Source organism: Myripristis murdjan, chromosome 6 (assembly GCF_902150065.1).
Source record: "Myripristis murdjan chromosome 6, fMyrMur1.1, whole genome shotgun sequence".
In the NCBI taxonomy this organism is placed as follows: domain Eukaryota; kingdom Metazoa; phylum Chordata; class Actinopteri; order Holocentriformes; family Holocentridae; genus Myripristis; species Myripristis murdjan.
In genome coordinates this window covers 27,048,936-27,337,293 of record NC_043985.1, presented here as the reverse complement: position 1 = coordinate 27,337,293, position 288,358 = coordinate 27,048,936, and the positions used below count along the sequence as shown (strand labels likewise).

Below are 288,358 nucleotides of genomic sequence, written 5' to 3'. Positions count from 1 at the left end.
TCTGAGAGATGAAATGAAATTTAGAAAAAAAAAAAAAAAAGTTCTCGAGATTCTCTCTCTCTCAGACTGTGCCTTTGACAAACTTGAATGTTCATGTAAATGGTTTTAAATGAGATTTCGAGAACAGCCGGGCAGGAGTTGTACTAATCCTGCTGCCCTATATTTATTTAATCTGGGCATTAATATGTGTGTGAAATGAACTGAAAAGTGTTTCTTCTGTGATAGCCTCCCTAAGGGACATACACACTTCAGGTGAAGGCCTTCGTATTGATTACTGACACCGAGTCAACATTCAGGATTAACATTCAAGGTCTTGGCTAATGGGCTTGATTTTGAAGGCTACCGTCATTATTTGCTGTAGATTCCTCACTCAATAAACAGAAATTTAAAATTTTAATAATGTATCATATGCTTGTCTAGATTTGAGCTTGTTAACGAGTGAACCTCAGTGTGAAGAATTTTGGCAAGAATCATTTGGAGCGATATTAATTTAGGTCCATTCTAACTAGTTCAGTCTTCACAATGCCCCGCGCACACAAGCGTATTCCTTTCTTTCAAAAGGTTAAATGCATGTCATGTTGCTCTCCATTCAGATGATGACAAATTCACACCAGTTTAGGCAAGTCAGGTCAAGTTGCAGGTGAGGGAGATGTGAATTGTCTGTTGGGTATTCTGTGCTCCTTTTCCAAGATGTCATTTTTTTGGAGTCTGACAGCAAAGAAGGTGAGACCACAGCTGTTTAGCAAAGTCCTGTCCCCACTGACCTATGCTTTTCGGTTGCTTCCACCTGCATTTCTACCTATTTATTGCTGTCGTGCCTCTCACCTGTAGCCATTCTGGGTGTCGATGCAAGTTCCCCCATGGAGGCAGGGGTTACTGGGATAGGAAGAGCAGGGCTGGTGTGTCATCTCCCTCGCAGCGCAGCCACAAACGGCCGAGGACGTCACCTTCACTGAGACCAAGGATAAATTCCCTGAGTCTACCAAGGTGGGCAAATCACTGATGCTTAGGTGTGTGGAGCATCCGCCAGCTGCCTTGCAGTCTGCGTAGACACACTCATCCACCTGCACCTGTTTCACAGTCACACGCAGCTTTGACTGCAGCTGCAGAAAATGAGAGATGGGAAGAGGGGAGGAAGAGTACAATAAATATAAAAGTATCTGTCTTCGTGACACTGGCGCAGAAACATACTGAGTCACAAGTTTAGGGTGTGCACAGTGATATACATGGTGGAAAGGCAACAGAATATCACACACAGTGCAAATAAAAAGTGCAAGGCATGTTATACGCATTGCCCTATATGGATGGTTTCAATACTTAAGCAGCATAACATAGAGTTAGGTATGATAGAGTAAGGAAAAATGATACAGAAAATGAGTTATGAAAAGCCAAATGCTAAAAGCCTCACTAAGTAAAAGAATGGTAACATGTAAAGGCAAGGAGACAGAGCAGGCATAGCGAGGAGAGACAGAGACAAGCCTGGTATTAAACAGTCTGAGACTTGGTGGGGAAATAAAAGGGCAGATAAAAGCGCTGTTATCTCTACACCTCAAGCTCCTCAGTGTATCTCTTGATGTATGAGCACTGATCTCTATCAGTCAGACAAGATGGTATATACAACCTTCTTTTTATGTGCAGCGAGGACGCCATGCAGTTTCTCCGGGTGCATGTAGCCGGTATCGGTTAGCACAGAGAAGTAGATGTCCAGGGTCTTCTCCCCTCTATCTGCAATGCTGAAAATGTTAATGCTCTCCGGTCTGACAGACAGGGATTCAGACAGGAAGTCCCAGAACGTCTCCAGCCGACTCTTCCCCTCAACGTTGGAGTCGATAAACTCTCTGGCTGTGATGCCTTCAAGAGACAAAGAGAGTGAGGGGTTCAGGCAATAAAACCTACTGAATTGTCAATGACAGCTAAAGAGTTGATCAAAGCCTACTGAGTTCCTGATTCCATTAGCAGCTGAGATAGCCCAACATCTCCTTTTTTATTGATCCATTCACTGACTGTGGCACACTGACTCATCCATAAGGTGGAAGAGTTGCGATGAGTTCAAATAAAATCTCTCTTTTACTCCGCCGCCGGTACGTATTTCTTGTGTCACACATGAAATATTTTCATGACCTCACGATCAATCAGATTTGTGGTGTCATCCTCCAATAATATCGGGTGAACGGAGGAAGTCATCTTTAATCTCCCAAAAATGATAATGACTCAGAGACAGAGGCATCCATAATAGCCTTCAACTCTGTTCGCAGAATGGCTTTTTAAATGTCAAGGACTTTACCTGACACTTCCAAATTGACCTTTACAACTCCGATTTGCTGTGAGAAAATGATAGAAAAATGAGAATCCCAGCATAAACTTCAGATTCTTGAAGGAGGAGAAGAATAGGGAAACCATTACCAACTAGCCGTATGAATAGTTGCTTTACAATGCTTAGAAATGTTAAATAATGCAAGTACAAAAATTGGTTGTGACAGCCTATTATTTCAATGTTAACTCGGTTGACAACCTGATAATCATCCAATGAAAAGTATCAATTTATTCATGCCTATGGTAGATGCCGTCTTATTCAATATGAGCCTCATGAAGACATAGTCACCATAACAACAACAGCTAGCGGAGGCAAACAGCAAGCATGTTTATTATGGACGGGAAGATGAGCGAGACGGCAAATCAAATGAAAAAGTAATTATATGTGGTATTTTTTCAGACTCGTCGTGACAGAGGTCATAGACAGAGATTTAAGCGGTCAAACTCGGACCTCGGGAGTCGAAGCCGGACGGGAAAGAAAGCATCACTATGCATCACAACAACAGCAACCCAGAGATTGCCACGAGACAAAATTATTAACATGTTTATGCCATCCGTTATTTTACCAGTCAAACGCAGGGAGGCTGACGACAGGATGGCCTTTTCCTCCAGCTCTCGGACATGAACTCTGACCCCTGACATCACATCAGGCCAGACCCCATCTGACACCCCCACCCTCAACCAGTAGCTGCCTGCTGGGGTGTTTTGTCGGATGGACAGCACTCCTGAGCTCTGGTTCAGACTGAAGTACCTGTGAGGAAGACAGACTCTGTTAATGGCTTCGGTGGAGGATGAGTGACAGATGGCAGGCAGGCAAGGAGAGAGTTGGTCAGAGGCACCTGGGTTTCCTCCAGCAAGAAGTGAATATGAATTTAATTTCCAAAAATAAGGAGTAGAAAAAGCGAAACGGATAAGAAAAAGAATAAAAAAAAAAAAAAAAAAAGTCAAACTATTTGGCTCCAAAAGCTGCTAAAAGAGCTTGATGGTTGCCATACTGACTGTCAGAATTTGTTGTATGAATAAAACAAATATGCAATAGGCATTTCTAATCTGATCTTGAGGGTGTGAATACTGAATAGATGCACAAGGTCCCTGGCGGAGCAAAGCTGTGCTGGAATGGCTGTTTCAACGAGGAACATTATACAGGCATGCTGAGATTACTTAGTTTGTTTGAATCTGATTGCATTTTCCAGGGCGACAATCACTGTTGACTGCTGTGATTAAAGTCCCCTTGGAAAGTGTTCCTTATATTAGAGGCCAGGGAATTGGATCTAAGATTACAAGAGGTACCTGTTAGGCATGTCTCCGAAGCAGCGATATCATTGAAACGGCTGGTTCAGGGCCTTGTTGAGAAATGAGGCCTGAGCTCTTTAAAACACTCTGAGTTCGCGTGCTCTTTATTCAGCGAACTCAGCGTTGTCGGCAGGTTGCTCTGTTAATGCGCTGCTGGAAAATCACTGCTGGAGCACTGACGCTTGAAACTGGTAGAAGTACTGGTTGATATGTACTCTATTGCACATTTGGAGGCACATTTCAGCATGTACCGAGGGGGGACTACTGTAAGAACTGCTAACAGAGGGCTCATACTTGGCTGCACTCGTCTCCAAGGTGTAGGTCTTGTTGTCCCAGTCATCGGGATCTGGGGCATACACCTTCCCCAGTGCCGCAGTGGCCATCCTTCCTGTTCAAGGTAAACACAGGCGCGCACACACACACACACACACACGCACACACACACGGAACACACATTGATTCTGTCTGGACAGATTCTGCTGATGCCAACACTTATCTTTTCGTCCCTCTCTTCTCCTTATCTTGCATTCTTGTGTTCTGTTCTACTTACTATGCTCATAACTGTGAAGCCCCAATGCTGGAATGAATAGGCTCTCAGTGCTCCACTTCAGAGAGCGTAGGGCTTAAGGAAGTGGGGCTATCTCAGTATGGATTATGTTATTATCGACCTGCAGTGCCAGAGCACTGCAGCTGGGTAAACAATGGCAGCCTGTATGAGTCACGCTGCCCCTGTTTTCCACAATTACCAAAACTGCCATGGAGCTGAGTGTATGATCAAAACACTATCAGGCCTACATACCTAACCAACTTACCCGGAGGGCAGAAAAAAAAAAATCATGCTGCTGATTGTAATGTGATGTTCAGATGAGCTTTAGGCATAGGCAGAGCTGGCAGGGGGAGAATGTGCTAAGGGCTTGAGAGAAGATTTGACAACGAGATTACCATAACAAAACACTGTTAGAATGAAGCAGGAAGAGCACAATTAAGTATTCCAGACTATACTGAACAGGTATGGGAATGAAAACGTCTCCCTACAGCTCCAGCCTCAACCCACCCTTTCTCTCTCCCCCCACCCCCTTCTCTCAAGTTCTTCCTGCAATACAAACCCCTGTTGTGAAACTAAGCAGCGAATAAAATGACTTCGAGTGAGCGACTCACCCTTGCGGCTGTGCACATAAACATCCTTCTCCCCTGCCTGATGGGCATTATCATTCTGGTCCCCAATGGTGATGGTGAGCGTGTTTGTGGCTGTCATTGGTGGATGGCCACTGTCAGTCATTATTACTGGCAGGTAGAACTCCCTTTGCCTTTCCCTATCAAATCTCCGCAGGGCTGTGAGCGTGCCGGAGCCATTCCCGTGATCGTGCAGGTGGAAGTCGATGGTGTAAGGCGGGGGGAGGGAGAGAGAGAATGGAGGCCCGTGCTCTGGGGAGTCTCTGTCCACAACCTGCAGCAGAGTTGAGGTATGGTTGAGCCAGACCACTTGAGGGGCCGGGCTGTTTTCCCACAGCACAGGGGTGTAGGCTGCTTCTAGCTCTGGCCCGTTGTCATTCATGTCAAGCAGCGGCAACTGGACCGTGACACTGCTGGTCAGCGGCGGGTTACCCCGGTCAGTCGCCATGACGACCAGCTCATATCCCGCCACTGTCTCCCTGTCCAGCGGGCTGGCCACAGTGACCACACCAGCTTGGCTGATTGTAAAATGTCCATAGGGGTCAGAGTCAGGAAAGATGTGGTACAAAATGTCCCCATTCGGTCCTGAGTCAGAGTCACTGGCGACCACCTGGACGACGCTGGTTCCGACAGACACATCCTCAGGCAAAGGAGAGAGCAGGTGGGAGCTGGGGGTGAAGACAGGGGCATTATCATTCTCGTCCTCTACCAGAATCAGGCAGTGGATGAGGCTGGAGAACTCGGAGTCCTCTACTCTGACAGTGAGGTTAAATCGCTGCTCGCCTGGCTTCTCGTAGTCCAGCCGTTTCTTCAGCCTCAGAGTGCCGCTCTGCTCCGACCTGTGGCTGACCATGTAGAACCTCTGCTCTGGGTCTCCCGCCACCACGGTGAAGGCCAGCTGTCCGTAACTGCCGGCGTCAGGGTCCACGGCACTCAGCTCCAGAATGGGAGTGTCCAGATTGATGTTCTCAGGGACACGGGCGCCACACCAATCCTCTCTAAACTTTGGCACGTGGTCATTGATGTCGCTGACCACTACAGTGGCGGTCGCTGTGCCTGTCATGCCCCCGCCGTCCCGGGCCTCCACTACCAGCCGGTGGCTCTCAGCAAACTCCCGGTCCAGTCCCTCTGCTGCCACTGATATTGTCCCAGTGCTGGAATCGATGGTGAAAAGGTTAACATTGTTTGCGTTGCGGGCGTCCTCAATAATCCGGTAGGTGAGGATGGCGTTCTGACCCACTGCCGCGTCATCGAGGTCTACCGCTGTCATTTCCACAACAAACGTCCCAGGCGGGGAGTTCTCCGCCACGCTACTGTGACAATTATCAGGCGCACAGGAGAAGGTGGGCGCATTGTCGTTGATGTCCCACACATTGATTATAACATCGGTGAAGCCAGTAAGTCCCTCGCCCTCCTCGTCTGTCGCCATTACAACAAAACGCCAGACAGCACGCTCTTCACGGTCCATGGTGCGCTGCGCATACATTTCTCCTGTGATGTCGTTGATCACGAAGTGGGACTCGGCCCCCTGGCCATGAATGGAATAGCGTATTGCCCCCTGGTCTGCATCTTTATCTGGGTCAGTGGCTGTCACCTGGAGAGACAGAGGCACCTTATTAGTAAAACAGACCACATTCATACCTTACCTCAATGCATTAACTATACAGCACGTCAACCTCTATGTCAATATTTCATGTTGATATTTTGTATGATTCATAGTGTACTCTAGTAAATTCTTTATATCATATATTTCATACACACACAGACACATGCCATCCAGCACCAGGCATCATGAACTGCCACATGGAAAATTATCTTAGAATTTATATATTATCAGTATATATTTGTCCTATATACATCTATCTAAACATTTATCTGTCTATTTCATTCATTTTTGGTGGTCACCTGGGTTTGCTTGTTTATGACAGTTTAATATTTGTTTTTAAACGCCTAAATGAAATGCAATGGGCTTGCAACCTTCCCTTACATATGCCCTCTAAAATGATTCCAGCGGCTCTATATTTCCTATATACCTCGGATGTTGTTGAGAAGTCATGAACACACACACGGTCTATCACTATGGCAATACTACCTCCTACCTATCTCAGTGAATACCTCAGCATGCCTTAAAAGAAAGCGCACCTCTGTAATTATTCAGTTTGATCTAATGTTAGTGCAGTAACAAAGACACTATTTTTTTTTTTTTTTTTTTTACGTTGAAAGTGACTAAATTGGATCACTATACAGCCTGTGAAGAAAGACTAAGCACCTCTTAGTTGCTGCATTCAGCTAATTGTATAATTAAAGCGGAGAAAAGGCAGCTTCAAAAAGAATTCTTTACTTATAGATCTCTCAATAGACAAGTGGATGAATTAATTAAAAACTGTCAAGGAAAACTTCTTAGCATTAATTATCTCAGCCACTCACCTGCAGCACAAACACTGGCGACCCGTCCAGCTCCTCTGTGACTGAGCCGTAGTACTCATTCATGGAGAACACCGGCGCCTCGTCGTTCTTATTAACCACGTTGACCACCACTGCAGCGTAATCTTCCCACTTCCCGTCTGAGGCCAGGACCAGCAGTTTGTACCTCTTCTGCTGCTCATAGTCCAGCGGCTGAGCAATAAAGATTGTGCCCACCTCCGGCTCTATGTCAAACACACCGCCTGTGTTGCCAGATGTGATCTGGTAGCGCAGCTTGGCATTTGCCCCTGAACAGGAATCAAGACATGCATGATCAGAGAGGTGAGGTCTGCCAGTTTTAATGCTGAAAACCAATTTATCTTTTAGTGATAATAAACCTACTGATATATAAAGTGAAACTTGACTGAGCTAATGTTTAGCGAGGGTAGTGGAGTTTAAACTTTGTAGTTAGCACCAGCATTTTATCAGTCCCAAAATGTTGAATGCTTCAGTAACATCCTTTAACGAAGTGCCTTTCTGGCCAATGACCTCCTGCATCCTTAAGCAGAATGCATACCAAGTAATCTCCCTAGATTATACCTGCAGCAACACGTTACCACAAGGGTATTAAACCTGAAGTCCCTAAGCACTAGTAGGTTTCATGTTTCCCTTACTTGTTTTGATTACTTAATTAAAAGGGAATGCTGTACCTTATCTTACAAGCCCTAATCAGACTCTAATTAAAGAAAGAGTGAAGAAAAAACGCAAGAGAGAGAGTGAAAAGCAGCATAATGCACACTGATAGTGCCCTTTGGGGAATGATTTTGAGGCCCAAGAGAGGGTGGGGGAATGTAGTGCGAGCAAGGAAGAAGTCAATATCTGAACTTATCTTCTGTGTCTCCATGGAGACCATCCAATGTAGGGGTTTGACATTGGAATAGATAAAATAATCTCCTGGAATGTACATTCTCCTCTTTCAATCAGTATGTTGCTCGGTTAAAGTAGCTACAATCCCATGTAAATGCACTAATCTGTACTATTAACACAACCCTGGCTGACAAAGTGCTCCCTACCTCCCTCGGGGATCTGACAGGCTTACAGCAGTCAAGCCCAGGGTGGTGTTTTCAAACAAGAAAAGATTGAGTTTAGCCTCTCAGGCACAAGTGGAACAGCATTGTAACTTTAATGTTGGGGGTTGCTGTTATTCCATAGCTATTCATCATTAGTGCTGCAGCATGGCCTAAGCCGCACCCCCGCTAACCATAAATACTTGATTAACGGCCCCAAACACGCTTGATAAAGGGATCTTAGGCTACTGCTGTACAGAGGATGAGCAACTGCTTTATCACTCAAATCCCGCCCACCCACTGTGTGGGAGCATGTCACTTTTTTTGGAACATATGTGCTATGTGCATCACCAGGCAATCAAATGACTACGGCTAAATCTAGCACACTGTGCTCAGCTCAGCGTGATTTCAGCAGAGCTTAGTCCAGATTGAGAAGGAATATTCATGGGGTCATTTTTCTCCATATTGCAACTATTGCATTTAATCTTGCAAAAAGCACACAAAGGAGTAGAGGGGGAATTTAAATGATTGATTGACAAATGTCTTTCCAGGTGCTATTTCAAGAGGGAGAATCTGGCAGATCAGTGAATATGAAATCGGGAAATGTCCCAAAAGTTTCAAAGTGGCTCATCAAAACTTTTTTTATTGGTTCTGGCTGGCTAGCTTCCTTTAACCTTTACTCCCAGGAATTGGCATCGGAAAGATCTCTTTGGGATTTCACATTTTCCTCCCCCGTCTGCTGCCTCATCAAGCATACCTTCATCCTCGTCATTAGCACTAACAGTGACAACAGCAAGTCCCACATCTGCATTCTCATCGACTCCAACTTCATACAGCCGCTGAGCAAAGACCGGTTTGTTGTCATTGACGTCGCTGATGAAAACCCGCACATACGCTGTGTCTGCAAGAATGACAGCAATGGCAGGAGATTAAACGGCACAGCTTAGAAAAACGCACACACGCACACATGCACACAAGCTCATATTCTCTTTCCATCTGTTTATCAATCCTTCATTTCATTGTCACTGTTTAGTGTGAAGAGGCACTTAACCCAAAGCAATGTGGCTCATTGACATGGAAATCAGACAAAACATTATTCACAAAGATGTGCTGTAAATTACATAAATTATTCATTTTGGCAAGAGTTTATTGTTTTAGCAGGGGTAACTGTTTTCAGCGCAAAGAACAGCACTAATGGGGCTAAACCTCTTCAACAAGCTGCTTTTTCACACACAGTAGATAAAGAACCTCTCTACAGGGAAGGTTAAATATTTATAAGATGACAAGTGTTTATGTCTTATCTGTGCCCTCCTCATTACGCTGTTTATTTCTTTAGTTAGAAAGAGTAAATTATGTGCTCACAAAACACACGGGTGACATGTTAATTTGAAGCTGCTGCAGTTTGAGATGATGGAGGAATGTAGCTCAATTTTCTCTGCTTATTTTAACATTTTCCTCCACTCTTGGTGTATCCCAGGGGTGAGGCAGAGAGACAGGTAATGTTTGCAGAGGAGATGAGCCCTTCTGGATGCGGGAGATACGTCGCAAAAGACGCAGCTAAGGCTCATTGCAAATGCTAAGCAGCCCAGACACCCCTGGAGAGAAAGCTTTGCTGCTCCAAAACATCACCCTTTACCCCTAATACCTCATTCACAAACATTTGCTAAGACCCACGTCTGAATACAAACATCTTATTACGTCACCCCGAGATACAGGCAGCAGTTTTAAGACTGCCAAAATGTCACAAAGAGAACATCGGGAACCAAACATCGGGCAATATCGGTTGAATATTGAACAATGAGCATAAAAAACCAAGGCATGTAAAAGAAAAAAGAGCTCCAAGAAATCTCCCAGCTATTTTCACATTGAAGAGAGCTAGGCTGTCTGGTCATGGTAGTGGAATAAATCAAATTAAGATTCACTTTTCAGAGTCTGTCCCATGGCGTAAATGAATGTAATGTAATGCCAGTGCAGGCCTGTTTTAAACGCAGCGCACAGAGGAAGAATTCCTTATAGTCTGGGTCTCAGTATTGCCCCGTGGGCTTGTGAAAAGAACAATGCTGCTTTTTATGAATGAGGCATTGTAACCAGGGCAGAGGTCACTTCAAAGTTAAGTCGGGAAGAACACTTTGAATTAGAATTTAACAGGAAAAGATTTCCATGCAAATAAAAAAAAAAAAAATGAATAAGCATAAACCAAAACTTAAAAAACTTTGATTGACTCATTAAAACACCTACAACATTACAGCTGAATCACAAGCAGCCCTACCCTGGGGCCAGACACTGCGCTGAGCTCTTCATGGCCACTTAAAAGAAAAAAATCTTAATGAAATGAAGCAAATTATAAATTTATGATGAGTTTCACTGTTACTTGGAAAGCCCTAATCTGATGTAATTATTGTCAAGATCACTTGTCACCTGAGTTTGGCTGTTTGTTCTTGCCAGGTCGCGCTGACTCCTGGCCGTCCTCCGACTGAACCTCCAGCAGGTAAGAGCTGCGGGCTTCACGATCAAACACGGCCTCGGTGTAGATGGTGCCGAGCTCTGGGTCTACACGGAACAGGTGGTGGTCTCCACTGCTGTCACTCAAGAGAGAGTAAGTGATCTGTGCGACACAGGGAAAATGGAAATTAAGTCACAATTGCTTTTTTTTGTCAAACAATAACCTGCAGGAGTCCTGGAAAATTAAATGCTGAAAATGTCAACAGGTCTCCAGCATATTTCCTAAGCCTGTCTTTTGTCAGTGCAGCCGCGGAAGCGAGATCAATACCTTGTCAGAGTCAGTCACACATCTGTGATGGCACAGTTTTCAAAATTACCACATCAGCACTTTGACAGCAATGAAAGGAAAGCTTCCCCACTGGAGGGAGCTTGGTGTGATGTGATGCTCCTGCTAAGATTCATGGCTTAGCAGAGGAATAACAATTTGGAATTGTATCCGCAGTGATTTTAGATTTTTTTTTTTTAATCACTGTACAATAAGATATCCCATATAAGTTAATGTGAATACAAAAAAATGACCACCAACCTCTCCATTGAGACCCAGGTCTTTGTCATGAGCAGACACCTGGAGAACTGAGGTTCCTATCTGGGCTCCCTCGGTCACTGAGGCCTCGTAGATGGAGGAGGTGAAAAACGGCACGTTGTCATTGACATCTTAGGGGAGAGATGAAAGATATACTTTACCCAAGACAGAAGTAGCAACTGATAATGTAATAACTGCCAGGAAATGTAATAACTCCTCAAGAAGTAATGAAATGTCCATCTAATTGACCCTAAAAAGCCAATACTGCATGTGAATTCAGCTGGAAGTGAACTGGAAGTCAGTCCCACCGGCACACAATGTAAGTGCAGCATTATACTTATGGCTAAAAAAAAAAATATTAATGTGTAATGGGAAGAAATCTCATAACTGATCACCACCATATTCTAATCAGCTCGTCTGTTGGCCAAGGGCTAATTGTCCACCAAAAATCAGCCAAATTTGTTTTGTTCCTTCTTGCCAAGCATCGCTGAATTAACTAGCAATTTCATTATAATTTCAGGCAATTTTGCACTTGAACACATTTTAATATATTTTCAACCCATTCAGAGGGATATTTTCTTACTCTTTTCCAGGTCATTACATCGATTGACAGAATTTAGGAATTACGAGTGGCTTACATAAACATGCGAGAGAAATGCAAATTTCCAAAAGACACCATTACACGAATGAACAGTCACAGCATGCTACTAAAAACTGCTAATGTAAGGGGGTCAATTTTATTTGTCCATCAAAGAACATGTGCTCACATCATTTTAATACAAATCACACCTGTTACATTGACATAAACAGTGGTGAACGCCGCGAGAGGCACCGCAGCCACGTTCTGCGCCCGAACCCGCAGAGAGAAAAAGGGCGTGGTCTCGTAGTCCAGCGGCTCCGACACCAGAATGGATGCAGAGCCGTCTTCCCGGTTGGGGGAGAGGTAGAATCGCACTGGCATGTTGGTTTCCGGGACCATCCCGTCCTCCAGGTTATAGGTGACCCTCGGGTCGCCCAGCTGAGAGGTTGCTTTAATCGTCTGAATGGAAATAGACAGATGAGGTTAGACTTTCCTTGTAGGATAAAAGACTAGATTTTAGCTTTTGTGGGAATTAAGATTAGATTTAGGCAAAAACAAGTATAAGAACACAGCAAGGCAACCATGATCTGATTCATTTTTGTGTTCAAAAATTCTCAAAATGAAAATCTACACGTGTGCCATCTGCTTCCCTGCAGTTAAAGCTCATGAGGGCTTTAACTGGCTGCTAGCAAGCTGACTCAAGCCTTATGTTGGCACATGATCGACATTCACTTCAGTCAACTCTTATCCTTTTAAGGTGGATTCCCTTTGATGTAGGTCAGGTAACATTTGTACACGTGTGACAGCCTCAACCCAGACAACATTAGAGCTAGGTTGGGATGAGCCGCTGCTTCAATATTCTCAAAGGAGTGCAGGTTATGTCAGCGTTTGATGAAATTTATTTTTATGATTGATTATCTGAAATGGACGTGCAGCAGGATCACAGTCAGTCCTGTTGTCTGGGTCCTGGAATAACTTTTTATCACTAAACGAGTCCCCTTTTGAAGACCTTAGAAAAAGGATTTTCCTGCTCTCCAGATTGACAGCCATATATTTTTTACATCAAAGGAAACATTTTGAATGGATTTAATTAGCCTGGGGTCATGAAACTTGCTCAGCACATGCAGTACAATGTCAGCATTCACTTAGAGAACCAGAAAAGGTTTAAAGCTTTTTGGCACACTGACAAGCTTTCAAAGGTGCATTTGGAGCAGAAAAAGAACACACAGTGAGTGAAGAACACTTAAGACTGCTCACCAACTCATTAGATTGGGCAAAAATAAAAAACTGAAATTGATTAAATTAGAGCAACTCAAATGGCAATGCTTAATAATTAAACCAGCATTATAGCAATATACACCCTAATCCATCACCATCAAATCAGGTAGTGATACGTGCCTAAGGAAATCTGCAATTAAAGCTGCACGGCCACACCACACACACACACACACACTCTCTCTCTCTAACTCTCACACACACACAGCTGTACCACTATGGGTGTGTCCCTGGCCGTGTTCTCAGGTATGACCACGCTGTAGCTGTCCTTTTCCCACTGCGGCGGCTGGTTCTTCACGTTGGTGATGGTGACTGCCAGCTCCACTGAGGTGCTCCGGTTTCCCCCATCCGTCGCTATTATATCCCGTGTGATATACGTCCTCTGTTGTAAACAATAACAGTTACGTATGCCGTTTAATTAGGATAAGAACAATAAAATCCGAAGTGCACGCATCAAGACAGTTTATTGAGCTATAATTATTACAGGAAGACTGCTCATAGGCTTATCTAATCGTTTTAATGTGCTGTAACAATCAAACCGCTATAAAATAACGTGTATGTGTGTGTGTGTTGGGGGGGGGGTAAATTTGATTGAGGGAACATTGCAGGGAAAGTAGACAATTTCCTTGAGAAGTGATTATAACATTTGATTCCGCTTATCTATAAGATTAGAAGCGTAACATTGACAATACACTCAGGAACGGTAAATGGACTGCATTTCTATAGCACCTCTCTATTTTCACCCGTTCACACACACACACACACACACACACACACACACACACACACTGATGGCAGATGACAAGCTGCCCTTCAGGAGCAGTTCAGTGTCTTGCTCAAGGACACTTGGACACACTCTGTGGAGGAGCCAGGGATCAAACCAGGAACACTCTGATTACAAGACAACTGCTCTACTTCCTGAACCCTCTCTGCAAGGCACTTTTTGCCACCATGAGGTATATATTTTATTTTAACCTCTCATAAAAGAAGAAATTTTTAATTCATCAACTGCATTATTCAACCGGTGCCAATTATTCAACCGGCTTACAGTGGCAACTCTATTATTGCTATAGACTAGCCATCACTTAATTCAAAAATTCTCTTTTCCTATTCTTAGGACCACCCAACTGGTATTTGTGAGCAAGAGCAACTCTTTTCCAAAGCTTGAAACAGGAGAACAAAAACTCTAATCTGTGATGTCCAATGTGCAGCCTGGAGCTGCTCCATTTACAGTAAATGAATAACTGACTTTGTGGACTCATCTATCTGAGATTTAAAATTAAATTATAGTAACGCTGCCAGATCTGAACCAAAAAATATCCATGAAATATTTCGGATACGGTCAGAGCCGCCTTTTCCATCTCCTCCAATTAATTCCCTAAAGAACTTGGCTGCATATTAGCATCACATCTGGATGGTTCTGACTGTAGGACCTAAGGGCACAGAATCAACATTTTTGAGTGCTGTCGATTGATGATTTACTGCCTGTATAATCCACTGAAATGGTGCAGATCAAAGTGGATCTGTGCTGCACACACACACACACACACACACACACACACACACACAAGAACTGTGGAAATGTTAATCACTGTGATGTATGGAGTCAACAGTTTGGCTCTAATGCTTTCTGACTGGAATCAGCAGCTACAATCAGAGAATCAAAATGCAACAATGCAGAAGACATTTAACATTTAATGTGATGGAGCTTTTTTTTTTTTTTTTCCGACTTAGTTGAAACCCGAAGATGGTGTTAAGATTCAAATGGCTCCTGAAACTATTCTGAAAAATGCAACAGCTTTGTTCAGCAAGGTTTTTGACTTAACAGTTTGAATTTTGCATGAAGTCACCAGCTAAATTGCAAGAGATTTCTGGAGACACTGGAAGAAAAGGTGCGCTGAATTATACACGGTACCGCAGTGCACAGACGTTCTCCGGCTAAGGAAAAGGTCGTACATTTGAATAAGTGCATCTGTCTCACGGAAAATAGGAACAAGGGCACCGATAGGCTGCAGAAAACCGAAATGTCCAAAACTCACTCCGATCCAATCACGTCCATCAAACGCCTCTGTTACACTGAGAGACTGATAGGTGCAAGACATTTTTTGTAAGATTTTCATTTTGCTCATATGAATTCCTCATTAAATTCTCTCAGTGGCACAGCAGAAATCTGTGTAGCTAGTAGTCATGTCTCACACGTAAACATTCAAATGATTAACTATGATTAAAATGATGAAGTCTTTGCAGAAACCTGTTTATTCTGTCATGAAGGAATTTATCTTCCTAGTAGTTTAAGTCTATCCCCAAGCACATGACTCAGTGTTTTGGCTGTGTGAGAAGCTGCTAACATTGAGTTAATGGTGCTACTGCGAGTCAAATCACATGCACTCCCCTCAACACAGTTTCCCAGTTGTTCCACTTAATAGCCTCAAAATATATGACTCATCTTAAGCTGTCACATGCTGTCAGTCTTCATATCAAAATACCCAACAATAAATTACATAGTGGAAAAAACAAAAAAAACAAAAAACATTCTCCATCCAGTAAATCAAAGCCGATGGATTTTGGATCGACAAAGGAGACTTTCCAATAAATGAGACAGGCCTCTTCAAAAACTGTGTTCTTCATTAAATCTTCCAGATTTTTGTGGCAAAGCTTCTCAAGCTCCTCTGGGTTGGATGATATTATGCATATTTAAAGGATAGTCATTAGAGACAGTGCGAAAAAATGAAATGTTGTCACTGGATATGACCACAGGAATCCCAAGCTGTGTTGAGCTATTTTTAATAATTTCTTGAGCGCAAATTAGAGTCTCCCTCATCCCCCCTCTCTCTTGTCTGTCCACATGCAGCACCGCTGGGAGTTTGCATACCCCAGTGTGGGAACAGCGGACTCAGGCACTTTGACGAGGCTCACTGACCAATTTTGTTGACAGACACCCACAGGCTGACGTGATATTGGCTAATTGGTTAACAGACTCCAGCTTTCAACGCTGTGTGTGAGCCGGCCGAAACACAGCCTGCCAATAACTGCTGACCGACCTGGGATATGGGCTGGTTGACATAGACCCATCCGGTGACGGGGTTGACCTTCAGGTACTCCGGCTGCTCCAAAGCCATGGAGTAAGTGATGGCCGCATTGGTGCCAAAGTCGTCGTCATGAGCCGCTACACGCAGGAAACTGGTACCAATCATCGTGTCCTCTCGCAGAAAGTCTGGAAAAAATGAGAGCATGCACTCAATTTGCTGTTAGAAGATTATTAAACTAATGGCAATCTTCAAAAAAGTTTTAATAAATTTTCTAAGGATAGTAAAGAAAATAATGGATGTGCAAAACTAGTTTAGGCTAAAACTAGTCTTATTTATTTATTTTTTTCAAAGATATCAGTATTTTAAAGTTTTTTTTTCAACACTCACACTCATAGCGCAAATTCTCAAACTTGGGGCTGTTATCGTTCTGGTCAAGTATCTGGACGTTGAGCTGACAGATGCCGATTAGCGGCTCTTCTGCCCAATCAGTGGCCGTCACCGTAATGGAGTACTCCCTCTGACGCTCCCTGTCAAACCGCCTGGCCGTCACAATCACTCCTGCAAACACAGGATGATAATCAAACAATTACCCAAGTCGCCAAACCAAATATAACACACGCACACACACACACATATAAACATATATACATATCTATATATATATTCATGCACTCACACATTCAGTTATTCCCCAGTTCACCCATATGTCCATCCATCCATCCATCCATCCATCCATCCATTCAAGCAAACAAACAATTATAGATTTTTTTCTGTGAATGCATTCAAGTGCAGCACTTTTTCTATTAAATGTTACAATGTGTGTTTTATTGTGCACGAACCTGCATCTGAGTATCAGTGTCAGAATAACAATGACTCAATGTGTTACGACTTCATTATGGCGCAAAACTGTTGTCCCGTTAATCTTTCAGTCATGATAAACAATTATTCTGTGTACTGTACCACCACACTGCCCTTGGGCAGATTGAATGAAATGATGATTAATAGACAGGAATGTAAAGGTTAACTGGGCTGATACTTCATTTAAGCAGGGCTATAATGATAATTGAAAATGTCGTTTTTTTTTTGTTTTTTTTTTTTTAATGGCTTGTTGGAATTGGAGTCATACTATTGTGAGCAGCATTTTTAGTTCTGTGAAAATTTCAACCCAGACTGGCTTACATGCTGCTACTCCTCTCAGGATCATTTTAACAGTCTCACCGCAATGACCCTTACCATTGCATAGGTGTTAGTTACCTCTGTGGTGTAGCGCTGCCTTTTTACAGTAAACCCTTTCATCTGAGTCTAAGACTGACCTACTGAGACCTATATTTTTCTGTAACAGTCCATGATCATTCTACCTGTGTCTGGATGAATTCTGAAGGCGGGCATGGCGCTGTCTCTGTGCATTAAGCCATATTTGACTTTTCCATTTGCTCCCTCATCTGCATCCACAGCGTGCACTTGCAACACAAAAGTCCCCGTTGGCTGGTTCTCCAGCACTGAGGCTTGCTCACGGTACTGCTGACACTGGGGGAGGTAGGGGAGGGTGGGTGGAAGGGGAGGGGTGGGGTGGGCGCAGGGATTGAAGAGGGTATAGTCGAGACACAGTGAAGGAGGAGAAAGAGGAGGTGGTGGAGAGGAGAGACGCAGGGGAGGGTGTGGGGTATGCGTGTGTGTGAGAGAGAGAAATAAAGATCAAGAGCAACAGAAATCCAAGAAATAGAGCGTACATGAGAATAAGAGAGGAGAAGAGAATAAGATGTCAGAATATGTTACATTAATGAGAGCACAGAGATCACAGAGAACTTGTAAGAGCAAAATAATCAATTAGGAGGCCGCTACACAAACTGCACAGTGGGGACATGGCAGACCACGTACAAGCTATATGTGCAGTAGCCCGCATCTATCTCACAATCAAAACACTTCAGCTGTTTCTTATGAAGTCTCGCCAGTACCCGGCTTTGTCTCAGCCGGGTATTCAATCCATTTCCCCTGATGAGCACGCGCCCCAGATAGAGAGCTTGTCTCTGGAGCCCCACTGTTTCGTAATCACATATAAATGGTAGCTACTCTCTCTGTAGAATGACCATGAAAGAGAACAACAACAAGAGAGGAGGAGCATAAACAGATGAGAAAGAGACAGAAGGAGAGAGAGAGCGAGAAGGAGGGAGAGAGAGAGATGGATGAAAGGATAAAAGAGGAATAGGAGGAATAAAGCGGTGTTTTATGGGAGTGTGATGACAGAAACAATATAGCCTGTAGGTCATTGTTAATAAAATCACATAATATCAAACATAAGGTCACACCGGCCCAGATGGTTCTGAGGCGAAACTTGATATTTAAACACATCAAGTTACCAACACGTCTCGGCCACCCGCAAGACCTCAGGAGCTACAGCCCTGCGTGAATACATCTTCTGCGGACGTTGAAGTCACTCCTAATTAAGGGGGAAATTAATTAAACAGGTATAGCATATTGTGATGATATTGCACTTTTTTAATAAATTAACTGCAATCCCTATGGACTGCCTAAAGATAGAATCGGTGCGCAAGCTAATCAGAACTCATGGGAAAACAGGGGGGAAAAAGAGGAGAGGGAGGCCAGGGAAATATGATCGCCAAAAGTGTGAGAGGAAGAGTTGGAGAGGGGCACGAGGAGTGAGAGAGGGTGTAGTGACGGACAGGTCCAGCAAGAGAGGCCGTCAGGTGTTCAATAGTCAATTCGTTATTGGCTTTATGTTCACCGGAAGGCTCTCCTTACCTTCTCAAAAATGGGTTTGTTGTTGTTGACATCATCGACCCCGACGATGACCCGGGCTGTGGAGGAGAGAGCGTGGGGCCCGCCGGACGCGTTGTCGTCTGTGGCCGTCACATTCAGGACGTATTCCAGGCCTTGAAGCTTGGGCAAGGGTGTGGAGCGCAGACGAATCAACCCTGCGAAAAATCACAGTCCAAGTAAATTAGATATTGGTGCGAGATCCCTTCTAAACTCAGTGGATATCAGTAATCAGTGCCACTGGGGATAGGGCTATGATTTCTTCTGTGGTTACCCTCAGTAAGATATGTGCTATCATACGGTACTTTCAATAAAAAAAAAAAAAAAATGTCATACTATATACTATGTTGTTACTTTGCAGAAGTTTAGACCGAGATAGAGAGCAGTGGATATTTACCTCAAAAGTCCTCAAAACGGTAAAAATATGAAATGCAGACTAAATCCGAAAACCAATTTCACAGTGGTGATTTTCCTGAGTGATTTTGTCACATTTCTAATCTAATAATTGCATGCTCTCCTCTACAGATGCCGATGCAGCTCAACCATCTGAGCGAAGACATGAGTAGTGGCTGACTTGGGTTAGAAGTTAACCAGACTCAGCAGATGTCTATTAGTTGTTGCTCTCTCCCCCTTTGTCTGTTTTCATGTAGCAGTCTAGATAAAAGGTGAGATAAAAGGAGGCAGCATCTGAGTCAACAGCTTTCCTGTCGACAGACATACAGAAACATCTGAGGTTGCAGGACGAGTACGCAGCCTGTGATGTGGGGAAAACCCATTGAAGTGAGAGCATGGGGAGGTTTTTTTTATTCTCTTGTTGTGTTTCTATTCATCTCTTTCAATGCTCTTGATTAAAGACAACACAGTATGCTGATACACCCAGATGCGAGTGCCTGACTCTCCTCTATTCCCATTTCCTTGTGATCTCGGCTGTCCACTGACAAGAAGGGGGCCTGTGCTCCTAATGACAATGCATGATAGTGACAGCAGTGTGGCGCTACAGTGAAATGAGTGAATGGTGGGACGTACAGAGTCATTCTTCCGGTTTAAATGTCAGCTTTGTTTACAAATGAGACATGAATTATAGCAGCTATTCAATCAGCTAGCGCTCTTCATAGAAAGTGGGAGGCCATATAGTAATTTTCCTGTACCCGAAGGATATTACCCACCCACCCCCAACTCCCTGCTCACATGTGAACAAGGGCCCTTACTATGGGTTAGGAAATGACCAGCTCTCTCTCTAAAGAGCGAGCACCCCTCAGCCAGAACCTCAGTTTCAGAGCCCAGCGTCCCTGTGCGCCAGGATCCCAATTTCCCTCAGCAGATGCTGTCCCCTGTTTCCATGGTGCCCCCCTTAAACCTCGCTGTCCACACTGGAGGCTGCATAACCAATGAACCAGAGTTTCTACTAGTGGGTGATTCAATTATAAGGCTAGTGGGAAATTCTCAGAGGACTCACTTAGTGCTTTCCTGGTGCTACATTTTTGGATATTGTTGAATACATACCTGCTCTCACTGACCTCCGCCTGACCACTCACACTATATTCGTCCATGCTGCTATAGAGGACATCGGGACTAAACAGTCAGTGGCTTCTGAATTTCTGCCTTTGCACTGGTCATGGTGTTATTGATGCTCTCTGGCCATGGAAGACACAGCAAAGGACAGGGAGACAATCCCCACTACCAATGATAAGGGAGCAAATCTGGTTACTGCTAATTTAACCTCCCCTGTAAACGATTTAAAATCTGACTGGCTGGATTTCGACCAAGCTCCACATTTAGCCCCCAGCCTCTGGATCCAAGTTTGTGTTTGATATACACCAGGTGTCCCGGCTCCTCTTCTCTTCCTGCTGTTAGCCCAAACAATCTGACCTCCATGCTAGCTGGGATAAGTGACAAGCAGTGTGTAATGTCCAGTAACTGCAGGGTAGCGAATGCTGAGAGCCTTATCGAGAGTAAATAAAGTCTATTAATCACGACTACTTTTTCCACTCTTTTTAAAGCTGGCACTGCTAAACATCAGATATTTAGATCTACAAAACATTTATGAAACACAATATAATTTGTGAATATGACTGTCGCCTAACAGCAAGGACACCCTAGATTTGAAATCTTGACCTGAATCTTCTCCCTGTGTTTATGTGGGTTTCCTGCCATAGTGCAATGACAGGTCAGGTGAACTGAAGAAACTGAAGAACCCTAACTGCCCCTAGCTGTGAATGTGTTTTTCTGTGAATGTGTTAGCCCTGTTATGGCCTGGAAACCTGTCCAGCTTTTTTTTTTTTTTTTTTTTTTTTTTTTCCTTTGCACCTTATAACTAATGCATGTTGGGATAGGTTCCAGTCCCCCTGCAACCCTGAACAGGAATAAGTAGGTATGGGAAATCAATGGAAGGATGAAAAGTAGATTGGATTCTGCTCACAGAAACCTAGTTAGATCAAACCATCAACAAAAAGCTGGGAGAAACCTCACCCCCTCATTTTGACTTTCTGCATGTTACCAGGCATAACAAGAAAAGGGCGGGGGTTCGGCTCTGTTTGCTGATAAACTCCTCAGTAGGAGTATCTCCTTTGGAGATTTCACAAATTTTGAGTACCTCACCATTTCTCTGAAATTTTTATCTCTCATTTTACTTTGTCACTGTCTATTATCCCCAAAGCCTCTTCTTACATGAAATTGCCTATCTTCCCCTTAGATTCTGACTGTATTGCAATATCTGGTGTTTTTTTATTTATTTTTTTTATTTTTATCTGTGCTGACAACAACACAATTTCTGATGTAATACAGTCTATTAGCCTGTTAGAGAGGTTTGGTTTTTCAATGCATGTCACTGGGACTACTCACAAACAGGGTCATACTCTGGACTTTTTTTTTTTATTATTAATAAAGGATTTGGTAGCACAATGACTGCTATTCTTGATGTTGCCATGTCAGGTCATTTTTTGCATGCCTTTTGATGCATTCTTACCTCCAGATCACACCAGCGCTCTTTAAATGGTTATTAGATGCGATCTCCCAGCCACTGCAGCTCTTATTTTCAATTCTAACTATCCAGAGTTGACACTGCCCTCAATGTCATACTGTGATAATGATGTGGCGACGATTAAGTTCTGTTTACAAATGACTATAAATGACACTGCTCCAATGTAAACAAAACGCTGTCGGGAAAATATAAACCTCTATGGAGAAATGGAGAACTAGCTAGAAGTGAGAAAACCGATTGGTCGAGAGATGAAAATGAACAGCGAAACATAAAGTTTCAGATTCACCTTGACATCTATGAGGATAAGGATAAGGACAGACACAATGAAATCAAACTTGCCAGACAATCATATTTCTCAGGGATTACTGATGATAACAAGAACAATACGCAAAATCTTTTCTTCAGGATAGATAATTATTAAACCCACTCTCTCAATTTCAACTGAACTTACTACAGAATTTACTGCCTTTCTCCATATATTTTTTTTCTTTTTCCAGATAACTTTGTTAAAACCCATCCTGTTGAAAAACCTGAGCCTCGTCCAATATCTCCTCAGTGGTACACCTCCGTCTTCTTTTCCAATTTCTCAACTGTCAGTGCCAATGGACTTGAAAGGGTTGTGCAGCAGTTCAAATCGTCCACTTGTTCCCTTGATCCACTTCCCACAACCTTTTTTAAGAGGGTTTGTACCTGTCTAACAGCATGCTGACTATCCTGAGCACCTCCATGCTGTCTGGTAAGCCCCCTGGATTACCAGACAGGTTTCCAAACCTCTGTTAAAGAAATTAAGTCTAGCTGTTTCCATAATCATCAATTATAGGCAGTAAGTGATTTGTTGTTTTTTAGCAGTGGGGATTAATTATTTTAATAATGCTTATTTTTCAAAACACACCGGGATTTTCGACGGTATATACTTGACCTCAAATTAGGTAAGTGTAGCAGCTGAGTGCAGTTTAATTTCCTCAGTCACATTATCTACTCGGCTCCCAGGTTACACCAAACATCTGTAGTAAAAACTCTATCTGTAGTCACGTTTCCCTGAAAATATTTTGTTGAAGAGGTGGCTTCGTCTGGGATGCATTTTCAGCAGCACGGATGCTCCTAAATGATCACAGAAATATTAAAGATATTAGATAAAGATAAAAGATTTTTAAAAAATCAAAGAAATATAATAGGAATACTACAGAGAGCAGTTTGTCTCTAGGATCCTCTTGCTCTTCCACGACTACATGTTGCTACTTGTCACTTTGCTCATGAAGGCGACACTACTTTATAGATTATACACTACAATATAGTATAGAATTGAGTATTTATAGTACACAGTTTGATTATACATCTAAGATGAAACTGATAGAAGGGCGGGACTGAGAGAAAAAGGCACAGTTACAAATCCATCTGCCACTTCAGCACCACGGACAGCGCCATGGATTTATCTATACGCTGCACAGTTAGGCTAGTGACATTTCAGAGTTGTGGTTGGAGCCATAGATTCTAACTTGCACAAACCTCAGTCAGATAAAGGATCAATGAGTCAGGCAGACAAGACTAACATATTCAACTAAACAATCCCTCTGCCCCTGCACTCTCTCTGCTACCACGGAATGGAGAGAGGGGATGGCGGGGTATCGAGGAGAATTTATTTCGCTCATTTTGCCAACAAGGCAGATGGCTTCCCCTCTGATCCCCCCATCATATCGCCGACTGATTATGTCCAATCTCCTTTTCCGCAGTTTTGAAAAAGTCTACAAGTAACGGCATGATAACATCAATAATTTTCATGATGTCTTAAATTCAGGTTGACGTCCAAGCCATAGTATAGCCGTAACAGCCGCCCTCAAGGTCGTTAACAATCAATAATTTTAGTACAGTCTCTGCTTTAGTATCATTGAATCTGAGTGCAAGTTTTGATATGTCAGTGTCTGAGTTACAAGACTTGAGAAGACAGTTGAACTCAGGATGGATTGCTTCTTACCTGAAAAGGGTCAAATCTTTCAGAATTTTTTATCTGAAAAAGCGGACATGACAGGGATTTTCCCCTGTTAACTCAGTCTTCACATGCTCCCACTTGGTCAAATCAGCCAAAGACATAATGATTATACTGAAAATACACAACTCTGCATTACTCTACTCTATCTCTTCTACCTGAATCAGATGAATGATTAATTGTACAAAAGATGTTCAAAAAAATGCATTTTACTGATGAAAACAAGGAGGTTCACATACATGGTGCACAAGCTCAGAGAGAGGAAATGTAGTAGAAGTCCTCATTTTTAGTATACTGGATTACCGAAAGCCCTATTTACTGGCCTACCCAAAAAGACTGTGGGACGGCTGCAAAATCCAAATCCATTACTTCTTAGGTCTCTGCACTGGCTAGCTGTGTGCTCCAGAACTGACTTTTAGATTCTACTGCTTTTTATTTTTTTAAGCACTAAATCACCTGGCTCTGCAAATACATCTCAGACCTGCTTATCAGTTATGACCCAATCGGACCGTCTGAGGTCGTCTGGCACTGGCCTTTTTCTCATTCCTGGGGTAAATTCAAAATCTGGTGAAGCTAGTTTCAGTGACTGCCGCTGGAATAGCCTGCCAGACTGCCTCAGATGTCCCTCAACTCTATCCTCTTGAAAAAGCTCAAAGCTGACTGTGTTCCTTTCTTCTCCTGCCTTTGACCAGGTTTTCTTTGTTATTCGTTTTATCCATCATGTTTTATCTATGATTTTTAATGTTCATTGTACTTCAATTCGTTTTCTGATATGTAAGCACTATTTTTATCTCACGTGACACAAATGAAACCCCTGTGTATGAAATGTGCTACACAAATAAAGTTTTGACTCAACTTGACTTAGCATTTTCATGCTCTAAGGAGACACAGAAAGGAGGGAAAGGAACATAAGAGGACTACACAAAAGAAAGAGGAGCTGGCAGAGTGCAGGCTGGAGATTGTGAGCTATGATAGAGCGGTTGTTGTGAAATTGAATTGAAAGGGTTGGTTGACAAATGTCACAGTGTCTGACAAATGTGCCACTGGTTTCGGATCAAAGGGTAAATAAAAAAGATAAACTGCGCAGTCACCAGAGCTAGAGAGCTCCGAAACGGGGAACATTCCTTCATACCTGCCAAAAGACAAGCTCACTATGGAAAAATTCTTGAATAACATCAGCATTTGTATTTATGACCTCAATAATAGAAACAGTGGCACTCATATTGAAATTATTGCTTTTAATATCAGCTTTCAATATCTTTCCAGATTGACTTTGAAAGTAGAGGGCACTGCATACTGCAAAGTAGGATTATATTAAAGAAAATTGAAATTGTGATTTCAGGGAAAGCCTGTTAATTAGAGTGGGAGCTGCAAATGTAAAGCCTGACTGGAAAATTAAGAAGTATCACCTTTCTGGCTGTCAATGACAAAGTTGCCCTCCTCGTTGCCTGCGGTTATTGAGTAGATTATTCCATCACCGTCTGAGTCTTTGGCCAGTACTGTGGCGACCAGAGTGTTTGGGCCTGCATCCTCGGAAACAAAGGTTCGATACCTGGGAAGAGGTAGGACAGTTATTTCTCAGCAATCATGCACGCAAAACAAGCTACACACTCGCACATAAAATCAGTGATAAAGAGACATGCACACATGCATGGACACACACACTCAAGAGACGTATCACTCACACGGTTCAAAGCATCAGCGGGCTGATTAGACTTATGGTTGTGGCTTTTTGTTGTCACTATGATTTAACCTGTCCTCTTAGCTGGCCTGGCCAGAGACAAACGATAATGTCTACTGGGATGTTGAAGTCATTGAACAAATGGTCTTTCCACATACCCAGCCCACTTTGGGCCATTTGATCCAGTGCCTTTTAAAATGTCAACAGTGATTTGCTTGCTCTGTGGTGTTGGGCACTGAAATACCCAGCGAGACACAAAAGAGACTGATATACCACTGTGGTACATGGAACAAAGGGGTGGAGATGAACTGTATGAGTTAGAGGGCTGTGAGATGAAGAGAAATGGCCAAGGAGCGAAGAGGAGATGGAGAGAGGAATAGGTGACAACAAGTGAAAGCCTGGCAACGAAAAGACAGGGGAAGTGATATGTGGGAGGGTGAGGGAGAGGAAGAGAGAGGAGCAGGGAGAGCGAGACAGAAATAGATAGACAGAGAGGAACAGGATATAAGAGGAGGACGGCATTTTGAGAGAGTTTGAGCTGATTCGTCAGCAGAACTCATCCCCTACAAGATTTCGTGCCTCTGGAGCCTCTTCCAGCGTATGTGTGTGTGTGTGTGTGTGTGTGTTTGTGTGTGTGTGTGCATGTGTGTAAGTATGCGTGTCAGTGGAAGGGGGTGTCAGTGTCTGTGGCGAGGAGTCAGAGGTGATTGATGGTTTACAGGGGAACGCTGATGGGTGATTCATCTCCGCTAGTCGTGGCATCATGAGTGACCTGTAATCTGTCACCCGGCTCAGAGGCCACCTCGCCGCGGCTCTGCAGGATGAGACATGCACACGCTCCCTCCTCTTCCCCTCCTGAAGCATCTCCCTACGTCTCACTGAGCTGTGAAGGTGTACTCAGATGCAGAACGCCTGTCTTTCTGTTGGCCTGCATGTCTGACTACTTGCCTGTCTATAGGTTTCTCGGTGCAGCTGCCTGTGCTGCCCACTCCTCTCCTCCCCTCGTACCCCCTCTCCACATCCCACTCAGCCGTGAACTGTCAAGACATGCCAGCAGAGTCCACGTCTGTCCGCTCGCAGCTGTCTATCAGTCTCCCTCAAAGAATAATATAATACTTTTGCAAACGTCACTGTATCTTTTGGTCTACCTCTATGTCTTTCTACATAACTGGCGGCGTGCTTTTTTTAGCCTTTCTGTCCTCCTCTGCCCTTAAAGCACTTCACTGCATCTCAGTGAGCTATGAAGAGGAGCCCAAACAGACCTTACCTGGCAGAGAGCCTGCATACCTAACTATCTGTCTGCAGGTCTGGCAACAGTATTTGTCTGCACACCGACAGGTTTCCCTGTTTATCTGCATATCTGACTGCCTGTGTTCTGTCCCACTTGACGTGTGTGTTTTTGTTGTTCTTGCTCTTTTCGCCTGCGCCACACTGGTATTTCAGTCTGTTCTCTGTCTTTAGTTGTATATTTGTCTGTCCGTCTGCGCGTCTGCCGTTCCATCTGTCAGTCTTTCTGTTTGTCCCCACGTCTGTCCACCCACTGAGACAATCACGCAACAATAGAACAAAAGCGAGCAAAAGAGGTCTGCAGCAGTTTGTGTGAAGGTCGCTGACACATGACTGACAGGACAAGAGGCCGACTCATTTAGGGGAATAAATGCAGTAGAGCGGCTGTGACAGTTCCTGCCCACCCACTCACTCAGCTTTGCCAAAAAGACTCTCTAGGACATGCTGGATTGCATTCCTACGTCAATTTACGGCATACTTTGGGAAAAGATGGAAAACATCCCCAAGGAGCTGTGCGAGAATGCAAGGTTTTACCATAATATAGAGGCAATTAGCTAACCTTGAGGAGACATAATGATACCACAGGGCCAAAGTGCCATCCAGTGTTTGTGGTTAATTTACGGGAAGTGAGTAATAGATTGTATTGATGCCAGATGGCTGATTAACACCTCAACCCAAATGTATTGAGCTGCTCCGTCACAGTGGTACTACTATAGCCGTGCACACACACACACACTGTGGACAGTTTTTGTGCTTGGGACAACACTCCTAGCATTAGATGTTACGAGATGAATAGCCCGAAGGAAGGTGCTGCGTGATGTAACCACCTGTATGTCTGTGATGCAACTACCTATGTCTGCTCTAAAAGCAAAGCTTCTCTGAGAATAAAACCTGTGAACTGGCGGATCAGAGATAGGCCACTGCCGGCAGCCGCTGTATTATTTAGGTCTGTATAAGGGTTTAACCAGGAATTCTTTCAACCAGAAGCATACCCACACACAAACACACACACACACACGCATACATTTTGACATTTTCTAAATGCTATGCGATATTCTTTTACTTTACTTCTCGATATCAACATCACAATCAGCTTTGTCTTGCAGAAAGCATTTTGGTGCCTTATACAGTGCTATTATTTACAATGTGCAATACATATTTTGGAAACCCATCACTCCTTGATGTGTGATGGAGGGTGCAAGGACTCTAAATAGAGTATAAATGAGAATAGCTGAGATAAACAGGAGAAATGATGGAGGAAATGGAGGAGTGAGAGAAAGGATGATTGATGAGGTGATTTGTGGTTTGGGGGTCGACGAGTTATTAGAGAGAAATCTGCTCACACAGGCTGGGAGAACTCGGGGACTTCATCGTTGACGTTAGCCATCCTCACGCGGACCGTGGCCGTGCCAGAGTGAGGCTCCTCGCCATTGTCCACCGCCATCACCACAAACTCATACAGATGGTTGGGTCTTTCGTAGTCCAGCCGGCCCGCCGGGAAGATCGTCCCGTGGGGGGAAATGCTGAAGTCTGGGCTCAGGGTGTAATAAGTGAGCTCTGCGTTTAACCCCGAGTCACAGTCTGTGGCTAATACTGGCGGGAGGAAACAAAGAGTTAAAACAAATATCACACAAGAACTATCTATTAACAATTAGTCAAAATGAGCTGACGAGATGGCTTTAGCTGATGAATATGTTGACATCTGTGCAGATCATTATCTCTTTATGGCCTTCCTAAACATGTAATAGATCATAGGCGCTGGCAGTTGCAATTAGCAGTGCACATACTGTGTACTGCCCTCCAGAACTATTGTCATCCTTTGCAGAGACAAGCTCGGAAGATGGCAAAAAAGAACCGATACAAGTAATGAGGTGAATTTGGCGCTGGGAAATATTTTGAAAATTATTATTTTATTCAGAGGCAATTAATAATAATATATATATATATATATGTTTCTAATGTGGGATAAGCTCTTTTTTTTTTTAAAGACTGCCGCTGCAAATATTGACATCCTTGGTTGGAAAGCTAATTTAAGTCTGGCAAAGTTTGCTGTTTGGTAAATTTCACTTAAATTCACTGCTTCAAGTATAGCCCCTCTAGCTCATAAGACTCAGTACTGCATATTCCTTTGATGTGTATATTTCCTCTCTGTCAAGCATCAACAGTAGCCTGTGCATCTCAATACTCCATTCTCCTCCAGTCTGTTGTTTTCTAATGTGGATCAGAATTGGCAAGTATTTATCCTTGCATAGTTTGCATTACATGAGTGACTGGTTAAATGTCAAGTTACTGAGGCGGTAAAATTTGCCTGAAACACCACCTGCACAACTCCTCTCACCGTACACCGAGACAGCGCCGCTTTATTTTAACATGGCTTCTTTCCCACCAGCTGCTAACGAGGGAAGTGCAAGTGAATGCCTCGTGGTTTAATATCTATCTGCATCTTTACGCCCAGTTGAAGCAGGGTGATAGTTCATGGGGGTGGGGCTCCCCTGGGGCCTCAACACTTAGACATTTCTTTAATTAGCCATGTAGTCGATGTTATCCAAGAGTGAAATATGATAGAATCTTTTTGAGATCCATTCAGATCCACTCCAAGGCTGTGAGAAAAGCTTGCAAGAGTATATTAAAGGATTACACGATGAATCCTAGGTTATATTTAAAGCAATTACACTGAAGTGTCATTTTTCAAGCAATAAACAAACAATGGCAATGATAGTTCAGGTTTATCAGTGCTACAAGCAAATCTATTATGTAATAAAGGCCTGTTCAACAGAAAAAAATGATCTTAATTAATAATTATAAGGTAATCTCATGCAGTGATATGGATTAATCTGTGTATCATTTTCCATCGTGTATATAATAAATCAAAACAAAAACTATGGCTTCTTCAGAGCAGCTAGTTTGGTGTAGAATAATTGAGACTGTGATTACAGAAGGAGATACTGCAAAGTTGGTGTGTTTCAGATGTCACAGGTCAGCAAGCCAGGAAAAATTATTTTAAAGTTTGTACTGCAGCCCATGCCTTATGCTGGGATCTTTAAATAAAAGGCCGTTGTGTCTTTGCAGAGAGAAAAAAGTTTTTTCTCTTTGTTTCAGAAAGGAACAGATGGATGTAAAGTATGGGGTTAGAGGAGTCGCACCCTGCAGCAGGGATGTTGCTGTGGTTACAGTCTCAGGGACTCCATCCACGCTGTAGATGGACTGGAGGAATTCTGGGACACAATCATTCTCATCCGTTATCAACACCTGAACCTGATTAGTGACATGATGAGGAGAGAGAGAGAGGGGAGGAGAGGAGAGGAGAAGGGAGGAGGGGAAAAAAAAACACAAAATCGGTGAAGAGGAATACAAAATTAGCATCTCTTTAATAACCCTTAAATCCAGGAGACAGCCGCAGGAAACGCTCAGGACGTACAGGAGGCTGACCTCGAAACTTAATCTAAATTGCATTTTATAGTTTCTCAAGTTGCCAGTTCAACACATCCTTTATCTTCCACTTCATGATTTCCCTGAGTCAAAAATAGAAATGTTCTGAGCATGTGTGTGCCTCATTGTGTGTGTTTTCGACAAAGGCCCTTAGCCGCCCTCCGCCCTACAAGCTCCCTGTCACCACTGTGTGTAAAGTGTGAAGTGACAGCTGAGTAATAGTCCTGAAATAGCTGGGATAGGTTTTCCCAGGCCCACACTCTCCAGCCCCTGGTTCACAACATTCAGCTGAGCAGAAAGAGATTTTGCCTGCTAAATCTGTGGTGTGAAATAAGTGCCTGACATGATAACTGGGTAACAAAATCTTTGAATTAATAATTCAAGACACTGAATACTTGAACAATTTAATGAGAAATAGTCTTAAGTGAATAAAGTTTCAGGATTATGAGCTCTCATGCCAAGAGCCTCAGAGGATGTTGTATATTTTACACAACGTATCCGCAGATCACATTCCACAAACAGCAAGTGCAGAGACACAGAAACAAAATGATGAAACAAAGCAAAAAAACAAAACGAAATGAAAAAAAAAAAGATGATTGGGGCCCACAGACCACCGATGATGTCATTTCTTTGGAAACACTGCTGCCTCTAAATCGCGGTTCATTCGATACATTGTGGTGCCAATAGGTTAGTGCTGAGATCAGATCATTCTAGTTAATGCTGTCTTGTCTGGCAATATCTGAGCCACATAGCTTGTAGGTGTAATTGGCCTGTCAGGGGCTTTGTGAACATCCAGTAGCATCAAACAGCGAGGCCCGTCAACAAAGCGAATTTTCACTCTGGTTTAATTCAGCATTATAGCTAAATTTCTGCGTGACTGATGTAATAATAAACCAGCGGTGAACCTCGGCCATGGCTCGGCTGACATGAGTGAGTCAGCTCTTATTGCAGCTCGCGGACACTCTCTCCATCACTTTCTAATTAAACCAACCTCTATGGCCGTGCTTAGGCTGCCGGGCTCCTCGCTGGCTCGCACCATCAGCAGGTAGCGGCGTTGGTCGCTCTCAAAGTCCAGAGTCCGAGTCAGGCTGATCTCCCCGGTGTCCTGCCGGATAGTGAACAGGCTACTGGGATTGATCAACAGGCTATAAGTGATTGGCTGCTTCTGGAAGGAAATGGCAGACACCACCAGGAAGCTGCAGGACAAAGTGGGAGAGAGGCAGCATTCTGGGGTTAATAGTCGAAAGAGAAGTAGCCTCCGGCGATCTATTCTCTGCACAGTTTGAGTCAAAACGCACTCATGCTGACTCAAAAGCAACCTCCATTTTTCTTAAATCAATGCTGTTACGATCCAGCGGTCTTCAAACTTTTCCATGTTGTGGATGTCCAAGTTGACTTTCATTAAGGCATGAACTCTGATTTGGAGTGAATTTGCCCTAGAGGCCCTCATGTAAAAATATATTTGGCGTTGAGTGTTAAATTGGTTAGATGTCATATGGAAGCATTTAACATTGACACACGGATTCACTCAACACATTGGCAAAATAATTGCTCAAAATTATTGCTTGACACCCCTAAAGGACCCCTTTGGTTCTCCAGATAACCGCTTTTGTGATGGAGTCATCTATGATCAACCGGTTAGGTGCTGTGCACATGTTCAATCGATATAATTTCTGGGACTTAATGTCAGTTTAATACGCAGTTACATTTCTTTGCCTTTTTGTGAGTAGGAGTTTGCTTTGCTTATTGTAATGATGTATCTGAAAACTGCAATTTGTGGATTTATGCTTGACTGAAACGGTGAGGGAAAATGAGTTTTCCTTAACACATCAGCAAGTTTCATTTGGAGGCTTTGTGAATTAACACCTGAGTGTGCATTCGCATGTGTGCATTAGCCGCAATTCAACTGTTTCATAATTTCTGTGGGTGTGGCAAACCTCGGCTGTATGCATTTTTACTCGACAGACAAGTGACAACAATAAACATGCATAAATCGTGTGAGAAAGTAATGTGTTTGACCGTGTGCATGCATACATACATCCTGCTTATGGCTGTGCCTATGGGCCTGAGCATATCTGGTACTCACGGCTGTCCTTCAGGTGTGTTCTCAGGTATGGAGATGGCGTACGTGGTGTTGGCGAACTGCGGCGCTCTTGCTCCTGCCACCACAGAAAGCATGGCAGGGGCACTGCGACTGCCCAGGCCGTCAAGGGCCACCACACTTAACAAGTACTCTCTGTCCCTCTGAAGGACCAGGCCTGTGGTCACCACCTGGCCTGTCTTCTTGTCCACCGCAAAGCAGCCGTCACCTCCTGCAGGGCGATACAGACATTTTCTAACACAGGGTCCAAACCCATGAGAATACCGTGAACAGCGGTGAAAAAGCTCCCACATCCTTCATTTAAATAACAGCAGCAGTTGCACCATAATTGAAAAATATACCAAGAAAAGTAAAACACCCTGCTTTCAAAATTTTACTTAAGTAAGAGAGTAGAAATATTAGCATGTACAACCTTAGTCTCCAAAATAATCAGTATCTACAATTGGAAGATAAATGTAGCACAGTAAAAAAGGCTATTTTTCACTCTGAAATTTAGTCTTGCAAAATGTAAATACTAAAGTTAACTGCCAGTATCAGAAATCTGCTCTTGGCTTCTTTCCATCTCTGATCCTGCAGTCTCGGCTTGTGAAATAAGTCAGAAACATTACATTACATTACATTGAATAGAAGTGGGTGATTCTGGCATATTGGGGCTATCCATGCCACACAACAGAGTTCAAAGTGCTACTGTCCGTCATTGTGATTCAAGCGTAAGTTGCCACGTGAGGTCATTTGGTACAATGCATTTATTTTTCATGCATTTCTCAAGACGCTTGTCATAAGTGTTGTATAAACACCCTGAAACAAAGGTTTTCTTTACACTGGACCAGAAAGCAGCAGGAACATTGGTGCTTTTAAAGGGTCGTACTGTACTTCATCACATCACATCAGCTGTTTAAATGTGTACAGAATACGCTTTGGGCTCTTAGAGGTATCTTAAAGGTCAAGGCTAACATAATTTGTTCCCGTTCACACTCAGAAGATGAGAAAAACTGCTCTCTGAAACATGAAAGATGCTACACACAGGTAATTCCAACTTGTGAATATTGGGCTGTTTGCTAAAAATGACTGTAAATCCATCGAAATTTTCCCATTTGAAAGGGACAGTTTTTCCAGGCATATTAAAATTTTTGCCTCAGTGGCTCTGTTTAGTTTTCTTGTTTGTGGTTGTGATTGACAGCTCAGGGGGCAATATTCGGCTAAAAGTCGCATCACAGATCAAGGAAACATGTTCCGTGCATGTAAACCAGAATCAGAAAATATGTTTAAACTAAGCAGCTAGCTCCAGCTCGGCCACTTATGTCTCACTGGAGCTCTCTCAAGTTAGCGACGAGAGGACCCGAGAACCTCTCAGCACTTTAAATATGGAATACATTTGGTATTAATGTGTGTATTTTAAGTGATTATAATGGGGAAAGGGAGTCGTTTTTGCAAATGTGCGCGCCAGACGAGTATTCAGAAGATGGAATTACTTGTGAGCAGCAACCTTCAGATTCCAAGGAGCAAAAAAATTTTTAACATAAGTGAATTGTTAAGATGAAGTTAGCCTTGACCTCTAAAGCTATCAAGCAAACACAGTTACACAACCGAACTTTGTGATGGAAAGACACAGACATCCTTTAAGCCGCTTTTAGAAAGAGTCTGACAGATGAACATACAGAAGTGTTTAACAGGGTTTGTCATTCTCTTACAGCTCTACGAAACCCGACTGTACCATAAATGCCCAATGCATTAAATACTCCACAGCCACGGTGTTAAAAGATCTCTTTAAGAACAACAAAGCATTCTGCATGTTGTATAATGTATGAAGACAGAAAAGTGCACATTCAGTCTGTATGTGACGCATGACTTCAAGCTGAATTGCAGCCCGAGTTATCAACAGCTAACTCGCTTCAAAGGCAGATACATAATGAGTGCTATTCTCTGTCAAACTGTGAAAATCATTTTCATCTGTTGGTGTAAAAAACGATCAGAATCAAAAACCAGTGACGAAACATTTGCATGTGCATTCGCTACAGAAACACCAGGCCATCTTTTATTTACAATTTAGAGATGGAAAGAAGACTCGGCTGATGTTTAATTAACATTAAAGCATAAGCTCTTGTGTCCATGATCTTTAAAACATTTTATTCCCCGCTCCGGCCAAAAGAGAAACACTGAGCTCTCCAGTGGTCATCGGGAAAAGGTTATTCATCAAACAGCAAATATTACAACTCTATTATCAGTTTTACTACTGAGGAACAAGGCCATGCTTTATAAACCAGTCTAACTAAGAGACAGGTCAGCTAGAGTCGATTAAATATAAAGTCTTGAGTATTTGCTGGTTTGTATTAAATGTGCCGGATGAAACCTTCCTGCTTAAAAGAGATGCGTACACGAGACCTTTGCATGATCCAGCAGAGGGTTAGGAGGGAGAGCAACCACTAAAACTGTGGTGATTGTAGTTTAAATCACATCGAGGGCAGGCAGGGGGGAGTAATGCAGGTCAGCGGAAAGTCACCGGTGAATTGTAAACCCCCACAAGCAATATTAGCACAGCGCCCCATCGCTGACATGCCAACAAACCTCTATCCCTTCAACCACCAGGGGGTCCACTATTATGGCAGATTTCCAACAGCCCACTTTGCCTGTTTGTGTGTTTGTGTGTGTGTGTGTGTGTGTGTGTGTGTGTGCGAAACAGAGAGAGGCTAAGAGAGAAGCAGACAGAGAGACAAGAGTGCATGATGAGTGCATACACAAATGTGTGAAGGCCCCTGGCTGTCTGTGCGATTGTGCATAAGTGTGTGCGTGTGTGTCTTTGAGAGTATGTGTGTGTGTGAGAGAGAGAGAGAGAAAGAGAGAGAGACAGAAGCAGAAGCAGAGAAAGACAGGCAGACAGAGAGACAGATAAACTAATAGAGACGCATAAAGAGTGCATGAGTGTGTGAATGAATGTGTGGATGCCTGTGGCGATCTGTCTAAGTGACTGTGCTGCTGTCTGTCTGGCTGTGTTTATATCCAGCAATCCATCGTCTGTCAGTCTATTTTAAGAGTGAGGAAGTGTTCCACCTTCACAGGATCCCTTCATCTCCATCTCATACAAGTGTGTGAGTGTGTGTGTGTGTGTGTGTGTGTGTGTGCACAGGAATACCAGAAACCGTACCATCAGACAGAAAGTACTCCACCTCCCCGCTGACGCCCTCGTCCCTGTCGCGGGCCTGCAGCTGGTACACCAACGTTCCTGGAGGGGCTTCGGAGGAGACCACAGCCAGGTAGGGGTACGGCTCCATGTTCCACTCTGGGAGGTTGTCATTGACATCAGTGATCTTCAGCTTCACCTTGTTCAGGTACCAGTCTGGGCCTGAGGGATAGTGCAGAGATAGTGATGGCGCTGTGGTTTCTGAAAGTGACAGCTGTCATGTAACTGTGTGGGTAGAAGGGAGACAAGCAGCCAGGGGAACCCAAAGTGGAGACAGGCAGCGTGTCAGCGGAGGGTACATAAGGGAACCCTTGTGAGATACAAACCTGGCTTAAGTCGATGAAAAAACATAATGCTGCAGGATTAAAATACATCTGAATGTGCATTGTACCTACAACGTAGGCCGCATGCCGACACACTGGCACATTCTCTTCTTTTCAGGCCAGAGTGGTCAAAGTCAATTGCCACGCTATCTTAAAGTAGCAATTTACCAGCTATCTCTCTACTTCCATTACACGTTTCTTTCCCTTTGTTACATAGCTGCCGGGCTGGGGAGATTGTTGGAAGTGGATGTCAGCAAGGCTGTCTGGGCACATGGTGGAGGTTGGTGGAGGTGACATGATCTTCCATCCTCCATCAGGGCTCCCATCCAGGCATCCAGACACCCAGGTTCCCGTGGGAGAGTGTCTCAGCCAGGGTCTCATCTACCAAGCCTGTGTAAAGCTACCTTGATCTTCCCACAGGGGCCTAGAGATGATGCCTTGTGACTGCAGGCATTTTGTCGCCTGCACACATCCTCACTGGAGTGAATAAGAAGATTCCTGGAATCCAATTACCAACTCTCTCCCCCTGAGCTGTGGAAGACAGCAACAGCCCAAAGAGGGCTGGTGTACTACTGCATTACAGTCTCAGTGTCAGGAGTCTGGTGTGCCTTTAAGTGGAACTGAGAGTGCGGATTCTTATCCACACTATTCAGCAAAGTGCGGAGGAAATATTCTGTATTAACACAATCTAGCAACTCATGACAACCGAACAAGGAAGGGGTAGATAAGACAAGAGTGCACAAAAGCTGCTCACTCTGTTACGTCCTTAATCTAGGACACATTTTGTGTTTGAATCTATTTCTGCAAAGTGGGACAAGTAACAGGATTGTGAGCTAAGTCACAACTTCCACAGATATTGGCTGTGATCCCGTGTCAATACAGGATGAAGGAACGTCAGAAGAGCTGCCAACCAGTTCAGTGGTCTGAGATCCATGGAGGATATCTGCCTCGCCGAAGAGAAGAACCCCCCACCAGGAAACACACAAACACACACAGAGACACACACACACACAGAGACACATACACATCAATACGAGCACACGGATTTCACATACAGTCACAGTCACACTCACGCACATGCTCACACATTCACACACTTGACTTTCACATTCACATCTCTCTCTCTGTGTCTGTCTCTTGTCTCTCTCTCTCTCTCTCTCTCTCACAAATACACACACACATACCCACATGCGTGCACTCACACAAACACACACACAAATACAAACACAACATGCAAAGGTTAGTTACCTAAGGTCTAAAAGTAACTATGGATTTCAAATCCCATTATGTAACAGGTCTCCTCTGTTAGACCAGGAGCTAAATATGTACTTTATAATCCCAGACAAAAGCAGCAGGACTTTCCAGTGCAACCTTTCACTACCTGAGGGTCGACTCAACAGAAATGCTCTGTCACCGTATGAGTTCTACTCTACTGCTTTCCCTGATTTTCTGTCACATCATGCCTCTCCCAAGTCGGCTACAGTCAATAATGAAAACTTTATATTGGTATTGATCGGTACATGCATTCATCTTGTTTACCATCACTATCTACTGACTTCTTGCTTCGATGTATCAAAGAACTGCACGTAAAATAAAGTCTTCAGAACGTGTAAATTGTCGTAGCAAATCAACGGCGCCTACAGTTTGGTCAGCTGGGTCTGAGAGCAGGAAACAGCTGCTGAGATCACATTTCCCATTTCTTTTTAACTGGTTTATAGTTCGGATAGCCTGCATTTGATGAGAAACACAATGTGTTGCACTCAAGACTAGCTCTGGAGCGGTCATGACTGAAACACAATAGCCATAAAGTGTGTGACAGCTCCTAAAAGGATTGTTAGAGGGATAATAACAGAGGGAGGAAGAAGCTAGAGGAGAGAATTAATCTAGCTTTCTGCTCAGGCTTTAAAGTTGCTCTGCGGAGGGAAAACTTCTGACTTGGATCTGACGATAGCTCGTTTGGATAAATAGCCACTGTATCGTGGGGGCAGGGAAACTAATCAATGTTCAGATGCTATCTCCTAAAACGTCGACAGCGGCAGTTTATGCAGATTTAGTCAGATGATCCTGCACTGTAAGAGGGAACAATCCTTTCATGATGAATAATGAGAAAGGATAAAGATTCTATTCCAAACTAGAGGATTTTAAAAGGCACTTAATCAAAGAGAAATCACGGCTCCACCACTTAACATTTAGTTGACTATCAAATCTTTGCGGGGAGCAGAGCACGGCACATGCCTTGCCTCCTGCTTGTTGGTGCCTTTCCCAGCCATGTCTCTGTGGTAATGGCAGTGATGATTTTACAAGGCTCTGTCTAATTAGCTCGTTACAGAGAGACTAATCAGAGCCAAGGCAGATAATTAGAGCCCATCAGCTCTAGAATGGTAATGAAGAATGTAGTAGTGTGTGAGCGTGCGTGAGAGTGAGTAGGTGAGCGACGGGTGGGGCGCCTGTCTGAGCGAGCGAGTGTGTGCGCCGCATGTTTCCGTGCCTGTGAACGGGAACGCGATTTCCCTCTGATCTGGTGAATTAAATAAAGAACGTCTGCGAACAATGTCTCCACGAGCGCTGGAAGATGACACTTCCTGCCTCACCTGACTGAGACAAGACAGGTGATCAAATAACCTTGCGAGACAGAGGCTCCCAGGCTCCACTGGATGTTTCAAAGTCAGAGATGTTTTCTGCAGCTCGGTCTGATGAAAAGCTGGTATATACACTACAATCCCTTAAGGATAAGAGCATCTGCCGGATGACTAATATAATAATGTATCATAAAGAGGTGGATGAGAGGAGTACACTGTGTGTGGTTAGCCAAGGCTCAGCGAGTACAATGAGTTTGGTGTGTGTCTGTATGTGTGTGAGTGTGTGTGTGTTCTGTATCACTGCAAGCCATTCTGTTGATGTTTCCTGCTGTTAATCCTCTCCTTGGGTAGTTGCTATATAAAGCTGTTAAGTGGCTTGCTGGTATAAAAAAAAAAAAAAAAAAAAAAAAAAGTTGTCTCAAGTGCTGCTGTGCACATATACACTGCCCACAGTACAAGGACACTCAATGTGTGTGGGAGGGGGATGAGAGGGAAACGGAATGAGAGAGAGGGAGAGGCAGAGATACTAAAACAAATATATATGTCGAATGGGAGAGACGGAGGGAGGAGAGAGGGAGTGCTGCGTGATGCTTAGCCGACAATATAAAATAGCATTATAAAGACAAGAGCAAACAGGGAAGCAAACAACCAACAGCATCGCAACAACAACGGATCCAAAGATTATCTGTGTTTACAAAGCAAACGTCGAGTACCAGAACACAGGAGGGAAAAAAAAATGAGATTGAAGATATAATTAATATCAGAGGATTTCTCTTATGGATCCCTTGCTGCACTCCAGAGTCCGATGAGGGAGGAAATTAAGACACAAATATTTCGGTGTGGAATTAAATGAATACAAATTGCACCTGCAAGCACAAATATCAATGACCCAAGTGAGACGTGGAATATCAGGGGTGATTTTTTTTCTTTTTTTTTTTTAGCGGTGAGTGAATGGAAAGTGAAATTCAGCTCAATGGGGGAGCAATAAGGTACATTAACCAAATGTTTGCAGTGTTAAGGAGGCTCTACTCTGAGCCGCCCACCCTCTGCTCTCTGTGCTTAAAGCGGAGTGTGAAGCCGTCAGCAGGAGATCAACACGCTCAAAGCACCACGGACAGAAATCTATTAACTCAGGGATCCCTGGACTGCACACCCTGGACTCAGTGGCTCAGAAAGCCTGACATACTCACCAAATACACACACACACACACACAAATGCCAGTGCTCACACATATGATCACAAATGGTAGGCATTTTCACGCTCTGCACCATTTGTTGTCTCCATATTTGCAGCTCACAATCACATCTCACCAATCATCTTTTTTTTATTTGTTTATTTACTTTATATTATATAATTGTGTTGTCTTCCTCTGGTCCTAGGGTTGGGGTGAGGACTGGAATTGGGTTTCCTATAGGGAATGGGCTCAGGGTTGGTACAGAGGGCTGTGGGAATTTGTTTAATATTTTATGCAATCTAGTTCAATTCAACACTACTTTATTCATCCCTCATGGGGCAATTAAAAGTAAGCAGTTGCAAACAACAAAGGGGGGAACAACTTGAATATATACACATTAATATAGAAAAAAAAAGGCTTAAAAGAGCATAAAAAGGCTAGGCCTATGTAATGTAATAATGCAAGGCAAAGGGAAAGATAAGAGTCGGGGGAAAAGGCTGGACCTGCATCATATCAAAATAATAGCAGGTGCACTGAGACAGAAAGTGCAAGTGCATTACTCTAAATGCTGTAAAAAATAACTACAAACATCCCATGCAGCACATCGATCTGTGTTCAACGATGCAACTGCTTGATTTAAAGATACAAATGAAGCTAAAAAAAAAAAAAAAAAAAAAAAACTAGCACAAGTGTTTAATTAACCTCATCAACCGAGAAATTGCAACAACATCAACAGGTTTCCAGCACAGCTCACAGTGTCCTCTAATTTACGCCGATAACACAATAAAGTCACATTTCCACAACAGAGGTGAAGCTTGCTAATCAGTTCAGCGCTCCACCAGAAATGTCTAATGAAGAGGTGATGCATCTTGATGAAAAACTCTTTAATATTTATACGGGTGGGTGATTTGTCATCCTTATTTAATCACCAGTCACTCGTAGGACCAAACTAAGAAAGTAAGACTAGAGCAATAGAGATAGAATAGAGATTTTTAAAGACAGAAATCTCAGCAAATGATTGTTACATCTTTGGTACTGATCAGAAAATGTTCCAAACCCCTCAGACATATTTTGTATGTTATGTTTTTTTCTACGAGAAAGCTAAAAAATCTTTCCTGTTGCACCTTTAGTATCTCTTCTAAATCTGTCCCATGTTTAAGATGTATCCTCACGCACCTTATTTTGAAAAACAACTAAGGAAATTTATTTCCCAGTCAACAGCTGTCAGCGGAGCCAGATTAAATTTGCCTCCTACCACAATGTTTGCCTGCTCTTAAAAGGAATGTGAGTCATGCTGCCATGTTTTTTTTTTTTTGTTTTTTTTTAGTCATGTTGCTCATATTCATGATACAGCAAAGTCCCAGAGACAAAGAAACCACTGTCTTATGAGGGTATCTGGTTGTGTTTGCTCTTAAGGTTTGTTATTTGTTGACAGAAATCAAATGGTGTTGTCATTCTCAATGTCAAAATGTGGAGAATAACTGGCGGAAGATTTTGAGCCTGGCATTATACACCACGAGCCAAGACACAGTCTCATCTTATTCCATCAAGATTAAAAAAATCCTCTCTCTCCCTCTGCATGTCCTTCATAGACCAAGGATACTTTATTGATCGCTTGACTCTGACTCTGGATAATCAATATCACATTGAAACAAAAAGGATGAAATGTGTCTTAAAATCCGCAGTGTGTATTAATTCAAGGCCCTGTCTAATGTACTGGCAATAAGATTATCTGTTAAATTCACACAGCTAAAAGCGATGTGAACTCATGCTAATTCACAAAATGCAGCTCTAAATATGACATGACTGTTTTGAAAGAGGCAAATTTTGAATGATATTAAAACAGTTGCAAAATGCTGCAAAATCGAAACAAAACTGGGATATTAACAAACCATCAGCCGTAGGAAAAGGAGTGCTCGCACGGCTGGCTCCATTAAGATTCATGTAGAACTAATAAACTACGGTGCAGCAGTAATATTGTTACTATTAGCGACACAAATAGAATTTGAACTATCAATACAGCTTCACATAAAAAAGGCAACACCATGGGCCTGGAAGTCTGCACTCCCTTTTAGCAAATGAAACAAAACACTGCATCAAAACCAATAGGAGCCAGTGCTTTCAACAAATCAACATTATTTCTGCAGCATAAAGAGAGCAGTCACAATGCAGCAGGTGGATAAAAGATGCAATGCAACGTTCATCTGTGCCTCTAAAAGAGATACAGTATCGATGATCATATTTCCTCAGGCAACTTGCTTCAAAGTTTAGAGGCCCTGATGAAAAATGTTTGATTTTGTGGTTCAAACAGACTTTGAAACAGTATAAATAACTTTGTTTCTATAGATTTCTGTAGATTGGGAGTTACAAGCTCTATAACAGAGATGTCAGAGATACGAGCTGCGGGCCAAATCCAGCCCGTGAGCACGTCTCATCCGGCCCCCGAGATGTCTGAGAGGGAGAGGGGAAAAAACAAACATATTTACAGATCAAAATGTTATTTTTTAAAAAATTATTATCAACTGTGTGTAATAAACAAAATAAGATAAATGTGAAAAATTCATAAATGAATGAGTAATTATCAGTTATGATAAATTAATTAGACCTAACACATCAGCTGTAGGTAGCCTCGGGTGGAAGTCGAGGAAACACCACCAGGCTAGTTGCTGCACTGACCTTCACTGCATTATATTAGTGTAGCAAAACATACAATCAAAAAAGTGAAAGGCTGATATGGAATGCAGAATTTTTCAGATGGAGAGGTGGAAAGAGGCATATTTTCCTCTGGGAGGTAAATGACAAACCTTTATATTATATATTTGTTGCATTTCTCTCTTCTGCTTAATGTGATTCTACACTTTGTGTTATTTCCATGAGCCAGCATGCAGTTTCTCATTTACTGTTGGGCAACAAATTGATTGATTAAAAATAATAAGTCAGAAAATAGCCCAAAATGTCCATGTGTCAACTGAAGTCATATTGATGTTAGCAAAAAATAATCAAGCCCCCGTGAGGTCTCATTTGAGCGAATGTGCCCCACAACCACCCTGCTCCACAAACTAAGGTGAAGACAAACCGTCTGCAGTGTAAAAATAAAGATGTAAGATTTGAAAATCAGCTGGAAGCCAGTGCACGGTGAACAGGCATCGAGCTGAAGCAACTCTTGCTGCTGCGTTCTCAATGAGCTGCAGGCCAGAAGAGCTCTTGATGGGTAGGTGAGGACAAAAACACAACTTGAGCCGTCTGGATGATAGTTTTTGAATTAAATTAGTGCACAATGATTTCACTAGCCGGTGCCACAGCTTTTGTACAGTATTAGCGCTGAATCTCCAGTGGCGGTGACTGCACAAGATAGGAGATTATACATCATTACATCTGGTGGTGAAGTACACTTTTTATCCTCAAATGTCTGACCGAAGATGTTGCTACCGTCTAAAGGATTCTTAGAGTAGGAATAGCCTCTTATACACCAAAGCATACGTGGCACACCTGCTCACCCATCCATCTGCCCACATGACACAGATGTGCAACAGCACATGTGCAAATGCTGTCACACAGCCCGCAGCAGAGCCTAGTTATTTAGAAAGGTCGCAAGGAGAGTTAATCTAAATGGATTTATGCATTGCAAGCTGGAATATACTAGGACAATCAGTCACTAAGAGGATCTAAGGTATACAGATATAAATTGTTGTTTGGCCTCTCCCAGCTTTGCTCTGCGCATCACTCTGAGCTCCCATTTCCCTGCCTGTGAGAGATCTAGAGGAAGGACTGTGTGTGTGTGTGTGTGTGTGTGTGTGTGTGTGTGTGTGTGTGTGTGTGTGGGCGCGCACGCGTGCACTTGTGTGTACTGATGCATGTGTGCACAAGCATGTGTTTGGTAATGTCAAGAGAAGAGTATTGAAATTTTATCAAACTGTGTGTTGTTTGTGCATTCATGTGTGTGTGTGTGTGTGTGTGTGTTGGGGGGAGGGGTATTTGTGTGTTTATTTTTAAGGATATCTGTCCCTGTATGTTTATGTATTTTAGAGATGGAACAATATGGATGGGAACCATTTTGTGAGCTCAAAATGACATCTACTGTCTTCCCATCCATGATGGCTGACACCAATATTGTACTTTTGTAAGAATCATAGTGCAGGAGCAAAAAAAAAAAAAAAAAAAAAACTCAGCTCTTCAGACACAAGGCCTGTCTTAAGATAATTTTGTAAACAAGCAAACAAACCAAAAAAAAAAAAAGCCATGTCGGCTTTGTTCTGTCTTAGTTCTGCTAATATGACAGTTGTAGTAAATACATCTCCTTAAACAAAGGAAACAAAATGTCAACATTTACAATCTGCCAAATGTCAGCAGTAAAAATAGATTTCAGAGCAACACTGAAAGTCTGCCGGTTTATCAGTCGATCCCTAATGCATGTATGTTTGTGACATCGGTGTGGTGAAGTGACAGAGAGGTGTTGTGTTTGTGTAACCATGCAGCTGCGGGTGTGAGACCGGTGTGACGCTCGCTTGCACTCCACTCTCACGCTCATTCTAGTCTGAGATTGACTGGGGAGTCCAAGGAGTTGCAAGGAAAGTATGAGGAACAAAAACAGCATTTGTCAGGTAATGAGTGTGTTCGAGAAGAGAGGAGAGGAGAGGAGAGGAGAGGAGAGGGGACAGAGGTTACGGCCATGTTGCTCTCCACCGCTCTAAAGAGGAAGGGCGGCCGTTCACACCAGAGGGTTTCACTTAGTCCTTTGTCTCCCTCATCGCTCATAAGTTAGTGTTACTGCGTGTCAGAGAGCTATCTTTCTCTGTCTGTCGGGTCTGATGATGGAGAGGTAATTTCAGCTTTATGATGGTGTGCCTCTAACGATGAGGATGTGAGAGCAAAGTGTGTGCGAGTTTGGGAAATAGAGTGAGAAATACTGAGTGTGATTCTGTCTGGGTGAGCATGCATACGCACACATCTGTGTTTTTCTGTCTGTGCGCGTGCATATGTGTGTGTGTGTATGTGAATGTGCACGGATACATGCGGGATAGTGTCCAACTCATACTGCTGTCCCCAACACTGAATGGGCTGTTAATGGAGAGTAATGAGGGAGTACTTTCATGGCAGATGTGCCCTCTCTGCAACTCTGTCTTGCCCTGAGACTGTGAAACTGACCCAGGCGAGACATCAGCAGTCCACGCTCTGATGAAGCTCTGTGTTATGTATCGGGAATTTAAATGTTTTGTACACTAAGTTTACCACACGCCGCTGTGGCCCTGGAAGTAACAGTAAGTATCATTTCGACATAGCACCTAGAGTCACATTAAATGACAAAGGCCCTGGCAGTGTCAGCCTAGCCCAAAATCTGTTAGAGGCCCATCTTCTTCACTGGAGTGTGAAATTATTTTAGCTCTCTGCTCATTATAGGATTTTAAAATGCATTATAGTTAGGGCTTTTATGGTGTGCCGCGGCATTAATTCAATTTGCCCCATTCACGCTTTCTTATTATCACGCTGAGTTCGAGCTACAGGGAGAGGAAGCTGCTGAGCAGTGCTCCCCAGCCTTATCTCTAAAGGATATAAACTACACTACCCAGCTCAATCAGAGGCAGCCCAGACTAGTCCATCCATCCATCTACTCTTCTCCTCTCTCTCTATTCCCTAGATGCTGCTTTCTGTGGTGACCTCCATCCTTCTCTTCATCCCCCATCCCTCTCTCCATTTCCTTGTGAGTTTGTGATTGATGGGGGTTGTCCTGAGAGCCCTTTCGATATCTTTCCATAGAAATACACACATGCACTACCCGTGCACATTCACAGAGATACATTCACACTTAGATACCAAGAAGGACCAAGGCCAGGCCGAAGAAACAGACAGAGCCGCACAGGTTTAATGGGAAAACAAGGCACAGTGTATGGGTGAGACAGTGTTAATCTATCACTGGAACCAGAAGCCTGGTTTGTTTACCACACCGGAGAAGGAGGCATTCTGGGAAGGCCCTATCACTGTTTGGCCCCGTTGCTGCGCAAAGGGACAATAACGTGTTCAACATTGTAAATGTGTTGCTGTTGCAGGTGAACGCATTAGCATGGAACAGTAGGTAGAGTGTGTGAGCACGGGCTCCAGTTCTGATTACACTTCCTCAAACATGGATGCTGCATGCATGCATAATTGCACTCAGACAAAAAAACACATAGATGAGAGTGTCTGTAATTCTGTCTGCCACTTGAATGCACAAAGTCACGCATGCACGCTGACACACAAAACACGCTGTACACTGCACTAATCACATGTGGCGTACTGTAAGTTAGCATGTGACTGCAGTCTGGCACACTGGTAATGGGGAAAGAGGAAAGGAGGATAAGGATAAAGTCTTCATTTAGAATAACTAATCCAGTGAGCAGTGTGTGCTGTGTAGACCATCATCTCCCAACTCCCATCCAGATCAGCATTAGCAGCAAGCCAGCAAGATTAAACAAAATCAATGTTTATCACCCACAGTGTGCACGAGAGATAGGGGGCAACATCATCAGAACTGAGTGATGAGCACCCCTGCCTCATCACCATTTATCACAATATCTGGTATCAAAGCAACATTAACAACAGCAATCCATGATTATCTCTTATATACTTAGTAAATAGAAATAATAATCAACTTTATGCCCCAAATCTATGATGATGCGATACTCATATTAGTTGGATGTAATCTCATATTTATATCTTACAAACGTAATGCATCAAAAGTTGGATTTAGCGGTGTAACTACACAATGATCTCGCAATCAATCAAAATATGATGACAAGCCGAGTGACTCGTTTATGACTCTCAACACATGATTATTCATGGGGTAACAGAACGTTTAGGGACAGATCCTCAATTTAGGGTTTGACAGATGCAGTCAATTTTCAGTCAGAGATATCCATCAAAAGCAACTTAACGAACAGTCATGCAATTAATTATTAAAATTACTCGATTAAACTGCAGCTGCACTGTCGGGGCAGAGAGGGCAGAAGTAATTACAAGTCGATAACTTGTGAGAGGCAACATGCAAAACAGGCTGGCAGTTTTTCAGCACCGTCTAAATGCGGATATGTGCACGGGCATGGACGCAGAGGAATATGCAGGAGTTTGACTTCTTCTGCTCTTTTCCTGTTTCATTCAGAGGAACGGGGGTTAAGAGGACCGCAGTGAACCCTGTGCTCTCAGATCCCGTTCTCGATCCATAGTGTGCGCGCGCCTCTGAGTTTCCAGCGTGGGACCGGCACTTCTAATAACATAGTATCTCTCTCCCATCCTTCTCAGCACATCATAAGACTGTAGAGAACATATGGTCTGATTAGTGCGCAGAATTAAGCCTTGCACTGTTGATGGAGAGACAAAGACAGAGATCCATGGACGTTGAGAGCAGACACAAATTGGCAGTCGGATCACTGTTTAGAGCAAAAAGCAATCGCACACATGCTCTCCCTTTCTCTCTCTCTCTCTCTCACACACACAAACACACACAGACACACACACACTCACACACACTAGTTTGGAGCGGACAAAACAGAAATGTCCGACTACAGATGGGAAGAAAATAGCACTCCAACTGAGATGACAACACAACAAAAGAATGCAAAGCAGGAATAGAATCGGTCTTTTGTTGGTCTGAACAGTGTTTAGCCCTCTGTTTACATGCCTATCAATCTTTCTTTTTATCCGGCTCTCTTTCCTGGCACACACACACACACGCACCCTCACACAAACTCACATGTGTAAATACCCAAATAGCCTGATGAAGACCCTAGTGGTCAAAAACGTTGCACAATACACTCAGTGGGAGCTTTGATATGCATTGTGCAGACATTGTTCCCCTTTCAGTAATATCCAAAAAGCCCATAGAGCCCATGCTTTCACCTAGATGGGGTCCAGCAGCCTGGAGCAGCACTACATTTCCCGTGCATCAAAGACACCTGCTACTGTAATCAGTCATCCTCTGGCTAAGATGAGGTCGTAGTCTCTCTATCTCCCAGAATTTATTAAATAACTGAACCGTGAGATGGACATCATCTTCAAAAGCATTTTATTATCTGAGCTGTGATTCCCTTGGCTTCAACATCATCTTCTTTGATCGCCAGTCAGACTTCGAATGAGCGAATGTCTTTTCCCTTCATGCAAGCGTCTCTTTTGCATAGCAGTCATTTTCATCTTTTCAACAAAAGCCACATTGTTGCTGTGCAAATTGGTGTCGCACAATTACTGCAATTTCTGCTCTTTTCTCCAAAGCAAAGTTCATGGCATGTCAAAACATCTCACTAGGCAACTTGGCCAGCCATGTGATCTTTCCTCCTGCGCTAAAAAATCCTCCTTGTTCACAGTTCACCCGGCAAAACTTTCAAACTTGTCTGTGCCTAGTGTGTTTATCAGTGCCTCCTTGGGCCACCGAGAACTGAGCTGCAACCATTGTTATGCTCAGTTAATTGGACCTTTGGGTACAAAAGGTTGAGAAATTCAAGACAAAATAGATAAATAAACACAAGGCATTGAATTCCCACAGCATATCCTTGTGCCAGCTCCAATTTTCCTTGCTCAGTCTAGCCTATAGGCAGGCCTGTCTGAAGGGCTGATTCATTAGAGTGCTTTAGGACAGTTCTATCAGCACTTCAACTCAATCACACACCTTCCTCTCTGTGAGTTTGTAAACTATCAGCAACAGTCTGTCGCAGTCTATTCCTTGACATATAAATTGTTGTTTAAACCGATGTTTTGTGACTGGGGGCAAAACAGCTCCTGGTTAATCAATAGCACAAAATCAATTCAGTCCTCCGGGGAAATGCCACAGAGAGGCTATGGAGCATGGAGCATGCAAAGGTGAAGCCCAGACAAAAGTTCCAGGTGGATGGGGAACAAAATGACAGGTGTGCAGGAGAACGGGCGTTCCCGTCGCGGAACAATAAACTCTCTGTTGCTGTGTTCATTACAAATCATTCTACAGTTAGACAGAGGCAGCATAAACAATTGCAGCAAATTAAATCAATGTCAACAAAGCCCTCAAACTCAAACCTTTGCCTCCCGCTAAGCTGGTGTCAGTGCATCGTAGATGAGATTTAATAACAGTGAAACCCTCTCAGTTGGTGATGAATTCCCTGTAAAATGTACAAGTTGTATTCATTCATCACACAGGTAGACAGACAGCAGGTTCGCACGGAAGTATTCTGGGATTCTGTGCCTTTGGAGGTCAGCGAGACATTTACCTGACAGCAGCTGCCTCTCTCCAATGTCTGGACTTGACAATGTCTGTGGTAATGGACATCAATAATGCAGACTCTCTGCCTGATAGAACCTCCCTGTCCCCATGACTATGCTCACAGAACTACGCCATATGTGACCTTTTCCACAGCTTTTACCCATCTTTAAGGTGTCACATATACACACAAAGGCATACACATGCACGCACGCACACACACACACAAACTGGCTTAATTGTTTATACAGGTCTTTTGTTCAAGCTGCTCCAACAAGAACGTAGAAGCCCTCGTTCAGAGACACACACAGACACACACACACATACATGCTGCACGCTTATCCCATGCCTCTGGCTGTACCATTTTTGTGTCTGGGAATGGAGGGCTGCCTTGTCCTGCTGTAACCCCGGCATCTAAGCACACACATACTCACTCTTTCACTTACTTTCTCTGCCTCTCTGCCTCTTTCACTCTGCATCTTTCTTTCTTTGTGTGTGTCTCTCTCTCTCTCTGTCTCTGTTATCTTTCTCAAATGTCATTTTTATTTGCCATTTGGATTAAAATGTATAGGAACTAATGGCTGTAGGCCTCACGTCCTTCAGACAAAAACACCAGAGCAGGGGCGTAATTATGGTCTGAAAGGTGGGGGAAGACAGCTTTTATCCATTATGAACTAATAGAAACTAATTTCTAGCATTGGTACACCACCTCACATGGCTCAGGGTAGATGAACCGATGGGGGAAGATGATTCAACTTCTTTGTTTTTTTACTTTTTATAGACATGTTACCTCCATGCTAGCAAGCCATTATTTCCTTTGATCCAGTGGCACTAGCTGGCTACTGTAGTTACCTTCATGTGCAAATTATCAGCCAAATTTCAAAATGTGGTTTATAATCCACATTTAATGAGAAGTAACTGTGGTTAAATGTGGTTTTGGAAGACATCACTAATGCACACTTTCAAACAGCACTGCTAAATAGACATGCTCTTCATAGAAACTTTACAGGCAGCATACATTGTCTGTTCTGTGCAGGTATAAAACTTTGCCGTTTTCAAAAGTGATAAGAGATGTATCCCCGCAGTCCCTGTTGAAAATTGCACCCATGCTTGAGAGCCAGGGTGGAAGGACATGGAACCCTAAGAAGCAAGATGAAACACATCGCAAGTCAAAATGAGCCCACCAAATGTAAACAATCACACATATAACTGGCTCATACTGTACACATAACAACGCAAACTACAAAATGACGGAAATGACAGCACAACTCTTGACATGTGTTCCGTGCTTTCTTGAAAACCACTTTTTAAAAAATATTTACACAATATTCTTTTCCACTAGACATCTTTTGCTTTCTCAGAAGGCCTTGCCAAAAGGCCAGATTATACATTTCCTCTCATCTTCCCTCCATTTGCCCTCAGACAATTTTCAGAAAAATACTAGAACACTGCTTTTTTCTGTTATACAATGGTATATATTTCTCCGTCCGCCTCAGCCCTGTAACCATCCACTCAGCACTGCAGGGTAGAGCACATGCACACCTCATTCCCCCCTCCTTGCACTCTTGCCACCCCAATAGTTTCTCTCTTCTGCCCTCTAACCATCTGACAGTTACATCTCACCGAGCTGACCTCTTATCGGCAGTATACAACTCCCTGCCTCTGATCTGCCTGCCCTTTACTTATCTTCAGTATGCACACACACATACACTCACACACACACACACACACACACACCCAGACATGCATTTACACATACCTTTCATCATACTCATTATTTCCTTTCTCCTTCCCTCTCTCTCTCTCTCTCTCTCTCTCTCTCTCTCTCTTATCCCTGCTAAGCTTTCTCTCCTTTCGCCTCACCATACCTGCTTCATGTTACAGAAATGCACTGTGACCATGCCCTCAGCAGTACAGCTACCCACAACCTTTCTGTGCCCCTAATACAGTAATAGTGTGCTGTATCCCTCTTTAAATATCTGCAAGTCCAGGAGCGCTACCCTCTTTTTTCGCCTTGCTCCTGCTGCCTACTTAATCCCATCTTAAAGAAACTGTAGCGCTCAATCCCCGCTTCCCTCCTACTGGGCATCAGAAACATGCTAGGACAGTGGAAAGAGCAGAAGACTGCAGAGGTGTATGCTCTTCAGACACATTCAGTTCATATCCTGAGAACCGCAGAGCAGAAATCAGCCGCTGCATGCAAGAGATTAAAAGCATGGCATCAGATAAAATAAATCGGAGAATCTGTACTGTAGGGAATCTGGATACAGAAGGGACCATCATAACCATTTACCACATGCGCAGACAGATACACAAATAAATTTACACTTGAGTGTGTGAAACCTTCACTAGCATGTTTGTGCATGCAGCTGCATGAACAGTCACAAGCAAGCACAAAATAAAACACAGTCACCACAGGCGTTCGTTCCTAAATTGAATAAATGCAGACAGCCTTTTGTGGAATTGTTTTCTACTTAAACAAACAGCCCCACAGTCACAAATTACAAATAAAAATGAGATCAGGTCTCTTCTCAATTCATTTCACATCACAAGGGGGAATATGCAAATATAGTGGGGGAAACCAGTAGGAAAAAGGACACTGTATTAAAGACAGCATGAGGCAAGACATTATGAGAGAAAGAGAGTGGGGGAGAGAGAGAGAGAGAGAGAGAGAGAGAGAGAGAGAGAGAGAGAGAGAGAGAGAGAGAGGTTTTCTGACACATCAGGCTGAGTCGAGGTGATTACCACAAGCTGAATGCCATCCTGCCCACAGATACAGAAAGGAGGGAGAAACCACTCCAATATTCCCCACTCCAACTCACAAAGGATTGCACCACTTACTCAATACTTCTCCTAACCCATCCGATACCATTAACAGATTTTTGCTCAGGTGCAGAGAAAGGGAGTCTTCCGGGGGGACAACCAAAAGCAAAATTCCACTCCAATACAAATCTGAGCCGATGTTCTCTGCTGGGGCAACAAAATCCTTTTCCAGAAAGAACTGTGCAGGTCCCTCAGTCCCTCTCCTCCAAAACAACACCACCTAGCCAGTTTCTGTGAATCCTGAGTCATGGCCTAGTTCCATTGCTTTTACCATTGTTCTTGTGCTTTGATAAACACAGACTATGGCAAAAAGTACCACTACATTATCTCTAGCATTTTTCACTGCACCAAGGAAGACAAACATCTCTCCAACAACACCAGCATGGGTATACTAGTGTGTATGCATGTGTGTGTGTGTGTGTGTGTGTGTGTGTGTGTGTGTGTGTGTGATTGTGTTGGAGGCGGTGGGTAACAGGGGGCCCAAAATTGACTAAATTTGATGCATATAGGAGTGGGGAGCCCAGACAACAATCATATAGTGCATAGTCATTTATTTTTGTTTATGTGTTACAGTTGCTGGTGGGTGGCATGATAATATGATGTTTAAAATTTCATTTTAGAAAATAATACTGCAATTACCAGCTAATATATCATTTGTTACTTGTGTTATCATCCACTTTAAATAGCAGAGTGAAGTAGAATTATCCAAATATGATATCCTATACTCATATCCTAATTGGTTTTCATCACAATTAGTGGTTTTCTTCCCACAATGACATAGCTGAGATAATAAACGGAGCAAAACCGGACTTTGAGGTGTATCAAATCACAGGTCCAAGAAGGTAATTTATATTTTTTTACTTTCAAAAATGAGTATTTTTTTTGTTTGTTGGTTTCATTTTTTTTTTTTTTTTTTTTTAAGGAATGAATCAAGTACTCGTACAAATGTGCAAACTGCATAATCTTAGAGTAAATATGTTCATTAAACAGTGAATGTCAGCAGAAAATGCCAGTCACAGTGATGAATAATTAAACTAGATCTGGGTATCAACAGTGAAGTAATTAAAGGGCTATTGGCTTCATGGGGTTATGGTCAATCTGTTATAGGTGATTTTAAATCACATGCTTGTTTGTGAGACGTAAGCATGTTTTGGTGTATGTCCATACTCTCTATGCATGGATGATAAACTGCATTTCCAATGTTTCCCATACATAGAGAACTGCCCCCTCCCTGCTTAAATGCATGTTTTCTTCCAAGAGTTTAAATGGCAAATGTCAATGGGGTATGAGTCTGGAACTTCCACAGACCTACAAAACTAATTTTAGTGGCACATACCTAACAGAAGGAGCCCCCCCACACACACACACATACACACACCTTTCCATTTAGTAGCACCCAAGGGAATAGCGACTGTCACACATTGAGAGAACAAATGAGAGCACCAATGTTATTAAATGCCTCGCAACTACAGAGTGTTGGACAAAGGAAATGTCATTCGGCACCACGTTGGTTTCAATCATTTCAATATGTCCTTAACTACAAGCCTCCCAAACACGCAGCTCACCTGCTATCATGAAAACACAATTATGGTTAAAAAAAACAAAAAAAAAAAACAGATGCAAGTTGTATTTTTTGACTGTCTTTATAAAACACACTGCTGACAAAAAAAAGTCAACAGAGCAGATGCATACAGGGACAGAGAGACAGAAAGAGGCAGTGCGAGACAAGCTGGTGTTCACAGTGAGACATCAGAGGTATAGGTGTGTGTGTGTGTGTGTGTGTGGGAATTAAAAAGGTGAAATAACACTACTAGAAAAAGGGTTATGTATTCTTTCAAATATTTTCAATGGACAAATATATAACACCATCCCTATGTGCTGTTACACTGTCATTCTGTGGGAAACACTGATACCCTTTCCCTGCAGGTAAGCTAAACACTGAGCATAGTGACAGCATGCTCTCAGTGCTGTTGGACCCCGATTCATTGTAAATACAGGTAAATATACATATTTCAGTTTGCTCAACTACAGCCTAACATTGAATTTATTCAACATTTATACTTCTTCAGCATTGATGAATATAAATGAATGAAAGAAGGCCTAGTGTCTGTCATGTCTTAGAAACACTGGAACAGAAAATGGGCTTCTGGTAAATGCAGCATACAGGTAGGTACGTGCTCCCAGAGTGAGGGTGGAGTGTACTTTGAGGGCGATGTGGTGTTGCTACTGCATTATCTGTAGTGTGCCAGAATAATTTATCAAAGATATCTAAGTGTCAAACTTGACTTTTTTTTTAATCTCCATTTCAATAGCACAAATGACATCTCTTGTGATGGCTCTAATCAGAACGCTGTGCCCACAGACAAAACTTATTAACATGAGAAAGCCTTGCACCACTGTGATTAGCATTTCACGCCCACATTAACCAGTTAATGAACGTGCTCTGTGAGCATTTGGTAAATCTGCTGTGCACAGTCAATATGCACATTTACCTTTTCTCCCCAGTCACTTGAAGTAGATGGAAAATACTTTCTAGGAGGCTGTGCAATAAACAGTTATCTATGAGGCCTTGTAACAATCTCCCAATAAGAAAATCATATATAAGCTTTGCTGAATGGAATGATTATCATTATGATCATTTGTTGTGGTATACTACTGGTATAAATGTTATTTAGAAGAGGAAAAAGAAGAGGAGCAGAGGGTAGACATTTATCAGCACTGGTCCTTTAGTGTTTTGTGATTTTGAGTCAATGTATATGAGGAATGTACTAAATATCCGTAGTCAGATTAATATGCAGTCGATGTTGCTGATTTTGCATGCTACTGTAAGTCTGAACAACTGTAGGTAGACTTTTACCTGACGATGCTTTCTGTCTGGCACTCAGCAGGTGACGGTCAGCACCATGGACAGCTCTACGCTAGCGGGAGTTCACAGGAGTAAAATGGGTAGAGACAATGCAACACCAAGGGGTCTTATTAAAATTGTTGTTATGGCAAACATACCTGGGAAAGTCAATTTCAGTGTGCCTCAGTAGTGCCACGTAATCTCATACACAAACACCTACGCACCGACACACACACACACACACACACACACACATAAAGACTCTCTCTCATCCTTTTTTCTGTCTGCTTCTGTCTCTCTGAGACCACATATTCATTGCAAAACCCACATGCAATGGTAGTAGGCCAATTCCAGTGGGAGAAGATTAGGGTAAATCCCACAAAACCAGCTAAAATGGACTCCATCATTCAAAGAGCCATGTATGGGAGGATTGGGACAGAGACAAGGAGAAGAAAGGCCCGCCCTCGTAGACTCGAGTCAGGATTCTGTCTGGAAAGCTATATTCACCGGATAAAGGACATGCCATGCCTTTGATCAGGAGAGGAGAGTTTGGCAGGTGAGAGGGAAAATGGAGGAAGGTATCTGAATATCTGTCAGGCTAGAGCGGCTTATTTCTATTATGCATCTATGAACAATGATAGAATGCAAGACTATTTTTGCTCATTCTGAAAAACCTCCACATACTTCTTCACCAAAATGTGCCCAAATCAGGCATGCAATTACAATTTAGAACGTGCTGTGCAATGTAACAGCAGCAGGCTATTCAAACAGAGGCATAGCATAGTTTCCTGCATGCTGTGCTGCACAATTACAGAGCAAATCATTTAGATTCTGAGCCACAAATGTTTCCTTGCAGGATACTGTGAATTTAACTTCTGAGGGAACAAAACAAAACTAAAATAACAGATACACAAAGTTTCACTCTTCCTCCAAGAAACCGAGACGCTGCCTGACTGTGGCAGCAGCACTTCAAATCCCTGGGACTAGGGAGTGAATGAGAGGAGGATTAGAGGGCTAATGCCAGTAGATGAGAGAGAGAGGGTCGTGGTGGTTTGGCACTCTGCAAGGATTAGCACTGAAAACAACTTCACAGTCACAAACCATGTCAATCAGTGCCATAATTCATCCAGTTCACAAAGACCCTAAATATATATTGAGGAGATCATCATGTGCCTCCCTTGAATAATGTTCATCCATAATTGAAACATCTTGCCAAAGTGCTAAAATCATAATAAATCTCAGCACTATTGGGATAGCTGAAAAATGACTCCAAGCAATGATGTAATATTGATGTGCAAGGTTTAAGGATAATATTTCAGGTATGTGGATGACAGATGATAATGATGCACACCTGTTGAATGAGTCTGTGCTGCAGGGACATTGACAGCTCAGTGGTGATATAATGTCAGGCCTTTTGGGGGTGGGGGTGGGTGGGGGGGGTGAGCTCTGCTGGTGAAGGGTGAGCTGTCCAGATGGCGGCACAGTTTTGCCATATCATGCATGTAATAGCAGCATTTCATTAAAATAGGGCACAATGCAAATAATTCCCAGGGAGGAGGGTGGGAGGAGGAAAAGGAGTAGGGTAGGAGGGGAGGGGGTACATGACTTCACTTAAGTGTGTATTAATAGTGGAATGGGCTACACACCTCGTTTATCCTGAATCTTAACTGTGAGCTCCACGAATGGCTCTGTCTCCCTATCCAAACGCCTGGCTATCGTGATATCTCCATTGTCGCGCCCCACAGTGACCGGGGAGCTCTCTGACTCCGGGTAAATCAGCTCGAAGGTGGCTGACTGAAACCTGGTGGGACTCAGGCTCGTTACCACCGAGCCAATGCTGGCGTCTTCAGACACGTTGAGGGAGACCACGGTGCCAGGGTCCAGCAATGCCCTCGGCGACCGTCCTGCCCTTCCTGACTCCCCTAATTCAGCAGGACGCATTGCCCACCTTTGTGGAGTGATGGTAACAACTAAACCTTTACTGGTCAGAGGGGGCCACCCGTGGTCTCTTACAAAAACATAGAATTGGACTTTAGAGGGGAGCCCCAGGATAGAGTCAACCAGCAAAACGTCACCTGTTTTCGGGACAACATAAAAACTGCCATTTTTGGGGATGGAAATGTATGTCAACTCTGCGTTCTTTCCGCTGTCTGCGTCGTCAGCCTCCAGCCTATAAATCACACTACGGAGAGGAGTGGTGTCGTCCAAAGTTATGTGAACGGTGTCTGCACTGCGAAAAGTGGGTTCGTGATCGTTGGTGTCCAAAACGTCCACTTTTACCGACGCAACCTCGAAGACGACAGGCTCTGTTTCGCAGGTCTGGCAACATAAACCTAGACTCAGTAGGTATTCTGAGTGAGCCTCTCGGTCCAAAACCCGGGAAGTTTTCAGTAATATATTTCCCCGCTTGTGGTGGGCGAAGACGCGGAAATCTTCGCTGCCGTTTCCATACAGTTTCAAGTGCATCCCGGACTCTGGGCACCATTTTTGCGCGTTGATGCGCCTCACCGGAATGCTGAGTCCGTTTACTTTAGACGCCGTCGGAGAGTTCTCAAAAACATGCCCGTGAAAGAAAGGCAATCGCTCCTCCGTTTTATATCCAAAAGCCAGTGTGAGAAGGCAGCATAGCAAAACACCCCAAATCATGTTGGTGACAAGTTGTGTAGCCTTCCTCCGAATGGCTCAGGAGTTTTGACAGCAAATCATTGGGGAGGAAAACAAAGCAAAAACTTAAAAAGACATTTCCCACATACTGTATCCACGACGTTATCCCTTCAGGTGACAACTCTGAACTTTAACCTCTTTCATCCTGTGAGATCCGTCGTTTGGCTCCATTCAGCGCCGCTGCGTGCAGGCAGTCCACGGCGCTGCAGGCAGTTGGCTGTTTTCGTACCCAGCGTTCAGCACCAGAGCACCGGACAGCGCCAAGCGCGGGGGCGTGGCGCGCGGGGACGGAGATCCTCGGAGAACCAACCCCACCCCGTGTGGTGGTCAGAGGGGTCCCTGCCTCACACCAAACCCCTCCGCTCTGCCTGAGCCGAGTGTGAACGCAGCAACAGCTTCTCCAGCTGCGGGAGACTTTCTGCTTCAAATCCGCTCTCAGCATAAAGAAACGGTGATAGAGCCAAAATCACTCGTCCATTTTTTTTTTCCTTTTTTTTTTTTTTTATTTTTTTAATTTTTTATCCAGGGAGAGTCAAGTGAGCACAGATGCTCTTCTAGCTCTTCTTCATAGTTGCATGTATTCACATAAGAAATGCCCAATGCGACCCCTCCTACTCCACGGAAAAAAACTGGGAGTGAAGTGCCTTGCTCAAAGGCACTCCTACCGCAGTGGCTGAGGGAGGTACTCTTCCCACCCACATTTTCCCTGCCTGTCTGGGGAATTAAACTGCTTTGCTAACCTTTAGGCTAATACAGTCATATGCAATTTGTTCCATAATCACACTGGATATGTTTTATTCACAGGATGTAGAAAATACGAACAATGCAGAGAACACAACAACATGAAAAAAGGAAGAAAAACAGTCAAACAGTTGCCTGAAACCTCAAACTGAAAGCCCCATGATTTGGTCTGTTAAGCTGTGTAAACATCATGCTATCGGAGCGTGAGACAGCCTACGCTGAGCAGCCCTGTGTATCTGTGCTGCAGGTGTTGTATGTTCAGCAGAGTGTTCAAAATGAACATTGCCACCCTGACTGCTCTTCCTCTCCCCTCCCACTCTGCTAGCGTGCCAAGCACCATGTGCACTCTTAACAACCTTATCTGTGGTGGCCTACTGATCCTCACAGTCTGCCCACTTCCGATTCCCCTCACCTCTCAGTCTGTGACAAGTCAAAATGTTAAATATTACATGGGCTGAAATACTTTTAGTTGTCAGGAAGATAAGGGAGTAATGGATTCTGCAGGGTAGAGAACACTGATATACTGTCGACTGAGTTTATCACTCATGTCACATTATTTTTCCTTTACTTTAGGCACACGTGGATCAGTGCTCACTGCACTGGAGTGTGTTGTTACGCCACATTACTTTCTTCTGCTCATACATCTACATTCACTTTGAAACTTCATCAAAACTCCCGCTGTCAGACATCCTTATCAATTTGAAGCCGCAATCCACCACTGCAAATTTAGCTGAATTCACTGTCTGCAGAAAACTCTTCTTCTCAGGCAATAACTTTGGTAAGTGGCAGTGAACTCCAGACAATTTTGAATCAAGGCATGCAGCAGGAGCACATTATTCATATTGGAATAGATAGCTGTATTCTTTTATTTGGCATATACTGCAGGCTGTGTCAACTGGACACAGCTGAGCAAGCCTGCACTTGCTAGTGTTTTTACAATCTCAGACCTAAGAAGCAAATGGCATAATATGTCAAGTAAAAGAACCTTGCCTCACAATATAGAAGAAAGCCATTTAAAGTGAAATGCCTTATAATGTAAAACAAAGGTACAATGTAGGAAATGAACCAAAAAATGGAAACTGAACACCGGTATTTTCTTTTTAGCTGAAACCAAGATATCTTTAAGTGTCTGAATGAATCTGTGTGCCAACTTTAGTCTCATATTCAGCTGCATTTTTAAAGGACACTCTGCCCTACTCTGCTCTACTGTACCATGTAACTTCACTTTGAACTTCATAAGTGCTTACTGAATGCAAATCAAATCCTGACTTTTATCATGTTGTTTCACATGGTGAAATTAACCGTGACTGCCAGCATGAGAGATAGCGGCAAGTGTTAATTCAATCATTGGTCCAGGCCATACACGAGTGAGAGGAATAGTTTACTTGAGGGGTGCAGCAGTTCTGTCTGTCGAGATGAAAAGCCAACATACACCACATAAAAACAACAAAGCTGTAATGAATAAAAATGTGAAACCTTTTCATCATCCCTCTTTTCCAACAGATAACTAAGAGCTGCAGGGCATTAAGGAAAAAAAATCAGCAGCCAACGAACATTAGAAAGCTTCATGCTTACTTAATGAATAATTGACCAAATCCATTCCCTTCACTCAAACAGGAGCAAGCGAAGCTTCTCAAAGGCAAAGGTAGTAGCCTTGGCTGCACTTAAAACTTTCTTACCTTTGTTTCTACATTCCTCAGAGACAAGGGGTGGTGGGATGTGAGGGGAGGGGGGTGGGCCTCTTGGTGTAAGTTGTCAGTTCTCTATGTTGTAAGTTCTCCAACCTTTTTCCTGTAAAAAAAAAAAAAAAAAATGAAGTAAAGAAGAAAATGATGGACAGTAATGTTAAGGGGATTCTTTGGGGCCGACATGAATTAATAGTTAAAGCCTCAGTGTAAGCTGGGTCTTTAAAATGTCTCAAAACAGCCTCTTCAGCAGAAGTCAATGAAATAATTGTCTGAAACAGGCAGGTGTATTAAAGAATGACAGGGAAATTAAAATGGATGACTAAGCATCCGGCTCTTTGGTTGCTATTCATCTGTGAACATTTATAGTGAACATTTATGGATGCCCTGCCCTGCACGCTCCCCTGGAAGAGCCATTTCTGGAAACACCATGAAACCAATGGCAGCGGCTCTGTAGTGCAGTTCACTGTAGCATTCCTGTGTATATGCCCCCCCCAGGACATTTTCCCTGAACAAAGCCTGAAGGCAAAAAGCAGTTAGAGGAGCTGGATAAATATAAAGACATTTCCCTCATGTATTAGGTACAGCTAATTAGATTTGATCTGTGAGCCCCTTAAGGCTTCCACCACCTACTGTACTATTTAAGTGAAGCTGTAGCAACCATCACTGTGTATTAATATGGATATTAATTATGGAGCAATGTGTGCAACCAGGTTTAGTCTTTACCTCCGTCAATAATTGTGCAGTGGAGTTACCATGAGGTTGTTCAAAACGTCAATTATGCACAATAGTACCAGAAAAGGCAGGCCATCTAATTACTGTGTCACTTCAGTCTTTGCTGCTTGCAATGCAACAGCCCGCAGTAGCTGACATTTGTTCATTGAAAGACTCCCTAAGTATAATAAAACGAGAACAATATTAGCCACCATGAAAGAATAGGCCAAAAATAATTTCTATGATTTATGCGTGGCCTGCTGTTCTGATGGAAATAAAACCTGCATCTTCAGGGCCACATCTTCTCCGAGGAAAGCTTTTATAATATCTACATTCTGATTAGAGGAGCCTCTGGCTGCCTCAGTGATTAGCACACTCAGAGATGATCATTGATTTGAAGAGTATCTTGTTCGAGCCCTGAAGAATCATGACTATCTATTAGCACATTAAAAGATTTCTCACATCAACAAAAGACACAGGAGACAGTCACTGAGAAATAACAGAGAATGAAAATGAGCACCGTGTCTTGCGCAGACAAAATAAAAGGTCAGATTTGTTAAGGAGGCAGTTGTGATCTCCTTTTTGAACTGGAGCGTTTCAGAGAGAGGGTGAATATTACCTGATACACAAAAACAACTCCTTAATTCATTTGTCACTACAGGGAGAGTTAATTATTCCACCAAGCCCCAACCATTAGGCAGGTCTCCATTACCAGTTCATTCAAGGCTGTGGACTAATAAGGTAAATTCATTGGTGTGCTGTTTATGAGACTGAGCGAATCATGATAAAGCCTTCTGGGGGAAAATGGAAAATGTATAGTGGGCTTGCTGAATGGAGCAGATTCATTTTCTCACACTTGGTGGTCCTGCAGCATATCCCACATATCTGATACGCTCAAAGGGCCAGCGGTCTGATCAGCATTATTCTTATAGACTTATTCACACTCATTAGCTCCTATTTTGTCATTTCCTTCCCGTGGAAATCAGCCTGCCTTGTTGGTGATAGCTCAGTGTCAGTGAGATTAAAATAGGTCATATTAATTTTATTTTTTTTACTCTCTCTCTCTCTCTCTCTCTCTCTCTCTCTCTCTCTCTCTCTCTTTCCTATAGGCCTACAGCTCTAATTTCTGTAAACTCTACTGCTTGTTTGCCTGGGCTTCAGTTAAGTGGTCCCCTATAGCTGTCTCCTGATATAAAGTGCAGCCTAAAGTGGACGCTTTGCTCGTAGATCTAAAAGCGCAGGCAAAGGGCCTCAGTCCATCTCTCCTGTCCAGCAGCTTTATTTAGCAGCTCCATTTAAGCGTTTGTTTTCTTGCAGCATCAGTCATATACAGCCTAATGGGGCAAATGTTTTTGCATTCACTGTTGCCGTCATTGCAGAAAAATAAATTTAGGAAATAAGTCAGAAAATGTTTGGCAATATGACTCAAAATGGCCTGTATCTGCCTCTGTCTGCAAATATATCAAATGCACGGCAAGCTGTGTTTTCTAGAAAAATGTCACCCACATTCACACATATATATATTTTGGTATCCTAGGAGGCTATCTGTTAAATCATAACTCCAGTCTGAGAGACATGCATAATGTTTATGTTTCTATTTGGGTGGAGATGACTCACTGGATTATTAACAATATAGCCAAAACCCTTAGAGCAATGCAGGGATTTTTTTTTTTTTTTTTTTTTTTTTTTAGAAAATCACTCATCTTCCATCTTACCAACCTGCCAGATGTCAAGGAAGCAGTCGCATTTCTCCAAACCCTCCATCACTGTTGCTGGTGGCGCCACCGTGCGCTGCCCGGCCAGTGTGGAAGGTCTCTGACGCCCTCATCTGTCTGCTCAGGGGATTACAGCGGTGTAAATAACAGCAGTCTAATTCTCCAGGGTTATAGTGAGCTAGATCCTAAATTGGTGGAAGGAAGTAGCCCTGACTTTAAAACTGCCACAAAACATTAAAATAAATAAGTAAACGAGCCCACACACTTAATCTAACACAAATTGTGTCTGAAACGATAGGCATGGAAATGACACCAACAGCGTCTAATTCTGTGGGGAAACTACTTGGAATTCAATTGAAATGTTCCTCCTAAAACTTTTTTTAGTCAATAACTATTAATAACCGTAATGCGAAGTGAATGTCAGCAATGATCTACGAAAGTTACAATATACTTCACAGTGCTGTCATGCTATTACAAGGCAAATACATTGTTGGCAAATTGTGTAATACATTTTAACAGTGACAGTCCAGTCATTTTACAGTAAAAAGCCTGTTTAATTGCAGAATATATTGACAGTACAGTACGGCAATAAAAACACTGCCATATTGCTCCTATTTTACACGACTTAAACAGTTGGTGTTCAGCTTATGAAACAAAACAGTAATACGGTACATGTACAGCAATGATGAAACACAACACGCAGACTGGCTCACAGAGCACTTCAGCCCATCACTTCCCACTGACAGGTGGCTGTGTTAATTAAGAAATGCACAATAAGAATCATAAGAGGAAGAATAAAGACACAGAGCACTCAATCCCTACAGTAGTGATTTTCTGGTCACTGGGTCTAAAGGGACAACCTCGGCTGAGGGAACAGAGAAGCACAGCCACAAAGCCCACAGACAAATAAAAGAATAATACAACCAAAAATATGGGTACTTCGTACGTACACAATACATACATACATGACATGACATGACATGACATTGTCCATGGTCATTCATTTTCATCCTCTGTACATTTCCTCTATCAACTGGCCTTCATTCACCGCATATGAAGTCCACTCAGTCACTGAGTCTCTGTTCATGTATTACATGAGTGCTGTTGCATTTCATTATGTAGCTTCAGTTTGTTAATAAGGACACCACAGTTGCTGCACCACAGTCGTCTTCTCACGCCAGCTACCGCAGGATCCTGGGCGCCGACCTGTCGTCAGTCACTGCCTTGCGGAGCCTCACCCCACGGCGTATAGACACCAGCACATCCACGTCTCCCAGGGCTGCAGAGGGCGGCTCCAGGGGCACAGAGCGGCCGGACTGAACTTGATCACCGGGCAGTGAACTGGGGAAGGGGAACTGACCCTCACCCAGAGCATGGGCACTGGCTGCCAGCTCCCCTATCTTCTCCACCAGGCTATGGCGGTTGGCAGCGAGCAGAGGGTCTTCCTCAGGAGCGTGGGCAGCCATGCCAGGGGGCTGCTCAGCATAAACGGTCCTGTCGGAGCCCCAAGCCGTGTCAGGCAGGCTCAGCCGCTTGGGAGAAGCCCTCATGTAGTCACCAGTTGTCATGTCGTCGCCGTACAGAAACTCCTCACTGCCTGAGCACTGCTGGGCCGGGCTGTACCCCGGAGAATCTGGGACTGTGGGGGTCTTAACTGGAACAATGGGGGGGCGGATGGGGATGGGGCCAGATGTAGATGGGGTGCGTCTCACCCCCGTTTTGGAGGATGGTGTCCGGCGAATGGTCGCAGTCCCAGAGGCAATGGCTCCTGAGCCTCCTCCCCCTGCGCCATTTGTAGTTCCCTGAGGAGTCTTACCAGCAGGCAGGCCTGCGGTGCTAGCAGGCCTCTTGGTTTGGATCATGCGGCGGTAGTTCTGGGCGATGTTGCTGTGGCGTGGGATCGTGGAGGACTTGTCGAAGTCTGCCTGCCCTTCGCTGTCAGCGTCTCCGTTGAGAGAGTAGCACTCATAATCAGAACCTGAAAATAATGAGATGTGATAAGTATCCAGTATCTTCTGCTATTCCATAAAAAGCAATCATGACAATAATGCTTTGAACATTTGAAGGACTTTTTTACAAGTTTACTTTATAGTATATAATATGAAGTCACTGCAGTGAAACCAAATGGCATTTCAGGGCAGAGAGGAACAAGACTGTATACACCCCAAAGGGCCCAGGCTGCTGCAAGAAGGACTTAGTCTTAATGTTGTGCACTACAATTATTGAGCCACTGGAACAGCCACCAAATATTACAATTTAATTTCAAGTTCAAATTAATCTCCATATATATAACCCTTCATCACAAACATGTCTAAAAGGACTCAAGGGACAAAAAATCCTACGTAGATATAACTGGCCAACAATAAGTCAGAACAAAGTCATAAAACAAAGCCAGGAAGAAAAAAAAAAAAAAAAAACAAGCACGACACATAATAGCAAAGACACAGCAGGCCTACCTACATCCATATCCACACACTTTGATATGTATATGGCCAAGTAGCACTATTTAATGAGTCCTGCAGTTTCCAAATCATGACTACAGACTTTCATTTGAAGGACATTAGAAAAAAAAATGTGTCCATATAAATTACAATTCATATTTTAACATTCAGCTAAAAGAAATCATTAATATTCTCACACACGGTATATGCTTTAGCCACAGGGACTGTATGGCAGTCCCACAGGCAGGGGTACCTTGTGAGGGGATGGTGTCCTCGGAGCAGGATGGGGTGTTGGTCTGGGTGCTGTAGCCACTGGAGTACTGCAGTGAATCTCTGCTGCTCTTCTGCTGCTCCATACTCAGACCGCGGGTCAAAACCATGGCCAGTGTGCTGGCTGCAGGAGAGAGGGGCTCACCATGCTGGAACACACACATAAACACACATATGCACAGAGGTACAAAAATACACATGCCACACACATAGACGCAGCCAAGCATGAGACACAAGAAATGCAGATTAGCAAATTTACATGCACCATCCACTACAGCACAATTCCCAAGGCATTATACTGTTGTTCTCTGAGTCCTCCTTACTTTGGCTGCAATGGCTCCCGGGGCAATCCTGGACCGATGTGGATCATCCGGATGCATCCCAGAATACCCCTGTGGGCTGGGTGGAGCCTCCTGTTCTCTCATCCTGTCAAGAGATTCCCGTCTACGCTGCAGAGTGGTGGCCAATGACGGCTCATAGGAACTCGATTTGGCCCAGTCCTGTGGCATCAGACGTAACAATGAGACCGTCTCCCTGCAGAGCATCTCCAAGCAGAGGACTTGTCTACCATCCGGCAGTCATTCAGTCTTCCATTTGTTGCAAAATGGAAACTGTTCATTTGGCTCATGAACTGGTTAGATGCTGCATTGTATGAGCAGACTACAGTATTACAAATGGGTTAAGCCATCTCAGTTTAGCACATCTTTGCAAGGAAAGATTTGCAAACTGAGCTTCATGGGCAACAGCAAATGGTAATCGTGAGGTTAATAGTCTATACATTGCTCGATATGCATGAGAAGCATTAAAAACCAAGAGGCAAGGAAGCAAAAAAAGAGAAGACTTTAAAAGAGAAAACCCAAACGTAAAATTGCAAATGAAAACAAACCTTCCAGCTAGGAACCTTTGATGTGGGTGAGGGGGTGTTGGATCCAGGGGAGTGGTTAAATGTGGGGGACGCAGGAAGTATGACAGAGAGAGGCCTGATGGTGCCAGTGTGAGAGAAAGCAGGGCGGAAGGTACCGAAGGATGAGCATGAGCCAAACTGCGGAACGGACAGACAAGTTTGAGTCAGAGTGCTCAACATCCATGAACAGCCCTCGTCAAACCGTACTGCGGTTGTCAAGAGGGGCCCATGGGCCTCCTTAAGCTATAGATAAAAATGGGTGAGTTTCACTAGTTTGTGTGAGCATGTGTGTGTGTGTATGTGTGTGTGTATGTATGCATGTGTATATGCGTATATTTCTGTGTCCAGCAAAGCAGCACGTAGCTCTGTGAGATGAGTGTGCATGCAGTACTAACCGCTGTGGGAGAGCTGCACTCGCTGACAGACTGGCAGGTTTCTGATGCCTCAGAGGAGGCTGAGCTTGTTGATTTCTGCAGGAAAGTGGAAGATGGAAAATCAGAGCGGAAGGGAATGAGAAATGGATAGAGAGTGAGAGAGGAAGAAGGCGTGAGAAATGAGAAATGCATAGAAAAGGGAGTGAGAGCTGGAGAGGAGGGTAATGTGGTTTTGGAAGTAGGAGGTTTTTTTTTTTTTTTTTTTTTTTTTTTTTTTTTTGTCTGTGGGGATCTACAGACTATAGACTGGATAGAAAATAAAGTAGCCTGTAAGATCATTTATTCAGGATAGAACATTGCATCAGTTGGTGTATGCACATACTGCAAACCTTTCAGACAGTCAGAGTAGAATAACTTCATCATTCCTGTGTGATGAAAATCCAACATTCAGAGCTGATAAGGCTCTATTGCAGCAGTTAATTCAAAAACTAAGAGCTCTGTTTGAGTCTGGGTAGCTAGCTCCCCGAAGAGCCTATGAGTCTCTGTCTGAAATGAAAAAGGAAAAAAAATATATGATATAGTCACTCAGGTTGGCCAGATGGGGAGGGTTTTTAGTTAAAAAAGAATTTGATCTCTGACAAGAAAGCAGTGTGCTGTTGTTGTTGTGCTCCTCTGCCTCGCACTGTTATTGGCTGAGGGATCTAGGGATTGAATGAGTCAGCTTTTAGGTTTTTGCCACGATAAAGGCGTTCTCTGTGTCCTGATTAAAGATGGAACTCAAATTTTCATGCTGAGACTGCTACCTGGCTGGTGATGTCAGATGGCATGGGTGAGGGGGGCTTGGAGTGTGTGTTGGCATCCTGGGAGATGAAGCCTGAGTCATGCGAGGAGACGCTGCTGAGACGATGGGCGCCGGCAGAGGGCATCTGGAGAAGACTGTTGGGAGAATATCACATCACCAAAATATTGCAGGTGAAACATCAAACAGGGATGCCAAATTTTTATTCATGCCTCCTCTGTTTCATCTCATTTCAGGATCAGTTAATGTGTCGCGCTACAGCGATAACACAAGACCCTGAAGCGTAAAAATGCAGTGTTGGGACCAATTACTCACAAAACTAATAAGTTTCAATTACTAATTACTTCTGTAAAAAAGTAATTTTGATTACTACTCAATTATGCTTTCAATGCTGGCGCCGTGCGAGGTGGCAGCCTGTTGCAGCAGCTCCTGTGTGGGTCTTAGTTTTTTGTATTTTTCTATTGTAATTTCTGTACTGCCACCTACCATCTGTATATTGTCATATTCATTACCATCTGTATATTTCACATCTCATATCTCTTTTCCTTAGGTTAGCCCTTATTGTACATTTTAGTTTTTAGTCTTTATAGTCTTTATTGTATATATTTAGCCTTTATTCTTTTTTATTTAACTTTATTGTATGTTCTACTGTTGCTGCTGGAACACCAGAATTTCCCTGGTTGGGATCAATAAAGTATATCTATCTATCTATCTACTGCTGCAGAAGAGTAATTCAGTTACTGGGGAAAGTAATTTTTACGATTACTTTTTTTCTTTTCTTAAATCCTCTTATTAATGCACATATGTTTGCGTTGCTGTTGCAGTGTGGACATTGCTGTCAAATTTCATCTATCATTGTCAGTGTTGGGCACGTTACTTTGAAAAAGGAATTCGTTATAGTTTAAAGCAGTGATGCCAGCTTGTCCGGGTGGGGAATTGAACCCCCGGTCTTCTGTATGGCAGGCGGAGATACTATCCGCTCTGCTGTTGGGGAACACATGTACTTCTTGTAATTTGTGCTCAGTCATTCTCCATGCATGTTGATAAGTTACGAAAAATTGCAAAGTCCGACCGGTTTCAAAATTGACACACCGCTTTTTCTCCACAAGATGCACATTTTTCGAATAGGATAATAAAATAATAATAATAAGTATTAGTAGTAAGTAACGGCTAGTAACGACGCATTTTATTGTCAGTAACGGTAACGGTGGAAACAGTAATTTCTTTGATTACTCGTTACTGATAAAAGTAATGCCGTTAGTAATGCCATTTATTTATAACGCTGTTACTCCCATCACTGTAAAAATGTGTGTGAGGGGGTATACCTGCACATGCTGCTCTTCCTGGATCCAGTACTGCTGGGGGAGGAGGGCGGCGTCTGGTAGGACCAGCTGTAGTCGGAGCCCTTCAGGTCCCGGATCACCTGGGGTGACACGTGAACACATGGCGATGATACGTGAGCAACTGCTTTCAATTGCAAGAGCATCGCTTTTGTGAGGGATGGGGATTGACAAGTGGGAAGAAAACAAGGTCCATAATTGAGTGGATTACCATAAACATCTCTCATTACACCCGCTGTTTCAAAAGAGGAGTGTTAGAGCAGATTAAGTGGCAGATCTGGACGGCTAAAACCTGGACTTTGCTCGTTTTAGCACTGGATCTTATAGTCAAGATAAAAAAAATGGACAAAAACAGTAATAATGTGCAAAAAGGAGGAAAGAACAAGCAGGACAGGTTAAGGCACACAGCTAAAGAAGATGAAGCTGTGAGCCTGATGTGCATGTAGCTCTATGCCAAACTGTGGACGTGCACCAAAGTCATCTCATAACATTTTCCCCTTGCAATTAGATCTCAAAAGCAGCATTGAAATGGCAGGTGTGACTGTGGCTAATGTTGGTGAAATCTCCGTATTGCTGCTGGTGAGAGAGCACTGAGGTCTGCAGGAGCACACAGGAAATACTGAGGTACGACACGCCGACAAACACAGACAAAACGAGGCCTGACCTCATTCATCAGCTGCTCAATAAATTTCGAGCAAAATACTGACACACTTAGCACTAGATGCTGCACTTATTAGGTGATGCAATTTATGTTTTTCATGCTTTGATGTTAAATCAGTTTGATGTTTTTTAATGATTTTAACATAAATATATCTGGTGCTCATATTTAATGTTTTAATGTGGCTAATGTTCTTATGGTTTTTTTTTTATGTGGCTCACTGTGCAAAGCCAATTCCCCTTGGGGCCAAGAACATTTTTATTCATTCACTCATTCATTTAATTAAATGATGAAAGAAACTAGAGCAGTGGTAGAACACGGCCTGGTGCATAAATACACACCAGCCGCTGAATTTGACTGTGTGAGAGGGTGTTACATCTTTGTTACCTGCTCGCTGGCTGGAGGCAGCTTGTGCGGGTCTTCAGTCAGCACAGTGAGGTCATCAACGATGGCCTGCAAGTGTGTTACCTCTCCCAGCATGGCAATCTCCCCATTCTGGAGAGGAAAAAAAAGATTAACAACTACCAAATCAACAACATGAAAATTGTTGAAAATCAATAGTTTTCATACAGCTTCTTTAGATCTATAACTGTGGCTGGATATGAAAACAAAAGAGATATGAAATCCTCAGGCGATGTCTCTCACCACCACAGGCGACAGTAGGTTGATGAATGTGCAGTAGCGCCCCCTCTCTTCCAGGAGGGCTCTGCGCACCGCCTGCCTCTCGGTCTCCTCCATCAGCAGGTACAAGTCACTCACGTCCTGCATGGCACTGTCCAGCTGGGGGCGCAGGTTACCCCGACCTAGAGGATGCAAGAGTCATGGTGGAAGACGGGGTGAGCAAGAAAGGAGTCGGGGTAGGGGTGGGAGTGGGGACACAGAAGGGGTTGTAAATCGGAGGGTTTGAGTGTTTAACGAGGGGAGCATGAGGAACAGGAAAGACGCGAGGGAGGAAAAGTGTTGCAGTGCGGGAAGACAGAAAGAAAAACAAAAGAGACAGATGATTAGGACACTCACTGTGATAAACTGCTGGTCAAACAACGGACAAACATGACAGTCCGACACGTTCATGGTTCAACAACAAGCACATGGGAATGAGAAGAGGCCGGAAACATGTCATTGCTAACTATTCGACTGAGATGGTGAGATGATGCACGGCAGCTGTTGGTGACTTGGTAGTCCTGAAATGGATGTGATTAGGTACAAGCTATTACGACTACTACAGAACACCAGGAGACTTTCAAGAGGGCTGAAATGAAACTCGATGATGAATGAGGAAAGACGAAAAAAAAAAATAGAGAAGGAGCTCTAAAGACACACAACTCTTCACTGCTCTAAAACACTGTGGCAGTGATGAACAAGATGCCTTTGTGAAATATCTCATGCAGGTCACGTCTCATTTACCCTCCGCAGCACACATACCTAGGAGCTCTACAGCCATGGAAATAGCCAGAAAGACACAAAAGAAGAGGGGTAGCGGGGATAGGCAGGGGGGAGGAGTATGAGAGAAACAGAAAGAGAGGCAATGTTAGCGGTATCAAATAAGGGCACACTGCATGTTTGATTAACCCGCAGCACTGGTGTCAGTCTTGTACGGAAACAAGAGCTTGGTAGACAAACCAATGTGATAGGGGGCTGACGCAAGCGTAGCCAAGGAAAGAGATAATTTAGTTTGACGTGTACAGTAGAAGGTGATAAATCATGCAAAGTTGATAAAACTGTCCGTGTGACGCTGGGCCAGTCGGCTTGAGTCAACCGAGTCGTCATATTTATGCTTCTGGACACTAGATGGCGCCATCTAATATCAAACCACCAGTACAGAGAAGGGAAGCAGTAGTTTATGCACATCAGCCCCTAAGTCTCTATAGAACTATGAGGTAAATAAAGTCACGGTTCTTTCATCATGGTTCTTTGTGACCGATGATTTTTTTTTTTCCCCTCACCTTTTCTGGCTTTTTTCTGCAGTTTCATGGTGTCCGACGACTTCCGTTTGATTTCCTGACGAGACCGCTTGTATTCTGTGGAGGGGCAAAAACCATGCGGGTTTCAATTTCAGTTCTGTCCAAGTGGTGAAAAAGTAACATTTCATTTACAGCTGGAATCCGCGAGAGCGAGTATTTCATCCGGAGCTCATAGATTTCTGTGAGCTTGTGTTTCCCGGTTGTTCACCTTTGGCATGGTCTTTGTCGAGCTGATTAGCTGTCTTCTTCCATTCCTCTATCCTGTCCTGCAGCGGCGTAACGAGTCCTTCCATAAGAGCGCTGTACCGGAGAGGAGAGGAAACATGAGAGCGGTGAGTCAGAGCATGAGAGGCATAAGTAATTGCTTTATACCTATAGCACAAAAACACACCATTGAAAACAGGCAGAGAGAGAGAGAGGAAGGTCACCAGAGACTGATACTAGACCTGCAACAAAATAATCCCATGAAGGCACGGGAAGAGAGAAAACTGCAGCACAGGAAAATAGCAGCAACCACTTACTTGGTGAAATGGCGTAATTTTGTCTCAATGCTGCGGTGTCGCATGCACATCCTCGTCAGAGCTGAGCCAATGTCCCTGGTGGCACCTTGAAAGACAATACAGAAAAAGAAACAAAGAAACTGTCAGATGTGACATAAACGCTTGGCATTAAAAATGACAGATAATCCTCTTGGCCCGACGAAACACGGCTCTCCAAGACGAGGCAAAACAAATCAGGAGACCATGTTTTGAAAGGCCTAATTCACTCCTGTCAGACGGATTCATCAGAGCGTCTTTCCACACCGGGGAGGGAGTTCCAGCAGCAGCCACTAGATGGACAAGTGGTGACGGCGAAGCCAAAAAACTCACAAATGTCACATTTGTTTGTCATGTAAACCTGACAAATCGCCCGCGAGCGACATCCTCATACTCCCCCTGACAAAACATGCTCTTCACCCACAAAAGTTTGACCCTTACAGATTGCATGCACGATTCTTGCCCCAGTGTAGTAAATAACAGCTTGTGTGACTTTGTTACTGTACTTTTCCTCTCTGCTGAAGTGTAATTAAATGGGGTCTTAAGCCCTAAAGCCCAGCCTGGCCACGGCCCACTGTCTCGCTGATGGTTCGCAGGCCAGTGTAATATGTGGCAGCACTGATCCTGTTGTAATCTGGGCCACATAGGGCTAATCTGAGGGTCCCTCAACACACATGTACATACACACACACACACACACAGAGAGAGAGAGAGAGAGAGAGAGAGAGAGAGAGAGAGAGAAACCCACAAACACACAGAGAGAGGGAGCAAGAGAGCACATCAGACCTCACAGAGAGGAGAGGCATGCACAGTTGTGTTTGGGACTGTTTGTTTGTGTGTGCATGTGTGTGTGTGTGTAGGCCTCGTGCATGTGCATGTAAGTGTGTGTGGACAGGTGGTGCGATTTACCCACCCCCACCCTTTCCGAAGTTCTCACCCCCTCTATCCTGGAGGAAAAAGGAGGGAACCCTGTAAGGGGATATCCCTCTATTCTTCCCTGCCTGCTCTGCCTTTCCTGTTCTCTCTGTTTCCTAAACACCATTCATACAAGCGGGGACTGAAAGACAGAGAGAGAGAGGGAGAGAGAAAGAGAGAGAGACTGGCTCTGACCTTCCATGCTAAAACAGGCAGAGGGATTGAAAGAGAGAGAGAGAGACAGAGTGAGGGAGAAAGAGACAGACACAGTAGCGATAGAAAAACACTGCTAATGTGGCAGGAATGAAATCAGACACTGTCTGAGGAATGCTGCGGATGGTTGTCCGGTGAGATCTGCGCTCTACTCCATTTATCGCACAAAGAAACTAGGTTAGCGACTTGCAGTCAATATCACATCACGTTGCGAGACAAAGACCATTTCACTCCGTAGTGTATTCCCTTAGCTGTCAACTTCAGTGCCGGCTGGACCAGTTCAAAGGCAATCAGCACAGAGTCTGCTCTCCTTCTCACTGAGACACCAGTGTTGGCTGGGCAGATGTAGAATAACGTGTGTGTGTGTGTGTGTGTGTTGTTGCTGCTTTCCCAAGTGACAGAGGGGGGTACAGGGGAAAGGTCATCCAGCTGTATCACATGCAGGCGTTGAAACCAGCAGGAAGTGATTGCCATTTCAGCTGACATGTGGAACCCATCCACCGAGCTCCTGTTATTATTAATAGCAACACAAGTGTCCATCTTCAAAGGAGCTTGTGTGTCAGGAGTATCTGTCATATTTCTGTATTAACGCACATGCAGAAAACCAATGACATACGCAGACAAGCACACGGAGAAACTGACGTGGAAAAACACACACACGCGCAGGACACGTGTGCACAGGTTATGCATCTCTCCGTTTCGCCTTTCTCCTCTTAAAAGCATTACAAGAGGCAACCACAGCTGCAAATCAGCTCTTGGAGGGTAAGTGGGCAGGATGGAGGGAGAGAGGGAGTAGTGTGGGCTCTTTTATCTCTATAACAGACCTTCCCAATGTCACCGACAGCCAGCCCCCAACCCCCACTCTGCTCTCCCATCCACACCTGCCAATTTCCCTTCCTCTCCCTCCTCGAGCCTCCCCTCCCGTCTCCTGCTCCTCTCCTTCCCCTCCCAGAGGGGATCAGCTGACAGCTACATCCTGGGGAGGTCCAGGGGCTTCCTGCCCGTGTCCAGGAGCCTCGCTGGCCTCTGGCCCTGACCGGACGGACAGGGACATGGTGATTCGCTCCCACAGCACCCCTGTGCTCACACACGGAGGCGTGCGTCACACACACACAGGCGTGCGTCAAAAAATACACGAGCAAAGCTGGGAAGATGACAGGAATCACAGATAATTAACCAAAAGTAACACAAAGTAAACATAAAGCCAGCCTGACTGCTTAAGATTCAGTGGATCCATCCATCTTCAACTTTAATGGTTATCATCTGTATCTGTTTTATGTTGTGCTTTTCTGTGATGTTGTGTTATCTCTTCTGTTACATCTCTTCTGTTTTTTTACTGTTTCCATGAGCTGTACTATGATGTTCGTGAATATCTATTCCCTAGTGTTTTAATTCCTTCTTTTTTTCATTTTAAAGCACTTTCAAACAAATGTGGTTTGTCTTCAAAGCACTATACACTATAAACTTGATCTTGGAACTTAAAGTATCTATCTATCTATCTATCTATCTATCTATCTATCTATCTATGTTTCTCCTCTCTCCCTGTTATGTCTGTGTGGGAGGGAAAGACTCGGAGCACCTGACTCACTTGCAGCTTGGACCCTGGCTGGAAGTGAGTAGGAGCTGGGAAAGTTATTATTTAGCAGACCTGGACCCCTGGGGGTGCAGGGGGAGCGGGGCCGGCTTTACAGCAGACACCCACACACATTCACATGAATGGAGCCAGAACGCAGACCAGAGTGAGAGAGCGATGTTATGCAACTCCGCAGTACATCTTAAGGCACGGATTAAACAAATGGGAGCCCAGTGTGTGGAAGATTACAGCACGACTGCTGCATATGTTTCGGAGGCAGATGGTGCCTATTTCGATGTACGTGAAGCACATAAATCTGACTGGCCACCAGATCTTGCTCTTTAGCGTCAGCAGTGGGAAGTTCAAGCTTCACTAGTGGGTACTGGTGGGAACTCTGAGCCCCAACTATCCAGAACCAGTGTAGTGCGGTCAAAGCATTTAGCGAGTGGTTCCATCCACAGCTCTGGTTCTGATTAACTGCCCTGATTCCTCAGGGGATGGGGGAGCATTTTAATAGGCCTGCTTTATAGGGGGCTCTCCTGCCAGGAGCCGGGAGCCAGGAGCTGCAGTCTAACTGCCAGGGGCCTCCTTCCCTGATGTCTTCAACATGGGAGCTTGGCTTAACCGTCTCTCTCTTTCAGCATCTAAACCCCGCTGCTCGGCTCTGATTTCCTTAGCGCTCAGACTACTAAGCCGGAATGAGAACCAGCTTCAATCGGGGCGGCGCGGGAATTAGACCGATTTAGAGGTTAAATCTAGTCCTGGTGTTAAGGTTCCCCTGAGGTCCGGTGGGTGCTCCCTCTCCCTCTCTTTCTCTCGCTCTCTCTCTCTGCTTCCTGTGTCAATAAAGCATGTTTATGTGGGCTGTTGCGCAGTAAGGTACAGAACATCCTCGCCGTTGCAGTTCCAGGAATATGAAGTCCCCCGATGTGCTGAGCTCTTATACGGCCGCCGCTTAGCGAAGGAAATTCCATCATCCGTAAGACAACAGCCATTCCTCACACTGGCACCTTGGCTGCGAAACTGACCGCGGCTGGCACGAACTGTTAAGCCTCCCGCCTTTACCCTCTCTCACCCCTTTTAAGTGCTTGAGAATGTGAACTGGCAGGGACACAGCAGAGGCCAATGATGGATGAAAGAGGCTGGGGATGGGAAGGGAGGAGAGGATTGGAGGGGATGAAAGGGGGCACACACTGCGGAGGAGCTGGCTGCCGCGGATGTTCTCGGCCAGTGAAGGGACAGAGGAAGCGCCGGCCGACTGATGCAGGTGCAACTCGGGCTGCCAGGCGCGATCCCTGGGAATGTGTGAACCGGGGGTCAGACCGATTTATCATTTTAGCCGACTTAGATCAGATATTAGTGCGTCCACGTCTTTGCTCTCCGTGATGCAAGAGGTTGTTTGATAACCCTTGTTTTTTAATGATAGCTTTAACTTGGTTTGACAGTATCCCTTGTATCTTTTTTATTTTGTATTTAACATGTCATTTTGTTCATTTGGTTTATTTCGGATTTTTGGCATAACAATTTTCTAATTTAAAAATTTCAATATTGGCACGTAATATCAGCTTTTGGCAGATTCGGTTTAAAAAAAAAAAAAAAAAAAAATCAGACCAATAAATCAGACCTTAAAGAACCCACATTAGTCGAACCCGAGTGTGTACAAATTTGCCACAGTAAATTTTGAAGGTTGTGTTTGGCAGTTCCTAGGAAACAAAACATCCTGTGAACTGTTTTTTTTGTTTTGTTTTGTTTTGTTTTTTTGTTTGTTCTTCTCAATATTAAGACTGTATGAGGCAAAACCGCTTTCATTTCATTTGCTTCATTGATTTTGTTCAGGTACCAGAGGAGCAAATACACTGAGCTCAAAACTTGATGAAATATCACATGTTCACATCATCAAACATTTACTTCAAAGCACAGCCTGAGCTCTGGAGGTGTGCCGCAGCGGGAGCAGCCAGCCTACAAAACATTCAAAACAAAAAAAAAATGCTTCTCATGTCTGCAGGTTAGGGAGCACCGGCTTCTCTGTTGATAACAGCGATGACGGGGAGAGATGTGAGTGTGTGTGTGGACGTTGCTCCTGGACACGAGAGCAGTACGCCTGAAACAACAGTTTGTTAACAAAGCTACGGATCTACCTGAAGGTCTGCAAATCTTTAACAACAGCCCGAGTTCAAACAGCGAGCATATCGTCAGTACAGTTTAAAGAATGTGTTTGATTTGCAAATGGAAAAATAAGCTTTTCAGAGCATTCGTTATGCAATATAACACAAAGTACCAGTTTACTTCACTCCATTTTTGCAAATGTAATCAACCATTTGGAGCTCTAAACATAAACATCCTTAGAGGTAGGTAGTAAATTAAAATATGCAATTTTTTATTCATTTAATTTTGTCATCGCTGGGTGTAGAAAACATCATGAAGCAGCCTTAACTGAGTCTTAGGTCCTCTATAGGCAGAGGCTGATCCGTTTTGCTGGTGACTCCAAGCTACTTTCACATGTGAGAATGAGGGCGATCCAATCAGAGCGTGACCTTCATTTTAATTCCTCCCACCCCCAATTTGATTGACTCTTCAACCACAGCTGTTCTCTTCCAACAGCCTCAACAAACACGAGTGAGTAACAGTTACTTTCATTGGGCCAGCACGCCGCAGATTTTGTGCCGTTCCTGGATATAAATCCACTATTTTACCCCGGATTATTTTACCAATCTAGCGTTCTGGCAAAGCACTTCACTCTAAATTGGAGCTTTAGCTAGCGATGGCATCACTTGTGGACTTTCTCACATCATCTCTACCCGTACAATCCTCCAAAGTGTAGGTTTTTAGGAAGTGAGCTACAGTGTTGGCTAGGAAAACATCTGCAGACATTTTGTTGCAGCGCTAGTAAGTTCCAGCAAACGGGATATTTTCATTTTGCTGGACAGTTAGTGGGTCTTATCGGGGTCCAGACAACACCAGCACCCTAAAAATCCCACCCAGCCCTGTTGAAATGCAATCACGTAGAAAATGCAGCCCATTAAACTCAATTTTGTTACTTTGAGGAAGTCTCAAAATGAAGATAGTCCTCGGGAATGTGAGGAAACCGGGTTTACCATCTCTTTAAAGCAAATGAATCGCCACAAAAACAAAGAATTGTGTTTTAGTTGAAGAATAACCCACGGTGTTAACAGTAGGCTTTTCTCTTTTTCTTGCAGGTATGCTGCTAGTTCTGGCTCCATAACTACATTATCCGTGAAACTGTCATTTTTAACCTGAACGTGTTCTGTAACGTAGGAGTTGGATGAAAGTGTGACTCCTGTGACCCTTTGGGCTTAAGGAGACTTGTGTGTGTGTGTGTGTGTGTGTGTGTGTGTAGTTGTCTAGAAGTTGTCCACAGTAGGAATCAAAACAGCATTCAAACCCTGTGTGTGTCACTTCCTCACATGTGGAATGTCTCTTATCCTCTCACCAGAAACAATACTAATGAAAGACAGAGGAAACTTCCCGGAGATCAATTGTCTTCGTGTCTCTCTCTCTCTCACACACACACACACACACACACACACACATTTGTCCCATTGTTGTCTGCCCAGACAATACAGACAGCGAGTTTTACCTCACCACCAGAAACACCCACAGACAGAGCTTGGTGTGTGTTCACGTCGTATAAACAGGCTCTGGAGTGCATTAAGAGGAGACGGGATACAATTTAAAGGAGGAGGGCAAGGAGGAAGCGATATTTACAGTTGAAGGAGCTTCCTGTTCAGGGACAGCAGTGCTGCTAAAAATAAACACCTCCCCTTCTCCAGATGTGTGTTTTATTAGAGGTAGAGGAGGGGGAGAGAGAGAGAGAAAAAAAAACAACAACCTTACAAGACGGGGTTGTACAAGCATCAAAACTGGGTGAAACTGAAAGAGAGAACAAAAGCGAGAGAGAAAAAGCGAGTTCGGGCGAAGAATCACAGAGCGCAGAAACACGGGAACAAAAACGGGGCAGACAGAGAGAAGGAGGAGTGATGTTGTCTTTGGAGAGTCGGCCAACTGATCATGGCAACTGCTCCTCTGAGCGCCTTTTCCACAAGAGGAAACAAGAACAAGTCCAAATGGGAGCAAACGGGAACGAGATCCAGTTATGTTAATCACTGCTGTTTCAACCCGTTTCAGAGGAAAAGTAATGACTGTAACTGTGACAGAAAAAGGCAACAGACATAGCAGATTTAATGAAGCAAGTAACTTCATTATAATCTATCCTTTTTGCAGGGTTTACATGTGTATTTATTTTGTGTGCATGCACAGTCGTAGTCCAGCTCCCTTTCCATCTCTTTTCTTTTGAATCTCGTGATCCTGTGATCGTACGCCGATGGGAGCTTGGACGCTGTCATGTTTTTCTCCATACGGTTTCTCCAAATGCTTCAAAGCTCGTAACAAATTGCTTCTACCTCAACATGAATCGCTGTCACCGGCTCTCAATATCAGTCGCTGCAATGGCGCAAAAGTGTGTAAGCAATGAGCCCTAAACAGTGTAGTAGCGCTGCCCCCCCCAAGGTCTTATTAGTTCCTGTGAGTCCAACAAGCCGAGCGGGGGCCATAAATTCAGCTGCAACTGGAACTGGATCTTTTGGCGAGTGGAAAATCCCAAAGTTCATGTTTGTCAGTGCCAAAGAAGTGCCAAAAAGTTGGTACCACTGGAGTGGAAAAGGGCCCTAACTCCTCTGTGACTGGGAGTTCAGCCACGAGTCTGACAGGCGCACTTAAAGCTGTGAAATGAACACACTGGGCCCCCTTCGACCGTCGCTCCACGTCATACCAGCTGTGACCAATGTCCAAACACGGAGACGGACAGCGGGAGACGGGGAGAGAGGCGGTGGACTGTGAAAAAAAAAAAAAAAAAAAATCATTGTTTTACTTCTCCGACGAAACAATGAGATTCAATTGGACGAGGCTTTCTGGGCTCTTCTCTTTCAGGTATTGAACGGGACTGCTGATCTGTGACCGGTCCACCTCGGTCCTGCGGCTCAATCTAATTCCATCCATTTTGACCTGGATCCAATTTTCCCATTTTTTTCCCTTCACACCTGACAGACACATCTTCAGTTGCTTCACTATCGGGCTACAGAGCTGTGTGAGCATCAATACGCATAAAAAGACCCACTTTAAGTATTTTGGGGAGTCCACCGGCCCAAAAGGAGGGTATTAAGAGAGCCGCTTAGCCTTGCAGATTAAACACATGTAGCTCTACAGTGAAGCATTTGGTGAGAATTCATTGGTATGATAGCAAATGAGGGAAATATAAGATCCATGTCAAAAGAGGCCAGAGTTATACTTACAAGACTCGTGGCGTCTTACATCCTTGATTTTAAGTGTTTCCTGTTATAAAAGGATGTTGGCATAGGGGAATAAAATGGGGAGGGGTTATTCACCAGTGTACACTAATGGAATACCAGTTAGGGAGAGAAACCCAGTCTTCCAGGAAGTAAAATGAATGGGAGTTCATGTCGAGGGGGCTTTGAGCGACTGTTTAAAGCGATCAAATCGAAGCGATTAAAGCCGGTCATGTGAGCTTCTCTTCCCGGCAAAATTTGTCAACTCGTTTTCAATCAGCCTCCTTAAGCTGAACGAAGCCATGTATGTTTTTCCTTTTGTTCCCTCCTTCTGTGACCTCCTCCTTGCATTCCTCGATCAGAGTCTCCCTCTCCTGTTTTTCCCCTCCCCTCTCCAGCTCCCTTCCACTCTGCTCAGGATATAGCTGAACACAGTGTTCTCCTCAAGTCTCATGTTTGTCTTCTTAGTTTGGTATTCGCCCACAGAGTCAACGCTATGCAGAGCCAACAGATTTGTTTTTCTCTCCTTATTATCCCTTCTCATTATGATCCCCCTTTTCTTCTGTCCCTCTCATCTTTCTTCCACCCCCCCCTCATCACCCTTCACTTCTTGCATGTAGTAATAATAATTACTGGAAAACATCCATTTGCAGGGCAACCACACCGAGCTTTGAGGCCGAGACACGAAATCCAGAGAGGCAGCGGAGGAACTGCGGTCGCACAGCTCTGTTCAGCTCCGACTGACAGACAAGCTGTGCAGCTCAAGGACACATAAGAGGCTCTGCTTGCACTTAAGGTGACCTTAAAGCTGGAGCTCCTTCAAAACCTGCGGAGTACACCAGACAATCAGCGGTAATGGCACAGCAGAGGGGGCAAAAACACCGTAGTGCGTCGGCCGGCGCATTTATCAAAGGCGCCCCGCGTGACCGTGTATGCATGTAACATACATGTGCGCATAATCCAGTGTCAAACATGCTCTAAATCCACAAGCGTCTTATGAAATCAAACCCATAGAAATTACAGAGCTAACCTCCCCACCCCTGTACAGCGCACAATACAGCCTCATATCAGCCTCAGATATGAGAGGCTGGAGATTGTGGATGTCACTGCGAGTCACATGGGTGCTCTCTCATTATTTGACATGTCTGCATAAATAGCTGCACTGCTAGGATAGCGACGACAACAGTAATCCCCTGATCTCGCTCTGCACTGGGCCACGGCTGCATCTCGCCCATGCCAGGCCGTCCAGATGGCGGGTAGAAATATCCACCCCATCTGCCAACCCAGAGAAGCACAGCGCCCAAGCAGATTACGGCTTCGCTGACACACTGATCTAGTAGCGCACCTCTATGGCTCTACTGTAGGTACTGTAGGAGTATGAAAAGACCAAAGGTGGACGGCGAAAGAGCAAGAAAGAAAGAAAGACTAGTTGATTTTATTCATTTATGCCGCGACTTAAGTCTGCCACTTCAAAATAAAGACATCAAAAGTTAGGTTTCATATGATCCCCCTTTTCCTCTGATGCATGAATGCTGAGTTGAACAGACAGAGAGACAGACAGAGAGGGAGACAGACAGCAAGGGTGAGTAAGCATCGGTATGCAATGATCCACTGGAACATTACGTGTGTGTGTGTAATGGTGTGTACACTCTACTACCTCTGGCACCCAGATGTGAAGAGAGACAGTGGAGTCTGAGTCTGAATGTGTGTCGGACACAAACTTGCACCGAGATCCCAGAGCATGAACGCAGTGTTGAAGCTGGGAGTGGCTGATAGGAGAGGAAGGGATGGGAAGGGATGGGAAGGGAAGGCAGTCTGTGTCTGTGTGTTGCAGAGTGGGCCTAAGAGGATTAGCTAAACGCCTCTGCCTAGCCGGACTACACAGAGCCGTGGAAATCCCACTGCAATCACAACCCCCACCACAGCCGGGCCTGACCCACCCCCACTGCACTCACCTCACTCACCGAAATATGGAGCCTGCATCTCATACCCTGATGGGCCATTAGCCATGGACTACCGGCCCTCTGACCTCTCTACACATCGAGAATATAGGCGAGCCCAATCCACCCGTGTCCATAAACGGGAGAAAGGAATTCAGTCTTTAAAAAAAAAAAAACATATTGCCTCATTTCATCCAGCCTAGCAACAACAAAACACCTTAACAAAACATCACTCTCCACATCAGGAAAAACTATATGAGTGCCTTTCACACAACACACCACAAGCTAATGTGGATGAAAGAAACTGGCCTCGACCAGCGGTCCTCAACTGGTGGGGCGCGGCCCAGACGTGGACCTCAGGTTTATGGGTCAGCTTTGCCAAAGAAAAAGAATGAAAACAATACAAAAAACATCTGTGTGTATATCCTTTTCGGCAAATTGACTGAATCTTTTAATGCTAATCTGTTGTTGTTTTTAGGCCTATTAATGTATTACCGCCGTCGAGTTTTAGAGGCCTGAATTATCCTTCGGCTGCTGTTGCAAGGGCTTTTACTTTACTAGGTTTGAAGCCCTCATGCACTTTCTCAGTTATTCTGCCTTAAAACTGTGCATACAACCACTGTGGATTATTGTATTTATCATTTTGCAAAATAAATCTTCTGTTAGCCTACGTATGGACTGTTACTTAATGATCACTGCCCTCAGCAACACACCAAAAAGCAATATAATATAACAACAACATACTCCAGAGAGCTGCAGGGCCCCCAAATAGTCCCAGGAAAGATGGGTGATGAAACATGAAACATTTATCTTTTTAAGACTAAACTCTCTAAATACATTCGTCCAATATACACTTTGTGGTAAGCGGACCTTTATTGAACCCAGATGCTGGCCGCCAGTTCACAGAGACAGACATGCCTTTAGACATAGATCCATCAACGCGATGCAGAACAGCTTGGAGAAACACCGCTGTCTGACACATGCCAAAGCGCCCTGGCATCCGACCCCTCCAGCTGCTTCATAAAACACAGACGCTGACGCCATGCCTATAAACGCTAAAAACGGACAACACCGGCGACTGGGAACCCAAACTTGAACCTGGACCAAGACCCACTGATAGACTGTGATGCAGAGAAAGAGAGAGAAACACCGGGAAAAAAAAAAAAAAGAGAGAAAGAAGGTGGGTGTGGACTGTATGTGGTGGAGAAAGAGGTGGGTACACAGACTGTAATGCAGTTATTATGCTGGAGTGTATATAAATAGTTAGCTCTCCCTTCTCCGGCCCACCAAAACAAAACCCAACAACAACAAAACCAAAATCCATAGCCAGGAAATTATGAAATCCTTTCTTTCCGACAGGGTCCTCCCCCCCCGACTAACTGAATCTATCAAGAAGCACTCAATAGGGCAGAAAGGTTTCTTGCTTTCCTTGGCAAGGAAGCGTGCACAGCCATAAGAATGTGTGAGACAGTTTGGAGAGCTGAGAGATGATGGCGGGAGTGTGTGTGTGTCAGAGGTAGATTAGAGGAAGATGAGACCTCCAGCTGTGCCAGCAGCTGCAGCTCGTCCCTGACCGAGAGGCGAATCAGGGTGACAGTGGTGATGGTCAACTGCGCTTTGCCAAGGGCCTGCCCCATGTGGTGCAATAACCCCTATATGGCTGCACAGACACTGAGACAAACACGCTCTCTGCAGGCAGACAAGCCCACGCAGACAAGAAAGGAGAGAGGGGGGGGGGGGCAAGAGAGAGAGAGAGAGAGAGAAACTGAGATAGAGACACTTAAGACCGAGAGAGCGATCCTGTCCTTTATTCCTCCACCGCTGTTTTCCTGAAAAGTGCCTCCACACTAACGCAGGATTTCACTTCCATGCGGAGGAGTTGCTAAGTGTAAAACCAAGTGGTGGGAAGGGTGGAACGTCTGGATGCCAATATGTATTAGAACCATAGCTCGATTTTTTTTTTCTGCCACGTCTAACACTTTCTCCGTCTCTCTCTCTTCCCTTCTTCTCCTTTTACGTCTTCAGTCTTGCAGTTGTCGTACTGACCGACTCCTGAGCACGCAACGGCTTCAGCTGCTGCAGGGGCAAAATGACCCGAACTATTTCCATGGAACATGCAGCTCGAAGTTCAAAGGTGATCCCAGTCCACCATAAGCCAGTTACAAGAAATGCTGACATTCCTCCTGCCAAATTAATCGCTGGGGTTTGGAGAAGCCTACACGGGGATCCAAAGAGCTCTCGGAGGACAAATGGGATAGAGGTGGTATGCTGATTAAAACTCCATAAAACGTATGATTTCTTGCAGATTCCTTGAACTTAATAGGATCAAGAGTACAAATTGGTCAGGGTTTGAAAAAAATACTTAACGGCAGTTTTTCTCGTACCCCATCCGCTAAATTTTTATCAGACATCTTCATAAGGGCGGGATCAATTTCTACTATAGCAGTAATGACTTAGATCAGCACTTTATCTCTGCACAGAATCTGAGCTACACTGAAGACGGAGCGATATCCAGTTGTCTAAACCATGTTTCATTACATTCCCATTTAATCTTCTGAAAATCTGCCGTCCCATATTGTTTTCTGCGTCACTCATACGGTCGGTGGCCTGAGAACGATGACTCTAATCCTACAGTTAATGTTTCCGGGAGCGGAGTGGAGGAGTGAGTGGGTGTATGAGTGACACACTTACAGGGATTTTATGCATCTCTAACTGTAAAACTAATTTGCTCTTCTCCTTCTCTCTCTTTATCTCTCTCCGTCATCCTCCAATCACTCTGTCACGTTTTCCCTTCTCTTGGTTGAAGACTCTCTTTCCTTTGAAGCGGTGCCCTGGCATACGCCATACCTCTGCTTTATTGAAGCAGGCTGCCCGCTGCTCACAGCCAGTGCACTGATCCAGCTGCATCTTGCTCAGCCTAGCAGTGCTCATGTGCACTCGCATCAGGAATCATTTAAGGTAACGTGATGTATCTCTAAAGCAATAAAATTTTAACACAACTGCAGAGGCTTTGGAAGTGAAAACACTACTATATTTGGTTTTAAAGCGGAGAATGTGTGGACACTGTGTTGAAGAGATAGTTGTTTTCTCCAGCAGTAAATGGTCAGTGAGGGCCTTGACTACTGCAAACTGTTTTAGAGCATGTTGGCATGTGGCCTAAGGTCAGGTGGCCAGCTACCAGCTGTCGCTCTCTGAGTATGTACGCATGTGTGTGCATATGTGTGAGAAAGTGCGTGTGTGAGTGCGCGTGCATGCTGGCGGTGAATGCCTCCGTGCATGCGTGAGTGAGTTTGCGTCTGTGTCATCAGCTTTTGCGTGCTCGTTGTCTGTGGGGCTTTGCAGGTTATTCTGACCTACATACTGCTCTCCACGATCAACTCGCCACTGAAATCTGTGTTAATCAGCTGCCTCTCTCGCTGATTGTCTGCTGCCGCTCGCGCGGTGACAAAGCAGATCAGTGGACCTCATTAGGACCCAAGAAACAATAAGCTCAGATTTTCACTTCTCCGAGCTGTCTCCCTCCAGAGACGCCCCACTTCGACCATCTTAAAGTGGGAGGACTGTGCCTGAGGGGGGGTGGGAGGGGTGGAGGGATGGGGGTGGGGTCACATCATGTAGATCACCCACACTGCCTTTCACCTACTTTCTTTCTTAGATCATGTCAGTGCAGCAAGTTCAGTTGCCACAGGTGAAATAGAACAGGTGGTATCGTGTTCACACTATCCTCTCTGTGCACTAGTCGTCCTGCAGGCCGTGTGACGTGGACAGTCACACGTTCGCCCAATTACTACTAAAATCAGTTGAAGAAATCTTAACAAAAAAACAGTACTGCAAATATACATTTTTTCTTATTATCTGTAGAGTTGCACTAGTCAGACTTCAAAGTGAGCGATTTTTGTTTGCTTGAGCAAGGCAAAAAAAAAAAATACTCAGTGTGCAACAGACCATGAGGACAACAAACCAAACTTGGCAAATGTTTTGGCAAAGTTTTCTGCTTCTTCAACCACTTCTCATCAAGTGCAACCCCGCTGTGTGTGGGCTTGAATTAATTTAACAGCCTCCCCTTACCTCTGGAGTTGGTAGCCATGTCTGCCACCTTCTGAAAGGCATCTAGAAAGGCCACTGCTGCCAGAATTGTGGTCCTATAAAAATATTGGTTCATAATTATTGCAACATTACAGTACAAAAAGTCTGTAAATATGGCATAGGCAAGAATTTATTACTTCATGTTTACAGTTCAACATTTATTGTTCTTGAAAGAAGGTGCCGTGCTTCTCACCTGAGTTGAGAGTGCAGTTTTGTGGCCTTGGCACTGAAGTCTTCCCATACAGGGTAGGAGCTCTGGAAAAAGAAACGGAAAGAAGATAGTCAAATAAATTTAAAATATCTCTCCAAGGACATTCAAATGCATGGCAGATACAAAGGCACTCATTTTCACAAGAACTAACCTCTCACACACATACTGTGTGCCAACACAGTTGTGAAGACATGATGTTCTGCGCAACAAAATAGACTCTTGTACAGCTTGATAAACCCTCAATGTCAAGTTTATTCACAGTGCATGCTTTTTCTCTCTACATTATACTGATAAGATACAGAGTCCACAGAGTGAAATCCAAATAAAGCTGGGGAAAACTCAAGAACAACTTGGCTTCTAGCCTCGGGGTTGTTAACATTTCGGCGTATGTGCTTTAATATTCTGTCACTTCTCTAAAAGAGGGGCAGAGTGGTTTTTCAGGGTAGATTTGTGGTATTATTGTGTCCACAGCATTCAATTTAAACTCCCTCTTCTGCCATCAATTGCTGCAGGCTGGTGAGTGTGTCAGCGTGGACGCATCAGTGTTGTGCCTGCATAATCTGTGAAAGAGGACGCATGTGTGTTTATGTGGACGCAGCAGGTACCATGGCTGGTCTTGGAGGAATCAGGATCAGATTTACCAAAGGATCATCACACGCTGCCTGGGGCTATCAGAGCAGCAGCCAAAACATAAAACACATTCAGGCCTGATCCCATTAGAACAAAAGCTGGAGCCCAGGAGAAGGCAAAAGAAGGGCATAACCCAAATGTGCCTCCTCTGATGGAAAGGAGTCAGAAGAGGCCACACATTCTAACTAAATATAGTAATGTGAAATCTGCAAACACTCTTGTTCCTAATCGTTCCTGTAATAAATCCAAGTTAACAGCACGGCAATGACAGCGAATCACTCCCTGCTTCGGGGTCGTCTCTCGGATAAAGTCTCCCCCTCAGATAGGGATTCAGGGCTATCATCACTAACAAAATGTTTGCCATGAAGCTCCCAGGCTCGCTGTCTTCACTTGGACACCCAACAGGTGGCTAATTAGCTTGTGTGGCCTGTGCCTCCCGAGGGCAGGAGAGATGCGCTGCCAAGACAGCTGAGGGAGGAAAGTAAAGAACCGGCTGAAAGGAGGCACACACCACTCCCTTCATCCACACTCACTTCTTCATCGGCTCTCTCAGAGACATCCAACACACACACATACGTACACACAGGGAGGCAAGAGTGCAAGGTCAGCTATGAAACCGTCACCCTTGGAGCTGTAACTGTGTAGCGGCGTTGCTCATGGACACTTCAGCAGAGTGGCTGCCTGCCAGCACAGAGGTTGAAGTCCCGTCCTCCAGTTTAACGCCAGTCTTCCTCCTCTCTGCGTTACCCAACTGCCCAAGTCCATTGCTGATTTCTGATTAAACCCAGACAGATCTTTGGCTAGATCTTTTTCCTCCTTCTCACCATCTGCCTCCGCTACCACCTCCTACTCCTTTTTTTTCTCTTCCTGCCTGTCATCAATTCATCATGCAGTTATATGACTCCAACAGGTGCTACTTTTACAAGATATTTTCTTTGCACTTTATTTGAATAGTCTATTAACCCCTTGAACTCTGATTTTCCTTCACAGTCCCTTTAAATAGTAGGAATAAAAATATTGCTTTCCATATTGCTGCCACAATGGCACATATGTACTCCATATCTGCTGGTTGTAATGCTTCATTGAATGTATATCGAATTCATATGGAGTGAAATCTTCAAAACCAAGATGGAATTGTTTTATCGATGCATTATTACATAAAAACAGAAAATATGTGCATTATTTTATACACATCGCACTGTAATTCAACAGGACATATTTGGTATCTTTGGAAACCTTAGGATCTCCACTAGGATTCTAAATAAAGTTCTGTGGATTTGTAGAAAAGCCGCACAGCATGCGTTTGTAATCTCAGACCCACTGCTGGGTCTGGCAGAGTGGAAGAGGTCAAAGCAGTCTACGCTCTTTATGTGCACTACATGTGTACACGTAGGTGTATAAGTGTCTGCATTACAATTAGTCCACTCTTATGCACATGAACAGCAACATCAGCCACAGAACACAGAGAAAGAGGAGCTGTTGGTCGCTCCTGAGCATTAAAGCAGGCCTGACAGGCTTGCGTGGTCCAGCCAGGCAGAGGGAATGAGGTCAGATGTCTGTCTCAGACAGTGGACATCAACACTGTGCTGACTAAGGGCTTCTGCCTCCATTCATCTGCACTGCTTATCAATACATGGACAGGCTCTTTCTAAGAGCCCCTGCCCCTGTCTGTCTCCCTCCCCCCTGGCACGACCACAACACAAAAGGAAATATATGAAACCACCACTGCCAATAGCAGAGAGCTGATTTCATTGAGCCTCTCACAGAGCCTGACCAGGCCCATAAATAGGCTGTCCAATAGCGTCATGCTGCTGTGAGCAAGTGATCAATAAGAAATTTGTTAGGGTTGAAAGATGTGCCTGATGCTTGGCTTATGATCTTATTAACACTTTGTAGGATGAGCATCCTCTGACAAGACAGGACTGTGGGCTTGGAGCAGGGCTGATAGATTCATTCACACTTTCCATCTGTTGTCGTGAAGAACAACAGACCACCCTGGTTCAGCTTACTTGACTTGACCCCCTCCCCCTACACACACCCACACACCCACACGCACACACACACACACACACACACACATTTAAACAGAATGGGTGACATCAAGCTCTTGTTCAAGAAAGGATGTCAAACTATGCCATGAGGCAGAATAAAGGCTTCTGGGGTCAAAACATGTTTTGCACAAATAGAACATAATGCAAAAACAAAATGTCTCCAATAAACCCTAACCCTACATTACTATAAGATCACTATGTTCTAACTACAGACTTAGAAGATATTTTATCTGTGGATCAAATCCATTTAAACTACATTTGGTCAAAGCAGTGACTCCCTGCCACAAGGCCACACACTAGAAAGCAGCATAATAATCAATTTTCTCCCAGCCGTGGTTCAGTGGAGAGGTTGAGGTGGTGAAGGCCAGGAGGTGTTTGTCCTGTTAGTCCTATTAGTTTTACGAGCATCTTTCCATCCTTGACCTTATGTCTAGAAAACCCCGCGAGTCTCGGATAAGAAAGGACAAGTTGTTTGGGGTCAAGTGGAACCTGCAGCACATTTCAACTGCGATAGAGCTTGACAAATGCACAAAATCAAAATCATCAGTGCCAGTTTTGATAGTTATTTTGTCATTCATTTGCCCCACATATCCAAGTAAACCAGCAAAATTAACATTAATTATGTGAGGTTGCAACCTCCGTGCCAAATCAAGAGTTTTTAACATAATAAATATTATGTTCAGCTGCTTCGTAGCATGCAAGCTGTTATTTTATTTTATACACACTGACACACTGACCAAATTATAGCAAAAATGTAACCTCCTGACAGACCTGCTGCACATTATGCAAATAACACAAAGGGAAACATGTTTCATCTCTCTATTTGTCCTGCAGCGTTGTCTCTAGTGGGGGAGGACCGGCTGAATGAAACAAAGGCAGTATAAATATGCGTCTGATCAGTCAGCATGCTATAACGGTCAGGAAAAAAAGCCTGTCTACTTCAATTTAGATGTGCTACCTTCATGTCGTTCACGATGGCCTGGAATAATCCACCCAGCGCTCCACACTCCTTCTCCACCGACTCCATGTTATCAGAGAGAGAAAGGCGTCTGGAAAAACGATGCCAAAACCCAGATGTCCGACAGTTCAAATGTTTTCAAACATCAGAAATGGAGATCTTGTGGTTTTTTTCTTTCTCATTCGCCCTTGGTTGCCCTCTCCTATTGTGGCGAGCAGAGGAGAGGATGCAAAGCCGCACAGCCCACAGCCTGCGGAGGGCACAGACAAAAAGAAATGTGCTGCTCAATGGCACCGGGGCCGCTCGGTCGCTGGTTCTCGCCTCGGACGCGGAGGAGGGATGGAGAGAGAGAGAGAGAGAGACACAGAGAGAGAGAGAGAGAGAGGGACGCGCTCCGGCCGCACGCAACTACAGCCGCGCAGAGTGGAGGAACCGGGCAGCCGGGGTCTTCATGATCTTCCGATAATTCAACCCAAATAACGTGGAGATCACACAAATCTGGGGGAAGTGGGGGAGCCGGGAGGAGAAGGGGGGGCCCACTGGAGACGGGATCGGTCGCAGGTCTGAGACGCGGGGACGCGCTCCGTTGTTAGCGGTGGAGCAGATGTCTCAGAGCTGGAGTCTCCGTAATACGATCCATGGGAATGGAAAGGGGGCTGGTCAGGCTTTTTTTTTTTTTTTTTTTTTTTGTCACACATAGTGGATGAGGAGGAGGGGACACAGAGGGAAGCCCCAACCCTCCGCCTCCTCCTCCTCCTCCAGCCCTCCCTCCTCCTTCCCCCCATGCAAACAAAAGACACAAGTGAAGCCCCGAATTCTCATTCAAGAATTTCCCCGGTTTCTTACATGTGTATTCACGCACACTCCTGTGTATTCACGCACAATCCCGTTAATCGCCATTTGCGTTTGAGAAGGTCTCAATTGTTTCAGGCAATAGATTCGTAAAGGCCATGATCACCCCCAATTTACAAGGCATTCATTCATCTCTTTAACTTAATATAGCCAAATAAAGAGGAAGGCAACTGAATGCACGATCTGTTTTGTGCATTGAAATGCGTAGATGAACAATGAAAATAGTTGTAAATATGATTTATTGATTTATGCTGAATCTTAAGTATGTTACTGTTACTGATAATTGGCCATTAGTTAGATTCAGTGTAATAAAGCACCACACAAGTCATTATAACTGAGAAATAAAGAGAAAAAAAAACAATCAGCTTTAATAACATACACAAAAAAACATTTACTTTTCATATCTCAGCTTATGATACTGTCACATTTTCTTTGAATTGATATGTTTTACTGTATTTACTATTGCACGACATTCTCTGATAAATACTTCCCCCATATTTACATGAACATCTCATGACATCTCATAAATGATTATTACTATAACAGGTATTATAATTTTACTTGTTTTGTTTTAAGTCACTGAACTTTTTAATAATTATTAATGATTTTCTTATTGTTTACTGTGACAGCTTTAGAAATATACACTAAATTGAACTTCATGCAATCTCTCTCTCAATGCATGAACTGAGAGAGAGAGAGAGAGAGAGAGAGAGAGAGAGGGAGGGAGGGTTTGTTAAGGGGCCACCAGAGTGTAATGTATTTTAACCACATCATCACACATGTCTGTAATGGAGTGGCTTCGGGGAACTGGGGTCACCCCGCAGCATTCCTGATAAACATCCTGTCAATTTATAACCGCACATCTGCCGCACACACCTTCCTCTCTCCTCTGCTGTCTGTTCCCACCCCGCCTTCATCTGCCTGCCATCCTCTCTGCCAGACAGACAGACCTGGATCATTCTGACTAAAAACTGCACCTCACATCAGCAGGCGGGACAGGGCTAACCAGAGTGGAGAAAAGGAAGATGATAGGTATCTGCCATCATTTTATTCCCTTAAGGTCAGGTCAGTAAAGTTTGCTTACAAAGGAACTGCACGATCATTTCAGCTTGTTGTAATAAAACCCTAATCAGCCCATACAAGAAAAAAAAAAGTGACTTCTACTGTATGTATTTATAGAGCAATGAGATATCCAGCATCCTGTCATCAGAGCAGAATTCATAAACCGCAAGCAGACTCACAAACAAGGATATAAACACACCCTCATCCAAGTTAAGCGTGTGGCTGTACCAAACAAAACGGAGAGAGACACACAGGAAACATGACGAAACTGTGTGTTTATTGACTTGAAGAGTCTATATCTTTGAGGAGTTATGTCTGGTTTGGCACGGTGCTCTGCAGCCCACGTGGACACACATGAGGTATGTAGCCGAGGCCCTCGCTCTGCTCTCACCACAGCGCTCACTGGCATCTCTGAGAAAACAACTATAAAACAGAAAATATTCCCTAACACCAATGCTGCCATTCCTAACCACCAACAACAACACCCCCCGCTCCTCCTCCTCCTCCTCCTCCTCCTCACCCACCCACCCACCCACAGCTCCTGGCCTGTTCTGTTCTCTGCCATACCACCGATGCATGTGTGTCTGCACGAGTTTCCTTAATTCAGCCAGGGATGGTTTTTGGAAGGGGAAAAAATGCAAAGGTTTCTGTTTCTCCTCTCCTCGTTCTGTAAAGCTGTATGACTGAAAACAATCATCCACCCTAAACATATCAAGCCGAGGAGACTTAAAAGACTGTGAAGGCTTATGTAACTGACTCTAAGGGCTCCTGCGTCTTGGTTCATTTTCATCTGCCGCTGTGCGATAATGCCTGTTTATTTTATTCACCCTTCCACAGGGCTCTAAGTTTCACCTTATTCTTGCTTTGTCACTTTGTCTTTTCACGAGCGGGGGAAAACACAATAGAAACCATGTGACCTTTTCTGAAGAGGCAGATAAGTAATTACAGTCAGGATAACATTAAGCGTCGAGTATGGTGTTATATTTTGGCGTTCACTCGAGGAAGGCTAGGTAGGAACGTTAAAGCACTCACGCTCCTGTTTATTTTTCTAATCTCGCTGAATATCACACAATGAAAATCTTGTTTTCTGCCCCGCTGTTCAGTTCCTGCTCGTTCTGGACGGCATTCAGAGCATTCGCAGCTCCCTAAACCTTGACCCAGCCGCACAAGCGACTCCCCTTGATACAAAAAGAGAAACACAGCTCTCGTGATATACTGTGACCTTTCACCCATGAGCCAACCACTGCCCATGATTCAGCTGGACCCCATGTCCCGACTGGTTTATCAACCATGGTGAAGGATAACACACGGGAAGCTGAGGTCCCAGCTGAGGTCACCAGACCTTGGACCCACTTGACCATAAAATCAGTCAGAATTTATCATCTTGGCACCTAGAGTTGATTCTTTAAGACTATTACGTAAGTGATTCTTACTGCAACAGTTACTTAAACATTAAGATGATCTCATAAGGATAAATGAATGTCAGCTGAACTGCTGGTGCTCATAAAGTGCACATTCCCAAACATTAAAGGGATTCAGTTTTATTGACGCAAGGTGGCGGGCCTATGACTTACTCTCTACTATTGATGTGAATGCATCAACATTCATTTCTACAGGCAATCTCTGTATTTGGAGTTGTAACTAATGGAGCAAGCAGGAGGATAAATGAATAGCTGTCCACACAGTCAGTTGATGGCAAATGTTTCAAAACACACAAAAAAAAAGGCAGACGCCAGGGAAGAAAGAGTGAGAGAACGACATGCAGCAAAGCGCCTGGGCCGGAAACAAACTCAAGCCACTGCGGCTGAGACTTGGCCTCAACAGGATGTGGCACGCGTCCTACAGGGTGAGCCAGCGGGGGCGCCACCAAAATATCTCCACCTTTTCAAGTCATTTATTCTTACATTCAGTTTCAGTTTCACCATCTTGTTTTTCTCTCAAAACAAGTGAAAATGTCCACTTGTGGGAAGAGATAATCCCACTTGTGTCCAGTGCAGTCACTTGTTTCAGAATTTTTTTTTCTGGAAACAATTATACATATGTTGAAACAAGGCAGTATACGACAGATCAGTCCTCTATGATCAAGAAAATGACAATTGACTCAAGAAAATTCTGGAAACAAGTGAGATTACTTCATCCCACTGGCAGATTATATCACTTGATTTAAGGAAAAAAAGAGTTTAAGACTTAATATGAGTGTAAATTAGTTGTTATTAGTTGTTTTTCCCTGTGTAGTCCAGCAGGTTTAACTGCTCAAGTTAAGTGCAGCGCTGTCTATCATCTCCGCAAATGGGATAGGATCAGGAAGTGGGACAGGCATCAATTCTGAGCTTAATATAGCTTTATATTAGCAATGAGAGAGAAAAAAAAATAGTTCAGGGATTCTGTCAATCTTCATTTCAGAGCAGCCAACTGCTGCTTTTTTGCCTGTTAAGTCAAGTGTTATCATCTTACTGTGAGCCGTGTTTGACACTGTGACACTTGGAGCCCATCCATTTTCTATACTTACTTGTTAATTATCAGGGTTTAGGAGGGGCGTGGAGCTGAACACCCTGCACCAGCCATCACTCATCAAATGCAAACTCCACACAGAAAGGACAAGTGGTGAGATTCAAATCCAGCATCTTCTTGCTGTGAGGCGACCGCTGAGCCCCTGCGCCGTCCCTACACATTAGGTCCTCAGCTAAAATACAAACTGCACTAATCATTTGCCTATCATCAGATGCCCCCGACTCCTCCTCCTCCAACCTATAACAGACCACAACCCCAAAACATCAACACATCACAGGTGCTCAGAAAGCCGTCCCGACACAAGGCCAAGCCGCCGCAACTGGGAATAACAATCAGACACGGTGTCATGTACTCCTGAGTGTGTTTGACAGAGGTCTTCAAACAAGGGGGAGGAAGGCTAATGAATGAGCGAAGGTAAACAAAACTCCCCTATTGTAGCTATGAAAGGCCGTCCCTCAATCTGGCTCGGGGCCTCCACTTCTTTCACTCTCTCCCTTCCCTTCTTTTCATCCTCTCACCTCACCTTCTCTTTTTATCTCACCTCCACTCCTAATCTCTCATCTACATGCGCTCCTGTTTGTACACATCTCTTCCTTTGATACTCCCTCATCTTTATTATGACTTTTTGTGCTCCACACCATCATATCCCCCACAGTTTTCTTTCCTGTAGCTACACCACCCACCCAAGTCCCCACCACCCCCCTGCCCAAAGGTCAGAGACCTGGAGGATCCCTTGAGCTTCAACAGTGGGCTCCCCAGCACCATGTGAGCCCGAGGAATTTCCTCTATGCTGCATGGCAGGTCCAGCTTTCCTGCGAAGACATCCCACAGACACGTGTGCTTCTGTATACATGTCATATACGGATGAGGGAAGACATGGAGCTCAGGCACGTGCAAAGACAGAAAGGCCCGGGTGGGTATGAATTTAAAGAGGGAGGGGGGGGGGAGAGAGCAAAACAGAGAAAGGGGAGAAAAAGAGCGCTTTGCAATGCCAGGCCACATGACTCACGTTGCTGGGAGATCTGCCTCACCTCGACACACGTTCACACACATGCGTGCACCCACACGCCCATACAAACACACGAATACTTAGGTCCAGACACATACAGTAAACAAAATAATACTGAAACTGGTAAGCCAAACACACTCTCAATACAAGGCATTCATTCGCTGAAACAAATAAATAAAAAAAACCCATAAACATGCCAAGCCTGGGAAATGATTAAGCATTCTTTCCTCTTTTAGAGCTGGAAAATATGTTTGAGACTGGACTTGTTAAACGGCAGTGACATGTGGGGCTTGTGGAAGTACACTACGTCGACTTGAGCACAGAACTCAGTATAAATCCTCAGCTTGTGTACATTGAAACAGCTTTTTTTTTTTTTTTTCTCGCTCACGCAGGCCCGTGCAAAAATAATCTCTGTTTTCATTCACAACATCAGTCAGTCGCCCTTTAGCGATGTCTGTGACACATGTAGACTTGCATGAGGAAATGCAGACCACTGTAAACCAGCCACAGAGCAGCCTGAGCGCCACAGATCCGAGTCCAACGGCTAGAACCAACATCTGGAACCAGGCAGACGGCCACATGGCGAACATCATGTACACAAATACACCGCTATGTAAAAATAGAAATCGATGTAAAATCCTCAAACAGAGATGGACAAGCAGTCAAGGACATTCGGCGAGTTTATGCATTTTCACCTCTCCTTTTGATAAACTCCTAAACAGCTTATCGCGGCTGAGCCCTTGGATTCAAAGTGTTTATTTGATCTGCGGCAAGGACACGATGATACAAATTGTTTGGAGAATAAATACTGTCACCGGCTTCAAATGCAACGATGATGTTCTGTCCTTGGGGCCTGACTCAATTAAAACTGAAAAGCTAGCATGGAAATAAAGAGCTCATTTTGTTGGCACGGGGAGAATGCAGCCTCCCATTTATCTAATCATCAGCTATCAGTGTTCCTACTGTGAGACAAATGAGACAAACTGAAACGACTCCAAGCCCAACTTTATCTCAATCACGCTCCACCTCTGTCTTAGTCATTATGGCAGTAAACCTCGCACACCCAGCAGCCAAATGAGCTCCTGTTGAGTCTCTGTAGACCAATGAGTGTGTTGTGCACCGAGGAGTAAGTGCAGCACAGTATCCCAGGTGCTTTTTGAGACCTAAGAGACAGCGGATTCTCTCACCATGGTGCGATTCCCAGAGTTGCGCCTCCCCATGACACATAAAATAAACACAATTATAACAGACATTCCCCTTTTAAGCAAGGAGAGTTGACCCGGGTCAGCTCAGTGTTTGGGCATCGCTGCCATTCCACACATACTCCCTCCACAGTCGGTGTCAGTCTGTTTGTGTGCGTGGTGCATCTCGCAGTGCATGCCGCGCATATCTGGGTATATGGGTGCATGCATGTGAACTGTTTGTGTGTGTAAGGAAATATGCCTCTTAAAACCAGCACACTCTGAAAATAAACCACAGGGCTAACAAACAAGAGGGGGAGAGAGAGGCGAGGCGAGGGGAGGGGGGTCCGTGCATGTGCTGCTGTGTGTTAGAGTGGAGGGGCAGTGGGCTGAAAAATGTGCTTTCCCCTCTGTTTTCCTGTCTGCAGCAGGAACAGAACTCCGTGACTCCTCAGTGAACTATCCAGCGGCACCCCGAGAAGGGGGGGGAGAGGGAGGACACAACACGCACCCAGAGTTTGGAGACGCTCCGGCCCGGGAGAGGAAGCTTGCCCTCCGGGGAGACGGCCCCGGAGGTCAAGGTCCTGGAGGTCGCTCAAGACAAGCTTGTTAAATTCTACACCCCGATGTGGAGGACGTATGAAAGGACAAACAGTTCCCCGAGAATGTTTAAACATGTTGCTTAATGTCAACTATCATATTAGATTAAGAAATAAGGCCGCCAGTGATAAATCGGTGAAACGACTACTGCTCCAGCTCATCTCCATCAGTTTAAACTTCCTGAAACACAGCAACGTGCAGTTTGAGCAAAGAGCTGTAGGTGCAATGCCACCTAGTGTTACTTAGTGTGTAGTGCTTATAATGGTACATAAATGTGCAACACAAAAAAACTGAAATGAGAATAATAAAATATATCCAAGTTAGAAATTGTAATGCAGGTTGCACTCAAACTATACATGTGATGAGCTGCCTATATTTTAACCTTGCCTTAGTTTTGCTGGAAGACAAATAAAGACAAAATATACTCATATTTAGCCATCGTTTTCACAAAGAATCTTTAATATTTAAAAAAAAGGCTGTCTAATGTTGGAGGCATTATTTCACAAGACAACGCATAAAAGTGTGCTTTGTGCAATTTGCTCTTTCAAAAAAAAAAAAAAAAAGACACCAGATTAAAACAGGAGTATTTTTGGCATGAAATCAAAATGTGAACGTTCCTGCGTACCCTGTCGGGAGTGATTTTATGTGATCTCACGCTCACTGGAGTTGTTTTGTTATCATTAAGGCCACTGGGAGGAATGACAAGGTCACAACAGATGTGCAAGACATAGACTACACACACACACACACGCACGCAAATACACACAAGGACAAACCCTGGTCACAATAAATCCAGTCAAATATCGCTTAAGGACAAGCAGTCAGCGTTGGGAAGGTCCCTTCAAAAATTAAACTATTACTTATGGATATCACTTGTCAATCAGACTAACACATAACATCTCAGTATTGCTTTTACTTGCAGAGTCATGTATTGTATTACTTTTAGACACACTTTCACACCCACAAAAATGGCTCATGTATTTAAGGCATGTGGGCCAAAACAATGAATCGAGTGATTTTTACAGCATCAACTTGACTAAAATATTTCTCTAATTCCTCCAAATGAACTCAAAGTAAAATGTGTATTCCCACAAGCTGAAGATTTAAGAGAGTGAAGTTGCTGCCATCTTTTGACTGGAAGGGAGCGACAGCATATGTCTGGAAGAGCTTCTATTTACTTTAATGCTCCATGCGAAATTTAATTCTGAAATGACCGTGTATTACTTGAGAAAGTAACAGCAGTAATGCAAACATTACTCAGCTACTTATCAAAGTAACATTAAAATCTGATTTATGGTTATGTAACTGGTTTGTTATCCTCAACACTATAAGAACTGCCGAAAAGGGGCTACTGCTAGACTCAAGAAGCAAGCTACTGGAATGAAAGGACAAAAACACACACACCGACACTAGAAAAAACAGAAGATGGGGGGAAAAAATCACAATCTGAGGAGAAACCCACATATATGTTAGATAAAAATGGTTGAGGGATCTACGGAAACAGCAGCTTGCTTTTATAAAAAACATTCCGGACTGGTTGCACAAACAAGTATTAAGCCTTGACAGAGAATAAATAGTCAGAAAAGGAGAATATAGTGGGTGCTCATGGCTGACCACTGAAAAAAAAGAGACTATAAACACAGGAACGGTGGGAAAGACGTAGTAAAAATGAGTTAGCTGTTAAAGCCACTCCAAACAAACAAAACTGTGGAAATGCAGGAAATACTTTTGTCAATTGAGATCTACCTGAAAAAAAAAAAAGAGTCGAAGGCCAGGCTTAATTACAGTCCATGCAACAACCCTTTGTGTGTTATAATGATGTTTCCTTGGACTCCAGTGTGATGGGCTTGAAGGACAAGATCTCTGTGAAGGTGTGACCTACAGCATAAAAGCAAAGAGAGGGGAAATTTTTATTAAAATGATTTACAAGGGCACATCAATGAAGGCTAATCCACCAAAAACAAAAGCTCGCATTCCACCCTCCTCTCTCCCCCTGCAGCCCTCCATCATTCTGACAACACATCATTTCATTTTCAGTGCTCCTTCTTGCTTCATTGCGTCATTAATCCTGCACCTGTCAGGTCCCGCTCCCTCTCCCCAGCCCCATCCTTACGTTTCCACTGGTCCATGGGCAGGTCTGCGTTATCTAGCGAGTGGTCGTACGGCTGCGCCTCCGTCTCCTCCCCTGGCTCTCTGAACTCGGAGAAGAAAGGCAGCGTGAGAGCCTCGGCAGCCGTGACCCTGCTGTCCGGATCCAGCAGTAACATACGCTCCAGCACAGACACGGCTGGGGGAAGGAGGTGAGAGGGAATCAGCGAAGAAAAGAATGGAAGCAGGAAATCTAACGGGAATGTTACCAGGAAAGTGCTTTAAGATCCCTGAAAATAAATCATATCAAAAAAGGCCGGGATGTCCTACCCTGCGGGTTAACTTTGGAAAACACCTCCAGGAGGTCTTTCTTTTCCACTCTTGGAAGGCTTTTGATGTAGCTTTTGGCCTGAGAGAAGAAATCAACACATTTCATCTGGAGCGAATCATTTTGTTCATAATAGAGTTGTGTGTATGTGTGTGTGTGTGTGTGTGTGTGTGCGTGCGTGCATGCTGATGAAACTGCACTGAACCCACATCATCAGACTGTAGTTTTGAGATAAATTCCTGAGTGGGTGTTCCTGTGATCTTCATGATCTCATTCAGCTGATCTAGGTCTGAAGGACAGGGGTCAAGGTTCAAAGGTCACATTTATAACTGCAATAACTGGAAACCCACAGAGGGAAAAAACTAACATCAGCTGTCTGCTCTGCAACAAACTCTATTTCTTAGTCTTCACACTGTAAAAGTGTCTGAGGGAGGCCGGTGAGGAGGGGTCAGGGTGCTAAAAGGATACGGTCGCTGCCTTTAAAGAGAGGTTTCCCCTGCAGCATCTCGGCCATGATGCAGCCCACAGACCAAATGTCCACTGAGGAAGAAACAGAGCATTAGCCAGTGCAGAGCAGACATTTCAGACTTTGACATGCAATTCTAAGGAAGTTACAGAGACCTTACAGGACACTGGAACTCATTTGTCAGCATATTGCACACATTCCCAAACAATATCGCATGGGCCATCAAGCAGAGTGATAACAGAGCACCACCTAGTGGATAATCCTTATTAGTCCCTTGTAATTTCATATTTCCTCACACCAGATCCTAACTTTTCTACCCTAAAACACTTTAATGTCATCACAATAGCAAGTATGTGCTATGTACTTTGCATTTCTAGGCCCTTTACATTGTTGATGGTGTCTTTTTCTTACCCCCAAGATAACTGGCGATCTCAAGTTATTGCAGCACCGCTACAATTAAATTTAACGACAGAAAATTTACTGACGTTTTACAGCAGAAAACTTCAGCTTTAGCTGCCAGTCCCAAGTCCAAAGAGCGAAGTCTTGAGACACATGCAAAGATACCAATGTGTGCACCAACCGCTGCCGCAACAAACCCAGAATGCAATGCAGCATGCAATGTATATTTTGAATATGGGGCGTCACTGTCACATTTTTGGAAAACTCTCTGCTATCATTACCACTTCCTCCACTGACATGTACAATACAAACCACAGCTGAAAGCAGCACGTTGGCACAACTTCTCTTTAGGTCACTGAAAGTCATTTTGGAAAATGGAGGAAATCATGTAAAGGCACATGACCTGGGTTAAAGGCAAGTAGGTGCACCAAAGACGTTAATTTACACTTTATTGCAAAATAACTCATTGACCATGCACAGAATATCACAGATTGATGAGATATAACAATGTTAAAGTATATGAGGTGCTGCAGCTTGGCCTCAGTGGTAAATGGTACACACTCTACAGAGTGAGCCACCAGGGAGCCATATGTGGGTGGTTTTAGTTTTAATAAACCCTAAATCTGTCAGTGACAAACCTCTCTGAAAGTTTTTATAAATCCATTAAATTGGACTAGAAAGGAGCGCCCCACTGGCTCACTGTGTAAAGTGCATACCATGTAAAACTGAGGCTAAGGGTTCAAAGCATGCACAGACACTTTGCTGCATGTCATCCCCTCTTTCTGCCCTGTCTTTCCTGTCCCTCTCCACTGTGACTGTCAAATGAAGCACAAATGCCCAAAAAACAGTACAGTCAAAAAACAACTGACTCGAAAGCTTTTCCATGTGCACCCAAATGTGCTGACAATGAAAAACCCACCGTGGTCACTGAATCAAAGCGTGACCACGCAGCAGGATGTGGTCACGTTCCTTACCAGTCTGAGTGTAGTGCATCCAGCTGAGGATGACCTCCGGGGCTCTGTACCAGCGAGTCACCACGTACCCTGTCATCTCACTGTCCGCCTGCCGTGCCAAACCAAAATCCAAAATCTGCCATGACAGGAAACACATTGAATGCAGCAAAACGTGCCCTCCGGGTCACACAGGTCTGGTAAAATGTGAATACTCAAAGAAACACATCAATTCGCATGCAAGCCATCACCTTAACACATTAATATTAGCAGCAGCAGCAGTGAAATTCGGGAAAAAGCAGTGAGTGAAGAATATTTTCAACAGTTATAGGTTGTCTATTTTTAGATTATAACCCAGTATCTTAAATATTAAGATGCCAGTTGCCAGCTGTGTTGACTTTTGCTATCAGAGCATTGTGTGTGTCCTGGATATACTGTACTCACTGTACCTTGAGCTCACAATCTTGGTTGATGGCAAGATTTCCTGGTTTGAGGTCCTGCAAAAAAAAATATATATATATATAAACTAAGCGACTCGAATTTAGAGTTTAGTTCGAGTCACTTGCAAGAAAAATAAAAGTTAACATGACAGTGTAATAAAAGGGGAAAGGTGCAAGTTCTCATTTAAAACACCATGTCCTTCTCAGTTTAATAACCATGTGTCAACACAATATCAAAAGCAAATAAAAAGAATGTTTACTTACTCGGTGAATTATACCAGCAGAATGAATATACTGTCATAAAAAGAACATAACAGGGACTCAGTCAACAAAAGAACAATTCAGATAAATTAATCAAGTAGTAAACTGTGTTTATGTTAAAGGTACCTTAAGCCCTTTGAGCATCTGATAAACCAAGTATTGAATTTTGTCCTCCGAAAGCCTCTGGAGCTTCATGAGCTTCCCCAGATCAGTTCCCATGAAGGGCATCACCAGATAGCTTGAGGAAGAAAACATGACGGTATTTTCAAACTGCTTTCCACTTTTAAACAATTTTGGCAATGGTTGTGTACAGATAAAACACTGTCCTGTGGATCAGAATCAGAAATACTTTATTGATCCCAGAGTGGAAACTGGGTGAGGCAGATAATCCGATCCTTGTGTTTGTGTGTGTGTGTTGTAGTACCAGGAACAAAACTTGCACTTACAAATCATGGAACCTGTCCAGAGAGAGGTCAGCGGTGAAAACATCTAATAGGCCAATAACCTGAACCAGAGGGGAACAAATGGTGTTGAATAATAAGTCCCACTTTAGGATCGCCATACCTGAAAATGACTGTATACAAATAATCCAGCCAGTAACATAAATTAGCCTACTATTAGACTATCTGCAAAATGAAGGCATAACTGTGGTACTGCTGCAGTTTTGAGGGCCTGGACCCCTGAATTATAGATTACCGGGGTAACAACGTCTTACATTTTCATGTTTCATGTGTTTGAGGAGCCTCAGCTCTCTGTAGGCCCTCTTGGCGAAGAGCTCGGACTGGAACGGCCTGTGGAGCTTCTTGATGGCCACCTTGACTCCTGCTCTGGAGTCCACTGCCGAGCTGGTGGTAGGAATATATGAGAGAGTGTAAGGGAAATGATAAATATCCTCCAGAGAGCCTTATTTCATCTACCTGAGCCTGTAGCAGCGATCACCGGTACAAGGAAACAGTATTCTATCAGCTCATGAATCAATGTGGGGAGTCATCTGTGATAAAACAAGGATTTATCTCTCCTATCTTCGAATATGAGTAGATATAACATAAGATTTATGGTATGCAAGAAAAGATCCAGCTCTCCTGTCCTCTGATCTGATCATGTAAGGTTTCTCTCTCCTATCAGCCTCATGTGGTAATGCACAGTGTAGCCCCGCATTTCCGCCTCCCCTTTCCCTCAGATGTCTGCTACAGCCCAGCAGTGACCTTTCAGTCTGGTAGGCACGTCCACCTCCAAGCTTGTGCTCGTCCACACAGACTTGATCATGTGTCACTGAGTGCCATTCAGTCCGTGCAGCTTGGGACCCGCCCACAGGGTTAATCATTGATAACAACAATGGAGAGCCCATGCCGCGAGACGCACAAAGGTATTAGCCCGTGCTCGGGGCGCCTGGAGTGCATCTGTAGACCATAAGGTATTTCCACTGCCGCTGATTGGTGTAAACACACACATCATATGCAAAACTTGCAGGAGCGCGTCTTTGAAAATGATTCCACTAAACAATCTCCATGCGTTTCCGCCACTTAAATAATATTTGAGAAACTACACAGCCCCTGTCAAAAAAAAAAAAAACTGTGGTCAGTGCACTGCGAAGGTATCGGTGCATGTGCCTTATCATACAAGGAAGTGAAGCCGCATGTGTTGAGCGCAGCGCAAGCCACTTTTTCTTTTGTTTCAGCCGCTCCAATATGGCACAAGACAGCAGTCTGTCCGCCGGTGGAACCATCTGTCCCACCGCTTGCTTTGTTTCCACACCATGCAGGCGAGCAGTTTGATCAGACTGATATTGCTTTGTTCCTGGCTCGCCCACACTTCGCTGCTTTCACTTACCATACAGTCCCGTACGCTCCCGTCCCCACCTGCCTCAGATCCCGGTACCGCTCCGGTACTTCCCATGTGGTTTTGTTGACTTCTTGCCGGCAGTACCCGAGCCTGACTCGACTGGACATCTTACTTAACTAAAGAAGGAGTCTACAATTTATTAAGTAAATTCGTCTCTTCCGCCCCTACACACCCATTGTCCCTCATCCCACCTATGCGTTCACCCTCGATAATTGCGCAGCGCGTCAACAGCGCAGGGCGCACCCTGAGGTCACCAAAAGCCACTCCCGAGTCCGACTGTAGGAGAACGGCCCGGAGCCGACTCAAGTGTTACAAGAGACTGGGTTAACTTTTTTTAAATTATTATTATTTTTTATTGTTAAGTGCGCACAGAATCTGCTTTATCCTGGTTAACTGAGAACTTAATTATTGTGCCCCTCTGCAATCTAAGTGGGCCAATTCGAGTGAAACCTCAGAAAAAAATAACCTACTAGCAGGAAAATAAACCTTAAAATGGGGATACGTGCTAGACACATTTCAAATGCCTCAGTCAGGTGTGGAGGTATGGCAGGGCTTGCTGGGACGTGAACACAGTGACGCCCAGGGGTGTAGACATTTCTCACACAGGTATGCGCTTTGAGCCACTCCACACTGTATCTGTGTGCTCAGGCAGCCCAGAACTAAGTTTGCAGCCACTGGGCCAACATGCTGAGGGGAGTCTAAGTGATGTTTCTACAGATAGAAGAAAAAATTATAATCTCTGTAATCTCTACTATGATTAAATGGCAACACATCCCTTATCAGTGATGTTATGTACCACACATGTAGAGGTGGAGTTAAGTTCCTGAAATAATAGTCATGGCAGTTTTGGATTAATCACAAAATGAAAATAACACAATGTATAAGTTTACTGACGGCTGAATTTATTTGGAAAGGTTGAGGTTATAACTGAGGAAGCTCTGAATTGTATAGCTCATATTTATTAAGGAACAAATAAAACTATAACAAGTGTAAATCTCATTTCATGTCATTTTTGGCATCTAAAAACAGTCAAGGTTTGATGGCTGGGGGATGTGATCAGTGGTACAGTGAACCGGCTTTTTGAGTAGTCACCGCATGCAGCCCAGACAAAGTAATGATGGGGAATTTTTTATGTCCCTTTCTACAAAAGCGTGCGCGACGCAATTGCTTTTCCAGCGCGTTCTGAAACAGAATTTTCCCTCACATTGTAAAAGTTTGCATGATCACAGCCTCACCAAAAAGTCAAATACACAGTTCCCATTTTTTCTTCACTTGGATGTGGTTCGCAATGGCAGTTTTGATGCTCCCTGAATATCAAATACGTGAGATAACATAGACTACGTGATGTGATGCTGCGTGTCTCAGTGCTTATCTGTGCTACTATGACAATGGCGAGAGGCAATGTCTTCTAATTTTGCGCAATTATATTGTGCGTGTTATCTGCTGCGGCTTAATCAAGTGCAAATATTCTCCTCCACTTTCTTACATACTGAAAAACATACATTTTGTCATCTACTCACTGTCACATAGATGATATTATTTGGTTGATATTGAGGTGACACCCCTAGTTATCAAACTCAGGCAGGTCACTGCAGGACTGGTTGCCTGGGTCATCATTCATAGCTAGTCAAGCGCGAGGCAGAGAGGGAACAAGGGCTTCTTCGCAAAGTTTCAGTGATGGCTAATAGCCTCATGTTTGATGTGGTAATTTCATTTGTAATCAAGCATTTTTTTTTTTTTTGCAACAAACTTAAACTCATTCCCTCTGTGCTTAGCTGAAATTTAGACTAGGTTTTCTTTGGGGTGTCTTGCCTTATGCTGACTTCCATGACACTGCCTGCTGAAGCAATAGAGAGAGTTGTACAGCGACAGAGGATAGGGGGATAACAAAGGTGCATACAGATATATATGGGGGAAAAAAAAAACAATAAACTCTCTCTATCACTTTAGGCAGGCTAGCCGACTGTCATGGAAGTTATTACGAAGATCAGGTGACACAGATTTCACGCGCCCAAGCTGGGGGCTTGCTGTCGTAGGGAACGGGATCTTTGGGGGCTGATGTAGATGCTGCCTCCTGTTGTCCCTCCTCTCCTTCGTCTCTCTCTTCCTGCTCCTGTGCTCCGCCGCAGCCCACCCAGGCAGGGAGCTCCAGCCCCGGCTGGGAACAGAAAGGCTTCTCCAGAACCTTGAGGACCCGCTGGACCTGCCGTACAGAGAGGAAGAGAAACCAGGTGGAAAAACCAAGTGAAATTCAAGAGAGTGGAGAAACCGAAAAGGGGATCATACTGAACTTAAACAAGGAAGTTCACTGTAGTTTGCTTAGAATTAACAGCAGGTATATTTGAGTCATCTTTCAGTTAGTTTTGACTTCAGTAATCATGTGAGAATTTTACCAGAGAAGTAGCATTTTCTGATAAACCACCAAATGCTTGTGGTATCAATGACAATGAGATTTTTTTCTTCCTGCCACAGATGTAAAACCGCTTAAACCAATAAATATACAAGTAAAATAATAATTAAAATGTAAAAAAAAGTATGTTACACTACTAAGATTTTAACTCTGTGAGTTTGTGGATTAGAGCCTGACCTCAGAGAAGTCCCCACTCTCAGCAGCGTCTATTGCATTCTGGGCGATGTAGTTCCTGAGCACCACGCGTGGGTTGGTGCTGTCCATCACCCTCACCCTCTCCTCCTGCACAGCCTGGGCGTCACTCTGGCCCTCCATCTCCTGAGCCAGACGCTTCCTGTGGCGATGATAAAGGAGAGCACTCAGCCCAAGAGCCAATGAGTGACGAGAGTAATAAACTAACACCAGAGTCAACACTGTCATTTCCTCTTCCTTGTGTCTGCTCCTGTATCTGGTCCCATGTCCGCCCATCTTTCTTGTCTCCTCTTTATCTTCTCCCTCCAGGATTAGTTCTGTTTGTCTGCTATACACTGTTCCTCCACTCCCTCTACATTTCCTCCTCCCTACCTCTTTCCTGCTTCCATTTCTACACCAGCTTGGCTCTATCTTCACACCTGTAGCGGGTGATCCAGTGGGTCCACTCCTCACTCTGTTTGGCCCTCAGCTCCTCTGCATTCGTCTCCATCAGATCCTTCAGTTTGCTGAGCTTCTCCAGCTGCCTGGCTATCGTCCTTCTATCTGAGATCATGTTGAAGAGTGATGGGCTGCTCTGGGCCATCGACAACAGCATCGCCAGCTCACTGTCAACAACACACAGCAAAGAGAACTGTTATCAGCATGCCGAAAACAAGACGTGCTGCCAATGCAGTCCTGTAAGTTTTAACTGTGTTAGATATTATGTGAATTCATGAGGAGCAGAATGAAGTTCACAAGGGAGAAACGCAATGATCTGAGTATTGATTAGTTAGGTTCTGTGTGATATAGCATGAAGTCAGATTTGCTTCTGAATAGTAGGCAGCATGTAGCTGCCTTGACTTCCTCACCGTGGATCCATGGTGGGTTTGTTGGCAGCCTTGAGCTCCTCCAGGGAGGCGCACTGCTCCAGCAGCAGCTCTGTGGCTTGTTTGATGATGCCCTCCTCTCCCTCGCTCTCTTCCTCAGTGGGACAGGGGATCTGACTGAGGCTGCGGAAGGTGTTGGTGAAATCAGCGCCTGCAGGAGGGAAGAAACAGTGAGGTTTAGAGAGATGCTGAGCACATTACCAGACATAAATGGTTAAATCTGTTGATCGGCCTTGCTGCACAGGCAGGTGTTAATAATCAACACATCCTATGCACAGCATGTATAGTGAATCTCCTCTCACTAGAACATGCGCTGTCCCCTCAGACCTTGTGGCCTTTCTATGGGTCATTCAATATATAATGCTCAGTCCTTCCTGCCCTACCTGTGTTGTGCATGGTCTGCAGCAGCTCAGTGATCAGCATCTCATCCTCAGGTTCTTCCTTCTTCAGCAGGCCCAGTTTCTTCCTCATGTTCCCCACAAAGAAGTTGTTATAGAGATCCAGGTATTCGTCCATGACGGTCTCGGCGCGGGCCGGTGGCAGCTCTGGAGCAAGAGCCTCTGCCAGCTTCACCAGGTTCCACCTGCAGACAGCCGGCTGGGCCTGGTAGGAGTAGCGGCCCGAGTTGTCTGAGGCATTGCAAATGAAATCTGGATCAAACCTGGAAGGAATAAGCACAGACATTTTAGAAAATCTTGAGAACAATTAGGATTTCCTATATCATGATAAAGATGATGGTTCAATATTATCATTTGTTGTTTTTCTGGAGAAACATATGACGATACGGTGATTTTGTGATATGGTGGTGCACACTTGTTCAAACAGACGACAATAAGCTTTTTTTTTTACACATACAACATTTTAAAGAATATTATTTGAGAATGTTATCACAACAAACATTGCCATTTTGTTCAATGGGATGAATATTAATTTGACTATGTTTGTTTAATTGACATGGTTTTGCCGATGAGTCATATCATGATACAGAAATCCTGACATAGAAAATCCAAGTAAGTATTGTGATATCGATTTCATCCATGTCGCCCAGCCCTTATCTGCCTCACAAATATGTGGGCATATGTGTTTAGTTATGTGTCAAGATGACAGACTGTAAATAATAGTGGACAAAGTGAGCGTGATGTCTCCCCTTACTCTCTTACTGGTCATTTTGAAGACATATTGTGTTTATAGTTGTTGCTGTGTTCTCATTTAGAGCCAGAACGAGGCAAACGGTGCAGCCAGCATGGAGTAAAACATAGGGAACCTATCAATCACTAAGAAAATACATCCCAAAACAAACCTATGTCACATCTTCTTACAGGCACACATAAAAAAAACACATTAGGAGAAATAAAATGAGTTACTGAGACTGTAAGTTCTTGTGAAAAAACTATCAAATTTCTTTTGTAGCCAATAAGTTGGGTCGAGCTGCCACTGACTTGCATGGAGGTGAGAGGGGTTTCAACTTGTTCTGGAGCAGTTAAAGATAAAGGTATGTGTCTGTAGTGTTTTCTGTCAGACTTTTCTGTCAGGAAGAGTTGAGGTTGAGGTTAGGGTTGGGGTTAGCATGGGCGGTGCCAATTTTTTTTTTGGACAAAAAGTGCTTGAGGCAAACTTTACCCTTGTGCTTCTGAAACCAGCCACTAGATGGCATTAGAGGCACCGTCTCTGCCACCGCCTCTGGACTGGCTTCAAATCCATTGTGTTGGTAAATGAAATCAGCAAAATGCACACGGCACACTTGTTTTTTTTACCCACCCGGTCTGTGTCTGTGATGCTTTATAGTAAAAACACAAAAGGGGTGAGAGAGACAAAAGCTCTAATGTTTGACGGTTCACTTCCTGTGGGTGGAGAAGTTTACATACCCAGCACTGGGATTTTGTATTGTATAACACAACAACTCTACGGGGAGCCAATAAGAGCTGATGGGACATTTTCCTCTACTGAAACCATAGTTCAAGATTCAAGCTGATATGACAGGAGTAATTTGTCATAAAAATCTTGCTTAGAGGAGAAAAAGAGGAGAAATATTCCTATTGTATGGCTATTTCACATTGCCCACTATACTTGAGGGGAAACTAATTCACTATGTCAGCTAAAATAGAGACGTTTTGCCTTGTAAGATGTATTTAATCAATTCGATTGTGAGCGCTAACAGTGTATGATAACTGTCTGACCTGTCCATGAAGCCATATGGACCGTAGTCCAGCGTCAGTCCCAGGATGCTCATGTTGTCTGTGTTCAGGACGCCGTGGCAGAATCCCACGCACTGCCACTGGGCAACAAGTCGAGCTGTACGCAGCACCACCTACGTACAGGGACAGAGAGCAGCAATCTCCCATAACCGATGAATGAGAGCTGTGTGTCGAAAAAACTGAAGTCTGAAACTGAAGTCACAACCCAATGTGAGAACTGAAAAAAAAAAAAAAAAAAAAAAAAACCTCCCCCCTCTCTCTGTCTCTCTTGGTTTCTGGCACTCAGTCACACAAATGGAAAAAACATGACAGCACTGAGGCAAGACAGATGATACCCCTTCTTACTGATTAGATGAGGAAATGTCAAATGTCTCTGGCCAGAAGGTATGCCTTGTTAATATTTTAATCTAATAGCAAGGAGACGGCCCAGTTACTCAGCACATGCACTGCAGTCAGACTTTGATTGAACCTTCTGCAGCAGCTTAGCGAGATAAGAGGATCCAAATGTTCTTGGCTGCAAACAGGTCAGGCCCTGAACCACCACAGGCTACATGCTGATCTGAATAAAACACAGCAACTGACCATTATAACAACTTGTAATTCAACAGCAAATTCTATAATCAAGTCTCTGTTGATTACAGTGTTTCACATTATTACTGCCAGGGGGGAGACTTTCTCTCAGCCAGTGCTCCTCTACCTCTTTGAAGAAAGCCACGTTCCTCTCCACTCTGTCTGGGTAGTTCTGCTGGATCTCGGGGTAAAACATCTCAATGACATAATCCATCATCTGACCTCTGATCTCGTCGCGCCCGTAGCTGGGACCCTGTCGGCCCGTGAACTCGTCAGCCTGTTTAAAGATCTCGAAGGATCCAAACCTGCTCACAAGGGAACACAAGGGAAGACAAATGAGCATACAGTTACTTGGAGGCCAGAATACAAAACATATTAGGCAAGACTGCTGGGTTTTATATTCGCTACTAAACATCCAGGTATACAGTTAAGCTATGAGTACCACCTTTATGCTACAACATGCACACACCTGATGAAGGTGGGAGCGATGCGGAGGACCACAGAGCATCTTTCATGGCGCGGGTTTCCACTGTAGTAAATATCCCGTATGACCTTGCTGTCCGAGGTGACGACTGAGCCAGCTCTGGTGGTGGGCACACCCAGGAAAAACATCGCCTCACTGCACAGGAACTCCCTGATGCTGGAGCGCAGGACTTTACGGCCATCCGCTTGTCTAGGGAGCAGAGAGGGACAGAAATGACACAGAAATGCATAAAATATTAGAGACATCGTCTGAGCTGCAGCCCCTTTCGCAAACACACATCAAAGTTTAAAATCACTCTTGGTATCTGCTTCTTTTTACCTACGTATCCTCTTTTGTGATTGGGACTGATTTAATAAGGGACATCAATAAACATAATTACAAACCACTGCACTCCAGGAGAAGATAAAGTGACCTTAAGATTTTGTACATTTGGTGCAAAATTACTGTGTATGAAAAGTCAAATCTAACACTTGAAAACAAATTAGACAGCATTTCAGGGGTTATAATATTGGTTTCCTACATGCTAAGAGTTAAGGCTGGGTGATATATCTATATTATGATCAATATCGTGACATAAATCTAGATATAGTCTGGAATATTTGTTATCATAATATTATGATATGGAATAAGTGCTGTCTTTTCCTGGTTTTAAAGCTTGCATTGCAATTTTCCATTCCATTACTTGTTTGATTGGTCACCAGTATCCACATTACAGATACTTGTTTATCAAAACAGTCATACTAAGAAATATTGTAAAAATATCAAGGTATTCAGCCAAAGATATAGTGATATTTGATTTTCCACATAACAGCCCCGCCCTATTAAGTTTTGCACTCACTAAGAGGGCATCAGGAAATCATGAGCTCAGTGTTGAGGAACGGTTAAACATCAGGTCCCTCGGTACAGAGGGTCTGTTGTGTCAAATGATATTGCTTTCCTAAACACATGAAATGAGGACATTGAGGCTGGCATTATTAAACAGGGCCTTGTGATATTTTTTACTGATAACTTCGATTTATTTGCACTTTTGATTATGTGGTTTGTCAGTGTTTTGGTTGCCTTTTATGTGCATAACTTTATTGTCCACTTATAGATAATAAAGTAAAATAATGGATATAACTATATTATCCACTTATGAATGATAAAATTCAGATGTTTACTGTACTAAACCCAGAGAATGCATGGAAATCGATGGGAAAACGTCTTAATATCTAGTTATATAAAAACTGGCAATAATTTGGATGTTATGGAAACTCCCGTACCTGGAGTAAGGTGTCAGTCCAGCCCCCTTCACCTGGATCTCCCACCGGCCGCTTGGGTTTTCCTGCAGGAGTTCAGGACTTTGCCCGGCTGGGACCTTCACCTCCCCGAGGTAGCAGGCCGCCCCGTCTCCCAGTTGTCCGGCGAACTGGCCGAACTGGTGTCCGCAGTAGCAGTGGGCGGCGGCCTCGGAGCCCGGCATGATCCTGGAGCCGCTCAGATACTCCGCACCGAGCGGATCATCCAGGACCTCCTGCCCGCGGAGCCCGAGCAGAGCCAGGGCTTCGTCCGACACAGCCACGAAGCGGGGCTTGGTCAGCGGCTGCGGCTTCACCCGGGAGAAACACGCTCCTTTCACCAAGCGCACCCCGGGCTCCTCTGACGGGTCCAGGGGGAGTTTCTTCAGGGCGACGTTGTCGAAGTCGAGTCGCTCCAGCGGGGATCGACCCATGACCAGACCCATGTCCTCCATCCCGACCGCGCAGAGGAGCCTGACCGACACCAGACCCGGGCGAACGAAGCGAGACGCGGTCAGACGACGTCCCAAATAGGCCATCCAAAAAACAAGACCATCTGTCTGTTTGTGCTCGCTGGCGCAGATAAAATAATATCACCAGCTCATGCTTTCATAATCCTGCGAACATCGGCGGATGTTTGTAATGGCTGTTGTTACATTGTTATGTGTCCTACCGGGAACGCTGCTCAAGGCGGAACCAGACACCAGACACCGAGCCGCATCAGGCCAAATGAGAGATTAACATTTCCAAGTCAGGTAATTGTGTTATCTCTGTCGCCACGCCGCCTGATGTATTGACAAGGTAATACAATATAGACCTAAATATATTCATTTAAATATTTAAAACCATAAAACGGAACCTCTGCGGCCCTCACGCAGTCTTGTTTATCCAAGTTCATGTGTAGATTTGTGCATGGTGCATAGGTGAAAAAATAAATACAAATTAAAGAGGCAGGAGTTATCTTAGGCAACTATAGTTTATCTTTACTTGAAACGTTGTATAATTCAATATATAATTTAGGCTTCAATGTTTGGTTTGTTAATGACAATACTACCAAAGGATAAAGGGGAAACCTTGTTGGAGACAACAAATACAGGCATTCATACAGTTTCCTCTTGACAACACTCAAATACAGATCACACCTTGGGAAATTAAAAAAGTGGGGAAACAGAAATAGTTGATTTCGACTGCATAATACTGCTGCGAGACAGGGGTAATTTCATGTGCTGGATACTTTGCACTGAGGCTAAATATCTTTGTAAGAAATTGTGAGATCACACAGTTTGAATCATTAAAATTCCCAGTAACTCACTGATCCATTTTACAAATGTAAGCTAGTAATCAAACTATCATTTAATATCTCCCATAAATACCTCTAGAGGATTACAGGATTATAGTACTGCACACACAATTCAGTTCAGATTTGAAATTATGTCTGAAAATCAACACCTTCAAAATCAGTAATGGTTTATAGCCTTGTATGCACAGAAATATCTCATTCAGACTGCTGTACTATGCAAAACACTTCCCAAATTAGAGACAAAAACCCAGGGATATCATCCTGTCAGAGTTCATACATGTACAACACACAATGCACTGGGGACAAAGATCAGCATTAATGAGAACAAGCCTCAGCCACGGAGGCAATCTGAGGGTCAAAGGCAGCAGCAGTGACAGCAGTGTAAGGCTTTACCTCCCAACCCTGACCCATCTCACTCCTCCTCCTCATCTTCCTCCTTCATCTGGATAAAACAAGTCCACAACAACATCCTTCCCTGAATGGGAATTTCCATTGAGAAAACGTATCACGGTCAACGTCGATCCTTAGTTGAGGGACACAAACCAACTCCATTTTGCATCATCCAAACGACTCCCCCTGCCCATCTCATTTTACAATCAGAGACTGGGACATGATTAGAATGCATAATGGTACATATCATAAAATGTTGATGTTCCCATGTTGAGGTTTTTAATAGATGGCTGTCTTTACAAGGTGCATATTTTTGTCTTCAGAATGAACCGTTACTGAGCGATTTGAAGGTGCCTCATCATGGAAATACAATCAAACGTACAAATCTCAAAGTTAATGCATCATCCACCCTGAGGCACAGTTTAGCCGATCCATCACACCTCAGATTACCATTGAATGTATGACTAATAATAAAATATGGGCGGGGTCATGATACCATTTCAACTCAACAGAAAATGTACTAAACATCCATATTTAGGCCAACAGTAAACACTAAAAACAGGCCTACATTATAATAATTAATTCAAAATATCTATCAATGTAACAGAAGTACAGGATTTTATGAACTTGCATTAACCATTTGGTTGCAGCATGTGTAAGATGCATATTACACAAATTTTTGCCTTTTCTGGATTTTTCCATTAAATTCACCGTGAGCCCTTAGAACTGCAATATGAGGCACTTGTCTGTTGATGCGGGGGACGACCGTGCAGCTGGGAGAGCAATTAATCTGTGTTGATGAATTTTAAAAAGTTGATTTTTTCGAGAATTACAGAAAAACAAACTGACTTTCTGTTTCATGCTCATGCGTTTTTGACACTTGCATTTTAAAAAGGTGTTGGTGTGGATTGGCCGGGATCATGAAATGCTTTCTAACCACAAGTCAGCACTGGTTGGATAAATTGAAGGTTTTTACAGGTTATTCACACTATGCATTTTTAAATATTTCTTGATGTGACTTTGTATATTATAATTTACTCTTGACTACTTTTTCCTTTCATAGACTGTATGTACAAGAATCTACCTAATCTCTTATAAAGTGCTGGACTTGAAATGGGCCATTAACCAGATTTTGGGTCGGTGACTTGGCGCCAGGATCTAGACAGGACTAACAAGACGGTATTAGAAAAGTGTGCCCCTCAGAAAATGGCTCAGAGTCACATCAGGGCAGGTGGCTGATGATGATACCTCTTACAGCCTGAAGATGGTGCTTGTCAAAGGAATCACTCATGCCGAGAAAAAAAGTCATGAGTCATCTTAAAAACTGTTTGTCACAAAAAGGAATGGTGGGAAAATGTAAATCTATGAAAAAAAAGAATTGTTGGCATTTGTTAACCTTACAAAATACAGGTTTTGCTCAAAATATGATAGAAACTAAGAGTACTGTCATGGTTTCTTTGGCAGTACAACCCCGCTGTGTCTGCTGGGACATCAACACGAGGTGGGAGGCCCTCGGGCCCCCTGAGGTCCTTGTTAGTTCATAGCATGGGCTGGTGAACCCTCTCCTCCAGCCTCACCTCCTGTAGTTAAGGCCATTGGTGATAGATGCATTGTTTTCATATTTCAAGGGTCGTGTCGTGGATGCAGGAGCTAGGAGGAGGACCGTGGTCAAGCGGAGGGCGGCCGGAGATTTTCCATTACTGATTTGACAGCAGGTACAGACATTAGGGCTCGACCCACACCCCCTCCAGCGCGGTAGCAAGCATATCCCAGCATTCCTATCATGACACCCTTTATGACTGTGACTAAAACCTGGCCGAACCGTGATGGAGGTGCAACACTGGGAGAGGGAGAGAGAAAGAGAGAGAGAGAGGGAGAGATGCTGTGTCATGTAAATTCATATAGAGTGCAATATATTGGATCGATATGTCTTTTTTTTTTTTGTTAATACTGGATACACTGGATAGTTTCCATACTGAATACACTAATAGTAGCTGTCGTGACTTTCAATTCAAAGACACTGAGTATCGGAATAGTAAAAACAATATTGGAATCAATATCAGTCTTCAAAAAACATATTGTCAAATCCTAATTTAAATTTATGCTCAACACTTGCAGTTGTTCACCTGAACATACCTCATGATCTCATGAATGTTGAGCTGCTTGTCCCAGTTTCTTTCTATTCCAGGGACATGACCCATCCCGACCACTCCCACCACCACAGCAGGCACTTCTACAGCAGAGGATACAAAGCACTGTTACGAAAAGTGTCTCTACTCTGTCACCCAGCTATTCATTATAATTCTATTGTTTATTGTGCATAAAACCAATGTTTTGGCACATAAGTTCAACCATTATCATACACTCATGTCAAGGAGAAGAAAACACTACATTTATTAAGCATTTGGAATAGGTCTTGTATGCATAAGCACTTTCTTTCTTTTAAGGTCTGCATGTATGTTTTTAGATCTATTTTTTTTTTATTTATGTATGAATGTGTGCTGCTGCAACAATGTAATGTAATTTCCTGTGAAGGATCAATAAAGTACTCATCTCATCTCATCTCTCATCTCATTGAATTTAGGTGAAATAAAGGTTCGGTTTGAGAAAGTGGAAAAAATCTATGATGATGTTACAAAAGCTCAAATGAACTTGAAAGGTGGGACTGGCAGCTGAAAGGTATAATACACACTCTGGGCATTAGGGGGAGCCTCCACACAGCGTGCAGCCTGGCGGAGCGTGTGTGTGAGGTAGATGTCTCTTTCGGCTACAATGGTCTGGTGGAGAGCAGGAAACTCGCCAATCATCTCTGACATGGTCTGCTCCAGCAGGTCCTTCTGTTTGCATTTCTCTACGTCCTCCTTACTGAAACACATCACACCGTCCAACAGTGAGCATGCAAAGAGATTTCTGATATTTAAAAGAAGGTGTAGTCAGTTCTCAAGTATTTTGTTTGTGATACCACACATTGAATAAAGATAGGAAAAGAGTAGAGGAAAGACATTTAGGGCCCTATCAAAAGTGTTAATATTTTTCCTGAAACTATATTTTATTTTTCCAGTCGTGCATTATTCTGTTTTTTACTTATTTGTAATCATTTTTATACTCAAATGCCTGACTGATGATGAAAACTCAGCAATTACTTCGACTCACGCTGGGAACTGTCACTTTCAGTTTCAGTCTAAAGCACATACTTTGTTTTCAAACAACCTCCAAAGCCAAAATATTTCATAGATCAGAAAAACATGGGGGAAACAATAGGGTCCATCTAAAAGACAAAATATAGATGATCATGGATGTATTCACATTTTGCAGGGAGCTCCCAGCGCTCAGCACAAGTCACAAACAGTTTGGAAGTGACTGGACTGGCAGAGCTGCATGAGCTTTGAAAAACGTGTGGGCGCCTGTTGCCTTGTCCTGAGCAGCCGTTTGTACCATGTTTTTTTTTTTCCCCTCCAGTAAATGTATGGTGAAACAGAACATGCAGACTGTTATGGAATATTTGTCTTTTCATGGAGGAAACTACAGATGCTGCTGATCACTTTTGCTAACACAATTACCCCTAATCCTGAGGATATTCTGCACTTAATGCCTGAATTATATTTTAAAAAGACAATTTGTTTCTGTGCAGGAGTTCCACGAAAAGGAAACCCAAGACATTATAACCTTACACATGCACCATAGTAAGAGCTGGCATCACAACCCATTCACTTCCATTGTATGTTGTGTGTACAAGTTAACGAATACCTGATGGGGTCAGACAGGAAGCAGAGACCCCAGGCCAGACGGGCCTTCTGCCACAGGCTGAGAGCAGCAATGGCCCTTTTGAAAGTCACAGGGATGGGCCGGTCCCCTAAGTGGAACTTGCAGAAAGGTACTCGCCCAGCCTGAAAAGAATTAAAAAGTTTGAAAAGAAAATAAGAAAAGAGGATTAAAAAGTTAAATACATAAATGGGAATCATATCACCCACTTTACTTAATATGGCAATGAACAGATATTTCTGTGTGTGTGTGTGCGTGTGTGTAACCTCTTTGAAAGCCTCCCTGAATTCTCCTCCAGGAGCCATGCCCAGCTGCTCTGTGATGTGAGCCGAAACCTTCAGCAGGAGAATCTGCATCAGGCCAGACATGACCCCATTCTGACAAAGAGGGCAGAAATAAGCATAAACAAAGAAAGAAAGCGTTCTGCCTCCAGTGCTCATAGTACAAATCTGAGGATCAACATTTATTGACGATGGTCCAATTTCTTTAAATCCCTGCCCTTGCAAAGTGGTACTTAAGGACAGCAAATGCGTGAGCAGAACAGAGGCAAAGCTCTTTACTGACACTTAATCCTGCTTGTACATCAGTGATATTTGTTGGTCCATTATCAATGATTACAGAGTGCATCCTGCGACCCACTTCACTGCTGCTCCACATCACAGGGTAAGAGCTGTTACAGTTGGACTGATTTCAGGACACCATTACTGCTTTATTCAGCCAAAATCCCTCACTATTACTCAATCCATCTTTCCTCTGTCTCCACCCATCTTCCTTTTCCGCCTCCGTCCCGCCCCCCTCATCTTTTTATTCCATTTCTACCTCTTGCTCTGTTTCACCCAATCACCGTCATTGATTCTCATCCCTTTGAAAGGCTGACCTGTTTAATGGCCTGCTGAACCTTGTCCAGGTTGATGTCCTTGGCTTCCTTCAGCAGTGTATTCTCGTCCATCTTCAGCATAGACACCCTGTACTGGCACAGCTCCACCACCACTACGTCTGGCTGCACCGCGCGGATCGTCTGGGAGAGGAGGAGCAGTTTGCAAGATTAGAGAGAGAGAGAGAGAGAGAGAGAGAGAGAGAGAGAGAGAGGGAGGGAGGGCGGGAGAGAGATGGGGAGAATAAGAGAGACACAGATGGAAGAAAAACAGGGAGGAATTAAGTGAGGACAAAAATCAGTGTGGTAAAAAAAAAAAAAAAAAAAAAAGACAAGACTGTGTGACACAAAAGACGAATGCCAACCTCATTACAATAAACACAGGCCACCTCATTAGGACTTCAAAATGCTCCTAGCACTTCTCCACACTCAAGGAAAAACTGTGATTTCACTGACAATTCACAGCATATCACATTAAAAAGAACTGTAAATGGAGCATTACACTACAAAAATCCTGTTATAAACTGCCATTAGCTCACCGTGGCCACATCCTTTTTGCTACTGTCACTGAAGTGGGCGGTTCCCACCAGGTACAGGAGGCTGCCGTCAGGGGCAGTCAGACGGGTGACCGTCTCCGGGAGGTCAGGAGACGACTGGCGGCGCTGGGCTCGCACCTGCCACAGCAGTTCCATCGCCTCTGCATCCGCTAAACAGGAGCAGCAAAGAGGGGAATTATTTAGGGGACTGGTCACTTCAAGGAAAAGGCAGAGACAAAAAGTCACGTGAAGTGCCAGTTTTCCCACCATAGTTACCACAGCCAATTATACTGATGAGGTCAATAAGCATTTACTGCAGTATTTACTTAATGTTTTTATGTTAAAACACTTTTCTTAACCTAGCACATAGGTGGTATAAATGGGAACTCCATCTTAGGTATTGCTACTTTAATGACATTCAAACCATCATTTATGTTTGTTTTTTTCTTCACATTTGGCCTACGAGTAGAAAAATTGAGAAACATTCCTACACATCTACACTAAGAAATTTTCATTGTGCACTCATGTACAAATACATTAAAACCTTTAATAATAAATAAATTCCAGATATAAATTCAATAAATTCCCAACTTTATTTCCCAGTTCAGATCAATGTGATGGCATGTCACTGTTTTGTACAGCACTGTATTTATGGAGGTCCAGCAGACTGCTGTCAATGCAACATAATCCACTTGTCATATACAGTCATATATTTTCTCCACCCAGCAAGGCCTCTTGTACTGCAATGCCAATTTTACAATATCTTGTAGATGTTTATTAGGGTGCTGATTTTTAAACGGCTGGTAAAACTTAATATATAAATAAATAGTGCTTCGTTTAGAGTTTTATTACACGTTTTATGTTTGATTGTCAAATATACATGCTCGCATAAAAGGAAATAGAAAGACAGAAGGCACCATTAATCTATGGATATCAGTGAAGAAAAAAGGAAACTGCCGCAACATCCAGTTATTTTGTGCCATTTGCATCAGGAAAAACAACATTCTTAAGATGACAGATATAATTGTGCTGTGTGTTCACCTTAACATAGGGCACCCAAGAGTGGCCCTACATGATAATGAACAGCAGTAAAAGAACACTCTCAGTAAATTATGTTGTTTTTCCACTGGCCACCTTGGTAGGCAAATTTGAGGATTTTATGCATATTAGCTTTTAGTAAAAAAAAAAAAAAAACTGTCTGGTTACCTGCCACAGTGAATAGTTGGGTATGTAAACTTGAAATTTACCAGCTTTTGGCAACAGATAAGAGTTACAATGACAGGGCAAGCAACTCTCTATTTGTTAAAACCGGTGTTACAACATCTTCATTATGAAATGCAGTGGCGTGGAGAATACGTAGTGCATTTAAAAAAAAAAAAAAAAAAACTCACAGAGCCCTGGAGGGAGGCATGGTAGCTCCTCTTCTGAAGGATCCTCTGATGGTCCAACTGATTCATCCTGTGAGTACATGACAGTAAATAACAAAAGTAAACATTGGCTTTGAGAGAAAGTGTGACAAAACAGCCAGGGGCTTATTCCTGCCTGTGTCTAGGTGAGAAACCTGAACACTTTCACAGAGCTGACGTTACTCCACTGCTTGGGGCAACCTACAGTCATTTTTATTACAGTGACAGACTCAAGTTAGACCAGAAATAACCCAACATTAGGAGTGTTTTCTCAGAGCACTCAAAAATACACAAGCTGCCCAGTGTGTCCCCTCACCCAGTGTGAACAGGACATCTGTCAAAACACCACACACACACACACACACACACACACACACACACACACACACTCACCTCTGAATTGTTGTCTTGGTCCATGACTGAAGCACTGAAAGCTGCGTGGGAGAGAGACAGAATAAAGAAAGCTCATTTACATCTGAAAAAAGTGTCTGATGTTACTAAATTGCTGACGTTGCGTATGCTGAGTTGTATTAACGCGGCTAACGCTAGCCGAACTGGTCAAAGAGAGGTAATTCGGATTGTCACAGACTTGTGAAGGAAAAAAATCCGGGATTACTAAAACTGACATTGGAAAGACCATTACAGTGTGACTTAATATGAAGCTTACGCAATTAATTGAAACGTCTGAAGTGAGCTAACTACCTGACGTTACTTCCAGGTACGGAAGACAGCTAAACATCTGTGCGCTCACGGGCTAGCTAGCCAGTGATGACAGCTAACGTTAACACTAGCTAATGTAAGCTAGCTGGAATGCTAACGCTAGCTTGCCAAAAATGTACACGGCGACAAAAAACATTATCCTGTCAAATGCGGCCATTCGCAAATACAAAGTGCTTGTAAAATTGTGCCGTGGCTGTCTAAAAACAAAATCAACTCACAGAGCAAGCCAGCCCGTCTCTCAGTCGGCTCTTCGCCACTCACTAGTAGCACACGACTGTATGACAACCGCGGTGCATTCTGGTAAATGTAGTCATTAATTGTCTAATCGCTAAAAACTAGGATTAAGCTTTGTGTGGATGTACAACAAAAAACAAAATTATTTTTTTTAAACAAAACCTTTTATTATTATCATTATTATTATTATTATGATTGATTTTCATTATTACATTTTTACATATGACAGTCAAAATCCTTAACTTTCCTCCACTTCACATCCAGACTGTCTGAGACTGTCCCTGCATGTGACAACCTCAATCTGAAATCTCTCATTAAGATACACAGAAAGTCAGTTTATTAAGCAGAGCTGTGTTACAACATATAACATGCTCTGGCACACACTTTGTGCTACAAGTCGTAAAGTGCTTTTTGGATGCATTTAGTGTGCTTGAGCAGTCTAACAAGGGGATGCTGAGCCAACCGGTGTCATGGCAATGAGATGAATTTTTTTTTTTTTAATTTTCTCTAAAACTGGGGACTGATTGATAGGTGAGGATGTGGGAAATTTTCTGACTTCCAGTTTTAAGCATGCACCAATACCAATACCAGTAGGCTATCCATGCAGATACTGGGCTTTAATGTTGTATCGAATCAGAGATTTTATGCAACAACCAAAGCCCTGAAAAAAGTAAACTATCTTGATTTTCTCTATTTTGGCACACAAGAGCCTGTATCTGTCAAATAGCTGGAAAAACTATGTATTTTATATCAAGTATTTTGTCCTATGACCCCAAACTAATGTCCCAAGCCTAAATTGTTCAATGAAAGCAATAGATCAGATCTGTACTTGGTGCTCTGTATCGGCCAATAAATTAAGCTCTGGACATGGTAGTGGTATCAGTGCATACCCAGTAAACAGTCAGCATAGATCTCAGTGCGCCACAGAAACACATGGGTATACAATGTAAAGGCATACCTATGTATACCTCTGTCAACATAATGTGTGTGTGTCACATTGGTGTGTCAGTGCAGACACAGCACCGGTCCTGTATGCAGTTGTGGTAAATAAGTATGGAGGTTGTGGTAGGCACCCATCCCCTTGTCTACTGACTCATTCCCTGTGAAAATTGCTATCATATCTTATATATTTGTTTTTAATGTGAATAACAGTGCTACCGACTAATTATTCCTATTTTATAACTATTCATTCGTTCTTTTTTTTTTTTTTCGTTTTTCCTTTTTTTGGTGATCAAGCTTATGTCAGCACAATGTGAAACAGGGTAAAGTGAAGTTTCGATTGAGGCAGACTCAGTAGCAGCAGATGACAATCCTTTCGGTAGTGTGGAGCTGTAATATGATGTAAAGCACAATGAAAAGCTCAGTCATCATACGTCAACTTTTCAGTCGAGAACAATTCTAGCATCTACTCGTCACTTCATTCACTTCACATCACGGCACTCCCACGAGAATCCAGGCGGACCACAAAAGTTTTCATCTAGCAGTGAGTCCAGCTCCAGTCAGTACACCGGAGTTGCTATCAAAGTCTTCAAGAAGTGAGCAAACACACACACACACTGTCTTGTGAACCAGATTTCAAAAGATGTCTGGTACGCCTACCTATTGAACACATCTGTCAGTTCCTCTGGACAAGATGGACAATCTGACATTTGAAGTTTAAGTTTTTCTTGCAAAGACACACCTTCATTGTAGACCACATATCAGTCTGTTTTCTCTGTTCCTTACAATAGGATATATGCCATTTTTCCTGTTTTTAATTGCAGATGGGAGCAGCTGCAAGATCTGATGCTCTCTCTAATTACTGGTGGCGTGTCGATGATGAATCCGTGAAACTCGTGTGTTTTATATTTTAAACACCCCACAAACACTGAGTCATATACAGTGCGTATACATGTAAGTGTACTGTAAAACATGTTGCTGCAAGCGCATACATTATTGCCACAAGTATATTGTGATCATTTGCATATTAATTGTGCAGATCTCATCAACTGGATTGCGTGAGCTACCTGTCTACTTGGATATGGGGATAAAGGGTCTAAGCGTTATCATATGTGTCTAAAATACATTTAGCTTGAAGCCATAATGCAGTCCTCTTTGCAGGTATGCATTTCTGGTGGGTGTATGTTGTGTTTTGTGTTTTGTTTTTTTCTTTTTTTTTGAAAGCTCACTCACCCCTAGGCACCTTTTATCCTTCCATTCTGCCATTTAGATATAGGTTTTGGATCCTGCACTGTAGCACCCTGTTGAATCATATCACTGCTGGTTTCATTTGAGGGTGATTGGCTGTACACAAGTCATCCTGAGACATGAATGTGACATCATTTCCTACAGTAACACACTGATGATCACTATCACATACACTAACCTCTGTCTTGTTTATCTTCAATGAACTTATTCAGTCATCTGCTCTCAAAACCACCTATACAGATTCTTCTGCTTCTGTTTCTGACTGTCCCATTTCTGCTCATCAGTCAACCCAATCCACCCACCACAGAAGTGTGTGAGGTGTTCATTCAAAGAGAGGAGGTGGCTGTTGGTAGGAGGTGATTGGCATGGCAGTCATGTGTGCAGAGTGTCGTGTCAGGGAGGACATATTTCAGTGAGGAGTCTTGCTTGCATTCCTCTTTTTACCTCCTCAACATTCCCCAGCAGCGATGAGCTCCCCAGGTCTCTCTGCCAGCCTGTCTCTACGGTTTCCCTCTTCCTCATCCTCCTCAAAGAGAGTATGATGCATACTGAGCAGCTGGTGTGTAGGGGCTATGGTCAAGGGTGGCGGCTGAGACTCAGGCTTTTCAGGCTGGCTGAGAGGCTCATTTTGGGAAGGAGAGGGCTTGGGGCTGAGGGCGTCCTCGCTGGAGGGTGGGTTGGGGCTCACGCCATTCACATATGTCGTGGTGGGCAGGGTCACTGTAGAAAAGGCAGTGCTGGTGGACTCTGGAGTGCAGGCCTTCTTCTCTGAAGAGACAAGTATGACATATTGTAAGGGCAGAGGAAGAGCAACCCAGAGTCTCAAATGTGAAGACTTGCATAGCCCCCGCCTAAGAGAGATTCAACTAATGTCAATCCCTTGAACTCATTTTCTTTGAAATTTCCCTTTAAGTAGAAGTAGTGGTTAGAAAACCCTTTTTTCATGTTGTAGGACAATGTCAAGTATATATTCTGTATCTGCTGGTTGTGCTTTGTTGAAGTTACATCACACTTATATTGAGTGAAATGCTAAAACCCAAGATGTCATTCCTTTATGGCAGCACCATCAGCATCATTTTATACACATTTGCCAGTAATTCAGCAGAATATATTTGGTATCTTTGAAAATTTTTGGATTTCTACTAGAATAACAAAGCTCCACCTAACAGCAACAAATCCATCGATGGGAGCAGTGGAGATGAAAAGGTTAATGATGAATATGGTCATGTCAAGACTGAACTGACCAATGTTCCCCAATAGGGAGGTGCTCAAGTTTTGAGTTACATTTTGTTGGTGGACAGATATATGTCATTCAAACGAGGCTAAGCAATGCTGTTATTTACTGATGTGCATCAGTATGGCAAATGTAAATACTGATGTCCATTGTTTGGACCAAACAGTGGACTGGACACAGCTGTAATTGAGCTACAGCCTTTCTTGTTCTGTTGTTCACTGGTAAGCTCAGTTGTTCTTTTAGCTGATAAATACCTCACAAATGACAGAGGCTCAAATTAAAGAAAGACAAGATGAATCAGAAAGAAAATGCCCCAATCATAACACCATTCATCAGTAGTCATGGTATCTCTACAGGCAACATCAAAGAAAGTTTCCAGACATTAGGCTGGTTTGGACCACCAGGCATGTCAAAGTGAAACACTGAGGCAGAGACAGGGGTTACCTGTGATTGCAGCAGACACATGGACAATAGTGTGTGTGCCTTCAATGTACACTGTGTCCATGGCGTGGTCAGAGGGTAGCGGCTCTGCAGTTGTGGCCTCCACCTTGGGTTTACGAATGGTCAGCATGTACGGGTGGACGTCCAGAGAGAAATTGCGATTGTGTTTCTTCTCCATCCCACTTATATCTGAAATTGAAATGTAACAGACTGACCTAAGAAGAGGTAGAATGCCACAGTGGAGGCAGACGGTCAATAAATTAAGTCATTGATTTACTTAAGCCATTTCACCAACACTGAAAAATCAATTCTTTATCATATTACAGCTTTATTTAATTGATTGTTGATGAACAGTTTAGTTCACAGTGCTGTCTACCTTTTGAGGGAGGATGCTGTGTGCTCTTGCTATCCAGAAGTGGGGCGATGAAGCTGTCTGCTACTGTTTTTCGTCTGAGTGGTTTGGGTTTGTCAGGCTTGGTGCTATTTTCCAAACGTGTCAGGGTCAGGGGTTCCTTCACAGGCAGAAAAGAAAAGACAATGACAGATTATTGTATCATAGCTCCAAGTACACTTGAGATAGTCAATGGCAATGATTAAAGCACAGTAAGTTTTTCAAGGGCTCTCTGTACTTCATCCTAAATGTCCTAAATGAACACCACTTTTTGACAACTACCACTGAGAGGCTCGTCCTCCAGAGGGCACACTCAATTGGAAACATCCTGTTAAAGTTACAATGAAACAGCATTTTGTGAGCCCATTGCCTCCTTAATTTGATGTATTTCTTGTTGACGCAAGTTGCTGAGGCGGGACATAATGCAAAGAGGCATCATTCAAAACTGTAAACCAACGGGAGATTGCTTGCGGAGAGAAAGGAAGTTTTATATGATGGGAGGTGTGTGACGGTGCAAAAGTGCAAGTGATGTTTTTTTGGTTTAAGTTTTTTGTTCAAGCCTACTGGTTCAGCATGAAGTCACCATTAAGGATACACTTATCCAAGGATGTGGAAGCAATGGGGTTTTATTTTGTCACAAAATAACACAAACTCCTAATCATTTATAGTGAAAAAAAATCAGCTAACAAGATGAAAAATAATTTTTTTGTTTGATCATCTGAATTCATATTGATCTTAATCACTGTGATGAACATGACCCCATCTCAAGTGGTGCTCTGTTTCTTGAGGTTAGGACAGCAGCTTAGGACTGCTGCTGAATTACAAGTACAAGATCCATGCATTTGGGTGTGGAAAGTGTGGTGCTTGCCTTACCTTGAATGGCTGAGGAAGAGGATTTGATGTTGGTATCCATTTAATCTTCTTGCGGGGCCGTTTGATGTTCAGGGGCTCTCCTCCCAGCTCTCCCACTCCAATAACAGAGGGGTCCATGTTGGGGTCTATTGTCTGTATCCCAGAGTCCCTCACAGTGGGTGTGGCATCGTGGTTGGACTGGGCCAGGGCAGCTAACAGTTGCCTGACTACATTGTCATACATGAGGTCACTCTCGTTGGTGATGAAGTCCAGCCGGTTGAGCGACTTGATGTGGTCCCTGTTCTCATTGCAGAACATGGCCAGGATGTTGATGTCACAGAACTGGGATTTTTGCCAGCGTCGCCGTGTTTTAATGCCAACTTTATGCAGCTTGTCAAACACAAAATTGGACTTACGCACCACAAACAAATGCAGCAAATTAACCAGAATGATGAGGTTCATAGTGCAGAGCAGAGCGATGTCCACTGCTGCCATGATCCGCTGCAGCTGCACAGCAGGTAGTTTGCAGTTGACGCTGAGCTTCAGCTCTTGATAGCTGCTGGTGTCTGGGGGCTCACCCAGGGCACAGGTGAATTCATTCTGCCGCTGGCGGGCATAGTAGGCGCTCAGGTAGGAGATGGGGATGGAGCTGAGGCAGATGATCGCCAAGTGGCGTGCCAGATAAAGCTTAGCCAGAAAATTGCTCTGGCCTCGTCTCTCCAGGTATTTCTCAAACAGGTTCTGCTCTGGGCTCTTCTCCTTCTCTGCATTCTCTATGATCTCCCTCCTCTCTCGCTCGGTGATGCCAGGTCCTTTGGACTGGATCTGCTTCTCAATCTTTGGAGCTCGGCCCTCAGCAGCTCGGTGATAGCAATTATCAATCTCGTGGAGAAGGAAATTGAGCTCTGAAGTGAGTCGTGTGGAGGCAAGGAATTCCCAGCCTAAAGCAGGAATGTACATGATGCCAGCAAAGGCCAACAGAGCATAGGGCAGGAACTTGTGCTCAAATAGTGAAGGCCGGAGGTCAGGTTCCACCCCAGGTACAGCATCGCGCAGCTCTGTCCAGCAGTAGCCTCGTGCGTACAGTGCCTGGTCTCTGGTGAAGTTGTGTGGTGTGTAACAGTATATGGACTCCTCTGAGGGGAATAAAGATGGATATCATTGGTTCAACTTTGCAGATATTACTTTAACATGATACATGATAATGGATTTGTAATGCAATCTCCTAAAGTAAAGTACATTAAATCAGAGGAAAATGTTTTAAATGTTAAATCTTATTCTGAAATGAAACACAATTCAATTCAATGAGTCCATTTTCTTTTGCAATTATATGCCAAATTTGCTTGGAAAGAGACAGCCTCTGTCAGTCTGTCTTATTTTCATCAGTACGTCTGAACAACATCTAAGAATATGTAATAATCATTCATCTATCCAGCAAAAAGGCTTGCACTGTCTTTGAAAATGCTCACACTGCTTTTTCAACTGATAAGATACAAGCTCAGACCGAGGAAAGGCAAAAACTCCAAGTCAAGCTTGTATCCAGTCAGTTCTTTACCCATTAAGTGCAGCAGTGGATCAACCTTCACACGGGATGTGCAATTCATTTTTACAGCTGAGTCCTGAGGTCCAGCTGCAACTTTCATTTAATCGGTGTTGGACTAAACATTTGGAACACAGTGTTCTGACTGATAATGTCTAATATTCGAGAGAAAAATGAAAACCTCTTCATTAAAAAAAAAAAAAAAAAAAAAAACTTTTTGAAATCTTGGCATCAAGTCTGCATCTGTTTTTTTTCCCCACAACGGGTGAAAAGGAGAGTGCGTGCAATGACACATACTTTGCTAAAGATATGCAGGGCACTGTCTTTTATTCTGTCATCCAGAAAATGTGGAGTGATGCCTTAGACTTATCATAAACAACACATTAGCAAATAACCATAAAGTTGTGTGAACACTCAGCCTCTTGCCGGTGTTAAAGTTAAATGCTCAGTCACAGCTGGTTAATGCGGCTATGCAGACAGCCTGACTCAGCAATGAGCTAACATCCCTCCCACCCACCCCTTCCTCTCTCCCTTCCAACCCATATCTTCACCAGCCTCTTATCCCCCTTCTGTCTTTCTCTCCCCAAATCCTCCTGTCTAGACTTTCTAGCACTGCTTCTATATTCCTGTTCCATTCTCCTTTCCCTGCCTGGTGTCCATCTCATCCCTCTTTTTTAACCGTGGTAATCCTGCTTAGTCTCACTCTAATCTCTATACAGAAGACTCACAAAAGCACTGCAAGTCTCAGAATGCAACAAGGAATATATTTCATTTTACTTCCACGGCATATTGTATTTCTGCAGTGTGTGTGGTCAGAGTTGAGTTTTGTCCCAAAGTTTTTGTTGCTTTCAAGGAAACAAAGTGCATGTGTAAATTTCAAATCCCTCATTTACCTCTGCTACAAATTACAACACTATGCAAACTCTGTGCCTCAGCCCAAAGTGAGATGATGGTCAACCACTGTTGTTGTAACTTAGATGCAGCTGAATTGTGAAGGAGCACCTGTTTAGTGTAGTGTTAAACCCCCTCTAGTGGCTGAATGCCTCACCTGCAAAGTTACGTGTGAAGACGAGGGTGACAAGCAGGATGGGAATGATGACGGTCCCTATGGTGACGACACGATCAAAGGGCAGCTCTAGTTTGAGCTGGACCATGAGGCCGGCCAGCGCCCCGCCCTTCTCATCCTGAGAGGAGCCCGGCAGGATCAGCTCCTTCAGCTTCTCCCCAGCGAGCAGAGCTGTGGCCATGTCTAAGTTTTGATCGAGGATGTTCTGCATCCGGGACGCACACGATGCACACTGTGACCCCCTCTGGGCTGGGGAGAGACCAGACGCTCCCTCCTGTAGTTAAATCCTCCTCGAGACAGTCAGATACACACATACATACACACACTCACACACACACACACACACACATACACACACAGGCTCACACACACACAAAATGTGTGGCCCAATTCAGCCCCTGTCACCACACATGGGAAAAGACTGGGACATGTGTTCTTTCGTGTTTTTTCTATAATTTGGGACTGCCTCTCTCTCCTGGAGGAAAAGACATACTGTTCAGGGGAACACTCTGTGCTCCATCTCCACTGTATGCATCCTTTTGGTTTGTCTTCTCTCCTCTGTGCCCGGCCTCACTCTGCACACCTTCTGGCAGGTTGAAGAATGAGCTGTGTTTAGGAGGCGTCCTTGCAGTCCTCAGGGAGTGTGATTGTTGGTTGACGGATTTTTCACAGAAGCTTTGGTCAGGGGACCCTCTGACCGATCCTTTCCTGAAAGACAAATGAACTTTTAGGGAGGTAGGTGCATTTTTTTTTTTTTTTTTTTTTTTTTTTTAGCTAGAGTGAGTAAAAGAAACAGATTGTAAACTAGAACAGAAAGCTATGCTGACTAAAAATATGCAGACATTAGTGCAACCATCTTTCAGTGAGCCATAGTGTTCATTCAAATTGGCGCACACCTTCTTCAGCAAGCTTCCTTTCTCCCTCCTATCTTCGTCTATCAAGCCGGCCACGCTCCCGTGTGCAGCTAATACTCACTCAGTGGCCAGTGGAGTGTGTGAATGTGATCCCATCGGAGGGGGATTTTGCCTTTGTTCAAACAAGGACACTAAAGGGCAAAGTTATGCTCTCGGGAGAACGCTAGCCTTAAGTTGATTAAAAATAGATTTCACTCTGGAGTTATTCAGTGTTTCTGACAAATGTTCTGCTTGTGCTGTGACATTCGCGGCCTTATTTCATATACTGACTCTGTTGATGCAAAACTGTTTCTCCCTCCCTGCACTGGACTTGGAGGTGGTCATTATCCCTGTGGAACAGCATGTTCACACTGGGATGTCAGGTGGTTCTAAACACCTGACAGTGGGATGTCTTGTCAGTGTGTGTGTGTGTGTGTGTGAGTTTGCACGTGCATCACAATCATGAACACATGTATACATGCATCATACCATGTGTCTTTTTATTACCTGGTTAATGTGTGCTAGGGAGGAATCTGCAGCCGCTGCATGCTGATTCACGTGAAGGTTATGTGAATGTCCTTTCTAGGGAGCGTGAATGCATAACCTCCTCCTATTAACTGTCCTTACCCTCTTTTTCTCCTTCTCCCTCTCTCCATCAGTCCCTCTGCCTGTGTCTCACCCAACTCCCTCAGTTTTCTCTCATTATGCAAAAAAAAACACCTCTCGTCCATGACGATCCCTACATGGAAGCGAAGCCCTCTGGCCCCACGGTAGGAAGCACATTTAATATCTTGGGGAGTGGAACCATGTCACTCAGCTTAATGACTGCAAGGAGCAGTTTGAATAATCTGGTCACTCTGATCAAGATAAAGACGGTAATTTTCACAATATTCTGCCCAAGCATTACCTGGTAACACTGGGGGTAAGTTTGTCCCCATCCTCAAAGACTTTTTCAAGGAAGCTGGAAGGAAGAATTTAGATTATGTAAAGTTGATTAACTTTACATAATCTAAATTTAAAGGGGCACTATCAAATTTTAGAGCCTGAGTTTTACAGCTGCACAGGCTGCTGTCAGCCACTGGCACGGCTCCAACCCCACAGATTATGCCCCACAGTTGGCCAGCTCGCTACCAGTGTTTAGAGAGGGAATCCCGCATTCCTCGGCTACTACAGTGTGACACTTGTCTATGACCAACACAGCAGCCTAGAAATAGATGCAGCTAGGCAGCAGTGCCATGCTAAAGGCGCTCCACTTCATTATTAATTAGGTGATGGGTGAAGAGAGCAGAACTTTCTGTTCGCATATCTGACACTTGTTCTCAGACCCTCTTCTTGGCTGATGAAAGAGTTGGAAACCGTTGCTGACCTGATGAAAAACAACTATGGTAGTCCTATTGTAAAATCTAAGAGGTTGCAGCGCGAATCCATATAGGAATACTGTATGGACATTTTAAAGGTATGTCACAGCGATCGCATGAGGAGATAGAAAATTTAAAAAGTAGGGTAAGGTCAACATATCCTCACTTTTGAGTACCAGGCACCCAACAAATCTTTATACAGACATCATGATGTTTTTCCATTATAGTGAGATATGATCAGATCCTAGTTAGTCCGTGTTGAACTAGTAGCTTGTGCCGATATCGCATCTTTCACTTGGCAGGTCTGTGACTCCAGGACACAGAGTACCAAGCCAGCCGAAACCAAGAGAGCCACAGTTTCACCGGAGACGTTGCAGTGAATTGCAGCTGCCCGCGAACACCGCTGCACGCGCCGTTTCAGCACCTGAGCCGCGGATAGCTCCCGAATAGCCGGGCAGAGACGAGCTGCTAATAAGTGCAGTGTGTGTGTGTGTGTGTGTGTGTGTGTGTGTGTGTGTATGTGTGTGCGTGTGTTCAAGTGTGTGCGTGCGTGCGTGCGTGTCTGTGTGAGTGTGTGTGTGTGTGTGTGTATGCGTGTGTGCAGGCTATGAGAGAACCGGAGATCCTCCTGTTGGACTCCCAATGATGCTCAATACCTGCATCATCTGTCTACCTGTCCACATCCGTGACAAGAGCCGGAAACCCCACGCTGCATGTCCGGTGCATACCTGCCGCTTGCATCGAACAAAGGAGCCATGTGCATGCGGAGAAGAAATAATATAATTTACTCACCATGTCTTGCTGCATCTCCCGGCACAGTAAGAGTTAATCTGCAGTGCGGGCGAGCCGCTACAGCGTGTATCCGGGCACACCGGTTTGTTCCGCCTTTTCCCCCAGCTCCTTTACTCTCCCCTCCCCTGCCCTTCCCCTCCCTCCCAGCTCTGCCTCTTCCTCAGAAACAACGGATGAGATAATACATTATAGGATTCAGCTGTTCATCGCATCACTTCGCTCCTAGCGCTGCGCCTTAGCCGAATTAACACGGGATTACGACCTTGATTCACAAGCAGCGGTGGTGTCTGCGCAGAAAACAAGTGAATGGTGTTGTAGCCTCCCTTAAGAAAAATATACCTAATCCTATAATCATTTTAGAGGTATATCACAGAGAAGTGTAAGTCCCTATTACTGGAGCATTACAGTGATGCCATCGGCGATTAAATATAGGCAGCAGTAAAGCTCATTATAAACTCACTATTGAGTCTCATAGACACAGTGGAGGAATAGCCGATTATGAATTTGTCAAGGCTAAGCCAGGGTTTGGATGTTGCATGTGAGTAACAGCGACTCAAAAGATACCGCTGCTCTCATCTGCTATTCATGCGGACTACAACCTAACAACAAGGCAATGACACGAGCGTGCTTCCCTATGGATAGGTCTGTTGGGTCTGTCCATCATCCATGAATTTGGGAGTGACCGCAAACACTGTTGGCTGCGTGCGCCTGCATGAGCACAGTTTGCTTTGGGGGGGTCTTCGAGACATGCGGGTGACACCTCATGGGAGGGGATGCCTGGCGTTCAAACTCGTGGCACATCAGACCCACGGGCGTGGCATGCATCTGGTGATACCCACTGGCTTTGTTGTTGTTGTTGTTGTTGTTGTTGTTGCTGCTGTTGTTGTTGTTCCTTCCATGCCTTCAGATGGGCAGGATGGGCTGAGGTGCAAAAGTTTACCCCTTGTCGTTTATTATTTATTTATTTGTGAAAAACCCTTTAACACTGATGTGCATCTCATATCTGATGCAAAATGTCACTATGCGATATAATAAATGAAGCAGGCTGGTGTCAGACTAGTTAAACCAGCCTCAGTGAAGACAGCCAGTTAAGGCAGGTTTTTAAGGCGGGAATAGGATGAATTAGTGATTTCCTCGCCAGATCACGTGACCACTGACTAGACACTTACCACTGCATCACTGCATCTTATAAGAGGTGGCACTTTGGCAACGTGTGGGGAAGTTGAAGCCTGTGGGCTACGGCGCACCAGCCTCTGGGTTTCTCAGGCTACAAGGCGGAGAAAGCGCGCAAAGACGGCGCGCCCCCGATGCTCGTCAGCTGGACTGAGCCACAAGTCAGTTTTCTCCTCAAGCCGGTTTCCGCCGGTTAGGGATGCCGCTCCTCACTACGTCTGCTTCTAAATATAGTCTCTCTCTCTCTCTCTCTCTCTCTCTCTCTCTCTCTCTCTCTCTCCCTCTCTCTCTCTCTCTCTCTCTCTCTCTCTCGCATCGTCTCAGAGCCGTCAAGAGACCTGATGTAAAAACTGCAGCGACAAATGGTGATGGGGAGAGTGCAGCATGTGTGGAACATCAAATCACCAGTAGGCCTATGATGGTCAAAGAAATCAAAGGGAGAAATCACAGAATTGAACAGGCCTACATATAAAACAAGGACAAAACATTTTCTAGACTAGACCTAGGCTACAGATTTCCAATTAAATGTAGGCTATGTGATACAAATACTTTTTTTTTTTTTTTTCATATTTTGAAACATAGGTCATGCATACTCCAAAGTAAGGGCTTGCATTTTCTTGTCTCTCCTTTTTTTTAAAGTACAAAATGTCATTTTTTATTGTCAGAGTAGAGTCTGATTTCTTTATCTATAATATCCTGTTTATACATGTACATGTAGCCTATACACTGATGTGCATTTCTTTCATACATATAGTTAAAAGGTGCAGTCATTTGTAGATGAGGATTGTATTTGTCAGAGCATTTTCTGCTGTTAAAATATCCAGAGACCAACAAAGTGTGTAACACTCACAGCCACAGAATGCTACATAGACACATTCATTATATACAGATGATATAAAACATTTTATTTTTCTAAATTAGACAAAATTCAGTCAAGATTCAATAAAAATATTTCTGACCAAGATGACTGCGTGTGAAACGATGCAGACAGGCCCACCACATAAGAGCTCACAGCAGGCCTATCAAACGCAGTATTGACATAGTGAAGAGAGGTACGATGAGTCATGACTTTATTGTGGAGAAAGAAATGTGCCATTGCTTTCATCAACATCAGACATTTTTTTTTTTTTTTTTTTTTTGCTGTTGTTTTTGTTTTGTTGTGTTTTTCTTGTATTTAGTATCTTTCCCATGGATGCTGATGTTTCAAAATCACAACAAGACAATCAGAGTTTGTTTCCTAAGTTGGGGTGAGCTGAGCCACCATGTGTTAGGTTGTCAGTTTGAGAAAATTACAAGCACTGCATACACAGTATTTTCTATGTTAATACTCTGTAGTACGGCAAAAAATTGGAAAAAAAACAACCAAAATAGCTCGGTCACCATAACAAGGTGAAAGGAGTTATCATTTATAAGTGGATGGATTTTTATGCATCGGTATTTGCAGGTGTAAGACATGCGCTGATTTCACTGAGACTGTCTTGGCTCACAGAATCCCAAATGCATTTGGTTTTAAAGAATACATTTATTGAACTGAACAAGATGATTGCATCATGTTAAATTTGACTAAAAATCACAAAACCTTGTACTTGGGCTTAAAGTCATAGATACCCTTTTTATTACTGAAGAATGGCACACGTGTGAGATTAATTTTATCTAAAAGGTGTCAGTGTCATCATTCTGTTTGGACTTCCCAAGCTACAGGGAGCAGCTCAACACACCGCCTGCTCAAATTATTCCACTCTTCCCTACAGTAAGCAGATTGTTAAAGCAAGTATCATAACCCAGACGTCAGAGAAAAAGGCAGAAATTACGGGATCATCTATGCACATATCTTCAGCAAATCAAAACCCCATTACACGTGACTCTCACGTGAAGCATTCAAGCTCTGTATAAAAGAGATTTCATGTGTCTCGTTTTGCAGTTTCTTTCTCTCTCTCTCTCTCCCTCTCTCTCTCTGTCGCTCTGTCATCCTCTCTGAATCGATCTTGGCTCCTCTGTCTTGTCTTTATGCTCATGTTTCTGTCTCAGGGTTGCAGTCCTCTGGGTTAGACAGTATTCTCTCAGTTGTTTATTCCTCTTTCCTCCACTTCTTATAACCCTTAAAACTGTTCATTGAGCCATTTGGACCACAACTGCCTTCCAGGCCTTGTCTTTGTCAAAATCCCGCAGTGTTCCATTGGATGCTTGCTGCTGAGGGAGCAAAACAGAGGGAGAGAGAGCGAGGAGAGAGAGAGGGAGAGGAGAGGAGAGAGGGGAAATACAGAGGGGGAAGGGTGGCATAAAATATTGATGTAAATGATGCGAGAATGTTAAGCAGCGTTGTGTCACTTGTGCATGTGTCTTTTTCTTTTTTATTGTATGGCCAGCTCAAACATTTTGTGTTCTCACACTTCAGTGACATTTACTCAGAGCCTGCGAGTCTCACACCTTGATACGGAAATAAATCTGTCACACTCCACACTCACAAGTCTCTCTTGTTGGATATGGAGAGAGAGAAGGGGAGAGAGAGAGTGAAAGAGAGAGAAGACAGGAACACAGAGACAGTGAATTAGTTTTTTTTTTCTCTATTATGTGTGCGCATTGCAAGTGTTTGGCAAGCGTTTCATCCGCTGTACCTCAGAGTACTGGGACGGGGTCTGCATGCTGTCGTCCCACTCTGGAGCCCCCATGCGGAGCTGACTCTTGTAGGAGGCACAGTGCACCACAGTGGCCAGAGTTAGTACTGCCTGCACCAGCAGCAGCACCATCAGAATCAGCAGCAGGATGTCATAGGATTGCTGGAACACACACACACACACACACACATACACCGACACAGATCAACAACACATAAGCATATGAGTTTAAATGATGCATAAAATGTCTCAGCATAAGATATCAAATAAGCTGATGTAAAACAACAATTTCACAACACATTCTCTGATTTCTATTCAGGTATTTCTCATTGTAATGGAGCCTATAGGCTAGAGAACACACTTAAATCACACAATGCATCATCAAGGGTAAATCTACACATAATTACAGCAGGATGCACTCACCTTAGCTGTCGGTACGTCATGCAAGAAGATCTCCACAAAGCTGAGCACACTGCAGGAGAGAAAGCCGGAGGCTGAGAAGAGCAGGGGAGACGTCACACTGCTGATGGCAATCAGCGCTTCCACCTGGGAGACAACAGGAACAGACAAACAAGAAATGTGAGGAAAAGTTTGGGGATCGAGGAGAGGAGAGAGGGATTAGACACAGTCTGTAAAAGTATAAGAGAGAAAAAGTAATGAATGCTGAAGATTATCCGGCCTTGACAGAGACTTAGACGCATCTCTTAATTAGATTAACTATCTAAAAAAGATGAGAGGGTAAAGGCGGCATTCAGAATCTGACTTGAACATCACTTGTGTTGTCAAGATCCCATTACCGTCGGCTTTGTTTAGATTATTTCCTCTGAAATAAGGAGATTTTTCACTTCAGTATTGATTTGCTGAGCTGGTGATGCAACATCTGCATTCGTTGTAAATATTTTCTCCAAAATCGTATTGCTGTTTTGCTTTATTTCTGTGTTACTGTACATTAATAAAATGTATAAAAAATAAAATAAATACAAGGGCTCTAAGAGCTCTAAGTAAACCTGAATTTGATAAAGGTCCTAGTCTGGACTCATTCATAGCAGTTACATGCATCTTGGCCAACAGGATGCAAGCACCTCTGTAAACATCTGAAACTGGATCGGTTTACGACTCGCATTGTCTGACAGCTCCAGATATATCACTTTCCATCCATCACTACCAACTGTTAAGAATCTGTTAGGCTTTCTGTTAACATGATAAAACTGGGGCGCCAAAGGGAAAATAATGTGACGCACTCACCAGACATTTGTTTGGGTACTCTGACACAACATGACTGGCGATAGCACTGGGGAAACACTGCAGCACATAAAAAGATCAGACACAGAGGATGTGATAAATCCAAGTGATAGACAATATCTCATAAATAACACATTCTCTCAGTCTGACCTGCAGTCTCTCTGTTATAATGAAAAGCAGGCTTTTGTAAAGAACTTACAGCCACAAGGATCCAGAAAAAGGTAACAGACAGGTAGGGCCCAGGGAGCAAAGCATCCATGTTGAGCGCAATAATACCTCCAAACACAGCAGAGATTCCCACTATCACTTCAATCACCTGTGAGAGACAGTCCTCAGTGACTGATAGTGGCTCATATTGGAAACCATAAGCAATGCATTAAAGCTGCAAATAAATGTTTCCCTACTCACAGAATATGCCTTGAGGAGTCGAGTGGGGAAAACGGCAGGGGTTAAAACCACAGGTCTGTCATATGTCACTGGCTAGAAGATGGAAGGAAAGAAAATTGAAAAAGTATGAATGAGAGAGAGAGAGAGTGGGGAGGGGAAGGGAAAGAGCACGCAAGAGAGTATATGAGAGGCATCAGTTGGGAGACAAAAAGCAATCAATCACTCTTTCACACACATACACACACCTTCCTGTGGCTGCAGCAGTCCTCTGCAGAACGCGCTGACAGGATGACAGTACTGGCCATCAGCACTTCCAGCAAAATCATGAGGATGAGGTTAAAGTTTATCTGTGCAGGAGGAGAGACGGAGCGAGAGACAGAGAAGAAGAAAATAGGTCGGGACGGAACCGAGAGGAGAGGAGGAGGAGGAAGGGAGGAGAAGCAGGTTGGTCTTGTAGGAACTATATGAAGTATGGGATATTGTGAAATGAGCTGAGGCTTATGCATAACCAGCCTGCGAAAAATCTTCCATGTTACCAAGCCATTTAGTCTCATATTCAGCGTTGAAATATTGGTTTTACTTAGAACAAGTAAATAAGCAATTATAGTGAGATGAGATAATCCCAGTTGTTTCTAGTGCAGTTTCACTTAATATATATGTAATATGTTGAATCAAGGCATAATAGGGGAAATAACTCCACTAGTTTAAGGAAATGACACTTGATTCACGAAAATTCTGCCAAGAAGTTGATTAACGGTGAAAATCCACGGGCTATGTCATCGCACTGGCAGAGTTTTCCTCTGGTTTAAAGAAAAACAAGATTTGATTACACACTGAATGTGAGACTAAACGACTTGTTAACATGGAGAGTTTTTTGCAGCACAACAGAAGGTTAGAGTTTGCATTCTAATAAGAAATGACCCATGATGGATTTACATTGACAGCGGAGGGGCTCAGGACCAGTTTACAGCCAAACCAAACCAGGCAGGTCGTCGTCACAGCAAAAGTTGAGACATACACCACCTGGAAATCTGACACCTTGCAAGAACAACAAGATAACATAAGATCCATGTTTGTATCTAGAGTCAAATCCCCCAAGGAAGCTCAATTAAAAACCCATTAAAACATAATGATGTCTCTTTTGGTTACTTACTGCAATGTGTCTGTTCTTGGCAATGGCAAAACTAGCAATGGCTGCAGGTATGCCCTGTGAAGCACACACAGGTAACAGGCGACAAACAGCTGAGGCTCATGCTGCGATGCATAACCATTTATCTCTTTAGCAGACACATTTTGGACAGTATGCACCGGTGGCTCTGCTTTGTCCTGACGGTGTAATCTAAAAGCAACACGGTACAGGTGTGCGGTACCAACATGTGAGTGTGTGTGGGTGAGATTTCGTTGGTGTGATGGTCACTTACAGAGCCTGCAGCACAGCGCAGGTAGTCCATGGCAACAGGAAACACATTCCCCAGGTAGAGAGAGAAACCAGACGTGATTAGCAGACTGCCCTGAGGACACACACACACACACACACTCACATGCATGTGGGCACAGACATATTGAGACACTGATAAATGCATGCAACAGGTGAGGCCGCACAAAAATTGCAAATATTCCTACATCCCACACTGCGGCTGTCACGATATCAGATTTTACACGCTGAACGATTATTGTGACCAAGAGAATTCATGATAACGATATTATTGTGGTTTCAACAGAAAAAAAATTATAATACTGCGATCAGTGAAATTCATTTTTAACTTTGTTTATTGTGTGTTTAGTCATGTTTTTGGTAAATGAATTAGACTCAATATACAAGTATCAGAGGGTGGAGAAAGAGTCGTTACCATGTCGGTTGTGTGTGCTGTGTGTGCGTGCATGTGTGTGTGCGAGCGTGTGTGTGTGTGTGTGGCGTTGGTGAAAGGAGACAAAGCGAGAAACTGAAATGATTTAACAGGTGCTGCATCATTTACACAATATCATCACATGGTAATTAATAAGATGGCATCAAATACCTCATTTTTTAAATATCACGGTTATCGTCAGCACCGGTATATCACACCACTACTAGCCCACACACACACACACACACACACACACACACACACACACACATACACAATAATATCCATCCACCCGCATCTTAACCTCTTGGGGCGGGTTATTCAGCTAAGTGCTCGGTCTACACAGAGCATATGCTCATTCAGCTCTGAATAACAAGAAATACTGACAGATTGTTAATGCATTAACACTGAAAGAATGACTTCCACCTCAGGCTTCTGATGGTCCGACTCTGGGATTTGGTTTGAACAGTATGAGCTGTACAAACGTCTCACTTGGGAAGATGTTGTTCCTCACTCTCAAACACGGAGGAAACACACATCAAGACTTCTTGTTGACACCCTATTAAAATTTGCAGTGGGATGGGATGAGATGTTCTCTGGGAAAAATAAAAATTAAATAATGGTTCGGGCCCTCCAGCATGCACTGACTCCGTGAATGTTAGAGGAATGCAAATAGTGGGAGAAAGGAAAAAAATATTTATACATTTTGGAGTGTGGCGTTGCAGGAAAGTGGTCCTCGACATCAAGAGGGATCTTCCTTTGTGGAGAATGACTGCACTCACCAAATATCAGGCAATTCACTACATATTAAAGTCTCTTGTGTGCAAAGTCGACATTTTGGCTTGAGAGTGGCACTGAGGGAAAGGCCACGAGGTCACCAAAACTGACAAGGTTCCTCCTCTGAGGAACATGAATGTGCTCAACATATTTCATGACAATCCAATAATAGATTTTGAGAAATGTTGCCTTGGAGTGTTGAATGGATAAACAGACAGATGGACTAATAAAGCCTTTTTTGGCCTTGCCCAAACCTTTTTAATTGTGTGTCATGGACTAAACATGTAAATCTGTCAAAAATCCTGCAGTGTGTGTCCCGTAGAGCCCCTGACGCCCTCCCCTCTCACCCCTATGAGGACACTGTAGAGCCAGGCCCTGCAGCTGAAGCAGGGGTGTTTTAGGGGTTCAGGCTGGGCCAGCTGAAGGTCGCTGGCCCTCACGTCCACCGTGTAGCTGTCCCGCTCGGGCCTGTCACGCTCCGCTCCCCTCTCTGGCCTCCTCTCCGCCCCCCTGTCCTGCCCCCTGTCGCCCCGTCGTCCCAGAGTACCTCCACCCCTCTCCAGGGTGGACACGTGGCTGTAGGTGAACTCCTCTCTGGCTGACAGCTCCTCGCGCTGCATCCCCGAAACAGGCGATGGGTGACGGGACCGGAACACACAACTGAGGATTAATCTCTGGGGAAAGAAGATGTTCACATGTGTTAGAAATACAAAAGCACATTTTCACGAGGCAAAGAAGCTGCAAAGGGCGACCATGGACAATTGCAGCTCATGTTGGGCCTCGCAGGATGTCCATGCATCAGGGATTGTACCCTGAGTTGAAGAGCATCCGCCCTGTTAAAGTGTCTTTGGGGTGCTGTCAGTGAGCCTGACCTCTGACCTTTCTGAAGCTCAACGAAAACTTCGACTACGTGTCACATGTTTACAGCTGAGGTCATTCGGCAAAACTCAGCACTAAATCTAGAACTCTTTTTTTTTAAATAAATCTTTCCTCTGTGTCCCCACCAAGGGTGTTTTCTAGCAGCAACAACAAACCCTATAAATTTCAATTTAAAAAATGCTGATTTTAAGAAGGAAATCTCAGTCTATCAATATTGTAACCCAAGAACAAGATCTATGAAAATTGCATTACCCCGACAGAAAACGAGGCTCTTGAATCATCGAGCAGCACAAAAACAAGCCCCCTCCCTTTTGTTTTCTCCGGCCAAGAGCATGCCACTCACTTCAACCTCCCTGTTTCTTCTGCCAAGTTCCTGTGAACCCCCAAACAGCTTGTATCCTCCCCTAACATATTCAGCGCTCACCTGTTGTTGTGTCGCTTGCAGAATCTCCCCGAGGTATTGTCCAACAAGTTATCCCTCAACAGCTGAGATCAAATCAGCGCATGGAAGAAAGCTTGTTTTTTCTCTCCTGCTGCTTCCGCTCCACATCTCTCTCTCTCTCTCTCTCTCTCTCTCTCTCTCTCTCTCTTTTTCTCTCTCTTTCTCTCTAACCCCCTTTCTCCTCGCTCTCCCACGCGCTGTCTCTCCGTCTCTCTTCCTCAGAACCAGTTCTAAAAAGTTTTTGAGCCGTCCAAAGCGTGGAACAAAAACACATGGCTCTTATGCTGCCAGCACACTCTGTGCCAAAGGGAGACGGCCTGTGAATGACAAAGACGGGGAGGGAGGATGGGGGATGAAGGGGCTTGCTCTGGGGGCAGAGTTAGTAGGGCAAACACCCTTTTACCCTCCCATTTGCTCTCACACACTCTTTTGCACACACACACACACTCACACATGCATCAGCCCACGCACATAGCAGAACACCAGACTTTCAGAAATGAGTACAAAGTGCTGTGCTTGGAAATTCCACTTCATAGCCAGAGAAAGGAAGGAAGACCAAAAGAACACACTCAGAGAATATCGCACAAAACCAAATTGTGTACACTGTCAAACAATCGGCTTTGGTAATGAAGCTGAGAGTGTCCCCCCGCGGAGTTTCCCTCACAACTTCCCGTCGTGTCTCTTAGCACTCCGCTTGCACTTCACAGCCCACAAAATCAAGATGCCCAGCAGAGCTTTGGAAAAGAGGCGGTGGAGACACATCACAAAATCACAAAAATCACAAAACATCTTCGTTTCAACAAGTCATTCAGGCTCATATTCAGCTTTAAAATCCTGTTGTTGTTTTTTTTCTGAAATGAAGTGAAATGATCTACCAGTGGGATGAGGCATCCCACTTGTTTCCAACGCTAAACAGCTTGTTTCTAGATTTTTCTTGATTCAGGTGTCGTTTTCTCGATGCTTAATGAGCTGATGTGCCTTTATATGTTGTTTTATTCCCCCTCAAAAATCCTAAACCAAATGAAAATGCATCGGAAACAAGTGGGATTATCTCATCCCAGTGGCATGGGTATGAGAAAAACATTTTTAAACACTGAATATGAAGACTAAATCACTTGTTCAGAGATTTTTTTTTTTTTTTTTTTTTTTGCAGTGCAGTCACATGTTTTCTCATCTGACACAGCTAATCTGGTGGTGGATAATTATCATGTTGCATTTAAGTTTCACCGTCCAAATTACTTTTATTAAACCTGATTAGATCCTGTGTGTGTGTGTGTGTGTGTGTGTGTGTGTTTATGTGTGTGTGTGTGTGTGTGTGTGTGTGTGTGTGTGTGTGTTTATGTGTGTGTGTGTGGGTATATTAATTGTGTACTTGTGCGCATGAGCACCTCAGGATTCCATTCAGTCTTTCACACAGCAGCACATTCTTAGCTCAACATTGTTCCTGGGCAGCCGTAACCATGGTGATTCCTTAACAACTGCTGTCACCCGCTCCCTTGCCATTCTTCTGTCTCTGGCTCGCGCAGACACATGCACACATGCACACACACACACACACACCCTGCAAATAAAACATACACTCAATGAGAGAAAAGTGTGCTGCAACAGTGCACTGGTTATTCACAGTAACACTGATGCTCTCAAGTTATTATGGGTATCTTTAATTTGGAGATAATAGTGATGCATGCAGATTTGTCTGTTGCTGAAGAGAATGAACGCTGTATTCAGTAATATACACTGCATACAGCATTTCCTTTTTAACTTTTCAGCTGTTAATGATGGTGAGAACACATTCTGGGGGAGACAAGTTGTGGGAGTTTTAAGCAGGAACCACTTCATCATTTCATCATCATTTCATCATGCCATTTCATAACGCCTTATCAATTACGGATAGACTGTCTGGACCAGGTCCTTCTCTTGCAATAATGTGCCTGGAAAATCATATCAGTCCCTGCACAGCCATCAGACTGAAGAGCCGGACAAGCCGCGAGTATCTTCATGCTCCTGACATTTTGTTCTCGGTGATGAATAACAGTATCATGTTTGTTACGGCACTGGCACTTAACAGTCTGGCGCGGAGCCTGGAGCAAAGATGACTAATTGAGAATGAACATCATCTCCAACAGTCGGTCAGATTATAGACTACCACGCACTTTACAGTGCATGTCTGCCTGCCGGAGGAGTAGCCGAGGATCTTTCTTAAGCAGCTATTCATTTTCGTTGACAGCGGCCGTGCAGAATGGCCACATGCAGTTTTCACAGCGAGCAGAGAACAAGGGCAGGTCTGTTCTCTCTGCACCGGTTCTACAAAAGCTTTGATTCTGCGCCTCTCTCCGGACCTCTCTCTCGATACGCTGTCTGCCTGATTGCCTCTCTTTCTCCCTGACTCGCTTTGTACCCCTGTCTGTCTGCCTCTTTGACTGTCAGTCCCTCCCCACAACCACCTCTTTGATAGTGCATGCACATCTGCACACTGCTGCAATCCAGACATTATATAATCTGAAACATACAGTGTGATGTGCCTCACAAGTAACCCTAACAAGTATCCCTACCTTATTGTCTTTTTTCTTTTCCTTATTGCAATATGATACAGGTGTAGATCTTTTTTCCATATTTATTTATTTATTAATGTCTTGTATTACTATGTGATGCAGTCCTAGCAATTTTTTCCTTCTTTCCTTCTTACTTTTTGTCTTGTATCACTATATGTTGCAGGTGTAGCCCATTTTCCTTATCTTTTTTCTTTGTCTTGTGTTTTTATGATATAATGCAGACCTAGCCCTTTAAAGTGCTTTTTTTAAAAATCTATTTCTTTATGTATTTTACCTTTTTTTCTATTTTAATGTTTATCATATTTCATTTTGTTTCCCTCTTTGTTGTTTTTTTTTTTTGTCTTTGCTGTTGCACCTGCTTGTCTGACATTCCCTCACGAGAGATAAATAAAGTAGTATGGCACTGAATTGAAATGAAATCGTACCGCACACTGACCAGATTAGGCTGTGCTGCAAATTCAGATAAATAAGGGAACCCAGGTCTAGCTGGGCTCCGTTATTTGGGTTTTTTTGTCGCAATTGTTTCTGGGCTATTCTTCCAAGCCTGCATAAGGTTGTGTACAGTTGGATGCCTCATTAAACCAATCCCCAGCTGAGATCCAACCTTTCAGCCATGGAGAGCATGATAACAACAGAGCAGCTTTCAAAAATTCGCAACAATCAGAATAATTGATGTCACCTTGAGGTTATTTTGGAGCCAGAGACTGCACTGCAGGAGATCCAGAGAGGATTCATAGCATTCTTTATATTAATCTTTATAGAGCAAAGATATATCAAGTCACACATATACATGTCATGTGGTTTCACAATCCCTGGAAAACACTGCCAACAGCATACGCTTCCAGTTCGGGACTGAACGGGAAAGTCTTTGAACCAGGTCGGGAGCCTGTCTCACATTAAATGACGGTACCATTCGACTGCTACACATTTAGAGATCCATGCCGCCGCCGAAACTCTCCTCACCCGCTTTCACTCGCCTCACAAGTGTCCATGCAGCTCTCGCAAACCTCATCCTCAAACGACTGAACAGAAAAAACAAAAACACAGTCATCCCTCTGACATGCAACATTTTGACATATATAGACATTTAAAAGATAAGCTTTGTTTGTTTGTTTTTTTACAGCAATATCCAATGGTAAGACGCATGAGAAAACATCTGTGGAGATATATACATTAACTTACATTATCAATAGCTCTGTTTTTTATCAACAATATTTACACAGTAGTGGAGGACGGAAAGGTCCATTTTCTACCCAAATCCCCAAAGTTAATGTATGAACGTTCCTCGTTTGCATCAGTCGTACTACAGGTGCATGTCTGTGGTTTGTCTTGATTGGCTTGAAAGAGAAATCAGCATAGATAATGCTAAGTGACAGGAGTGTGACAAATATATAAATTAGTTATTCTGTACAGATCCAGAGGAGTAAGCACATAATCTGAGGCAACAGTCTTTCTTTACTGCCAGAAAGCAAAAAAAAAAAAAAAAAAATGGCTTATCACATTACACTGAGGCTGTGCTTCCTCTCAAAACATCAAACCAAGCACTGAAACACCCCGACTGCCGCCGTTTTGTTTCTGCTCTTCCCGGTCAGCAGTCCCGTTTGATCCGTTCAGTTCCCCAGCTCCGGTTGTGTAATACTTTGCTGAGAAATTCTCGCTCAGTGAAGGACATCATCACATCAATGAATGTTATTGGCAAATTTTGAGCATAAACATTTACCCTATGACAGTCGATCTAACTTAATGCGTAGCAGACGGATATCAACAAGCAGACAGACAGACTTGTAACTATCTGTGCTAAGATAACAGGGCGCGTATTAGCAATTGATGAGCTTCACAGGGACACATATCGCAATGGGACAGTCTTTGAGTCTGATTTCTGTCGCTCTACGACGATGTAGCCCCTGCAGAGACGGTCTGACCCCGCGGATACACGTCAGTGCAGTGTCGTTTCTCTGGTCGGGCCTGATCCAGGAGCTCAGACGATGGATCCCTTGGAGGAGGACAGGTGGATGGACTGGATGCGGATGGCCAGCGTCTTCTCCAGGTCCTGCAGGATGTCACAGCTGGGGCTGTCCGGCGGCGCGTCGTACAGCAGCTGTTTGAACGGCTCCAGCTCGATCAGGATCACCATGTTCTTCAGGAAGTAGCCCTCTATGTAGGACGCCAGGTCTGGAGCATCGAGGAACTGACCAAAGGGAACAGACGTGTATGTTTTTGCACATTTCAAAGGCATGCTCGCTACGTATCAGTGAACATTGTGAACTTATTCTTTAAGAAAAACAGCTTAATCTGTGAAAATATGGTTTGATTCAAGGGACATTTCACAAAAAGTACATTACAAGGCCTAAAACATGTTCAAGGAATGGAAACAATACCAGAGACAAGTGGTATTTTTGCAAGGATCACAAAAGTAGCAGGAAACCAAATCCTGTAAAATTAGGTAATGATGTATTTTTTTAAATTCTGTCAATTATCTGACAAAAAGTTTAAGTTTCTGTTTTTTGTTTTCAAGTGAGACACAGTTCTTTACAAGGCTTGAGCAGATAATTTTGAATAAAAAATGCAAAATAAATCACACTGTTTTGAACCCATACAGCCTTTTCTGAACTGCCTATTTTTTGGTATAATCTTTTTGAAATTATCCTTCAAATGATTTGGCAGTGAAACATTTTCATATGTCTGTTTGAAGAGAGCTGAACAAACGTGACTTGCTGGTGCTGATGTTTACTGAGCCTGGCATGTTGACATGACTGTGAGTCCATGTTGTTCATAAAGTGTCATGTTTGTATTGTTATACCTATTCTGAACTTCTGACAAATACCACTCACATTGTAATAAAAAACAAACTTAAACTATAACTGAAACTAATAAAAGCTAAACTAAAACTAAACGTTTTTTCAACAATAAACACTAAACTGAACTGGGCAAACCCACTCTGGAAACTAGGTGAAAGTGAACCATACTGGAATAAAAAATTTAAAAAGTAAATATAAAGTAAAAGCTTATGAAAAATACAAAACTATGATAACTCTGGTGAGCTACAGCAACACTTCCTGTTCTGTTTAATTCTGTTCTTTCGTTGTGTTGGCTGTACCTTGGTGTGATTGTAGATCTCTACACATGTGTCCGTGTTGATGTTCTTGGAGCAGATAATCTCACAGTGTCTCTGCAGCGCCTCCAGCTGGAAGAACTTGGCTGCGGACAGAAGCTGCAAGAAAAAAAAATTAAAATTAAAATTAAAATAACAACAAAAACACAAGCGGCATGAGTCAAAGTATCGATAGTGTCCAACTTAATAAGACACATTAAAAACTGACTGGTGCAATATCAGCTGTTGACTCGGATGTTCCTGTAACACCGAACAACGGCGTCATGCTGGGAAAAAAAACAAATTAACTTGACTCATTTTGAGATACGCAGGTTCCTTTTCCCACATGACTCATGAGGTTTCGGTATGCCTGGCTGATTTGTAGTGATGCTGGAACGGGAACGGTGACCTCACCTCCATAATATCAGTGTTCCTGATGTGCAGAGCGTCCGTTCCTCCGTAGTAGAGGTACTGCATCACCAGCTACAGAAAATAAAAACAACAAATCAACATCAGCACACAATACAAACAACACATCTGAGAACAGGCGCAGTGGGAATATGCGGGTCTAAATTCAAATTCCCCTCCTTTTTAAATCGCGTTACCTGAAAAATGTGGTATTTGACGTGGCTGATTTCAATGCATGTGTTTTCTCCGGTGGGCCTGTTTGCTAGAAGCAACTTGAACCTTGAGAAAAACAGAGAGAGAGATATACAGAAATTAAAAAAAGATGAGAAAGCTGACTAGGTAGACATCTAGATTCAGTCTCTGGTGCTTTACTCATGTTCGTAACCCTCCGCCGGTGGGAGTAATTACCAGTGCTGCGCCGTATACTGCAGGTTATGCTATAGAGGACGAACTAAAATAAACCTTTCATTTATACATGAAGGTCAGCCTTGAAAGCATTCTGCAGCTCTTTGATGCTCTGCCTCTAATGCCCACAGATAATCAACGACGCACCTCTGACAAGTCGTGACATGTCATTCCCACTCACTCCCCTTATGACAGGATTGATTAGCTAACTTCAATACAACATGACATCAAAGCAAAACGGGCGCGCTCTCAGGACCCCGGGGCCTTTAAACAAAATAACGACCTTATGGATCAGCAGCGAGGAAATGTATTGACATTACATCTCAACAGCATCTTGACACAGATTCCCCGAGCGATTTGCTTCATCATTTCACAGAAAAATAACTGATTACAATTTGATAATTTATCAAGTGGTAATCCCAAACATTTGCAAATTTAAGGTTCACTAACATCACTAGAATGCTAAGATTTGGTGGATTTTTTTCTGAACATATCATTATCAAATTAATTCTTTATTTTCTTGGCTGCTGGTCAGAATAAGGAAGCAATTTGGGCTCTGCTGTCGTCTGATGAGAATTTGTCATAATTTTTGACATTTAACAAGCTAAACAATTAACCAGTTAATTGAAGAAATAATCCATACATTCATCAATTTTGAAAATAATCCCTGGTTGCAGCCCTACTGTATCTAGAACCATGAAGGTCTTATCGATTCATTGACCTTTACATGGAAAAATGAACACAATCTCATTACTATTTTATACTCTGTGCAGTCACGATACAGAATCCCAGGCTGTCAAAGTGATTTTGTGAATGAGCTACCTGCTGGTGTTTATTTACCCAGTAAATGTCTTAGCAAGCTCACCTATTGGAAGCAGTGAAGAGCAGGACCTTGTGGGCATAAAAAGGCTTCCCCTCCACCAGAAAGGTCACGTCTGACATCTCTTTATTGTTCAGGAAGTGAGGATCTGAAAGACACATGGCCAGAAAAACTTGTTGTTTTTCTGAGTATCATAAGAAAAAGCACATGGAGTGCACAACTTAGCCTTACTAGCCAACCATTATGGCACCTTATCAGAGCACTGTATCAGCCTGTTGCTACATTTGACCACTAGATGGCGTCCTGTGCTCTGTTCACAGGGCCAGTCAACATTGAGTCTAAATCTGTATTCACTCTCCACTGTATGTCTGATGCCATATTCAGTGCTTTTACATTGCTGCTTTTTTAAATATATGTATTGCCACTGTATATGTTTGACACACTAATAAAAACGGTTACACTTTGCCTTTCAAATAATAAAAACCACCCTTACCCAGGCGTGACGACTGTTTCTTCTTGATCTCTGTCAGTTTGGGGATGGGGTAAGGGCCGTAGCACTGGGTGAAGATCACAGCCAGCTGCTGGCTGATCACCTCATTCTGACGAACACAGAAACACAACCGAGGGCTAAAGATCAAATGAACCATAAGTCCGTGCCATGCAAAAAAAAAAAACAAGTGTCTAACCCTCATCGTCGACTCAGTCAAGCCCAGTGAAATGAAAAAGGTTACACTTCTGCAGTTTCGTCTCCAGCTCAGCGCTCAAATGGCTCCAACAAACGCTCAAATAAGCCGTGTATTTATATATTTATGGCGATCTCGCACATTTGAAAGGGGCTCAGATGGATATCAGACATGATTTATAACATCCCCTGTTCAGCAGAGATGAATGGCCAACATCAGATGACAGGCTGACTTTGGAGTGTGTGTGAGACGGAGAGAGAAATGTGAGAGAGATTGTCTTATCCTCTCGCCAGCTTGCCACATGTGTGTGTGTGTGTTTGTGTGTGTGATCCTAAAGCCTAGCCAGAGAAGGAGAAGGGAGGGGCAGCGGCATTCAGCTACAAGTCCCTCGTGTACAGTCAACCTGCCTGGTGTTACTGAAGCATAACGCCACCAAACAGCTATTAACAGCCACCTACTCCACCAGGAAGGAGGAATAAATATGCAGTTCTGCAGTATTTCACCCCCAATACACATTAAATGAGCTCAGCCAGACAAAATGCATTACATCATATGGCTTCCTGATGATGCATATATATGTTTACATTGGCACAGTCACAATTTGTCATCACTATAGATACATAGATAGACAGACAGACAGATAAAGGGCTATTGATTGATGTTTATCTGTACAACATATCACAGGTCATCATGTTTTTGACATTCAGTTTTGCTTTTTGTGTCTCAGCGTGCATGTTTACTAAGCAATTTCACAGCAAACTAAATTTCCTTCACAGGGCAACACTGTTCCTGTGTTGGACTGGACTGAAATTAATTGAAATGAATTTTGAATGAGCGGTTGTGGCACCTCCAGAGGACTTGGAAAAGATGAATCGCCTCTACCTTGGAGCCTCTCATCGTCACAGCGGGACAAACAGTGATCGGGGTCCCTGAGGCCCTCGGAGAGATGGGGGTCACCGGCCCCTCCATAGATCAGCCAAGACACAGACAAGGACTGACACTGCAGCAATGCACTGAAGGCAAAGGGCTGCCTGCATCTCTCTGTGTGTGTGTGTGTGTGTGTGTGTGTGTGTGAGATACTGCTGGTGTTGCGGTTCCTGTGTCTGCCTGTGCGTTCATGCGGGAATGAGCATTTCTGTATGTCTGCAGGTCCGGGTGTTTGCTTATTCATATGTTTGTATGTCACACACACACACACACACACACACATAGGCACACACACACACCCCTCCATTTCAACCTTGACAGCAAAACGCATCACACTGGTGAGGTACAGCTAAGCCAAAGCGCGACAGAATGAGGCGAGGTGCCAGACAGGACGATGATGTGCTTTTTTAAATCTAATAAAGCCAAACCAAGGGGATCGTAAGCTAACATAATGATTATGAGCTAACGTAACGGCGCTGTGCTTTAATGAACAGAAGCAGAGAGGAGAGCGGCGGGGCTTATCATAAATTATAATCAATTGAGGTAATTGATATTTAGCAGGCCTATTGTACTCTGTCACTCACTGTGAGGCTGATGGCTGGACTATCTGATGACAGTCACACCGATAGAGAGCGGAGGATGAAGGCAGAGCTCAATATACCGAGCAGGGAATGACGGAAGAAAGGATGGAGAATCAAAATTGGGGAAAATGGTGAATAGTGGGATGGGAGGGCAGAAATATAGGAGGAAAGGTTCAAAATTTGACCGAGCCCAAGCGATGTAAACAGTTTATTTATTACTTAGGAACATAAAAAGATAGTTAGGATCAATATCACAATTTTCAGAAGACCAGTTGGTTAAGAGGTCTGATGTGTGGATGAAAAAGCGTATTAACCTGTCACTGAAAACCAATTTGTCCCCAGTAGTCCAGTGCACACATCTGCATGGTGAATGAGTGTACTGAGCCGCTCCCTCTGTGTGCGCCGGGTCAATCTCATCATGCACATTTACAAACCTTGCTCGCTCTGAGGATCTGGAACATGAGAGGCAGGCCGTGCGTGATGAGCTCTTCGGTGTACTCCTCTTCCTCAATGCAGCTGAACTCCTTCAGCAGGCCCTGGATCAGCGGCCGACGGTGCTGCTGGAAACACGTGCGCAGGGACTCCAGCCAGGTGTGTAGAGTCCACGGGACACCTGGGGAGGTAGTTACAGAGGTGAACAGGCGAGGGGCGTGAAACATACAAACACAGACTAGAAAAGGCATGAGCACCACACCGAGAAACTGTAAAAAAAAAAAATGTCTTTGGAAGCTGCTTAGAGAAACGAACCAAGGCTGCGAATATCGATGGTGATGTCCACATGGCCGTGTTCTGCACTGTGGTACATGGCCTCCTTTAGGGCCTTGAGTTTGGCCTTCCCAGTTCGAATCTGGTCAATCTGAGAAGGACTCCTCCCTTCCAGCTCCGAACCTTCAGCCAGAATCTCTTCCAGGGACAAGACATCCCCCTTTCCCTTCTCCGTCTGGGACAGCAGCTTACGAAACACATTTCTGGAAGAACAGCAGCACCAAGCAGGTTAATTGGATTTGTCTGTCCATATTAGTTTAGCGTTTTCACTTATTTTTTTTGTGTACGGTTGCGCCCCTCCCTTATGTACCTCTATCTGAGGCAACAGCTTGAAAAAACATTTTCCAAATGAACAACTCGGAACTGAATTATTTACTAACTACAATTAAAATGATAACGCAGAACAATAAAAGGATGAGGTATCAGTTTAAGAGGTATGCTGTCATGAGCTTATTTGTGTCTAGCCCTATACAAGATTGAGTGTTGAACATACAGAATGAACAGAGTGAGGGTGTTTATCTTCTTTTCATTGCTTATGCTTAAGTGCGTCTTCATGATCAAACATGGATGTGTGTGTCACCTGTGTCCGTGTGCCGCTGCCAGGCTGTAGGAGTTCATGTCTCCCTGGGGGGCCGTGGAGATGCCATTGCGGTACATAGTTCCCACCATGGGGTCTGCCCCCCTCTCCAGCAGCAAACTCACTAGTTCAAAGTTACCTGTGGATTCAGAAGGACCATTAGAGCTTTTGATGTTATTGGTGAGAGGGAGAGTAAGAGCAAGATTAAAGAGATGCTGAGACAGGGAAGAGATGAGAGCTATGCAAATGTTTGCCAGTTCATTCAGCACGCCTGCTTCTCTCTGACTTTATTTTTTTTTTTCAGCTCCCGGGGAAAAAAAAAATGTGCCTCTAAAGACACAACTTAGCCAATAATCACGCTGACATTCAGGTGTTATTATCAGCTGGTTGTGGGTGGCCAGCTGGTATTGTCAGCTTGGTACAGTTGGCCAGGAGACAGCGGATGGGAGCCGTGCTGCGTCGCTGTACCTGCAGCAGCGGCCAGCTGCAGCGGGGTCTCTGTGTAGTTTTCCATCCCGTCCTGCAGGGACCCCTCCACGTTGGCTCCAGCATCCAGCAGCAGCTGTGGAGGTCGGGTGGGGACAGGGGGAAGCACGAGGGAGAAGAGGGGGTGGGGAGACACAGAAGATGGACGGTTCAAATAGATGAATGAGCACGAGCCAGGCTTAAAGTCAGGTCAGTGGATTGGAGCTGCTCTCGCCTACTGATTTGTTCATATGCTACAGTGAATATACTGCAATAAGGCATACAGCTTGCTTACAATAGTAGTCTACACACCACAATACTGTCTGCACTGAGGACCCTCTTTAAATTTACCTACATTCAGTTTAAACATATCCCTATCACTGTTACATAATAACCATAAGTTAATCCATTTATGTAAGTAACCCATATTCTTATCCCATATTTCCCACCCATACATTCTACTTAACATTTGCTGAAGTTTTCAGCGGCACATTTATGTAACCCCACAACTGTTCCACTGTTTACTGCATTGAGTTGTCCTGTTATTAGAGATGTTGAGAGTAACTTACAGTGCTGCTTGTTTCACATTCCTCTGCAGTGCTTTGTCTTTCTCTCCTGTGACCTAATTCCCCCCGCTGGGATCAATAAAGTTTCATCATATCTTATTTTAAGTACATTATACCTGGGACATCACACTGGCTGAGAGAAATTCATTATTGATTTGGCAGCTAATATGTTAGGGGGGATTTCTTTATATAACAGTGATCTCTAAAGTGATTATTAAAAGCTGAGCCTGTCCTATGATGTCTGCTAGTTGAAGCAAATGGTTTGGAAAATGGAGAGCGGAGTGATGACATATTTACCGAAAACACACTTTGTGATCTTGGCCTGAAAACTCTTAACCTTAACCCTAACCCTTTGAACCTACATTCTTACTCTCTTTTATCCAGATCAAATTGTAGATCATGCGGCTTAACCACTTTCCATTCCAATTTAATGATTAAAAATTCGATGGAAAGATCATTTAGAGGGCAAACTAAATTACTTAATGAGTTCGATAACCATTAGACTGATGTCTTTCCACTTTCCACCCTCTAAATGCAGTCTGATCCATTTGCACAAAAATGCAAATTGACAAGAGGAAGCCATGTCCAAAGTGATTTTTCAGACTCTGACAATTTGGCTGAATAAATGACCTCTCTTTGAAGATAAACACCGAAACACGTTTGTATCCAAACTGCATCCCTGCCTATTATACAAATAGAAAACAAAACAGAGCACAGACTGGAGAAAACGATTATCATCATCGTCACCGGCAAGTACCTTTGATGACAAAAATGACAATGACAGCCAAACCATGAACTGAAGCACAACGAGAGGTTATGAGAGAAATCACAGGTGAGAAAGGACGTCACTACCTGCACCACAGGCACATGTCCGTGTAACACAGCGAAAGTGAGTGGCGTCGCCTGCCGCGTTTCGGGATAGACTGAGGGGTGCTTATGCACTGAGTTTGGCACCTGGGGAAGTGACACAGGTAGGTGGGTAGGAGGGGAGGGGGGGACACATGTGAGGGGAAGGTGAGGGAGAGAGATACGAAGCCATTAAAACGACTACATGGCCTGCTTAACACAGACAAGCAGCTGCAGGGAGGAGAGGGGCAGAGGAGGCTCTAAAGGAGGACTAGAGTAATTAACTAGGCACCCTGGGGCTGCAGAGGACATCCTGTCATCGTGTTGGCTTTCTAATGAACACGATGGATTGATCTGTCTGCTTAGGTCTTGCCCTAATGGTCCCGCTCTGATCTTTTAGCTCTCTGCTGCTGTCTGTCTGACTGGGTTGAGGCCTGGACTGACCTGATCTCTCTAGGGGCTCATCTCTCTAGTCGGGGAAGCTTGAAGGCTAAAATGAACAATGAACTGTCGGCAGAATGAAAGCACGACAAACATGAGACGCAGACACTTGAACAAAGCACAAAGAGCAATATTTTCCACGAGATGCTCGGCACAAGGGCTCTCATATGCCTCTTCCACCGTCAAAGCACCAGTGCCGTTCTGGTTTGCCCGCCAAATTTGGAGACAACTTCTGTTGTGCACGCACTCCATCAATGATGCAACGGTCCCACTCCGAGAACTGGTCAAAATGCGGCCCGTTTCTTAGTTTGCACCATGAGCTGAACCAATTTTTTTGGTGGAAAAGGCACATAAGTGGCAAGAGAGGCACAAGAGGCGCACTCAGGTAAAACACGGAGGTAAGACAAGACAGCATTGAACTGTTCAAATGCTTATTCAAATTTAAAACTTAGGACTTAGCCAGATGCAAATAGTTTGGCTGGGTAACACAGAGATTTTCGGATTGATCATAAATGTCATTTTAATCCCTCCAGTATCAATTCTTAAAATCCCAAGTTTTTTTTTTTTTTAGATTATTTTTGACGTTTCTATTAGACAGGCACAGTAAAGAGACAGGAAACACAGACCGGAGAGAAAGGGGATGGGGCGCCCGGCCGGCTCGCTGAGTAGAGCGCGTACCGTGTAATACCAAGGCTAAACCACAGCCGCCTAGATTCAAATCCATCCCAAACCCTTTGCTGCATGTCATCCCCTCTCTCCGCCCTGTCTTCCCTGTCTCTCTCCATGGCGACGGTCTAATAAAGCAGAAATCCCCAAAAGATAATCTTAAAAAAAAAAAAAAAAATGACGGAGAGAAAGGGATCAGATGCACTAGAGGGCCTGAGTTGGATTCAAACCCAAGCTACTGCGTACACTAACCTCTGCACACTGCACCTGAACCACTGGGCCCCCTCCAAAATTGATATTTCAATCAATGCTTTTTTGAGTGGAAGATACCGTTTTGCTAAATGCTGTTTTCAGCGTGCCTCTTGTCCTGCAGATATCATCGTCTTCTCTACTCACGACTACAAAAACTGAGTCGACCCAATTAGATGTTTTGCATAAATGAACAAAGGCACGAGTTTCCCCCCAACTGCTACCAGCACCATCAGTTCAACAGGCACATTTCTCTCTGCTTTTTAGATTCGAGAACCAAGATGGTGAAAAAGTCGGGCAAAATCAGTCGACATGGAATTGAACTGAATCCAAATCGCTATCGAATCGCATCTGAAAATCAGTGTCGGCACCCAGCTCTATTTATGTTCCATCTGAGAGAGAGTCCAAGGCTTTACGTTCTAGTCGGAAGGTGCTTTGTGCTTTGGCCAGGGGTCATGAGTACAGAGTGGACTGCAAATGGACTCTGACACAATGGCTGATGGGACACGTTGTGGCTGAGGGGGCTAACGGGGACAAGGATCATGAGGCCTTAACTGGATGACCCCTGCAGCCTACTGTATGCGTTGGCATCTCACTTCCCCTGAGGGCCCTTTGGGAATTCAGTTCACTTTCACTCGGTAAATCTTCTCCTTCCCTGACACGGAAAAAAGGAAAACGACTCAAACACAAACTCATACTTTTGCTTTATCTGGCAACCGTGTGAGTCACTCAACTGTGTGAGCGTTTTCATAATTACAAAGTAGTTCATTCAAATGTAAATTACTATTATTAATCAATGTAAAACTATACTGCCTTATAGCCCCAGGGCAGTCAGTGCCTCATGATCCTCAGCTGTAATACACTAAGCAGCATGGCATGGGGAGAGGAGGAGGAAAAGGAGATGAGGGACGACATGTTTGGTTTTCTCCAATTCAACACCACACAAATACTTTCACAAATAGTTACAAACACTTGAACATAAATCAATTCAACACTCAAATGTCACAACACAGGTACAGGATTATGCATATTGAAGAATATAAAAGACTAAAAGGTCACGTTAACTTCTCTCACCTGCATCTGGTGTCTACTCATCAACCACTCATTCTTTACAATCAAGTGACAATCTGAGTATCCAGCACTTGAACAGGTGAGTTCATCTGGTTGATCTGATTTTTACAAACACTGGGTAGAGAAAATGTCATAGTTTTCTGTCTGGAGATAATAAGGGCCATGCATATTCCATGTCTGTGAAATCATAAAACATTCAATCATCCTCCATTTATTTGCTTTAGATCAACCGGATGCTCAAACCAGACTGGCTCCTGCTCTGAAGAGACTTCCTCGGGACTGACCTCGCTGTTGATGTCGGCTCCGGCATCCAGCAGCATCTGCACCATGGCCTCGTCTCCGCGGGCGCAAGCGTACATCAGCGGGGTCATTCCCTGCACGGGCACAGATGCAGAAAACAAGCGCACATGGGTTGATGGGCTAAAACGTTTTAAAATGTGAAAATTCTTTCTGTGGGAACATCTTTTTTTGGACAAAACTATGCAAGTGAATTGGCAAAGGAGCGCTTCATACGACTTCTTGATATTCTTCAATGAGAAGACGAGGATCTTTGAGTGAAATAACTTATTATACCTAGATGAAAAGAGTTTTTTTTTTTAATTCTCAGACCCTGGGGAAGATAGCAGTCTTTTTCTAAAACTTTATTTCATTTTAACACTGAACATTGCTTTCTGGAGAGATTCTCGGACAATTATTCTTCTACCGTCTTTATTAGAGTAAGAAAACGAGGGAAAAAAGTGATAAAAACATTCTGATCTATTTGGAAGACTACGTCAAAAAAATGGCAGAGGAATTCTACTTCAGTTCTCAATATTGAAAATCATTTTTCAAATCACAGTAATATGAACCAAGGCCTAACATTTGGTCAGGTCTAAAGTTTAAATCATTGACAGCTCAACTCCACGCAACTTTGGTTACGTATCATGAGGGCTGCAATGTGATTTAGAAGGGCAATGTTGTGCTGTTGATTGAAATTTCTAGAGATACCGCATGAATAACTATTTCCACTGCGGCTCACAATAGACGCTGCAACAGCTTGTCTGAGAATAAAATTCAAGTTTGAGAGTTTTTGTTCCAATCTGCCTCAAGCTAAACATTGATTTTCCCATAAACCATGACTTATAGATGCAGTATTCTCCTAATGGCCCACTGTATTGAGGTGGAGTAGGAATATAATAGTCAATTTCTTAGCAGGCAACCTGCAGGCCAAACAGCATCCAAATAAGCTTTTGTATGTATGAATGCCATTCTGCAAACCTGGACGCTGTTGGGAGGTGAGCGAGCAATGACGTACGCAAGCATATAGCTAATGAAATTACTTTTTCGCAGATTCTAAGACATTGTGTGCATAAATATATAAGCTTCTATGCATCTATGCGTGTGTGTGCACATGCATAATGTGTGCCACATGTGCATGAGTGCAAATCTGAGTCCTATGTGTGTGTGTGTGTGTGTGTGTGTGTCAGTGAATGTGTGTCTCTGACCTGCTCGCTCATGCTGTTGATGCCATCCGGGCCTAGCAGGTTGACCGCCTGCTTCACCAGGTCTGTGCGTCCACAGTTGAGCATTCGAAAGCCCAGATCCTGAAGGAACTTTGCTTCAGTAGAGGGAGCGTCCAGTTTACGAGCAGCGCAGAAACAATCGTCCGTTCTGCGGCGCAAAACACACACAAACTAATTCACACTAGTAGAGGCATTTTAACTGTTTCTGCAATGCTTCATGTTTTCCATAAAAACCCTCACTGGGTTTATTTTCTATCACTGCACAGAGGGTGTACGGCTGAAAGGTAAAATGTGTCACAAAATACTATAATAAGAAGAGAACATGTTTGTTTGGTTGAGACTCTCACAAAAATCATCATCATTTGATTTTTTTTTTTTCTGAATGGGAATAAAAAATATGATGTAAAATGTAAAAAAAAAAAAAAAAAAATCATCATTCCTATTAAAATTGGGAATCATCATCATCAAAAGTGCAATACTGTATCTGTCAAAAAAACTGCAATATGTTTTTTTCACAATATTGTTTATCCCTTGGAGGACGAACAGTAAAAAGCATCAGCTGGTGATTGTGTTTGTGCTTTGTGCGCATTACAGGTGCTCGGATGTGAACACCCGGCAGCTTAAGGACAAGTGCGGTGCTTGGAGCCATATACCTAAGTTGGCGCGGTTCACAGTCGACTCCCGGCAGCAACAGCCTGGCAGCCTGCCGAACGTCGTCACTGTCTACAGAGAAGCTGCGTCTGTGCTCAGTGTGGCCTATTGCCACTCGAATCCACTCCATGAGAGGCGGCAGCACCATGAACGGCCTGCAGGGGGAGACAGAGACACGTGTGCTCACCAACAGGGCCGTGCACCGAGCATCCACAGGCATCCACAGTGCTAAACATGCCAGGCAGTCGCAGGGAAAATCCACCTAATACATAATTTGCATATGTTATTTCAGTGATCTTGCCCAGTGTTGCCCAATATTTGAGAACATGAGCGACTCCCTCCAGAAGCGAGAATCAAAAAAAACTTGTTCAGCACCAAGAGACACTTTGATGTTTGCAAATCTTGACTAAACTAATGCAGATTCTGTTTTATCTGTTCTGAGTAGTCTGTTTAAAAGACCAAGACATGGATGAACCATATTCTCTATGTATTCACTATGTACTCAGAGACCTAAAGCTAGATAGAGCAATGTTATCTTATCATATTATCCTTCCTGATTTTATTGTGTGCCTTGTCAGTATTTCATTTATTTCTGGCTCCGATTTCAACGTCTGGCTTGTTGGCATCTCCATATCTATTTTTAATTTCTTACTGCTGTTCTTCTTGCGGTGTAGCTGCGAGTCTTCCCCTGCACTGAAACACTGTAAGCGTCCACAGCTGGTCATGTGTTTTGTATGAGCTGTCAGATGTCTTTGCTGTGTGAACTTCAAGGAACTGGTCTACTCCACTGGGATTCACTGTTCAGTGCATCATTCCACAAAGGATGTGTTAATGTCTGGACTGTCCTTGACATGCGCTCAGCCCACATCTGTCACTCAGCGTTAATTAGTCACTCATCAATGGTATTGGGAGTTGATACGGGGATCCGTGCTCTTTTAGTACGCCTGAGTTTGATCAGCTGACAAATGCAAATGGTTTTTTTTTCCCCTCCTCAAAGCTAAGAAAAAACGTGACCCAAAGCCAACATGACACTATTGGCTCCGCAGTCTTCATTAACGAGGCACGCAACACCTAATCAAGAGGCAAGACATTCCCTCACGAGCCCAACAGAAACACTAGTTCACAAGCGGGTCAAGGTCTTGCCATTCCCGCGCAACTCTCTGGAGTTTTCCTTGATTTCGCCGCTGCAAATTTGCTCAAACGCGACTTAAATGAATGTGCACAAATATGAATTCCTGTTCTTATGGTGATCAGAGCTGGAGCAGATGCGAGCTGGACACCTGGGAGCACATTAGCCGATAACTCGCTCCATTACTGGCGATAAAGTCTGGAGCCCCACAGGAGGACTGCTCAGCCTCAACTGTCAGCCCCGTTTCCCTCCTCCGCCGCAAGCTGACAGGGGCTTCCACAAAACCGTAGGAAAGACTGAGCGGCTAAAGACATAAATGCTAGCATACAGTGTAATGTGAGCAATAAAGAAATAATAAAATAGCTCATAAACTTGGCACAAAAAAACAGTCTCATAAGCAGAGTCGGTAAAAAAAATGTGAAGGTTCGGTAAGTGAAATTACACAGAAATCATCTGGAACTACAGGGGACTAATCCTGTGTTTTCACTAAATGCATGCACAACTGTGAGAAAACTATGAACTGGCCAGAAACTACAAAAAGGTCAGGGGGATTAACACGATGGAAACATTGTCTAATCCCTATGCCGTTCACTTAAAAGTCACCAACACAACTTTACAGCTGCCGGCTGATAATGACCCACTATGTCAGTGACACTAATTATCAATATTGAGCGGGCACGTGTCTGTGCACGCCCGTTTCCAACAGTCGTTTCCTGCTGCTCTCGGGTCACCAGAAGGGTTTACTCTACCCCACCAGTTGACACTCATATAAACCCATACTTTCTTTCCATAGGAAAACATCTGGTGTGCCATTTTGGGGGTTATGGGGTATGCAAAGAGAGCCAGAAATATAACGAAAGAACAGAGTGGAGAGGTGTACAGTTACACCAAATTCATCTGTCATGTCTCTAAAGATGGGACCTTACCATGGGATTGTTTCTGACATGTCTAGAGAGATAGTGTCTTCATGTGAAGAAGAAGGACACATTCAGAGTATGCAAATTGTGCATTACAAGTGAGGTCAGATTTTCATAAATTAATCACCAGTTAGGCGCTTAAATATCTGGTTTCAAAAACAAAGTTGGATGGGCAGAGCTGGGAACAACACATTTCACTCCCTATCTACAAAATCTAATTAAAAAACAGTGTTATTATTAGTAGTAGTATTGTGCATTGTGATATATTGCCTTTTCTCTACACATTTCAGTTGGATCTCTGCTCTTACTAGTGAGTTTGTTCTGCTGTGTAAATGTGACTTTTAGATTTCTGTCAGTAACAGGCCACCGTGAGCTGTGACAGAGACATGTCATGTGTTTTGTTTTGTTTTTTTCCCCTGTTGCCGATGGAGGTCGATAAAAGTCATAAAGTATTCCATTGATCTTTATTGTCACTCTTAGACCTGGTGTGTCACATTAATGTCTTTTCGCTGCTGGCTATTTTAATTGCCTTTTGTAGGTCTTTGAATCACATTATGTACTGATGGCATTCACTTGCTCACAGCACAACTTCAGCACATTGATCCCGCTGTGTTTTGGAACTGCCTGTTTTTATTGCTTCAACGCTGACTTCTTTGTCTTGTCAAGCTGCCAAAACAACGGCTTTGAAATTTTGTATTTCTAATTTTGCACATTTAAGGCTGAATAAAGAGGCAATAACTTTTTGATGCATTTTTCAATAATCCTCAATGATCTTCTAATGAAGCTGGCATGGGCTGGTTTTTAACTGCACCTGTTTCATACTGACACAACAGACATTTTTTTCAGGTTTGAGTTGATCTTTCTTTGGTCTTCCCTTGTTTTTGTTGATGTTTGGGTCGACCTTGGACGAGGCGGGGTTCCCCTTCTCTTCTCTCACCTCTCGGTGTGTAAGGTGACCTTGGACGGCTCAACATTGGGGTTCTCCCACTCAATCTGAGGGCAGTGCATGAAGTAGCACAGTGTGTAGATCGCCTCAGGCACCCAGTGGATCGCACGGCTCTTCTGGTGGATCGGCGTCCCGTTGTTGTGGTTCTTCAAATGCAGCGGCTGAAGGTAGTGCATGGCCCGGGACACCAGGTCACCTGCACACACGCAAAACACAAACACAAACACACAGGGGTTCAGACTTAGGCACAGAGGACAGGCATATAGTAAGAGAAGCACTTGTGCAGGCAAACTCACACAGACTGGAGGGAAAAGACATTATTTTAAGCATGGCCTTTAAAAAAAAAAGATGTCAGGGGAATCGTCCTCATTCCTCCCGAGCCCCTAAGAGCCCGCTCTGTCAGGGGAAATCCAGAGTTTCCATGCACCACAATAAGGAAACAGACAGGGTTCATCCCAGTCCTCTCTGTGCGGCTCACAGGAGAACAGGAGAGGAGCCATGACCACGACTGCACTGTGTGAAAAATGAATATTTATGGATAAACATTAGCTACTCTCCAAGCTATTTCCTCTGCATAATTCTCCAGCACTTTAAGGTCATCCACTAGGGCTTGAAAATCAAAGCTTGAAAGGGACTGTGCTAATAAAAATTTGAATATTCTCTAGGCGGCTTTGATGGAATGTAAACAGTTCTTGGAAAAGCATGTTTTGCCATTTTTTATGCGCAAGAGACAAGACATATAGCCTTTTAGCTCAGCAAATCCAGTTCAGCAAAAAAAAACAAAAAACGAGAGAGCTGAACTTTTTATTTCTTAACTGGAATTTTTTTTGCCCGGAGCGAGCAGGAAAGTCAGGACTACCATCCACCTTCTGGAAAATATTATTATTGTGGCACCTAGGTTATTGAGTGGACGAGTATGCTTACCTGAAAAACAACCCTGTATTATTACAGCAAGGATTCAAATCCCACTTCATGCCATGCTGTCACATTTCTGTCGCTTCTCCTTCCCGTCTAACCCCACTGCACTATGAGAAAATGTAATAAAACTACGAAACGGGGCACATCTAAAAAAAGGCCCTGTCATAATATACTTTTCAACTCGTTCAAGACACACCAAAAAAGAAAAAAAACGAGATCACGGTGGTCCTTTGTTGTTCGGTCTAAATGAACTATAACATGCGGATATACAGAGCGGTGAGTGTTCGGGAACAAACAGTCATTCAAAGAGACAAAGGGTTTGTTTAGCATCAAAATTGAGCTATTTGGTGCTTGCCAAGACTCCATTCAGCCTCAACAATGTGAGAGGCAAGTGTGAAAAGGACAACTGAATAAGGAGAGAGCATTCATGCGATAATACAGTCAATCTCTCTGCTGTCCTCGGGGACGGTGGTGCTGTGCTGATGAAGACAAAACAGAGAATTGTGCTGGGCATTACCTTATGATGCAACGGGTAGTGAGAAATGGGAAATATCATTATGGGAGTAAGTGCCGCTCATAACCACAAACTCTGGGACATTCTTTGCTAAGATAAGGCTAAACAGTTTTACAGTGTCTCTCCTTCCCTCTATCTCTCTCTTCCTTCCTCTTAATTGTACCAATGGGAATACAGATAAGCTTGTAACAGTGCCCTCTTAAGCGTGGTAAGGAGAGCTGAGGTGGCCAGCTCAGAGGCAACGCAGCAACAGCCATTCTCATGTCTTATTTATGCTGGCCTGTGACATTTCCTTGTGAGGACTGGCAGGCGGGCGGAGGAGGCAGGCAGAGTGTCGCTGGGCTGAGCAGGGAGATTATTTCTAAGCTCACACAGCAAAACTAAAAGAGTAACCCCGGCGCAGCACCCGCAGCTTAATACATAAAGTGAGATTACTGCTGCTACTTCAGGAGGTGTGCGCAGAAAATAAACACCCGAATGCTGCTGCTGAAAAAAGGCCAGCTGGCTGTGTTTGGTGATCATATATTACAATAAAGTCCCAGTCACATTGAGGATTTTTTTTTTGTTTGTTTGTTTTTTCATCAGAAAGAAGGCAGAACAGACGAGCAGTTTAAGGAGCTAAAAAGTCAATAGTCTTTTCATTACGAGATTCAAGCATCTAATCAATATCCCATCCCAGGTGATTAATTCTTTATGCTAACAAGAAGAGGAAAGGTTGAGGACGGACACACCGGCTCCTGCGCTTCAGGTATCTCAGTGATTACCTTTTAGCAGCGGGGCGGCTTTTCCTTTGCCTTCAAAGCCTTTGAAAAACGCCTTAGAAAATGTTAAGAAGCCAAATCACATGGATATGCCAGTTTCCAGGAAGTGCCACTGCACCGCTTTGATTTACGGGAGAATTTATGGGAGCTGGCACCTTTAAGGTCAGTAACCAGCAAAGCAGCGCCCACATAGCAGTCGGCCTGCCTCTGACATCACAGGGTGTGAAGGCTGTTTCATGTTTAATGGTCAGAGAGAAAGTGTGCTCTCTAGCAATGTAGAAGCAATTAAGTTAAAATGTTAAATTAATTCCCACACCTCATGGTGCAATTATATACTACTATTTATATGTAACTACACAGTGTGCAGCTTACCTTGGGGCGTTGATGAATGAGTACTAGTTGCACTGTGCAGTGGCTGTGCAGCTGCTGCCATCAACACAGTAACTGTGTTTCAATTATTTGCTGCTATGCTGCCATGCCCATGTTTAATGGCCGCCTGTGGCCATCCTGACTCAACAACATGCAGATATAATCCTCCCGCTATTAGTTGTATCTATTGGAAAACAGGCAGAGCCTTTAGCCACAAACTACCATGTATATTTGATAAGCTGGAAGCCGCATAATATCTTTGCAGAGCAAGTTAAGAAAGGTTTAATCTGAATGTAGTACAATAAATAAAGCTTCAAAGAAAAACAGTAAAAGGCCAAAAATAAAGAGAAAAAAAAAAAACAACACAAAGACAGCAGCTTCAAAAGTCACTCTGATGTGTTTCTACACAACTCATGTCCCTTTTGGTTATGAGACACTGCTGAGGGAGCAAAAAGTCACCTTTTAAGTCACACCACGACTGGAACTTAAACTAAGAAGGTCTTTCCTCATCATGACCATCTCTGCATCTGGGCTTCAAGTTTCAGTGTGACTTTGCCTCATGTGGGCAGAGGAGTCATACATTTCAGTCTGAGAGCGGAACAAGTACACAGCGACCCGGCAGTAACCCCGTGGATCCCCCCGAGACGAGTCTCTCCCCTGTGAATCACGAGAGGTTACTGTACGCGGGATGGTAAGGGACTAATGACACATGACAGACTTTCTTACTGCGAGAGATCTGGGGTACCTTTGTGAGAGAGGGAACAATACACGGGATAAGATGCACATCATAGTTGCAATTCGGTGTCAATTCCACCTGTGCATGTCACTTCTCTCCAGCATGTGACTAAACAAATAATGCATAATCATCATGTAAGGGTAAAAAAATAAAAAAAATGCAGAGGGCTGCTCTAGACCCGTAATCTTTTAGACAGTAGGTTTTGCCTCTGTCACATTTTGTTGCTGCTGTCCTGCAAAAACCTCCCACCTCCAGTCTTAGTGGGTGAGGTTAAAAAACCTCAGCTGAAGGATTTCATGCTCCTTCATGGGCTGAGAAAATTCTTTCACCCCTCAGGCTTACGAAACCCTGAGCCTATAAACTCAAAAATGCATGGCGACCAACCTCAAACAAGGCTGTTTCTCTTAGGTCCTGCAAAGTTGACATTTTGCAGATATAAAAGCGTTGAGGGGCGGTGGCCATGTGCTCCACTGGGGCATTATGTATGTATGTAACATGTCAGAGGCAATACCTACATGTGTAAGAAACTCCCTTTACAATGCAAAACAGTAAGATGAAAATGGATGCACTCACATCATTAAATTGTAACATTCACTATCGGATTCTGCTGATTTCATCAAATACATGGACACTCTGTGTTATTAAAACCAAGCCTTGCCTTTAGTGTGGATATAAATTTCCATACCCTTTCTCTGCTGCTACAACAAATGATCTCTGAAAGCTATTACCGAAAATACTGAGACTCCATTAGTGGTGTCAAGTCTGCAACACACTCTGCCTTTAGTCACTTCTCAGCTGAAACAACTTCCTGGAAAAACAAAAAGGTCCCTAAACGCTGACGTCACCAGACACAACCTCAGATTAAAGCTAAAGAAGAACAGGAGAATGAAGTGAATCTGCCCTCTGAAACTCAATGGACTGGCTAAAAATCCTGCCATAAATGTTAAATGGAAGGGTTTACTTTGATTTCCACCACCTGGCCTGTGGGCCGGATCCTGTTCCTGGGGAAAATTTGAAAACTGATTTCTGCAGTTTCCAATAATCATGAATAATGCTACTCCAGAGTGTTTTACATCAGCAATAGCACCTAAAATGTCATGAAAAAAGAAGCAACTGGGGAAAGTAGGATGAGTTACACCTAAATTATTAATAGCAGCATTACTAATGTTGAGAATTAGCACAGGGTAATATAAATTTGTGATTAAGTTTATGTTACTGTAAATAAAAAAACTATAATAAACATGACAAAAAACTCATGAATATAGCTTCAAGGAGCCGTTCAGAGGGTCCTATCTCTCATATAATATACATTGCGAATATATATTGCAAATTAGTGCTCACAGCAGCATTGCAGAGCACAGCCAAATGTGATTTAACAAACTATGAGGGAAAGCCACATGTGGTCTCATTCACTTTAGGGTGCATCCTGAACATTTATGTGAACTCTGGCTGTGGCTTTAAGCACACAACGATTATGTCTTACATCCTCTTGGCACATTTTCACTGTCAACTTGTCACAGTATCACACTTTAGTATTTCAAAAGTCATAGTCTTGGTCCAAGTACGATACAGACAACACTTTGTAGAGAGAAGTAAAAGAGGTTTGCATACAACTCAAAATGGCACAAAACTACCGAGGCAGAAATGAAAACCATGATTTGTTTGCAGTGGATTCATGTTGAGTGAAAAAAAAAAATGTGAAAAGAAAAAACAAAAGAAAATATTCTTGGCTATATGGTTCGGGAGTTATTGGCTAATAGATGAAGTTTGTTACAGTGCCATTTGACTGTGGCTTTTTCTCCTGATTAGTGGGAGAGATTTGAAACCCGTCCACAAATTTGGCAGCTTGGGACTTATGGTCTCTTAGCTCCAGATCGCTTTATGGCAGAAAATGAAGAAGCGAAACAAAAGTCCAAACAATAGCAACAGGGCTCCAGTGCTCAGACTTTGTTCATGCCTATAAATATCAAACAAATTTTATTCCTCTATAGCAAAAACAGAGAACAAACACAACATTGTGGCCTTATACGGTGCAACATTACTTTAGTTTTATCTTGGCCTGAGTGCTACGGAGCAAAGAGAGTCTGCAGGTTTTCACTCCAACTAAAGGTAATAGCAGCTGATCTCACTGATTAGGTTGAGGTTGTACTAATCAGTGAAATCAGATGATGTCATGTTTGGCTGGAGAGGAAACCTGCACTCTGTCATGCCGGCGGGACACATGACCGATCTGAGCCACACAATAACGGTGAGAGGACGCGGCTCGGTTCACGCCACTGTCCCATGGTGGCGCGATGAGGTCACCGCCACTTGACCTTGCCTCACTTTGTGGAGCAGATATTGCTGTATAGATTTACCTATGGAGATAGCCTGCTTGCAGTGTATATGGTGTCCTGTACCCATTGACAGGCCTAAGAATAGATCCAGCCAAATTCAGTAACATACTAAAGTTACACAAACAAACCCGTTCCACCTCACCTGATGGATGGTGCGCATCTGAAGCAGGATTTCGCCCGGGCTGACTCGGCGATGACGAAACAACAGCCCTAATAATTGCAGCGTTTATGGGAGATTGTCATTTCAAATATGCTAATTTGGCATTTTGCCGAAAGAGACAATGACACAATACAAAGAGGCGAATCAGCTGCAAACCTCTGAAAAATCAAGTCTAAATGCCAGTGCAAAAGAGTGCGCCGCGGATGGAAATTTCCCCTGCGCTAGAGCAGAAGATGTCATTTCATGCCACTAAATTTCATTTAGCGAATTTAACTATTTTCATCCATCTTCCTCTCTGTACCATTCCTATTTTTCTGTCCGTCATTTCTCATCTTGGGCTCTTTCAAATTCAGTGTGTGACAGCCGAATAATGTAGTCTATCCTGCTTTCTCTCAGTAGATAATTTTTCCAGCCTGAGCTGTGTGTCTATGCAAATCCTATAGTTATTTACAGAAAACCATCTCCAGAGTTGATAACATTACCGTCAGACTAAGCTCTGGCATTATCCTTCACCGTCTGTTGTCTATAAGAGTGTATTTGCTGTGTCAACATCGCAGAATGAGGCTTTGATTGACCTCATCAATGCAACATGGACAGAGGAGTGGCGATTTGGCTCCGCTCTCTCTCTCTCTCTGCTTCTGCCTCCTCCGGGGAAAACACATCCATCCTGAGCAGATCTGGCTCAGTGTTTATTCCGATGATAAATGTTTACACTGCATATACAGAAAGTTGTTTTTCAGGCCCCTCATCCTCTTGACGTGCTGCTGCCATGACAACAGACGCATCCCAAGAAACCCCCCTCCTTGATACTGTATGTGTACGATTTGCAATTTTTTTCTCAAGGGATTTTTGTCTTGATTTGTTTTGCAAGGGGTTTGCCAAAAACAGTCATGCACATTAGGAAACATTGTGTACTATTACATTTGTTTGGCTGCATTTGTAACTATATCCTAAGTGGACGATTCAGCACTTTTGGACTTTTTGGGTGTTTTTTTTTTTTTTTTTTTGAAGACAGTTGAGCCTTGATGAGCATCAGACTTGCAGGCAACCACACCAAGAGACAAAAACTGTTTGTCGTATCAAATGAGCACCACACTCACTCACGAAGCGATGGTTACATCTGATGGGAAAACACCCATCCAAGTGGTGCTTAATACAGCTTGCCCCTCTAGATTTGTACACGTTTTAAGAATTGTCAAAAAGTTTCCCCAAAGCAAAGGAGAAGGTGGAGACAGTAATGAACGACTTCTGCTGAAACACATTTGCTTTGTCCAGCAATTTGTTTTTTTTGCGAGTGTGGACAAGGGGGCAAAGCATAGCCAATACGTCATTTCTCAAACGATGCAGCAAACCCATTATTATTATTATTATTATTATTATTATTATTGTTATTATGTAATTTACAAAATAATGCTGAAGGCCACTGTAAATTACTTAATATAAATTCATCCAGAAAGCATTCCGATGCCCATTATGTTTTGAATAATGAGTATATTGTGAGCAGACAGACATTCAATTAACTTTCGGCTTGGGCTTGTCAAACTTATAAGCGAAATATATTACAATGAATGGCTCTGGTTCATTAGAATTGCTTATTTTGACAGCACAATGTTGATTTCACCCACTGATTCACATTAATTACACAAGCATGCACATTAGGGTTAGACCTATATCAGCTGAGCAGCGGTCTTTTTTAATTAGCAGCAAATATCAGCAAGTCATGTCGTTCATATGACATAACGTCTTCCTTGACCACAGCAACATGAAAACAGTCAGGAAACCCTTGTCATGACATTTCATTTGCTTTGGACATTTTATATATATATATATATATATATATATCCATTTAATCGTTCAATCATGATTTTTGTGAATTAATTCTTCATCTAAAAGGCTAATATATGCTAGAATCTCCCTTGCCATTTAACAAGCGTAATGGATCATGCTCTGAGGAGCTGCTAAACCTCCTAAAAGGAATTCATTAATAATTGTAGAGTTTTTATATCTCATGATCTAAATACTGTTTCTGAGGCTTTTTCATCCTGCAAAAAATGAAAATTCTGGGAGAGAAATGTTTCTTAAAATTTGCTGGCATGAAAATGGTCAGATTCATGTTGGCCATCAGCAATTTCAGTTCAAAAATATGATATATTGAACCCTAATGCACACACACAGGCACCTTTGGGCAAATGCATATACACATAAAGATGCACATGCAAGCGCCCGTAAAACGACACACACACACACACACACACGCACACAGAGACGACTCACTGAGTTCAGAGATGCTGCCCACTCGTGTGGCCAGTAAGCACTGCTCAATGGAGCGCAGCTCAGACTGACTGTAGGCATTTCCCTCTGCACCCTTCCCTGGCCGCTGCTGCTGGTCCCTGTGAAGGGTCAGGCTCTCTGGAAGGCTCAGCACACCTGAGAGAGAGACAGAGAGAGAGAGAGAGAGAGAGAGAGAGAGAGAGAGAGAGAGAGACAGAGAGAGAGACAGAGAGAGAGAGAGAGGTGAAAACTGAATTCATTAAGTGAGTTTTTTCATTATAGCTCAGGTGATTTTTCCCTGTTTAAATTGCAAGACACCCCCTTCTTTGAACGTAAGAGTCGTGTTTACAAAGACTGCACAGAGCTAAAGCCTGCATGAAATCAACTTGAATATTGCGTCTGATTCAATTCAAATTCTATCAACTTATGCAGTTAGCTCAGAACGACTTCTTCCCCATCTTTGTGCATAAGAAATGTTATTTTTTATGACCAGGAGGGAGAATAAATTACAGACGTCTCCTTGTAAATGTCAGCGATGCCTCGTCATTTCCTTATAAACGCCACTGATTCATCACATCGTTACCAAGAGGTTCAACATAAGAGATTATTACACGTTTTAATCTATCGGTCTAAAAAGTGAGAATCTGGAGGGGGAAAACAATAAAGGGCATGCCAGCTAATAACTTTGCTATCCAGCTTGCACTTGTCAAAGTATTCAGCCAAGCTAATAATGTGTAATATTTCAGATGCTCTTTCATTACTCACACCTTCCCTCTGCGCATTAGTTATTCCTCGCTGTTCTGAGGGTGACAAGGCAGATTGCCTTCCACTTCATTCTGCTGACAGTTCCCTATTCCTCTGTAGCTTTGCACTGCACCCCACTTAGTGTCTGCAGTGTGTCAACTTATGAGATAGCTGTAGCCAATGTCTTTCTACTTAGTCCCTAGTCACTGGGGGGAAGGGGAGGGGGGTGCTTTGGTCTCCCCAGTGCCTCTGTCTTAATATGATGCTAATTTAATTTATATGTTGCCCGCGGTGAAAGAGACATTCTTCATTTGTGTCTTGTGAACACAGTTATTTATGCAATTTTTTAAACTTCTCCCGAACCATTTAGACAACAGAAACACTCATGGAAAGTCAGTGTTAGTGGCTTAAACATTTTCTTTGGGCGTAACAATCAATGCACAGGTATCATGGCTCAACTTTAGAGGGCAAGCTCCTGATTCTGTGATGATAAAAGTGCAGGGTAGGAAATTCATGCTTCTCTTTCCAGCACCTGGCAAAAGCTTTAATTTACACCAGCAGAGATAGGGTGGATTCATGTGGGGGTCGGGTCAGGTCGAGTTGCTAAGTTGCCATAATTGACGTAAGAAGAGATCAGAGAAGAACAGGTGCTGTGTGCGGTGAGGTTGCACATTACAGAAGAGCGACCGCGGCTCCATCCTATCTGCATCTTGGTCCAGTGAAGCCAGAGCGCTGACAACAACGACATGCATGACTCTAAAAAACAAAGAGCAGGAGACCCCGCCATCTGCCACACGGGTGTCAGGTGTCTAAAAACACACACACTTTCCAGCCAAAGCACCAGACAATATTGCGGGGGCCTACCACATTTTGTAGATGTAATAAAAATTTCAAAACAAGGTCAACATTAAAGAAAAGGAACTTTCCTGTTTTTTTGTTTTTTTTTTACTTTCTGCTGGCAGCTGGCAGCAGGGCTTGCTCTTGCACCTTCTTTATTGCTTTTACAGCTCACAGCATGCCCTCTTTGGTGAGCAATTGTGCAAAACTCCAGGTAATTCAGGTTAAAGAAATTACAGTGGCACCAGGGCTGCAATGGCACCTTCTTCACTCTCACTTTCTCTTGCCTGCACTAACATTAGTCATAATTATATACCAAGGTAAACAGCCATCCCGGAGCAGGACTATAAGATTCGTGCTCCACCTCTTTGACGTGCATCGAGTGAGGACCCCAAGTGTGATTCAGCAGGAGATTGAGCTGAAAAGCCATGATTTTCAAAATTGCAGTCTGTTTGCGGTTTCTTGACTTGGCAACCACTGACCTGATTTACACTGAACCGGAAAGCCAACTAGTTCACTGTAACTTTGGCTCTATCGTCACCTTCATACTGTTTCTTTTTCTTTTTTTTTAATTTTGGAGGATGCTCCAGCCACACAGCAATCATGCAGAGCTGGATAAAATGCCCTGAGACTGAGAGCACCGGAAAGGAACTAAACATGCTGAGTAACACAGAAAGGCAAATCTAAGGCCAACAAGCGATCCAGGATGAAGGCGGGGAATCTTTCCTCCCTCTGCTGCCTCTTTCTATTTCCCCATCCCTTGGCTTTCCTTCAGCCACACCTACTGTGAGTTCTGCTGGACAGACTGAGTGATTAAAAAAAAATCACCGAGGTTAGCGTGCATCAAAGCTTCGTTTATGGTTATTTCAAGACAGCTTAGAGCCCTCTGCGATGACATGCCGTTATCGTTTCAGCCTGCATCAGCCTGACCCTAAGCAAGTTTAATTTCTAATATCATCAAAAAATGTGTGAGTGCGGATATTTGACTCCTAACTGTTACAGCAAGCACATGTGGACAGCAACATAGGAGGCATGGCGATTGAGTGAAAACAAAAACGTGCGTGCTAAAACACCTTGCTGTTACACTTGAGCTTTTAACTGCCCGGCTCCTTAACCTTGGTTTGGGGGAAAAACACAGAGAGCAGGACCAGCTGACAGTGAAGTGCTGGATGCTCTCAGGCTCGGCTGTGGCAAGGTGACTCACTCGCTCTCTGCGTCCTAATGCAAGGCACTGTCTCCCCTCAGGAAGGAACTGATGGAGCTCTTACATGCCAGCCAGCTCGCGACAGTAGCCGCTCTCTGTGCTTACGTGACGGGAACTCGTGTCTGCATTGTTGCACTGTCGCTGCACAGCACAACACGCCTGGCAGTTTTTGGCACAGAGGCATCCGATGAAATGAAAATTACACACCATGAGGTCAAAGGATTTAATCTAAAATTGCACACAATGTTTGTACATTTACTGGTTTGTCGTTCTAGCAGAGTGCTTTAGTTTGCAGTTCTAATTGGCAGTTATTGGTGTGTTGGGATCTATGTATTATGATACCGGGCACCTTTTGCTTTATAAATGGACCAGTCCTGTTAACCATATGGTAGCTATTCAGAGTGTTGCTGAGCCTCTAAGCACACTAGAGAAAGAGAGAGAGGGGGAGAGAAAGAGAGAGAGAGATGAGAGGAGAAGAGAGGAAGATGCTTCAGGCGAGGTACCGTCACTGGAGAAGAAGTAATGTGTACAGGGGTTCCCATTAAGATGTCATTGTGCAATGAATGCATCATAGTCAATAACAGGGATATTCTGTGATAGGCAGCCTCACAGAAAAGATCTAGGACAAGGAAGTCCCTGGTTTGGAACGCTAACTTCTTTAACGCTGGGAGGAACACAAGGATTACCACTCACATTTGTTTTTCATTTCAAATGTTCAGTACTCTAAATCAGAACCACTTGCTCTGCTGCATCAGGAGGGGATCAATCGTGAAAACACTGTTTAACCAAAAAACACTGTAGAAGACAGGAAGCATTCTGTTGTTACAGGTGCATGGAACAAACTTCAGATGATGTTAAAAAAAAAAAACAGAAAAAAGTCAAAGGTATATGTTGTGTATTGTCAAAAATCTATCCAATACAATCAGTTTATTAACACCAATGCAGAAAAATAAAGTTGAATGTGCATGTGCGTCGACATCTTCTTATTTTTGTTGTTGATGCACTTGCACCTTTAAGTCATTATGCACTTGTATGACCTGTTAGGCTATTTTTTTTTTTTTTTTTTTTATCCAGCTAATTTTTGTTGGCGTGCAGAATGTCTTTGACCAAAAATGCTGCTTCAACCAAAAACACTCTCTTGCCACACACATCATAGTAAATTATGTGAGTTGTAGAATAACAAAAAAAGCATTTGCTGACACTTTAGTACAGCTTACTCATATTCTGGCATTACTAAGCCTGCATTTGAATAACCATGCACTTCCACATTTTTTTCCCTCGTTTTCAATCATTTTTATCATCCTTGCCTCTACCACAATCTCTGCGTCTGGCTGTCAGAGGGCAGACTGGCTTGGATCCACTCTGACTTGTCTCAAGCTTGACTGGAGCACCAGGGCCGGGACGCTGACCTCGATGTGGCTCCTACCCTGCACTTAAATCTATTTTGGAGGGACACACTGTACTTCCCCAAAAATTTCGCAGCGCCGCGATGCACAAAGAGAAGATAGAGCGTCAACCAAGTCTGGCAGTGATTTGGCAAATCACATGGTATCGTCTGAGGCAGAGCACTTTGGAGGATTAATGTGATAACCTTGTGAGTGTGATCCGACTAGGCTATAGGTTATCTTCTGATTCAAGATGGCAGAGAGAGAGAGGACTACATGCAAAGGTGACATGAATACAGCAGAGTCATGCAGGTACAGTGAGTGTATTAAGTGAAAGCACAGAGCAGGAGAGATAGCCTTCTCTTAGTGCTACAGTATGACTGTAAGGGGTTAACCATGTTGTTACTGTACACGGGCCACAGTACTACTGCCCCACTCTGGGCTCCCACTCTGTTCTGCCAGGCCAGATGGCTACCATATGTATACTGTGAGCGAGAACAGAGAGGGAGACACTGAGAGATGGAGAGCGGGAAATGGAGCGGGGACGTGCGCTATGATGTGTTAGAATGCCTACGCCGCTTTAAATGGCCGCTTTGTTCGGTCTGAATGACCGAGTTGTAGAAATAAAGGTGTAAATATGAAACGTGAGCTGTGTTTTTTGGCGGCGGGGTTGGTATGCCTGGCCTGACAGAGGTATGGTCTTGGTCTGGGTTCCCCAAAGTGACCACAGTATGGTCTGAGATAGCCACAGGTCTTTAATGGGTTAGTACTGTACCAGCCACAGGGATATAAAGGGGGACTGTGCAACCACTCTGACGGAGGCAGATCCCATGGGCCTTGTGAGAAAATACATGTACACATGCAAATGTCTGCTTAAATTAGGAACATGGTATAGGAAGATGGCATGTCAGTTCTGAGGGAACCAAATAAACATGGCCACACTCACAAGTACCTCCAAAAACATCCACGCATGCACAGAGAGAGAGAGAGAGAGAGAGAGAGAGAGAGAAAGTAAATGGAAACAAGTTCATTATAATAGTAGCAAGACATTTTGCATATTTGTATAATAAGTCATATTTTCCTGATCCCAGCCATGCACTCAAATGCAGATGCACGGTGAAAATTATTGGTTATTAAAAAGTCCCAAGCCTGGCCATTCACTGTCTAGTTGAAGTGAAGCATTTTCCCTGGGAGAGTAATGTTCAAAACAAATTTAATATTTTCTATTGCTGGGCAACCAGATGCAGGATAAACTCTTTTTTAAAAGGTGCACTATGCAGAATGCTAAAAAAAAAAAAAAAAAAATGGAATAATCAAGTAAATTTATGGTTGCGTCTCATCATCGACCCGACTCGCTGATAAATTGCGTGATTATTCCAGTGTTTTCTGTCAGCTGAGTCTGAAGGGTCCTCTCTTAAATCAATCCATGGCAATTCTGCATAATCCACTTGTAAGATCCACCTAATACATGAAATTAGTTCCAGACAGCATTGCTCTTAAAGAAAGAAACATCCAAATCTCCTGATGTTTGTATAAGCGGTTAATCCATTCGTCAATTTTTCAGTACCTGCTTATTCCCAATCACGGTCTTCCTCAAAGGAACTACAAGCTGACTGTAGTTTTAGACGTATTTTTGGTTTTAGATGATCAGTCAGGTGAGCTCAATGTCCTGACATTAAACTTCATCTGCTTTTGTTTTACATGCTGTTGCTGGAGCTGTTAATAATTTTAAAAAATGTATGTGATATTTTCTTGCACGCCACAGGGAAATTCTTTTTTTGTGTGTGTGTGTGCCCCCTTCCTCGGCTACAACACAGCATCCCTGGAGCTGGTAAATTAGATTAGACTTGGTTAACTAGAATCACACCTTGTCCTTGACGCTCCTGGAGGCGGGTCTGCTAAGATGGTGAGAAACCGAGAGGAATCCAGCTCGTGTACCAGCCGTCTGGTCCCGTCTCTAATATGGAGCCTTGTCTCTCTTGGAAGTCCATTGATTACAGAGCTCATCTCTTCAAATTAAGAACAATCTCCGAGAGCATTATCTAATGAGTTTCCCTTGTACAATCAATCCTTAATTCCATGTACTTTAATGATCTCTCTGCCTCGGTAATGAGATCTGATGCATATCACAGGTGTTGTATCCGCAGTACGTAAAGTGACTGATGCTGAGTGAGTGTAAAAAGACAGGTAAGACAGAGATGGAGCCAAGCCGAAGGGAGACGGTGGCAGCTGTGTGTATTTCAGCAGTCACGGGGCAGCTTGGCAGCAGCAACAAAAAGCGGCCGAATGCTGACGAAGAGAGACAGGCATGCCAATAGGTCAAGCAAGAAACACACATGCATGTACATCCTATACAATTCATCACCACACAGTGAACACACACATCCTGTGACGGCTGACTGACGCACAACAAGGGCACAACTAGAATTACGCAATCTTCTCCAATCAGAGGGAAACCAGTCTCCCTGTAGGCTGTGTGTTATTCTATCCCGAGGTAACAGCTCTTTTGCCATTACCTCTCCCTTTTCATCTCATTTCTTCTGTCAAGGGTAATAACTCTGTGCATAATATCCATGAGTTGCATGCTTCCCGCAGGATGCATTCCAGACAATGCTGGCAATCAGCAGCAGCAGGGAAAGATCTGAAGTCACTGAGCCGTACTGGCACCGTTCTCTCTGCTCCTGCTGCACTACCTACTACCAGCTTTAGGGAGAGTCTAGAAAGCAGCACTGCTTTCTTACTTACAGTTATCTCATATGGCCTGATATGGGCAGGGAAAGGAAGGAGGTGTTTGTGTGGTATGTCACTCTAAAAATAAAGGATAGAGTCATGACTGAAAAGCACAGAAAAACGTGAACCTCTGCAAAACAAGACGCCGCAGTCCAGTTAAATTCAATACTGTTGTGTAGTTGTTTCTCATTTTGCACCAAAGGCACTGGAGTAATTAAAGATTATGACTAATGTCATAAAATTAAATTTGCTGCAAGGGAATATTTTTCCTCTGGGTCATTTTAAATGAATGACATCATATCGAGCTGCTGGTAAATACTGGGACCTTTTAAGTTTTGTAGCCCTGCCACTTGACGCTCTTGGACATGAAGACTCAGCGGCATAAATGTGAAGCAAAGTTCAACATTTCCATAGATAAAAAGAAGTTAAACCCTTCTGGCAGAAAGGGTACAGTCACTCCCTGCGCACTACGTATGCATGTTTGAGTTTCTGTCTCTACGTCTCCGTGTGTCTGTGTCACTTTGTCTGCGTCTGAGTCTGTCTGCGTGTGAGTGTGAGTGTGTGTGTGTGTGTGAGCTGAAGCGACTGTAGTATTCCCACAGTGTGTAGCTTGTATCTAAATTGCCAGTCAAGAACGAAACAAACCACAGCTCTAATGCACTATTAATGTTGTTTACCAATATCTTCTTGCGGCACAGCTTTACAACACCTTTGATTCAGTTTGCATTTCCACATTCTAGACCTGCTTCTGTAGGCCAGGACCTGCACCGCACACCCTCTCAGCACTGCCTCCTCCAGTGAGCGGGAAACCCTCTGCGGCAGCTGCTGGTCCCACTTTCTGTCTTCACTTTCTCTTCCCACCCTCTTTGCACTGCTATTGCTATTGACCAGATGCCAGCTCTGACAGCATTAGCTTCGCAGCAACAGAGGAACACACGCAGCAGAGACAACATTTACATTGAGGGGAAGATAGGACGAGTCAAAGTATTTTAGGCAACACACGGTGGAATGTGCTGGAATGTGAGGCATGAATGAGATGAAGCCAGATGTGGAATTCATCAACTTTACAAGAGGAGGATGTATAGAGTGAAGGATATTTAGAGGCTCTCATACAGACAGAGCTAAAAAAAAAAAAAATGGCCATGCTGAGGTCCATCCGTCTTCAAGGAGTAACATTCTATTCTATTCTATTCACACAAACTGTAATCTATATAAATCTACTACTACAGTAGCACCCCTCTGATTCTCTTCTCAAATAAATCCATTTTCCCCCCCTTTCTCTCTATTTCACCTTCCATCTTGGCCATATGTTCCTCCTTCATCTTAAATGGATGCACGTGCACACACCGACATACACATGAATTTCCTCGCACACAAACAGACGCTCGGATCCGACGCATTTGCACATGCACGCCTAAAGACACAGCACACACATAATCCATGATGGATGCCAGAACAGTATCAACACGCAACTCCCAACCACATTCTTTGACACCATTTCCCCTGCTCCTCCCAAGAGTCCTGTGCCTGCAAACCGGTGTAAATAATGTGCGATAGCTGCTGCCATCCCAGCAGAGAGGAGAAGACGGTGTCTCTTGCGTCACTACGCGCCCCGCTCTCGCACTTCTGAATAACTTTCTGATTGCTAGCCAGTTGTTCTCGTGATGGGCAGATAAGTCGTTTATCAGTCATCTCCGTGGTAACACTGCGCCCAGTGTAAAGCTATGAGGCTCTCCTTCTCTTCCTCCTGTTGACACGAAGATAAAAGCACAATCTGTGTGTGTGCGTGTCCGTGTTTATGCTTTCATAACCCTCCTGCAATCTTTCAATCCATCATCAGTCAGGGAAAACAATTACACAGGTGAGTCTTTGACAGGCAAAATACAATGCATTTTTCCACTCAAACTGTTATCATCATGGAATCATTTGAAGTTTTGTTTTCTCTTTTCTTGCTTGCTCTCCAAATGTTGATTCATTACTCGGCTCTGAGTTGTTTCAGGGTGGGAGACCAGCAATTCATGAGGCATAGAGCTCCAAATTGCTCAGTAATTGTTTAACTCACCTAGTGTAATCTATCATTCTGACTTTGCAAAGTGGCTGTGTCTCATACAGACACTGACTGGAAGTGGGCCATGCCTGGCAGAGAGTGATGAGGTCTGGTGCTATGTGGCGCTCCCTGTTGCTCCCCCATATCCCAGCACCTCCTCCAGGGGAAGGACCTCACTGTTCAGGGCCCCCGTTAGCAAATATCCCTGTCACTTTGATAATGTGAGAAAATCGGCACGGGCAATGTGGTCATTCAAACCGAACAAAGTTTGAAACCTCAGGGGAGGAGCCCAGGTCAGCGCAAATCTACTACTTATTAGAGAAAATGTGGAAAATCCGACCAATAACAATGTCCTCTTTGTTGAGTCCTGAGGGTGAACGATTGCACTCGTGCTTAGGGGTGAACATCGGCCAAGCTATAATTGAGCAATTTGCAATATCCCCTTAAAGTTGGACTCAATCAGTCATGCAAGCTCATCTTTCCAGAACCCACATCCTCCAAAACTGTTTTTACACACACACACACACACAAACTCAAGCAGCAGTGCCGCTGCGTCGTTCCGCACACACAAACAGAAAATATCAAAACAAAATGGCCACATGGTGCGTTCACTTTTCCCCTAAGGGGCTCAAATAAGGATATGCTTCCAAACAAGGATGGCTACCGCAGGTTAAAAGTGTGTCTTAACAGTACATCCTTTAACGGATCACACAAACCCAGCCAAAGCAAATATTGAGGGTATCATATTTTGCATGTCTGCCCTGGACCAACTGACTCTACTCTGCTGTAGGCGGCGTCGAGGCAGCAGGTAGGCTGGGTCTCCCTCCTACTGCATGTTCTTCCTCAGATGTTTTCCCAGCCTCTCCCCCAGGCACACTGGCTCTGCTGTGAGAAACAAGGAGGGTGGAGGAGGCTGGCTGGCAGGGAGCAGCCACTTCAAATCCAAACACGCATACACGCATACTGTAGAAGGAGTTGCAATGTGCGCACGTGCACATGCATTCCCTTCACACGCATAGAAACAAACACAAATGTAGGTGCACATGAACAGAGACACATGCAGAAATGAGCGCACACACACAAACTGTACCTCTCTCTCACGCTTAATGCTTCACTGTGCAGAGTTCTACGATCCGTATGCTGCATGCCAGGAATATAAATGTGAAAAGGGCGCCATTGTTGAAACGGCCAAGTTTGGTGTTCAACTGACTTCCTTGAGGTGGGGCTCACAGCTAACAGCTTAAAACAGCAAAGCAAATATTGAAGCCTTTCAGAGCCATAACAGTGCTCTTTCAGATTTTCTCATAGTTTGCAACTCAGTGACTTGTGACCTCACACTTATAGTTTGTCCTAAAAATGAAATGGTTCCCCTGTGCCAAATATCCCTCGAGATTTTTTTTTTTTTTTTTTTAACTATCTTTAGCCCGCCTTGGGCCCACCCACACATTCCTTAACCCAGTAAACTAGCGCTTGGGTTCCCTCTGATTTCTCACCTTGTTTGCTACAGTAACGGCCATCTCAAACCATGCCAAGTATGTCAACGTTTTAAACAAACTGATTTCTTGCATACAGAAGTCCTCTGTAAGGCATTCAATCATCGAAACCATGAAAATGTAACTTTGCTGCTACTCCCCTCTAACCAGTGAAGCCACATTCCCCTCGTGTCCCATCACAGTGTTGCTTGATCCCACATCCCTCCCTGGTTTGTGAAGGGGATACACAGTTCATCATAATCAGGTCGTTCATGCTCGAGTCATTAGTGATAATTAATAGTGGCCGAGTCCCCGGGCTGCCCCAGGCAATGTGGAGTCGAGACCAGCCCGGCCCGGCCCAGCCGAGGCGCAAGTTGTTTTTCTGCTTGGCTGGCTGGGGCACTTCATCTGTGTGGCTTAATGCACTTGGCTGCTTGGCCAGAGCTGGACATTGGCCAAATCCTGAGAGCTTAGATTTAAAGTTTGACCTTTAAAAAAGAGAAGTCAAATCATCTGTATATATGAGAGTTTCCAAGTTTCTTCATGGAGAATGATAGGCTGACTTTGAAGTCGAGCAGCTTTGGAGAGCGTTTTGCTTTGAAAATAGTGAACGATTGCATGATACCAGGGCGCAGTGCTGCACACACGGTGTAGTTTATCCCTCTCGAGGTCCTTTGCCACAGCTCCGAGATGCTATGTTCTAAAAGTATGTTAATGCAAGATACAAAATGGGTTTAATGTTAATTCGTTTTCCAAATGGTCTGCTTGCCTCATTTCTGTACTTGTGGCCAACAAACTTCACAGTCCAAAAGTAAGTGAGTCATTAATGTAAGTCAAATATGGGAAGTTTAGAAGCAGAAAGTGGCCAGTGACCAGCATTATTCAATGCATGACTGCATGACTGCTATTGAACAAAAATCATTTCAGGCAGTTATTACGATTTACTCCGTGCAGGCAAATGACATGAGAATTTTCCTGCAAAATTCATTCACTTGTACCAGACTCCAGTCCTATGTCAGGTTCAGAAAAATGAGAGCAATAATACCCACAGGCCTGTCACAGTTTAATATCATGTCATCAACTTTCTTCCTTGCGGTGAAGAGTTTAAGTCCCTGTGCTAATATTCATGAGCTTGTGACTTTTGCCCAAACTGTCATCCATTCTTCATTTAAGTCTAGTTGCTGCTCTGCTGGCAAGTAATGATTTTCGTAATTGATTTTTTTCTGTTTGCATTACTTATTGCCCTTAAGCTATTAAAAACAGTCTCTTATGTTTTCACAATAGACACTCTCATATTCATTATATAATGCTGAGTCGGCTGCCAGGGATATTAGCGCCAAGCTCTTGATGGAGGGTACGAGTATGAATAGAGGGCCTACGCCTCAAACTGAAGTCACACTGCCTGCCTTCTGGAGCCATTTTCCAAAACACTTATCCGCCTGTTCCAGTCGGAGGGTGGATCAAAGTTAAACTTTTGCTTGGCTATTAGATTTGTGGACTTAATTTATTTTCTCTTAATAATCCCCAACAATGCCTCTTCTCAAATTATGGTTGTGAGTGGAGCTTGTGTATGTACGTGTGTGTTTCTAAAGTGTGCGTATATGCATGTGCGCCATGTGCTCAAATCACAGTAAGGAAGTGTGCCCGGGCGACAGAGTGCCTTAGAGCATGTGCGCTGCCTCCATAAGCGTGCCTGAATGTGTTTTCTGCTCTACTAGAGATCTGGGCGCATGTCTGCATCCAAGGTCGCTAATTGTCCTTTGACTCCTCTCACGTAAGATGATTCTGTATCGCGCGGGTGGCTCACAGGAATCACATCATGCCATGTCACATTAGCTACCTTTAAGTAAAGCATCCGCCATGTCAAAATGAGGAGTGAATGACAAAGGCACAGGCATTAAATGTGACAGGGACGATCAACCAGATGTTTGTTTTTTCCTCACCATAAAGACGCAGGATGTAAACAGATATCGGCGGTGGAAAGATTCCTGCAAATCGCTCCTCAAGTACACAAGTACGGTTATTTACTGATAATTTGGTAAAGTAAAAACAGAAATACTGCTCGGAATAAAAGTGAGTTTTCAAAACAGTAACTGTGTTAGCTGTGATCTTCTCCATGCAGTTAGAAAAACACACTTCAAACTCTTTTAAAGGCGCATTTCGTAAAATTGCGTGTGAGGACCCTGTAGACTCAACTGGCAAATAAGCACATAGTAGGCTGGTTGAATCTACATGGTTCTCATCGGCAGGCCGACATCCATGATGTTATTCCCCTGTTTTTGCACACAATTATTCCACGTTTTTGCAAGCTGAGTCTAAACAGTCCTCGCTTCTATCGACCATCTGCAGTTTTTTTTTTTCCATCAAGCAGCTTTTATTGTGAAATTTGAAAATGTCAAAAAGTAGCGCCAGCAAAGTGGAAGCATGTTCCTCTTGTCATCTTTGCTGACTGAGCGCTCATTGTGAAAGGTTCGACAATCTGTCGTGCATCATTTCTACTGTGTGATGGATATGATTTAAAATGTGGTGAAGGATAAAACACAAGCAAAAGCAAAACTGCTGACTTTAAAAAATACTCCAAAAAAAAAGAACATGTACACAAAAAGCTACTCAATGACAGTAACATGAGTAAGTGTAATTAGTTACTCCCACCAAGACAAACTTCTTTCATTCTCGTGTGAATCACTGCCACTTTCTCAGCGCGGGCAACAGGCTGGAACCCAAAGCTTTGAAATTACCTGACAAAGTGAAGTGAAGGGCGCCGCTAGGCTGAGATAAAAGTATCGAGTGGCAGACTCTCCTTCACAGAAAGGCGACTGAGCTATAAAGGTCTCTGTTTAGCATTCAGGCCCCCAAGGTGAATAACCAGACTAAACCAACATGGTAGCAAATGTCACAGCAAATGTTTTGAATGCAGTAATATAGAGTTGCAATTAGATTTGCTTTGGCCATCTCTTCAGCTTAGTCTGACAGGTGAAATTCTTGCTTGAGGCGACGCGGAGAGAACACACATCTGTTCTCATTCTGCCCATTTATTCGGATAACAATCTTTGTTTAAGAAATCATAGCCACCGTGAGCATTAAGTGACTTCAGCTTGTCCGCAGGTTTTTAGTATTGTTTGTCCGAGGGTCTGTTTACTGGGTCAGAAAAGCCAGTAGCACTTCCTCTACTTTCCTTTCACAGCAGTTTATTTCGGTCTTCAGGGGCCTAGATGACGAACCTCAGCAGGAGCCTGTCTGCTGCGAAATGACTGACAGGGAAGCTCCTGCGTACAAAACACAAAACCTTGAGGAAAAATAAAAAAAGTTCTCAAAAAAATGCATTTATTAAGTTATGCTGTTTCTGTATAAATCCAATAATAATGCTGCTTTGAAAACAAAACCGCAAAATCTTGTCAAAAAAAGCAGCGCTGCACACTGACAGCTTGACAATGGTTCATCGGCGCGGTGCTGCGTCTCAAAGTTTAAAAACCCTCTCCTTCAAGGTCGCTATGGAAACTGCAGGTCAGAGGGGCTCTAATTTGACAGCCACGTTGGTTTGCGTGTCAGGTAGCGGTGCCATCAGAAAGGTATCTTTAAATGCACAAAAGGCAGAAGAGATATCGCACTAATACACTGTCTTTACACAGTTTCTTTATCTCCCGGACAGGCTGAAGTAGTTAAGTCGCTGAAGACACCGAAAAGGGAATTAAACCATCTTACAGCTCCTCTTCCTCAATAAGCCTCACCTGTGGGGGAATTCGGAAACGCCAACAGCGGAGAGCACCTATGTTCACACGGCTCTGTGCTCCCATAGTCCTCTAGTCCCTCAGTGTAATGTTTCTTTTCCAAACTGAAACCAGCTACCTGTTCCTTAAATCCAATATTCCCTGAGCACAACCAGAATAATGTTCAAACTTCAGGTCAGCTCATACATGATCAATAAATTATAACTGAAAGGTGTTTTAGGGATAGGTTGCTTCCAAAGAGTCTTATTTTAACATACTCGTGCTGTACATCGCCAATAAATACCATTTCACATATTCAGAACATGTACTATCAGATTATGTCTCTTTGTGGTTGTGTGGGTTTTATTTTTCTTGTTATGTTGGGGGAACAGAGACTTGAGGGAGTGCGTCTTTTTTCAGTTTAAAAAACAAAAAAATACACAGAGGAAACATATGTAAGGGCCCTGGGAATGTAGGACCTTGGGAACATGGGGTTGACACTGTTGACAGGAGGAGAGTTGGCTGGAGGGGGTGTGGGACATGAAGACAAACCACATTAGATTCATCACTGGTGTGCCGTGCCATTTTCTGCAAACTGTAAAATCTCAGTCGATAGATGGGTAAGGAAAAAAAATATATATAAATATGTGTGCGTGTGTGTTTCCCAATAACGATGCACATGGTGACAAACCATGTGCTGAAATGTCTAGCATCAACAACTGAGAGGGAACAGTGTGTATCAGTCTGTTCAGCTGATACGAAGGAAGCTGTTAAAATTATACACATAAGGCAACGTCTGGCAGACTGTGTTGGGCCTGTCTGGTCAAAAGTCTAGGATTTTATTTTTTTTATTCATTTATTTATTTATTTATTTTTAGCCCAGTCCATCTCTGAATGAATTGTGTGTTGAAATGTTGGGCAGTGCCCAAGTCTGGATAATAAATACTGTAATGGTTGTACTGGAATAGGAAACAGAAAAAAACACACTGTGCCATGGGAGCAATCTTAATTAAAAGTCATCACATCATTAAAAATAAGCATAAGCATTTTTTTTTATTATTTATTTCTCTACTTAATAATATTTTTATATGGTTTACCTTCACTTTTGTTGGGCGTTGTATCTTATTTTATTATGTATGTATCTTTGCCTTGCTGTTTATTTCATAGTGTTACTTCTTAACTATTCTGCTGCTGCTGTGAAACTTTGAAGTCCATCTGTCAGGTATCAATAAAAATCTAATCTAATAAACTTTACTCTCTGCTGAAGAGGCGGACGTATCGGCACATGCTGTGTCTTCCTCGAATTGCATCACAAGGTTGTTGGCAATACCCAGAAATTCGATGGAGAAAGCCTCTGATGTCTTCAGAGCCCAGTGACGCCCCAGTAAGGTGCATCAAAAAGGAAAACGCCGAGGTTTTACTGAGCTGGCGGCAGAGGTGAGGCAGCAAGGTTGGAAAGATGGTGCGCGTCCTGTGGAGGCTGAACGCTGAGAGTTTGTAGCAAAGTCGACTTTAACACTACTAGACAACATGAATTGACACTTATGAGTAGGGGTTAAGGCAGACAGTAAAGGCTGTGGCGGAGGAAGCAGCGGGAGCCAGTGGGAGGCTGTTGCTGAGAGGAGAACACACCGACTGAGTCACAACATCACTAGAGTAAGTATGCTTTAGAGCTACAGATTTTGGAGCTTGTTTGACTGTGGCAGGCTTGCTGCTGCACTGTTTGTTAGTGGTTCAATCATAAAAAAAAAAAAAAAAAAGATTTGCCAGCGTGCTGATATGGTGCTGCCAGCGTTTGATTATAGCAAGCTTGTTGGTGTACAACCTTGTTCGCAGGCTTTTAGAAAAGCAGAAAAGCAGGGAAGAATGTCCTCAGGTTTTGTGGAGAAAGGGAGTCAGCTAAGAAGGCCCTTTCATTGGTCTCTCAAGTTGTTCATCTCAATTTGAACAGGAAAGTGCAAGTGATGATCGTCGCAGTCTCCTCGAGAGCGCGATTGAATGTTGCGCTCATTTTTCGGAAATATAATCTACAGGAAAACCCAAAAGCTGTCTGAAAACCTGAAATCCAAGGAAACAGGGTAGCATTGTCAAGGCTAGTTGATAAATAGATTAACAGAGGCATTGCCTGTCTGGCTGATATGAAAGGATACCAGCTCCAAAATATCCAAATCCTATGACTAAGGTAGGATTTTAATCACATGATAATCAAGCCCTGGTAGCTGGAGTGAGAACACGTACACTGTTCTCATTTCTCGGTGCACTTGTCTCTCATGACTAAGATTATTTGCTGATACAATCAGGTGTCTGAATTGCTTATCGCTCTGCAGTCCCATTACCTTGCTGCTAGTAAGACCAACAGTCAGTTTAAAAATCATTATAATGTTGGGAACTCGGGGTAAACCTAGAGTGGGTGATTTAAGGGCTAATGTGATTCCTCAACCTTGAGGTATTCAATTACAATATCCTGGAATTTAACTTTAATTTTCCTCCTCGAGTCTTTGTCTTCATCTTTATCTTTCATCGTCTCTAAACGTTCTCGACAAAGCACATCTATGTGTGTGTGTGTGTCAAAATCTGTATTCACAGCGCTGATTTCAATTTCCTGCATTGATTAAAAGAACACCGCTGAGGTGAACATGCAGGATATTAATGGGGCATGAGACATTAAAAGTTAATTTTAACTTTTGAGTGTGTGTGTGTGTGTGTGTGTGTGTGTGTGTGTGTGTGTGTCTGCACATAACAGCAGCGTTACCAACAAATCCGGTTTCTCTCAAGCATCTAAGCATTGCAACCCTAGACAAAAACTGTACTTGGTAGAGGGTTATACAGCAGCATACAGTAAGCATCGACTTTTAACTTTGAGTGTTTTATTGATTTGCGCTTCACTACTTTCTCATCATTAAAAACACGTTATTCAATCTTTTTGTTGAGAGAGAACTTGGAATTATTTAAAAAATTGTCCAGAAATGAAACAGGGACACTAAATCACAAAAAAAACCACAAACTAAGAACAGGAGAGCTCAGTTTAAGTACACAGGGTTTAGCCATTATCCTTTCTTTTCATGTCTCTTACTCTGTATTTATCATAAACCACTGGCAGAGTTAATGCAATGTTGAAAGCCACTAAAAACGGACAAATACACTTGATACATTTTGCACTAAAGATTTTTTTGTAAAACTACTCATTTTTAGCCATTTACTTGACTGATCGGTGCGATATTTGATCCAACACCTGATTACCAGAATAGCCGAGACGTGCGGCCCAACAGGTGACTGCAGCTGTGTGGAGAGTGGGCGCGGAAAGGAAAGCAATTCTGGGGCACAAGAGCGCACTGTCGAGCCCTCTGGAGGTGTCGGGAGTCTGATTCAATGAAACATTTGTGATGAGTGACATGAAATACTTGAACTCACGCGCGCAGCTCTGTGACGTCTCGATGAGGGGGCGGCTGAATGTCACTGCTTGCCCGACGTCCCTTACAGTCACCATTTTTGGGTTCGGACTTTATTCTTTGACATGTGAACTGGGTTTCTTGATGAACACTCGCCCTGAATTATGGGACAATTACGTGTATTTAAATGCAGTAGTATCGCCTCGTCGTTAGTTTCATGCACTGTTCCTGACATAATAATTATAGTTCTCATCATTCAAAATAAGAGCCTCCTGGGTGCTGAAATGAGGAGGTATTGTTGAGAGAATTAAGACATTCATCGATCCTCCTCTTCTAGTCTTACAGAACTGTCCACCCACTCCCAATAAAAAACAGATGATGCTGTCACACAGCAATAACAAACAGACAAGCCCTGTTTCAAGCGGTACAAATAAAACCATATTGATTTACAGCACACTGCGACATCTCAGACAAGAAGAAGGGCCCTGAATTAGGGTTGGGCACCCAGATGAATACATTGAGGGATTGGTTGTGGACTGAGGCCATCGCTGGTGGAAATTCCCTTGTTGACTTCTTCATTTTATTGTGCCTTGACATTTGCTTCTTTAAAGTGTAACCAATCCAATACACTGAGGGTTTCCTGCAGTGGTAGACAAGCTAGATAGCTGCCTTAAAAAAACACAACCAACCTTCTTGACTCTAAAAACCTAAAAAAAAAAAAAAAATCCCAAACTCTGTTATATTTGCCCACATTTGCATGGAAATCAAAGCCCTGTTGCAGACAGAATCTAACGGCTTATAAAAAGTGACACTGCATCTGGTGAAAATGATATTAAATTAAGAGAAACCATCACATTATGCAAGTAAAATTAACTGTTACAACTTAAAGCAACACTAAGCGCTATAATTGGACAAGAGTCATTCCATAAGTGCTGATATTCAATACAACAGCACATATTTTACTCTTGCGTATTGCTCCACTTTACACGTGTTCTGTTGTTTACATTAGCAGCTGTGACCTACATTATAACTAACTTTACACCGTGACAGCACAAAGATGGACACATTTCCAAAAACAACATGTGTGATCATAAGAAGAGGACGAGAGCGAGGCAAGAAGCCTGGATACTGCTGCTTTCTGCATTTTTGTGCCTGCACTGTGGCAGCGCTGCCTCCCAGGCTGTGGTTGTGGTTAAGGTGGGTTCGGGCTCTGGTTGAGCTGAGGGTTAGGAAGTGCTCCTTTGCAGGCAGCAAAGCACCATGAGCGGACACTGCAGTGGAAACCATCGGCTGAGCTAGCGTGCGGTCAGGAAATCATTCATGTTCAGTTCGGCTGAGGCTTGAATTCTGACTGAACTATTTGTGTCGGTGGAGCTGAAAATTAATTAAATAAATATCTCACAATCTGTTGTTGCTCGTTATTGTTAACCGATAAATGTTGCCTTTTGTAAAACTGTTGATTATCTTTGGCACGAGGCCACACGACTGAACCACAACTGTGCTGAAATTCAGCAGCTATAACAACACTCCCTCTCATGTGATATTATTTAATTACATGCATTTTTACAGAAAAATGACTCCTTGTGGTGTGAGAGTCATCACTGTGGGTCCACTTTCCACTATACAACTTACAGCCAGCCGGTTGTTATTTCCTGGTTTTAGCTCTGTAAATGTCGGCCAATTTAAGCTCCTCCTCTGCACCCACTCCCTCTCAAAAACTTGTCTGAAATCACACATTCTGCAGACAAATGCAACCAAATGTCATATCAGTTGCATGAGTGCCTCTATAGCTGCAATCAGCACTGCAGGAACAGAGAAAGTTCATTCAAACCAGCTTACCTTGTAGCTAAAAGTCTGCTGCTTCACCACATTTTCAAATTGGAGGTCAGAGACTAAAGTATCCTCGTAATCCAACAAAGAATCTTGCGAGAGTGAAACATTCCTCTCACTTCCATCTGAAAATACATTTTTCCCCTTTCACTTTAGGTTTTGTACAGCCGAGCTGCCGTGAAGCCGGAAGCAGGACTGACTCTGTTCAGGAACAGAGTTTGAGCTCTCACCATCCTCTGACGGTCAGAAATCACTTACTGCAGCTTTAACCTTTGTCGGCACATTTTCTGCAAAAAGGGCTGATGCTGGTGAACGACACACAGGGACATAAAATATGCTTGGGTTGATTTTTCACATTTTAGTGCAAGAACAAACATAACTTAAAATGTAAAAATGTGATTTCTTACACATTTAAAAGCCGTGTTTCATTTCAAGTCATCACACTGCAGACAGTCCATGTGCATCCTCACACAGCAGCATGAGCACACACATCAGGGATCAGAAATATACCTTATAATGACCAGTTCACTTCATATGATCATACGCAGACTAACATCTGATTTCACCCAGGATACAAGTAAGAAATATGAAATAAATTCAGTGATGGATCATATTATCCCCTCTCTCACACACCTCACTATCTCATATCACTCTCTCCCTCTCTCTCTCTCTGTCTTTGCCTTCCTCTCCATCTCAATATTACATTGTTCATAGGAGCCATTCTAGATAGATCCATTATAGCATCCCACAAATGGTCTGTTAATGGTTTCCATTTAACTAACCGAGGAGAAAAAAAAAAAAAAAACGAGAGACTTGAGTTCCTAGCCCCCGGAGACACTTTGCTTTTAATTAAGTTTCGACTTCAATGGAATGAAGATAAAAAATATCTACAAACACACACACACACACACACACATACACATCCAGACACCCAGATACACATACACACACACACACACACACACTAAAAAGAGCACAATGAATCTTTGCATCACAGCAAGGCAAACAAATGAGCAAAATATTACCAAAGAATTAGACCATTGATCGTGCAGGTGTCGCAATGAAATGGCAGAGAAAGAGCAGTGATCGTGTGTTTCAGTGTCTGACCGGCGTCTTTATTACCGCTGACTGCCTCAAATGATCAATAAAGGTCATTTAGATGAAGTGAGACTCCGAGCTGCTGTTCATTTCTATCTTAAATCAGCGAGAGAACACTGTGGCTCCGTCTAATCCTTAAACCACTAGTTGGATGACTTATACCAAGACTGTTGTGAATAAAGGGGAACTCAGTGTACTAATTACAGGAGCAGGGTTCATTCAATGCGCGAGTAAGAATAGGGAGTGAAGAGCGGCTTCAGCTGTGAATCTCTCACCATCGCTGCTGTGAGGGGACAGGAAATTAGCAGACTCGTGGCAAAATAGCAGCTTGTGCCGCACCAGTGCTATCATACCCCTGCAGAGAATTTATATTTGCCAGAGAATGGCAGTCAAGGCAGTCCTGTCCTGTGCAAGGCCGTGGCGTTGGCGTTCAGGCGCGCACAAGCGGGTAGAAAAGAGAAAATGCGACCTTTTTTGATCTCAAAGACGAAGACGCGTCTTTCACGTGGGTTCACGGGATAAGCTGCACAGATAATGTAACCGTAGAGATGAGGGGATATGATGTTACAACCAAGGGCTGGGTGATATATTGACAATATATTGACATTGTGATATGAGACAAGATATCATCTGGGTTGTTTGATATCATAATATCGACGTGGTATAATTGTTGTCTTTTCCTGGTTTTGAAGGCTGCATTACAATGAAGAAATGGCATTTTTTCAACTTATTAAACTGTTCCAGCTGTTCTATTTGCCTCTTCCTGCTTGATTACCAGGTCCACATTAGTAATTAATCAGAAATCTCTTGTGTGTAAATATATTGAGAAAGCATCAATAGTCATCCTTATGATATCACACTATTAATATCAAGGCATTCAATCTATGATTGAGCCACATTACAACATTGGCCTTCTTTAATATATTTGCTATGTGGTTATTAAAGGAATACTTCAACATTTTGGGCAAAACTTACTTATTTTTTTCACTTTGATGAAGCTAGGCTAATGACCCCCATAGACTTTTAATTATGCTAAGCTAACACGAAATACCACCCATAGGCACTGAGCCACTGGACGTACAGAGGTGAAAATGGTATCCAACAGTCTCAGTCTGGCTCAGTTGGAAAATGGATGTTTTGCTCAAAATGCTGTTTGTATTCCTTCAAAGCAGCACTGGAAGAGAGGCGCCTGTCCCGTGACAAGACAGTAACACTCAGGCTACATTTGGTGTTTAGCCTCTGAAGCAGGATTCAGCGTCTAACCCTGTGTCATCAGACATGGCGGTCTCCTAAGTGACAGGTAATCTGACACTGCAGAGGAAAATGGCTTTGCACCAGACGGCATCCACCCTACTTGGATAGCTGTTAGGGGGATGAGCATGTGTGTGTGTGTGTGTGTGTGTGTGTGCTTGTTTGTTGTGTGTCCATGCGTGTGCATATGTGTGTGCACACGTACAAAAGGAAGACAGATCTGTTTCTTTCCCTCTCTCCTCTTCATGCAGTTGGTTTCTGGCAAACCTACAGTCGTGAATAATTCACTCTGGATTAAAGCTGGTCTGTAGGGACTTAAAAAAAAAAAAAAAATCCAGAGCTCTCAAAAAGTATACCACACATATACTGTACTACATTTGTGCATGTGTACACACACACCAGCACACACTCACATACATTCTTATATCTTTAAATCATTTGTAGTTCATTGCATGGCATACTTACCAGGGTTTGACTCCCCATGGGGACATCCTTACCCCACATACTTTAAGGTGCATGTAATCAGTATATTGACTGTATAGTATAACACTAGTAAGTTCCTAAGTTAACTTGGATGGAAAACATCCACCAACTTTAAAATATTAGAGGAGTAATGGGCTGCTGGGTGCCATATAACATAAAGATTTTTTAATGTGCAAACTCAGGTCAATTTTAAATAATAGTAATAAATAAATAATAGGTTATTTCCCCCCTCTGGCAAAAGGTGTTTGAAATGAATGCATCATCCTCTCTACTCCCTCTGGACAGTGAGTCATATTTACCTTCAGAGAAACAGAGAGAGAGAGAGAGAGCTGGAAGGCCAAGCAACAGATGTACAGTGAGAAAAAAGAGAGAGGGAGTGATGAGGTGGGTGTAGGAAGAGTGGGAAGCTAAGAGCAAAAAGGAAAATCAATGGAAACGGGGAGACAGTGATGGCCAGTCAATAGCCTTGACTGGATTTTGAGGCAAAGCAACCAGCAGCTGACAGTCACTCTGCCTGCCATTAAACATTATGGAGATCTAAGCTGTCGAGAAGTGACTATCAATCAGGCGCAAAAAGGCTTTCGTTCAATTTATTTAGCCGTCTCTTCTGATGACCTTGCGATGGACGAGCCCAGACTTGGAGGAAACAAAAACACAATCTGAAGGTTGGAGCAGTGGCCAGTGTCCTTTGCCGGAAAATGTGATAGTCTGTCTGCCTCGAGGCTGCGGGAGCAGGACAGAACAGCCTGCAGGAGCATGTGAAACACAATCATTCCTCGTCAGCTCCGGGGTCAGTCAGCATCAGCAACTTTTACAGCCCGGGAGCGCAAAAAATAGGCTTTTGTTATCGACCTCTGTAATCAGTGTTCAAAAACGTACCACAGCGTAGCTCATTTAGCATTTGCCTTCCATCTTGCTTCGGTTTTGTTCGGTGAACAGCGGCTAGGCAAAGGATAAAATAAGAACAATGGAAGAAAGAGGCTTTGCAAGAAAAAAAAGGAAGGGCTGGTAACTGCAACTTGCTGTTGTGCTACACACAGAAGGCAAACATGGCTGAACACACATCCTGAGGGTGTTGATACCAGAAAAGCTGCGATGACATCAATGACTGGAGGCTGTCCTAGCCACTGGCCTGCAGCCATACCGTTAAGAGCTCCAAGATCAAGAGCTCCACCCGTCCTCCTGTTGCCTGGAGGAGTTGTGGTGGGAATGGCCTGGACCAACGGGCTGACAGGCTACTGGCTCACCCAACCACAACACTGCACACTGATTGACCGGAAACGCACGTAGACATAACAGTTGTACATGAAACTGACAGGAGAGAAAGAGAAAGAGAGAGAGAGCGTGGAGAGTAAAATGTTGGACTGACTTAACATGAGTAAGAAGCAATAAACTTCCCTACCACACAGCTAATGACTACAGCATGCTGACTCCAGGGTGAAGGCCCCTCCCTCTCTCCCTCTCTCTCTCTCTCTCTATCTCTCTCTATCTCTGTCTCTACTCAGATCTTGGGAAAAATCGAATCTCCTCTCATGCTCATCAAAAAAGGGGAGAACAGTGCTCCCATTTCTTGTAAGCAATAGAGAACACATTGCAATTCAGTTTGCACTATTTTCAAATCAATGCAACCTTTAGAGAAGTCAAAATGTTAATGTCTCCATAATGCCAAAGACAACAGAATTATTCAAACGCAGATTAAATAGCTACTGTGGATAATGAATAGGGATGACCTTTCACTGGCTCGCCACATTTCTTCTGTGAAATTAATTGAGTGGTTTGCCTAAACTCCCTGGTGAGAACAATGATATCTGATACCAGCCATTACACCTGTCAGGCAGTTTGTTGTTTGCAGACTGTGAAAGACAAAGAGGAATAACAGCTTCGGAAAAGGAGGGGTGATGTGGACAACCAGAAACCAGGGGAAATAACTTAGTTCAAAGGGTTATGCACTGACTCTCAGTACACTTTGTAGGTGTGTATGGTTTCTGACCCCCAGGTGTCCAAAGCCATAAAACACAGCTCTTGCCCTCAATCAGACATAAAAGGAAAAATGCCCCTGAGGCCCTGGCAGTAAAACAGCCAAACTTCAGGTGGGACGTTGCAGCAGGTCTTTGACAGAGATGGGAGGCTGGATTCACTAAGCCTTCTCTGTTACAAATTACACTCCATCATATTCTGTGCATGACTAATTCTACCTTTTTTCCTACTTTGCGGGGCGGCGTGGCTCGGGAGGTAATCAGAAGGTCCCCGGTTCAATCTCCAGCTCCTCCAGAGAGCGTGTCGAAGTGTGACAGCTTGTCACCTGCATGGTAGCCCCTGCCGCCGGTGTGTGAATGTGTGTGTGAATGGGTGACTGTGAGGCAGACTCTTTAAAGCAATTTGAGCGGATGGCAGACTAGAAATCCGGTCCATTCACCACTTTATTTTATTTTTACATCACTGTGGTTTATTTCCATTGGAGGCAGTGAATATTGATTGTAGATGAGCCATATTTAGCCAGCAGTCTCCATCGTATACTCATCAATGATATAAAGCTGCACAATGAGAGCTTATGATTCTTTTAGTGCAACTGCAAATGAGTATCTTTTCTGGTCTTTTTTATCTCATTATCCAATTCCACCCCTCCAAAAAGTTTTTATAGCCCTCAGCAGCAGTTTAATATTATCACTTATTATCTATCAACAGAATCCTCTTGTGAAATTATTTTATTGATTCTTCATGATACACATTTTACTTCATTTCAGTGATAAAAAGCAAATACTGATTGGAATCTGTCATTAAATGAGATCTGAAACAAATTAAGGAATACAGTTTGAAAATTTAAAATGTACTGCACTTTATGTGGCTGAAAGCAATGAACATCAGTTTGATTATGTGAGATCATGTGAAACTGCATCTTAGCAGATATCAGTACTGAAATAATTACAACGGATTATAGTGATATAAATGTGTTCTACTTACGTGTTCTCCCTCACTGTCCCCTTTTCCTCCTTTCTCTGTGCTACACTTTAAATCCGTGTTTACTCATCATGCACATGAACAGAGCTGACCGTACGCTGTTGTATGTTTAAGAGCCCGTGCCAAGCAGCCACAGGGCAGGGATAGTTGCAGAGTCACGTGGCCTCGTGCCACCACTCTGCGCTTCAACACACAGCTCACATGTGACGATCCTTCATTGATCATAAATGGGTTTCAGATCAAATCCCCCGAGGACCCATTGTATAGGCATTTGACTGGTTAGGTATTGAAATCTATTGATGGATTGATTGATTTTTTTTTTTTATGATGGGTATTTGCAATGCACACAGAAGTGTTTTGGTTGGCCTGCAGCTGTGTCAGTGTTTAAGGAGATGGCAGTTTACGATTGCAGGAGAAGCACAGAGAGCCATTAGCCATCTGGAAGGTGTGTACCAGCCACAAAAGGCATAGATCTTACTGGACCCACTGCACTGGAGACGCATGTGTCTTTCATAACCTCGCTTTCTCTCTTTCTCTCTTTCTCTCTCCTCCTGGATGAGTGTATTCCCAGCCAAACAAATGGTTTTTTATTGATTCTACTTTTATCCTTAACTGCTCCCTTATGCCTCAGCCAAATTATTCCCTCATGGCAGAGCATGCAGGGAGGAGACTGTCAAAGTGAGACACATAGTTTGTGAGTTTGAAGTAGCAGATTGCAGCACATATTTTGCATATGGGGAAATAGATACATCTCTTTAAATGCTGTTTGTCACAAGCCGAGCTCACTAAAAAGCTGGATCTGTCTATTGATGTAGGCCAAGGCGACGCAGCAGAAGCTATGATGAGTGTGCACAGGGTTAAGGATCAGAGACACAGTGTGTCACATTAATCTCCTTCCCCCTAGGGAACCTGACACCACCAGAACACCACAGGTAAGAGAGGAAATTCGGTCTGCAGTTGTCAGCACAGGGTTTGACAGGTATTCTCTGATTACATCAGCCTTCTCTCTCTCCCTATTTCTCTCCCTTTTCCAGCCTTTAACTACTCTTTGAATATAAGCCTAAAAACATTTTTGCTAAAAATGCAGTATTACTGATTTTCTGGTCTTTGCATTTCAGAATAAACATAAAAAAATCATCAGATGCAACTAAACCTCGGAAAAGCCATTTACAGCACATACTTTGAGTACAGTGCAAGGCATTTATGCAAGGCGTTGGATGACTTACTTTAAAGGATAATCCCATTACTTTTCAATCTGGGCCCAATTTTTCCACCTTTTGGGGTCCAAATGACAACTGATCCTTTGCATGATGTTGTCAGACACTTATAATAACAATCTGAACCTGTCTGTGGCAAAAAGGTGCACTTTTAGTGGACATCATTTGAGGGGAGAATTTGCCCCATGTGACTACATTGTAGCCTGTTTCCACTATTGAGCAAGAATGCTCAATACTGGACCAATTTCAAAAATTTTTGTCCCTATCAGTCAAAAGGTGGAAAATATTGCCCAAGTTGAAAAATATACCAGAATTATCCTTTAACATCTTAAACTGATACTTACTAAACAACCCGAAACAGCCCATCTACGTCCTCACCAGTGACAACTGCATATTTATATTGGTTTGGAACAAAATAATTCTCATATTGTCTGCATTTCGATTGTTTACATACTTCAATAAATCACTCTAACTCAAGAAATAAAGACTGTGTTGTTCCAGTTTTTTTTTTTGTCTCAAACTGCACTGCATGTTCCTACATCAGACAATTGGATGCTGTCATTGCAAAGAAGGCTTCTTGCTTGTGGATAAGGGAATGTTGTTCTCATAATAGACTTTGCTTCATGTGGCTCTCAGCCATCTTTCCTTCATTATACCATGGGGCTTAAAAACCCCAAAGCCAACATGACCACAAACCAAGCATGTTGGTCCCCTGTGTTCAGTGTGCTGTCTCATTCAAATAGGTCCAGCAAGTCGCAGTGTGGAGTGATGTCATGCGGCAATTTTCATTACCAAAGCTCTCCATAATCATGTGAAGTCCGTCCATGTTTGGATAGAGATGAGCAGTTAACAATTATAAATTAACAGCGTTCCCTGCAGCCAATACCGATCCAGTAAAGGAGCAGCTTTATATGAATGTTGCTCTGTTTGCATGGACAGCAATGAATTGTAATTAAAAGGAGCTCATTTTCTAAAAAGCAATCAGATGATCTGATATGACAGACAAGTTGTGTGAAAATGAGGTTGCTGAAAACACCCCGTTCACTTTGGCTGTGTCCATAGTGATATCACTGTGGTGGTTTGGGCCCACAGAGATGGGCTTTTCTCCACTGCTAAAGACCCGTCATTATGGGCTGCAGAGCCATCCACTACAGAATCAAAAGCACATTCAATGAGTCTATAAATCCGCATAAAGCTCCCTAGGCATGGCTTACATTCCCAATGAATCAAAACAGTGGGACACACACAGCCAGAGTCCCGTATTGAGCCTGTTTAAGGGTGGCCCTCTTGGCCGGCCCAACGGTGTTTGTTTTGAGTTGCGGCAACAATAATGTCATTTTGCAGAGTGCTAAAGTGGCATTCCTTGGGTATTTTAAAGGGCATATGTTTAAGCTATTAACTGCAAAACTTTTGGCTTACGAGGTGATTGAGGATGATTGCCACCGCTAAACCTTACCGCATTCCCCCTAGCACAGCTGTGTAGGTGCACATAGTAAATATGTTTTAAGAGATCTCACTCTCACAACACTATAATAATTTTTTGCCACACGATAAAGCAGCTCAGCACATGCCTCAGTTGCTAAGGGAGGTAGACGCAAATAAAGCAACAAGCATGATCCAGCTACATTACTAGGTAGTTTCCATGCATGGACAAATAAAATGGGTTGGATTTTTAAGTTAAGCATATCTTAATGGTTCCTTAACGACACCGAAATTCCACTGAGGCCCTGCCAGTGACGCAGGGTGAATCCAAGGGAAAATAATGAGCCTCATAGATCCACCAAGCATAAGTCATTTTCCCATGATGCTTTTGAAAATTGGCTGGAGTGATGTGATATGTGCTGATATGGATGTCATATCGTATTCCAGACTCCACAGATAGCCTGTACACAGATAATGTTTGTCATTTGTATTAGCACAGTCGTCCAGATTCGAACAGCCTTTGAGGAAATGAAATCTAGGAATTTAGTTTTGGCTGAGCCATGAGAAAGAAAATCAAATAACAATGAATATGAAACAAAATAGCCACAATACCCACCTTATAATGCGTCAGTAGAGCTACAATTATTTTCCCTCAGGCAAAGAGAAGTTAAAAGATAAAAAGTTATGAATGTGCAACGAACAACAAAGGTATGCAATCACCAGTGCACAGCCCACTTTATCAAGTCTCATCCTCTGGGATTCAATGGTATGGCAACAGTGGAGTGACAAAAAATGTCTCCAAAGTCTTTTATGTGAACAAGAAAACATTTCCGGAAGTCAAACTTGCAAGAGACGGTCAAAAATACAAGGATACAACAAAGTGAAGTCCAAGTTGGAATATAGGTCAACCCACTTATGTGTTGTCATTCCTGCACAGAACAGGACAGGAAATCACTGGTCATTTGTACAAACTACAAAAGATGGGGGTTCTAGTCCACACCAGATAGTTTCTCACCTGATAGTTTATCGTGAGAGAAACGGGAAACTTACTGTGTGAGGGTGGGGCTGGGCATTGCTCATGTCATTTCAGGGGATTTTTCAAATACAACTCTTCTAATCTACAAATAAACTCAAAGGCTGAGATAAGTGGAGGGAGCATCCTCATCAACTCATCACTCATCATCAAAGTAGTGATAATTTAAAGCTATAATTGCATATGCCTTGCAGAAAAGATTTAAATGACACTGCACTTGGGATTCAAAAAGGGGAATCATTTGAAACCGTCATTACGGCCCGCCGTATTTGAGGACTTATCGTGAAACTAATCACATTCCACTTCCAGAGCACTTGAGCTGCTTTTCAAATGTCAACATCTCTGGTGAGAATAGATCTGAAAAATGTGACTTTGTCAGCTGGAGGTAACTGAATGATTTATCTGTCCCAGGTCCCTGAACAGATCAAAATCATCCTCTGCCACATTCTCATTTTTCTCCCGCTGACAATCGGGCCTTGAGAGGAACAGCTCGTGTGATAAGTTAGACATGATTTATTTGCTTGAGTCTGCATCACAAAGAGGAGACATCCCAACTCTAGACACAAATTTCACAGCTCATGGTTCTTCAATTTAGATTATACATAAAATGACCCTCTCTGTCAAGCATCAGTCTCAAAACATTCACTGTGAGCCTTCACGGCAGCGGCCCTAAATAAAGCTTTGGGTACAAGCAGTTCGGTTATCCCTCAAATCAGAAATCCAATATACCTTTTGATGGAAGCAGATAGGATGGTACAGGTCAGCTCTCATCCTGCAAGGATGAATATGCAAATTGCATATGTCTGTTTTGAATTTTGAGCAGTAATCCCAGTCCACGGAGAGAATCAAATCCCACCGTATCTTCAAACATTTCCTTGCCTGATTCAAGCTTACACGGTGATATCGGTGTGAATGTGCTTCTTGAGGACAAAGTGCTGTGCCGTCTCACAGAAGGATTCATATCAGTCACTGTGAGGCGCAGGATTAGCCAGCCTTAGCGCAGCAAACAACGCGGCGGATAGGAAGCATTTTCGACCCCCCACGTCACAGCAGATAGATGCAAGGGAATTTAAAGCTTGATGTTCCCTCCGCTCCCTATACTAATACCTTCTGGATGTATTCTGTATTACAGTCCCCCCTCTTCCTCATACTCACTCTGTAATTCAGTTGTTGGCCTTGCAAAAGTGACAAGGGGGACGCTGTCAGCCTCTTATCAGGCTGAAACTGACCTCAACATTTCATCCATTAAAAGCTGAAATCTGTCTGAAAATCAATGCTAAGCTTTACGTTGCAGGCAGGAGGACGGGGCAGTGAGGAGCAAGCAGGAGGAAGAGCAGAGCGCTGCCTCTGATGCTCTGGATGGAATGTCAAATCCTTGTCGGTATGGATTTAGTCATTTCCTGAGGCACGCTCTGTTACTCAACACCCCCCTTCTTCAGCTTGTGGAGCTGCAGCGGGTGTAACAGACACCGTGATGTCTATGTGATAATCTATTTGCCCCTACAGGAGGGGAACACTCGGGTCAACATCACTCGTCCGCCCTCGAGGATCCCTCTCCGTGCTTTTGTGCTGATAATCAAACAGCCCGAAGTGGTGGAAGAGGGCAAAGGGCTTGGTCTGCGTCCCAGCGCCCCTCCACCCCTTTAACAAAGGAATCTGCCCCAAAACATCACCCAGCACACAGCTGCAGCTCGGGGTGTCAGAAGGCATCACCCGTCAACCGCAGACCATTAGATAATGTGGCGATAACTAAGCAAAACAAGGCAGCTTTAGCAGCATTGCGGTGCTGAAAGAAAAGTTATTTTGTTGTCATGTCTGCGCAGGGCAACCGTAGTTGCGTTTTATCAGCAGGCTATTACAAAACTAAAAATTCAGTCTTTGTATTGGCGTTATCACGAGCCAGCAGCTAAATGTCGACGCTAAAATAAAATGTATCTGCGGGCTGCTGGCTGCCTGGATGGGACTGTGGTATTCCCTGCTGTCCTCTTTTGACTTACTCTTCTATTTAACTGTCCCACCACAACCCCAACCCATACACACACACACACACACACACACCTCACCCCTGTACTGGCTCAGTGTATTGCTGCACCTCCTGCCTCTCTGCTTGAGCTCTTGTCATCCATCTTTTCAAGTGCTGGACTGTACAGTCACTTTGGCAGCCCTGCTTTTAGGTGCTGCTTGCCCTACTTGGTTCGAGCTGCTGACAGGCAAGCAAATAGACCAAATTGGATGGATGCAGCTTCCCCCGCCAGCAGAGACGACCCTAATAGTTCACTTCAGATCTCACTGCTCAGCCCTCTCTCCTCTATCTCTCCTTATGTCACACACACACACTCACTCACACACACACACACACACACAAAGTACACATCTCTTGTTCTCAAGCTCTCGGTCCCTATCTCCTTTCTCCTTGTTTTCATATAATGCCGCATTTGCTGAGACACAAAAATGCAGTGAGGCTCTCTGTGTGCGCGAGTGCAGCCAAGTTTGAAATGATCAATTCAATATTGGTGGTAATTACAATGATAATTGTGCAGGTGTGCAAAAGGTTACAACAGCAGAAATCAGTCATAATCGTCTGGAGACCATACATAATTTATGTCATGGATGAGGAATGAGCCAAACACTGTTGTGAATTTGACATTGCCAGAGAGCCGTGTGACAGAGAGAGAGAGTTGCATGTCGATTATAATACACCCTGGTTGTGGCTCATCCTTGATCTCAAAAATAAAGAATGTTAGGCATTGGGATGAGAGAAACTCATTGGCACTGTACTGCACAGGTTTCCTTCCACCCGAGAAATAAAGGCGTGTTGTAAATTAAGTTTCATGCAGCACAGGTAAAGTACATACAAAATACAACACATAAAATGCAATACATTTGGTGTTTGACAACACAGATGCTCTACTCCAGCAGGAGGCTGATTATACACACGATTAGTATACAGAAACTATAATACACATTACACATTGCATTCAATTAGTGTATATTTTAATCACTAGACTCAGGAACTTTCCCTGAGAATGAGATTTGCTCGCTCTCAGGAGAAAACAGGTGCATGTACCAAACATCATAACCGCTAAGAAGCCGATTTACTGAAGCCTTTAATGTGTGCAAAAACTTTTGGCTTGGGCAAAGCCAGGAATATAAACCGATACACACCAAAATTGTCTTGCACCAACGATGAGTTAATGCTGACTAGATTTTAGTAAATCTAGGTCTAATTAAACAAAGAGAAGAAAATTTCAACTCATTCAATTCCATAAAACTGATCAAATTGTGAATATTCATACAATATCTGTAATTCATAGCATGTATTCACCTCCATGCATTTTTTCATCAGGTTTGGGGGATTAAGTAATCAAATCCATGCTTTTCTCACAGTGTGCTGTAACTCATCCTCCCAGTGCTCTTCCTCTCTTTATCTCAGCTTCCTCTGAGAGAGAGAGAGAGACTTCCAGCCAGCAGGAGGAAGTGAGCGAGACTGTGTGGAGCAGCCCCTGTGTGGCCGGCTGACACAACATCACGCCAAGACTAAAACTGACAGACACACCTGTCACGGCGTCAGTGTGTCATCTCTCAAACTCTCGCTCTATCCCGTGACTCAGAGAGCACTCCTGAATTTCAGTCTGTCCAAAGAGTGAGAGCCAGTGAGGGGAAAGGACTGACAGTCCATCTTGACAAGTGTGACTCATTTTTAGTGGCCATTAACCGAGTGCTATTCCAGCAATGTAGGTGTCGCTTCAGCCACCGATAGCCAAACGAGAACAAAAAATCCGCTTTTGATATTATTTGTGAAGGGATTTTTACTTTTACACGTTTTTGGAACGCCTCTCCTGAGTCTTACTGTCATAACTATCTTGAAAGGATCTACTGCATCTCCACATTTTAAATAACCACTTCCTTATTTAAAGCGCCCCTAAAAACACTTGAATCCTGACATATTTTTGAAAATGCATTACTAATGCTTTTGGACTCAGCGGTGCATATGTATTCAATAAACATATTTCCCTGCAAATGTAGTACAGAGAAGACAGCAAGGATTTTTTTTTTTTTATCTAAGTTTCATAACTGTCTGTGTCATTTCTTTTAGTAAGGAACAAAGTGCACAGAATGATTTAAATTAAACACTATACTTTACTACGAGATGGGTTTTTAAGCATTGCTCCTAAGAAAACAACAAAGATAACTGTGTTTTTTTTTTTTTTTTTTTTTTTTTTTTTATAGAAAAGTGAAGGGCGGAAGTCGTTTCACAATGTGGCTGTTATTCTGCCAGTCTCCGCACCACTCGGAGAAAGATCCGGGAGTAAAGCAGGAACCAGCATGTGTTAGCAATAAAAAATGTCATGGGCAAAAGAGACATACACCTTTTCTGGAGGTAATCTGTACCATATGTTGCTCACTCAGCTTGGGGTTGAGCCACTCACTCACGTGCAGTTGAATCCTGATGCGGAGATGTGCACCTTTCACCTGCTCAAGCACAGAGCCTGACAGAGGCTGTTTGCTGCTGAGCCGCCTACATGTAGCATGAATGAGAAAACACTCATTTTCAGCCTGTCAGCGATGCATCACTGAAGCATAGTCTCACTCTCTGGGGCTCTCTCTCTCTCTCTCTCTCTCTCTCTCTCTCTCTCTCTCTCTCTCTCTCTCTCTCTCTCTCTTGCTCTCTCCCTTTTGCATTTTCTTTCTCTCACGCTCACGTACACGTCCAACCCTGCCCACTCCACGCTACAAACTACAGATTTGAGTTTGATCTGGAGGAGACCTGTCATGATTCAGACATGCATGTATGTATGTGTGCATGTGTGTGTGTGTGTCTGCAGCGTGCCGGGCTGAGGCAGGCAGAAGGCGGGAACGGCTTCCCAGCGGGGCCTTCCACGTCTGGGCTGACAGAACTATTAGATCCCTGCCAGACATGTAGGACAGGACAAGGTCACCTCAACTCAGCACCAACTCTCAATCAAAGCAGTGGCAGAATGTGGACTCATTACATCTGCGCTGAGCGAGGAAGTCAAACAAGGAGAGGGGAGAATGAACGAGTGAGACGGAGAGGGTGGGAAAGGGGCAGGAGACATCAGAGAGAGCTGCAACAATAATTAAAAAATGAGAGACAGAGAGAGAGAGAGAGAGAAAGGGAGCTGGATCACATCCATGCCTTCATATCTTGATTAGTCTTAAGAAAGCCATTCATCTTAATTCTTCAGGTCAGGAGGCTCTGATAGGGCAAAGCGAAGGGAAGGACAAGCTTTTTTACATTTTCTAACACACACACACATGCATATACACACATAGACAAAGACACAGACGCACACACACACACACACATATAGTCCGAAGGTCAGTGCTCAGAGCTCCCATGGGAGGTAATGAGATACCGGTCCAACAGAACTGAATCAGTATTCCATCAGCAGAAGCCGTGCCTTCTACGAGTGCCAGTATTTGCCTTTCTGTCTTTTGCGCTGTGAATGAACGGAAATGTTATGTCAGAGACTGTTTGACTAAATTTGGCAGTTCAGCGTTTTTTTGTGCAGGGGCAAACAGGCATACTTTGTGGAAAATGACTTCACGGAAAAATTAAAAAATCCACACAAAATCGCTGTCAACATGGTTCAAAAGCAGCGATGAGCGGTGTGCCATGCCTGGGTCCATTTTGCTGTGTGTATCGTTGCGTTTTTCTTTTTTTTTTTTTTTTTTTCATGGATAACTGGCTAAACCCAGATCATGTGGCATCACATTGAGGTACAGTATAGTGTGGCTACGATGGAGCGTGATTGCAGAAACATGAGAAAAAACATCAATGGTAAACATCAGGTTTTGAGAAAAGGCTTTTCTGGGCACTGACCACTTTTAATAATCAGACAGGGAGGAATTCACAGTAGAAGGGGCAATTTCTTTTCTCACAAACAACAGCTTCAAAAGACGAGAACGCAACACAGATATAGAAGATACGTCGTTTTGAGTAAGGCATGGATCTCACTTTTACTCGACTGGAAAAACTTGCTCTCTTGCCGTTACTAACGCTTCTCTGATCACAGTCGCCGCCGCTCTCTCCAACGCCTAGCACCGAATGCAACAAGTCCATGCATGTTCTCTTCGAGGTTGTCGAAAGAGATTTGGGGGAAACGTAGGAAATCATTAACTCAAGCAAAAGTAGCTGAGGCAGGTTGAGAGAAAATGGGTATGCCAAAGAAAAACAACTGAATTGCAACACTTTACATCATAAAATAACTTCTGGAAGGCACCGAGCATCACAAATTGATGATATCAAACAGTGTAACAGTGTGTGTCTGAGCGTGGATTTGTCCTTAAAAATTAAATCTGAATGGGTCTACACTTACTTTTTTGTCATGATTCAGGTTCACAAAGCAGCACATATTTAATTTCATTAAGGGCTTCCTTCACATTTTCACCACCACATGGCAAAGTGGTAGGTGGTGATCAATGGAAGCCAGCGGTCCATATCCATATGTGCAAGAATAATTATGTCCTCTGGGGCAAGTATATGTTTATTCCAGCGGCACGTTGGCATGTCAAAAGCAGAAAGTGTTTATTTCTATCACACGAACTACATCTGCTCCGTGCTTATACAGCTGACGGTTATTTATTTCACACGTGCAGGGGGAACACACTTAAGGTGGTTTACAGAACACTGAAATAATATAATTTCAGCTCCACCGCTATCACCTCACAAATCCATGACACGTTTGTACCCCTATGGCTTTACTGTAGTATAGCTAAGGATTAGAGAACCCCTAGTAGTGTCGAATGCTGGCAGCTCAGAGGCTAGGAGCGATTTTTTTCCCCCTCCTTCAGCTTGACTAATGCACTCTAAAAGGTTCAGGATACCCGAGGATGCAGTGAAAAACATGATTAATGATCCTAAACCAAATCCACTTTATAGCATTTTCAGTTATGTCAATCACATCCACATGAAGGGGTGGGATACTGCGAAGATTAAAAGTCAACAGGTCAGCTCGATGAGGGAAGGAGGAGGCAGAACTTATCTGATGAGAACTTCTATCCTTCCAAAAGAATTATAGAAGAAAAAAAAAACATCCTCAAAGCTGCGTGTCCTTAGATGTGACTCAAGTGGGTGTTCAGGGGGAATAGGAGCTCCTCTTCACACAGATTCTCTGACTGCCTGACCCTGTCTGGTGCTGTACTGGTGGTTTGTTTGGGCGAATCATGTTATGCCAGTACCTTCTGCTGAGGAATACCACACACACACACACACATATTCACATGCAGTGGAGCCTCGTCGATAGATTTGGTTTTCTCCCTTGCGAGGAACCAATCAGCTCTGACACTGCTGGCAGGTTCTGTCATCTCCTTCACTGTCAATTAGGAAGCAATCGCTGAAATGACGTGGCCCAGACTTAAAGCGATGGTTGAACACTTTCGACATCTGTTCTTATTTTCTACCTGCCTCTGATGTAGATATCAGTGGACATCATTTTCACTTAACTTGATGCTTTGCCTCATATGGGACAGGGAGCACCTACTCGCGAGCGACATTTATAATAGATGTATAATGGACGAGATCAAACTTCATTTTGGAGTGGGAACACATTCCATGTTGCACTGAAAGAGATCATAATTCTATCATGGTGAGCTTGAGCTGTTAATTTTTCACAATACTGTAGTAAAACTATCACTAAACCCCTGGTTGCTAGGCCTGATTTGCTATGTGTGGCGGAGCAATGGTACATTCAAGACAGCTGGAAAACGGGATGTTTCCTACTTGTTTCTCAACACTGTTAGCTGACACAATGGGCAGATGGGCCGGCGTCCATTGGAAAGGCGATTCAGATGGCCACTCAAATGGATTTGTCCTATTTCCATTTGAGCCGCCATTCAAATAGATTTTTCCTACTCAGTTTCCAGTTGTCTTGAACGCACCATCACATTGCTGTATACAGAAACTTCTAGCAATCGTGCTATGGTAACTTCCTCTAGCTATAGTTTGACTTAAAAAGGAGGAAATAATGGCTCGAATCTGAATGTGCCCTGATAGACTGTCATGGCATTATGCTCAGTTTATGTTCACTGTGCCATTTTTTGTAGAGTGCTTTTTGCAGCTGAATGATGTGTGGCCCTGCCTACATCCATTATAACTTGGCTCACTATCAGGGGCTGCCCGTCCCATATGAGGCAAAACATCAAACATCAGTGAAAACGATATCTACCAGCTGGCAACATACAGGGGAGAAAAAAATAAGAATACATGTCAAAAATCCCAAACTGCACCTTAAAACTATCACCTGTAATTGGTCAGCAGTGATGCACATCGCTGGCCTTGGCCACAATATGAGACAGCATTGTTGATTAGCTGAATGACCTGGAAACCTGTTGTGCTCATGTTGCTTTTGGTTCAGTTTTGTTTGTGTGTGTGTGTGTGTGTGCTATGCAAATTAGACTTTTATTGGAATTTTATTCATAGTTCAGCGATCGTGAATTCAGGAGTATCCTGGCTTGTCCTTGCATGCTCTTTCTCTCTCAAACATACTGCATTTGTAATAGCGGCATAATAATTTTCTTTGCATTTTGTCCAGTGCTGAGCGCACATCAAAGGATCAAAGGGGAGACGAGTTACAAGCTTGTTTGCCAGTATATCGCCTTAGACCTTAGTACTTGTCATTTGAATGGGATAATTTTTTCCTCTATACAATAGGAGTTCAGAGCTGAGAAAATGACTCTGATGCCGACACTTCACCTGACTAATCCACTTGTTGGTACTTGTTTGCTCTGAGACTTCCTCCGGCTATATTAAGAAGTACGCATTGCTTGTCTGAGTCTCATCTGTCACCCACAGCTTCTCTTATGGATTTTCCTGTTTTGATCCTTGCCATCTGTGTCTCATCTGTCTCTCTCTCTGTATTTTTTTTGAAAGTCGACACCATGAACAATTCATTTGTAGCCACAACTTCACAGGTTTTGGCTCCACAGTGCAGAATAATTGTTGGATTATTCAGGCCCAGCGTCTACATGGTGACATTTATCTCTCTTTTCTGTCTTGTCTACCTGCATTGCATTATCTAAAGATGTAATAAAGACTTTTTTCAAGGGGGAAGTTCAATCAACATGCAACAATATGCTGTATGTATAGTTAAAAAAAGACAGGGGCTTCTGCACTGGCAGCAAATTGGAGGCAAAACACCCAGACTGCACCCTGGCTGACTTAAAAGCAATTCCACAGTTTCTGGTACAGTTTCTGGACTCATTCAGATGCAAAAGGTCAAGAAAGAAAGCTAGGAACTTCAACAAAATTAGTCTCCACTTCAGCAGGTCCATGTGCCGTCCACTGACATTGAAAAATGGCACTGTATTTTTTAGCGCTGAATACATTTGTTTGTGTACATGCTTTTTAATCTCAACAAGATTGGAAAATCCAGTATTAATTCTGTTTTAGGGTGATTTTTTGGGGGTCTTTGATGGATAAGAACAAGACTTCAGGAGGCGAAACATCAAACTTCATATCAATCTCTTAAACACCAGGGCAATGATCCTCATTTTGCGTGTGTTTACTGCACTCCTCGCACTCGCTCGCACAGAGACTGACTGACACAGAGTGCGGCAAAGCTTAATGCCAGTCTGCCAGCTGCATGCGTCAAACACTCCGCATGCAACTTTGAAATGGTTTGCAGTCCTCAGAGGCGCATGAAAAAGAGGAATGGCTAAGGAAGAAAGAAAGAGAGAAAGAAATAAACCCAATCTATTGTACGGTCTGCTGGCTGGGTGAAGGATTAACTGTTTTCTATCACAATTCTCCTCTTAATCAATCGAAGTAATCTTGGCTGAAGCTCTCCCTCCCTGTACCAGATTCACTGTCACATCAGCATTCCCCATTCCCTTCCAAAGCTCTCAATTAATACCAGATCTGCTCCAGGGCCACGTGTAACTGTGTGACTGTGTGTCTCTGTGTGTGTGTGTGTGTGTGTGTGTGTGTGTGTCGGCATGTTATTCCTACTTGTGCAAGTGTGTGCTGGTGTTTCACTACCACAGATGTAGTATATCTCACTCTCAGACACAGTGGGGACTGGTCTCCACTGGCACTGAGTGGTACCGCTGCAGCCCTCTACCACCCCCACACACACACACACACATACACACACACACACACATCACGCGTGCACCAGGCACCGACCTCGCTCACCGACAGCGATGCGAGACCATTCGATAAGGAATGAGAGACCTGAACTCTTTCACCCAGCCGGAGTCCCCCTGCAATGCCACAAGTAAATCATCACTGTTTTGTCAGCAAGAAAGTGATGATGCTTCTGAATATTCAGCGAACAGCATAAACATCAGACTCACAACAAGTGCTCAGTCTGCTGAGTGAAGGCTGAACCGCACCAAAAAGCATATTCTTTTGATTTTAGAGTACCAGGTGTGGCCTTAAGGTAAAAATCCGCCCTCAGAGGCCCTTGCACTGTTGTGTATCATCAGTCTGCAAGGCTCAGTGCATTCCAGGGGCTGTTTTGTGATGAAGTGTTGTAATTTACTTTCTTGGCGCATCTACTTTCCCTCAACCTGCCTCGTCTGCTTTTACCTGAGATGGTGATTTCCTAAATTTCTCAAAATACCTCTCAACAAACTTTAAAGAGGAGGCTTGTCTATGCTGTGAAACTGTAGTTGGGATGAGTGCACTGGCAATACTGGTGGCCTAGTAAGTTTTCAAATGGAGAAAAAGTGAGAGTGGAGGGAAGACAATGCTATGATAATGGTGTGCCCAGGCGTTCAAATTGCCAAAAAAGCTGCAAAGATGCAAGCCGCAGCTATACTGCCTTATGGACAACCAATTGCACAGTCTCTGTTTCTTCTGTGATGAATTTCTCACTGAATGACTGTCAAACATCAACACAGAATGGTAAGCTTAGCCTTTTGATTCTGAGGTTATGACACCAAAACCTGACGTTTACAATTTTCCGAGCTCAAACTCCATTGTAAGCATTTCACTGTAGCAATATGCTATGTACTAGGGTGGGAAGGGGGGGATGATTCATATAAGTATCGCAATTGTTTTTATACATTACTGAATCCATACAGAGAAAATAATAAAATATGGGTATCATGTGAAGTTAGATGATCTAAGGTATCCATTGATGCCACACATGCCATGCTAGGTTGTGGGCAAGGCAGCTAGATCTGCTTCTCCAAAGATAGGCTACATTTTGGTGATGAAAAACTGGCATGGCTATTCTCATAGGGTCACCTTGACCTCTCAACCTCAAGATATTTGAATGAAAATGGGTTCTGCGGGCACCAACAGGTCACCCCTTTGCAGACATCCCCACTTAAAGCTAATCCCATGCAATTTGGGAGAAAAACCATGCAGGTTTTTGCATGCAGTACACTATAAATGTTTTATTTTTGCCTATTCTAAAATGCTGTATTTCTACATACTGGCGCCTAAACGGTCTTGGAGTTGCATAAATTCGGTTTGACTGGAAAGCTGAGACTCTTGTGGATTCAGTCAGCCCAGTTTTATTCATGTGTGATGTTAGCTGTCATAGTAGCCATTTCATTGTAGTGAAACCATTTTCTGAAACATGACATCACTGTATAAAATGACCTACTGTGACCTCTACAATTTTCTAACCACAAACTAGAGGATAATTTAAAAGAACTAAAATAACAATAAAACGTAATCTCGAATCACAATATTGGCAGAATTGCAATACTTAAGACTTGCAATACATATCGAATCAGCACCTAAGCGTTGCGACAGTATCAAAGCAGGAGAGAGGAACATCATCCCAGCCTTATCGTCTCCACCAGGTCTTCAAAGGAATATGAAAAACAACAAAATGTGCTCAGAAAATGCAACGCACATCACCAGCAAATGTTTTTAACAGTGTTGCATTTTAGGGTGGATTTCTTCTTTAAAGCCCTGCACCTTACCATCTCTACATCTGCCCAGACTTGAAAGACACATCACCTAAAATCCAAGACACTTCACACCTCAAGTGTGATTAGAAACATGTCTTCAGGGTGGTACATGTCCCTGAGCACAGGGTATCTGATTCCGCTACACATTTTCTGCGACTCGTCCATAAGGAAATCAAAGATACCGCTGTGCTCCGGGGGGTCTTGCGGGAAGGTAATAAATATTCCCTCATATAGGCCAGTTTCCTGTTCAGACAGGAAAGCAGGGAAACCCAACACTCACCTGTGAAGAGCACTCAGTCAGACGTGAAGAGAGGAGCCCCGCAACGTCTGTGTTATGTGTGTGTTTTTGGATGTGTGTGTACGTTTCTGTTTGTCCTTGTATGTGGGAGGGCTGCCATATGCTGGAAGTGCAAATGCGGCACTGCAAGCATCAGAAGGTGAGAACAGACATTACAGTGTTGGGTGATAATATGGAACCTGTGTTGGAGCCTGCTACGTCAATTCTAGCAACAGCAAGGACTAAACAGAGCTGTTTTTTATTTCTTTGCTGGTTTGTTTGTATTGTCTGACTGTTGCAAAGAGATACATCAAACAAACACAAACATGCACACACACGCATACATACATTCATATCTGTGGTATTTACATACATACAGATCATGCAAATCTCCAGCGCCTTTCAGGCAGTAGAATAAATTATCTGCACTGCCAATGACACAGTATGCACTGTGCCCTTTTCAATAAGCATAAGATTGCAGAGGCTCTTCTATTTGTCTGAATGATATTCCATTATCAAAGACATTTGAAGGATTAGACTCCCAAACTCTCAGAAAATGATTTAGCACATCATCTAGTTTCCTGAGGAAGAAGCTATATGGAAAAGAATAAAGAAAACAGCCAGAGAAGTCATTACCTTATTCAGTTTATGAGAGCACATACAAAAAAAAATTAGAAAATAGCTCAGACTGAAGAGATGCAATAAAGATATGTGCAGGGGCCTCTTCACAAAGCCGGGTCATAGCCACGGTTAGCATAATATGGAAAAATCACCTCAATTACTCCCACTAGGCAGAGAGACAGAGAGAATGGATGGAGTGATATGAGGGTTCGTTTTGGCAGGCAGCGGTTCAGCTATAAGGTCAAGCCGCACTCGGATCGACTGGCTGTTCGCTTTTATCGGGATGAGGACAAATGATGTCAGTGTGTCGGCCTTGTCTGTCACTGCAGATGTGGGCCTTCTGAGGTTTTGAGGTCCTCGGTTGTCATATCAGGAAATCTTCTAGAGGAAATCTTCCAAAACGTGGAGCCATCCTGCCCCTCCTCCACTGCCCCCTGGGCCACCTCATGCACACACACACACACACACACACACACACTCACATGCACGTACTCCCCCACAATTACTTGTTTCTCCTGTCATCTGCAAATCTGCTACTGTCACTATTTACTGTTTAGTTTATTCTTACCCAAGTTTGCCTGCACAATCTTGCTCTGCACAAAATGGACTTAATACACTGTGCCACTTTGCAGCCTCAGGCATTATATCTATATAAGCTCATGATTTTCAGGCATCTTATCCCATCCGCTGCTCCAATGCACCACTGAAACCTCACCACACCTCCTCTAGTTGGAGCCATATTGTGAGCCAAGTGCCCTGAATGCACAGAGTGACTGAATGTTCGCCTCTATATATGTGCTCATACTATATGTACAGTCCACTGTCACATTATATACCTTGCCTTGCTTCTTTGCACACTGTATGTGAAAACTCCTGTTCTTGTACAATGTGTCAGTCTGCATTGTGCTGCTGTGTAATATATTGACATGTCGATGCACCAGTGGCACTGCTCTAAGTGGCTGCACTCTTTTACTACAAGGTGAAGTGATGCTGAGTCTGATTCTCACCTGTGCAATACATCCTTAGGCATAATCATGCTATGGTGAACATAGTGTAGCTATTCCAGAGGCAGAATGTGTAAGCCAATAATGCAAATAACATTCACTGTAAGAACTGATTAAAGAAAAACAGAGATAAAATGAGATTTGCATTGCTATTTAGCCTCTTCCATTAGAGCGTTTTTTTTTCCCTCTTTACCCTGGAAACTGTCATTGCAAACTTCATTCCTCTTAAGTGCCCTTGTCATGGCAGACTCCTGTTACAGATACATCAATACGGTCACAGTGTCTCTCTAACTTTCTCTCTCTGTCCGCCTGTCTCTCTTTTTCCCTCTCATTCTATAACTCAGTTTTATTCACATCACTCTGCATAATGCATGATAGCACATAGGTCCCCCGAGGCCTGCTATTACGTAAACCTGTTGCAATAGGAGCCACAGCAGCACTTTTACAGCATCCATCAAAAGAGGGGCGAGGATGTGCCGAATTAGTGTGATTCATGAAAATGCATTGCTGTATTAGCATCAGTGAACTCTGCATACAATAACATTAAAAATTTGAATCCAAAAAATTACCATTCAAATTTGGCAAAGTCAAGCAGATATGAAAACCACTGGAGATGTATTATACTCATATCTGCAGAGGCACACAGGAATGAACGGAAATCCCTCTTCTTTGGGTGAGAAGTTTAATACTCCTCTCTGCGGGGCATCTTTATAGGAAACTGGCTGGGAGTCTTTTAGTCTAAAAACCCTCATGCTAAAGCATCGAGACAGCTTTTGGATATTAGGTTTTGTATAGTTTTGTGCAAACCTGCCATACATAAGGGGGAATTTCAGGGATAATCTCTGAAATATAACATTGCTGAGCAGTAAAGGTAGGGAGACAGCAGGCTGGCTTATGGAAACCCTCCTGTGCAGCTCTTGACTATTCATAGTTATCACCTGTCTGCAGTCTCTGCAGCTCTCGTGCACCCTGAAGGGTACGCATCATTTCTGCAACAAAAACGCTCTAGTTGTGTCTCTGTTAGCCACTTAAACTCATCAGTTGCTCAACAATTAGAGACATTCTGAAACTGCAGTATTTTCCTTCAGTGCGTCAGAGGATTGACTCAAAGTATAACCAGATGGCCGTTTCATGAATCCCAAAAGCATCAGTGTATGTTTGTGAAACTTGTTTGGAAAATGATGTACAACACTGCAGTATGCATTCAGTTGTTTTTTTCTGATATTAATATCGTGTAATTCATAAGAGCTCCAAAGTGACAACACATGTTGCGTTCATTTGGGCACAAAACCAGTACCGCGTGTGGAGAGCGCAGAAAAGACCCAGTTTCATCAGAGTAACTAAAAACTCACCGCTTGCATTCTTTCCACAGATGAGGTGCTGGCAGGGCTGGAGAAAGCCCCATACCTCCGCATCATTACTGACGGCCTGCTCCAGGGACTCCACAGTGAACTTGGGGATCCCGTTATCTTTCTCCACCAGCGCACTGCGCAGCACGCGCGCGTACACCTCCCGGAACAGGCTCTCCATGCACGCGGACAGGTAGATGGCTGCGTGCTCGTGGATCCGGACCGCGACCCTGCTGTCGACCATCCACCTGAAGAACTTCCCCACGTTGAAGACGAGTCCGCAGCGCACCGACTTGCCGCGGCTGAACTTATCCTCGGTGCTCATGTTGTACAGAGACAACGCACCGAGGGCCGCGGTGATGCAGTTCGCTGACACGGTCCACGACATAACGATCTTTATGGCACTTTGAATCTCATATTTGGTGCATTTGGCGTAGCGCAAACTCAGGCGCTGCGCCTCCCTGGCGACCCTGACCAGGGCCCGGCTGACCAGCAACGAGAGCCGGTGCAGGACGTCCTGCGGCGGGGTCGGCAGGCTCATCTCCTCGTCCCTGCACAGTGCGCTCGCCACTTCCCCGAGGCTCCACGGCACATCCTCAAGCTCGGGTAGTTTAGCGCACTGCCCGGTGCACTCCAGGATCTCAGCGTCTTCGACCAGGACGGTGTTGACAGTGTCCAGACTGTTGTGTCGACTGTGCATCGAGTCGGTTAAATGCCAGTAATTCGCCCCATGTGCCTCTGAGCAGCACAGCGACGCACTGGAAGACCTGAAGGAGTCCGCGGCTCCACCATAACCCGAGTCTAGCGTCAAATCCTCCAGGGTCCTCGCTGCTGACTTGCTACTCCTTGCCATAACTGCACTTCATACTGTAAAAGAGGGCTTGGGATAAGTGGAATAAAAGTGCAGACCAGTGGAGTTTGGCTACGCAAGTGTCTCGTGTGAAGTCCGGTACCCAACAGAGCTAATTTCTACCGCCTATATAGTAAAAGTCAATCAAAGGCTGAAGTGCAAAGTTAAGGTAGTATCTCACCACACAGTGCATCAACAGTCACTGTGTTTTACCAGTAGAGTCCCTGACAGATGGAGGCGGGGCCGTGGATAAGTGAAAACAGTTGTCAGCCAATGGACTCTCGAGATGACCCAGCAAAGAGTTTTAATTGGACCGCTTAGGAGGCTCAATAGAAAGCCATTGATGTAGCCTTAATTGTTAAATAATAAGGCTTATGAGGAGCCGAGGGAGGGATGCGAATATTGAGCACAAGGCTTGCTTTGTTGTCCAGAATCGAGACAGAGTTTTTGCCATGAAGAATTGTTCAATCCTTGTCATAACTAATTAACTAATGAAGCCACGGTAAAGAGTTAATTTACATAATACAGTAGCAGCAGTGTTTACATAACCCACATTTAGAGGACAACTCATCAGCAGGATCAGCCTTTAAGATATTTTCTGAGGGCCCATGTCTAATGGTAACATGACTCAAGTCCATTAATAATAGATTGCATGCATAATGTATCCCTCCCTGTTCCTTTGGAGAGGAGCTCATTGAGGAGATCTGAATTACGCTCAAGGTCATTTGCAGGGATCACTCACAGGGTCTAACTAATCCATTTGGTTATTTCTCTGAAACCCGGGCTTTGGCTGTGTGTGGTCTCTCACACTGAATTCCATTCCACCTTTGCAATATTTATCTGCAAGTGAACACCAAGGGAAATACGCACAGGGTTTAATGCAGGACTGCCAAATAACAGTACTAAGGTATGGGTGTGGTTTGTAAGGGTAAGCGGTGAGTTGGGATTGGCTCGTAGTGACGGTTAAATTTGCATTTTGGATCAACTGAAAGGAGTTACGAGATAAAGCTGAAGCCCAGGTTAACATTATGACTGGATTATTTGTAATTTGCTCAATGGGTCGTCACCTTTTGCACACCTGTCGGACCACAGGGGCGGCCCTCTCTCTGTGGCCCTCAAGATTTCCTCCATTTTGTGCCCTCTTCAGCTGGGTTTTCTGAGGAGGTTTTTCTTGCCCACCATGAGGATTATGTCAGGGGGTGTTGTCCTGTTTTGTTTGTTATAAACTTGTGGTCATGTAAAGCCCTTTGAGACTGTGAACAGTGATACTGGGCTTGAAATAAACTTTAATTTGGTGTTAGGTGGCCTAAAACAGTAGAGATATATTATTGGCCAAATGTATATTGGTCTGAGGGACTGAGCCCATTTTAATTTGGGGAGAACTATTATTCATTGATTCTGAAAGACTGGCGTTGACTTGACATTATGTTATAAATCAAATTATGCATAAATTCACCCCGCTTTCAACATTCAGCAATGATCACTTGAGAAATCTCGGCGTCACATTTGATAGCAGTCTCACATTGGGGAAATATGTGCAATCGTGACTCTTTCATCACAGGCAAATTTACAAGATCAGATAATTTCTCTGTTTGTCATGGGCCCTATAAACTTTGGAACAACCTACCAGAGGAGATTACGTTAGCAAAGTCAGTCAGTGCTTGTAAAAACACACTTTTTTAGACTGGCTTTTACTTGAATGTTACCTGTGTCCTGCCTCAGTTGTTTTCAAGCCTTTAAATGGGCCTTTTTATTCTCTTAACTCTTTCACTTTGTCATATTATATGTTGTATTTTTTATATATTGCTATTTTTGGGTTGTTTGACCGTTGTAATCCAGTACTGCTGTTCTTGCCTTGTCATGTTCTGTATATGTGAAGCACTTTGTAAACCCTGTTTTTGAAAAGCACTAAATAAATAAAGTTATTAAGATGATCTGAGGTGCAGTGAGGTTGTAGTTTCTGCATGTGACAGCAGTTTGAATTTCTTCCTGGAGCAACAGTGAACCCTGGTGTCCTGTGGACAAACTTCAGTTTATTAGACATTCAAACCAATGCTTCTCCCTACCAGACCAAATAGCTAAAATTTCACTGACACTGTAAATAAATTGATAAATAAAATAAGATACACTTGAAAGATAAGACTGAACAGATAAGTTTGAAATAAAAGCAAACTGCACAAGATATGATCATGATTAATTTCATGATTGTACTTTCTTCACCAAGTAATATAATAAAATGTAATGAAACAGTAATTAAGTTTTTCTGCACAATGCTCTTGCATGAACATTGACATTCCACAGTGGCAACCATCTATGTAAAATAATGTTTATTTTTACATTATTGTTGATGCAGTGATAGCTGGATGTCCTCACTGTCCACCCCACATTCGAAATGTGTTGATGCACACATACATGGTACAAATGTAGGCCACTCTGGTCATTCCCATTTGCTTAAGACATGCAGTTCTTTATACTGAAAGACAGCACTGTTAAGACTGACTGAGGAGGAGGGCATATGAGGACAAAAACATGAACTTGTGTGTGGGATGTGTGAAAAACAGAGAGGTTCCTCCAAAACAGACTCGATAGAGATTTCAAATGTATGAGTGGGTTTTCCCTCTGCTTTGAGTGTGGAAGATCGAATCAAAGTAGCATCCTCATCACAGAAGGCACAGAGATTAGGTAGACAGAAGGACAGCAATACATATATATATATATATATATATATATGCTGGATTCACACAGCCTGAAGTCGCAGTGGGCAGAGTGACTGTATCTATAATTGTTCCTGTATTTAGGAGGTGAGAGGAAAGCAAGAGAAAGAAATGCACCATGAATAACCTGGAAGAGCTAAAAGATGGTTCACACATTCAAAGCCTGCGTGGAGAAAATAGAACGTAGTGGGAGAAAACATCTGGTGTCCAGTCTATTATATAACCACCAGGTCAGCTGTGTCACAGCTGTGTGTGTGTGTGTGTGTATGTGTACACTCACATGGATGAATGTTAATTGTGTGAGACAGTGTCTGAGAGAGATATTAGCTCCATGGCTTTCTGTGGTGAGTAATAAACAGACACATAGAGAACGAGAGAGAGAAACACACACACACACACACACACACACACACACATACATCACTGGGGTTTTATAACAGATGCAATTTAGTTACTATTGTAATTATCTGAGTGCTGCTAAACACGACCTTGAGAGAGACAGAGAGGGAGAGAGAATGAGTAAAAAGTGATTTGATTGTCTTATGCATTAATCAGACAACGATACATTATCCAGTTGACTCATATAAAATTTAAGTAGGAGGGCTAATTGACTGAGCGATTGGAATATCAACTTACCTTATCCAAGTAGCTTAAGATGATTACTCCATCCTTTGGGTGATATAGTTATGATGTCAGGAGCAAAGAACTCGGCAAATTACTCTCATAAAGTTTTTAAATCTACCTTGTAGGTCTTTAATAGTTGTGGAAGATACTTTAATATCACCGTCTCATGTGATGCGTTTTATACAGGCTGTCCTTGTTGGGTGTGGGGTGCAAAGAATTTCCCAGCCAAAGTTATGCTTTAATGCTTCCTTGGGAGCTGAACTTGAGATGAGGTAATATTGATTCAAAACATTTTCACTGAGCACAAACTGATTTTATGGGAAGAGCATGTAATTATAATTCAAGGTCAAAACCCATGAGCTGCCTGAGCACAAACCAAGTGACTTCATTTTTTTTTTTTTTATTACATGATGTTCTCGTAAAAGACTACTGGCTTATATTTATATAAAGGAATGGATTTATATAAATGTTTGGAGCATATATCTCATATAGCAGAGAGTAAAATGAATTATGAATCAATTTAGGATATGGACTTTGCACATGTTGACAGTATCTGTGGCCTGTTTTCCTTGTCATCATCCCTGGCTGAGTGCATTGTGCACAGTATATCCCATAGTATTATGGAATTATAAGCAAAGCTGTCACTTGGCATAGCTTATACTGTCCATGTGAGAGTGAGAAAAAAGGAATAAACACTTACATGAATGAAAATGAAATGCTTTAAAATTGGGATGCAGTATCACAATGAATCACCAGGCCAGGCCTTTAGAAAAATCAAATTATTGTGTAACAAAGCCCCCTAGTGTCAATCTCCAGAGCTGTGCCTATCGCCTGGAGGACCATGCATTCCCTCTCTTAGCAGGGCCTCTGCTTAGGAATGCAGCCATTTGTTCTTATCACAGTAATCTAACAACAGTGATGGAGAGTACACGCACCCTAACTCAGTTACATTCACTTAGGCATAACTAGGCGTAACAGCATGCAGTAATCAAGAGTAAACAAAGAAAAATGTATTAGTTATCCTTGAGGGAAAGGAATGATACATTAAATTGACCTTATGTGGGTGGATTAAAATAAAAAAGTTGACAGGTAGGCGATTTAGAAATGCAAGCAAACAAAGGCCAGCAAGTTACAATCCCTGAGAAATGAGTCTTGCGGTCAGTGGACTGTAGAAGTCTCTGTGTCAGGGAGGACGGGACAGAGGAAGCATAAGAAAGGAGGACGCTGAGACACCACGAGCTGGACGGTGAGGCTGAACAGTAGCCCATGGGCTCGCCCTGTGGAGGCTGAGCGCTGTGGATTTGTCGCCACATCCACCTCTGGTTTACTCCGAAAAAGATCTGCAGCCACAAAAGCAGCCTCTCAAGTAGCAGAAGAAAGCAGCCAGTATGGTTATCTATGTCATGACTGCAGCAGGAGTTACATTATGTCCTCAGTACCAGAAAAGAAGTGGCAGCCTTACACCTTTTCGGCTCTTATAGTGAATGCCTTACATAAGTAAGCTTATTGTTGCTGACAGTTCGGTTTTCTGAACTGCTGAGTGGACTGATTCTAGCAGGATGATTAGTAATCCAATCAGCTTGTTGTCGATGGCAGCAACAGAAACAGAATTTATTTGTATAGTTAATTACGGATAATTATTAGCTACAAGCTATATTTCCCTTTAAATAATTTCTAGAAAACCTCATTAAAAATCAACCAATATGTGCAGCTCCTCATGAGTATTAGTGTATCATGAAGTGTTAATTAACAGTGTCAGTGAAATGGTTTGAGGCTATCAATACTTTGATTCATAGTTGAATAAACACTATCTAGCAACACAGCCACTGATCCCTCATTGTTAAATAGATATTTGAACATGCACAGTGTTGGGCCCCAGGTCTGGTACTGTCCAGACCTGACTCTGGCATTGGCTTCAGAGTGATATTTAATATCGTATTAACCCTTTATAAAGGGGTAATTCATTAAAATACACTTTGGAGATATAGTTTCAGTCATGGTAAAACACCCTGGGTAAAAAGAATCAGAGCATAAAAATGTATAACATCACTGCCACTGCATCTAATGTAATTATAATAACAACACTATTTGAATAATGATGTGTAAAATATTTCCGTAAGCATTCGCTGCTTATAATGCAGACTATGCCTCTTCTTTATGCTTTTAATATTATCTAAACTTTTTACTTTTTCTGAATGCTGGTATTATCCTGGCATATCAAAGCAAAGCAAAGCACGCCAACATGATAATAGCAAACTGGAACTATAATAAACTACAGCACATCATATTACAGTGTCATTATAGTCAACTATAATCAGCCTACAGTTATGTATTTGCATGTGTTTTTAACAGGCTTACAATATTAGTGGCTCACACATGGCCTCACATTATCGCTGTCGCGACTGTAGTCCTGGTTTATTTCACCTTTACCCGTTGTGTGGGAGGGGCTTAGTGTGCTTAGTCAAACTTACAGTTGGGCAGAGTGAACGGTTCGCTCCTTGTACCAAATCGAGCACACCTCCTCTGTGTCTCGCCTTGCCGCGAGACATGTGCTCATCCGGGTCCTTCTGGGTGCTACATAACTCTACTTAAGGGAACCGATTGCTCGCTTTTCGTTAGCAAGAAAACAGCCGTTAAATTACTTTATTTTTAAAATTTAAGAAACCAAAGCGGCTCCTGATATGAAACTTTCGACAAAATAAAACCTAAAATGGGTGTATGGATAGTTTGAGAGGCGTGGGGGAGACATGTAGGTAAGCACATTACCAAAACGTGACAGAGAAAAGGTTGTATAACGAGTGACTCTGACCAACCGCTTCGCTCCAATCCTTCCTGCGTATTCGTGTGGGTGGAGATGTTGACAAAGAAAGGACATCTCTGCATGGTGGATAAAACATTACGAGATACTACACATTTATAGGACCTACTCGACCTTACACGTGTCGGCGACTTCGCTTTGGGCAGTTCGTTCGTAAATATTTCCTTTTTTTGGTGCTGGAGACAACTTGGAAACCCAGCGCGTCTTTTACTCTTTTTTTCCCTGTAAGCTAACATTAACGTTGCCTTTGACGTGGCTTTCCTCAGATAAACATGCGTAGAGGTTTCTCCCACGCCTCCCGTATTTGGATGTGAGACTACTTCGTTTGAAACATCTCCCCCGACTACGTTTTTTGGTTACGGCTTTGCTCGTTATGTTTTCTATTGACCGTCGCCATTAAGTTGTGCGGTTGCCCTGCGGTTCCTGTTGCCACCTTTTCATCCTCTGTGTCACACATGCGGCGACTACTCCTCAAGAGAACCAACTCAATGGACAAATTCATGGAGCAAGGTTAAGGTCAGACAAACACTGCACTTTCGGCTTTAAATAAACGACAGAAAACTCCTCGGAAGTGAACGGACCCTGGTCATTTTGCAATTAAAATTACAGCCCAAAGAAGGGGCGTCCTTTTTGTTATTAGTGGGAATCCCCCCTCGTCCTCCTCACCCACCCTCCAGGCCAGGGAACACACACGCAAAACAGACGACATGGTGGTCAACTCCATTCACTGGTTCAGGAAGGGACTGCGGCTCCACGACAACCCGTCTCTGAGGGACTCCATCCGTGGTGCGGACACCCTGCGCTGCGTCTACATCCTGGACCCCTGGTTCGCAGGATCCTCCAATGTTGGCATCAGCAGGTGGAGGTAAGGGGGTGAGGATGGGGGTCAATGTGCAGGAGCCCATCACAGAGAGTAGGTGGGTGGGTGAGGGTAGCGTGGAACGATATGAAAAAAGCATATTGCAGTTAATTGTAAAGCTATTGCAATGTGATTCATTATTTTTTGCATTATAAGTTACATTTTCACCAAAAAAGCTATTAAAATCATGATGGCGTGATGTTTGGCTGGGGTCTGCTCAACAATGTTTTGTCACACGCTGTACCTTTTTATCAAAAGAAATTGCAGCTCCTGTGATATGGGTGTTGCACATGGCCATATTGCTATTTCATTAATATTGTGATTAATTGTTCAGCGCTAGATTGGGGTACGAGATTGACTGTTAGAGCTGGACAACTGGCTTGTCCTACCTACCTGTCATAGTAGCTGTTAGTCTATATGGGGTTTATTTTGGTTGTTGAATGCGTTCTTAAGAGGGTTCAAGTTTCCACTATTAAGTTTAGCCCATGATAGAGAATCCGTCCACAGGGCTTGGTGAGCATCGCTTCTGCATTTCTGCCTCTCCCTGATTCTGTGGTGGTAGCAAGAAGCATTCAAATGCTGGCACAATTTATCAGGACATAATGTACTGGACAAGGATGCAGGAAAGCCTGTATCCGCAACAAAAATGTGTTGGTGGGGGGGAACAAATAGAGCAAGGTTATAGGCTTGCTTGAAATTTGCCTTGAACCTAACTGGTTGAGGCATTTTTCTGCAGTGGCAGACTGATAATTCGTGTTGGTGCTCGACTGTACATTCTGTTACAGTTAATACTGTCCTATTTCTCTTATGACTTTGTCAGTCCATATTTTTGCCATTCTGGGATAAGGATAATATTTTTGTGCAGTTTGTGGCAACATCAAGGACATGTTATCACATGCATGTCCCAAGCATGTACTGTAAAAGGCTACAGGCAGTGAGCTTGGTGATGTAAGTCATTTTTCCCGCGTGCTAACTCTCCTGCTCAGCCCTGAATGGACAGCTGAGGAAATGGGGTCAGTGTGTCATTGTGGTCATTACATCATGTTCCTCACTGCTGTGACCTATATTATTCACGCAAACATGCGCACACATTCACACATATACATACACACCCACACGCCTATACACATATGCATGCGATATCACCGAGAAGCCCTATGCCTGCAATATCAAAGTGTGTTAATGTATTTGTAAGTGCACACTATCATACTGTTCCTCGCTCACCACATACATCCCTTAAGTACATTTTGTCCCGTTCTTTTTTTTTTTTTTTTAAGATCATCGTCACTATTCCACTGGGGCTTCTTCCAGCCCTCCAAATGTTCCCGGCTGTGAATGATAGCTCCTCTGTCGTCATCTGCTGCAGCACTCAAAGTGAACCAGACAGATTATTTATAGCAGCGCTCCTGCTCACCCCAATTTCCCTTTCAGTTTACACAGAACATGGCAAACTGATCGGCGCTATGGGATTGTTGCTGCTGCTGCTGTGCTGTCTTTATATAGTAGCCATATGACGTGTGACTGGAAAAATACTTTGGCAACACATTTTTAGTAACAAGTAGACAGGCACGATCCACTCTTTTTTTTTTTTTTCATTTCCAATCCAATTTTGGATACATACCGATATGAGAGACCTTTTCTCTTAATTACTACTATTGTCAAATATTTGCTCTGCCCCTGTTTCTCAGAATAATGACCAATGCAAAATCCACACCGAGTGCACACAAAGTTGTATGTGCTTGTGCTCCACTATGGTTAACCTCATTTCTATTTCGGGCATGTTAAATGTTGTTAGTGCACCACGACCTCAAGTTGCATTACGGAGAAAACATTCTGGTTCAGACGAAGAGGTACATCTCACACTGGGTGGCTTATTACACCTGGTACCACTGTGTGTCTGCTGCATATCTGGTGAATATGAAACGGCATGTGCCTCGAGCACACAAGAGGGGCAACCTTCAGGAATATCTACTGAGAGATGTGGCTGACCCATCCCCTTGTGTTGCATTGCAGCAAAAAAAAAAAAAAATGTTTTTTTTTTTTTCCCATCAGTGTTAGACCTGTTGTAAACAAGGAGCACCAAGTTCTCAAAAAAATGTTTTTGCATTAAATAGTAGAGGATCTGTAGCTATTACTCTTCAATGTAGAAAGTATGTCATTTGAACGGTGACGCCCATGTCAGTGGTTTTCCATTCCAGTCCTCATAGTCCTGCTGGTTTTCATTCTGGCTGTCTATTTTGGGCCTGATTTACACCTGAGACACAGGTGAATGAAATTAAATTTAACAAAATGCAGCATGTGTTCATCTGTACAGTGTGTTCCCTGCAACAAACAGTAAATACAGCATAGCTCAGGGTGTTTTACACAGTTTCCCCAGAAGAGGGCTGTCTATTCACACTCCAGGGGTTTGAATCCTCTCAGTGACCAAAAAGCACTGGTTCATTGTTGCAGCATCTCCATATTAAAAGTACATAGATGATGGTGTTGTTTTTAATAAATCAAAAATTGCTATTAATCCTGTATACAGTCTTTGGTCTTGATCTTGCTATCTTGTAATTTGAAATCTGCTGCACAGTGATATATGCATAAGTTGCATACGTGATAGAGCTAGTTGTAAGTACTTGACTCTGCACATAAAATACCACTAAGATATCGCTTAGTTTGTCATTTTTATGAAACATGTATATTAATATTTTGGCTGGTTTAACACATATATATATATATATGTATATATATATATATATATATATATATATATATATATATATATACATGTGTGTATATATGGATTACATTTATTGAAGGTGAATCATGTTGGTGTTTACTCTTAAAGTTTTATGTGTTGTTCACCAACAGTAAGAGAACCGCAAGACTGGTCTGAAGGATAAACAGCTTACAAACAGCTATATGAATAACTGACTGAGAGGCGATTGTCCAGTTTGCCAGGACTGGACTTGTGGAAAAAATACTCACACAAGACAGTGTATATGTCACTTGCTGAAAGGGATAAGTGAAAACAGCAAAGTCAGCTGACAGCTATTGAAAGTTAGTTCTCTAGGTCAGTGCTGAGTCAAGCTGTTGTTTTGTACCACTGCTAATGCCTACAGAGCTGCTGTAAAGGTTGATTTCAGCAAGCTGCCTATTGCCAGTTATCAAACAGGTCCTTTTTGATACTGTATATTCACCAGCTGTCCACCTCAGGGCTAAACAGGGTCATCTGCAACTTAATTATTAACCATGTGTTCACTCCAGGTCTAAAAGGATTCAACTGGACTTAATCATTATCTGGCTCAGTGATTTTTCCTATTGGTTTTGTATTTTGTTCCAACATAGGCCAGTTTTCATATGAACTGCATTTTCATGTACAGGCACATAGTTTTTGTTTTGAATTGTTGTAGAGAGTGAAGTCTAGCCTGTTGTCTGTTCAGTCATCTGTAGTCAAACTGGTTTAATTGTATGCAACCTGCATTGAGTTGCAGTTCTTTTGCCTTTATTGTAAATAAGACAAGAAAGAAGAAAAAAGATTGCATTCACCATCAACTTGCTTAGAGATTAAATTAAAAAAAGATGAGTAAAGATGGTACGGATACAGATAAAACTTAGAGTCCTATTCTGTTGTATTATGTTTTCTGTAATGCTAGCAAGTTATGTGGACCTATTAAATGCAAAATTATTTTTGCATTTGAAATGTTCTCCAGTTTGGACAAATAAGCTCATCTGTACAGCAGGCAAACATTTGGTGTCTGTTGGGATGTGCCCAACAGATCAAAGTGGATTCAGAATATTTTAGTAATGGAAATATATGCCAAACAACAGTCTGAGGCATTGATTTTTATCAAACCAAGAATTTCTAATCCATCACCCATCTGACATGTTGCTATGGTCTATTTAATAATAAGTAATAAAGGAATTTATTCAGCTATTGCTTACAGATTTAGATTCCTCTTTGGACCTTTCAGATCAGTTACTCCTATGATTGGTATGCTTGCACCTTGTCTGTAGTCATGGTTTTAAGAAGACATTTTTTATCAACATTGTTTCTGTTTTTATTTTGTTTTATTCGACCTTTATTTAGATTCTCTGAAACACACTGAAAGACTCGCTCATTAGTTGTGCTTAGATGACATTAACATATGTTTGATTTGGGGAAAAAAGACAAAATAAACAGATAAATAACAAAATTTGATTTTCATTCATGTGAAATCAACTCTGTATTCTGTGTTGGGTTACAGGTTTTTGCTGCAGTGTTTGGAGGACTTGGATGCCAGCCTACGCAAGCTCAACTCCCGATTATTTGTCATCAGAGGCCAGCCCACAGATGTCTTCCCTCGTCTTTTTAAGGTAGAAGAGATGCATAAGTGGAGGCAGTCTGGTCATATGTAGGATGGAGTCACAGGTTGTTTACTTCTATAGAGAGTGTCATTTAGTCACAGAGACAGCTGCGGCAATGTACTTGACCCCGCTTTAGCATTGCCATAATTACTGATAAGACCAATAATTAACTGTCCAAATATTCAATGTTAGTTCCATAAATGAGCTGTCATAAATCCAGATTGCCCATCAATTAAGAAAGCAAAGTTACCCTTAGAAGTTAATTTACTGATGTACAGATTGGAGAGCAGCAAAGGCAAACACTGCTTTAAAACTCAAAGTGCTCAAGCTTTTTAAAATTTTAGCATAATGTCATGGCTCATTAAACATTTGCTGAAACCCCATTTTTTTTATATAAGTCACAAAATGAACTGGAATGAACTTATGATATTTATTATGCAAACACAAAACACTCCAGGCGTAAAACTTCACAGAGTTCCCAAAATTTCAGCTACTTGCTCCCCTTTCAGGCACAGTGCTAACATTTGTTGACACTATTTAAAAATTTGGACAGCTTAAATTATTTTTTGGGATAGTTCTGGGACGGTGGTGAAGCAAATTTGTCTGTAGCCCTGGGTCTAGTGAATTTTTTTTGTTTACAGCCAATTCTAGGGAGGAAGCATGAAGGCCGCTGCTACATCTGTAAGAAAACACACAAATTAGACACTGGGGTGTAAAGGTTTCAGAGTCCCACTTAAAATCGGAAAAGCAAAGCCTCTGAAAAAAGACATCAGCTATCTATCTCACAATATTGGTCTATGTCAGTTTTCTTTATACCTCACACCTAAGCCCACATGGTTGTGAAATGGGTCTTAAATTGGATTCTAAGTGGTCTTAAAAAGTCTTAAATTTAACTTGATGAAGCATTGAAACCCCTGAATCCAGCACAGTAGTTTTTGCAATATGTTCACTGGAAATTTTGGGCCTCGGTCAGCCATAGTCAGCTTGTTGTGTCCTGAGCCTTAAGGCTGATTTATGTTAGCTACAGTGTCCACACCGTGAACTGCAGAAAGACAGTTATTGCTCGAACAGTGCTGAACTGTGATGAAAATAAAACTCAGTTCAAAATCAAGTTGAAATGTCACTTTTACAAATTTGAAGATAAATCCATCATCCATTTTTAAATGTAAAATAAGCAAAAATCAAACATCTGAAAGCTGAATCTGACCCAAATGGCCCATACAGTGAAAATTTCTGCCCGCCCATAAATCTAACCCAACCACAGAAAGAGTCGGGTCCTGTCAGATTCAAATTCTAACCCACAGTATTTAGGAGAGGAAAAAAGATTTACTATGAACACAACATTTGAGGACCTGTATCTCTGTATCAGCCTCTGTTATACATGGAAAAATTAGCTCCGTCTCTTCAGAATAAATGTGACTATGTCTGTGTGGTACTTTGCTCTACAGGAGTGGCAGATCAGCCGCTTGTCATACGAGTACGACTCGGAGCCATTTGGCAAGGAACGTGACGCTGCCATCCAGAAACTAGCCACCGAGGCAGGCGTAGATGTCATGGTTCAGATCTCACACACCCTCTATGATCTGGACAAGTGAGTGACAGCCAGTTTCTACAAGCATCTCATGCAGCCGAACTGGTTTGAAACAATGAACAGTGTCATCGACTGCTCTGAATTAGCATCTAGGTGTGTGCTTGTGCTCACTCCCGTTCCCTTTTCATTCCTAAAGGATCATAGAGTTAAATGGTGGGCAGCCTCCTCTCACATACAAGCGCTTCCAGGCCCTCATCAGCCGTATGGACGCTGTGGAAATGCCCGCAGAGACTATCACGTCTGAGGTCATGAGGAAATGTGCCACACCCATCAGTGAAGACCATGATGACAAGTTTGGAGTTCCGTCTTTGGAAGAACTTGGTGAGGGTTTTGTGTGTGTGTGTGTGTGTGTGTGTGTGTGTGTGTGTACACTCACATGGATGAATGTTAGTGTCTGAGAGAGATATTAGCTCAATGGCTTTCTGTGGTGAGTAATAGACACAGAGAACGAGAGAGAAACACACACACATATATACATCACTGGGATTTTATAACAGATACATTCTGTCTGTCTGTCTGTCTGTCTCATTGCATGCCTGCTTGTTTATATGTACACACACTATCCAGCACATCTCAGTGTCACAGTGAATGATGAATGTGTGTTTTGCTTGTCCAGGGTTTGAGACGGAGGGTCTGTCCACAGCAGTGTGGCCGGGGGGAGAGACAGAGGCCCTCACGAGGCTAGAGAGGCACCTGGAGAGGAAGGTGAGGAGACATTATACTGTTTGTTATATGTGCACAATGAAAATGAATGTATTTCTGTCATTAACTTTGGCTCTAGCTTTTTTTTTTTTTTTCAAACTTATACTTTACTTACTTACCTTACTTTTAGTTGCATGACTATACTTTCAAACTTGCACGATTTACCATTTTAGTCTAGATGTTTCTTGTTTTTCCACTACCTACAACTACTAGGCTAAGTGATGGTAATCTTAAGAAGTGTGGTCATGTGACTGGTGATTCGCACATGCATTTCTGGGCATGCACGTTCTGTGTTGATAAATTAATTGATTGGTTTGTTTGACGGAGTGCTCAGCTGCTTTTATAACATTATTACATACATAGTAAAAGTTTAAGTTTAATGATTCAGACAGTTTTTGCATCGATTCAGATCAATCAGATATCGCCCAGTCCTAATTCCTCTATAGACCTGTTCTGCAACATGATGGAAACTGTCCTTGGTGATGCACCTTTGCACATCAGGATAGTTTTAGCAAAAGATACAGATACAATGTTATTTGGTGCAGCAGCTCATCTCCATTAAACATTGCAGCAGGCAGTGGGAGACAGAGGCCTGAGATGCTCTCTCAGCATCTCTGGACACTTTGTCCGTCTGACACAGCACCTGTGGCGAGGATGGAAAGGATTCATGTTACCTGGAGTGAGATAATCTGGCTCTCATAATCCTTGTGCATGGATAAGGCTTGGATCATTGAGCTGTGCTGTCTTTTGATGAATTCTTGGCAGCCTCTCTGCACCTGGGTGCTCTGTCTCTTTTTGAGGAACCTGGGTATAAATACGTGTGTATTAATGTGGCAACAAGGCAAAAGAGCATTTGAGATAAACTTAGGGGACTGAGATCAAAATCAGTCCTCAACTTTTGTTATGCAACAGTTAATATGCTGCTTGGTGTCTTTGGCATTTATTCATGTGCAGCACCAGATTAATGTAGTTTTGAGCTAGTGGGCTTAAATTGGAGTCAGATTCTGCATATCTTGATATAAACGTGGACATGGCTTGATTTGAATCCTCACCACTTTCAAGTCCATGTGTAGCACCAGCATTGGAATTGGTCCAAGTTAGGTTGTGTATCATCGGTCTGAACAGTTCAGATGATGTTGGTCTTCTTTTTTTTTTTTTTTTTTTTTTTTACAGGCATGGGTGGCCAACTTTGAGCGTCCCCGTATGAATGCAAACTCCCTGCTAGCCAGTCCCACAGGCCTCAGCCCCTACCTGCGCTTTGGATGTCTTTCCTGTCGCCTCTTCTATTTCAAACTCACTGACCTGTACAGGAAGGTATGAACGACCACAGACATTTATTGTTTGAATGCATGAGGCCGTGTTGTAGGTCTTAAAGGATGTTTTTTTTTTTTTTTTTTTTTTTTTTTTTTGAAATACTATGCAGTTCTTCTGTTATAGTTGAACATAGCTCAGGCCACACTAGATGTACTTCATATGCCACCGTGTAATCTTGAAGTTTGTACTCTTACCAGGTCAAGAAGAACAGCTCTCCGCCTCTCTCCTTATATGGCCAGCTGCTGTGGAGGGAGTTCTTCTACACAACTGCCACCAACAACCCCTGCTTTGACAAGATGGAGGGAAACCCCATGTGTGTCCAGATCCCCTGGGACAAGAACCCTGAGGCACTGGCCAAATGGGCTGAGGGGCGGACGGGCTTCCCCTGGATCGATGCCATCATGACGCAGCTGAGGCAGGAGGGGTGGATACATCATCTGGCGAGGCACGCTGTGGCCTGCTTCCTCACCAGGGGAGACCTGTGGATCAGCTGGGAAGAAGGCATGAAGGTGAGGATGGAGGTACTGGGAAAGAGCAGCATGATGGGAGGAGGGTGGGGAATGAGAGGAAACAGGTGACTTGTGGATCCATGTTCTGAGGATGGTTTGAAGGTGAGTAGGATAAAGTGTAGGAAAATTAGGAGAATGGGTATATGGGTATGGGTTTATTTCCCTGGTCTAATGAGAATCTCAACATTTTAACACAAATATCACTGTTTCAAATAAGAACTTAAGACCAGGTTCACACAGAATTTTTGTCCCTCACAATAAAAGACATCTAAATGTGCTGCTCCCAATGAGATAATGTAATGCAAGACGGGTATAAGCTTGATAAAGTAGTTCTCTTTTATTTAAGTGTATTGTGTCCTAGTATATTGTGAGAATTGTGTAATTTGCACATTTGTTTTGTTTTTTTTGTGATTCCATTTTGATTAGCCACCACTCTGATAAAATAATTACAGCCTCAAGTGATTTAGAAACTGAAGTAGTTCATATTGTGATTAATTTGTGCAGGCTTAATTACTACCATGCAGAGTCTTTGACTGTGCCCTGTGTCTGTGGTCTCTGAAGGTGTTTGAAGAGTTGCTGTTGGATGCAGACTGGAGTGTGAACGCCGGCAGCTGGATGTGGCTCTCCTGCAGCTCCTTCTTCCAGCAGTTTTTCCACTGCTACTGCCCTGTGGGTTTCGGGAGACGTACAGACCCCAACGGAGACTACATACGGTGAGGGTCACATGGCTGTTAGTATGAACTATCCTTTGACAAGTGGATATTGATGTATAGATTAACCTATGCCCCCCTGTGGCTATTGTGTCTGGACAGTTGGCCTTGATTACATCAGTAGGCCTGTTATTTATGTGGTGCAGTTTGGGCTACATTATCACAGACATCCTGTTGCCCAAATTAATAAAAGTGGAAATTTGGTAATTGAATGTGATTATGTAGTAATTGCTAACAGACAGCACAATAAATGCAATGATCTAATTTCCTTTTTTGCCTAATAAGGATTGTTGAATGCTGCATTATTTGTCAAAAGTTGTTGCACACTGGCTTGTTTAATGTCTGTAACATCCTAAACCAACAAGCATATCATTTGATTCTACTTATGTTCAACTTCTGTTGTGATTTGAGGCTATATAAATAAAGTTTGGTTTGGTTTGGTTTGGTTTGATTCCTCGGTTTGCCACTCAACCTCACTTTCTTCATGTTCCGCTCCCCTTTTTCTCAGATCATTTTTTCTCTTCTTTTTATTGTGCATCTGCTTCAGTTGTTATTTTTCTTCTCTCCTAGGCGCTATCTGCCCATACTGCGGGGTTTTCCTGCCAAGTACATCTACGACCCTTGGAACGCCCCGGAGGAAGTGCAGAGGGCGGCCAAATGTATCATTGGAGTCCACTACCCAAAGCCCATGGTGCACCATGCAGAGGCCAGCCGCATCAACATTGAGCGGATGAAACAGATTTACCAGCAGCTCTCCTGTTACAGAGGACTGGGTACACACATGACCCATTTATTAATACGCTTGAAATGATTTTCTTTTGTTCTGCTTTGCAAGCTTTATCCATGGAAATCCATGATTGATAGCTTCTCAAGGTCACATCATGATCTTAATGGACAGCTAGATGTTAGTGTTGGCTTCAGTATTTATAGATCAGATTGTGTAGTATTAAGGGATTAGTTTGTTTGTTATTCTAATATAAGTGTGGTCTTGTGACGAGTTACAACTCTCTGGTTGCTCTTCAGGACTGTTGGCGTCAGTACCTGCCAATCCCAACAGTGGCACAAATGGAAGTAACGCTGGAGGAGCGAATACAGGGACGGGCACCTGTCCGGCAGCGTCAAATGAAGACCCTGCCATGCAAGAGGGAACCTCTCAGACAGGTAGAGATGGGTTCACGTCATCGTTGGCTCAGACATTTCTTTTCACTGTACCACAAACACAGCAGACAAGATATAAGATATCACTCCATTTAAGGGCCTGCTCACATTGGCAAGTTTGGCCCCGTATCATGCTAAAGCCAGCCAGCCAACCCCCCCACCCCCCACCTTGACAGTTTCGGAGGTAACTTCCTCCTTCTTCCGAAAGGTCCAACTGACAGCCAGAGCGGCACTTGTCAGACCCGGCAGACGAGACCTGGTGTCGCGGCCGGTGCCGGCCAGCACCGGCCAGCACCAGCCAGCACCGCGCCGGCACCGGCTGTGGCGCTTGATCTGCCGGATCTGACAAGTGTGCCATTGCAGACAATTCGCAGTTGCAGCAGCACAACAGACAATGACACAGACAACATGGTTGATTATTGATTGCGCAACACAGCCATTTGCCGGTAATCGCGTTGCACATTAAACAGTTTTTCAGAGGCAAGAGGAAAGCTGCATGATTTACGTTGTATCCACCTTTGCACACTGCATGCGTGACCATGCATGTGCTCATGTACGTGCCCGCACCATGCTGAAGCACACCCCCTCCAGCCATGCCAGAGCGGGGGAAGTGTACTGTATTCAAGCACGATACGGAGCGATCACACTGGTCAAAGAATCCGGATTTTAGGGGCAAACGTGCTTGGGCACGGATCAAACTTGCCAATGTGAGCAGGCCCTAAGTGTTTATTGTGTCTCTTAACGTGCATCCTCTTGAAGACTTTATGGCGTTAATATTTTAACAGTGCTAGAAATTCTAAATTAATCCCACCACTCTTGGCCTACATAAAGGCTGTTTTGGATCAAATCAAAACTGTATATCATACGATGAGATTTTCACCATTATTTGAAATCAACACACTGAAGAGGAAAAGATTTCTACATGAGACTTTTTCACTTGGCAGTCTGACGTGTGTGTGTGTGTGGTATCAGATTTAGCGCATGTGATACACCAGTGCATTGAATAATGGGTGTAACTGAATTACTTTTGTCCCACCCCAGTAAATAAGCAACACCTAATACTAAGAGCCGCCAGACAGGTTGCACAGTGAAGTAGGAGGTTTTCATCTATCAGTGACAGTCAGTAAGCGAGTTGTTTCAAATTGCTGTACTGTTATTGGGACATATTTAGTCAATTAATTGATTAGTCAGCTGACAGGAAATGTATCAGTTGTGCTATAATTTTGATTATTAGAGTTGTGCTGATGTGTTTTGCTTAATTCACTCTGAAAAAAGGTTACACAAGTGACAATTTGACAAGTAGCCACATCACTTTGGGCTTCCCATCAGCTGTTGTCATTATTCTTAACACAGTAGACTACCTGAATAATTGATTAATCCTCCCACCAAAAAATCCATAAACCAATCAACAAAGAAATTCATTAGTTGCAGCCTCAGTGTATTTTGTAGTAATGTGCTTCATTTTGTTCACTGTTTGAATTCAGGCAGAGGACAGTCCACTCAGAAGCGGCGGCATGACGAGCCCACACCAGCGAACAGCTCTAAGTCCCGGAAGCAGAGCAAGTAGTGTGTGAGAAGCTGAGTGGAAAAGGAGTCTCAGTCTGGACTGTCTCTGCCATCCAGATAGCAGCTCTGTCCCGACACAGGAATAAACTGTAAACACACAACCGCAGAGGAGACGCATGCAGCTGCAGCTTCTCTGTGTGTCCACCCTCTCCTTCAGTCAGCTGGGTCTTTATCTCACCATCGGGTCACAAATAGAGAACTGCCCCTTTTGCTCTTAGCCTGAATGCTTTGACATCCTGATACTTTTGAAAATGTAAATTTGGAATGGAAACATTCCTTGGCTGTGCTCACACAGGTGGGATTGCATAGATTAAAAGCACAGGTGGATCTTTAATCCTGATAAACTTCTCAGTCATCCATATCAAGCACACGAGGACACACTTATGAATGTAAATAGCTTTGACAATTATTTTTTCCTCCCCGCATCTTTTAGGACACAAATGTCAAATGTACAGTTTTAGTGGGGACTGTCGGACTGGCTGGTTTGGTGATAGAGCAGTTCTTACAAAGGCCATCAAATATTTTGTAAGCACTTATTCTTTTTAATTTCCAACTTTTGTATATTTTGTCGTGGGGGTTTATTAACCCCCTTTGTAAATAATAAATATGAGTCACCAAAACTCAGTTGTACTGTGAATGCATGTGCTTTTCTCTCCCATGTGATCGTAAATCTATTTTTGTATCAAGATTAACCAAATTGTAACTGTTGGCAATTGGCAATAAAGGACAAAAATATTGTTGTATCCTGTTTTCTGTCACTGTGTTTGTGCTGCTGTATGATGCCACCAGTTTCAGTTCAGTTTCAGTTTCAGCTCCTCATCTATCCTTTTCAAGAAAGAATATCTAAGCATAAAATACATCTCAGGGTAACATATTTATTATTGTTAGACCAATATTGTACCGTATTTGCATTTATTTATTTATGATTAATTCAGTGATTCATGTAAAACATCGGCAGGACAGTGGGTGTGTAGGAGGCTCCTCCTCATTGAAGACTGAATAAGATCAAAATTGACCCCACAGATAAAAGAGGGTTAAAATGTGTGCGGTCAAAATGTTAAAAGAGGTTCAAAAGTCAATTTTTTTCACTGACGTTGATTGAACGTTCACGTTTAGACCATTTTTTCCACCAGGATTTGCACTGGTTATATTTTGAGTCGTTTAACTTCAGAATCAGTGGCGGTTCTGCCTATGTTGCTGCCCTAGGTGAAATTACTGCCTTGTGCCCTTCCATGTTACTACCTTGGAAGTTGGAAGTGTGGCATGAATGGCTTACCTATAATATTTTATCATTTTCAGTGACATTATACTCTGGCTGCCTTGGCAGAACATCATGTGGCTGTTGATTCTTGTGAAAATCAGATGTGAATCTGCATGAAACTCAATCCAAAAAATAAAAAGAAAGCAAAATGAACAGAGAAGTTGCAATCTGTAACTGTTGTCATTTCTTTTTCTGTTTTGAAATATTACATGAAGCATTTCAGACTATTACCAAAATATAAACAAAGGCTAAGACAGGAACCCCCAGTATCGCAAGAGGTCAGATGCTGGTCCGCCCAATCAGAGGCCACACTACAGGACGCGCTGAGAGAGGTAGACTGGCCCTGCGTTCCAAATCGCATACTTATACTTTTTACTTTTAGTATGTACTGCAGCTGCCCTTACAAAGTATGTAGTTTAGTATGAAATATGCATGCGTATGCATCCTATTGGGACACACTACATACATCATCCCTGACCTACGACCCTCTTGCTCACTTCCGCCACCGTCCGTAGCGGAAAATTTGAATGTTGTTGTCAAAATGCCGGTGCCTTTTTCATACTGCGCTGTCGTCTGTCATATTTCTGATCTTCTGTCTTCCTGGTGCTTCTGCTGTCATTACGATATGTGTGTTTTGTTGTCCTCTGTATGTGGGCGTGGCTTGTACACACAATTCAGTCAGTGCGACGTAACGTCCGCTGCGCAAAGGATTGTGGGTCAGAATGGCCAGAGCAGCATGCTGAAATCCATACTGTGAAATCTGACCGGATGTAGCAGAACATCCTGGTACTCTTGGCATACTGCATCTGACATACTATGTATTGGGACATACTAAATCGACTTATCCCTGGCCAAATGGCCAGGGATAAGTTGAGCCGCCCCAGGAACAGCTGGAGAAGAAGTGTAGAGGCAGAAATGTCGGAGAGTGGGCTCAGCTGGGGGGAGCTTGAGCAAAAAGCCATGAACAGAGTGAAATGGAGGATATTTGTCAGTGGCCTATGCACCCAAGAGGAGTAAAGGGCTTAAGTCAAGTAAGTCAAGTTGAGCCGGAGCCCCATACACTTAATAAGTGTATTTTGGCTGTAGCCTAAATGTCTTAAATATTAAATAAATATGAAATACTGAATGAATGGATGAATGAATGAATGAATGATTAAATAAATAAATAACTGCATAAATAAATAAATATTATTTATTAAGTGTATGGGGTAAGTGTATTTTGGTTCAATGTTCAAATGTGTTACATTCATATGTTCATAACTGACCTTACTGTCAGCAAGGACACCAAGAAACTAGTGTTCTAGTGTTTTCTTTCCAAAAACACAGCTGTTAATGTTCTCTTCCCAAGCGCACTTTAAGGCATGTTAAAACAGCTGTTTATTGTACCTGTTGAATTGTGTTTAATAAATAAAAATACACATGAATGTGAAGAAGTGACTGTTATTTAGGGAGGGAGAAGGTGAGGGAGGGGTGGGATGGAGGTGTGGAGGAGGGTGGGGGGAGTAGGGATACGGCTCAACTTACCCCGCTCCTATACTCAACTTACCCCATACACGGGGTAAGTTGTGCCACGAGACCACTTTTTTTGGACATGCTATATTATGGAAACAGTTATGTTTACACTCATTCTGTTTGTTTGAAGAGATGCACAACATCCTGAAATATATGCAGATATATTATTACTGAAGATGTGCCGGGCTGGCGGCACCACGTGATCATTGCCAAATCATCGCCAAAGCGCACCCCATCCAAGAAGGCATCTCCATCTCCAACAATGGTCCAACCGATGTGCTGAATCTTAGGGATCTTTAACATCTAGTCCTATTAAGAAGTCTAGCGACAAAACTATGATTGCCTTGATGTATTGATCCTAAATATGAAAAATAGCTCATCTTACCCCAGTCTCCCCTATAGAAAATCACACACTCATTACTGCAACAGCTTGTGATCATGAATATATTCAACATTTTCAAACTTTTTCAAGTGAGTCTCTCTCTCTCTCTCTCTCTCTCTCTCTCTCTCTCTCTCTCTCTCTCTCTCTCTCTCTCTCTCTCTCTCTCTCTCTCTCTCTCTCTCTCTCTCTCTCTCTCTCTCTCTGGAATATCTTTATCTGGTTTTTGAAACCCATCTCGCTTCATTTACGTTTCCAGCAGGCCATGAAATTGCGATAAATCCACCTGAATAGATGTCTGGAGAAGGAGCTTCTGAGGACTACTAAGGCTACCAAGAGGATCATCGCGGCCACCAAGTAGCCAAAACCCAGATATGAAACAATCAACATGACTCCAGCATACACAAGACAGAACTCACCAAGTCTCCACACGAACCCATTGTACAGCTTCTTTAAGATGTCGCGTCGGTTCTGCCACATTCGTGCCGCTGTGCCTTTTATCTGCTGCCACAAGCCGGGGCTCCGCTCGTCCTCGGGCTCCGAGCTGGAGCCCGAGGACGAGGACTCCGGGGGGGTGGCGGTGAGATGCGGCGTTTGGGCCTCACACATCTCCCTGTTAGTGATGTCGCCCAGCTTCAAGTCATGTAGTTCCAGCTGTGCGACTCTGTGTGCAATGGCGCAGACGATAGCCTTAATGTGGGCTTCGTGCTCATTGCTGCCGTGCGAGGGCTGTGACGCGGGGTCGGCCGCCGGGGTGTTTGGGGGCCTGGCACTCAGCATCGGGCTGGTGCGGGACTCGGGCTCCGGGCCAGCAGGGTGTGCGTCGGTGAGATGCGGGGCTTGGACCTCACACAGGTCCCTGTTTGTGATGTCGCCCAGCTGCAACTCATGTAGTTCCAGCTGTGCGACTCTGTTTGCAATGGCGCAGATGATAGCCTTGGTGCGGGCTTCGTGCTGATCGCCGTGCGGGGGCTGTGCGGCGGTGAGATGCGCGGCTTGGACCTCACACATCTCCCTGCCACCCAACTGCTTCTCATTTACTTCCACCTGTGCGACTCTGTGCAAAAGGCCGCAGATGATGGCCTGACACTGGGCTTTGAGCTCATTGCAGCCCTGCGGGGGCTGTGGGGCGGAGTTGGTCGCTGGGGCAGTGGGTCCTCCAGGGTACCTCTCCGAGTCTCTTTGCCCTGTGTCAGGGGGCCTGGCAGTGGCTCCACCTGGGGAGGGAGTCCACCAGGCTCTCCATCTGTCCGAAAGAAGGCGAAGCTTCGATCTCAGCCACTTGGACATTTCGGGTCAGTGAGGATTAGGGTTAGCAATATGGGGAACAACACGAACCTTCCAACCCCTGTATTTATTGACTGTGGGGTGAAGACACCGATATGACATCACTAGCAGACGCTTTTAAAGAGGCATTGTCACTATGACGTCACTAGCAGCCAATGTAAAGACTGGAGGGCTATGACATCATCAGTGTGTATGTGTGTGTGTGTGTGTGTGTGTGTGTGTGTGTGTGAGAGAGAGAGAGAGAGAGAGAGAGAGAGAGATGAACAGCCAAGTACATGAGTAAATTAATAATAAAAAAAATCACTTCAATTAAATAATTTTGCATAATTTAATATAATTGATGATTTGCTGATGAAATACTAATGTTGCATGCATTTTAGGAAATTGTGGTGAGGCAGGAGCTGTCAGTGGATGAACAAAGGAGAAGAAATGGAGTATCAGAGAAAGTGGAGGGAAAAACAGATAGTGATCGAGAGTTAAAGGAGGAATATCAGAAAGGAGAGGCAAAGTTGGAAGAGGAGAGCAGAGGAAGGGAAGATAAATCAGAAAGAAAGACATAGTAAGAAGAATGTGAGTGTGCAAGCTTCCAGCTTGCCCACTAACTAGAAAAGTGCAGTTTCTGGGGAAACTGCTATGGTGTATGGTATACACCAGCCCTGCGTTCCAATACTCATACTACCATACTATTTAGTAGGAGAAAAAAAGATTTAGAATGTCCCAATACATAGTATGTCAGATGCAGTATGCCAAGAGTACCAGGATGTTCTACTACATCCGGTCAGATTTCGCAGTATGGATTTCAGCATGCTGCTCTGGCCATTCTGACCCACAATCCTATGCGCAGCGGACATTACTTTGCACTGACTGAGTTGCATGTACAAGCCACACCCACATATGGAAGACAACATGACACACACATATCACACAAAACTCGCTTAGTGACAGCAGAAGCGACAGGAAGACAGAAGTAATACTCCTTCTGCTACCTGGTCAGAATGTTGCTTATGCAGTGCTTGCTTTCATTGTATGGTTAATCCTGCGAACAGTCTTTCAGTTCTGATCATGTGATTCTGACCACCCCCCTTCCCTCCTGGGACCTTGCATGCAAAAGACAAAAGATAAATAAATAAATAAATAAAAATACATCACACAACACAAAGGTTTTAGAATGTTGTTAACATGTGACAATACAAAAGTTCCAACTACTTTGGAAAAGTAGTAGGAAAAATGCTTGAAAAATGTAAATACAAAAGCAAAGCAGCTTATGCTTTTTAAACGCTGACACTTAACGAGGCAGGAGTGCCAGCTCTCTCCCTCATAGACTCCCATTATACCTTGAACCCAAACTCTGGAGAGAGAAGAAGAAACAATTTTTGGGAGTTGGAAAATAATTTTGACACAGTTTGAAAGCTCAAAGCCTTACCTTTCTCATGATACCTTTTGTTTTCCGCTTGGACTTACTGTCATTGAGAAAAAAAAAAAAACATTTGTTTGACCACTACTTTTAGGCGATTCTTTTCCCAAGAGCCGCTGTTACTCATGCTGTGTGCTTTATAGTGCCTCATTTCTACTTTGGGCCACACAAGCCCCGATGGCACAGTGGTTAGTGTCTCTGCCATGCAGGAGACCTTTACTGATAATCATCAGTAAAGCCTATTTTGTAACCAAGTGGTTAAAGGCAAAGAATATAACAGTTACAACAGTTAGCAAGTTCAGAAAATGACAACATTTCGCTGTAATGTAAAGTTCAGTCCAGTATACAATCCTGTTTGTAAGGTGTGTTGTGTTGTAAAGTTGTCTTATATGTTGCTTTGAGTTTTTTTGTTAAAACCTTTGATAGCTGTGAATGTGATTTATGCTATATTTTCACTATTCTTGTGATCTGTCTCTCTACCTGAGCGGCTCATGCAGCCTGTGTGTGTTTATGTTTATTTACTTGAGCAAATGAATTAAGTTTATGTTTGTAATATTATATATACAGTACAGGCCAAAAGTTTGGACACACCTTCTCATTCAATGCTTTTTCTTTATTTTCATGACTATTTACATTGTAGATTCTCACTGAAGGAATCAAAACTATGAATGAACACGTGGAGTTATGTACTTAACAAAAAAAGGTGAAATAACTGAAAACATGTTTTATATTCTAGTTTCTTCAAAATAGCCACCCTTTGCTCTGATTACTGCTTTGCACACTCTTGGCATTCTCTCGATGAGCTTCAAGAGGTAGTCACCTGAAATGGTTTTCCAACAGTCTTGAAGGAGTTCCCAGAGGTGTTTAGCACTTGTTGGCCCCTTTGCCTTCACTCTGCAGTCCAGCTCACCCCAAACCATCTCGATTGGGTTCAGGTCCGGTGACTGTGGAGGCCAGGTCATCTGTCGCAGCACTCCATCACTCTCCTGGTCAAATAGCCCTTACACAGCCTGGAGGTGTGTTTGGGCTCATTGTCCTGTTGAAAAATAAATGATGGTCCAACTAAACGCAAACCGGATGGGATGGCATGTCGCTGCAGGATGTTGTGGTAGCCATGCTGGTTCAGTGTGCCTTCAATTTTGAAAAAATCCCCAACAGTGTCACCAGCAAAACACCCCCACACCATCACACCTCCTCCTCCATGCTTCACAGTGGGAACCAGGCATGGGGAATCCATCCGTTCACCTTTTCTGCGTCGCACAAAGACACGGCGGTTGGAACCAAAGATCTCAAATTTGGACTCATCAGACCAAAGCACAGATTTCCACTGGTCTAATGTCCATTCCTTGTGTTTCTTGGCCCAAACAAATCTCTTCTGCTTGTTGCCTCTCCTTAGCAGTGGTTTCCTAGCAGCTATTTGACCATGAAGGCCTGATTCGCACAGTCTCCTCTTAACAGTTGTTCTAGAGATGGGTCTGCTGCTAGAACTCTGTGTGGCATTTATCTGGTCTCTGATCTGAGCTGCTGTTAACTTGCGATTTCTGAGGCTGGTGACTCGGACGAACTTGTCCTCAGAAGCAGAGATGACTCTTGGTCTTCCTTTCCTGTGTCGGTCCTCATGTGTGCCAGTTTTGTTGTAGCACTTGATGGTTTTTGCGACTCCACTTGGGGACACATTTAAAGTTTTTGCAATTTTCCGGACTGACTGACCTTCATTTCTTAAAGTAATGATGGCCACTCGTTTTTCTTTAGTTAGCTGATTGGTTCTTGCCATAATATGAATTTTAACAGTTGTCCAATAGGGCTGGTGGCTGTGTAGTAACCTGACTTCTGCACAACACAACTGATGGTCCCAACCCCATTGATAAAGCAAGAAATTCCACTAATTAACCCTGATAAGGCACACCTGTGAAGTGAAAACCATTTCAGGTGACTACCTCTTAAAGCTCATCGAGAGAATGCCAAGAGTGTGCAAAGCAGTAATCAGAGCAAAGGGTGGCTATTTTGAAGAAACTAGAATATAAAACATGTTTTCAGTTATTTCACTTTTTTTTTTATTAAGTACATAACTCCACATGCGTTCATTCATAGTTTTGATTCCTTCAGTGAGAATCTACAATGTAAATAGTCATGAAAATAAAGAAAAAGCATTGAATGAGAAGGTGTGTCCAAACTTTTGGCCTGTACTGTATGTATATATATATATATATATATATATATATATATATATATATATATGTGTGTGTGTGTGTGTGTGTGTGTTTTTATATATATGTGTGAAGCATGGAGGAGGAGGTGTGATGGTGTGGGGGTGTTTTGCTGGTGACACTGTTGGGGATTTATTCAAAATTGAAGGCACACTGAACCAGCATGGCTACCACAGCATCCTGCAGCGACATGCCATCCCATCCGGTTTGCGTTTAGTTGGATGATCATTTATTTTTCAACAGGACAATGAGCCCAAACACACCTCCAGGCTGTGTAAGGGCTATTTGACCAAGAAGGAGAGTGATGGAGTGCTGCGACAGATGACCTGGCCTCCACAGTCACCGGACCTGAACCCAGTCGAGATGGTTTGGGGTGAGCTGGACCGCAGAGTGAAGGCAAAGGGGCCAACAAGTGCTAAACACCTCTGGGAACTCCTTCAAGACTGTTGGAAAACCATTTCAGGTGACTACCTCTTGAAGCTCATCGAGAGAATGCCAAGAGTGTGCAAAGCAGTAATCAGAGCAAAGGGTGGCTATTTTGAAGAAACTAGAATATAAAACATGTTTTCAGTTATTTCACCTTTTTTTGTTAAGTACATAACTCCACGTGTTCATTCATAGTTTTGATTCCTTCAGTTAGAATCTACAATGTAAATAGTCATGAAAATAAAGAAAACGCATTGAATGAGAGAGTGTGTCCAAACTTTTGGCCTGTACTGTATATATATATATAATCGAAATATTTAAAGATTTTCTCATGCGGGGCATGTCGTCAGACCTGCTTCAGAGGTGGAAATCTCCACCCCCCCAATGTTCAACTCAAAGTTATGCCCTTGCTGCCAGTGATTTCTCTCTGCTAGAGGTCTGCTACTCGGACAGCATTGGAAGAGTTGGAAGTGTGTTTGGCATGAATGGCTTACCTATAATATTTTATCATTTTCAGTGACATTATATTCTGGCTGCCTTGGCAGAACATCATGTGGCTGTTGATTCTTGTGAAAATCAGATGTGAATCTGCATGAAACTCAATCCAAAAAATAAAAAGAAAGCAAAATGAACAGAGAAGTCACAATCTGTAACTGTTGTCCTTTCTTTTTCTGTTTTGAAATATTACATAAAGCATTTCAGACTATTATTGCGCTCGTGCCGCCCCCCACGTGACATGAAAAAAATGCCACCCCGGGCGGCTGCCCGCTTCACCCATGCCTAAAACCGCTACTGTTCAAAATGAGCATTCAACAGCTGTAGGGGAGAGTGGGGTAAGTAGTGCAAATTTTTACTTAAAGTGCCTTTAAAGCAAGGGGATTACAGTAATGCCTCCAACTAAAATATGCACATATAGTTTAGGATGTTGTGCATCCCTGGGAACAATCACTTTGGATTTTATATAAACAGTTTGAGAAATATAGCTTTTGAAAAAAAAGTGGTTTTGTGGCACAACTTGCCCCCGGTGCGGGGTAAATTGTGCCATTAGAGAGAATACACTGGGGTAAATTGTGCCATTGATAATTGAAGTAAAACAGATCATTTTAATCTCACAAATGATAATGCTATATAAAAGCAAAACAAATTCAATACAAAATTATTTATTTAACATTTATTTATTATTTTAACAAGATCACAGGCCACTTTTCTATAACAGGGCCTAGCGCCACATGAACACATACCCAGAACAAAATAAAAATTCCAAAATGAGCACCTGCAAATCATCTTCATCTGAATCTGAATAGTTTTAGTGATCAAAGGTAAGAAGACAATGTACAATAACAATAAAATACAATAAAGTAATATATAGTATATAATCACAAGTTGTGCCACTGGCACAACTTACCCCAGGCCCTTTGGCACAAATTACCCCAAGCCCACCATTTTGAAAATAAAAAATACATCACCCAGCTGTTTTGAGCTAACATCATGCTAACTGTATAGAATCATGGTGTAGCTTACTACTAAAACCTGTGTGAACTGTTTTCAAAGTTTTCTATAATTGTTCAAACACAGCAATCAAAAAACCTTGATTATAGAAATTTTACTTTGGAGGGCAAAAAAATGTTTTTTGAACTGAAATGTGCTTACCTCTCAAGCCATGTGTCTCCCTTCTTTGCAGGATGAGTGAAATGAATGCCTCTTCAAAAATATGTGGTCACATGACTAACTTCTTCTATGGTTTTCTAGATAACAGGGGTGGCACTACTTGCCCCTTGGCACAAATTACCCCACTCTCCCCTATAGCTATATTCAATATGTCGAGAATTTCTTAAACGCAGTACCATGCAAACTCCCGTTTCCAGCCTCACTGGGTTAAATTAGGTTCATGTTAGTATTGACTTGGCTTCTTGTGTCGTGCTGAGCACAGAGGCGCAACACACGAACACACACCAGCCTGTGATCTACATGTTTCATAAGCGGCGCCAGTCACGTTGCTCGGCTGCACTGATCACATCCACATGTTTGGCGGATGTGCGTCCTACAGGATCGGGATTTCTCTCGGAGTTTGGAGAAGGCTGTGAGGTCTGAGGTCGCAGCCACACCGCAGATCTGACCGAGTGGATTCCCTCTTCACACGCACAGGGATGCACATTGTCCCCATCCCATCCGGTCCAATAGCCGCCGCGCACTGGTGGGCGTCTTTTCACACAAACTGGGCTGAATCGGCTGCACAGTGACAGACAGACAGAAAGACAGACAGGCGCGTTGGAAATGACTTCAGACAAAATGCAGAGGAAACCTGTCCGGCTCATAGCGGCGGCTTGTAATAACCTGGGGATCGGAAAGGATGGACAGCTGCCTTGGCGTTTACCGTAAGAGTGAATTATTTTTTATTATTTAATGCATGCAGTCTGGTCTTATTTGAGGTGATGTAAGAGCCTGCATCTGTGATATAACAGTAATATTGTACAACATGCACGTAGCTACTTATAACTTACCAGAGTAAACCTGAAGTAGACGTAGAAGTAGAAGTACTGCTGTAAAATATCCGTGAAAGTAAAATTAAAAAGTGTGTGATTAAAAACGTGCGTGTAGTTGAAGTTACTGAGTCACTTTGTTAATAGATAGATATACTTTATTGATCCCAACCAGGGAAATTCTGGAACAACTTAAAACAATAACTGTGTTAGGCCATTATCAAAGGAGGGGACAAGGTTCAAAGTAGAGGCTTTTAAAGGTGCATTCTGCAGAACTGAACAGAAGGTGAGGACCCTGTGGAAATTTGGAAATGGCAGAAAAATAGAATCGCTAAAGCAGCTCTAGGCAGATTCCTCTTCTCGTCTTTGCAGACTGGGATTTTATTGTGAAAGGTTCCACAATCTGCCAATTGATCATTTTTTGTTCTCTGTAATGGATCTGATTTAAAATGTAATTAAGTACAAAGCTCAGGCAAAAACAAAAGTATTGAAGTGAAAGTACAATTAGGCCTACTGACTTTATAAAAAATATGCAAAAAAGTACAAGTACACAAAAAACTCCTCAATTACATGAACATGAGTAAATGCAATGAGTTATTTCCACCTCTGCTTCTTACTTACTTACTGACTCACTCACTTATCCACCTCCTATATGAGACCGACATGCTGCTGTAGCAAATTAACAATCATTAGCAGAGGCATATTTAATATTTGTACTGCACTACATATATCTTACACCTGTACTGTAGTTACTAGTCTTCAGAGTAATAAAATAATGACGTATAGCTCCAATAATTGACAGTATATGGAGCGAGCTGCAACCATAAAACAGGTCTTACAGGTTAGTGCATTGATAATCAAACCCTCTGAAAGGAAGCAGCCTTCAGTACGACTTCTTTAACTTTTCATGCTTCACTTCATTTTACTGCTAATGCTGCTACACGTTTGGTTATGTATCATTTTCAATGTACTTGTTTTTCCAGTATGATTGTACTACCTCTACATAAGTTAAGGGATTTAAGTACTTTTTCCCCACCACTGAGTATTAGAGTGATTTATCGCTGTAATATTTGTGGAGACACTTTCTAAAATCAGAACTGATAATCATATGGACACTCCAGGCCTCCAAACCAAAGAAAAAGATCTACCTAAAAGAATGGGAAGCTGTTAGAATTAGCGATTTCATTAATGACTTATTGTTTTTTTTTCTCCATCCTGTGTAATTAAAACTGTCCCTTCCACAGGTCTGAGTTCCAGTTCTTTCTGAGCAACGTCACGCGAGTGTCCCGGCCAGGTAAACATCACCTGCACCTGCACTGCGAGGAGAGCTGGAGGAGGCTTTCTCCCTGTTGTTGAAGACTGTCTGCATGTCTGCTAAAATCTAAACCGAACAATTTAAGGGTGATTTAATCCATCGTGCAGCATCTCTGTTGAGATCTTAGATTAATCTCACACTTGATGGGATTAATCTTAATTTATTGTCACTTCCAGGAAAGATGAACTTGCTGGTGTGGGGCAGGCTGTGCTGGTACTCCTGCCCACACTGTTTGTTCCCGATGAAAAACACCCTGCATGCAGTTCTGAGTAAGACACTGAGGTGAGCTTTCTCTCTCTTGCTCCATCTCTCTCTCACACACAGACACACAAACATTCACCTTGTTAGAAACGAGGGGAACAAGCAGCATTTGGAAGGTGTTCAAACATGTTACACGTCCTTCACCTCTCCACAGGATTATAACCACAACAGCCGATGCCTCATGTGTAAAATATGTTACAGCAGCAACAAACACAAACACACGACTCAGCACTTCACTGCAAAAAACAACTCATTTAGTCTCTCATTCAGTATCAAAATCGTGTTTTTTTCTGAAAACAAAGTTTAAAAAAAGGTCTGCCAGTGCAATGAGATAATCCCAATGGTTTCCTAATCAACTTGTCTCCAGAATTTTCTCGAATCAAAAGTAATTTTCTATATCCTAGTGGGCTGATCAGCCTTATTTCGCTTGTTCCAACATATTTATGACACGTTCCCAAAGAAAATGCTGAAACTGCATTGAAAACAAGTGGGACTGTTTAATCTCATTCTCGATTCCAGATGTGGGAGCTGCAAAAAGCATAGTGTTTATAAAGTTCTTATAATCTAAAATAAATGTGTTTATGATGCTGTTACTAATACACTTCTATAGTTTTATTAACACATATTAATCTTAATAAGTATCTTATAAATGACTTAAGGGCCTTATTACCTAATAATTGACACTTATTGCAAGAACCTTCTCAAGATTTTCTCCATTTTTTTTCCTCATTATAGCTGGGTTTTTGGGGGAGTTTTTTCTTGCCCGCTGTGAGGATTAAATCAGGGAGTGTTGCTGCTTTTTTGAAAACTTGTGGGCACGTAAAGCCCTTTGAGACTGTAAACAGTGATACTGGGTTTTAAATAAAGTTAAAATTGAACTTGAACCTTAATATGAAGCATTACCAGTTTTATCACTAAATTTGAGACTTGTTCAGATGGTGAATTTTACATTCTTTCTTTCTTTCTTTCTCTGTTGCGGCGTCTCCTCCTCCAGCGCTGCTCCTGATCATGCCCACTTCCTCTGTCGGGACTTTGAGAGCAGCGTCCCCCTCGCCGCGCTGCCTCCGCTGGCTGACGTGATAGAGACCATCTGGGTGGTTGGTGGGTCTCGGGTGTACGAGGTAAAACGCCCCGAGCCGTACATCAGCTGGCCAGTATTTTCAACCAATATTACCTCATCACAGATATGTTGACGTAGGTGTGTACACTGACCAATATGCAAAAAAAGAAAAGATAACATAATAACAGAGGGAAACATTTCAGTAGAAAACACTTGAGTTAGGCTCTGAGTCCTCAGGAGGCTCTGGAGACCCTCTGCACCGTTATAAGTCAATGGGAAATATGTGAAATTTTCAGCAAAAACTTGTTTCTACTGCAGTTTCACTTGTTTTTAGGATTTTTTTCAGGGAACAAGTTTAAATATGTTGCAACAAGGCAGAACAGCACACTAGCACTGAGAAAATGACACTTGATTCAAAATTAATTAAAAGATTTCTGAAAATACTGGAAACACGCTGATTAGCCTTGGACTGGTAACATTGTCCTATCCCAATAGCAAATTTGTTACTTGACTTCAGAAAAAAAGGCAAAGGCAAAGGCAAATTTATTTGTATAGCACGTTTCATACACAATGCAATTCAAAGTGCTTTACATAAGAGTGCAAGAAGCATTAAAACAGAAATTAAAAACACAAAATGAAAAAAAAAAACAACACAAGGCATTAAATAGACAGGAATTAAAACAATATGTAAAAATAATGCAAACAAATAGAATAGATAAAACAAGAGAATAAAAGTTACAGTGCTGTATAAGATGTTGATCCAAGCCTTAAATGTGATTTAATAAAAGGCAGTAGCAAAAACAAAAAAAAACAACGAGATTTTAGCACTGAATATGAGACTAAACGGGATGTTTTTTTTTCCAACTATTGTTGTCTCTTTGTGACCAGGAGGGGCTGAAGCATCCTTGGTGCGACTTGGTCTACCTGACAGACATCATGGCTGACTTTGACTGCGACGTTTTCTTCCCTCAGTTTGATAGAAAAGTCTTTAAAATCCAAGACAGGTATGTTTGTTTGTTTTTTTTAAATCTCTTCTAATAACCATCAGCACAGACTTCTCTACCCTTGTGTGTTTTTGAACCCCCTGATGAGAAAACAAGCTCATAAAACTGTTAATTAAAACTCTCGCTCCTGCACTGAACAGCGAGTGTGAAGCAGCTCACAGGGTTCAGCTCCATGCTGCGGCGTGAGAACGGGATTTTTGCTCTTTGCCACAAAACAAACATCAGGGCCGAGTTGCAGACAGCGCTGTCATTTGTTTCCATAACCGGGATTACACTTTGTTGACTTTAGCACCATCAGTTCCTGTGATGTCACTGTAAAATGTAATGCTGCTCTCCATTATGAGTTGTATTTTACAAAACATCATCCATTGAAAATGGCTTGTTATCTAATTTCTGCATTATTAAAAAAAAAAAAAAAAAAAAAAAAAAAAAAACTCCTTTGGGAAATGACTGGTAGCTTTTGCAGCTGGTCTGTCTTTTGCACGATCAATCAAAATGAGTAAAGATAGTAGCTGAAATTATAGCAGGTCAAATAAATTATGAGATAAGTGAAAAATGACAGAGCCTCTCTGAATGGTGGATTGTTTTCAGTGATTGTGCCAGGTTTTTTTTTTTTTTTTTTTTTTTTTTATATATCCCTTGACATGTTTTCAACGTTTGTGCCTCTGTGCTGTATCCATACACAGCCTCTTGTTGGTCTTTGAGGTTTTTTTTTTCAATAATGTTCCCTCTTTGAAACATTTTTTCCTCCAAGTATCCCATGAACATTGCAAAAAAATGCGTAAAAAAGATAAAGAGATCCAGCCTAGCTCCAGTAGTGTCTGAAGCAACAACCTGATACTGAGGAGATTTTGTCCACTCTGTTTTTGCTTCTTTTTCTCTTCTTTCCTCTTGTTTTTAGCCGTATCGCTGCTACATTTCAACCCACAAATCCAAAATTTTTTTCTTGATTTTTGTTTTTGGCTTCCTGATCACAGTGAACAAACGTCTTTGCTCAACGACCACGGCAGCAGACTGAAACCATAAACACACACATTTGACACCTTCGGGAAAATGCGGTTAATCAAACTTACATGTACATTTTATTATTGGACTTATTATGCATGACTCATATTTTTTTAATTGGCTTTTTTTTTTTTAAATCACATACCCGCTGCAGTACTCCAGCATGCCCCCAGGGGGTACACACACCCCTATTTGATAAGCTCTGTTATAGTATGTAGAACACATAGAATAGACTATAATCTATCTTCTTTGTTTCCAAATAAGGTTTCCTGGTGTACCGAGTGAAATCCAGGAGGAGAACGGCATCAAGTACAAATTCCAAGTTTTCAAGAGGGAGATTTGTGACGAAGAGAAGGAGACAAACTGAGGAAATCATGAAGCGGCTACAGAAAACTGTCTGCACGTGTTCCTCCGGTGCCGTCTGCATCCAAAATGTTCTGCAGAATCGGCTCCCAGTCAGACTGCAGAGACTTGAACCGGAACCCGCGATGTGGTGTGACTGCACGAATGCCACGGCTGTTGGTTTTAAATTAATGTTGAAGACCAAGTTTACACATTAATGCAGTCATGTGACATTTTAACCAGTGGAAGTGACATTTGAAACACTGTGAGCAACAGCTGGCCAGTTGTATGGTTGTTTTGCTGTATTTTCCCATTCTCTGCCATTCGATGGGATACTGCAGCCTTCATTTATCAGCCTCTGCACTTCTTCTGTTCTTCCTGAGGGCTCAGACATGCAGTTACATCGCAAACAGCCCGTTTGCCAGACACACACACACACACACACACATAAACACACACACGCACAGGACCACACACACTCCCTGCTGTCACCTTGTCCCCTGTCAGTTTTTCCATCTTGTTCCCCTCTTCAGTGATATTGTGCCTGGACCAAAAACCAATATGCCTCTCAGTGAGGCAGCGAGCCGCTTGCGTCAGCGCTTGATTCATCCTCGCTGGGGGCATCGCTGGGGGATCTGTGCCTCTCTAAACCCTCACAACAGCACCGGGTTACAGACTGAAGGGTGAATTACAGCTGTGGTTCGCCCACTGAGGCCGGATAATGGAGTGGAGCCGCATTAATTAACAGCCGAGTCCTTTACCATGAGGGATATATCATCGCTGAGACGGGCTGATGGAAAAATGTTGCATGATGTCATGTGGAGGACCAAAGTCTTATGCTGTGAATAAAAAGGCTGTCAACACGTTGCTGTTACTGGAAATATTTACTGTGCAGTTTTATGACTTATCAAAAAGGGAAATTAATTAATGTTAAAAATTTGCTAAATGGAGATTTGTTTTGGAAATTATTTTTCAAGATTGAAAGAGTTGTTAACGCATAAATTACTACTTTGTGTATTTCTTCATGTCTCATGTTGTATGTGATGCTTTGAGCCACTAGATGGCGATGTAACAGTGACAAAACGTGCATGAGGCCTGTGCTGGCTACAGATGATCAATCTCTGTGGAAAGATATGCTTTTTCATGTCTGTATTTAATACTTACTCATTTATTCAACTTTTGTCTCACACAACAATTACAGTGTCATTTACAGCTGATTTGATTTTACCAACAGCCACAAGCCAAATATATATATTTTTTAATTTTTATGTTTCATTTTGCTTCACAAGACTTTGTGTATAATGTAATATTAATCTTTATTTGCATACAATACAACAACAATGGCACTTTACAATCGGGCAAATAAAAAAAAATCACATTAATTAATAACATATCACATTAATTAAGTAAAGAGAGCCATGTAAGCAAAGCCCGACACATAAGGGCACAGTGAGAGAATGAAGCCGGCGTGCAAAGCGAGAGGTCAGTGACAAAGATCAGAGCGAATAAGCGAGAGAATAATAAAAAGGCTCCTACATCAAAGTCTATACCATGAGCCCGGGTGGCAAAGGTCCAACCACCTCTTGTTTCAGTCCTTGTCACTGCCAGCTGGGAGCTGCCCGAGGGCCTCAGGCTGTGATCTGGCTCATATGGGGGTCGCTAATGTCGCTTGTTGCCAGGCAATCCCTCTCATCAGGACCCGCAGCCCTGCTGGTTTTCACTGCAGATCTCTAACCGGCGTTTGTTTTAGTCCTGCGATGTCAGGTGGATGCAGCTAGTTAGTTGGCAAGACAGAAAACCAGCAGGACTAGAGCTGAAAACCACTGCTTTACATAATCAGCAGCTCTAAACCTAACTGTTCATGAGAGTATGAGAGGTATGAGAGGTATTTAATATAAGATAATAGTATCTGTATGACCGTCAAAGACAAGAAGTTGACAGATGAACTCAAGTAACTCCACCTCACCCCATGCACTTTTTTAGAAATATGACCTCTGATGCAACGTGAACTACAGGAATTGAGACCTATCCGGTTTTCAGAGTTGACTTTTCATATGCGTGACATTTATACCTGCCTACAGTGTGTGCTCTGTGTGTGCGTGTGTGTGTGTGTGTGTGGCTGTTATCTGGGAGTGTGGGTATAATCTCTGCTCAGACTGGATAAATGAGAAGGGGAGAAACTCCCTCATGTAACGGTAGACGGGAAGAAAAGCTTATCTGTGGCCGCTGTGTAAACATCAAAAATCTCAATCCACAAGGCAAATGTAAACATGAGGGAAGCCGTGAGCTGCAACTCAAAGCCCTGACTACTAAATGTATTGTGTAATTTGAGGTTTTCTTCCCGTTACATAGTAAAAACACAGACGTATAAAAAAAAAACATTCTTTGACTTGTGATACATTATTAAAGTTGCAATAATCTTATTTTTCCATCTACATTCATTGCTTATGCAGAACACAGCTGAATACTTTGAACTTTTTCTATCTTTGGGACTTAAATCCCACTGACCTCAAACACGGGGGGTATTTACCACCTCAATAGTTTGGCTTCTGCTGGAAATCACAGGTTTTAATTGCAGATGTCGTCTGTTCCCTGTGAGTTACGACCCATAAAAGCAATGTGTAAGCGTGGCTAATATCACCCGGTGTCATGTTTGAAATGGAAGAGGACAATTTATACTCCCTCCTATTAACCTCTCCTGCTTGCCTGTGTAATTCAAAAGAGCATAGCCAAGCAGCGGCGGAGGATGGCGTGACAGTCGACCGCTGGAGCCGCGCATAGAGGACGGGGGAACATTTTGGTGAGAAATAGAGGTTGTGACATTTTTGTATTTGTACACCTGAGGCTTTGCTCGTCGAGTCTTAAAGGAATGATTTCTTTCTGCCTGGCCTCGCCGCAGATAAAAATCAAAGTTCCTGCTGGACTCAAAACATTTATTACCTACTATTTTTTAAAAAATGGGAAGAATTCAAAGGAGCTGTCAGGTTCCTGTGTAAAACGAGTGACCTTCAACACCGCACTGATGGCGTACTTGAGGCACTCTTGAGGCTCCTCGGGGGTTCCACGCTGTAAATGGTCTGAAAATGAACTCCGGTCCAACATCCGCCTGCGAAGCTCAAATTCATTACTGGATGCACTTTCGCATCATCTGCCCAGTAGCTATTGCCATGACGACGGACCCATGCTGAGGGTGATACAGACTACAGCAGATGGGAGGTGGAAGTTGGTAATGTGTATTTCTGCCTCCCTCTGGACACACAAGTCCACCCCCCCCTGTCTTCACTGTGACCCCCATCACCCAAATTACCACAGGAAAGGGACCTTGAAGCATTAAGTCACGGCTTCATTAGCTGCGAAGCTCGATCCCCATTAAAAACCGTTCTTAAGCATGTTTCAAGGGCTTCTGCTGGCTTTAAAACATTGCGCCGTATTTAAAACGAGATACAGTGCGCTCTGCAGTGCCCCGGCTTCGTTTATACGATGCTCAGCGGCACAGAATATTGATTTTGCGGCCTACACTAAAATAACCGTGTGAGCGCTAACCCACAAGCACTCGTATACGTCTTTGTGCCTCGGCGTGCTGCACAAAGCCATATAACAAACACATTAACCATGCCCAAGGTAAGGGAAAATCAATTTTGCATAAATGAACTGAAACTCAACTGCTCTTTGTATTAAGACTGCAATACATGCTCAAATAAACCACCTTCAATCACAGGAACTTTACTTTCATTCCCTCTCCTATCTCATCGTGTGGGTGCATTTTGAAGTAACTATTTGAAATGGTAATGAAGTGACATTTCAGTAGTGAAATAGCTTATAATAAAGTGTCTCCATCTGTAAAGCAACAATAAAATATCTGAGACACCGTTAGATTTCATCCCTGAGGGGAATTGTTGTGCTGCCAAGAACATTGTGTGAAAATGAGACACTGGCACCGGCTGCAGATAAAAGGGTTTGGAAAGCCTTGTTTGTGGAGCTTTACTCCACTGTATTATCAGTAATGCATTGGATAGATGTGTCAACACGTCTATCATCAAACAGTTATATTATGTCATGTGGCATTTCAGATTAGGCTATTGTGATGAGGTAACTTGTAAATAGGCTGTAATAAATTGTTTATCTGACAAAGGGCTGCGTCTTCTCCAAACAGCATGAGACATTAAATTCCCTTCCAACTGCTTCACATTTTAATGTTGCTGCTGGAAATCATTACACAGCGAGCTTCATCTTTTCTAACATGAATTTTTCACTTGCGATAAATACACCCTGGATTTTTTTATATATAGCACCATCAGGATCGGTCCTTGACACCCACATCAGTCGTCCGCTTTTAAAGGGGCGACAGGGTTAAAGAGCGGCCTCTCTCTCCGCAGCTGCAGTTTGCCATAGCTCATCTCAAAGTCCTTCTTAGTGCCACTTAGGGGCTTCAGACTACCTGTCCTGATGTCGTAACCGTGTGCCCTCAGTCTCTGGATGCGGTAGTTCACTATTTGAGTGGTGAGCTCCAAAACGGTCGGAGTCTCTATGATCTGTGCCATGCGGATCCCAGAGCCGAGCAGGCCTTGAAAGCGCTCGGCCAGAATAGTTTCAGAGTAGTAAAGCAGAGCCGGGCATTCGAGGACGATGCCCCGCAGCTCTGCCTCCGAGCAGCCCATCGTGTCCTGGGCGTAAGCCAGGGTGTGACGCATGCTGTCTGGGTTCAGCTCGGTGACGAAGCCCCTCAGTTTGGAGAGCAGGCGGAGCAGCTCTGCGGTGGTGAAGCCCTTGTCTCTCAGGAACAGCAGGTTCTGCCTCAGCACCTCAGGGGGTTTGAGAAGGACAAACGGGTTCTGACTCAGCAGCTTCTGGAGCCAGATCCTCATGTTGGCCTCCTCTCCTCCGAGCTCCAGGTAGGCCTGCTGCAGGGTGCAGACCATCACCTCATTCTGGCCCACAGGCCGGCTGAAGCTCTGCGGCGCGCTGGCCATGAGCTTGGTGATGATTCGCTTGTTGAGGTGCAAGCTCTGGAAGTAAGCGATGTTGTCCCGCTGGTTGACGTGGTGGCTGGACGAGGTGAAGAAGGAGGCCGGGAATTTCTCAATGATGCCCACCAGCTCTGTCTGGTTTCGGCACACTGACATCCACAGCTCCCTCTGGGCCCGCACCTGATCCGGGCTGCACAGGATCGCCTCAGGGTGCAGCGCCAGGATGCGGGCAACGATGGCGCCTGAGGCTCCCATATCCTTGAGCAGGTCAGCTACCTCCCTAACGTAGACGGGGCTCTGGTGAAGCACCCAGCCCTTCAGCTTTCGGATCTTCTGGATGTCCACTGAGAGATTGTAGAGAGCCTCCACGGTGTGCCGGTTCTCCGCCGAGCTCAGTGTTGCACATGACCTGAGGTTTGCAGGAAGGGCTCTGACTCGCTGGCACCGCAGGCACAGGGTCGCTGCAATCAGCCGCAACATCGATGCAAAAGTCCTGATCACCTGTGGCAGGGAGAGGAGAGGGCACTGCAGCAAATGACAACCAAGCAGGCAGCTAACCTAAGCAGTAGCTAATAATATTAACTTCACCGACCTGAGCGTAGCAAAGGATGATGGACACCCTATTATAAATACAGATATTATTCTGGGCAAGATACACCCACATGGTCGAGTTACGGTTGGGTGAGGGCTTGTTCTTGCCTGTCATATCAAGGCTGCTACAAAGAATGTGTAATCGCTGCAATCAATTTTCACACCCATCACCCATGTGCTGGTGGGTGTATCTCGCCTAAAACGGTACCTGGAAATATAGTAACACACGCTACACACTGGCAGCTCGGACAGACAATTACGACCGTGTAAAACAGCTGATTCCACAGCAGCTTCACGCTCTAACAACATGAGGGGGAATCAGGTAAAAGCTGTGATGCCGGAGGGCCCATCGAGAGTCACTGAATTCAACAAGGCAAAAAATAAATAAATAAAAAATGACATGAACCACAACATGCCAAGAAGCAGCTTTAGCAGCCACAAAAAATGTGTAATGTATTAAATTCCTGTTGATCAGACAGGGCTGGCCCATATATCAAAATTAGATTTATATCATGATATAAAACTGGATACTGTGTTCCTTCATCATATCCACATTACTAAATATCTTACTAATTATTGACTTGAGACTCAAAAGTGATGCCTGTCATTTTACAATCTGCCACCAAACACAAACCCCCCCAGAGACCCTCTTTTATTTTATTATTTTTCCCCTCACTGACAAACTGTCTAGCTTGACTGATTATGGCTCGTCAAAGTGAATTATTATCTTAATCTTTATCAGTTGTTGATATGGAATTCATATTTAAAGGCTCCTGGACTGATATTACACATACATCCTGGTAAGTAAAGGTAATCTAGTCTCGCTGCAGATGTGTGCAGGTCTGCTTTAGTGGGTGAACGAGCCAGCAGGTCTCTAATGTAATCTGACCGCTTCAATTTGAATAATCCAGCAGAAATTAAAGCAGCCAAGCCTGGTTCATGCAACGAGGCTTTTAGTGCAATGAGAAATTACGATCACACATTGTTATTATCATTATTATTATTATTATTATTACAGGCCCATTATTACTATTATGTGGTACATGACACATTAAGGGACACTGAATTAGCTCAGGTAGTGAAATTATTTCACAATAAAAGACTTCCGCGCACACCTTGCTACTGGGCTATTAAATAAAAGACGGATAATGTTTCTCTGGTGTGTAATAAGCGACTGTGCATCTAAACCGCACACATTACCGAACAGAACACGATTTAACACAGCCGTGTCTCTAGACTGAAGTGTTTTAATAGTAGAGAGATATTATTTTAGGTGTTTGTTAGAAAGTGAGTTACCTTTAGCAGCGGTCAAAGGATGTGACGTCCGGTTATGAAACCGATTTTCTTCCTCTACTGCCTTTTTTTGCTCATTTGCCACAGCGCCACTCGGAGGATGTGATTGTTACTGCAGCACGGAGAGACATTGACACTTAATTAAAACAGTCCCTGTATCAGTATTGTTGTTTTTTTGTTTTTTTTTTTTTTAACATGTTCACTGTAGAAAACCCAATTTTGAAATGTGAGATGCAGCCAACAACCATTTGATTTTAAGCCTCTGTTTTCGCCATTCATTTCCCATTGTTGTTTCATTTTTCCTCCCAAAAGTTCTGCACTTTTATTGCGGCCCATATGTCCAGCAATTAAGTAATTTTTTGGCAGAAATATGTATCTAAAACAGCAGCTGGCGGTTCACAAAACCCAGCAGCATACGGGATCCTGATGAGCGTAATCAGCACAAGGCTGAATTGGACTGAACACAGTGAGAGTTTCTCGCAGTTGGTGCTTAATCATGATGCTTGATCACCGGCTCTGCAAGCTGTTCCCTCAGCAGCTCTGCAACTGATGGCGAGTGGGAGGCGGGCTTCATTATAGTTTATCTACTTGTAAACAGATGATAGGCCTCAAAGGAAAACGGATTTATGTTTATTTCCTTTTTATATCCAATATGGTGACAGGGATGAGCTGGTCATTGGGATACACTGTGGCGTGGCACGATCATCATCTTGTTATTAACAGCCCCTCCGACAGACTGTGCACCACGCGTATCAAATGTTTTATTTGGTTTTTACAATGTACAGCAGAAAGAATATTTACTTATCAGTCTGTTCATAGTGCAAGATTTCACATTTGTGCAAGTAAATACACAATTAAACATCTTTTCCTTTGAATTTGTAGAAGTAATTAGGCAACACTTTTACCTCAACCAATGTTAAAGCACTTGTGATGTAACTTTTTTGTATAATTTCAACTTTTGAACCTCCAGCATGTTTTTTTCTTCTATCTTTCTTCTGTGTTGCACTATTTATTTGATGCGTCTGTGCACTGACTTTGACTATACATGGTCATTGCAACTGGCTATTTAGTTCTTTCTCTCAATTTTGCAGCGACACACACGATAAAATGAGACATAGAGAAAGATTTGTCAGCTTAAACATTTTCATCGAGTGGTTTGAGTTTCAGCTACACCCAACAAACACTTCAGCAAAGGAAATCGTAACAAATCATGTGGGCCCACAGGACATAGGGTCATTTTCAAACGACCCGGTATCCGTTTCTTTGATTGTGCGTAAAGTCGATCGAAACTCCAGGTGTTATCAACAATCTGAGCAAAGTCACAAGGTCTCCTTCCTTGATGCAGAGTTCCAGCTTTGCTTGGCATTAAAACAGGAGACTGGCCAGAATGCTGCTCCTCTTGTTCCCCTCGGAGCGTGGAACAAAAAACAAAAGAAGACAGTGATCAAGCAACAAAATCAAGTGCACAATAGATCACACAAAAGCACCAGACAGGAACTTGGAAAAGTAACAAAAACAGTGTGACTGGATGGGCAAAAAGGACAGGTAGGTGTAAACAGCGGGGTGCGGCGGAGAACAAAGGGGAGCCGGTGGGGATGCGAGTGTGGAGATGCCTCCTGGGTGACTCTGCCACTTAGTGTCAGGCTGCTGTGCTCGCTGTGCAACATTAAAGGAGTACTTTAACTTTCCCCGAATGGAAAACTGCAGACACAAACAGGGCGCTGCATAAATGTGTGTATTCTCAGCGCGGCTTTGTTTTGTTCGTTTATTCACACCACACCAGCGGGGGTGCGTGAAAATTAGAGGCGACTGCGACCTAGGGAGGCCGGAGAGAGCAGTGACCAACAACATCAACAGCAACGACTGTGATTAAAAAGCGGCAAGGGCAGCCGCGGGAGTCTGAGGATTTTATTATGTCTTCCACGAGAAAAAAGGAAAAGAAGAAGAGAAGGGAGGTGGTATGTTTGCCTGTTAAATCAGGAGACAAGATGGGGAGTTTAGAATCGAGATGTAAAGGCGGAAGGGGAATTGAAGCTTTCGAGTTTCAGGAGCTCGACCGCACTTCAACTGTAGCTCTTCCAGCATTTCCCACAAATACCCACCTAACCCTTTCCTTCTCTTTTGCTCTCATACTCTGCACCCCTCCCTCCTGCCCTATTTCTCTCTTCTCCTCTCGCTCCTTCTCTCCTTCCCACGAAGGGTCCTGGGGGGGGTCCATCGTGCCTGGGTATTACTGCGGATTCCTTACCGAAGCTTCCACACACGCAGTCAGCAATCTGGAAGAACTACAAGCGAGTTCAAGCCTCAAACAGCCACCGTCATCTCATCAATAAATCATTTTAATGCCCCGTGTTGATGCCGTGGTCCTCGCTGGTGAAACTTTTCTACACAGCAACACAAGCCAACATGTGGTGCTCATGGTGAGATGAGAACTTGTTTGGCCAGCAGTCCTGTGCATGGAGTCCAAAGCCAATGTGGGAGTTTTTTTTTTTTCCCCCAGAAATATGTCATGTATTTAGAGCCTGAGAGCCTGCCAAAACTTGCTACTACAACAAGTCCACAGCTCGCTTATCTGACTTGACACAGAGGTGGTAGAGCAGCTGCTAACCAGCACAGGGCAGCCTGGTTGAGGAGAGAGTCCTCCAAAGCAGAAAGCAAGGCCTGTCTCCACACACTCCGCAGGCTTTGGAGAAACTCAGAAGTCTGCAAAGTCTCGCCCACCTTGCAGCAGCCGCCTTGAAACCAGCACGAAGAGACATATGTATGTTTCTACATGGGCTGCCAACTAGTCCTGCTGACCTCCACATACCAGTTTGGACTGAGATCTGCAGCGGTGTCCTCCATTTCCCCTGCCCAGAGTCCAGCAAATGACCTGATTTTAGAGACCCTCTTCCATATAGATATATATATATATATTTGGCAAAGCCATCCCTTCACCTACTTCCTGTTGGGTGGCTATAATTAGACTGAAAACAGGGGTTCTTTCCTGCCAATACATTTTTCATCAGCTCTCAAAATAGACAGCCAGCTTTCAGCACCAAAAAGTTGAGAAATTGACAAAGAGAGAGAGAGAGAGAGAGCCTGTACTTTTCCATTTCCGGTTAAAATCTGCATCTTGTCTTTGCTGCCGTGGACCAGAAAAACTCCTCTTAACACGGAGTGCAGAACAGATTCAACTTTGCACTTTCCTTCCAAGGGATGTGTGAGCATTTGCATAAGCCTGAATGAAATATCAGTGAGAGGATTATTGATTGTTCAAGTGGTGCAATTCTCTCATGCCTTTAATGGGCTCGAAGAAATTTCTTGCCTGAGGATTTGCACAATGCAATACAAGACTTCAACGATGTGACATGCGATTACATGCTAGTGTAACCTGTGTCAAATCAATCTGCACACTGCTATTTATTAATGACCCAGAGTCATCTTTTTCCTCACGATGATGGTAATTCTCCTAACTTGAAGGGACACAAGGGAGAGGAAGCGGTGATGCCATCCTTCTGCCCACAAAATATCTTGTTAGCTAACAATTTTAGAAGGATGTTAATGCCAGCAGCACCATGCACAGGCCCACCAAACAAAGTTATAGAGATAATGAACAACACTATCACAAAGACAGAGATACACATTATGAAACCATGCCAGAATATGAACACTATGAAAAGCATCTGTTACATAAGAAAGATGATGAGCGGAAATATTTCTTTCTTTCGTGTTCTTGTGCCAGACTCTTCGCCTTTCCCGGGGACCTCTGCGTGGTTTTTAATTGTTATGAAATTCTGTTTTTTCCCACATTACACACACACACAAAAAAAACATTTGCAACTGCCGTGCAACAATAATGGACAGATTAGACCGCACTTCAAGATTCATTTCAGATTGGTTTGCTCAATGGAAAGGAGCATGACGGTACATATAATATGCACTGCATGCATTTGCAGATGTGCAATCATGCCTGCACGCACGCAATTCCACACACACACAAAACACGCATGCACACGTATACACACACACACACACACACACCCTCTAACCGCCCTCAGCAGCCCTTGGCATGGTGATAGACTGCACCCACAACAGAGTCAAACCAGTCCAACTGCACATCAACACTATTAAATGACAACCAAGAGCATTGCCTTTTATTTTTCTTTTCTGTCTGCACATCTCGGTTTTCATTTATCTCTGTTGGTTGTTTCACTTTTATCAAGATCAAAAAAAATTAAATAAATGACATTAATGAGTGATGATCTCACACCCACTCGTGCTACTGTTCATACTGTTCATGTGTCTATGCTAGTGAGTGCATGAATGCATGTGTGCATGTACACACACATACACTTGTGTGCATGTGTTTGTCTGCTCCTGTGTGCCTATATCTTTCAGTCTGAGGTTTGTCAGTGTGTTTGTGTAGACCTTTGAATGTGGAGACAGAAAGGAGGAAGCTGCGATTTTAGCTGGAGGCGGAACCAAATGACACATCAGAGTCCTGAAACAGGAATGCTTGAAGCGCACGTCCCAGTGTGTGACAGATACATGATCCAGCACAGAGAGACAATATGACCTCCACCAGGAAAATACAGTTTCTGCTCTTCCTTCTGCTCCACCAGGCCTACAGTCAGGAGCTGGAGCACATATTCAAAGCGGAGGGTGGCGTCATTGAGATGGGGTTTTGCTTCGGAGCGGATTACATTGTCATCTATAGATCTGCCCCAGACGGAGAGCACCTGCTGGGCAACTCTTCAGCTGATGGCACACCTTCTACAGCCACTGCAGACCCTCGGGTAAGAGTCATCAACACCCAGCACCTGCTCGGGATGGAGATTAGGAACCTTCAACACTCAGACTCCGGTAATTACAGGAGGGAGTGCTGGGAGAACAACACCATGGTCATGGAGACCAGACAGCAGCTGACTGTGTGCAAAGAGAAGACTGATGCTGAAGAGATCACTGTGATGGAAGACGGAGGGGCTGAGCTGCGGTGCAACAGCAGTTATATAGGTCTGGAGGGAACTTCTATAAAGTGGTACCACGAAGTGTCGAACTCGTACAAGAGCACCCTCCTCCTGGACAGCAAAGTGTCACTGGAGCCTTTGGAGGAGGAGCTGCGTGGTGTCGTGGAGGTAAGAGATGGTGGTGTATCGCTCCATGTCCCCAGCACAGTTTTAGAAAGCAGCCAGTCGTTTTATTGTGCTGTGACGAATGACATGAATTGCCTCGGTTTCCAAAAGATGGACGTGCCTGACAGCTATGATGTTTTAGACGTTTTCGCTTCACAAGGGGAGAGAGTGACACTAACTTGCTCCACTAATCATAAACACCACCGATGGGAGACGCCGCTGGGCACAATCAATACAACCACAAAGCTGCTAACACCTACTGATGGCAGAACAAACAGTGATCAGCTGTACATATTGGGTGACGATGAAACCAAAGACTATTCACTGGTGATTCCTGTCTTCTCTGACATTTACAGCGGAGATTATTCATGCTTTGAACCTTTTGGTGTGGTGAGGTACAGCCTGACTATTTGCCCCAGTTTCGTGTCAAGACAAACATCAGTTTCTGGAGGGGGGCATGTCGAACTGGAATGTGAGTTACCCAAAGAGGAGTCACACGCTGTGCAGTGGCATCACCGCGGAGCTTTGGGAGAAGAAACCTTAATCCACGACTCGCAGGACAAATCTATAGTCATCCCAGATAATCTGAGGGGTCGAGCGACGCTCTCCGAGGACAGCTCGTCTCTCTCTCTCTCCGGCCTTACAGTGAAAGACGCAGGGATGTACTGGTGCGTTGTTTTAGCCGGCCCTGAATTCCTGGAGGACGCTAATGAATACAAAGTTAATGATGAGGAGGAGTATGACGGCGATGATGACTATGGTGATGACAACGGACACTGGAATGACGCATACAGGTGCATTTCCAAACAGGAGACGATGTTGACTGTTGCGAAGAAACCAAGAAACATAGGCACTGTCCTTGAGAAGGAGCCCACCCCTGACCCTCCTGAAGCCTCGAACATTACTGCGTATGCCCTCGGGGCCGCACTGGCAGGGCTGCTGCTGCTGGCTGCCGTGATTGGAGCAGTGATTGCAATAAAGAAGAGGGCAAAGACCTCTCCGAAGAAGAGAGGAGCAGCCTGTGGGTCTGGACCTCATAAGAGTAAGGACATAGAAATGAAGGCAGATCCCGGCTGCACTGAGAAGTTAAATCCCGGTGATAGATATGATGCTTAACAGCTTTTGCAGGATGCCTTTGAACAATGTCATATTGAACTGACTGTGCGGTGAAATCCGTACATAAATCATCCCCTTGCCCCTGTATTCTCACCATTTGGGGAACTGTGAGATGATCCCAAACATGTTTTCACACTTCCAGTTTCAAGTCTGTGCCAGTTGTTTTTAGTCTTAGGTGAGAATGGTTAATGTTTTTTTTCTCATGAATTCTGTGTTAGTGCATTTGCCTCTCTCAAAATCCCACTCTGTCTGGTGACGGGAAGATGGTTTCAAAAAGAAACACATGGCAGCACTGTCACTATGTTCCTCTTCAGTTTGAGATGACAAATGTGCTCTTGTAGATTTCATTGCAAGAACAGCTGATTGATGGTTGGGTTATTCCCTGTGAAAATATCCAGGGCAAGTGGTTTGCAATGTGAGAGCTCGAGGTATTAGCCCATACAGACAAACAAGACGAGTTGATGTTTTGTTCTCATTAGAAAGTTTGAGATCTCTGGCACGTATAACCCCACTGAAATGTGACATGGCTGTAATGTGACATTAAGTGAGGGTTAAAAACCAGTCAGGCCACTCTGCTGTCAACGAGGAGCGTAACGACAGCAACTAGACTGCAACACCGTGCCAGGAAAGTACCTGAAATGCTCTCGTCAAAGCATCAAATCAGCAGAGTGTTGTTTTAGAGTGACACCGGCATCAAATTGTACTCCACATGCAAGCTGTGAATATAACAACAGGTTACTCCCAGAACCTTCACTTTTTTTCTTCTGTTCTTTTTCAAATAAAAACCTATTAAAAATATGTTGATTGGAAAAGCTGTGACTGTATTTGAGCGCATTGTCTTTCCTGCTGAGTTTGTGATTTCATGGCTCTCTGCAGGAACAAGAACTGGGATCAGTTTTAAAGAACAGCCACTGCTATCCCTAATGTAACACCAAGAAGGTGTTAAAATAACTCCAGTGGAGAGATGATAATCAGAAACTAAATTATCATTTGCCGCATCATGCAGTAATGGTCAAAATAACCAAGTAACTCTCTTTGAAAAAGACGCACAGTTCCCTCTGCCAGCAAAACCAGACATTGTGTAACCTGCTGTTTAAACTTTACAATACTCTCACACACCAGGAGGCATTATTTATGGAAATAGCACCCTTGCCAAATTAGATGAACCATAAAAATCCAATAATGTAACATAAATACATTGTTCAGGCAATCAGGTTGAGCCAGGTCGTTGTGCAGCGTCTGAATACAATAGAAAACAATAGAACAAAAGAACAGATTCAAAGTGTCACCGATGCTCTGACGCCTCCAGTGTTTGGGATAAATGATTCGGCCCTGAGCACATAAACACCACACGTGGTGCACATGTAAAGGAAAGTTACATTTTGGTGCAGCGCGTCTTATGGCTCCCTTGCAGAACATCTAATGTAATGCTTCACAAGCATAAACCACAATATCCAATCAATACCTGTAGACCCCGCAGAGCAAGCAGCAGAGTGGAGCGCCAAGCACCGATATTGATCGACTATTGTGGTTTATGTCTGTGAAGCATCATATGCAATATGTATGTTATGAATTTGTGGCTTGCCAGCTATGATTAAGTATGTTGATAATGTGGGCAAATATAATATTATATGATAGAGTGTGTAAATTCAATATTAACACATAATTAATGGTATAAACCTGATGCTCTGAGCTGAGACCCTCACAGTCCTCACACTCAGGAAACCGGGCCTCCTCAGGTCTTCTGGGCTTTATAAGAAAAAAAAAAAAAAAACACAGGTGCTCATGTGTGGGGATGACACATGCCATCAAAATGAAAGAAAACTGAAACTGTACTTCTGTGGTAATGACGTGTGGCTGGACCTGTATTTTCCTGCTCATTACCATAACAATACAATGCTCCTTTTTTTTTTAACATATGTGTTTCCTGCTTTGGAACGACTGCGTTGGGACATTTTGGTAGTTTCCTGTGCCGGGAATCGCTCCCTTTTTCCAAAGAATACAACATGTTGGGATCCATTTCTCTTCCTCCAATTTCGTGGGCAGGAATATGATTGTGCAGGTCATTTTTAATGTCGTCTCTGCCATCTAAATGAAGGCTTTTGTTTTTCTAACCCACAGCTGTGGACCTGGACCCGGATGCTTGCGCTCCTTCCCATAGCAGATAAATGTTTTGTTGGGCAACTTGAGATGCAGCAAGAAGCGGCTGTAGTTTGAGCCCTGATTTATTATCGTCATGTGAGCTGACAGTGACATTTTCAGGTAGAAAAAGATACTAAAACTGAGAGGATAATTGTTTTCATTTGTGTCGAGGGAGCCTGCAGTGACAGGACTGTTCAGCTGCCAAAAGGGAAATCCTTAGCTCCTCAATAGCGAGGGATTGACTTTCCCTCAGTGACACCGGCGCCAAGTAACTGTATTCCTCTCACCACCTGACCACGTTTATTGATTTTCTGAATGCACAACAAATATAAATAATGAATAAAAGTCATGCTGCTGCAGCTATTCTCAAACTCAGGCATGCCTGCTGAGGGCACGTGGGGAACCTTTGAGAATTTTCCCATGAAGTCACGAGAATTAAAACACTCAAACATCACTTTCACATCTTTTTCACAATCTCTCTCTCTCTCTCTCTTTGTTACTACATTGTATGATTGCGTCTAACATCTGTGCTCTGCTTCGTCAAAGCTATTTTTAGGTGGAAATTGCATCCAGTGAGGAGTGAGGAGCTGGACGCAGAATGCAGTCCTGCGTCAGCGTGATGTTTGACCTGCCACGTACAAATCAGCTGTAAACAGATGCCTGTTTTTTTTCCACAGGCGAAGCTCCACAGCTGCCGTTTACAGCAGTGGACCGGTCAGTGAAACGGGTTAAAACTCAAATGTGCACACAAGGTTTTTTATTATTATTATTTAATTGTATTTATTTGTTTCATTATTATTTATTATTTTATTTTATTTTAGTGCATGAGGTGTCACTTTGTTTTCTATAAGCAAGGCCTATAAATGAACTTGAACTTTGATGCAGGCACCGTTTTGTGTTGGTTTTGCGCTGCCTGGGATGTTTAAGTGTAAAATATAATATCTCAGCAGCGGAAGCCAGATCCAACACAATGATCTAATTACAGACAAAGCACAAGTAAGCGAATTAATCACTTTGGTTGTAATTTTTTTTTTTTTTTTTTTTTTCGGTTGGCTATGATGTACAGTTGATCCTGTGTGAGATTTAATGAGCGATGGCAGTATCTAATCACATTTACTCACATTATTGTAATTGAATATCCTTTTTGTGTACTTGTACATTTTCGAGTCGTTTGAGTCATTAGTTTTGCTCTTGCTCAAGCACGTTTTCCTGCAGCAGAGGGATTTATTAAATATGAATTTATCTGGGCTCTCCAGAAGCTTGAGAAACATCGAGGATCAGGCCATTCACAGTGAATGTCCAGTCAGGACAGATTAGTAATCTGGCAGTACTTAGTTTGTGCCCTTTATTTTGTACTTTCCAAACTCTCAAAATAAAATAATCCATCTTATCATTTTAGAATTGCTTGGAAATCATCACATCTAAAACTTTTACATAAACTACTTTTTACCTTTACTTAAGTGGGCTTTTATGCTACCACTTTTACTTCTACCCAAGTATAAAATCAGTTCTCTTTGCTGCACACAGTTTAATTAACTGTTTCTCTGTCTCATTTAAATAATCAAGTGTTTCAGAATCAAGCACTACAACTTGGCGTTTCTACCGTATCTCTGCCATCTTAAAACAAACCAGCTGAGCCAGGACTCTTTTTTTTTTTTTTCTTGTTGCTTCTGACTTGCAAAAGTGACTTCATGCTCTTGGCACTTGCATACCCAAAATGCCACAAGTGGGGCAGAAACAAGCCGCAGTACAGCTGGGAGAACATGAAGAGGAATCTCATCTCCATTTTGCATGTAAATAATAATTTGCACGCTCTAATGTTGCTGCCTGACCTGCTTGTCCCTTTCCTACTTTCAAATTATGTGGATGCGTCCAAAATTTAGTAAGCACTGACATAACGTATCTTAATGTGGTGGAAATGGGCCACTTTGAGCAATCAGAGCAGCCTCGGTGCACTCTGGCGAAGCGTCTAATAGCTTTCTGAACCTCATAAAAAGTGGCTGAACGACATTTTTTTTTTTTTTTTTTACAAGAAAGTCCCTCATTCAGTGTTGTTGATGGTGGTGGGAACGCTCTCGGGTGCCACGGCAGCAGCTCCCAAGCATTTTCAGCTGAGTTGAGACCTGTTAAGCTCAGGCAGGCAGGCGGGTGAGTGAACCTAAACCGTATCAGGAACATTCACCGTGCACATTACAGCATCCTGCGTTTGAAGTAGGGCCTGCTTTGTGTTTCGCATTCACACAGGCCATTTCATTTTTCTTTCAGCAGACATGACACATCATTTGTGCAGAAAAAAGGCTCTATTTTTAGTCACATTTGGTGATATAAAGGCTATTGAGCGGTCTGGAGAGGTATTCTCCCCTACCTTGATGCTCTCTATCTTGCAAAACAATCTGGAGACGTGCTTCGGCAACACTTTCAGCTGCCAGATTCTATTACTCCCACACACTTAACCTTTTTGCGCCTTTATAAATATTTATGTTCCACTTGTGACACAGTCGCGGCGATAGATTTTTATCACAATTACAGTTTCTATTTGGAAATGTATTGGTGTGTAAAAATGCACAAAGTTCAATCCCGTCTTTGTTCGATAATTTGATGTAAAGGCAGTTTTATTCTTTATCTGCCTCTGGTCTAACATAAAGACTATACTTGATGGGGTGGGGATTTCTGGGAGAGAGAGCAACAACTCCTACAGCAGTTGTTCACATGTGTACGACATCAGCGCCTCATTTTGTATCATTTCTTACAGATGAAAATAAATGCCGTCGGAGTGCTGCAAAAGCCTTGCAATTCCCCAGTTGCTCCTTCTTATACAAACAGCGAACACTGTCTCCCAGCCGACACTTTCACAACCCTTAGATGAAGCGCTTCTATTAAAAATGCATCCAAAATGTTAAAAATAAATGGGCTAAAATCAACCAATTTCGTGAAAACGCTCACAATTTGGAGGGCTGAGCCATGAATTAACTATGATGGCTACGAGTAAGATGGCAAACAACCCAGAGGGGAGAATTTGAGTGACCCTCTGTTTTCAGTTCAACAGATTATGACAGTAAAAGATCACAGGCGCTCTGAGGACAACTTGTGCAGTGTCATTTATCAGAACAAATGGCAGCCACAGCGCTTAATCAAAGTGTAATTGACAGCTTTGTAAGGTGGCCAGTCATTGATATTCACACAAACAAGGTCACCGTTGTCTCTCGCTTATGAGAAAAGCCTGACAAATAGATGCGAGAGAGAGAGAGTTTTCCGTACTTTACTGTTTGCTCGACATGCATCCCATCACAAGCTGGATTGATGGGGGCCCAGATGCGGGCGAGGAGCAGCTGAAAGGACTCAGTCACTCAGAAAGGCCCAGAGAGGCCTGACGGCGCTCTGTGACGGCAGCCTCAGAGAGCGGCGTCGGCCGACAGCAGGCTCGCTCTGGGTTGCTGCAGCGGGACACTTTACACGGATCAGTCTAATTGTTAGGGCATCTCTCACACCATCTGTGTATGTGTGTGGAGGCACGCTTGTCTGGGCGTGCACGTGTGTTTTAGGCAGCAGCAAAATGTGAGCAGCGTTGCAGCACCACGGCAACACACTAAGGACCAGGCGGATCAGAGGAGCAATCTGCAGCAGAACGAAGCACATCCTGGAAAAAAAAAAAAAAAGAAAAAGAAAGAAATCAATGATATCAGGCAGGAAATGATACCAAGCCAAGTACTTACTCAAAGCCTCTTTTGTTCACTTGGACCAATAAAACCTGTACAGAACACATCTGAGGTGTGACCAGACTTCCAATTTACAGATTATCTGAAGTTTTGCTTCTGTCATGCACACACACACTCACACACACACACACAAGGACAGAGAGAGAGAGGGAGAGAGAAAGTGAGAGAAGATCCATCTAGCGCCAAAACAATGATCAGAATCACAGCCAACAGATGTTAGCATCATCCCTCCTTGGCTCCCTCCATCCCATGGCACCTCTCTCTTCATATCCGATCAGGGGGCCATGTACTGTGGAATCAGCATGTCTGCTCGCTGCTCCCTGGTGGCTGCTGGGCTCAGCCTGCTGAGGCGCGATCTGCTGTAATTTGCCGGGCCCATTACTCCCACAAATGTGATGGCTGCAAGCCCTGTGAGTGTGAAACAGTTGGCGGGATAAAGAGCAGGAGAGGGAGCGAGAGAGGGAGCGAGAAAAGTATCTCAGTGTTGCTGCTGTCTCGCCACGGCGTCTGAGACTGTGTGATGCACGGCGCTAATGGCCCCAATTATGCACCAGAGAGCGCCGCTGATGGTTTGGCTTTACAGTGAAAGTGCTGGGAACAGGGGTGGTGGTGGTGGTGGTGCAGGGAGGGGAGGTCCAAAACAAAAATGTGTCACACAGGAGAGAAAAGAGCCAGTTGGGTGTGTGGTTTTTCATCCCTAATTGTGCTCTTGCCCAGCATCCAGACAGGTGGAGGTGTCTGGTTGGATTGCAGCCACGCAGGAATTTATGTCTGTTATTTTCAGGAGGGGCTATCCAACCGAGACCAGGACCAATCAAACGCTCTCAATAAACTCACTTCTCCACTGTGGAGGTCTCAGAGGCTTTCAGCAGCTTTGATTTTATAAAGTCTATAACCCAGAAAATAGACGGAGGCGGAGACACTGGGAGACTCACTCTGTGTCAGGCTGTAAAACTTTAACTCCCCTCCTTGAAAAAAAAAAACAAAAAAAACGGTGCAACACCAGTAATCATTTTGTTTGTTATCCTACGGCTTGATTGCACTCATTGTCTCGATGTTTACGAGCCTTGTTCCGATGCCAGAATTTGTCTGCTTTTCTTGTTTGCTGCCCTGATGCGTCGCTGGGGAACTTCTTCAGCTGCAATCTTCTCGCAAGTGAAAGGAGCCATCAACCGGTTAGACTGGCAGTGATTCTTACTCATGTAATTGCATCTTGTGGTATGTTAGATGCCCGGGAATCCTGTGTGAAAGGCTCGGTGGATGCCAGGAGATACCTTTAAAGTTAAAATCTCATTGCATGGTGTTGAGGAGATAATTACAGCTCTTTCCCTCTGAAGCAGAATTTTAGACGCACCAGGATTCGCCGACGCAACGGCAGACTTGTTCATTCATGTGAAGATGCTGTTAGATTAAAGCTGGAGTAAAAAAAAAAACAAAGGATCTTGGTAGCCATGGAGGATGGAGACAGGGGGGGTGAAAATGAGACCATCTATATTCAAGAGATCTCTCATTCAAAAACAATCACACACAGACATGCATCACAAACGCAAGCAAATACAGTGGCAGCCACACCTTTGATGCACAGATGGTGTATGCGTGTGTAAACTTTCTTTTCCTCCCCTCCCTCCTGCTCCTCCTCTCCCTTGTGTAATCTCCCTCGCCGTCCTCCCTCGTGTCTTTCTCTGGCCCACATTCTTCTCTCTCTCTCTCTCTCTCTCTCTTCATCTCATCGTCTCGCTCGTCACTCGACGCATCTCTTTCAGCCCGCCAGCACAACGGCACCTTGTCTGCAACCGGTCCAGCCCAAATTTAATAAACGAAGCCTTCAGTCATTTGCACGCAGGGTGTGAACGCCCGCCACTGGCTGGGCGCATGTCGGCTGATGGCTTTTCGCTTATAAGGACACTGAGGCTGGGATTTTCATGGGTGGCGGTACAATGATGGGATCATCCTGAGGGTCGAGGCAAATTTATTCCAGATGATCCTCTTCTTCTACATAAACGGCCGCCGCTGATCGCGACAAGGGGGAGAAGCTGCACGGGTCAGGGGTGCAGAGGGCGTCGAGATAATAGGCAATCAAACAGACTCAGAAACTATGAGAGCCTGAAGTCTGATTGGAGTCAGTGTTGCTCCATTCAGTCTTGACCCTCCATTAGGCTTAAACTGCCATATCTGTTGGGGAAAAATTAGGAAAAACCAAAGCCTGATTTAAAGTCAAAGTCTTTTCACGAGTGGAGAAATGAGAGGAGAAATCACCCCAAGCGGAGAAAAGAGAAATATTCCACCTCATAACTGCATTAACCATATGTTTTATTAAATGTATTTATTGTGTACGGACAGTGTGTATGTAGAGTTTTCAGCACATAATGTTATTACAGTCCAGCCAGCAATAACACCGGATGAGTTCTTAGATGTTCCAAGTGCAATACCAGTGAGAAATAGAGGAAGTTTGCCTGTGTGCCCTGTGCTGGTTGTTTGCTGAATTAAATTTAGCTGTCTCTGTTGGCATACTAGTGGGTGAAATGAGATTTCTTTTCACCCGTTTATTGCACTATAGCAAGGGAGCCTTGCACGAAGGACTGCTTTTTCCGCTCGCTCAAATGAGATGACGTGTACAGAGGGAAAACTAACTTTCCTTCACAGCCGAAATTCCTCCTTTAGATAACTTGTGTGAGATCTGCCTTCCCCTGACGCGCAGGCTGACTGACAGACAATCTGACTGACGGATCACATCTAAAAAAGGTAGAAGTAGAAGGTGCAGAAGTTGCCAAGCAAGCCCGGATATAGAAAAGCTGCCAATGAGACGAGGTTATCTCCAACAATATATAGAGGAGATTTCAGTGGAGCGTTTTCCATCCACATTATGATAAAAGGCCGCTGTCATGTCAAAGATCGGATATGGTGTGGATCAGAGAGATATGAGAGAGGGAAACAGCTGAGATTGGTGGAGCATTTGTTTAGATCCTGATAGTTCTGACAGAGAAAAATGAAAAGACTGCAAATCTCCAGTGTGTGTGTGCGTGTGTGTGCATCTGTGTTGGTCGTTTGCATGTGTGCGTGGTGAGAGGGGTTGCAAGATCAAGTGTGGGTTTAACTAAACTGCGAGGCTCTGGGAGAATTCGGCTCACTCACCCACAAAAATATAACTTTTTCTTATTGCCTTTTTCAAATCTCACAGAGGTGTGGGGGCGTCTGGCAGCTCCACGCTGAGGATCGATGCTGTAGGTAGGCAGAGCGAGGGATCAACGCTGAGCGGAGCAGAGGACAGGACACTCTTGCATCACTCACTGGCTGTTCTTGGCAGTGTGCTCCCCTTTGTGTGTGTGTGTGTGTGTGTGTGCGTGTGTGCGCGTTAAACCTTTGGCTGATAATCTGCCTCGGCTCCATATCAGCACAACAAAAATGTTGTTCCAGATCTGCGTAGGTAGGTGCCGGCTAGCTCCAGTTCCCATCTCTGAGATCATCTCTGCCTCTTTCTTTGCTTTGGTCTGTTTACTTGTACCACTTGAAAGGTTTAAATAAGGCTCGGATAAGGGCAGAGAAGTTGGGTCAACTAATCCTCCTCTGATGGAGGGTAGAAAGAATGCTTTGGCAGCTAATCCAGTACATCCAAAGGCAGAAATACTGCAACTGGAAACTGAGAAAATATGAAAATCCACAGACAGCTGCCTCGTTTCACCGATCTCATGGCGGCATCTCACAGGAGACACGCTGCGGCCAATGTGACTGTATCAGGCCAGGAGATAAATCTGAGACACTGTTAACAGAATCGAGCCCATCCCCGGGAGTAATGGAGCTGTCACTGGTTAAAGTGTGACCCCAACATCACCCCGGGGGGCAATGAGATAGCACCCTCCCCCCGACACACACAGAGGAGCCGGCGGAGTGAGCCCAGTATTAGGGGCAACACATCCGGTGATGGCAGTCATCCTCACTGGAATGAAGAAAAATAGGGGTCATTGTGTCAGTGTAATCTCAAGAGAGAGGCCTCTCTCCCTGTGTATGTGTGTGTGCATGTGTGTGCTTGTGTGTCCCTGTTGTTGCTGCTCCATTTGAGGAGTAAGAAGTGGGTCCTGAGAATCCCTGTGGAGTGTGTGACAGTGTAGGAGATACTGGAATGAGGCTGTGATGGTCTTGGTGTGATGCTCAGGTCATCCTCCACGCTGAGCCGCGGGAGGAGAGACAATGACACCTCAACACCTCCATCAAAGAGGCTCTATATTTCTCATCTCTCAGTTGCATCCCACCAAACAACAATACACAGGCTCCATCTAACCTCGCACACGAGCTGGAGGGACGCAACAAGGGCCAAAGCATCACTTTTGTGGATTTAATACTGCTGCACTGGGCAGAATTTAGCCCATTATGATCACATCTCCGGACATGTAAAGCCCCACACTGCCCTACAGTATAAAAGCGCAACGCATGGCGAGGCAATCTTGCAGTCAATCTAGAGAAATCAGCCCTACTCGCTGGTCTCTGGAGGCAAACATCCAGGAGGGGAGAGCAGCCTCACTCAGCCTCACTCAGCCTCTCGCCGCTCTCCATCCATGCCGCCTCTCCGCGCCAGTCGGCTCCGGGTCGCTCGCTGACTCCACTCCGACTCTGGACACACACGGCGTCAAGGCGACCGCTCCCGGGACTCCCAAACCAACCATCCCATCTCTTTAGACATGCCGTGCAAATGACCGGAGCAATATCTGATCGAGTGCGCTGATGGTAAGGCAACATGTTTGGTCCAGCCGTGTGTGTGTGTGTGTATGTGTGTGTGTTCCTGATCTGCTGTGCATTTTGCGCGCATCTGTGAGCTGGCATCTGCAAAACAGGATGCTATAATCTCTTGTCGCGCGAATAAAAGTACACCTAACGGGGAAAATCGCTTTAATAGGCATGGCATTTCTATATATAGCGACTTAAAGTGCATCCGCGCTACTCAGCGGCGAGTTTGCACTGATCTTATTGCACTTTGTGGCATTTTTGCCTCCTGTGGCATCACTGTTTGTTCAATGTGGGACTTAATTCGCTGTGATTTTTGCACAGCATTCTTCCTGATGTTTTTTTTTTTTTTTTTTTTTTTTTACACTTACATTATAGTTGATTTTTGGAAGGGAAGAGGGAAGAGTTTTCTTTCTGATGCGATAATGTTGCCCATCACTGGCAATTTACTTCCATTGTTTCCATATTTAAAATACAAAGCTTTTAGGCTTTTAGGCAGGCGCATATGCTTCCTTTATATGAGTTGCAGTTTTGAGAGGATTATGAGTCAGAAGTTGTAGTTTCAAAATGATAATAATATTTATAATAATAAAAACCAACTCATTCCCAGTGTTGCTCATCATTAAACTTTGCATCGGTGGGTGTGATTCTGTTTCATTTTGCGCTTTTGCAAGAGAAATAGCCTCCACTACTGAAGCCAGTCTCCTTCACTAACAGAGGCACATCATCAAGCGCTGACCTGCTTCTCCAGTGGAAAGTGTCAACGTGTTTGTTAGGTGTGTGTGTGTGCTTTTCTCTCTCTCTTTCTCTTTTTCTCTGTGTGCTGGAGGAATCATGTAAGACGAGATTCATCTTCTCTGATATCACAGGAGCGGTGGTCTGTAGCCCGGGGTCAGACGCAGCTCCTCTCAGCGCTGCGACGCTCTGCTCTGCTCTCTCAGCTGCTCTGCCTGTGGCACTGTGTGTGTGTGTGTGTGTGTGTGTGTGTGTGTGTGTGTGTGTGTGTGTGTGTGTGTGTGTGTGTGTTCTGCTGGTGGTTGAGGCAGAGAGATAAATAAAGAGAGAGACAGAGAGAGGGAAATGTGATAGACAGAGAGCAGAAGGAGGCAGAATGAGGAAAGACACCGGAGAAACATGTTGGGAATGTGACTGGAAAGGCAAAACTCCTCAAAGTGCTACGGCCACAGGGCTCGACTGCTGCTCATCAGCGTCTTGCCCCCTTTTCAGGATGGAGTATCTGGCTTAGCTTTAGCAATAAACAGCTTAGCTCAGAGGATTTGAGAACACAGTGAGGTGGTTTAATAGAAAAATCTTTGGCGCTGTCACATCCCTCAATCACCTGCATCCCAAATCCCTCAGTCCCACCCTCATCACTTACCTCCTAACCCCATTTGTTGGCTTTATTTGCCACAGAAGCAATTGCTTCTCTACTGCCATGCACAAATGTCATTATCTCCAGCACTTTTGCTGCTAGCTCTTTTATCTTACCAGCAAAGGCCCTGCTCACTTGAATTTACAACTCCTCAAACCTGGCAGGGGAGCGCACACCATGCAGTGTAATCTTTGCTGATCCCGTCCCTGAGGCTTTTACCCCCACTCCAAGCACTGTTGTGGTATGAAACGTACGGTATAGGTGAGACAATGTAAAGCCTCAGCCCGCACCCAGCTGCTCCAGAATATGGATTTGTTGTAAGAGAAATTATGAGCGAGGGGTGGGAAAAAAAAAAAGAAGGACTTGCAAATCAAATTGCTTTAATCCATTGAAGCATCTGTCTTCAAGTCTCGAGAGGGCGTGCAGTGCAGCAGAGGAGCTCTGAGCCCTGATCATGACTGGAAAGGAAAACAAAACCTGTCGCTGAGGAGTCATATGTGATCTGCTTTGGTCAGCCAGCTGTGCAGTACATGTGCGCGTAAGGGAAGGAAAGCCAGGGCTGTCAGACGGAGCGATTTTTTTTTCTGTCTTCCTCCAAGTGTCAAAGATGGTAAGAAGCTTGGTCAAAGCTTCTCATTATTTGCAGTCATTCATGCTTAGATTTTCTATCTTTTTGTGTACCCTCCCCCCCATCCCCCAATCATGCATCTACACACAGATGAAAAAACTCCAACTCCGTGTCTGTAACTCACAGTCCAAGAAACAAAGTTTGTTTTTTTTTTCCCCAACCATGTTTTCATTTTCTGATTGGTGTTTTTAGTCGTCTCTTCAAATAGAATGGATCATGATGTCAGCTCCACTTCATTCCCTTCACCCACTGAGTAAATGTCTTTGGTTTGTTTTGCACTGTTTGTGATTAATGGAACATCAAAAGCCGATCTCTGCCCAGTGTGATACATTCCTTAGGATATGAATCTGCCAGGAACACATAAACATCATTAATGAACAAGAGCCAGACTAGAGAGGCAGGATGACAGAAAGGGGGTGGGCAAGCAGCGGGGAGAGCAATATTTATCTTTCTCAGTAATATGATGTATATATACACCTAGGACTTTGATGATGATGGTCTCTGTATGCAACCTTTCTTGAGTGATGGAGAGATAGTTTGTGCCCAGGGATCTCGTGTGATTACCTTCCATCAGTCGGGTGCATAGGGACAAATGGATGGACCTTTTTCTAAATCCATTTGGAAAATCACATCTCCTGTAGCTCTTTCAAGCCCAGTGGCAAAGACTCGGGAGTCCACAGAGGAAATTTTCTCCTCTCATCTAGGTGGAGACAGCTATATTTATCGGAGTATATAGCTTTCCGCCGGGCTTATAGACTTAATTACCTAGAAGAGGGGAAAAATAAAAAGCAAATGCAACGGTATAGTACTGTGTGCACTTGCATCCAGACCATTTTCTGTAACATGTTGCCTATTAGAGGATATAGCCACATTAAAGTAGACACTGCTGCCATAATACAGCGAAGATTTTACCTTTGAACAATGTTTGTCTGCATAAAAAAAGAGTGCCCTCTACAAAACAAAACCCTTATTGTACAACTGTTCATGCAACTCTGATTATATAAGACTACCAACAATATAATGCAGCTGATTAGATACAGCATGACATAACCTTAACGTAATGGTAGTATTATGTAGGAGCGCAGTGCTGAGAGCACCGCGCGCCTACATAATGTCAAATGACAAAACGCCATAAAGCTTCTTTTCCTCCAGTGTGAAATGTGAGGAGGGCACGACGGGGGACTCTCGGCTTCTGCATGTGAGAACAATGGGTCAGTGGTTCACAGGGGAAATCTGGGTGGGGAGACTGAATAAGAAATAGCCTGCCTTCCCTTGACATCTACTGCCATGGCGCCCTTGAGCAAGGCTCCAAACTAGGCCTGGGCGAGAGGAACAAAATCAAATAGCACAATATGTTTGAGCGAATGCCTCAGTATTGATATTGTAAGGATGACTGTCGGTGAGATATTTACACACAAAGGATTTTTGATATACAGTGGTGGAAAAAAGTTTTCGGACACCCCATGCATTTGTGAAATATTGCATTAACAAATCACTCTTAGGTCTTCAAGTGCAATTTCTTTTAGTACAGTCACAGCCAAAATACTGAACAAATCCCTAAAAAAGCCATTAAAAACTTAAAATTGATTGGTTCCATAAAAATACATAAGAAATTTTGAGTATTGGGTCTTTTTGGTACCAGTGATGAAGGTCGTTCTTTTTATTAAAAGACACAATTTTTGTTGCCAAGCTTCGCGTCTGTATAAAGCCAGCACATCTGAAAGCTCTTCAGACACAAAAATGGCTAAAACAAGGAACCTAACGCAGGAAACACGCCTGAAGATAAAGATTACACTGTGAAGAATTTAGTTTTGTTAGTTTTTCTTGTAAACAATAAACAAAAAAAATATAATTTGTATTTGTTTGTATCTGTCTAATGCAGCAACACCTTTTGAAACACAAAAAAGATTTTTCCACAAATATTTCATGATAATATTTGAGATTGTGTAAAATTTTAAGGGTGTCCAAAAACTTTTTTCCACCACTGTATAAGAATCACTTTAGGAAAAGTAGATAGTAAAACAGTGATTCACTGAAGGTACAGGAAGTCCCGGCACAAATCAGCTTCTCATAAAATGACTTGTTTGTTTGTTTTTTTAATTTTCAAGATGTGTATTTCATGATATATTGTGTAAATAAGACAGCTTTGGAGTTGCTGTGAGGTTTATTTTCTCACCTTGACAGAGCCAGGCTACGAATTCCCATATGCTAAGCTATCATGAAATGCTACCCATAGCAACTGAACCAACATCCAACATCTTGTCTCAATCTGGGTATGCTGGAAAAATGGGATTTTGCCCAAAATATTGGAGTATTCCTTTACTTACTACGGTTCCAATAGACAGCAAATGCAATTGGGTACAACTGTTTGGATGTGAAGCCGACAAGGTAAAAGTCAAACAATGTGTCTGTGTGCTTCCCCGGTGCTGTCAGCGAGGAGGATGTAGTGGCAGAGGAGGCGGCAGGATGGAGTGCTCCTGGAAGACGGTGCTGCTGCTGGTGTGTGCGTCTCTGGGGGTCCAGTACACCGCCATTCACACCCTGAGGGACTCGCTGTCCGGACCCTGCCAGGGAGCCTACCACTGCCAAACCAGACACCCCAGAGGTATACGCCTCAATTAGTCCCACATACTGTACGTTGCCACGCTGCAAAGCCGCAGCACAAAGCTAGAAAGGGCAGCTGATGTTTTTCTTTTTTTTTTTTTATGATGTACAACACAGCTTGTATTTGGCTATGTGTAGCTATGCACTCATACTAAATGTAAAAAAAGAGAAAGAAATAGAAATTCAGCTGCATTAAGGTAGAATTTGGTTGAAAATCCCCAGCAGAGGGCATAAGTAGACATTTTTATATGGTTCGGCTCTTCAGATGTGTGATTAGCGCCATTAGTAAGATTTTAGCAGTTAGGGGATAAAAAAAAAAAAAAAAAAAAACAGCTCCATGCCTCACATCAAAGAATGATACACAGTGTGAAGGAGTGGAACAAAATCTCTTAGGAGGGGATTCAAGCTGCGGCACCACACTGAGAAAGAAGTGAAGGAAAAAAGAGGGAAAGAGGAGCTCAGATGACAGATCATTAAGCGAGGGAATTCCCAAGAAGTGGGGAGCATGGAGAAATGAAATATCTGTGATTCATTTTACAATCATCCTCCAATTTATCTCCATTAATCCGCTCTCACAGGGAAGCTGTAGTTTGCCAGCGTCGAGCGTCTGTGTACAAAAGTAACATTCCCCTTGCAATCAACTCCTCATCAGCAGTAATTACACATGTTAGCTATTTGCGCTATATTTAGAGATCCGCCATTTCATAATCCCCCTCGGTAACCACCAGCAGACAAGCATCTTACTCATGCATGTTTATGCTCTAAATTATTTAAGCCTTATTGGCTTGATTCTGTAGTTTACTTTCTCCTAGCCTCAAGTTACGATGAAAACTGACTCTCTTTCACTTTTATGACCTTAATTGCCTTTTTCTGTGCTCTTGAAACTGCTCTCCCACAACTTCAAATCAGAATATAGTTAATGATCATAATGGGTTTTGTGATGTTTTTTTAATGGTGTTATTCAGCATAGTGTAATAAAGCATAGACTGCGATTCAATTCGACTACGATTGCAGTACTTGTTTTATTTGATTTACAGCGGTCAAAGGGATTTATTTTTTATGATTTGACTGTTCATGTGAAAAGAATATAAAACGCACTTCAATCGAAGGCTGTATCACATGATATGAATTATACATGTAAAGCGTATGACTTCTTTGCTTCCTTTCTCTCAGACTCCCGGTGGAGAGCCCTGTGCGATGACAGCTGGCTGCCTGTTGAGTCATATCGGAAGCACATCCTGCTGTTTGCCACCACGCGCAGCGGCTCCTCCTTCACCGGGCAGCTCCTTAACCAGCACCCTGCCATCTTCTACGTGTTCGAGCCTCTCTACCACGTCCAGCAGGCCTTCACCAACTCCAGCAGCCGACTGCGCCGCACCTTGGACCGCCGGGCCCTGCTGGGAGCCTACAGGGACCTCCTCCTCAACCTGTACACCTGTGACTTTCACTTCATGGAGAACTACATCCGCCCCGAGCCACAGGACCACGTCACAGGCTCCTTTTTCCGCCGGAGCTCCAGCCACGCCCTCTGTTCTCCCCCAGTGTGCCCAGAAGGTGGGGACGGAGGGGCCACCGGCTCGCCCGATGAAATCTGGTGCCCTAAGAAGTGTGGGTCGCTGAACCTCACCCTGGCCTCCATGTCATGTCTGTCTCGGGGACATGTGGCCATAAAGACAGTCCGGATCCCTGAGGTGGGGGACCTGCGCACCTTGACTGAAGACCCTCGCCTGGACCTGAAGATCATTCACCTGGTGAGGGACCCTAGAGCCATTCTTGCCTCGCGCATGATGGCGTTCTCAGATCAGTTCCGTGCATGGAAAATATGGAACGCCACAGGACGGCAGCCGCGATATGTGGACCTGTCCCAGATCACCAGCACCTGCAAGGACATGACGGCCTCAGCAGAGACAGGTCTGCAGAGGCCGGCGTGGCTGCGGGGACGCTACCTGCTCGTGCGCTATGAGGATCTAGCCTTCAACCCCAAAGACAAGGCCATTGAGATCTACAGGTTCGTGGGGCTGGAGCTGGAGGAGAAGGTGCGGTCGTGGATCGCGAGGAACACCAACAGTAACGTGTCTTCTCCGTCTGAGTGGAATCACAGATACTCCACCACCAGAGACTCCAGGGTGACAGCGGAGAGCTGGAGGCTCCGGCTGAGCTTTGACATCGTCAGGACTTTGCAGAATCTGTGCAACGACACGCTGACCCTCCTGGGCTACAAGCAGGTGCACTCTGTGGCCGAGCTCAGAAACTTGTCCCACAGTTTAGTGGAACCCAGGACCTTCTCACCAGCGACATGAGGACAGGAGATTTGATAGGAAAACTGTAAAACAGCTTAATTTAACATTATTAATACGATCATTTAACATCAACTTAATATTCTTTATTTTTGCTGATCTCCCCTCATGATGTTTATGCTATGAATGTGATCCGTTTTATTTTTGAATAATGCCTCTAACTTATGCTGATTTGAAAATTAATTTATTATCACCAGTATTTTCAATTTTTATGGACATGAAAAGTGCCAAATTCCAAGAGTGTCTGATGCTGGAGAACGTATTGATCCAAAGTACAGACTGTATTCCTGTATGTGCTGATTGTATTACTCAAACAACGTTCTGTGTACTTTACCTGTCCAACAAAACTATGAACACTGGTATGATCTAATTCCTGTCTTGAAACTTTCTGATGTTTTTTTTTCTCACTATTGTACTTAACTTTTCCATTAATGCCAGATTTTATAGAAACAGGTGCCATTTCAAAGTAAATCTGACATTAAAGGTAGACTATGCAGTCTCAAGTGGGAAGACAAACCACTTTTTCTTCTAATATTAAGGATGAGGCTGCGGAGGGATAAAACCCTTCAGGTTCATGTGAATGAATCTAATATTTTGATGTCAAATGTAGACAAAAACATAAAAAATGAAGCAAAATGCTCTTATATTTCTGGTTATGATGGTGTGAAAGAGTTGCTCTGAACTCCTGAGGCACTTATTCTTTATATTCTTTTGTGAATCGAGTTGCATTCATCATTCTTTACCACATTATAACAAGCTGGGGTGACGACTCATTTGAAACTGCAATAGTCTGCCTTTAAGTCATGGTAAAAAGTGATGTTCTTAAAGGTTGGACACACAAGACATAAAGGGTTTTTTTTTTTTTTGTAAAAATAAAAACTGTAGTGTTCACCTGCCAAGTGTCACTAATGAATTTTGGAAAAGGTTTCAAATGCCACATGTTGTAGGTGCAGTGGCGCAGCGGCCCTGTTTCAAATGTGAGTCTGCAAACAAAAAGGGGACGTCTTTTTGTTTTTAACTGTGCATTACTCAGTAACAGTGTTGTCATGCTGAAAGTGTGCAGATGTTGTGTACTGGATGTGCTTTTACATTTTTTTTTTTTGTTAGTACCACTATACTGTTTATATTTTTTAGACTTTTTAAAAATAAATTATTCATATCTACAATTTACGTTATACTGTACATATCTAACGTGCCGCTGAAATCGCTCTGCAGTCGTGTTTGTTTGAAGCATATTTTTACTCTGGGAGGAACGAGAAGACGCTGAAAGCTGAGAATGGCATGAATTCATCACTTATCATCTCCAGGGCAAATATGTATCTTGTTGATGCGAAAGCGAGAATAGATGTTGACTAAAGAGAGCGCATGCTGCACATGCTGCAATTTAGCATGGCACTTAACAGCGAACCTAAAAAGTATAATAGATATATGATCACTTCAAAAACGCCTTAATACCAGCTATTACATGCAAACACATGTACAGCAGAGTGTGTCTCACAAGCCCTGAGATTAGACAACTGCAGGTTCGCTGCTAGTCACAGCGTTTTGAAATTGGCCTTTGTGTCTAAACAGAGTGTTGAAGCATGCCATCTCCAGAAACCGGCCCATTTATTTCCGTGTAGAGCTGCTCTCTTGAGATAAATGCTGGGAAGTAGTTTCTGAGGAAGAACTCATTGCATGAATCACTGCGGAGCCATTGATTGGCTGTGATTTTCTAGTCGTTCAAATCGAAGCATTGCATCTTCCCATCCGATGGCCGCAATTGTAGCCCCACAGGAGCTGCGAAGCTCAGCGGCTAAGATGGAGAAAGCCACTCCAGGATGAAGAAAAGTATGCAATTTGAGTGGAACAGTCATGCCTCTGTGTGAGGACTATTACATCTGAGGAGGTTAAATTGTCCCTTTAATAATGTATTTTTAGACCCCCATCCTCCCCATCCCTCCTATAGCTGCCCTATAGCTGCTGACACCAGGGATATCTGCTCTGCCCAAGGAATAGATCTACAGATCCTGCTGAAGAGAAACGGGATTTAAGATGCATGGAGAAAAGAGGGGCCGTCTTTCTTTTGAGCTTAATCTGCAAGGCTACACAAACTGGCCATAAAGCAAGGGTTTATGACACCCACGGAGATGTGCTTCATCGGTTTTTCCATCCCCACCCTGACACACAAAGCTGCGAGTGGCCTGAGTCAGCCATCAGCTAATTACTCATTTCTTTGCACTCGATACCGGCAACCTCTTTCTGTCTTCTTAACCCTGCTGACAAATTTGGACCTTATTGATGCTGGCGACAAATACTGCTACGAGATGCATGCTGGGAAAAGTAAAACGGCACAAACTGCCTGTCTGAGCCTTCTATAGTGGCAAAAACAACAAAAACAGGTGTGCCGAAAACACCAATGAAGGCCAGATGCAAGGGAGGAAAAAACTCTCAAATCAAGATGTTAAAAAAAATTGTTAAAAAACATTGCTAAATTTACTGTGCAATAAAATAAAATAACTTGTTCTCAAGTGGAGACGGAGCATGCTGACATCGTCCATGCTGACGCCATCAAGGAAACACAGCACTGTGAAGCACTTCGATTTCTTTTTATTTTTGACCCGACAAAACAGTTTTGATTCTGCTGTTTCAAATGTTTTTTCTTTCTTTTTCTTTAAGTGAGTGCAAGCACCCCTCACATCTGGTTTATTAAGGGAAGTGGAAATGGAGGATGGACATGGAAGCAGCTGGGCGTTGGAGCTGGGGGAGAGAGAGGGAGCTATATTTGGTGTAGCTGCCGTCTCCGACCATTTTAAACCTACATCAGTTTGCACAAAAAAACAGCGTGGCAGCAGGGAGACATAATGAGGCAGGAGATCATCCTCAAACCAGACCACTCAGGTTCAAGTTGTTGCAGGTAATCATCTGCACTGCTGAAGTGCCTTTGAGCAAGGCAGTGAGTTCCAGAGGCTCCACAGGTGTGACCTCTGACCTTCACTGTAGTGCAAAAAAAATCTCAGTCAGGGTTTAGAACATATCACATATATTAGTTTGGCAACAATTATTTCTTCATTTGACTCAAAGACGATTGATACATACGCTGTCCTAATAATTACATTTTTTCATCAGTAGATCATCAGTAGAGTCATGAAACGCTCGAAGGGTTGACAATGATCAAACGCTATTTTTTGAGAGAAAGCTATTTTCTTTGAATTAGACTTAATAAGTCATTAAAACTTGAGATTGAACACGGCGACCCCATTGGTCAAAGCGATTTGAGGTCACAGGCAACAAGGAGTGGAGATAGATCTCAGAGCTCGTCAATGTTGGGACGAGTGCCCTCTTGACCTTCCAGCGTTAGTGTTGTGTGAGTATCAGTAAAAATCAGCTCTGCTGCGTAAACACCCCCCTACACAAACACACACACACACACACACACACACACACACACACACACACACTGACACACACCCCATCAATGCTCCGCTCCACCCGTCTGTAATCACCAGCCCTAACCATTCCCTGCTCGTAATGAGATGTGGGAGCGAAGGCGGCTCTAAGATGTCCTTGCGGTTCCTCCTCCAGCTGCAGGTGTGTCATCCAGGTTCATTATCCCATGGTCGATTCTTTATGGTCCTTATCTGGGCACACGGCCAGAAAGTTGGCAAAATTATGAGCTCTCTCTCTCTCTCACACACATAAACACACACACATTCTTGTTCTCACACAGGACACACACACCCAGAAAAATAGTGCTGTAGTGACATTAGGGTTATAAAGCATGCATTAAGCAAATTTTATGCTTTGCTCAAAGCCATTGTCAGCTCCTTTGTGTGCGTGCATACACAAATGTGTGTGTGTGTGTGTGTTTGTACATAGAATATGCATACTTGTGTTACGTGCTTGTCAGAGGTGAGACACAGCAGCCAACGGGAAGAGAACAATTTCCGCTCTCTGGTGAGCGCCACAAATTGGCCCCTTCTAGGAAGGCATTGATTTAAGAAAGGTCAGAGGCTGGTGAAAGAGAAACACTTATTGACAATCCAGTTACAAAGACTTGGGAAATGTCTCGCTGATGACCAGTGGAGCACTGCTAGGAAATGGGTATTCCGATTTTGCATGCACTGTGTATATCCCTAATGTACTGTATTCACCATTTTTCACAGCACTGGAGGCAACTGTGGGTTCTAGCTTACGCAAACAAGGTACACTCTGTGTTTAATACTGAAATGTAAGAAAATTTAACAGGGAAATGTTAGGACAGAGCATATCTCTTGAGATCAAACCTTATTCTGCAGCTTTTTCCTGTGCAGACACAATCATTAAAATCCCAGTAGCGCTTGGCACAAACAGTTTGCGTTTTTCACTCCCCTTACTGGGAGCCAAGTATGCCGTTTATTGAGAGATTAAGGAGCATTTAAGACAGAATGAAACCACTCCGAGCCACAGTGTCTTTATTATTGAAGCCACATGGGCCCTGAGCAGACATCAGCTTCTGTCACACTCATCACTCAATACTGTTATTTCCCTCCATGCACAGAACAGAAAAACACACACCCACCCACACACACACACACACACAGCCTTCTCAGTACTGTCACCCCCCTACAGCCCCTCCATGTGCATCCCTCCCATACTGTATTCCCTCTCCATCGGTCATCTGGATCCCTCTCCTCCCACCGCCTACCTCTCTCTTTTTTGCAGCAAAAAAAAAAAAAGAAAGTCTCTTTTTACACCAAGATGATGCCGTTTGTACTCAAAGTTAGATATTTATGATGCCTTTCCCAGCGTTCAGTTCCCCTGCAGATCATTCATCGTGTTTCCCACTGATCCTAATCAGGGGGGCTCTTCATCGCAAACATCAAAAGGCCAGCTGGCAGAGTTGCGTCTTGAACGCAGCTCCTCGAGGTACATGCAAACAGGCCCTGTCAAACTTTGCACCGTCAGCAGTATCACACGGCGCCGTTTAAAAAGACAGCGGTGCATCTCGACAATGCACTCAGGTATTGCATATATCAGTGAGCACACTAAAAGCCCCGCGCCTCTGCAGGTCAACAACAGCAATCCACATAAAGCACCATATACATGTATTATTGAGGTTGGAGTTTTCTCTTAACTGTCAGCAGGCTCTAAATCATGGGTTTACATCTTTAGAATAATTAAATGCCCAATTGATCTCGTCCTTTATTGCTCTATTGGCTGGAAAACACACTCCAAGAGGGCATATGGTGACGGCTAAATTGCTGTGATATTGCTAAGGGTAATTAGGCATATTACAATTCGAGGTAATAGGCATCGTAAAATTAAATTTTGAAAAGTGTGTGTATTTGAATGAAAGGCTGGGGCTATTTTGAGCCTTCGGTGGTGCAGTGGCTGCAGAGCCTGGCAAGAGGGGACTCATCAAGATGGTGAAAATGAGAAATAACATACCATCGAGCACCAAGTGAGGCAAAAGACAGGCCATATTCAAGACTCGTCAAAAAAAAGAAAAAAAAAAAAGCTCAATATATTGTATGCAGGTAGGCCAATTTACAGGTTTTCAGTGCTTGAAGCATATTAACAATGGGATTCACAGTTGCACGGGCATTAGGATAGAGAAAAAACCTTGGGAATCCGATAAAAGGATAATAGATGGAATAAAATTGTGTGAAGCAGTGCATTATAGAGTGTTTTAAGCATGGTTGAATGCATCTACAGAGCTGCAGCTTGGAACAAAGCACGACTCAGAATAGTTTTGTATCCAGGACTTGTCTCCCCTGACCCCTTCAGGGTGATCCTAGTGGAAAATGGCAGAGTAATCAATCTCAGTGGAGTATTGGTGTTCAATCACACATCACTCTGACATTCCTCTGACTAACCAGGGCTGAGCCTCTTTCTCAAAAGAACCTAACACCGAGGAAAGGCTTTCTTCTGGGCGCTTTTGGCAAACCCAGCCCAAATCTTTTTCAAGTGAGCAACACTTAGATGTTTTAGATGTGGATATTGGTCTCCTCAGCCCCTCGCCGGTTCGGCAACTCTCTCTCCTCCTTTCAATTCCAGCTTTACTTTCAGAAGACAGCAGGCATGAAAGTGTCTGAGGGATTTTTTTATTTTTACCTTCTTCTTATATGGAAGTCTTTCACGTAAAGAGGACTAAAGTGTGATATGAGGTGTGGGCTGTGGTATCACAGAGATAGTGGGAAGAAGGTGTGATCCCAGGCCCAGGGGCTCGGATGTTATGCCGTTCACACACCATGCCGTTCATCCCCTCTCTGTAGCGTGGACCGGGCTTCGCAAAAACCCCCCTCATCCTAACTTGTAGATGCTTTACACACTCAACTTTTCTTCCTCCTCTTTCTCCTGCCTAATATTTCAACTTGGGATCACTTTACACTGAACACTGCCTTTTCTACCTCTCCTTGTTCTATTTTCGTCCTCGCCTGGATAAAGGTATACCAATACTGTTGGCAGGTCCGCAGTGAATTCCAAACGAACCCCTAATTTTCAGACTCATGCATAATTCACCGTCAAAGGGCAGCGAACAGAGCTGCACCTTAGCCAGGTTAACTATCCTCTGCTATTGGTTTCATTTGAATAGATTTCATATTCTTTGAATGGGCTTCTGTGGTGCCAAATTTCAATATGTGGAAAAAGGAACAGAGAGGATGGAGTTGGGACAATGGCAAAAGGAATGTAACTATAAAAACACCTGCTTTGGACGGCATATCTGTGACTGCCTTTGTTATTATTGTTGGGGTTTTTTCCCCCCCCCAAGGCTCTTGATGATTTACGTGCATACAAGTTGGCTTTTTGGGCGGCCTTCCAGATATTGTCTATCTCTCTTGCTGATTTCGTCTGCTGTACTGATGTAATGCCCCGATGCAAAATAATTCACTCTAAATTGTCCAGATATGAAAGGATCTCTTGAGAAAGCGCCGGCCTGTTTTTTTGTATAGTCAGTTGTGTACAGTATATAGACCTGCTTGTAAAAGACCTGTGAGACACGACACTCTATCATTGTGCCTTCTCTGCTTCTACTCTATCCTCATCTCACTCTGCCGCTCCCCCCCTTCCCTTCCCTCTCTTTCCCTCCCTCCTTTTGTTTCCAGGCACACAGCGTCGGTCCCATCGGTACCTCGGGGCTGACATGTCCGCTGATGCTAACAAATGACGGGCGTCCCTCCTGACAGCAAGTCCATCTGTCTGTGTCAGAGTAATTGAATTTCATAAATATAATCAGAGGGGTCTGTTATGAAGGGACCTGTGCTCTGGTCTCCTCTGCATCACTGCTGTGTATTATTCCGCACACAACGGATACCGTCTGCAACCAAATTAACAAGCACGGCAAAACACACGAAAGTGATGTTCATCCATCAGATAGACATTAGTTTAGTGCAAATAATGAACAGAGAACTGATTCAGCCACACTATTTGTCTTAAATCTAATAGGAAGTGGAAGTCGCTGTGACATGCAGGCTTGATTGATCGGGTAATGGAAAGATGTCCCACTTGTGACATCATGATGATTTGCTCTGGTTTGAGAGGGAATAGTGCTTGAAAACTCCACTACAGACAATTTAACATCAGGCAAGTGAACGAATATACTTGAGGCAATCCTCCACTACTTGAATAAACAAAACAAAGCAAAAAAAAAAAAAACTTCAAAGCAGCTGATGGGAACCGACTTCAAGCCATAGTTCTCATTCATTATTTGCCAAAGCGGGGTGGCGGTATTCCCACTGACCAGCATGTGCAAATTCATACGCTCTCAGCTAAGTGCAGCCTTAACATTACACGCTGCTGGAACAGATGCTTCTCAAAAACCATATGCTCAATGAAAAGCCTCTAATTAGTTGTTAAATGAGGCAAGCCTTGACCTGAGAAGCTCCCTCAGTGGGTAGTTAATCCCTGCTGATGCAGTTTGAGGAATCATTGATCCAGAGGCCCATCGAGCTTTGGTCCATGAGAACGTTATCGACCAAGGCATCCAGCGCGTCCTTCCTATCAAACTACAAACTTCCTTCGGTGAGTTTTTATTTTTTAAAACAGCCCATCTCTCACTGTTCAGTCGGTGTGCAGATGATCAGAACAAAAGGTTCAATTGACAGGGCTTTAGGGTGTTTTTTTTTTTCAAAGACTACAATCTAATTAGTGGCAATAAAAGCCTCAAAAACGCCTTTGACAATGGCACTCTTGACAGGGATTATCTCTCCCCTATGTTGATGAAAGCAGAGGGAGATCAGGAGTCTCTTGATGCAGCTGAAAATAGGGAGAGGTTTTGTTACTCGGGGCAAATAGTGCTACAGTATGTCAGATTATTCCATCCAGCAATTAAAAAAAAACCCTGCAATAATCTCTCTGAAATTATTAAGGCTTCCCACAGACAGCGTTTATTTCAGTAACATTTTTAGAGATGTAAACTCTCATGCACGTCCAGCTGTGTGACCCGTCTGGACGAGGACAGGAGCGGGACTTGGCGGCGGACTCTCACGGGCCTCTGATGTTCCAGTCCTGTATGATTTCATTTTTCCAAAACAACTGATAGTTTCTCACATCTGCTGTACTTTGTAAGAGGCAGCCTGGGATCCGGAGAGAGTGCCAGCATATGGCATATTTAATTAGTGTAAACCATCTCATCTGCTTCCTCACAGACGGTTCAGACCTGGTGGACCCGGGCGCAGACCTCCGCTAGGTTTGAAATTCACAGGCATTTCCAGACCAATTCACATTGTTGGGTTCACCTTGCTGAATTAATTAGCATGTTTCCCAGCCACCTGAGCCTGCGATTCACATGGGTTCTCTCGCTCTCTCTTTCTCTCTCTCTCTCTCTCTCTCTCACACACACACACATGCACACGCACATAATCACCAATCCACAGCGTTTGCAGCTTTTCCTTGCAACTTTGACCGCCGTTGCGAGCAAAACATCTCAAATGTGTGGCAGCTGACCTTGAAATTTATATTTCCTGACTTGCAAAAAAAAAAAAAAAAAAAAAAAAACCTCAGAATTTGATTTGTCTTCTTGAGATTCAATCTCTGACATTCAGTCGAGATGGAGGAGCTTATTTCTCAGATATCCCAGATCAATGAGTGTCTTTCAAAGTGCTGTTTGTTCTTAGTAATTTTTTTTTTCTATTCTTCTGCAGAGAGTGCTCCTTTAATGGATTTGAACACTAAACTGATGAAGGAGCATTTATTGGCTTATCGGGACAAAGCAGATTTTTTGAGCAAGCTTTTAGAATCAGAGCTCCTGTCTGTAATGGGATAAACAAAATGGTCTTCTTTCAGATGAGAGTCTAGATCCGCCCTTGCCAATAAAAAAAAAATATATTCTAAAAGAGATACCAAGACGCA

At 43.4% G+C, this 288,358-nt stretch overlaps 12 protein-coding genes across 19 annotated transcripts in view; 3 read left to right on the top strand and 9 right to left on the bottom strand.

The window, feature by feature from the left end:
- LOC115361328 (neural-cadherin-like) overlaps positions 1-57,308 on the bottom strand; it is a 77,842-nt gene extending 20,534 nt beyond the window's left edge. The window contains exons 1-22 of the mRNA XM_030054748.1: positions 56,161-57,308; positions 35,538-35,735; positions 32,381-32,606; positions 31,286-31,490; positions 30,009-30,120; positions 28,209-28,458; positions 25,307-25,449; positions 18,919-19,091; positions 17,517-17,685; positions 16,546-16,716; positions 16,171-16,343; positions 13,344-13,511; positions 12,064-12,313; positions 11,278-11,405; positions 10,668-10,854; positions 9,007-9,150; positions 7,207-7,490; positions 4,765-6,373; positions 3,901-3,994; positions 2,880-3,064; positions 1,622-1,851; positions 826-1,103 (exon numbers count right to left, since the gene is read on the bottom strand). Coding sequence (XP_029910608.1) covers positions 826-1,103; positions 1,622-1,851; positions 2,880-3,064; positions 3,901-3,994; positions 4,765-6,373; positions 7,207-7,490; positions 9,007-9,150; positions 10,668-10,854; positions 11,278-11,405; positions 12,064-12,313; positions 13,344-13,511; positions 16,171-16,343; positions 16,546-16,716; positions 17,517-17,685; positions 18,919-19,091; positions 25,307-25,449; positions 28,209-28,458; positions 30,009-30,120; positions 31,286-31,490; positions 32,381-32,606; positions 35,538-35,735; positions 56,161-57,160 — 6,377 coding nt within the window. The 5' untranslated portion in view covers positions 57,161-57,308. The remainder of the gene's footprint in view (positions 1-825; positions 1,104-1,621; positions 1,852-2,879; positions 3,065-3,900; positions 3,995-4,764; positions 6,374-7,206; positions 7,491-9,006; positions 9,151-10,667; positions 10,855-11,277; positions 11,406-12,063; positions 12,314-13,343; positions 13,512-16,170; positions 16,344-16,545; positions 16,717-17,516; positions 17,686-18,918; positions 19,092-25,306; positions 25,450-28,208; positions 28,459-30,008; positions 30,121-31,285; positions 31,491-32,380; positions 32,607-35,537; positions 35,736-56,160) is intronic.
- Positions 57,309-62,582: 5,274 nt separating this feature from the next.
- Positions 62,583-89,815, bottom strand: mtss1la (MTSS I-BAR domain containing 2a). Of its 4 annotated transcripts, XM_030054472.1 has the most exons (16): positions 89,197-89,815; positions 85,540-85,601; positions 85,329-85,402; positions 71,302-71,386; positions 70,989-71,080; positions 70,763-70,837; positions 70,242-70,250; positions 69,465-69,622; positions 69,207-69,314; positions 68,147-68,244; positions 66,826-66,958; positions 66,044-66,118; positions 65,631-65,786; positions 65,068-65,244; positions 64,728-64,893; positions 62,583-64,011 (listed from the first exon to the last, which is right to left on the bottom strand). In XM_030054472.1, the coding sequence occupies exons 1-16, from the start codon at positions 89,263-89,265 to the stop codon at positions 63,215-63,217; spliced, it is 2,334 nt and encodes a 777-aa protein (XP_029910332.1). In that variant the 5' UTR covers positions 89,266-89,815; the 3' UTR covers positions 62,583-63,214. The 4 variants fall into 4 exon arrangements, with proteins under 4 accessions (XP_029910332.1, XP_029910334.1, XP_029910333.1 ...); XM_030054474.1 differs by lacking the exon at positions 65,631-65,786 and having other exon boundaries at positions 89,197-89,814; XM_030054473.1 differs by lacking the exon at positions 70,242-70,250 and having other exon boundaries at positions 89,197-89,814.
- Positions 89,816-97,904: 8,089 nt separating this feature from the next.
- Positions 97,905-103,983, bottom strand: mapk12a (mitogen-activated protein kinase 12a). Its single transcript, XM_030054640.1, has 12 exons — positions 103,174-103,983; positions 102,059-102,188; positions 101,790-101,848; positions 101,470-101,581; positions 101,347-101,376; positions 101,092-101,139; positions 100,667-100,781; positions 99,296-99,367; positions 99,037-99,116; positions 98,830-98,908; positions 98,525-98,698; positions 97,905-98,289 (listed from the first exon to the last, which is right to left on the bottom strand). Exons 1-12 carry the CDS (start codon positions 103,290-103,292, stop codon positions 98,222-98,224), a joined length of 1,086 nt encoding a protein of 361 aa, XP_029910500.1. The 5' UTR covers positions 103,293-103,983; the 3' UTR covers positions 97,905-98,221.
- An 87-nt stretch (positions 103,984-104,070) lies between these two features.
- selenoo1 (selenoprotein O1) lies at positions 104,071-111,871 on the bottom strand. The gene is made up of 9 exons (XM_030054636.1): positions 111,165-111,871; positions 109,888-110,091; positions 109,546-109,723; positions 108,831-108,961; positions 107,037-107,314; positions 106,636-106,804; positions 106,207-106,392; positions 105,773-105,929; positions 104,071-105,388 (listed from the first exon to the last, which is right to left on the bottom strand). Exons 1-9 carry the CDS (start codon positions 111,716-111,718, stop codon positions 105,164-105,166), a joined length of 2,082 nt encoding a protein of 693 aa, XP_029910496.1. The 5' UTR covers positions 111,719-111,871; the 3' UTR covers positions 104,071-105,163.
- A 265-nt stretch (positions 111,872-112,136) lies between these two features.
- Positions 112,137-120,467, bottom strand: trabd (TraB domain containing). Of its 2 annotated transcripts, none has more exons than XM_030054639.1 (10): positions 120,386-120,467; positions 119,841-119,881; positions 119,433-119,499; positions 118,045-118,211; positions 117,509-117,649; positions 116,898-117,008; positions 116,617-116,756; positions 115,562-115,734; positions 115,006-115,102; positions 112,137-114,709 (listed from the first exon to the last, which is right to left on the bottom strand). In XM_030054639.1, the coding sequence occupies exons 2-10, from the start codon at positions 119,862-119,864 to the stop codon at positions 114,538-114,540; spliced, it is 1,092 nt and encodes a 363-aa protein (XP_029910499.1). In that variant the 5' UTR covers positions 119,865-119,881; positions 120,386-120,467; the 3' UTR covers positions 112,137-114,537. The 2 variants fall into 2 exon arrangements, with proteins under 2 accessions (XP_029910499.1, XP_029910498.1); XM_030054638.1 differs by lacking the exon at positions 120,386-120,467 and adding an exon at positions 120,150-120,231.
- Positions 120,468-121,584: 1,117 nt separating this feature from the next.
- panx2 (pannexin 2) lies at positions 121,585-128,323 on the bottom strand. Its single transcript, XM_030054637.1, has 5 exons — positions 128,095-128,323; positions 125,528-126,642; positions 124,640-124,775; positions 124,267-124,452; positions 121,585-123,356 (listed from the first exon to the last, which is right to left on the bottom strand). The coding sequence occupies exons 1-5, from the start codon at positions 128,321-128,323 to the stop codon at positions 123,037-123,039; spliced, it is 1,986 nt and encodes a 661-aa protein (XP_029910497.1). The 3' UTR covers positions 121,585-123,036.
- Positions 128,324-133,207: 4,884 nt separating this feature from the next.
- mlc1 (modulator of VRAC current 1) lies at positions 133,208-140,802 on the bottom strand. 2 transcript variants are annotated; one of them, XM_030053879.1, is made up of 13 exons: positions 140,743-140,802; positions 140,500-140,655; positions 139,544-139,870; positions 137,994-138,083; positions 137,726-137,779; positions 137,509-137,610; positions 136,818-136,919; positions 136,594-136,665; positions 136,385-136,501; positions 136,189-136,245; positions 135,367-135,489; positions 134,944-135,105; positions 133,208-134,518 (listed from the first exon to the last, which is right to left on the bottom strand). In XM_030053879.1, the coding sequence occupies exons 3-13, from the start codon at positions 139,814-139,816 to the stop codon at positions 134,438-134,440; spliced, it is 1,233 nt and encodes a 410-aa protein (XP_029909739.1). In that variant the 5' UTR covers positions 139,817-139,870; positions 140,500-140,655; positions 140,743-140,802; the 3' UTR covers positions 133,208-134,437. The 2 variants fall into 2 exon arrangements, with proteins under 2 accessions (XP_029909739.1, XP_029909740.1); XM_030053880.1 differs by having other exon boundaries at positions 133,208-134,515.
- A 2,992-nt stretch (positions 140,803-143,794) lies between these two features.
- btbd11b (BTB (POZ) domain containing 11b) lies at positions 143,795-213,906 on the bottom strand. Of its 2 annotated transcripts, XM_030054502.1 has the most exons (17): positions 212,794-213,643; positions 168,844-168,996; positions 160,767-160,971; positions 157,786-157,938; positions 157,115-157,280; positions 155,915-156,004; positions 153,210-153,311; positions 151,795-151,888; positions 151,330-151,465; positions 150,732-150,952; positions 150,419-150,597; positions 148,287-148,392; positions 147,839-147,941; positions 146,766-146,847; positions 146,575-146,643; positions 146,167-146,280; positions 143,795-145,257 (listed from the first exon to the last, which is right to left on the bottom strand). In XM_030054502.1, the coding sequence occupies exons 1-17, from the start codon at positions 213,641-213,643 to the stop codon at positions 145,048-145,050; spliced, it is 3,033 nt and encodes a 1,010-aa protein (XP_029910362.1). In that variant the 3' UTR covers positions 143,795-145,047. The 2 variants fall into 2 exon arrangements, with proteins under 2 accessions (XP_029910362.1, XP_029910363.1); XM_030054503.1 differs by lacking the exon at positions 153,210-153,311 and having other exon boundaries at positions 145,048-145,257; positions 212,794-213,906.
- Positions 213,907-219,539: 5,633 nt separating this feature from the next.
- On the top strand, positions 219,540-233,280 carry cry1b (cryptochrome circadian regulator 1b). Of its 2 annotated transcripts, none has more exons than XM_030054504.1 (11): positions 219,540-220,661; positions 224,888-224,996; positions 226,436-226,578; positions 226,715-226,899; positions 227,195-227,283; positions 228,454-228,594; positions 228,792-229,103; positions 229,665-229,816; positions 230,384-230,586; positions 230,837-231,068; positions 231,695-232,433. In XM_030054504.1, the coding sequence occupies exons 1-11, from the start codon at positions 220,504-220,506 to the stop codon at positions 231,711-231,713; spliced, it is 1,743 nt and encodes a 580-aa protein (XP_029910364.1). In that variant the 5' UTR covers positions 219,540-220,503; the 3' UTR covers positions 231,714-232,433. The 2 variants fall into 2 exon arrangements, with proteins under 2 accessions (XP_029910364.1, XP_029910365.1); XM_030054505.1 differs by lacking the exon at positions 231,695-232,433 and adding an exon at positions 232,456-233,280 and having other exon boundaries at positions 219,542-220,661; positions 230,837-230,974.
- Positions 233,281-243,091: 9,811 nt separating this feature from the next.
- LOC115360975 (dihydrofolate reductase) lies at positions 243,092-249,350 on the top strand. Its single transcript, XM_030054197.1, has 6 exons — positions 243,092-243,398; positions 244,748-244,797; positions 244,995-245,100; positions 246,074-246,200; positions 247,028-247,143; positions 248,413-249,350. Exons 1-6 carry the CDS (start codon positions 243,298-243,300, stop codon positions 248,513-248,515), a joined length of 603 nt encoding a protein of 200 aa, XP_029910057.1. The 5' UTR covers positions 243,092-243,297; the 3' UTR covers positions 248,516-249,350.
- A 292-nt stretch (positions 249,351-249,642) lies between these two features.
- Positions 249,643-255,421, bottom strand: mterf2 (mitochondrial transcription termination factor 2). Its single transcript, XM_030054196.1, has 2 exons — positions 255,345-255,421; positions 249,643-253,958 (listed from the first exon to the last, which is right to left on the bottom strand). Exon 2 carries the CDS (start codon positions 253,935-253,937, stop codon positions 252,810-252,812), a length of 1,128 nt encoding a protein of 375 aa, XP_029910056.1. The 5' UTR covers positions 253,938-253,958; positions 255,345-255,421; the 3' UTR covers positions 249,643-252,809.
- A 16,651-nt stretch (positions 255,422-272,072) lies between these two features.
- On the top strand, positions 272,073-279,049 carry LOC115360895 (carbohydrate sulfotransferase 1). Its single transcript, XM_030054071.1, has 3 exons — positions 272,073-272,148; positions 276,579-276,750; positions 277,923-279,049. Exons 1-3 carry the CDS (start codon positions 272,146-272,148, stop codon positions 279,047-279,049), a joined length of 1,302 nt encoding a protein of 433 aa, XP_029909931.1. The 5' UTR covers positions 272,073-272,145.
- The last annotated feature ends 9,309 nt before the right edge of the window (positions 279,050-288,358 follow it).

Coding starts and splice junctions, on each gene's coding strand:
- mapk12a (XM_030054640.1), bottom strand. CDS start 103,292: ATGTCCAGTCGAGTCAGGCTCGGGTACTGCCGGCAAGAAGTCAACAAA. Junction 101,849..102,058: donor AACACATGAAACATGAAAAT/GTAAGACGTTGT, acceptor CCTCTGGTTCAG/GTTATTGGCCTATTAGATGT. Junction 99,368..100,666: donor GATGCACTACACTCAGACTG/GTAAGGAACGTG, acceptor TTTCTTCCTCAG/TGGACATTTGGTCTGTGGGC.
- panx2 (XM_030054637.1), bottom strand. CDS start 128,323: ATGCAGAACATCCTCGATCAAAACTTAGACATGGCCACAGCTCTGCTC. Junction 124,776..125,527: donor CTCTTCCTCAGCCATTCAAG/GTAAGGCAAGCA, acceptor CTGCCTGTGAAG/GAACCCCTGACCCTGACACG. Junction 124,453..124,639: donor ACAGCATCCTCCCTCAAAAG/GTAGACAGCACT, acceptor TTTCAATTTCAG/ATATAAGTGGGATGGAGAAG.
- trabd (XM_030054638.1), bottom strand. CDS start 120,186: ATGTTTAGCTGTCTTCCGTACCTGGAAGTAACGTCAG. Junction 117,650..118,044: donor GCAAAAAGGATGTGGCCACG/GTGAGCTAATGG, acceptor CTCCTCTCCCAG/ACGATCCGCGCGGTGCAGCC. Junction 117,009..117,508: donor TTCAGCAGGCCATTAAACAG/GTCAGCCTTTCA, acceptor CCTCTTTGTCAG/AATGGGGTCATGTCTGGCCT.
- cry1b (XM_030054504.1), top strand. CDS start 220,504: ATGGTGGTCAACTCCATTCACTGGTTCAGGAAGGGACTGCGGCTCCAC. Junction 224,997..226,435: donor TCTTCCCTCGTCTTTTTAAG/GTAGAAGAGATG, acceptor TTTGCTCTACAG/GAGTGGCAGATCAGCCGCTT. Junction 230,587..230,836: donor CTCCTGTTACAGAGGACTGG/GTACACACATGA, acceptor GTTGCTCTTCAG/GACTGTTGGCGTCAGTACCT.
- LOC115360975 (XM_030054197.1), top strand. CDS start 243,298: ATGACTTCAGACAAAATGCAGAGGAAACCTGTCCGGCTCATAGCGGCG. Junction 244,798..244,994: donor CACGCGAGTGTCCCGGCCAG/GTAAACATCACC, acceptor TGTCACTTCCAG/GAAAGATGAACTTGCTGGTG. Junction 245,101..246,073: donor GTTCTGAGTAAGACACTGAG/GTGAGCTTTCTC, acceptor CTCCTCCTCCAG/CGCTGCTCCTGATCATGCCC.
- mterf2 (XM_030054196.1), bottom strand. CDS start 253,937: ATGTTGCGGCTGATTGCAGCGACCCTGTGCCTGCGGTGCCAGCGAGTC.
- mlc1 (XM_030053879.1), bottom strand. CDS start 139,816: ATGCAGCGCGAGGAGCTGTCAGCCAGAGAGGAGTTCACCTACAGCCAC. Junction 137,611..137,725: donor CCAAGAACAGACACATTGCA/GTAAGTAACCAA, acceptor TGTTCTTGCAAG/GTGTCAGATTTCCAGGTGGT. Junction 135,490..136,188: donor AGTACCCAAACAAATGTCTG/GTGAGTGCGTCA, acceptor GTTGTCTCCCAG/GTGGAAGCGCTGATTGCCAT.
- LOC115360895 (XM_030054071.1), top strand. Junction 276,751..277,922: donor CCAAACCAGACACCCCAGAG/GTATACGCCTCA, acceptor CCTTTCTCTCAG/ACTCCCGGTGGAGAGCCCTG.
- mtss1la (XM_030054472.1), bottom strand. CDS start 89,265: ATGGAGTCGGTGGAGAAGGAGTGTGGAGCGCTGGGTGGATTATTCCAG. Junction 71,387..85,328: donor CATGGCTACCAACTCCAGAG/GTAAGGGGAGGC, acceptor TTGTCTTTCAAG/GTGCCACCAGGGACATTGGC. Junction 64,894..65,067: donor CGGGAGCCATTGCAGCCAAA/GTAAGGAGGACT, acceptor TGTGTGTTCCAG/CATGGTGAGCCCCTCTCTCC.
- btbd11b (XM_030054502.1), bottom strand. CDS start 213,643: ATGGCAAGGAGTAGCAAGTCAGCAGCGAGGACCCTGGAGGATTTGACG. Junction 146,644..146,765: donor TCAAATACCACATTTTTCAG/GTAACGCGATTT, acceptor TATTTTCTGTAG/CTGGTGATGCAGTACCTCTA. Junction 146,281..146,574: donor GGAACACTGATATTATGGAG/GTGAGGTCACCG, acceptor TTTTTCTTGCAG/CTTCTGTCCGCAGCCAAGTT.